The following is a 288,358-nucleotide window of genomic DNA, read 5'->3' on the forward strand; positions in this document are numbered from 1 at the left end:
GGACTGTGGATAGCACCAGTTGCAGACAGGACTGTGGATAGCACAAGTACCAATACTGTGGATAGCACAAGTAGCAATACTGTGGATAGCACCAGTAGCGGTACTGTGGATAGCACAAGTAGCAGGACTGTGGATAGCACCAATAGCATGACTGTGGATAGCACCAGTAGCGGTGCAGGACTGTGGATAGCACTAGTAGCAGTACTGTGGATAGCACTAGTAGCAGTACTGTGGATAGCACCAGTAGCAGGACTGTGGATAGCACCAGTAGCAGGACTGTGGATAGCACTAGTAGCAGTACTGTGGATAGCATCAGTAGCAGGACTGTGGATAGCACCAGTTGCAGACAGGACTGTGGATAGCACAAGTAGCAATACTGTGGATAGCACCAGTAGCGGTGCAGGACTGTGAATAGCACTAGTAGCAGTACTGTGGATAGCATCAGTAGCAGGACTGTGGATAGCACCAGTTGCAGGACTGTAGATAGCACTAGTAGCAGTACTGTGGATAGCATCAGTAGCAGGACGTGCTTCTACACCTGCATTGCTTGCTGTTTGGGGTTTTAGGCTGGGTTTCTGTACAGCACTTTGCGATATCAGCTGATGTACGAAGGGCTATATAAATACATTTGATTTGATTTGACTGTGGATAGCACCAGTAGCAGGACTGTGGATAGCACCAGTAGCGGTACTGTGGATAGCACAAGTAGCAGGACTGTGGATAGCACTAGTAGCAGGACTGTGGATAGCACCAGTAGCGGTGCAGGACTGTGGATAGCACCAGTAGCGGTGCATGACTATGGATAGCACCAGTTGCAGACAGGACTGTGGATAGCACAAGTAGCAATACTGTGGATAGCACCAGTAGCGATGCAGGACTGTGGATAGCACCAGTAGCAGTACTGTGGATAGCATCAGTAGCAGGACTGTGGATAGCACCAGTAGCAGGACTGTGGATAGCACCAGTAGCAGGACTGTGGATAGCACCAGTAGCAGGACTGTGGATAGCACCAGTAGCAGGACTGTGGATAGCACCAGTAGCAGGACTGTGGATAGCACCAGAAGCGGTACTGTGGATAGCACCAGTAGCAGGACTGTGGATAGCATCAGTAGCAGGACTGTGGATAGCACCAGTAGCAGGACTGTGGATAGCACTAGTAGCAGGACTGTGGATAGCATCAGTAGCAGGACTGTGGATAGCACCAGTAGCAGGACTGTGGATAGCACCAGTAGCGGTACTGTGGAAAGCACAAGTAGCAGGACGGTGGATAGCACCAGTAGCGGTGCAGGACTGCGCATAGCACCAGTAGCAGGACTGTAGATAGAACTAGTAGCAGTACTGTGGATAGCATCAGTAGCAGGACTGTGGATAGCACCAGTTGCAGACAGGACTGTGGATAGCACAAGTAGCAATACTGTGGATAGCACCAGTAGCGGTGCAGGACTGTGGATAGCACTAGTAGCAGTACTGTGGATAGCATCAGTAGCAGGACTGTGGATAGCACCAGTAGCAGGACTGTAGATAGCACTAGTAGCAGTACTGTGGATAGCATCAGTAGCAGGACTGTGGATAGCACCAGTAGCAGGACTGTGGATAGCACCAGTAGCAGGACTGTAGATAGCACCAGTAGCAGGACTGTAGATAGCACTAGTAGCAGTACTGTGGATAGCATCAGTAGCAGGACTGTGGATAGCACCAGTAGCAGGACTGTGGATAGCACCAGTAGCAGGACTGTGGATAGCACCAGTAGCAGGACTGTGGATAGCACCAGAAGCGGTACTGTGGATAGCACCAGAAGCGGTACTGTGGATAGCACCAGTAGCAGGACTGTGGATAGCATCAGTAGCAGGACTGTGGATAGCACCAGTAGCAGGACTGTGGATAGCACTAGTAGCAGGACTGTGGATAGCATCAGTAGCAGGACTGTGGATAGCACCAGTAGCAGGACTGTGGATAGCACCAGTAGCGGTACTGTGGAAAGCACAAGTAGCAGGACTGTGGATAGCACCAGTAGCGGTGCAGGACTGCGCATAGCACCAGTAGCAGGACTGTAGATAGAACTAGTAGCAGTACTGTGGATAGCATCAGTAGCAGGACTGTGGATAGCACCAGTAGCAGGACTGTGGATAGCATCAGTAGCAGGACTGTGGATAGCACCAGTAGCAGGACTGTGGATAGCACTAGTAGCAGGACTGTGGATAGCATCAGTAGCAGGACTGTGGATAGCACCAGTAGCAGGACTGTGGATAGCACCAGTAGCGGTACTGTGGAAAGCACAAGTAGCAGGACTGTGGATAGCACCAGTAGCGGTGCAGGACTGCGCATAGCACCAGTAGCAGGACTGTAGATAGAACTAGTAGCAGTACTGTGGATAGCATCAGTAGCAGGACTGTGGATAGCACCAGTAGCAGGACTGTGGATAGCACCAGTAGCGGTGCAGGACTGCGGATAGCACCAGTAGCAGGACTGTGGATAGCACCAGTAGCAGGACTGTGGATAGCACCAGTAGTAGGACTGTGGATAGCACCAGTAGCGGTGCAGGACTGTGGATAGCACTAGTAGCAGTACTGTGGATAGCATTAGTAGCAGGACTGTGGATAGCACCAGTAGCAGGACTGTAGATAGCAGTACTGTGGATAGCATCAGTAGCAGGACTGTGGATAGCACCAGTAGCAGGACTGTGGATAGCACCAGTAGCAGGACTGTGGATAGCACCAGTAGCGGTGCAGGACTGCGGATAGCACCAGTAGCAGGACTGTGGATAGCACCAGTAGCAGGACTGTGGATAGCACCAGTAGTAGGACTGTGGATAGCACCAGTAGCGGTGCAGGACTGTGGATAGCACTAGTAGCAGTACTGTGGATAGCATCAGTAGCAGGACTGTGAATAGCACTAGTAGCAGTACTGTGGATAGCATCAGTAGCAGGACTGTGGATAGCACCAGTTGCAGACAGGACTGTGGATAGCACAAGTAGCAATACTGTGGATAGCACCAGTAGCGGTGCAGGACTGTGGATAGCACTAGTAGCAGTACTGTGGATAGCATCAGTAGCAGGACTGTGGATAGCACCAGTAGCAGGACTGTAGATAGCACTAGTAGCAGTACTGTGGATAGCACCAGTAGCAGGACTGTGGATAGCACCAGTAGCAGGACTGTAGATAGCACTAGTAGCAGTACTGTGGATAGCATCAGTAGCAGGACTGTGGATAGCACCAGTAGCAGGACTGTGGATAGCACCAGTAGCAGGACTGTGGATAGCACCAGTAGCAGGACTGTGGATAGCACCAGTAGCAGGACTGTGGATAGCACCAGAAGCGGTACTGTGGATAGCACCAGTAGCAGGACTGTGGATAGCACCAGTAGCGGTGCAGGACTGTGGATAGCACCAGTAGCGGTGCATGACTATGGATAGCACCAGTTGCAGACAGGACTGTGGATAGCACAAGTAGCAATACTGTGGATAGCACCAGTAGCGGTGCAGGACTGTGGATAGCACTAGTAGCAGTACTGTGGATAGCATCAGTAGCAGGACTGTGGATAGCACCAGTAGCAGGACTGTGGATAGCACTAGTAGCAGTACTGTGGATAGCATCAGTAGCAGGACTGTGGATAGCACCAGTAGCAGGACTGTGGATAGCACCAGTAGCGGTACTGTGGATAACACAAGTAGCAGGACTGTGGATAGCACCAGTAGCAGGACTGTGGATAGCACCAGTAGCAGGCAGGACTGTGGATAGCACCAGTAGCAGGCAGGACTGTGGATAGCACCAGTAGCTGGACTGAGGATAGCACCAGTAGCAGGACTGAGGATAGCACCAGTAGCAGGCAGTACTGTGGATAGCACCAGTAGCGGTGCAGGACTGTGGATAGCACCAGTAGCAGGCAGGACTGTGGATAGCACAAGTAGCAGGCAGGACTGTGGATAGCACCAGTAGCAGGCAGGACTGTGGATAGCACCAGTGGCAGGCAGGACTGTGGATAGCACCAGTAGCTGGACTGAGGATAGCACCAGTAGCAGGACTGAGGATAGCACCAGTAGCAGGCAGACTGTGGATAGCACCAGTAGCGGTGCAGGACTGTGGATAGCACCAGTAGCAGGCAGGACTGTGGATAGCACCAGTAGCAGGCAGGACTGTGGATAGCACCAGTAGCAGGCAGGACTGTGGATAGCACCAGTAGCTGGACTGAGGATAGCACCAGTAGCAGTACTGAGGATAGCACCAGTAGCAGTACTGAGGATAGCACCAGTAGCAGTACTGTGGATAGCAGCATTAGCGTTGCAGGACTGTGGATAGCACCAGTAGCTGGACTGTGGATAGCACCAGTAGTAGGACTGTGGATAGCACCAGTAGCGGTGCAGGACTGCGGATAGCACCAGTAGCAGGACTGTGATAGCACCAGTAGCAGGACTGTGGATAGCACCAGTAGCGGTGCAGGACTGCGGATAGCACCAGTAGCAGGACTGTGATAGCACCAGTAGCAGGACTGTGGATAGCACCAGTAGCAGGACTGTGGATATTACCAGTAGCGGTGCAAGACTGTGGATAGCACCAGTAGCAGGCAGGACTGTGGATAGCACCAGTAGCAGGCAGGACTGTGGATAGCACTAGTAGCAGTGTAGGACTGTTGATTGCACCAGTTGCAGTGTGGGACTGTTGATAGCACCAGTAGCAGTGTAGGACTGTTGATAGCACCAGTAGCAGGAAGGACTGTGGATAGCACCAGTTGCAGACAGGACTGTGGATAGCACAAGTAGCAATACTGTGGATAGCACCAGTAGCGGTGCAGGACTGTGGATAGCACTAGTAGCAGTACTGTGGATAGCATCAGTAGCAGGACTGTGGATAGCACCAGTAGCAGGACTGTGGATAGCACCAGTAGCAATACTGTGGATAGCACCAGTAGCGGTACTGTGGATAGCACAAGTAGCAGGACTGTGGATAGCACCAGTAGCATGACTGTGGATAGCACCAGTAGCAGGACTGTGGGTAGCACCAGTAGCGGTGCAGGACTGTGGATAGCACCAGTAGCGGTGCATGACTATGGATAGCACCAGTTGCAGACAGGACTGTGGATAGCACCAGTAGCGTGCATGACTATGGATAGCACCAGTTGCAGACAGGACTGTGGATAGCACAAGTAGCAGTACTGTGGATAGCACCAGAAGCGGTGCAGGACTGTGGATAGCACTAGTAGCAGTACTGTGGATAGCACCAGTAGCAGGCAGGACTGTGGATTGCACCAGTAGCAGGCAGGACTGTGGATAGCACCAGTAGCAGGACTGAGGATAGCACCAGTAGCTGGACTGAGGATAGCACCAGTAGCAGGATTGAGGATAGCACCAGTAGCAGGCAGGACTGTGGATAGCACCAGTAGCGGGTGCAGGACTGTGGATAGCACCAGTAGCAGGCAGGACTGTGGATAGCACCAGTAGCAGGCAGGACTGTGGATAGCAGGCAGGACTGTGGATAGCACCAGTAGCAGGCAGGACTGTGGATAGCACCAGTAGCAGGCAGGACTGTGGATAGCACCAGTAGCTGGACTGAGGATAGCACCAGTAGCAGGACTGAGGATAGCACCAGTAGCAGTACTGTGGATAGCAGCATTAGCGGTGCAGGACTGTGGATAGGACCAGTAGCGGTGCATGACTATGGATAGCGGTACTGTGGGTGGCACAAGTAGCAGGACTGTGGATAGCACCAGTAGCTGGACTGAGGATAGCACCAGTAGGAGGACTGCGGATAGCACTAGTAGCTGGACTGAGGATAGCACCAGTAGCGGTGCAGGACTGTGGATAGCACCAGTAGCGGTGCAGGACTGTGGATAGCACCAGTAGCAGGCAGGACTGTGGATAGCACCAGTAGCAGGACTGAGGATAGCACCAGTAGCTGGACTGAGGATAGCACCAGTAGCAGGATTGAGGATAGCACCAGTAGCAGGCAGGACTGTGGATAGCACCAGTAGCGGTGCAGGACTGTGGATAGCACCAGTAGCAGGCAGGACTGTGGATAGCACCAGTAGCAGGCAGGACTGTGGATAGCACCAGTAGCAGGCAGGACTGTGGATAGCACCAGTAGCTGGACTGAGGATAGCACCAGTAGCAGTACTGAGGATAGCACCAGTAGCAGTACTGTGGATATCAGCATTAGCGGTGCAGGACTGTGGATAGCACCAGTAGCTGGACTGTGGATAGCACCAGTAGTAGGACTGTGGATAGCACCAGTAGCGGTGCAGGACTGCGGATAGCACCAGTAGCAGGACTGCGATAGAACCAGTAGCAGGACTGTGGATAGCACCAGTAGCAGGACTGTGGATATTACCAGTAGCAGTGTAGGACTGTCGATAGCACCAGTAGCAGGACTGTGGATAGCACCAGTAGTAGGACTGTGGATAGCACCAGTAGCGGTGCAAGACTGTGGATAGCACCAGTAGCAGGCAGGACTGTGGATAGCACCAGTAGCAGGCAGGACTGTGGATAGCACTAGTAGCAGTGTAGGACTGTTGATTGCACCAGTAGCAGTGTAGGACTGTTGATAGCACCAGTAGCAGTGTAGGACTGTTGATAGCACCAGTAGCAGGAAGGACTGTGGATAGCACCAGTTGCAGACAGGACTGTGGATAGCACAAGTAGCAATACTGTGGATAGCACCATTAGCGGTGCAGGACTGTGGATAGCACTAGTAGCAGTACTGTGGATAGCATCAGTAGCAGGACTGTGGATAGCACCAGTAGCAGGACTGTGGATAGCACCAGTAGCAGGACTGTGGATAGCACCAGTAGCAATACTGTGGATAGCACCAGTAGCAGTACTGTGGAAAGCACCAGTAGCAGGACTGTGGATAGCACCAGTAGCAGGACTGTGGATAGCAACAGTAGCAGGACTGTGGATAGCACCAGTAGCGGTGCAGGACTGTGGATAGCAACAGTAGCGGTGCATGACTATGGATAGCACCAGTTGCAGACAGGACTGTGGATAGCACAAGTAGCAATACTGTGGATAGCACCAGTAGCGGTGCAGGACTGTGGATAGCACTAGTAGCAGTACTGTGGATAGCATCAGTAGCAGGACTGTGGATAGCACCAGTAGCAGGACTGTGGATAGCACCAGTAGCAGGACTGTGGATAGCACCAGTAGCAGTACTGTGGATAGCACCAGTAGCAGTACTGTGGATAGCACCAGTAGCAGGACTGTGGATAGCACCAGTAGCAGGACTGTGGATAGCAACAGTAGCAGGACTGTGGATAGCACCAGTAGCGGTGCAGGACTGTGGATAGCAACAGTAGCGGTGCATGACTATGGATAGCACCAGTTGCAGACAGGACTGTGGATAGCACAAGTAGCAGTACTGTGGATAGCACCAGTAGCGGTGCAGGACTTTGGATAGCACTAGTAGCAGTACTGTGGATAGCACCAGTAGCAGGCAGGACTGTGGATAGCACAAGTAGCAGTACTGTGGATAGCACCAGAAGCGGTGCAGGACTGTGGATAGCACTAGTAGCAGTACTGTGGATTGCACCAGTAGCAGGCAGGACTGTGGATGGCACCAGTAGCAGGCAGGACTGTGGATAGCACCAGTAGCTGGACTGAGGATAGCACCAGTAGCAGGACTGCGGATAGCACCAGTAGCGGTGTAGGACTGCAGATAGCACCAGTAGCGGTGCAGGACTGAGGATAGCACCAGTAGCGGTGCAGGACTGTGGATAGCACCAGTAGCAGGCAGGACTGTGGATAGCACCAGTAGCAGGACTGAGGATAGCACCAGTAGCAGGACTGAGGATAGCACCAGTAGCAAGACTGAGGATAGCACCAGTAGCAGGCAGGACTGTGGATAGCACCAGTAGCGGTGCAGGACTGTGGATAGCACCAGTAGCAGGCAGGACTGTGGATAGCACCAGTAGCAGGCAGGACTGTGGATAGCACCAGTAGCAGGACTGAGGATAGCACCAGTAGCAGGACTGAGGATAGCACCAGTAGCAGGACTGAGGATAGCACCAGTAGCAGGACTGCGGATAGCACCAGTAGCGGTGTAGGACTGCAGATAGCACCAGTAGCGGTGCAGGACTGTGGATAGCACCAGTAGCAGGCAGGACTGTGGATAGCACCAGTAGCAGGACTGAGGATAGCACCAGTAGCAGTACTGAGGATAGCACCAGTAGCAGGACTGCGGATAGCACCAGTAGCAGGCAGGACTGTGGATAGCACCAGTAGCAGGCAGGACTGTGGATAGCACCAGTAGCGGTGCAGGACTGTGGATAGCACCAGTAGCAGGCAGGACTGTGGATAGCACCAGTAGCAGGCAGGACTGTGGATAGCACCAGTAGCAGGCAGGACTGTGGATAGCACCAGTAGCAGGCAGGACTGTGGATAGCACCAGTAGCAGGCAGGACTGTGGATAGCACCAGTAGCAGGCAGGACTGTGGATAGCACCAGTAGCAGGCAGGACTGTGGATAGCACCAGTAGCAGGCAGGACTGTGGATAGCACCAGTAGCAGGACTGTGGATAGCACCAGTAGCAGGACTGTAGATTGCACCAGTTGCAGTACTGTAGATTGCACCAGTAGCAGGACTGTGGATAGCACCAGTAGCAGGACTGCGGATAGCACCAGTTGCAGTACTGTAGATTGCACCAGTAGCAGGACTGTGGATAGCACCAGTAGCAGGACTGTGGATAGCACCAGTAGCAGGCAGGACTGTGGATTGAACCAGTTGCAGTACTGTAGATTGCACCAGTAGCAGGCAGGACTGAGGATAGCACCAGTAGCAGGACTGTGGATAGCACCAGTAGCGGTGCAGGACTGTGGATAGCACTAGTAGCAGTACTGTGGATAGCACCAGTAGCGGTGCAGGACTGTGGATAGCACTAGTAGCAGTACTGTGGATAGCACCAGTAGCAGGCAGGACTGTGGATAGCACCAGTAGCAGGCAGGACTGTGGATAGCACCAGTAGCAGGCAGGACTGTGGATAGCACCAGTAGCGGTACTGTGGATAGCACAAGTAGCAGGACTGTGGATAGCACCAGTAGCGGTGCAGGACTGAGGATAGCACCAGTAGCGGGCAGGACTGTGGATAGCACCAGTAGCAGGCAGGACTGTGGATAGCACCAGTAGCAGGACTGTGGATAGCACCAGTAGCAGGACTGTGGATAGCACCAGTAGCGGTTCAGGACTGTGGATAGCACCAGTAGCGTGCATGACTATGGATAGCACCAGTTGCAGACAGGACTGTGGATAGCACAAGTAGCAGTACTGTGAATAGCACTAGTAGCAGTACTGTGGATAGCACCAGTAGCAGGCAGGACTGTGGATAGCACCAGTAGCAGGCAGGACTGTGGATAGCACCAGTAGCTGGACTGAGGATAGCACCAGTAGCAGGACTGCGGATAGCACCAGTAGCGGTGTAGGACTGCAGATAGCACCAGTAGCGGTGCAGGACTGTGGAGAGCACCAGTAGCGGTGCAGGACTGTGGATAGCACCAGTAGCGGTGCAGGACTGTGGATAGCACCAGTAGCAGTGCAGGACTGTGGATAGCACCAGTAGCGGTGCAGGACTGTGGAAAGCACCAGTAGCAGGCAGGACTGTGGATAGCACCAGTAGCAGGCAGGACTGTGGATAGCACCAGTAGCAGGCAGGACTGTGGATAGCACCAGTAGCAGGACTGTGGATAGCACCAGTAGCAGGACTGAGGATAGCACCAGTAGCAGGACTGAGGATAGCACCAGTAGCAGGCAGGACTGTGGATAGCACCAGTAGCAGGCAGGACTGTGGATAGCACCAGTAGCTGGACTGAGGATAGCACCAGTAGCAGGAATGAGGATAGCACCAGTAGCAGTACTAAGGATAGCACAAGTAGCAGGACTGCGGATAGCACCAGTAGCGGTGTAGGACTGCAGATAGCACCAGTAGCGGTGCAGGACTGAGGATAGCACCAGTAGCGGTGCAGGACTGTGGATAGCACCAGTAGCTGGCAGGACTGTGGATAGCACCAGTAGCAGGCAGGACTGTGGATAGCACCAGTAGCAGGCAGGACTGTGGATAGCACCAGTAGCAGGCAGGACTGTGGATAGCACCAGTAGCAGGCAGGACTGTGGATAGCACCAGTAGCAGGACTGAGGATAGCACCAGTAGCAGTATTGTGGATAGCAGCAGTAGCGGTGCAGGACTGTGGATAGCACCAGTAGCGATGCAGGACTGTGGATAGCACCAGTAGCAGGACTGTGGATAGCACCAGTAGCAGGACTGTGGATAGCACCAATAGCAGGACTGTAGATTGCACCAGTTGCAGTACTGTAGATTGCACCAGTTGCAGTACTGTAGATTGCACCAGTAGCAGGAAATGTGGAGAGCACCAGTAGCAGGACTGTGGATAGCACCAGTTGCACTACTGTAGATTGCACCAGTAGCAGGACTGTGGATAGCACCAGTAGCAGGACTGTGGATAGCACCAGTAGCAGGACTGTGGATAGCACCAATAGCAGGACTGTAGATTGCACCAGTTGCAGTACTGTAGATTGCACCAGTAGCAGGAAATGTGGAGAGCACCAGTAGCAGGACTGTGGATAGCACCAGTTGCAGTACTGTAGATTGCACCAGTAGCAGGACTGTGGATAGCACCAGTAGCAGGACTGTGGATTGCACCAGTTGCAGTACTGTATATTGCACCAGTAGCAGGACTGTGGATAGCACCAGTAGCAGGGCTGTGGATAGCACCAGTAGCGGTGCAGGACTGTGGATAGCACCAGTAGCGGTGCAGGACTGCGGATAGCACCAGTAGCAGGACTGTGGATTGCACCAGTAGCGGTGCAGGACTGTGGATAGCACCAGTAGCGGTGCAGGACTGCGGATAGCACCAGTAGCAGGACTGTGGATAGCACCAGTAGCAGGACTGTGGATAGCACCAGTAGCGGTGTAGGACTGTGGATAGCACCAGTAGCAGGACTGTGGATAGCACCAATAGTAGGACTGTGGATAGCACCAGTAGCGGTGCAGGACTGTGGATAGCACCAGTAGCAGTTAGGACTGTGGATAGCACCAGTAGCAGGACTGCGGATAGCACCAGTATCAGTGCAGGACTGTGGATAGCACCAGTAGCAGTACTGTGGATAGCACCAGTAGCGGTGCAGGACTGTGGATAGCTCTAGTAGCAGTACTGTGGATAGCACCAGTAGCAGGCAGGACTGTGGATAGCACCAGTAGCTGGACAGTGGATAGCACCAGTAGCGGTGCAGGACTGTGGATAGCACTAGTAGCAGTACTGTGGATAGCACCAGTAGCAGGCAGGACTGTGGATAGCACCAGTAGCTGGACTGAGGATAGCAATAGTAGCAGGACTGTGGATAGCACCAGTAGCGGTGCAGGACTGTGGATAGCACCAGTAGCGGTGCAGGACTGCGATAGCACCAGTAGCAGGACTGCGGATAGCACCAGTAGCAGGACTGTGGATAGCACCAGTAGCAGGACTGTGGATAGCACCAGTGGCGGTGTAGGACTGTGGATAGCACCAGTAGCGGTGTAGGACTGTGGATAGCACCAGTAGCAGGACTGTGGATAGCACCAGTAGCAGGCAGGACTGTGGATAGCACTAGTAGCAGTGTAGGACAGTTGATTGCACCAGTAGCTTTGTAGGACTGTTGATAGCACCATTAGCAGGCAGGACTGTGGATAGCACAAGTAGCAGGACTGTGGATAGCACCAGTAGCAGGACTGTGGATAGCACCAGTAGCAGTACTATGGATAGCACAAGTAGCAGGACTGTGGATAGCACCAGTAGCAGGACTGTGGATAGCACCAGTAGCGGTGCAGGACTGTGGATAGCACCAGTAGCGGTGCATGACTATGGATAGCACCAGTTGCAGACAGGACTGTGGATAGCACCAGTAGCGGTGCAGGACTGTGGATAGCACTAGTAGCAGTACTGTGGATAGCACCAGTAGCAGGCAGGACTGTGGATAGCACCAGTAGCAGGCAGGACTGTGGATAGCACCAGTAGCAGGCAGGACTGTGGATAGCACCAGTAGCAGGCAGGACTGTGGATAGCACCAGTAGCTGGACTGAGGATAGCACCAGTAGCAGGACTGTGGATAGCACCAGTAGCAGGCAGGACTGTGGATAGCACTAGTAGCAGTACTGTGGATAGCACCAGTAGCAGGCAGGACTGTGGATAGCACCAGTAGCAGGCAGGACTCTGGATAGCACCAGTAGCTGGACTGAGGATAGCACCAGTAGCAGGACTGAGGATAGCACCAGTAGCGGTGCAGGACTGTGGATAGCACCAGTAGCAGGCAGGACTGTGGATAGCACCAGTAGCAGGCAGGACTGTGGACAGCACCAGTAGCAGGCAGGACTGTGGATAGCACCAGTAGCTGGACTGAGGATAGCACCAGTAGCAGGACTGAGGATAGCACCAGTAGCAGTACTGAGGATAGCACCAGTAGCAGTACTGAGGATAGCACCAGTAGCAGTACTGTGGATAGCAGCAGTAGCGGTGCAGGACTGTGGGTAGCACCAGTAGCGGTTCAGGACTGTGGATAGCAACAGTAGCGGTGCAGGACTGTGGATAGCACCAGTAGCAGGACTGTAGATTGCACCAGTAGCAGGACTGTGGATAGCACCAGTTGCAGTACTGTAGATTGCACCAGTAGCAGGACTGTGGATAGCACCAGTCGCAGGACTGTGGATTGCACCAGTAGCAGGACTGTGGAATGCACCAGTTGCAGTACTGTAGATTGCACCAGTAGCAGGCAGGACTGTGGATAGCACCAGTAGCAGGACTGTGGATAGCACCAGTTGCAGTACTGTAGATTGCACCAGTAGCAGGACTGTGGATAGCACCAGTCGCAGGACTGTGGATTGCACCAGTAGCGGTGCAGGACTGTTGATGGCACCAGTAGCGGAGCAGGACTGTGGATAGCACCAGTAGCGTTGCAGGACTGTGGAAAGCATCCATAGCAGGACTGTGGATAGCATCCGTAGCAGGACTGTGGAAAGCATCCGTAGCAGGACTGTGGATAGCATCAGTAGCAGGCAGGACTGTGGATAGCACCATTAGCAGGCAGGACTGTGGACAGCACCAGTAGCAGGCAGGACTGTGGATAGCACCAGTAGCTGGACTGAGGATAGCACCAGTAGCAGGCAGGACTGTGGATAGCACCAGTAGCGGTGCAGGACTGTGGATAGCACCAGTAGCAGGCAGGACTATGGATAGCACCAGTAGCAGGCAGGACTGTGGACAGCACCAGTAGCAGGCAGGACTGTGGACAGCACCAGTAGCTGGACTGAGGATAGCACCAGTAGCAGGACTGAGGATAGCACCAGTAGCAGTACTGAGGATAGCACCATTAGCAGTACTGAGGATAGCACCAGTAGCAGTACTGTGGATAGCAGCAGTAGCGGTGCAGGACTGTGGATAGCACCAGATAGCGGTGCAGGACTGTGGATAGCACCAGTAGCAGGACTGTAGATTGCACCAGTAGCAGGACTGTGGATAGCACCAGTTGCAGTACTGTAGATTGCACCAGTAGCAGGACTGTGGATAGCACCAGTCGCAGGACTGTGGATTTCACCAGTAGCAGGACTGTGGAATGCACCAGTTGCAGTACTGTAGATTGCACCAGTAGCAGGCAGGACTGTGGATAGCACCAGTAGCAGGACTGTGGATAGCACCAGTTGCAGTACTGTAGATTGCACCAGTAGCAGGAATATGGATAGCACCAGTCGCAGGACTGTGGATAGCACCAGTAGCGGTCCCGGACTGTTGATGGCACCAGTAGCGGTGCAGGACTGTGGATAGCACCAGTAGCGTTGCAGGACTGTGGATAGCATCAGTAGCAGGACTGTGGATAGCAACAGTAGCAGGACTGTGGATAGCACCAGTAGCGGTGCAGGACTGCGGATAGCACCAGTAGCGGTGCAGGACTGTGGAAAGCATCCGTAGCAGGACTATGGATAGCATCAGTAGCAGGACTGTGGATAGCATCAGTAGCAGGACTGTGGATAGCACCAGTAGCAGGACTGTGGATAGCACCAGTAGCAGGACTGTGGATAGCACCAGTAGCAGGACTGGGATTGCACCAGTAGCAGGACTGTGGATAGCACCAGTAGCAGGACTGTGGATTGCACCGGTTGCAGTACTGTAGATTTCACCAGTAGCAGGACTGTGGATAGCACCAGTAGCGGTGCAGGACTGTTGATGGCACCAGTAGCGGTGCAGGACTGTGGATAGCACCAGTAGCGTTGCAGGACTGTGGAAAGCATCCATAGCAGGACTGTGGATAGCACCAGTAGCAGGACTGTGGATAGCACCAGTAGCAGGACTGTGGATTGCACCGGTTGCAGTACTGTAGATTTCACCAGTAGCAGGACTGTGGATAGCACCAGTAGCGGTGCAGGACTGTGGATAGCACCAGTAGCGGTGCAGGACTGTGGATAGCACCAGTAGCGGTGCAGGACTGTGGATAGCACCAGTAGCGGTGCAGGACTGTGGATAGCACCAGTAGCAGGACTGTGATTGCACCAGTAGCAGGACTGTGGATAGCACCAGTAGCAGGACTGTGGATTGCACCGGTTGCAGTACTGTAGATTTCACCAGTATCAGGACTGTGGATAGCACCAGTAGCAGGACTGTGGATAGCACCAGTAGCAGGACTGTGGATAGCACCAGTAGCAGGACTGTGGATAGCACCAGTAGCAGGACTGTGGATAGCACCAGTAGCGGTGCTGGACTGCGGATAGCACCAGTAGCGGTGCAGGACTGCGGATAGCACCAGTAGCGGTGCTGGACTGCGGATAGCACCAGTAGCGGTGCAGGACTGCGGATAGCACCAGTAGCGGTGCAGGACTGCGGATAGCACCAGTAGCGGTGCAGGACTGTGGAAAGCATCCGTAGCAGGACTGTGGATAGCATCAGTAGCAGGACTGTGGATTGCACCAGTAGCAGGACTGTGGATAGCACCAGTAGCAGGACTGTGGATTGCACCAGTAGCAGGACTGTGGATAGCACCAGTAGCGGTGTAGGACTGTGGATAGCACCAGTTGCAGTACTGTAGATTGCACCAGTAGCAGGACTGTGGATAGCACCAGTAGCAGGACTGTGGATAGCACCAGTAGCAGGACTGTGGATAGCACCAGTAGCGGTGCAGGACTGTGGATAGTAGCGGTGCAGGACTGTGGATAGCACCAGTAGCAGGCAGGACTGTGGATAGCACCAGTAGCAGGCAGGACTGTGGATAGCACCAGTAGCGGTGCAGGACTGTGGATAGCACCAGTAGCGGTGCAGGACTGTGGATAGCACCAGTAGCAGGACTGTGGATAGCACCAGTAGCAGGACTGTGGATAGCACCAGTAGCAGGACTGTGGATAGCACCAGTAGCAGGACTGTGGATAGCACCAGTAGCGGTGCAGGACTGTGGATAGCACCAGTAGCGGTGCAGGACTGTGGATAGCACCAGTAGCGGTGCAGGACTGAGGATAGCACCAGTAGCGGTGCAGGACTGTGGATAGCATCAGTAGCAGGACTGTGGATCGCACCAGTGCAGGACTGAGGATAGCACCAGTAGCAGGACTGTGGATAGCACCAGTAGCAGGACTGTGGATAGCACCAGTAGCAGGACTGAGGATAGCATCAGTAGCAGGACTGTGGATAGCATCAGTAGCAGGACTGTGGATCGCACCAGTGCAGGACTGAGGATTGCACCAGTAGCGGTGCAGGACTGAGGATTGCACCAGTAGCGGTGCAGGACTGTGGATAACACCAGTAGCAGGTATTTTCACCAAACCTTGACGCCTTCCACCACGGGGTGAGGACAGCCCCTCCGCTGATAGCCGCTCTGAGACATAAATAAATTTGCGGTTCACTAGAATCAAGGGATTCCGTAGGACGTGTGGCTGCCCGGAAAACAAACCCTCAATCTTCTTTTAAGAACCCCCCCTAGAACAGACCATAGACACAACAGCATCATTCGAAAGTGAGTCCAGATCAACCCCGTATACTGCAACTCAGACTCCGCCGAAGTACAGGCACCCAGAAGAGGAAAGACAAATTCAGTCCCACAAAGCCTTCTAAGGAAGCCTACACGCTCCTCCGGAGAGAGAGAGAGCTTGTTGGCATCTGGCACGAGACATTTTGCCCTCCAAAATAGTTATTTTTAAAGAAATGTGTGAATTGTTCTGTTCAGCTGGAGGTGAAGAACATTCCTCTGGTTTTTCACCTGTGGAGGCAAATCAAATGTTATTTGTCACATACACATGGTTAGCAGATGTTAATGCGAGGGTAGCGAAATGCTACACTCGCAGGGCTTCTGGCAGGGTAGCCTAGTGGTTAGAGCATTGGACTAGCAACCGAAAGGTTGCAAGTTCAAATCCCCAAGCTGACAAGGTACAAAATCTGTCGTTCTGCCCCTGAACAGGCAGTTAACCCACTGTTCCTAGGCTGTCATTGAAAATAAGAATTTGTTCTTAACTGACTTGCCTGGTTAAATAAAGGTAAAAAAAAAATTGGCCTTGTCAGGCGTGATTCTAATGTTCTTCACCTGTGGAAGGCGAGGCATGGTGTTCATTCACCTTGTCAGGTGTGATTCTAATGTTTTTCAGTAGAAGGACGTGTGCAAACTCCCCATAGCTGTGTTGTACCAAGTTGACCGACTGAAAAGGAACCAGCAAACACATACAGGGACTTCTGCAGTAGACATGCCACTGACAAGAACTTAACATGTCCTGCACTTAAGCCAAAACATTTGGGTGAGTTTTTTTCTCCTCGCCTAAGTAGCCTCGTTTCATTGCCCAAAATAAAATTAACCATCTAGTGTTCAGCGAAATAACAACACAATGTCAAATACAGGTTGCCTAGTCAAATAATTAACATCCAATCACATTAACCGTTACTCTCTCGTGGGAATTCCACTAACGGTCCGTATGTAGCCAAACGGAGCTGCTGCTCATGTTGGCATCTGTACTGATGGTGCAAAAGCCATGACAGGGAGACATAGTGGAGTGGTAACGCAGCAGTTTCTCCCGATGCCACTTGGGTACACTGCAGCATCCACCGAGAGACTCTTGCTGCCAAGGGAATGCCTGACAGCTTGAAAGACATTTTGGACACTACAGTGAAAATGGTTAACTTTGTTAAAGGAAGACCCCTGAACTCTCGTGTATTTTCTGCACTATGCAATGATATGGGCAGCGACCATGTAACGCTTTTACAACATACAGACTATATTCAATGTGCGAGATACAATTGAGGCTATGATTAAGAAGTTGGTGCTCTTCTATTTCCATTATGGTATGATTTTCTTCTGTGCAAATGAACTGAAACTTACGGAAAATGTCAAATGTGATTTAGCGAAGCACCTGAGTGAGTTGGGTGCACAGTTACGCAGGTAGAGTACATCCCTAAAATGGAAGACACAAACTGGATTCGTTATCCCTTTCATGCCCTGCCTCCAGTCCACTTACCGATATCTGAACAAGAGAGCCTCATCGAAATTGCAACAAGCGGTTCTATGAAAACAGAATTTCATCAGAAGCCACTTCCAGATTTTTGGATTGGGCTGCACGCAGAGTATCCTGCCTTGGCAAATCGCGCTGTTAAGACTCTGATGCCCTTTGCAACCACGTACCTATGTGAGGGTGGATTCTCAGCCCTCACTAGCATGAAATAAATACAGGCACTAAATACAGGCACAGACTGTGTGGAAAATAATGTGTGGAAAATAATTTAAGACTGAGACTCTCTCCAATACAACTCAACATTGCAGAGTTATGCGCATCCTTTCAAGCACACCCTTCTCATTAACTTGTGGTGAGTTAGTTATTCACAATTTTTGTGAACAAATAAGGTTTTATTTGTAAGTTAGTTAAATAAAGAGCAAAATTATTGATTATTATTATATGATTATTTGTGCCCTGGTCCTATAAGAGCTCTTTGTCACTTCCCACGAGCCGGGTTGTGACAAAAACTCTCACTCATTCTTATGTTTAATAAATGTATAGTCTAGTGTGTGTGTGGCAGGCTTACAATGATGGCAAAAAACAACATTTGAGAGTGCGCTGACCCTGGTGCTAGAGGGGGTACAGCTGGAGGTTGAATGTTTGAAGGGGTACAGCTGGAGGTTGAATGTTTGAAGGGGTACAGCTGGAGGTTGAATGTTTGAAGGGGTCGGGACTAAAACAAGTTTGGGAACCACTGATCTAGATGATGTGTTTTTATTGCTTTCTTATTTTTAGTGTGGAGTCAATAAAAAATTTGTATCTAAAAATATCATGTTTTGTTTATTTCTGTCCTGCATACTTCCCTCTACAGGAGGGTTTGATACTGGAAGTCCTGCCACTCTTTTAGATGCTAGTTCATAAATGACTGCTCCCACACAGTTACATTACATTAATTATATTGAATCACTGTAATATCAAGTCCAGTCACCACACTAGTACATTGATGTAGCCTATGAAACGGCCAACCGTTAAAATATGAGGTTATTAAAACTTGTTAGGGATAGGGGGCAGCATTTCCACTTTTGGATAAATAGCGTGCACAATTTCAACTTCATGCTACTCATGCCAGGAATATATTATATGCATATGATTAGTAGGTGTGGATAGAAAACACTCTGAAGTTTCTAAAACTGGTTCAATCATGTCTGTGACTATAACAGAACTTATGTAGCAGGAAAAACTGTTCAGAATTCTTTTTTTTTCTCTGACCGTTCCCTCAGATGTCTTTGCCAGGGGAAATTTGATAGCGACCATTTTACAGTTCCTACGACTTCCACAGGAAGTCACCAGTCTTTGGAATTGGGTTGAAGTTAATCATTGGTGCAACGAAGAAGAGGCACATCCTGGAACAACGTTACACTGTTGATAGTTACGCAAGAGGGAAAATGGTGCATGGACGGAATTAATCGAAAAAAAGGACCAATTGTGATGTTTATGGGACATATTGGAGTGCAAACAAGTCAAAGGTAATGCATGATTCATATTTTATTTCAGCGTTTTGTGTAGCGCCTGCTACGCTAGTTCTTTTGTTTACAACTGGTTCAGGTGGGTGCATGCTATCAGATAATAGCTTCTCATGCTTTCGCCGAAAATGTGTGCATGTGTGATTTAATTAAAGTTTGAGTTTTAACGCGTTTTATTTGAATTTGGCGCTCTGCATTTCCCGAGGCTATTGGCCACTTGGGACGCTAGCGTCTCACTATCCCCAAGAGGTTAATTAAAAAAGGCATTAAGATGCCCAAAATAGTCAACTATATTCCACAAATGATACAAAACAAGGTCAAGGAGCGTAATGTAAGAAATAGTGTGTTCATAAGGCTCTCTTCAATCCATTTCAATGAAGTCACTAACAGGGATTTGTTCAAAACATTTGAGAGAAATAAGCATTTTGTTCATATGGCACATTGCTGTGATTTTCTTTCAGCTCATGGAACATTGGATCAACACTTTACATGTTGCGTTTATATTTTTTGTTCAGTACAGTTTTTAGGCCAAACTGTTCTGGAGCTACATACTTTTTTTCATGAGAAGACTGATTTTCAGGATGTCTCATGGTCTGACAAACCGCTCTGGCTGTGTCACTTTTCACCGCAGATGGGCTGTCTCATGGTCTGACAAACCGCTCTGGCTGTGTCACTTTTCACCGCAGATGGGCTGTCTCATGGTCTGACAAACCGCTCTGGCTGTGTCACCTTTCACCGCAGATGGGCTGTCTCATGGTCTGACAAACCGCTCTGGCTGTGTCACCTTTCACCGCGGATGGGCTGTCTCATGGTCTGACAAACCGCTCTGGCTGTGTCACCTTTCACCGCGGATGGGCTGTCTCATGGTCTGGCAAACCGCTCTGGCTGTGTCACCTTTCACCGCAGATGGGCTGTCTCATGGTCTGGCAAACCGCTCTGGCTGTTTCACCTTTCACCGCAGATGGGCTGTCTCATGGTCTGACAAACCGCTCTGGCTGTGTCACCTTTCACCGCGGATGGGCTGTCTCATGGTCTGGCAAACCGCTCTGGCTGTTTCACCTTTCACCGCGGATGGGCTGTCTCATGGTCTGACAAACCGCTCTGGCTGTGTCACCTTTCACCGCGGATGGGCTGTCTCATGGTCTGGCAAACCGCTCTGGCTGTGTCACCTTTCACCGCAGATGGGCTGTCTCATGGTCTGGCAAACCGCTCTGGCTGTTTCACCTTTCACCGCAGATGGGCTGTCTCATGGTTTGACAAACCGCTCTGGCTGTGTCACCTTTCACCGCAGATGGGCTGTCTCATGGTCTGACAAACCGCTCTGGCTGTGTCACCTTTCACCGCAGATGGGCTGTCTCATGGTCTGGCAAACCGCTCTGGCTGTGTCACCTTTCACCGCAGATGGGCTGTCTCATGGTCTGGCAAACCGCTCTGGCTGTGTCACCTTTCACCGCAGATGGGCTGTCTCATGGTCTGACAAACCGCTCTGGCTGTGTCACCTTTCACCACAGATGGGCTGTCTCATGGTCTGACAAACCGCTCTGGCTGTGTCACCTTTCACCGCAGATGGGCTGTCTCATGGTCTGGCAAACCGCTCTGGCTGTGTCACCTTTCACCGCAGATGGGCTGTCTCATGGTCTGGCAAACCGCTCTGGCTGTGTCACCTTTCACCGCAGATGGGCTATCTCATGGTCTGGCAAACCGCTCTGTCTGTGTCACCTTTCACCGCAGATGGGGCAGTGCGACTTCGGGCGGATGCGGTGCAGCCCAGGTATAAAAAAAACACCTCTAGCTTAAACTGACGTATTTGGGAGTTTTTTATTATGTTACTTACATTGATGCACGGGTGTAGATGTTCTTTTTTGTGAGAGAAAGCTAAAAAAGGTGTAGATTTAAAGCTGGACTCCTGAAGCATCTGACTGGACGGCGTCAATGACCTGGAAGGGTACATCCGTTTCTGTGAGGATCTCGTTATTCCCAAAAAGAAAGTCAACATCGTCCCCAGTAATATAGTGTGGGTAACTCGGGTATTAGAAGAGCTCCTCAACCAGAGAAAAGGCATGTTTAAATCAGGTGGCAGTAAAGAGGAAAGACACATATTCAGAGGCATGTCATAAGCAAAATGAAGTAGTGCAAGGCAGCATACAAAGACAGAAAACCTTTTCAAGGACAAAGACAGTAGGAAAGCCTGGCAAGGACTTCAAACCAGAGTCCATCGAAAATTACCTTGCAGGTTTGACGTGTGATTTTACATCGCAGCAGAAACTGGCCTTAGACAGCTGTTGATATACAGATCTCTGTGAATGACGTCAAGCAATACTTTCAACGTGTCAACCCAGGAAAACCATCTGGTCCAGATGGCGTCAGCAGCAAGGCACTTCATGCTCAGACCAGCATTACCGTTCCAGAAGCTGTTCCAGCGGTCAATGAACACTGGGATAATTACAAACTTATGTTAGAAGTCACTGATTGTCCCAATACCTAAAAACAACAGGCCGAAAGAAAAGGACAATTTACGTCCTGTAGCTCCGACATCTGTACCTATGAAATGTTTTGAAAAAATGATTTCAATAACAAATTCTCTCTAAATTCTCATCCCAATTAGAGTCAAACCAATTGGCATACCGTGCCTCCAGAGGTGTTGATGAGTTACTGGTCATGCTGAACAATATCTACCAACATTTAGAAAAGGCAAATAGCCTCGTGAAAATTGTATTCATTGACTTCAGGAGTGAGTTTAAAACCATCCAACCCCACCTACTTGTGGATAAGCTTGTGAATTTGGGTGTGAACTCTCAACTGAGCAAGTGGATAAATTGTTTCCTTGTGAACAGTACTCAACAAGTGAATTCTAACTCTGCATCTAGAACGGTGAATACGGGAGCCCCTCAAGGTTGCGTACTTTCACAGACACTGTACACAAACGATTGTAAAGCCTCTAACTCAGAAGCTCCCACCAATTATTCTCTTTGGATTGGTCTCAATCTTATTTGAATACTTCAAATCAAATCAAATTTTATTTGTCACATACACATGGTTAGCAGATGTTAATGAGAGTGTAGCGAAATGCTTGTGGGGTGCTGACATCACCCACCTGTATTCAATGGAGAGTGAGATGTTATGCTAGCCTCATGATATGCATAGCCAGTCTTGAATATCAACAGGGACAACTCCGATAAAGTTGTGAGTCTGGTGTGGGCTTACCTTGGCGTGATGTTTTGATAACAGTGTAATTCTCTCTCGGACAATATGAGTTTTGTCAATATATTCGCCTCAATTTACTCTAAAACAATTGAAATGTTAACTAGCAACAGAGAAGACCTCAGCAAGACTACAAATTCCTGCAGGGAGGTGCTGCACATCATCTCTAGCTGACAGTCAGCTACCGTTCACCAGCGCAATCAGAGAGATGTGCCCAATCCATGATGAATCCATGTGCTGTATTGAAATGAATTGACTAAATTGTTGAACTTCTTCCATCCCCTTTCTCTCTCTTAGCTAGCCACTGACTACACTTTAGCTTGCTAGTTAGGAGAGGAAAATATATTTTTGTATGACTTCGTCTGGATATGTTTGTACAGTATGTCGACTTGTGTCTATTTCATACCTTATGACATTTTTCAAGGATGAGCATAAGAGCATTAAAAGGGGAGAAGACCACCAGAAGTCTGGCCATGTGGAGAAGACCACCAGAAGTCTGGCCATGTGGAGAAGACCACCAGAAGTCTGGCCATGTGGAGAAGTGAGCTATAGTGAGGGGCAATCGAGCGGGTTTGGTCTGTGCCAACATGAGGGATAACTTTTATCCTGTGTCGGTGAGCGTAGCTGTTAAGTTAAGTTTGAGCATCTCAGCAATACCATGTGTTCATTTCAGCTGTCAACATTCTACAAGGAAAGAGTCACTTAATCAATGATATAATGATGAACCAGATTACCCCAGATACCAGACTTAGATGACTGATAACTCAGTTCTAGATTGTTGTCATTAATGAGAATGAATCTAAAAGTCTATTGACGTTTAGACATCCAGTCTGTATTGTAGTTTCATGAGCAGAGACAAATCTTCAAAAGCATAGTGTTTATTTATTCAGAGTGGTACATTAATTCATACAGTGAATTTATAGGATTAAGTGATACACTTTTAATTGATAAAATTACAAGTTATGGAAAAGTTGCACTTGTCCTGATGTGAAAATGTGCTTAAAGATTCTACAGCTGGGTTCCCGAGTGGCGCAGTGGTCTAAGGCACTGAATCTCAGAGGCGTCACTACAGACCCTGGTTTGATTCCAGGATGTATCCTAACCGGCCGTGATTGGGAGTCCCATAGGGCAGCTCACAATTGGCCCAGCGTCGTCCGGGTTAGGGTTTGACTGGGGTAGGCCGTCATCCTCCTTCCTGTTGGCAGGTCTCTATAGGTGACCACTTCCTGTTGGCAGGGGATTCTGTCTACCACATGTGAATGCCTCCATGGTGCACATTAGCAGTGCCATGTAGCCTATTTTGGTGGTTCATAATATCCAACATATGGATGTGGAATGTGGAGGAAGCCAGCCGTGCCCAACCAGGTGCAGTCAGTGGAGGACCTGTACCTGGCGAAGACTACAAGCCTCTGTCCTGAGATCCCACAGAGGAGGATCTCAGAGGGTAAGGAACTGTCTCTGGGGAAGGTTCAGTGGATTAGCATGTCTTTTTTTAATTTGACCTTTATTTAACTAGGCAAGTCAGTTAAGAACAAATTATTATTTTCAATGACAGCTTAGGAACAGTGGGTTAACTGCCAAGTTCAGGGGCAGAACGACAGATTTTACCTTGTCAGCTCGGGGATTCGATCTTGTAACCTTTCGGTTACTAGTCCAACGCTCTAACTACTAGGCTACCTGCCACCCCGTCTCCTTGAACCTGAGTCAGAAAATCCCCTACCCTCCCAGTCATCCCTGTCTGTACCGGGCATTGTTAAAAAACAAGGGCACCTGGGGCATGCAGGAGTCAGGGCTTTGAGTCTGGGATCCTGGGTGCCTCACCGGATGGTCTGGGGGAGGTCAAGTGTCCCTATGGTGCAACAGACCTTACCGTTGAAGAGGCAGTGAAGTCGAAGGATTTCTATATCAAGGAGCGAGGGTCTTACCGCCTCCATAAAGACCATCCTTACTGGTACCAGGTCCAAGGTCAGTTCCACATCACTGGAAGGGACACCTGTTTCTTCGTTGTGTGGACCACCAAAGCCTCCGTCACCTTCCAGCGTGACGACCTCTGACAGACTCATATTGCTCCTCCTGTCAGTACCTGTTTTCAGAGAAGCCAATAGTCCAAAAATATTCCACATAGTTCATACACAAACACTAGGCTCCCAGAACATGTTACATTACATACAAATGTTGCTCAAAGCAGCCAACTAAAGTAATGTAGTTCATTTTATCATGGGCACAGTGGGAATTTATATCTGTGATGTTCAAATTATTTCTTACCCCGTGTCTTACTTGTTGAAGGCCCAAGTCATCCCTGTCTGTATTTGGCCTTGTTGACAAAACAAGTGAACAATGAATAAAGATCATACGCAAACAATAGGCTATACTATACTGAGCAAAAATATAAACGCAACATGTAAAGTGTTGGTCCCATGTTTCATGAGCTGAAATAAAAGATCCCAGAAATGTTCCATAGGCACAAAAAGCTTATTTCTCACAAATCTGTTTACATCCCTGTTAGTGAGCATTTCTCCTTCGCCAAGATAATCCATCCACCTGACAGGTGTGGCATATCAAGAAGCTGATTAAACAGCATGATCATTACACAGGTGCACCTTGTGCTGGGGACAATAAAAGGCCACTCTAAAATGTGGTTGTCACACAACACAATGCCACAGATGCTGACTGCAGGAATGTTGCCGGAGTATTGAATGTTAATTTCTCTACCTTAAGCCACCTCCAACATCGTTTTAGTGAATTTGGCAGTACGTCCAACAGGCCTCACAAATGCAGACCACGTGCAACCACACCAGCCCAGGACCTCAACATCCGGCTTCTTCACCTGCGGGATCGTCTGAGACCAGTTACCCAGACAAGCTGATGAAACTGTGGGTTTGCACAACCAAATAATTTTTACATTGTGTGTGACCAGCGGTTTGCTGATGTCAACACTGTGAACAGAGTGCCCCCATGGTGGTGGTGGGGTAATGGTATGGGCAGGCATAAGCTACGGACACCGAACACAATTGCATTTTATCGATGGAAATTTGAAAACATAGAGATACTGTGATGAGATCCTGAGGCCCATTGTCGTGCCATTGATCCACAGCCATCACCTCATGTTTCAGCATGATAATGCACAGCTCCATGTTGCAAGGATCTGTACACAATTCCAAGAAGCTGAAAATGTCCCAGCTCTTCCATGGCCTGCATACTCACCAGACATGTCACCCATTGAGCATTTTTTGGGATGCTCTGGGTCTGTGTACAACAGCGTTCCCACCAATATCCAGAAACCTCGCACCACTGTTGAAGAGGAGTGGGACAACATTCCACAGGCCACAATCAAAAGCCTGATCAACTCTATGTGAAGGAGATGTGTTACGCTGCATGAGGAAAGTGGTCACTCCAGATACTGACTGGTTTTCTGATCCACCCCCTACCTCTGAAAATATATGTGACCAACAGATGCAGATCTGTATTCCCAGTCATGTGAAAGTCATAGATTAGGGCCTAATTAATTAATTTCAATTGACTGATTTCGTAACTCAGTAAAATCGTGGAAATTGTTGCGTGTTCAATCACAAAGGCTGGTCTGAGTACATCTCCTCACAGTTTCATTCAGTAGCACAACTCGCATTGCATTTTATCATGGGCACAGTGGGAATTTCTATCTGTGATGTTTAAATGAGGTCTTACCCCCAGTGAGGACATCGCTTCCAGCAGATCTCCTTGCAGGGGGATGATCACTGCTGCTTCTCGTGAATGTAACTCAATGTAACGTAACACAAAGGTACAGACACGTGCATATTGTTGTAATGGTGGTATTGGATCTGTAGTGGTGTAATAATATACAGTATGATGTACTGTTTCATATGTAATGTAAGTGCTTTAATATGTTTGGACCCCAGGAAGAGTAGCTGCTGCCTTGGCATCCTAATAAATACATCATGCCTAAAACATGGGGGGAAACTGGACATCTATAAATTCAATGTTTTACACTATTGTATTTCATGAGTTACTGACCTGTCCATCCACAGGGTCTTTATGCGCTCGGATCCCACTGGCACAGGATGTCCATCCACAGGGTCTTTATGCGCTCGGATCCCACTGGCACAGGATGTCCATCCACAGGGTCTTTATGCGCTCGGATCCCACTGGCACAGGATGTCCATCCACAGGGTCTTTATGCGCTCGGATCCCACTGGCACAGGATGTCCATCCACAGGGTCTTTATGCGCTCGGATCCCACTGGCACAGGATGTCCATCCACAGGGTCTTTATGCGCTCGGATCCCACTGGCACAGGATGTTCATGCACAGGATGTCCATGCACATGATCCCACTGGCACAGGATGTCCATGCACAGGATCCCACTGACACAGGATGTCCATGCACAGGATGTCCTGAGGGGTTCATTCCTGTTGGACTGGAAAACAGACACATTTGGTCAGCGGTAAGTATTTTTCAATGCCGTATCAACATCATTATCAGGACAGAAAACACATTGTTTATCAAAACACAAACCCACCTTGGACTATGTTACAAGTGGTCCCTCAACACTCAATTTCCCATACCTCATTGTCTGTTCTTGTTTCCCAATCAACAGTCTCCCTCTTCTGTCACGGGGGATTAGTCTGGATCCCTCTCTTCTGTCACGGTGGATGAGTCTGGATTCTCCTCTTCTGTCACGGTGGATGAGTCTGGATCCTCCTCTTCTGTCACGGGGGATTAGTCTGGATCCCACTCTTCTGTCACGGTGGATGAGTCAGTATTCTCCTCTTCTTTCATGGGGGATGAGTCTGGATCCTCCTCTTCTGTCACGGTGGATTAGTCTGGATCCTCCTCTTCTGTCACGAGGGATGAGTCAGTATTCTCCTCTTCTTTCATGGGGGATGAGTCTGGATCCTTTTCTGTCACGGGGGATGAGTCTGGATCCTCCTCTTCTGTCATGGTGGAGGAGTCTGGATCCTCTTCTGTCACGGTGGATGAGTCTGGATCCTCCTCTTCTGTCACAGTGGATGAGTCTGGATCCTCCTCTTCTGTCACGGTGGATGAGTCTGGATCCTCTTCTGTCACGGTGGATGAGTCTGGATCCTCCTCTTCTGTCACAGTGGAGGAGTCTGGATCCTCTTCTGTCACGGTGGATGAGTCTGGATCCTCCTCTTCTGTCACAGTGGATGAGTCTGGATCCTCCTCTTCTGTCACGGTGGATGAGTCTGGATCCTCCTCTTCTGTCACGGTGGATGAGTCTGGATCCTCTTCTGTCACGGTGGATGAGTCTGGATCCTCCTCTTCTGTCACAGTGGAGGAGTCTGGATCCTCTTCTGTCACGGTGGATGAGTCTGGATCCTCTTCTGTCACGGTGGATGAGTCTGGATCCTCCTCTTCTGTCACAGTGGAGGAGTCTGGATCCTCTTCTGTCACGGTGGATGAGCTACCCTTTCTGGTAAATACAGGACCATTTCTCTTTTCCACCGGAAAATAGCAGCTGCAGACCCGAGTGTTGTCACTGGGTTTCCGGTCCATCTGAAAGACTGTTTTTTAAAAACTTTTACTAGCTAGCTGATTACTAAAACATAACCCACAGACTTGACTATAGACCAAAGTCCAGGCTATGTTACCGTTACTATCTGTACATCTAAAATCCTATTATGTGGATGAGACATTTCTGCTGGAATGGAGGAATTATCTGGAATGCTTAACTAGATCAGAACAGTCTAGGACAGGGATCATCCATTAGATCAGGCCAGTCTAGGACAGGGAACATCCATTAGATCAGGACAGTCTAGGACAGGGATCATCCATTAGATCAGGACAGGGATCAACTAGGTGAACAGGACAGTCTAGGACAGGGATCATCAACTAGATGATCAGGGCAGTCTAGGACAGGGATAATCAACTAGATGATCAGGACAGTCTAGGACAGGGATCATCAACTAGATTCAGGCCTCCCGAGTGGCGCAGTGGTCTAAGGCACTGACTGCATCGCAGTTGCTAGCCGTGCCACTAGAGATCCTGAATCGAGTCCAGGCTCTGTCGCAGCTGGCCGCTCCTGTGAGACCCATGGGGCAGCGCACAATTGGCCCAGCGTCATCCGGGTTAGAGGAGGGTTTGGCCGGCAGGGATGTCCTTGTCCCATCGCGCCCTAGCGGTCACCAGGTGTCCCATCGCGCCCTGACACGGTCACCAGGTGTACAGTGTTTCCTCTGACATATTGGTGTGGCTGGTTTCCGGGTTAAGCAGCATTGTGTCAAGGGTACTATTTGTCTGAAAAGGTGAAGTATTGCGATAAGCTATACGACTGTACTTCTGATTTTAATTCTCAAGAGGAAAATTAAATGATCTAGTTATCTAGTTAACGTAAGCTAATGTAGCCAACTAAGGTGCCTAACTTGCTAGCACACCAGGCAATATTTAGCTGGCTATATCTCTGCCCTTGTGGGCTAACATTAGCTAGCATGTCATCATTTTAAACACTATGACTTCACCACAATAGCTTGTTAGCAGCTAGCAAACAGGGTTTACCTCATCACACAGCTCCAGTGACGCCTCTCGCTTACAGACGACGTCGGAAAACTATTAAATGCATGTGTGCTTATCGGAGTAGTGGATACAATCCGGTACATAGCACAGAAACATCCTTGCTTCTGATCAACAGAGAGAGCTAAGGTTGACGTTAGCTACAAAGGCCAGGGTCATTCAAAAAATTATAGTAATTAAAAAATGCTAAGGTAACTAATTCATTATATAAATTATTTACACAACAAAGTAAAAAGTCTATAATATCTACTCGCTAGGTTACTTGCTACTTGACAATGAGCGTTTGCATGGAGAAAGGTTTCCCCGGCCTTGAGTGATTACATCACAGCTTGCGACAGGATGTGTGGTTCTATATGATGGCCACATAAGAGGCTAATTAGCATTTCATTTTTGGGGGGTAATTACAGGTGGATATATTGATAAAAGTGACCTTGTCCGAGAGAGATTTGCGCGGTTACCAAAACGTCAAGCCACGGTAAGCCTTCACAAAACTCAGCCTTTATATGAAGTAGTACTAAAATCCCCTACGGAAAAATGAATGGTGGAAAAACGATTGGAACCATTTCCGGGTTTTACCGCTTGGTTTTATGGGTATTATAACTCATACTGTGGTACTCAATTGCCCCACGTACAAAAACAGAATAACTAATGATATGCTTAACATGGCCAGATTTTGGGCGGAGTAAACCCTCTCACTTCTCCCTCTCTGTATGTCATAAACCAGCACTGCAGAGTTCTCCCTGTCCTCTGCCGTGCCTTGATTGTATTACTGTTGATGATATCTGGAAATGTGCATGTACACTCTGGCCCATCTACTGTTGCTAGCCCCAAATCTGAGATCTGCTTCACTGATTTCTGCACTCGTAAAAGCCTGGTTTTCTGCACGTTAACATTAGAAGATTATTACCTAAAATGGATCAATTTAAAGTGTGGGTTCACAGCTTCAATCCAGATGTGTTGGTCATTACTGAGACGTGGTTAATTAAGGAAGAGTGTTTTGAATACTGATGTTAACCTTTCTGTTTAAAACCTTTTTCGGCAAGACAGATCTTCCAAAGGTGGAGGAGTGGCAATCCTTACCAAGGATCACCTTCAGTGCTCGGTTGTCCCAACTGAGTCTGTCCCCAAACAATTTGATTTGCTGGTTTTAATCATTAAACTTTCAAATGTTTTGTTGACTGTTGCTGGGTGCTATCGTCCTCCATCAGCACCGGCCTGTACCCTACCTGCCCTAACCTCTCGCCTGGCCCCTTACACTAAACTGGGACATGCTTAAACTTCTTAGGGCTAGGCTCCTTTCTAAAAATGTTCCCCTAAATGACCCAAATCTAACTGCCTGTAGCAAGGATATTTCCTTGGTACCATTTGAAAGGAAACACTTTGAAGTTTGTAGAAATGTGAATTGAATGTAGGAGAATATAACACAATAGATCTGGTAGAAGAAAATACAAAGAAAAAAACCATCCGGTCTTTTTCTACCACCATCTTTGAAATGCAAGAGAACAGTCGTTGTTCTGGCCATCACTCTGGTTGTAATTATGATAGTGTCCACAAGATGGCAGCGGTGTATGTGCAAAGTTTCAGATGGATAACTTGAAAAGTGAGTGAAAAAGTCCCCAGGTAGATTTGGGCAAATCATGAAGGAGACATTCATATTCCATTTTCCTGCAAGAATATCACCAAATCTGTATACTTGGACTTTGATTTAGCTTTCAAGTATTAGTAGCCATATTATAAGTTCAATATTTGCAAAACAACCAGTTTTCATATCTTCATAAAACTCCAAAATGAAAAGGCATGCTGTTAGAAGGTTAGAAGCTACATTTTTACAAAATATACATTGTTTCCGGATACTCCTGTAAAACCCAGCTCATTGGCTATCTGGCTAGCTTTGTTTACCTTTGGTGCTTATTTGACAAAGATGGCCATCACTTGAATGACTGTCATCGGCGTGCCATGCGTCGCTCTCTGACCAAATATGGTGTCCTATTGGATATACTACACCCCTAATGAAAGCTTTCTTAGTGTCCAACAAGCTTTCTCTACCCTTAACCTTGTTCTGAACACCTCCAAAACAAAGGACATGTGGTTTAGTAGGAAGAATGCCCCTCTCCCCACAGATGTGATTACTACCTCTGAGGGTTTAGAACTTGAGGTAGTCACCGAATGAATACAAGTACTTGGGAGTACGGCTAGATGGTACACTGTCCTTCTCTCAGCACATATCAAAGCTGCAGGCTAAAGTTCACTCGACTTGGTTTCCTCTATCGTAATCGCTCCTCTTTCACCCCAGCTGCCAAACTAACCCTGATTCAGATGACCATCCTACCCATGCTAGATTACGGGGACATAATTTGTAGATTGGCAGGTAAGGGTGCTTTCGAGCGGCTAGATGTTCTTTACCATTCGGACATCAGATTTGCCACCAATGCTCCTTATAGGACACATCACTGCACTCTATACTCCTCTGTAAACTGATCATCTCTGTATACCCGTCGCAAGACCCACTGGTTGATACTTATTTATAAAACCCTTTTAGGCCCCACTCCCCTACACTTGCATTATCTGCTAACCATGTGTATGTAAAATTTGATATCTCCTGCAGCCCTCATTCTTCACATACAACACCAGTTCTGCCAGTCACATTCTGTTAAAGGTCCCCAAAGCAAACACATCCCTGGGTTGCTCCTCTTTTCAGTTCGCTGCAACTAGCGACTGGAACGAGCTGCAACAAACACTCAAACCGGACAGTTTTCCCTCCATCTTTTCATTCATGGACACTCTTACTAACAGTTGTGGCTGCTTTGTGTGATGTATTGCTGTCTCTACCTTCTTGATCTTTGCGCTGTTGTCTGTGCCCAATAATGTTTATACCATGTTTTTGTGTTGCTATCTTAGGTCTCTTTATGTAGTGATGTGTGTTTTGTCCTATATTTAATTTTATTATTTTTTAACCAGGCCCCCCGTTCCTGCAGGAGACATTTTAGTAGGCCGTCATTGTAAATAAGAAGTTGTTCTTAACTGACTTGCCTGGTTAAATAAAAAAAATGCATTGTTGTCTATGGGATATACACCCAGTTAATCTGTATACAGAATTACTCTCCACAACAGCACCATAGTAGCTCATTTTGACTCATTTCAATTTATTCAGCAGTAATTTCCATGGAAACCATATATCCAGTTTCACTTGTTTACAGATGATGTCATGTAAATAGAATGTTCTTTATCAAGGGTTAGAAAACAAGAACATGTCCTGGAGAAGAAGGGGATTGACAGAGAGCTTAGTCAGGAGTGATGTCATGAATAAAGCCTCTCCTACTCTGTAAATGAAGATTCCACCAATCCTACAGCATTATAGAAGGTACCAATAGATCAGCTCCACACCTGGAGATAAGCAGCATGGCCGGTTGGCGATCTTCCCCTCTGAAGACTTAATATAGGTGAGTGAACTCTGGCCAATCAATCAATGAACAAACTACAAGGGAGAACATACAACCAGCAGAACTGTCAATGTGTTCACAACACATGGTTCTTCAGAGGAGCTAGGGTGGTCTGCAGTGGGCATGTGAGTGAGTCTAGGGGGCATTCTACATCTTACTTTGGCTTTTAAACACAATCTCCAATACTCTTTGTACACACACACAGGGGCGGGTCTGTAACAGTTCCCTTTATAAACATGAGTGACATTATGGCTTCTGGTCTAAACTGTAACTACGTGGTCGCAATAAATAAAGAGAGAGAGATGGGGAGGGGTGTTATACTCTGGGAGGGGAGTGAGTCCTGCCTCACCCCTTTAAGGGGGAGTGTCCTTGTGGTGGGCCAGCTAATCACAGAAGCATGATGAAAAGGTTTCCACCAATCAGATCAGCTTGCCGACGGCTGCAGCCAACCACAGCATGGCCTGGTGAGAGAGTTGTCCAATCAGAGCAGCATGGTGACAGGCTTCTCCAGGAACTTCCTGAACTCTGCGAGCCACTGAGCTCCGATCGCTCCGTCCACCACGCGATGGTCACAACTCAACGTCACCGACATCATGCTGGCCACATCAAACCTACACACCCGACAGAGCACAGTATGATCACCATTAGTTTTAAAAGCCCTGTCCGTAACCCATCAATATCATGATGACGTCACATTATGAAATCACATTAAATCATGTCAATGACGTCACCATCGCTTCAACCTGTCAATCTAACCAGGTGCACTGCATGAGGACTGGCCAACCCTCATAGCCTGGTTCCTCTCTAGGTTTCTTCCTAGGTTCTGGCCTTTCTAGTTTTTCCTAGCCACCGTGCTTCTACACCTGCATTGCTTGCTGTTTGGGGTTTTAGGCTGGGTTTCTGTACAGCACTTTGTGATATCAGCTGATGTACGAAGGGCTATATAAATACATTTGATTTGATCTCTGGTGGTGCTGAAAATATCCACTCGTTAGTTTGAGAGCCCTTATATTTACCATTGTAGTATGATAGTAGTGTAGTCTAGCATAGTAAAGTACAGTGCTGTGAAAAACTATTTGCCCATTTGTGATTTCTTATTTTTTGCACATTTGTCACACTTAAAATGTTTCAGATCAAACAATTTGTAATATTGCACAAAGATTACTTGGGTTAACACAAAACGCAGTTAAGTGATCATTTTATTTTTAGGGAAAAAAAGCTATCCGAACCTTCATGGCCCTATGTAACAAAGTAATTGCCCCCCCTTGTTAAATCATGTTGGTTAAGGGCTTAAGTATTTCACTGTAAAGTCTACACCTGTTGTATTAGGCGCATGTGACAAATACAATTTAATTAGATTTTTGATTTGATCTCAAGGATGATCAATGGAAACAGGATGCTCCTGAGCTCAATTTAGAGTCTCATAGCAAAGGGTCTGAATACTTATGTAAATAAGGTATTTCTGTATAATTTTAATATATTTGTAAAAAAAAATAAAAACTTTTCGCTTTGTCATTATGGGGTATTGTGATGTCGGCTGGCGGGTGGGTGTTAAGTGCAGTTTGGCGGGTCATGTTTCGGAAGACGCAATAATCAATTAACCTTTTAAAATGATAAACTTGGGGTATTGTGTGTATTCTAAAATGGATTAGTATTTATTTAAACTAAGGTTGTAACTTAACAAAATGTGGAAGAAGTCAAGGGGTCTGAATACTTTCCGAATGCACTGTATATGTAGAGGTAGTATAGTGTCGATGGAGTAGGCCTGGGGTTGTACTATAGTCTAGTATAGTGTTGTTATAGTAGTAGTATTGTATAGTGGTAGTGTAGTTACCCTTTCTCATTGTCAGCGGGCAGCAGTCTCTTCTCTGAGCCCCCTACTGCCAGTATACAGGCCTGGGCAGGGTTAATGATGGCTGAGAAGTTCTTGACGCCAAACATTCCCAGGTTAGAGATGGTAAACGTGCCTCCCTGAAACACACAGTTTTTGAGGATTGAGCTCCTGGAACCTGTGGGACCAACTAATGATGTGTGAGTGTATCAGATGTGTTTAACACATTTGTTTCTGTATGTATGTATGTATGTATGTATGTATGTATGTATGTATGTATGTATGTATGATATATATATAGATATATATATATATATATATATATTTTGTTTGTGTGTATAATCTGTAGTTACCTGGAACTCATGCGGCTGTAGTTTCCCGTCGCGGGCCTTGGCAGCCAGGGCTGAGACATCAGAGCTGATAGCAGCCAGTCCCTTGGTGTGGGCGTTGAACACGATGGGCGTTATCAGACCGTTGGGTGTACTCACCGCCACACTCACATCCACCACATGGTTCCTACACACACACACAGGTAAAACCTGACCTATTGAAAAATATGTGTTTTTGCATGGTGTCAGTGTGTGTACTCACTGTCGGATAACAGAATCGAGCCATGAGGAGTTGGCTTCAGGGACCTTAAGGCAGGCTAGAGCACTGGCTTTAATGATGAAGTCATTCACACTCAGCTTGATGTTCTGGGCCTTTACCTCCTAGGAGGAAGGGCAGGAGAGAGGGGGTGAGAGAGAGGCCAAAAGAGAGAGAGCGAGAGGGGGGAGAGGTTACAGACAGACAAGACTCACAGAGAGACAGCCAGAGAGACAGACTCACAGAGAGACAGCCAGAGAGACAGACTCACAGAGAGACAGCCAGCCAGACGACAGACAGAGAGACAGCCAGCCAGACGACAGACAGAGAGACCGCCAGCCAGACAACAGACAGAGAGACCGCCAGCCAGACGACAGACAGCTAGCCAGACGACAGACAGCCAGCCAGACGACAGACAGCCAGCCAGCCAGCCAGCCAGCCAGACGACAGACAGACAGACTCACAGTGTTGAGCTCCATGCGTAGTTCCAGGACTTGGTCCATGTTGACGTCAACAGACAGGTAGTAGTGGGGAATGGTCTGTTTAGACTGCATCAACCTCTGGGCTATCACCTAGGTAACAACAATATCACCTGACATTAAAGTCACATGCCACACCCCGTCCACCTCCAGTCAGATATAACGCTGACTAATACATATTTATACCATGACATCATTGAATACTTGTTTCTGATTGCTTGAAGGGCATTCTAGAGCGTGCATTATTTCCCTACAACACACAGTATATCAGCACGGTATAATTCAATGGCTGTAGTTCATTCTTACATGTTCTATGTCTGAGCTGCTTTTGAAAGCTAGTCGAATTGAAAACATTATTGGCATTGTTAAATTTCATTTTCATAATGGCAAGCTAGGAATGATGGTTTGGTTAGATAAACTAGCGAGTCTGTTTGGTTACAACGGCTCCTACTGTAGCTATCTATCCAACTTGAACCCATTTCTAGCGGATGTTGAACCCATTTCTAGCGGATGTTGAACCCATTTCTAGCGGATGTTGAACCCATTTCTAGCGGATGTTAAACCCATTTCTAGCGGATGTTAAACCCATTTCTAGTGGATGTTAAACCCATTTCTAGTGGATGTTAAACCCATTTCTAGTGGTAAATGAACCCATTTCTAGTGGATGTTAAACCCATTTCTAGTGGTAAATGAACCCATTTCTAGTGGATGTTAAACCCATTTCTAGTGGCAAATGAACCCATTTCTAGTGGATGTTAAACCCATTTCTAGTGGTAAATGAACTCATTTCTAGTGGTAAATGAACCCATTTCTAGTGGTAAATGTGTGAAATTATAACCATGGTATAAAAGGGATAACCAACTCGGGGCTCTATGCGTTCTCTGGAAAATAATGCCACTCCATGAAAGGTTAGTTCCTCCGCTAGTGCGTTGTGGAACACACCTTCCACGCCGTTGATTCACACACTCACCCAAAATGTGGATCAATAAACAGCCCAGCGAACATATTAAATGGTGAAATATGAAAACAGTCAATCTTTTTTCATTGATTTCAATAACATATTGTTTGTATTTTCAATAAATGTATGTTTAAGTAACTTACATTTTATATTTAAAAAACATGGTATGATCGTGTGACCTTGATGCCTCCAGCTTAACAATGCTCAGCCAAAATATATTGTGATGAACTAAACAGAGGACTTTTATTTGTATGCTTTTAGCATGATTTGGACCTGTTAATGCCGCTAACAGGTGCCAATTTCACGGATCCCTCCTTGGCTTGCTAGCTCAGCTCACCCGTCGGATGTTGCTGATGGGGATGTCGGTGAAGGTGCCTGTTGACACGGCAACGGCTGGGGAGGGAGTAGAGGCAGGGCTAGGAGCAGCTGACACTGGAGCCTACACAAACACACAGAAACAACCACAAAATGACATCCCATTTTGAGTGAACATCGCATCAGATCTGTGTCTACAGACCATTAATCAATGAAAGTCTCATAACCCAATACTAAGCATTGGTCATAACCCAATACTAAGCATTGGAAAAAACCAATACTAAGCATTGGAAAAAAAAAAACCAATACTAAGCATTGGGGAAAAAAAAACCAATACTAAGCATTGGGGAAAAAAAAACCAATACTAAGCATTGGTCATAACCCAATACTAAGCATTGGTCATAACCCAATACTAAGCATTGGTCATAACCCAATACTAAGCATTGGTCATAACCCAATACTAAGCATTGGTCATAACCCAATACTAAGCATTGGTCATAACCCAATACTAAGCATTGGTCATAACCCAATACTAAGCATTGGTCATAACCCAATACTAAGCATTGGTCATAACCCAATACTAAGCATTGGTCATAACCCAATACTAAGCATTGGTCATAACCCAATACTAAGCATTGGTCATAACCCAATACTAAGCATTGGGAAAAAAAACAATACTAAGCATTGGGAAAAAAAACAATACTAAGCATTGGGAAAAAAAACAATACTAAGCATTGGGAAAAAAAACAATACTAAGCATTGGAGAAAAAAAAACAATACTAAGCATTGGGAAAAAAAACAATACTAAGCATTGGAAAAAAAACAATACTAAGCATTGGAAAAAAAAAACAATACTAAGCATTGGGAAAAAAAACAATACTAAGCATTGGAAAAAAAAAACAATACTAAGCATTGGGAAAAAAACCAATACTAAGCATTGGAAAAAAACCAATACTAAGCAAAGCATTGGTAATAAGAATCCGACGGCGAGTGGATAACCCTACCATCATTCCTATTAACCAACGTGCAATCACTGTAGAATAAAAAAGATGAGCTCCGATCCAGACGATCCTTTTTATTTCACCTTTATTTAACCAGGTAGGCCAGATCACCTTAGTTTAACCAGGTAGGCCAGATCACCTTAGTTTAACCAGGTAGGCCAGATCACCTTAGTTTAACCAGGTAGGCCAGATCACCTTAGTTTAACCAGGTAGGCCAGATCACCTTAGTTTAACCAGGTAGGCCAGATCACCTTAGTTTAACCAGGTAGGCCAGATCACCTTAGTTTAACCAGGTAGGCCAGATCACCTTAGTTTAACCAGGTAGGCCAGATCACCTTAGTTTAACCAGGTAGGCCAGATCACCTTAGTTTAACCAGGTAGGCCAGATCACCTTAGTTTAACCAGGTAGGCCAGATCACCTTAGTTTAACCAGGTAGGCCAGATCACCTTAGTTTAACCAGGTAGGCCAGATCACCTTAGTTTAACCAGGTAGGCCAGATCACCTTAGTTTAACCAGGTAGGCCAGATCACCTTAGTTTAACCAGGTAGGCCAGATCACCTTAGTTTAACCAGGTAGGCCAGATCACCTTAGTTTAACCAGGTAGGCCAGATCACCTTAGTTTAACCAGGTAGGCCAGATCACCTTAGTTTAACCAGGTAGGCCAGATCACCTTAGTTTAACCAGGTAGGCCAGATCACCTTAGTTTAACCAGGTAGGCCAGATCACCTTAGTTTAACCAGGTAGGCCAGATCACCTTAGTTTAACCAGGTAGGCCAGATCACCTTAGTTTAACCAGGTAGGCCAGATCACCTTAGTTTAACCAGGTAGGCCAGATCACCTTAGTTTAACCAGGTAGGCCAGATCACCTTAGTTTAACCAGGTAGGCCAGATCACCTTAGTTTAACCAGGTAGGCCAGATCACCTTAGTTTAACCAGGTAGGCCAGATCACCTTAGTTTAACCAGGTAGGCCAGATCACCTTAGTTTAACCAGGTAGGCCAGATCACCTTAGTTTAACCAGGTAGGCCAGATCACCTTAGTTTAACCAGGTAGGCCAGATCACCTTAGTTTAACCAGGTAGGCCAGATCACCTTAGTTTAACCAGGTAGGCCAGATCACCTTAGTTTAACCAGGTAGGCCAGATCACCTTAGTTTAACCAGGTAGGCCAGATCACCTTAGTTTAACCAGGTAGGCCAGATCACCTTAGTTTAACCAGGTAGGCCAGATCACCTTAGTTTAACCAGGTAGGCCAGATCACCTTAGTTTAACCAGGTAGGCCAGATCACCTTAGTTTAACCAGGTAGGCCATATCACCTTAGTTTAACCAGGTAGGCCAGATCACCTTAGTTTAACCAGGTAGGCCAGATCACCTTAGTTTAACCAGGTAGGCCAGATCACCTTAGTTTAACCAGGTAGGCCAGATCACCTTAGTTTAACCTTGTAGGCCAGTTGAGAACAAGTTCTCATATTCAACTGTGACCTGGCCAAGATAAAGCAAAGCAGTGGGACAAAAACAACAGAGATACACATGGAATAAACAAACATACAGTCAATAACACAATAGAAAAAATCTGTATACAGTGTGTGCAAATGAAGTAAGGAGGTATGGCAATAAATAGGCCAACAATTTAGCAACTTACACTGGAGTGACATGTGCAGGTGAGGATGTGCAAGTAGAAATACTGGTGTGCAAAATGGGACATTAAAAACGTTGTTTCACCGAAACGTGGCTAAATGACGACATGGATAACATACAGCTGGCAGGGTTTTAACTTCATTGGCAAGATAGAACAGCTGCCTCCGGTAAGACAAGGGGTGGTTTGTGTCGATTTGACAACAGTTGGTGCACGAAATCTAATATTATTGAAGTCTCAAGGTTTTGCTCGCCTGAGGTAGAGTATCTCATGATAAGCTTTAGACCAGACTATTTACCAAGATTGTTTTAATCTATATTATTCGTAGCCATCTATTTACCACCACAGACCGATGCTGGCCTAAAACCGCACTCAACCAACTCTATAAAGGCCATAAGCAAATAAGAAAATGCTCACCCAGAAGTGGCGTTCCTAGTGGCCGGGAACTTTAATCCGTTACCAGCATGTTACATATGCAACAAGAGGAGAAAAAACAACAACCTTAACTCCTCACACAGAGACACGTACAAAGCTCTCCCTCGCCCTCCAAATCTGACCATACTTCGATCCTCCTGATTCCTGCTTACAACAAGCAAAAACTAAAGCAAGAAGTACCAGTGACTCATTCAATACGGAAGTGGTCAGATGACGCAGATACTATGCTTCAGGACTGCTTTGCTAGCACAGACTGGAATATGTTCTGGGATTCTTCCGATGGCATTGAGGAGTACACCACATCAGTCACTGGCTTCATCCACACTGAGCTAAAGGGTAGAGCTGCCGATTTCAAGGAGCGCGACTCTAAGCCAGAAGCTTATAAGAAATCCCGCTACGCCCTCAGACGAACCATCAAACAGCCAAAGCTTCAATACAGGACTAAGATCGAATCCTACTACAGCGGCTCCGACGCTCGTCGGATTTGGGAGAGCTTGCAAACCATTATGGACTACAAAAGGGAAGCACAGTCGTGAGCTGCCCAGTGACACGAGCCTACTGGACAAGCTAAATAACTTCTGTGCGCGTTTCGAGGAAAGCAGCACTGAAGCTTGCATGAGAGCACCAGCTGTTCCGGACAACTGTGTGATCACGCTCTCCATAGCCGATGTGAGTAAGACCTTTAAAGAGGTCAACATTCACAAGGCTGTAGGGCCAGATGGATTACAAGGACGTGTACTCCGAGCATGCGCTGACCAACTGGCAAGTGTCTTCACAGACATTTTCAACTGGTCCCTGACAGTCTGGAATACCAACATGTTTCAAGCAGACCACCATAGTCCCTGTGCCCAAGAACACCAAGGTAACCTGCCTAAATGACTACAGACCCGTAGCACTCACGTCTGAGGTCATGAAGTGCTTTGAAAGGCTGGTCATGGCTCACATCAACACCATTATCTCAGAAACCTAGACCCACTCCAATTCGCATACCGCCCCAACAGATCCACAGATGATGCAATCTCTATTCCACTCCACACTGCCCTTTCCCACCTGGTCAAAAGGAACACCTATGTGAGAATGCTATTCATTGACTACAGCTCAGCGTTCATATCATAGTGCCCTCAAAGCTCATCAATAAGTTAAGGACCCTGGGACGAAACATCTCCCTCTGCAACTGGATCCTAGACTTCCTGACGGGCCACCCCCAGCACGACTCCAACACAGTCACTACGTTTGCCGACGACACAACAGTGGAAGGCCTGATCACCGACAACGATGAGACAGCCTATAGGGAGGAGGTCAGAGACCTTGTCGTGTGGTGCCAAGACAACAACCTCTCCATCAACGTGATCAAGACAAAGGACATGATTGTGGACTACAGGAAAAGGAGGACAGAGCACGCCCCCATTCTCATCGACAGGGCTGTTGTGGAGCAGGTTGAGTTCCTTGGTGTCCACATCACCAACAAACTAACATGGTCCAAGCACACCAAGACAGTCGTGAAGAGGGCATGACAATGCCTACTCTGTACTGGTAACCCCCTGTATATAGCCTCGTTACTGACATTTTATTGTTGCTATTTAATTATTTGTTATTTAAATGTTCTCTTTTTTTCCCTTAACTGCATTATTGGTTAGGGGCTCGTAAGTAAGCGTTTCACTGTAAGGTCTACTACACCTGTTGTATTCAGCGCATGTGACTAAAACAATTTCATTTGATTCAATACTAAGCTAAGTATTGGTAATACTCAATACTAAGCATTAATCATCATCAATACTAAGCATTAATAATAATAATCATCAATACTAAGCATTAAAACCCATCTAGGAAAAAAACAGTAAAGTGTATGTGGTGACTTACAGCAGGGACAGCCTTGGGAGGGACAAAGGTCTCAATGTCTTTCCTGGTGACTCTACCATCAGGACCAGAGCCTGAAAAACAAACACACACACAGACAAGCGTCAGAGAGAAGGTGTGTGTGTGTGTGTGCTCTCACCGCTGTGTAAACTCACCGCTGACCTGGGCCAGGTCAATGCCCTTCTCAGCAGCGAGCGTTTTGGCGAGCGGGCTGACGAAAACACGCCCTTTCCTGGGGGTTGCTGGGGCAACGGGGGCTGGGCTAGGGAGGGGCGCTGCATGAGTTGGGGCTGCAACCTAGCACACACACAATGTTGTTGTATCTATGAGTTGACTTACAGGTATTCTCCAGTCTGTCAGATAACCATCTAGAAAATGTCTAATTAGCTAGCAAGTTATAATACAAGATCTCTAACAATGCTAGCTAACAAGTTATAGTACAAGCCATCAGAATGTTGTGTGTGTTACCGGGGCGGGGGGTGGGGTGGAGACATCAGCCCCTGCTGTCTCTACGTAGTCACTGAAGGCAGCGATGTCACTCTCCTTCTCCACGATGATGCAGAGAGGAGCGCCCAGAGGAACGTCACGCGTTCCCTCAGACACCATGATCTTCGCCAGGTAACCCTCCTCCTGCACCTCAAACCCTGTACACACACACGACTAACATCAATGTGTACAGTGTGGCAGTGCTGCGTGGGTCAGCTGTTTTGCTTATCCACACCTGCCCGTAATAGCTAATAACCCATCGACAACCGCCTGACTCTGTGATAGTGACAATCAAACCATTTCCAATGTTTTGGTAGGCTAGGCTATTACTTTGTCAACTTGTTTATAATTAGATACATGCAGCTTCTCGGTCATTACTGCCCTACAAGAATAAATAAATCCTTGTACACCAATGTCATAAAATCGATGATTGCTTCAATGTAGTTGACATCTAGTTGACATAAAGTTCTCATCTCTGCTTAGGGACCAGAGAGAAAATGCATGAACAAAAAAACAGAACATTTCCAAATGAAATCAGTTTGACATGTTTCTAGAAATTAAAAGCTGTTAAAATTAGAAAACGACATGTTTCTTTTTAAAATGTAAAATGTTATTTAACTAGGCAAGTCAGTTAAGAACAAACTCTATATTTTCAATGACGGCCTAGGAACAGTGGGTTAACTGCCTGTTCAGGGGCAGAATGACAGATTTGTACCTTGTCAGCTCGGGGATTCGATCTTGCAACCTTTCAGTTACTAGTTCAACGCTCTAACCACTAGGCTACGCTGCCGCCCCAATTACAGTAGCCTACAGTTCACTTCACGTGCCATTTTGAATTCCCTGTCTTGTGACTGTGGAAGTTGTATACTTCACCTAATCTTCCCAAACAGACTGCGGTTCTGGCAGTTTTTATGTGGTGTGTATACCCCGTGGGTGGTGTGTATACCCAGTGGGTGTGTGTGGTGTGTATACCCCGTGGGTGGTGTGTATACCCCGTGGGTGGTGTGTATACCCTGTGGGTGTGTGTGGTGTGTATACCCCGTCGGTGTGTGTACTGACCGATGGTAGCCTTGTGTGACTATGGTGTGGTGTGTATACCCTGTGTGTGTGTGTGTGGTGTGTATACCCCGTGGGTGTGTGTACTGACCGATGGTAGCCTTGTGTGTCTATGGTGTGGTGTGTATACCCCATGGGTGGTGTGTGTGGTGTGTATACCCCCTGGGTGGTGTGTATACCCCATGGGTGTGTGTACTGACCGATGGTAGCCTTGTGTGTCTATGGTGTGGTGTATACCCCGTGGGTGTGTGTACTGACCGATGGTAGCCTTGTCGGTCTCTATCTCCGCCAGTAGATCTCCTTCACTGAGTTTCTCTCCAACCTTCTTCTCCCAGCGCTGCACTGTCCCCATGGTCATAGTAGGAGACAGGGCTGGCAGACACACCTAACACAGATGAGTAGACAGACAGGCAGACAGACAGGTTGGGAGGGTTTCTGGTTCTGAAAATATAATGCATCTTCACAGAGAATCTCCAGTGAAAGTGTTTAATCCAGCAACATGTATGGTGTGTGTGTCCTACCTTCATGTGAGTGGGTAGGGAGCTTCCGGGGGAGGGAGCAGGGGGCGGGGCTGCTACAGGGGGAGGGACAGCTGCAGAAGAGGCGGAGCTAGCAGCAAGCTTCTCCAATGTCAGGTCCTTAAAGGCCGGGATCAGATCAGCACTGATGACACACGCACAGGTCAGAAGACACACGCACAGGTCAGAAGACACACGCACAGGTCAGAAGACACACGCACAGGTCAGAAGACACACGCACAGGTCAGAAGACACACGCACAGGTCAGAAGACACACGCACAGGTCAGAAGACACACGCACAGGTCAGAAGACACACGCACAGGTCAGAAGACACACGCACAGGTCAGAAGACACACGCACAGGTCAGAAGACACACACAGAGGGCCTCCCTCTGCAGCAGCGGTCTTTTTCACTGCATCGCAGTGCTTCAGGAGTCACTACAGACCCGGGTTCGATTCCAGCCGGCAGTGACCGGGAGACCCATGAAGCGACGCACAATTGGGGAGGGGGGGGGGTTTGGCCGGCCGGGATTTTCTTGTCCCATCGCGCTCTAGCGTCTCCTTATCGCAGTCTGGGCGCCTGCAAGCTGACTTTGATCGCCAGCTGGACAGTGTTTCCTACGACAGATTGGTGCAGCTAGCTTCCGGGTTAAGCGAGCAGTGTGATAAGAAGCTGTGCTGCTTGGCAGGGTTGTGTTTCTGAGGACGCATGGCTCCCGACCTCCGCCTCTCCCGAGTCCGTACGGGAGTTGCAGCGATGGGACAAGACTAACTACCAATTCAATATCACAAAATTAGGGAGAAAAAGGGGTAAAAGTACAAGTCAAACAAGCACAGACGTACCTGTCGACGGTGATGCAGATGACTGCTCCCACGGTAACGTCTCTAGTTCCTTCAGGTACCAGGATCTTGGCCAGGTAACAGTCTTCCAACAGCTCAAACCCCACCGTGGCCTTGTCAGTCTCCACCTAACACACACACACAGTTAGCCAGGTCTGTGTTCATCACGTATGAAACTGAGGAACACAAGTTAAAAACATCAGAGTTCAAAGAAGGGAAGAGAGAGACGTGGAAGAAAGAGAGAAGATGAAGAGAGGAGAAGAACGAAGAGGAAGAGAGAAAATATAAAACATTGAAATATAAAGCATGAATAAAGTAACATTGCAATTTATTTAACATTATTATGATTGTGACATTCAAACCTCTCAGAGAAATTCCCAAAATTATTTAAAAGTCTCAAACCAGGTTTGATGTTTATCTTTTCACAAGGCCACTCCCGCAATAACCGGCAGCCAAGGCCACTCCCGCAATAACCGGCAGCCAAGGCCACTCCCGCAATAACCGGCAGCCAAGGCCACTCCCGCAATAACCGGCAGCCAAGGCCACTCCCGCAATAACCGGCAGCCAAGGCCACTCCCGCAATAACCGGCAGCCAAGGCCACTCCCGCAATAACCGGCAGCCAAGGCCACTCCCGCAATAACCGGCAGCCAAGGCCACTCCCGCAATAACCGGCAGCCAAGGCCACTCCCGCAATAACCGGCAGCCAAGGCCACTCCTGTGCATCTTTTGAAGGAGGGGGTAGATAAGGATTGACACAGCGTCCTTCCTCCATTCATTCGACAAATTCAAACAATCTTTTTCTTGCTTTAAGTCAAAAACTTCCAGGTCACCAAGTGAATAAGGAACTTTCTTCTGATTCAATCAGCTATTATAAAGCAGCCTTAGTATCTAAACAGGAAATGGAAGGGTTAGGTAGTTAGAAGTGTTTAAACACCTTTATTTTAGCGGGAAAATGCATTGAAAGTATAGTGTGAGTAACTTTAATAACTGGAACGGTAATCAGCGTTTACCCACTTATTTTGTTGCCACTACATCGCTGATTCTCACCTCAGTAATTAGGTCAGGGTTAGTATCTGAACTGATCAGGTCTCTCTGTGTGTGTGTGTACTAGTCACCTCTGCTATCAGGTCTCCCTCGTTGATCTTGTCTCCCTCCTTTTTCTCCCAGCGAGCGATGGTTCCAGTCTGCATGGTGGGGGACAGAGCAGGAAGCTCCACCTGCCACACACACACACACACACACGATCAATGTGTGCAAAGCTATCAAAGGCAAAGGGTGGCTACTACATGACTCCATCCATATGTGTTATGTAATTAGTATTATTTTTTATTTTAGGGGTAGATCAGCTTTAAAATTGCAGATAGATTGTAGCTTCCATCAACGTAATTGTCTACATCACTTATTTATACACATATATACACAGTTGAAGTCGGAAGTTTACATACACCTTAGCCAAATACATTTAAGCTCAGTTTTTCACAATTCCCTAACATTTAATCCTAGTAAAAGTCCTCCTGACAGAGCTGGTGTATGCCTCCTTGCTCGCACATGTTTTTTCACTTCTGCTCTATAGGGTTGAGGTCAGGGCTTTGTGATGGCCACTCCAATTCCTTCACTTTGTTGTACTTAAGCCATTTTGCCACAACTTTGGGAGTATGCTGCTTGGGGTCATTCAATGGTTCCACATAATTTTCCTCCCTCATGATGTCATCTATTTTGTGAAGTGCACCAGTCCATCCTGCAGCAAAGTACCCCTACAACATGATGCTGCCACCCCCGTGCTTCACAGTTGGGATGGTGTTCTTCGGCTTGCAAGCCTCCCCCTTTGTTCCTCCAAACATAACAATGGTCATTATGGCCAAACAGTTCTATTTTTGTTTCATCAGACCAGAGGACATTTCTCCAAAAAAGTACAATCTTTGTCTTTATGTGCAGTTGCAAACCGTAGTCTGGCTTTTTTATAGCGGTTTTGGAGCAGTGGCTTCTTCCTTGCTGGGCGGCCTTTCAGGTTGTCGATATAGGACTCATTTTACTGTGGACATAGATACATTGTACCTGTTTCCTCCAGCATCTTCACAAGGTTCTTTGCTGTTGTTCTTGGGTTGATTTGCACTTTTCGCAAGTACGTTAATCTCTAGGAGACAGAATGAGTCTCCTTCCTGAGCGATATGACGGCTGCGTGGTCCCATGGTGTTTATACTTCCATACTATTGTTTGTACAGATGAATGTGGTACCTTTAGGCGTTTGGAAATTGCTCCCAAGGATGAACCAGACTTGGGGAGGTCTACAATTCTCATTCTGAGGTCTTGGCTGATTTCTTTTGATTTTCCTATGATGTCAAGCAAAGAGGCACTGAGTTTGAAGGTAGGCCTTGAAATACATCCACAGTTACACCTCCAATTGACTCAAATGATGCCAATTAGCCTATCAGAAGCTTCAAAAGCTGTTTAAAGGCACAGTCAACTTAGGGTGCATGTAATCTTCCGACCAACGAGAATTGTGATACAGTGAATAAGTGAAATAATCTTTCTAAACAATTGTTGGAAAAATTACTTGTGTCATGCACAAAGTAGATGTCCTAACCGACTTGCCAAAACTATAGTTTATTAACAGGACATTTGTGGAGGGGTTAAAAAAAAAAAGTTTGAATGACTCCAACCTAAGTGTATGTAAAACTTCCAACTTCAACTGTACACACACGTTGAAACGTTTTGGGTCACTTAAAAATGTCCATGTTTTTTAAAGAAAAGCACATTTTTTGTCCATTATTATAACATAACATTTATCAGAAATACAGTGTAGACATCGTTAACCTTTTGCGTGTAGGGGGCAGTATTTTCATTTTTGGCTAAAAAAACGTACCCATTTGAAACTGCCTATTTCTAAGCCCCAGAAACTAGAATATGCATATAATTGTCAGATTAGGATAGAAAACACTATAAAGTTTCCAAAACTGTAAAAATATTGTCTGTGAGTATAATAGAACTGAAATTGCAGGTGAAAGCCTGAGAAAAATCCAATCAGGAAGTGCCTCTTATTTTGAAACCTCTGTTCCTATGCAAGCCTATCCTCCATTTAAAGGGATATCAACCAGATTCCTTTTTCTATGGCTTCCCTAAGGTGTCAACAGTCTTTAGACATAGTTTCAGGCTTTTATTTTGAAAAATGAGCGTGAAGGATCACATTGCGTAAGTGGATAGGTTGGGGCTCTGAGTGAGTTTTTGCGCAACTGAGTAAAGCCGCCATTGTTCCTCCTGCTGTTATTGAAAAACCTACACACTCGGTTGATATATTATCGAATATATATTTTAAAAACAACATGAGGATTGATTATAAAAAACGTTTGACATGTTTCTGTGGACATTATGGATATTATTTGGAATATACGTCTGCGTTGTCAAAGGTAAACGATTAATTTGATTGCTTTTCTGATTTGTGACCAAGCTTCCTGATGCTAAGTGTACATAATGCTATGCTAGGCTATCGATAAACTTACAAACGCTTGGATTGCTTTCGCTGTAAAGCATCATTTCAAAATCTGAGACGACAGGTAGATTAACAAAAGGCTAAACTGTGTTTTGCAATATTGCACTTGTGATTTCATGAATATTAATATTTTTTAGTAATATTATTTGACTGTTGCGCTATGCTATTCAGCGGTTGCTGAAAATGATCCCGCAACCGGATGGATAGCGCCAAGAAGTTAATGTTGTAAATAACTATTGTAGCTGGAAACATCATATTTTTTATGCAATATCTACATAGACGTACAGGGGCACATTATCAGCAACCATCACTCCTGTGTTCCAATGAGACGTTGTGTTAGCTAATCTGTAAATAGCCCACCCAACTACCTCATGCTCATATTGTTATTTATTTATTTGCTCCTTTGCACCCCAGTATCTCTACTTGCACATTTCAAGTGTTTAAAATTGTAATTATTATTATTATTATTATTATTATTATTATTATTATTATTATTATTATTATTATTTCGCCACTATGGCCTATTTATTGCCTTACCTCCATTATCTTACTACATTTGCACACACTGTATATAGATTTCTTTTATTGTGTTATTGACTGTACGTTTGTTTATCCCATGTGTAACTCTGTTGTTTGTGTCACACTGCTTTGCTTTATCTTGGCCAGGTCGCAGCTGTAAATGACAACTTGTTCTCATTTGGCCTACGTGGTTAAATAAAGGTGAAATAAGAAAATAAAAAAAGGCTAATTGATCCTTAGAAAACCCTTTTGCAATTATGTAAGCACAGCTGAAAACTGTCGTCCTGATTAAAGAAGCAATAAAAAAAACTGGCCTTCTTTAGACTAGTTGAGTATCTGGAGCATCAGCATTTGTGGGTTCGATTACAGGTTCAAAATGGCCAGAAGCAAAGACCTTTCTTCTGAAACTTGTCAGTCTATGCTTGTTCTGAGAAATGATGGCTATTCCATCCGTGAAATTGCCAAGAAACTAAAGATCTCGTACACCACTGTGTACTACTCCCTTCACAGAACAGCGCAAACTGGCCCTAACCAAAATACAAAGAGGAGTGGGAGGCCCGGTGCACAACTGAGCAAGAGGACAAGTACATTAGTGTGTCTAGTTTGAGAAACAAACGCATCACAAGTCTTCAACTGGCAGCTTCATTAAATAATACCCACAAAACACCCGTCTCAATGTCAACAGTGAAGAGGCGACTCCGGGATGCTGGCCTTCTAAATCTTCTCAAGGACATCATGGCACTGAAAACAATGGATACAGTCTACAAGAGAGCCAAGGAAATGGTTAGGTATGTGAAGGGTCATCAAGTTTTTGCAGCAATCTACATCACCAAGCAAAATGAGAAGAATAAGAGCATCACATTGAAGCTGCCCAAAAACACCTGTAGGGGTGGTGTTGTCATCATGTTTGACATGGAATCTTGGAGTATCTCCAAGAAAGGGCCATAACACAGTCTGCCGATATGGACAGCCCCATCAAGAGGATCCTTCTGGATGATGTATTTTGGGAGAGAGTGGTAAGCAGCCTGAAACCAATAGCACAAGCCATTGCACGGATTGAGGGAGACAATGCCATCCTGTCTGATGTTCAGACCCTGCTTGCAGATGTAAGAGAACAAATCCGTACTGCCCTGCCCACTTCACTGTTGCTCCAAGTAGAGGAAAATGCAGTTCTGAAATACATCAAAAAGCATGAAGACTTCTGCATGAAGCACATACATGTTGGAACCCGAGTATGCTGGCAAGAGCATCCTGTCTGGTGCAGAGATCAACAAGGCCTATGGTGTCATCACTACAGTGTCTCGCCACCTTGGCCTGGATGAGGACACGGTTCTTGGCAGTCTGGCAAAGTACACTTCCAAGCAAGGGCTTTGGGATGGAGATGCAATATGGCACTCGTGCCAACATGTCTCATCAGCCACCTGGTGGAAGGGACTTTGTGGATCTGAGGCTCATTCCCATCGCCTCCATCACCCTTCTAATCCCACCAACATCAGCCAACTCCGAGCACAACTGGTCCTTGTTTGGGAACACACACCCCAAAGCAAGCAACAGGCTGAACAGGCTGACAAGGGTTGAAAAATTGGTGGCCATCCGGGCAAATTAGGCTTTTTGAGCCTGACAACAAACCATCCTCAACAAGGTTGGAAAGTGACAGTGAAGATGAGGCCTCAGAGTCTGATGTTGAGGTGGACATTTGAGGAGGTCCAGGAAGACGATTAGCTCCTTTATCTTAAATCACACTGAGGGAGAGGTTATTGTCCTGGCACCACACTGCCAGGTCTCAGCCTATAGGGAGGAGGTCAGTCTCATCGTTGTCGGTGATCAGGCCTACCACTGTTGTAGTGTTGGAGTCGTGCTTGGCCACGCAGTCGTGGGTGAACAGGGAGTATAGGAGGGGATTGAGCACACACCCCTGGGGAGCCCCAGTGTTGAGGATCAGCGTGGCAGTTGTGTTGATGACTACCCTTATCACCTGCGGGAGGCACGTGAGGAAGTCCAGGATCCAGTTGCAGAGGGAGGTGTTTAGTCCCAGGGTCCTTAGCTTAGTGATGAGCTTTGAGGGCACTATGGTGTTGAACACTGAGCTGTCGTCAATGAACAGCATTCTCACATAGGTGTTCCTTTAGTACAGGTGGTAAACGGCAGTGTGGAGTGCGATTGAGACTGCGTCATCTTTGGATCTGTTGGGGCGGTATTAGAACTAGAATGGATCTAGGGTTTACGGCATTATGGTGTTGATGTGAGCCATGACCAGCCTTTCAAAGCACTTCATGGCTACCGACGTGAGTGCTACGGGTCTGTCATGGAGCGCATGTCCATGACTTGTAGACAATGACACTGAAACAAATGATTGGCTGAAGAAAGACTATTGTATCTCTTCAAGGTAAAGTCAAGAATCCTGAAATCAAAAATAATGTTGGATTGAGTAGCGCATTCCATTTGCCAACAATACTTTGACATACGGCACCAAAGCCGAGTGTTTGTTGCGCACGCCAGTTACTAAAACAATGTAACTTGATAAATGTTCCTACCCTGTACAAAGCTGCCCATTTAAATGTACATGCTCTAGCAATGTGAAATATATTATTATAATAACAATCAAACTGGAAGACAGCAGAACGGGCAAGTAACAGGTTGACTACAGTAGAGTTATACCTGGAGGAGAGCAGTCTGGGCAGGTAACAGGTTGACTACAGTAGAGTTATACCTGGAGGAGAGCAGTCTGGGTAGGTAACAGGTTGACTGGAGGAGAGTTATACCTGGAGGAGAGCAGTCTGGGTAGGTAACAGGTTGACTACAGTAGAGTTATACCTGGAGGAGAGCAGTCTGGGTAGGTAACAGGTTGGTTACAGTAGAGTTATACCTGGAAGAGAGCAGTCTGGGTAGGTAACAGGTTGACTACAGTAGAGTTATACCTGGAGGAGAGCAGTCTGGGTAGGTAACAGGTTGGTTACAGTAGAGCTATACCTGGAGGAGAGCAGTCTGGGTAGGTAACAGGTTGACTACAGTAGAGTTATACCTGGAGGAGAGCAGTCTGGGTAGGTAACAGGTTGACTACAGTAGAGTTATACCTGGAGGAGAGCAGTCTGGGTAGGTAACAGGTTGGTTACAGTAGAGTTATACCTGGAGGAGAGCAGTCTGGGTAGGTAACAGGTTGGTTACAGTAGAGTTATACCTGGAGGAGAGCAGTCTGGGTAGCTAACATGTTGGTTACAGTAGAGTTATACCTGGAGGAGAGCAGTCTGTGTAGGTAACAGGTTGACTACAGTAGAGTTATACCTGGAGGAGAGCAGTCTGGGTAGGTAACAGGTTGGTTACAGTAGAGTTATACCTGGAGGAGAGCAGTCTGGGTAGGTAACATGTTGGTTACAGTAGAGTTATACCTGGAGGAGAGCAGTCTGGGTAGGTAACAGGTTGACTACAGTAGAGTTATACCTGGAGGACAGCAGTCTGGGTAGGTAACAGGTTGACTACAGTAGAGTGATACCTGGGTTTTGTCATAGGCAAAGAGTTGTTGCAGGAATAGTTTATACTGAGAATATGTTGTTTGGGGCCGTAATCATTTAGGCAGGTTACATTCGCTTTATTGGGCACAGGGACTATGGTGGTCTGTTTGAAAGATGTAGGTTTTACAGACTTTCAGGGAGAGGTTGAAAATGTCAATAAACACACTTGCCAGTTGGTCCGTGCATGTTTTGAGTACATGTCCTGGTAATCTGTCTGGCCCCGCAGATTTGTGAATGTTGATCTGTTGAAAAAGGTCTTCACGCTCACCGTAGCCGATGTGAGCGTGAACACAAGGTAATCCGGAACAGCTGGTGCTCTCATACATGCTTCATGCTTGCCTCGAAGCGAGCATAAAAAGGCATTTAGCTCCTCTGGTATGCTCGCATTACTGGGCAGCTCACGTCTGGGTTTCCCTTTGTAGTCCGTAACAGTCGTTAGAAATGGCAAGAAAAATTGGCATTCCACATGTGAAATGTTGCCGACTACTCGTGTAGCCTATTACTGGCAACTTCAGGAGAGGAATGGCAGAAACTGCGAATCCCAGCAGGAGTGGGAGCATTTTTCTTATTATATCAAACCTTAATTAAAACAGACAAGCTCACTGCATATAGTTGATTTGATTAAAACACATAGGGTGTGTCCATATGGAAAAATACCAATCGATTGGTTGAAAGAACAGATGACTTGCAGTCGACTAAGATGCATTTATTTTTTTCAGGGCCCTACTCTAATTTATGGTTGACCAAGATGTTTCATTTATTTTATTTTTAATTTGGGCACAGCCTTAATCTAATCATCGTGTTAAGAACAGTAGCATATCTTACATAAGTCTGCAAACGTAATGAATAATGGAAAGCTTTATTATAAAGGTGCATTTTTATGGTGAAAATGTTCTTCCCCAACTTGAAACTGATGAACCGCAGATGCATAGTGATTTTGTGGTTCATTACCGTTCTTGTTGGCTGAGGGAAAGTAAATGTGGACAATTATTCTAACATCTTCAAAGTGTGTGGTAAGAACACACATCATTAAATACCATAATCTAAACATGATTTCTGTCATTCTCAGCCCTGTGGGTGGACACCCTAATCAGGTACATTTCAATGTCTGGTAAATTAAAATGCTGCTGGTCAAATGGTGCCATATTTTCGTAACGGAAATCCTAACACACACACACACACATCAGTAGATAAGAGTCCAAAATTATGATTTTCTTCTCTCCCAGTTAAAAGGGGTGAGTGCCATCCATCCCTCTCACAGCAACATCCTGCCCAGTGTGGGCGGTTTTGTTTGAGGTGGGAACTAGGTACAGCATGAGATGCAGCTGCACATCTACACAAATATTTTGTTGTTGTGGGAGGTGCAGGGCTGTTGGTTGGGGTAGCCAGGTGGAAAGCATGACCAGCCATAGAAAAATGCTTATTGAAATTCTCAATTATCATGGATTTATCAGTGGTGACAGTGTTTTCTAGCCTCAGTGCAGTGGGCAGATGGGAGGTGCTCTTATTCTCCATTGACTTTACAGTGGCCCAGAAATTTTGGGAGTTTGTGCTACAGGATGTAACTTTGTTTGAAAAAGCTAGCCTTTGCTTTCCTGACTGACTGTGTATATCGGTTCCTAACCTCCCTGAAAAGTTGCATATCGTGGGGGCTGTTCGATGCTAATGCAGTACACCAAAGGATGTTTTTGTGCTGGTCAAGGCAGTCAGGTCTGGAGTGAACCAAGGGCTATATATGTTCTTAGCTCTACATTTTTTGAATGGGGCATGCTTATTTAAGATGGTGAGGAAAGCACTTTTAAAGAGCAACCAGGCATCTTCTACTGACGGAATGAGGTCAATATCCTTCCAGGATACCTGGGCCAGGTTGATTAGAAAGGCCTGCTCGCAGAAGTGTTTTAGGGAGCGTTTAACAGTGATGAGGGGTGGTCGTTTGACCGCAGACCCATTACGGACGCAGGCAATGAGGCATTGGTCGCTGAGATCCTGGTTGAAGACAGCAGAGGTGTATTTGGAGGGCAAGTTGGTCAGGATAATATGTCCTGATATACACAGGAATGCTGCTTGACCTTAGTGCAGCTGTAAGCAAGCAGGTCGGATATGCTGGCTACTACTGTTGCTACTATGGACACCGCTAGTTAGTATGTTGGTTAGTTCCCGCAAGGGACTGGTTAGCTGCCGCTATTACCTAGGACACCGCTAGTTGGTTAGTTCCTGCTACTACCACGGACACAGCTAGCTAGTTGGTTAGTTTACGACTCTGGGTGGCTAACTGATTAAGATGGTCCCGTGTCACTGTCAATGGCTGCTACTCCCCTGATATCTGTTGGCTAAAATAAAGAAAATACCATTAACTAGTTAGCTAGCAAAGCTAAGGATACTGTCTGAAACGGACGTCTTAAGAGCCCACACAAGTACAGCAGTTAGCTAGCTAAGTCAACATACCTTCTGGTGCGGTGGTAGGCTGTAGAAGCGCTGTGTCTGGGCGGGCTGTAGCAGGGCTCTACTGGCGAAGACCACCATGTTGAAACGACCTCCACTGCAAACAGCCCTGGACCGGACAGAGCCGTGGTAGCGCCTCAGATGACAGGGTCCCCGAACGGGACGAGAGCTCAGGGCAAGCTCAGGTTGGGCACCGCAGGACCGAGGCAACCCTGCAGACGGCCTCAGCCGCAGGACCAGACGGAGCATTTCGCCTTTATAAGTTTAGTCGCTGAAACAGCTTTTAGATTCAGTTTGAGCTACTCAGGTAACAGAATGTCTGATACCAATGGTAGCAATAAAGTGTCTTTCTGTCCCCCCGAACCTGCCCAGGTAGCTAGCAAACAGCTCACTTTCCAATGACCTCCTTAACCACAACGCTTTACGGCTGTCCTTCCGGGCATGTTACAGTGGCATTGGGCAGAAGATTCTAAAAAGAAAACCGTAATTGAGCTGGCAACGTTGAGGACTCCACTGTCGTAAAATAAAGTCGCAACACAGCTCTTCTGCTGCTATGGTACATTGGTGATCACACAACTTCATGCTCAGTCTGCCACCTACTGTGCGGGATGAAAACAGGATTCCTAAATATGGAATAAAATACCAAAACCACTACCAAACTACCAAAAGATAAATAAACTAAATCAGACAACTTTAGTAAAAAAAAGAAAAAGATCTGATCCCAACAAAGGCTCAAGGGAAACCTGGGAGGGTGGGTCTTTCGGCGCCAGTACCGCTTGCAGGTCTTTAGATGTAAAATCATTAAGTCCCAAAAACGTTTCTGCCGCAGCCACAATAATGTCCAGTTTCTTAGATTTCTTTGAGACTTGTGCCGTAAAGTTTATAACTGGGTGCAGCTGAACACAGTCTGCTGGAAACACTCGGTTTGTTGTTTTTGATAAAAAAATTGAAAAAACAACCCATCGTTAGTGATGAATACTGAACTTGTTTTTGCATGGATTTCACGACACGGTTAGCTTTTAACAGCTAGGACCACTATTTATTGTTTCCGCTTAACATATTGCCCGCTGGGAACCAGACAACTTCTCCTGGCCCAAACTAAGAGCTAAGGGACCCTTTTTCTAAATCCCTTTCAGAGATGTCTGTGTCTAGTGGGTGGTGGGGGTTTCCCCTGTCGTAAGAGATCTACAAATTGAAGGTAAATTGGCTTTCCCTTCTCAAAATACCGGGCAGTATGAGTTAAGAATAATGATACTATAACCGGTTACTGGAATAGACCCAATCTGGATTTTGGTTTGAATATGAATGAACGTTGACGAACGTGAATGGATTTATTTTGGTTTATTGTGGTCTAGGGGTATTTTCACAGTTGGACCGGTTCCCTTTTTAGGGCAATGTGAACACACACCCTTGGCTGTACAATTTTCAATTACTCCATTATTTAATCTGTAGTTATTATTCTGTTAATAATAATATTTACATGTTATTAGTATCTTCTGATAACAATCATGTCTCATCTTAAAACAAAATGCAATCTATTAGCTTTCACAATGTAAGTAGGTATAACTAGCTGTCCGATAACACATTCTGATGGAATGGCTTGCCCTGCACTTTGGAAAAACCCAGAGTTAATTGAGTGAATGTTTGAAAAAGATCTTGATTCCTTTCTAAACATAGCAATGTGAATGCAAAAAGAGGACTCGGACCACAAAATAGGTGAAGTGAACTGGCAAAAGAGTTAAGTCCTCATTCAAAGGCAAGGGCACTTTAAAGAGGACCGAGATCGGTTCTTAATATGTGAAAAACACCCTAAGGCAACTTTTGTCTCTGGTTATTGAGCTCCAAGACAGCATTGATTGTCTTTGGTTATTGTGGTCCACTTAATTACACAACTGATAATATATTTATAAGTATATAGAGATATATATCTGTGGAGAATGTTAGAACAATGTCTTATGACCGATATACATTCTGTCATTATTGTAAGCAAAGGGGACACTGGGAAACAAGTGCCTTAATAAAGCAGGGATCCAGAGGGAGTTAAACAAGCAATTGAGTTCAGCGCCTGCATTGGGGTAGAATTACCCTTTAAAATGTTTATGCATGAACAGGAATGGCACTGTAGTTACACAGAACCATGGAGGAAAAGACAAGACAAGTCAGGCACTGGAGGAAATCGACTTTTGGCAAGAGAAATGCCACCATGCCTATTAGTACAAGCAACTGAAATGGTTCTGCATAACATCCCCTCCATTACTATGGGTCAAAAAGTAGATTTGTATGTTCCATATGCAGTAGCGACTATAGTTAATAGTACAAAACATTACCAACGACTGCTGAGAGACAAGGCAAGAAGGGCCTTCTATGCCATCAAAAGAAACAAAATACTTGAATCAGTTTTTGCCCTTCATGGTTGTGAGGTCTGGGTTCCATTCACCAATCAAGATTTCACAAAATGGGACAAACACCAAATTTAGACTGCATGCAGAATTCTGCAAAAATATTCTGTGTCCAACGTAAAACACCAAATAATGCAGAGCAGAATTAGGCCGATACCCAGTCATGATCAAAAAGAGCTGTTCAAGTCTACAACCACCTAAAAGGAAGAGATTCCCAAACCTTCCATAACAAAGCCATCCCCTACAGAGAGATGAACCTGGAGAAGAGTCTCCTAAGCAAGCTGGTCCGGTCGCTCTGTTCACAAACAGACCCTACAGAGCCCCAACACAGCAACATAATTAGACCCAACCCAATCACGAGGAAAACAAAGAGATTTACTTGACACTTTGAAAGATTTTACAAAAAAAAAAGAAAACTACAATGCTATTTGAGGGGAGAGGTGGAGAGAGAGAGAGAGACAGGGGAGGTGGAGAGAGAGACGGAGGGAGGGAGAGTGTGTGTGGGGTGGGGGGGGGGGGGTAGAGTGGGAGTGAGTGAGGGGACGAGGGGTAAGAGACGGAACAGGGGGAGTTGATCCAAAAGAATGTTTGGCTCCAAAGGCTGCAAATACAGTAAGGGTTAGGGTAACCCTAACCCACACACTGTAGTCCACATTCACTGATGCACTACTAAAAGTGAACCACTCTTATCAGTATTTATTGAGGGGTCAGAAGGATGCTGCTCTGCTTGCTGTGTTCTCCTGCTGTCCCCTGGCATCCTGCAGCGTCACAGTCCCAGACGGGGTGGGGTGTGGTGTGTGTGTGACTGGTGTTGGTGTAGTCCCTCTTGGGGGAGGTCTAACTCCAGCTGCTGGCCCGGGAAACTCTTGGACTCCTTCCTCACTGGAACACACACATAAATCAGTAATATCATGACAAAATACTATTAGCATCAACAATATTCAGTGATACTCAGTAGTATTCAGTAAAATTCTGTAATACTCAGTAATATGCAGTAGTATTATTCACAGCTGTAGATGGGTCTCTTCTCTTCACGGTTAAAGGAGGAGGAGTAGGTGGAGTCAAAGTAGTGAGAGAACTGTGAAAGAGAGGAATGGACAGATATCAGGGAGGTGGAAGAAATAAACACTATGGCCAAAAGTATGTGGACAACCCTTCAGTGAACGCCTGCAGGGAGAATCTTTGTAGCGGGGCAGGGGGAAAAAGAGGGAGGAGCTTCGGCCTAGTCACATTAGAATGGGTGGGAGATGAGGAAATGTTGGACAGGCAAGGAGCCATGACTGAGTCAAATAGGAATCCTGACTTAATGAAGTGGTGATTAAAGAGCTCAGCCATGTGCTTCTTGTCAGTAACAACATTAAAGGACATGGGCAGCTGTGAGGAGGGTTTATTCTCCAGGTCTTTAACGGTTTCAGAACTTCTTGGGGTTAGACCCACAGAGAGAGAACTGCTCCTTAAAGTAACTACCTTTGACCTTCCGGATAGCCTGAGTGCACTTATTTCTAATTTGCCTGAACGAGAGCCAGTCAGCCTGGGGCTGAACCTGTTTTTAATTCTCATTTTCTTCATGGGGGCGTTTGTTAACAATACCACTGAAAATTTCAAAAAAGAAGGTCCAGGCATCTTCGACAGAGGGGATCAAGCTGATTCTATACCAATTTACAGAGGCCAGTTCATGAAGGAAGGACGTTTTTTACCAAGCGTCTATGACAAATCAGGACAGGTTGTTTCACTGATCCTCCATCACGAACACAGGCTGTAAAACAGTGATCACTAAAGTCATTACAGAAAACCACCACACTGATACCTATCAGGAATATTTGTGAGGATAACATCGTGGAGAGTAGCCTTTTCTGGGTGAGAGCTTAGGGCAGGTAGGGTACAGGCTGGGGCTGATGGAGGACGATAACACCCAGCAACAGTCAACAAATAACTATTTGAAAGTTTAATGCTTAAAACCAGAAAATCAAATTGTTTGGGGACAGACTTGGAGACAACCGAGCACTGAAGGTGATCCTTGGTAAGGATTGCCACTCCTCCACCTTTGGAAGATCCGTCTTGCCGAAAAAGGTTAACATCAGTATTCAATACATGCTTCCTTAACCAAGTCTCAGTAATGACCAACACATCTGGCTAGGAGCTGTGAACCCACACTTTAAATTGATCCATTTTAGGTAATAAGCTTCTAATCTTAATAATGTGCAGAAAACCCAGACTTTTACGAGAGCAGAAATCAGTGAAGCAGATAGAGCACAAGTCATAATTGGGGCTAGCAACAGATGGGCCAGGGTGTACATACACATTTCCAGATATCATCAGCAGTAAAACAGTCAAAGCACGGCAGAGGACAGGGAGAGCTCTGTAGTGTTGATTTATGATATCTGAATGTGCATGAGAAGGCAACAAGATCATATTGTACAGCAATTTCATCAGGTAACATGAATACGAGAGATGGTTAGAATAGGATGGAGGCCAAACAGTCTGTGGGAACAGTGTGGGAACAAACAGTCTGTCCCATGGTTAGGTAAACAAGAATGTTCATAGTCAACAAAGCATTCAGGAGCCCTGAGGCAAATGGTATAAAGCACAAGATAAAAAATAACAACTTGGGGCTAGCCATTGTAAGTTCAGAGTCACTCGCCCCAACAGTGTATGTGTGCTGGAGGCGAGCGAAAGCGGAGTGTGGTGGGGGTACCTGTACCAGACAGGGGGAGACAGGCCAGGGAGAGAGGAGTGAGTGTGGTGGGGGTACCTGTACCAGACAGGGGGAGACAGGCCAGGGAGAGAGGAGTGAGTGTGGTGGGGGTACTTGTACCAGACAGGGGGAGACAGACCAGGGAGAGAGGGGGGAGTGTGGTGGAGGTACCTGTACCAGACAGGGGGAGACAGACCAGGGAGAGAGGGGGGAGTGTGGTGGAGGTACCTGTACCAGACAGGGGGAGACAGACCAGGGAGAGAGGGGGGAGTGTGGTGGAGGTACCTGTACCAGACAGGGGGAGACAGACCAGGGAGAGAGGGGGGAAGTGTGGTGGGGGTACCTGTACCAGACAGGGGGAGACAGGCCAGGGAGAGAGGGGTGAGTTTGAGGTACCTGTACCAGACAGGGGGAGACAGGGGTGAGTGTGTGGGGGTATCTGTACCAGACAGGGGGAGACAGACCAGGGAGAGAGGGGTGAGTGTGTTGGAGGTACCTGTACCAGACTGTGGGAGACAGGCCAGGGAGAGAGGGGGGAGTGTGGTGGAGGTACCTGTACGAGACAGGGGGAGACAGACCAGGGAGAGGGGGGAGTGTGGTGGAGGTACCTGTACCAGACAGGGGGAGACAGACCAGGGAGAGGGGGGAGTGTGGTGGAGGTACCTGTACCAGACAGGGGGAGACAGACCAGGGAGAGGGGGGAGTGTGGTGGAGGTACCTGTACCAGAAAGGGGGAGACAGGCCAGGGAGAGAGGGGTGAGTGTGTGGGGGTATCTGTACCAGACAGGGGGAGACAGACCAGGGAGAGAGGTGAGTGTGGTGGAGGTATCTGTACCAGACAGGGGGAGACAGGCCAGGGAGAGAGGGGTGAGTGTGGTGGAGGTAGCTGTACCAGACAGGGGGAGACAGGCCAGGGAGAGAGGGGTGAGTGTGGTGGAGGTAGCTGTACCAGACAGGGGGAGACAGGCCAGGGAGAGGGGTGAGTGTGGTGGAGGTACCTGTACCAGACAGGGGGAGACAGGAGAGTGTAGTAGGCAACAGGAGTAGGCGTCACACCCACTTTGGAGAATTACTTCTGGAGGCAGATTTCTTGTAGAAAATGCCAGTGGACGGTCTCTGAACAGTGGGAGAGGGCTTCAAGGCCTCTGGATTTGGGTGGGGTAGCCTGTGAGACTCCTGACATTTGTTGGGCTCAAAGGCTTCGACACCTCTCACTTCACACCTCAGTACTAATTGAAGTTGTATCTGTTCTGTCTCAGTTCCATGTTGGATGGTGTCCTCAGGTCTCTGCTGTTTACAGGCCACAGCACCCTCTGTACAAACAAAAGGAATCCCTAGTAGTAGTAATCCTTCCATGCTTGTAGGTTTGGAGTTTTGATCTGGAGTGAAGGTTATGCTGTATATGTCCCTGCCAAAAAATCCAAGTTTATCTAACTCCAAATCTATCCTTTCGTAAAAAACATGCAGCTGTGTCTCTCTCTCCCTTCCTCTGTCTGTAGTGAAAATACATTTCACAAATAAACTTTTAACAAGGCACACCTGTTAATTCAAATGCATTCCAGGTGACTACCTCATGAAGATGGTTCAGAGAATTCCAAGAGTGTGCAAAGCTGTCATCAAGGCAAAGGGTGGCTACTTTGAAGAATCTCAAACATAAAATACATTTTGATTTGTTTTTGGTCACTACATGATTCCATACGTGTTATTTCATAGGTGGAGGTCTTCAGTATTATTCGACAATGTAGAAAATAGTAGAAATAAATAAAAACCCTTGAATGAGTATGTGTTTCCAAACTTTTGACTGGTACTGTGTAAAATCGAGCACACAGACATGCAATCTCCATAGACAAACATTCCCCCCACATTCTGACATTGCATTTTTGTCCCCCCGTTTTAACATTGCAATGTGATACAAAAAAGGATCTGCTTTCGGACCATGCGGACACCTCCGAGTGGTCGGGTGGGCTGTTTGGAGAAGTCCGTTGACTGGATTTAGAACCAAGGACACCACAGAGCAGGCTGACAGGCTGTGTGAAGGCAAAGCTTCTGGAAGGCTGGCTGGACCAGCACGGGAGAGTTGAGCATAGTTCAGTTAGTATGTGTTGCACTCTTTCACCGAGTTGTAAAAGCAAGCAAAGCAGAAACTGGCTACTCTTTAGTTGACTGATGTAGCTGGCAAGGTAACTGCTGTTTAACATAAAAAAAACAAGTGTTTTTTATTCACAGTGCTGAGCTAGTATTGTAACTGTCATGTAACGTTAGCTAATGTTTCATACCCTCTCAAATGAGGTGAATGAATAAGCTACGCTAGCTAGTAGCTACCACAGCCAGGTCAGCTCTAGCCTCTAGATATCTGTCAGATAGTGATATGACGTGGCTATTAATGCTAACAGCTGTTGTTTGTATGGAGATTTTTTGTAGCCTTTGTTTTGACCCGTTTCAAAATATGTAATTGAACTTGGCTAGCTTTCACCAGTTGATGTACCATTGGAGAGAGAGTGAGCTGGCCAAAAGTTTGTTAACGTTAGCTATTCTTTTTTTTTGCCTCAATCACACTAGACCTGAATTAAATGTTGAAAACATCAACCAAAAGATTGAAGATTGATATTCTGACATTTCTTCAGTGCAATGAGAGTTTTATTAGTCAGTATGGCAATGTAACATTATTGATCTGTCAGTTTCCCTAGCTAGTTCCCTACTTTTCACACTGACAGTAATAAACAGCTGACATAGCAGGCCGATTTCTTCATCCCGTCCACATTTGCAGCTTTTCATACTGCACTCCTCCTTTCTGTCCGACTCCCATCCGCTACCGGTCCCAAACCCGACCGCAGTCCCGCATTGTTATTGTAGGCTATGTGACGCAGCTCACCTGCCAGCCATGGTCCCAGCAATTTTATCCCTTATTGTCAATATCAAATGTGCAAAAATAACTTCAGAAATAGTTTCTCACATGGTCCTTACATTGTAATAGAGGTGTCAGGTAGCCTAGTGGTTAGAGTGTTGGGTCAGTAACCAGCAGGTAGCCTAGTGGTTAGAGCATTGGACCAGTAACCAGCAGGTAGTCTAGTGGTTAGAGCATTGGGCCAGTAACCAGCAGGTAGACTAGTGGTTAGAGCATTGGACCAGTAACCAGCAGGTAGGCTAGTGGTTAGAGCATTGGACCAGTAACCAGCAGGTAGACTAGTGGTTAGAGCGCTGAGCCAGTAATCAGCAGGCAGCCTAGTGGTTAGAGCGTTGGGCAAGTAGAGCGTTGGGCAAGTAACTGAAAGGTTGCTGGATCAAATCCCTGAGCTGACAAGGTAAAACTCTGTTCCATTAATAATAATTGTATTACAGGGCTATATCAGACAATATATTAGATGTAGTTTGAAGAGAGCAGAGTTGGAGAGACTTTCTCTTCAGCTTTTTTTTTTTTTATAGCCTACCTTTTGGGAATGGAAGATTTCAGACAGAAATATGGGTGATAAATATTTAGGCCTATTTCTGGGCAATGTAGGAAACTATAGCCTAATCATAGTCCTATTTAGGAAGTCCATTTCCTTGGAAAGTTAACTGCCCAGTGCTTCTCCGCCCATGCATAGGCTATAACCTCCTCTAATTGAAAACACCTGATCTCGCAGGTATGGCTACTGAACTGGAAGCAGCAACAATGATGACATTTGATTTTTAGATTTGTTTTCAAACCTTTTCCCCTGGTAATTAAAAAAATGAAAGGTGTGAAATGGGAAGGAAAATGTGATGGGAGAAAATTTAGTTATTGACTGGACAGGTGGGGGTTGCGCGTGCAGGCGGCTCGGGCTGAATTGTCGGTCTGGCTGAAATTTGATATAAAGGATGTCTTAGTAAAGACAATCAAAATACTTTATTTTTTAAAGAGTTGATTACTTTTTGTTCTAAATCGAGACGGTATAATGTATTGTGTAAAAATGCGGGAAATTAGCTTTAGACGCCCAAAATAATTTCTCCCCCAGACCCTCGCCAGGTTAAGTTCCCCCCACTAACCTGATTAGTCTAACTTGTAAAGGTAGGAAGGAGTCTGATGTGAAAGTAGGGGCCTAATCTGTAAGAGTAGGGGTCTGACCTGTGAAATGGTCTAACCCGTGAAGGTGGGGGTCTAACCCGTGAAGGAGGGGGTCTAACCCGTGAAGGAGGGGGTCTAACCCGTGAAGGAGGGGGTCTAACCCGTGAAGGAGGGGGTCTAACCCGTGAAGGAGGGGGTCTAACCCGTGAAGGAGGGGGTCTAACCTGTGAAGGAGGGGGTCTAACCTGTGAAGGTAGGGGTCTGACCTGTGAAGGTAGGGGTCTGACCTGTGAAGGTAGGGATCTGACCTGTGAAGGTAGGGATCTGGCTTTCCGGTATTGAGTGATGTCTTTTTGTTTTTCGACCCAGTTACCGATCAGAGTCCTGGTACCATATCCGTCCTCGCTGGTTCCGCAGCGCCAGCCATACTGATGGAACTTGTCCTCCGGCCGTGCGTCGCTCCATACCTCACTCTGCCCAGACGCACGCAGCATGTAGTGGAACGGAGGAGAGGAGAAAGTCCATGGGAACGACATCCTGCTGCGAGGGAGACAAGGGTAGTAAATGAGTGAGTGAATACAATATTTTTTTGCCTAAAAATACGGAAAATAGTTATAACATATTGCCCATTATGGTTGTGAGGTCTGGTTGTGAGGTTCACTCACCAACCAAGAATTCACAAAATGGGACAAATACCAAATTGAGACTGCATGCAGAATTCTGCAAAACCTTCCTCCGTTTACAACGTAAAACACCAAATATTGCATGCAGAGCAGAATTCCCACTAATAATAAAAATCCAGAACAGAGACATAAATAGTTGCATTCATGAGTTATTGACAAATATCAATATATACAGTGGAGCAAAAAAAGTATTTAGTTAGCCACCAATTGTGCAAGTTCTCCCACTTAAAAAGGATGAGGCCTGTAATTTTCATTATAGGTACACTTCAACTATGACAGACAAACTGAGAAAAAAAATCCAGAAAATCACATTGTAGGATTTTTAATGAATTTATTTGCAAATTATGGTGGAAAATAAGTATTTGGTCACCTACAAACAAGCAAGATTTCTGGCTCTCACAGACCTGTAACTTCTTCTTTAAGAGGCTCCCCTGTCCTCCACTCGTTACCTGTATTAATGGCACCTGTTTGAACTTGTTATCAGTATAAAAGACACCTGTCCACAACCTTTTTTTTTAGGTCTCTGTTCAGTGAGTTCTTATTGGCAAACGATATTTCTTAGGAACTTGTTTTCAGTTCCTACCACTTCATGTCACCAGTCTTTGGAATTTGGTTGAGGTTATTAATTTGTGCAATGGAGAAGTAGGGCCAACTAGGAACTGCATAACACTGTTGAGTTGCGCAAGACTTGAAAAGTAGCTTGCTTTGTTGTCTTCCTGTATTGAACACAGACCCGTCTTCAATTTGATTGATTATTAACGTTTAAAAATACCTAAAGTTCTATTACAAAAGTAGTTTGAAATATTTTGGCAAAGTTTATAGGCAACTTTTGAAATATTTTGTAGTGACATTGCGCATTTTGGAAACCATTTTTTTTCTGGATCAAACGCGCTTTATAAAGGGACATTTTGGATATATATTGTAACGCTTTTGACTTGAGGTTATTATTCATAGGGGTGCCTGGTAGGTTGTGCCTACCAGAGAAAACATTGGTTTCTCCTTTTGGTTTGGGAGGGAATGAGTCCCATCTGGTCCGTCAAGTCTACACCAATACAGAGTAAAAGTCAGGATGGAAATAAACTTTTCATAAACCCTTAAAACATTGGAAAGAACTTCAAAAACAACTATTCTTTTGCGTGAGTTGTATTACCAACAAATGATTACACACACACATAATAAAACACAATGAGTTCTGGTTCCTCCAGTAATGTCCTGTACCTCAGGCCTAAGAGTCCAGCCCGGTAAAGAAGTTCAGGGAACTCAAGTGACTTTTGTCACGCAATGTTTGTCCGTTCATTCCGTGTAGCGTAAACCCAGTATTAATCATACAATCAATATAACAATTATTTTACCACAGAACTTTAAAGCGTATCAACTCTTACTAAGTCCTCAACTACAACTAACTACATAAAATCACATCAAAACAAATGAAATACCGTATACAAAAATGTTGAAGTCGGTCAGTCAGACAATCCAATCCGCCACTAGATCGCCAGCGGAGAAAGGCCACGAAGAACGGAGAGGTGTAGTCCACGGACGCAAAGAGTGGATCCGATCCTGGGTAAACTCTATTAGGCTACAAAACAAACGGAATAGAGACGCTTCGGAACTGAGGGTTGAACACATCCTCATTCACGTCTCCATCACAACCCCACTTTTCCGCAGCTGATGCTGGCTATTTAATTGGGAATTAAAGGGAAAGCGCCCTATTGGAAGGAGAGGCACTATTTAATTGGGAATTAAAGGGAAAGCGCCCTATTGGAAGGAGAGGCACTATTTAATTGGGAATTAAAGGGAAAGCGCCCTATTGGAAAGAGAAGCACTATTTAATTGGGAATTAAAGGGAAAGCACCCGATTGGAAGGAGAAGCACTATTTAATTGGGAATTAAAGGGAAAGCGCCCTGTTGGAAGGAGAAGCACTATTTAATTGGGAATTAAAGGGAAAGCGCCCTATTGGAAGGAGAGGCACTATTTAATTGGGAATTAAAGGGAAAGCGCCCTATTGGAAGGAGAAGAACAGACGGTTCAGAAAAATTCAGGGCCGTCACAATATGGACGGAATTAATCGAACAAAAGGACCAATTGTGATGTTTATGGGATATATTGGAGTGCCAACAAGAGAAGCTCGTCAAAAGATAAGGTATGTTTTATATTTTATTTCTGCGTTTTGTGTAGCGACTGCAGGGTTGAAATATGCTAACCCCTTTGTTTACTGTTGTGCGATCATCAGATAATAGCTTCTTATTCTTTCGCCGAAAAGCCTTTTTAAAATCTGACATGTTGGCTGGATTCACAAAGAGTGTAGCTTTAATTTAGTATCTTACATGTGTGATTTAAGGAAAGTTTGATTTTTATATCAATTTATTTGAATTTGCCGCGCTGCATTTTCCCTGGTTTTTGGCCAAGTGGGACACAAGCGTCCCCTATATCATAAGAAGTTAAAGCTTGGTCGCAAATGGGTCTTCTAAATGGACAATGACCCCAAGCATACTTCTAAATTTGTGGCCAAATGGCTTAAGGACAACAAAGTCAAGGTATTGGAGTGGCCATCACAAAGCCCTGACATCAATCCTATAGAACATTTTTGGGCAGAACTGAAAAAGCGTGTGCGAGCAAGGAGGCCTACAAACCCGATTCAGTTACACCAGCTCTGTCAGGAGGAATGGGCTAACATTTACCCATTTTTTTGTGGGAAGCTTGTGGAAGGCTACCAAAAATGTTTGACCCAAGTTAAACAATTTAAAGGCAATGCTACCAAATTCAAAGTTATTTATTTACATAAAGACATTGGTGAGGCAGCTGAGAAATAGTGTATTTTTCCTGCAATTCCTTAGATCAGTCTCAAACCTGCCCCACCTATCCCATGCTTATTGCGGTTACTAGGTCACCCAGTTCAAACCACAATTGAAAAATAAAACAAATGTGGCTTGTTAGTCAAGTGTTCTGCCTTACAATAATAAATATAATAACTAATAAAATGCTATTTAGTACTACAATGGTATTAGCTAACATTATATTATTACTAAAATAGTTTCTAATAGTGTTCTAGTCCACCCTACCCTAGAATTAGGGTTAGGGCTAAAATAGGTTATACGTAGGGTTAGAGTTTCTGTATAGCCCTCTGTGACATCTGCTGATGTAAAAAGGGGCTTTATAAATACATTTGATTATTAGGTTTAGGGTTTTTTAGGCCTTCTCTGGTTACTTCATACCTCATTCGCGACTAGGCTCATAATCTGAAGTAGAAACTGCGTCAGATCTACAAATCAATGAGCTAGACCTATCCATATTGCTTACAACGCAGTGAACCTGCACAGTATTCGCTCAATTCGACGCCTACCAACAACGATTTCGACGCATATCAAATTATCCATCAGCCATTTAGAAACAACAAATCATCAGTGTATTTCTTAATAAAAAAATGTCATCTGGCTGTTTAAATCGGCCACATCTTGAAAAATAGGACAGGGACATGCGTTTTGTTTAGGTTTAGACAGTTTTCTGAAATAAAATATGGTTAACTATGACCAAAAAATGTTTACCGTTTTAACACTTTGCGCCAGCCATCGATAGATATGTTGGTCAACACAACGTGTACCCAGGTGAACAATGAGTTTGCACATCAAGTAGCTGTGACCTTGTTAATGATACGTTAGATGAAGTAATCCTACGAGTTTAACGTGTCCGGCTACAGCGAAGCAGGCATTGTGACGCAGAACAATGACCTGGGAAAAGAGCGTTCTGAAGGCAGTTGGTTCCACGGAGTTCAATACAACTAATAGGGAGCTGGCAGTTTGAATAATGCATAAAACAAGTCGTTTTTCCGCAGTTACTTCAAAACTACACCAAGCAGCTGGGACATATTGCAATTTTATGAAACTGGGCTCCACGGCAGATGCAATGAACTAGTTATCAGAAAAAAGCGTTGTTGTAAAGTGTCCAGCCTAATCATATCTAAATATCCTACTATCAAATAGCCTTTCTGTAATTCACATCTCAATGGCAAGGAGAACAAGAGTGCACGACCACACACACACATGGCGCAGGCCCTGGTAGAAACTGGACCATATTTTCCAAACAGTAAACCTAATTTCCACCCAGGAATGTGTAAATGTCCCTTTTGACCGGGATAAACGGTACAACGTGAGGTATTTAGTTGGTAATGGCCTGAAGTAAATATCTAAATTTCTACTTGCATACTTCTTACCTGCTGACAGCGTGAACTGGACTTGGGGACAGAACTCCTGCACGCTCCTCTATTGTCAAGCGTTTCCTTGGCGATGTGACACAACCAGCAGCTCTGCGCAAACAGCGGATCCGTCCACATAAGCCGTGCCTTCGTAAATGTACAGTTTTTTAAAACGTATTTTATTTTTTATACAGTTGAAAAAAAATATTTTATATAAAAAAAAACGGTATATATATCTATATAGAGATGTGTGAATGTATATATATATGTATATATAGATGTGTGAATGTATATATATATATATATATATATATATATATATATATATATATATATATATACACACACACACACACACACACATCTATATACACATATACACACATTCCTAAGACCTTTCTCACTTGGAAAACAGTATTAATAATAAGTATTATAACGAGCCTGGGTTTATAGGCGCGGATATCGACTCCGCCGCTTGAGCATGCTTTTGGGGCACATTCGATAGCGCGCTGGACATCGGTCTACCTGCTCCCTGCCTGTTTCATTACATTGGTCTCAGAAGTGATCGGACCTTGCATCCACGAACATGTCCTCTGCCGGTGAGCGCGTTCCTATAAGACGTTGAGTCACAAACTAGCGCAAGGACGCCCTCTGAAAGGAGAGAGTTGTGTACCGATCCTGGGTTTAAAAGCGCATATATCGTCGACTCTGCCGCTTAAACACGCTTTATATCCTTGTCGCAGTCGATAACGCGCTGAACTTCGGAATAGAAGGTTGAGGGTTCGAGATCTGCTCCCTGCCTGTTTCATTACAGTAATAATAATAAATATTAATACACGAATAGAAAAATAAGAGTTAATTCACTCTGGCTATCAACTCCGATTTCAGAGCACTCTCGACTGAGTGTGCCAGAGACAGAATAACTGAGAAATTTAAGAACACTCAACACATGTTGAATATGATGGTGTCAGTAAATGATGGCAAAAAAACGTAATTAAATTGTTGACAGCAGCACAGTTAGTCACCAACGCTATAGATAACATGAAAACATCCTAACCAGCTCTGGTAGGCCAGTAAAATGTTCAGAGTGAGATGCTCTTTCATTTGTGTCTGGAAGTAGCTAGCAAGCCAGCCAACTTTAGCCCTTTTAATTTTTTACAAATCAACAACAAATCAATACAAAAAGTACATGGGGAACACAAGTGTATATACAGTTGAAGTCAGAAGTTTAGATACACCTTAGCCAAATACATTTAAACTCAGTTTTTCACAATTTCAGTTTTTTAATCCCAGTAAAAAAATCCCTGTTTTAGGTCAGTTAGGATCACCACTTTATTTTAAGAAATGTGAAATGTCAGAATAATAGTAGAGAGAATGATTTATTTCAGCTTTTATTTCTTTCATCAAATTCTCAGTGGGTCAGAAGTTTACATACACTCATTTAGTATTTGGTAGTGCGCCTTAAAATTGTTTAACTTCAGTCAAACGTTTCAGGTTGCCTTTCACAAGCTTCCCACAATAAATTAGGTGAATTATTGCCCATTCCTTCTGACAGAGCTAGTGTAACTGAGTCAGGTTTATAGGCCTTCTTGCTCGCACACGCTTTGTGATGGCCACTCCAATACCTTGACTTTGTTGTCCTTATGCCATTTTGACAGAATTTTGGAAGTATGCTTGGGGTCATTTTATTTATTTATTTTACCTTTATTTAACCAGGTAGGCTCGTTAAGAACAAGTTCTAATTTGCAACTGCCAAGATAAAGCATAGCAATTCGACACATACAACAACACAGAGTTACACATGGAATTGTCACTTCCTGGCCATAGAGAGGCTTCTTATTCTCTATTTTGGTTAGGCCAGGGTGTGACTAGGGTGGGCTTTCTGTGTTCTTTTTTCTATGTTTTTGTATTTCTTAGTTTTTGGCCGGGTATCAATCAGGGACAGCTGTCTATCGTTGTCTCTAATTGAGAACCATACTTAGGTAGCTCTTGCCCACATGGGATTTGTGGGTAGTTATTTTCTGTTGAGTGTGGTTTGCACTTGACAAAGCTGTTTCGGTTGTGCCTTTTGTTACTTTGTATTTAGTGTCACGAACCGGCTCAAAGCCCGTAACAAAGGGAGACAACGTGGAGATAAGGCGTAACAAAATATATATTTATTTAACTAAAGCAACTAAGGAAAATATACAATGATGTGTGTAATCAGTAATCAGTAGTGTAAGTGAGTTTTGCGTGCATGAATGTGATAATGCAGGGTGTTGAATGGTGCCAAAGCAAACAAACAAAAGGCCACCAAGAACCACAACACAATCTACAAAGGAGTCTGCATGGAGAGAGTCTCCTCCATGAATGTGGAAGAGGTCTATTTATCCTGGGAGACACCTGGCCCAGGTGTTTCCCATGAAGCTGACGACCCTCCCAACTCCGCCCACCGGCATCCTAATAAGGAAACAAGAACAAAGACAGAATACAGCAGACAGAGTGGGAGGGTCGTCACATTAGTGTTCAGTTATATTTAATAAAATGCTGAACACGTACCACGCTGCGTTTTGGTCTGATCCTTCCTATTCCTCATCCGAGGAGGACGATCGTTACAAAACTACCCATCACCAAAGGACCAAGCAGCGTGGTAAGGAGGAGCAGCGCTATAAGGAGGAATGGACATGGGAGGACATTCTGGACGGCAAGGGATCCTACACATGGGAGGAGATCCTGGCTGGAAGGGATCGCCTCCCATGGCACCAGGTGGAGGCAGCCAGGAGAGTGGAGGCAGCAGGAAAAGGTAGCCAGCGATTTGAGGGAACACGGCTGGCAAGGAAGCCTGAGAGGAAGCCCCAAAAATGTATTGGGGAGGGGCACACGGGGAGTGTGGCGGAGTCAGTTTGGAGACCTGAGCCCGCTCCCAGTGCTTACCGGGGCGAGCAGGTGACAGGTCAGGCCCGGTGCTATGGGGTGATGCGCACTGTGTCTCGGGTCGAGAATTCACAGGCCGGTGTGCACCGTGCCAGCGTCCCGCATTTGCCGGGTGGAAGCTGGCATCCAGCCAGAACGGGGGAGCCAGCTATGCGGTTGAGATCGCCAGTGCGCCTCCACGGCCCTGTGTATCCAGTGCCTCGGCCAAGGAAGAGGCCGCCTGTATGTCTCCCCAGCCTGGTGAGTCCTGTGCCTGCTCCCAGAACCAAGTCTCCCTCCTGTCCCTCCTAGTGTTCCTCCTGCGTTATGGTCCTCACCTTCCTTCACCAACGGCCGTTAATGGAATAAACAAAACATACAGTAGAAAAAAAGAAAAACAAAAAGTATTTCCAGTGAGTGCAAATGAGGTAAGATTAGGGAGGTAAGGCAATAAATAGACTATGGTGGTGAAGTAATTACAATATAGCGATTAAAGACGGGAGTGATTTCTGTGCAGAAGATGAATGTGCAAGTAGAGATACTGGGGTGCAAAGGAGCAAAATAAATAAATAAATAAATACAGTATGGGGATGTTGGTAGTTGGATGGGCTATTTACAGATGGGCTATGTACAGGTGCAGTGATCTGTGAGCTGCTCTGACAGCTGGTGCTTAAAGTTAGTGAGGGAGATATGGGTCTCCAACTTCAGTGATTTTTGCAGTTCGTTCCAGTCATTGGCAGCAGAGAACTGGAAGGAAAGGCGGCCAAAGGAGCAATTGGCTTTGGGGGTGACCAGTGAGATATACCTGCTGGAGCGCGTGCTACGGGTGGGTGCTGCTATGGTGACCAGTGAGCTGAGATAAGGCGGGGTTTTACCTAGCATGGACTTGTAGATGACCTGGAGCCAGTGGGTTTGGCGACGAGTATGAAGCGAGGGCCAGCCAATGAGAGAGTACAGGTCGCAGTGGTAAGTAGTATATGGGGATTTAGTGACAAAATGGATGGCACTGTGATAGACTGAATCCAATTTGTTGAGTAGAGTGTTGGAGGCTATTTTGTAAATTACATTGCCAAAGTCGAGGATCGGTAGGATAGTCAGTTTTACGAGAGTATGTTTGGCAGCATGAGTGAAGGAGGCTTTGTTGCGAAATTGGAAGCCGATTCTAGATTGAATTTTGGATTGGCGATTCTTAATGTGAGTCTGGAATGAGAGTTTACAGTCTAACCAGACACCTAGGTATTTGTAGATGTCCACATATTCTAAGTCAGAACCGTCCAGAGTAGTGATGCTGGACCGGCGAGTAGGTGCGGGCAGTAATCGGTTGAAGAGCATGCATTTAGTTTTACTTGCATTTAAGAGCAGTTGGAGGCCACGGAAGGAGAGTTGTATGGCATTGAAGCTCGTCTGGAGGTTAGTTAACACAGTGTCAAAAGAAGGGCCAGAAGTATACAGAATGGTGTCATCTGTGTAGAGGTGGATCAGAGAATCACCAGCAGCAAGAGCGACATCATTGATGTATACAGAGAAGAGAGTCGGCCCGAGAATTGAACCCTGTGGCACCCCCATAGAGACTGCAAGAGGTCCGGACAACAGGACCTCCAATTTGACACACTGAACTCTGTCTGAGAAGGAGTTGGTGAAACAGACGAGGCAGTTGTTTGAGAAACCAAGGCTGTTGAGTCTGCCAATGAGAATGTGGTGATTGACAGCGTCAAAAGCCTTGGCCAGGTCGATGAATACGGCTGCACAGCATCGTCTCTTATCGATGGCAGTTATGATATTGTTTAGGACCTTGAGCGTGGCTGAGGTGCACCCATGACCAGCTCGGAAACCAGATTGCATAGTGGAGAAAGTCTGTGATCTGTTTGTTAACTTGGCTTTCAAAGATTTTAGAAAGGCAGGGCAGGATGGACAGTTTGGGTCTAGAGTGCCTCCTCCATTGAAGAGGGGGATTACCGCAGCAGCTTTCCAATCTTTGGGGATCTCAGACGATACAAAAGAGAGGTTGAATAGGCTAGTAATAGGGGTTGCAACAATTTCGGAGGATTGTTGCAGGGGGTGCTGAGATGTTGGCCTGTGTGGGGGTAGCCAGCCAGCCGTAGAAAAATGCTTATTGAAATGATCAGTTATTGTAGATTTAACGGTGGTGACAGTGTTTCCTAACCTCAGTGCAGTGGGCAGCTGGGACGAGGTGCTCTTATTCTCCATGGACTTTACAGTGTCCCAGAACATTTTGGAGATTGTGCTACAGGATGCAAATTTCTGTTTGAAAAAGCTAGCCTTATCTTTCCTAACTGACTGTGTATATTGGTTCCTGGCTTCCCTGAAAAGTTGCATATCGCGGGGTCTATTTGATAATACAGAACGCCACAGGATGTTTTTGTGCTGGTCAAGGGCAGTCAAGTCTGGGGTAAACCAAGGGCAAAATCTGTTCTTAGTTCTACATTTTTTTGGAATGGGGCATACTTATTTAAGATGGTGAGGAAAGCACTTTTGAAGAACAACCAGGCATCCTCTACTGACGGGATGAGGTCAATATCCTTCCAGAATACCCGGGCCAGGTTTATTAAAAAGGCCTACTCGCAGAAGTGTTTTAGACAGTGATGAGGGGTGGTCATTTGACCGCGGACCCATTACGCACCCATTATGCACACAGGCAATGAGGCATTGATCGCTGAGATCCTGGTTGAAGTCAGCAGAGGTGTATTTAGAGGGCAAGTTGGTCAGGATGATATCTAAGAGGGTCCCCATGGTTACGGATGTAGGGTTGTACCTTGTACAGTGCCTTGCGAAAGTATTCGGCCCCCTTGAACTTTGCGACCTTTTGCCACATTTCAGGCTTCAAACATAAAGATATAAAACTGTATTTTTTTGTGAAGAATCAACAACAAGTGGGACACAATCATGAAGAGGAACGACATTTATTGGATATTTCAAACTTTTTTAACAAATCAAAAACTGAAAAATTGGGCGTGCAAAATTATTCAGCCCCCTTAAGTTAATACTTTGTAGCGCCACCTTTTGCTGCGATTACAGCTGTAAGTCGCTTGGGGTATGTCTCTATCAGTTTTGCACATCGAGAGACTGACATTTTTTCCCATTCCTCCTTGCAAAACAGCTCGAGTAAAAGGAGCAGGTTTCTGGGAGCTGAAGAATAGATTCAAGGCATAATGTACAGACAAGGGTATGGTAGAATGTGAGTACAGTGGAGGTAAACCTAGGCATTGAGTGACGATGAGAGAGGTTTTGTCTTTAGAGGCACCATTTAAGCCAGGTGAGGTCACCGCATGTGTGGGGGGTGGAACAAAAGGGCTAGCTAAGGCATATTGAAAGGGCTGGAGGCTCGACAATGAAATGAGGTAAGACAATAATCACTATCCAAAACAGCAATAGGCATATTGACATTAGGGAGAGGCATGTGTAGCCGAGTGATCATAGGGTCCAGTGAGTAGCTAGTCGAGCTGGAGACGTGGCGATTCAGACAGCCAGCAGGCCGGGGCTAGCAGCAGGCTAGCAGATGGGCCTCAGGGGGACGTCGCAACAGAAGAGCCTATTGAAACCCCCTCGGACGGGTTACGTCGGCAGACCAGTCGTGATGGATCGACGGGGCTCCGTATCGGCCGTAAAGGGTCCAAGCCTATTGGCAAAATAGGCATTGTAGCCCAGGAATTGGCTGATGGATCTCTTCATGCTAGCCGGGAGATGGGCCTAGCTCGAGGCTCGCTCCAGGCTAACTGGTGCTGGCTTCGGGACAGAGACGTTTGCCAGGAGTAGCCACTCAGATTTTATTTTTTTATTTTTTTATTTCACCTTTATTTAATCAGGTAGGCTAGTTGAGAACAAGTTCTCATTTACAACTGCGACCTGGCCAAGATAAAGCGTAGCAATTCAACACAAACAACAACACAGAGTTACACATGGAATAAACAAAACATACAGTCAATACAGTAAAAAAGAAAACAAAAAGTCTATATACAGTGAGTGCAAATGAGGTAAAATAAGGGAGTTAAGGCAATAAAAAGGCCATGGTGGCGAAGTAATTACAATATAGCAATTAAACACTGGAATGGTAGATGTGCAGAAGATGAATGTGCAAGTAGAGATACTGTGGTGCAAAGGAGCAAAATAAATAAATACAGTATGGGGATGAGGTAGGTAGATGGGCTATGTACAGGTGCAGTGATCTGTGAGCTAGCTAGCTGCGATGATCCTGTGTTAAGGTTCAGAGCTTGCGGTAGGAATCCAGAGAGAAAAAGATATGCTTTGTTGATATATAATTAAACAAATCAAATCTAATTTTATTTGTCACATACACATGGTTAGCAGATGTTAATGCAAGTGTAGCGAAATGCTTGTGCTTATAATTCCGACCATGCAGTTATATCTAACCTAACAATTTCACAACAACTACCTTACAAGTGTAAAGGAATGAATAAGAATATGTCCATAAAGATATATGGATAAGCGATGGCCGAACAGCATAGGCAGGATGCAGTAGATGGTATAGAGTACAGTATATACATATGAGATGAGTAATGTAGGGTATGTAAACATTTATATTAAGTGGCATTGTTTAAAGTGACTTGTGATACATTTATTACAAACATTTTTCCATTATTAAAGAGGCTAGAGTTGAGTCAGCATGTTGGCAGCAGCCACTCAATGTTAGTGTTGGCTGTTTAACAGTCTGGTGGTCTTGAGATAGAAGCTGTTTTTCAGTCTCTCTGTCCCAGCTTTGATGCACCTGTACTGACCTCGCCTTCTGGATGATAGCGGGGTGAACAGGCAGTGGCTCGGGTGGTTGTTGTCCTTGATGATCTTTTTGGCCTGATCTACATGATCAGTCTCTGTGTGTAAAATAAAAAGTGGTTCATGTGAACCTAACTCACATCTAAGTCTTGAGTAAAAACAATACGCTAATATTGCAGTTAGCCATGACAGCCTTTATAGAACGCTTGTGACCACACACATCTAAATATTGCACTTGGGAAAAAAACATCTTAAAGTAGAAATAGAATGAAACAAACAGGCATTCTATTTTTGCTCTATTATAGTGGCCACTATAGTAGACATCGATCAAGTACACAAGGCTACATGTGCAAAAAATAACTAATAATCCCCCCTCACTCACACAAGTGTTACTGTCAAGTTCAACACAACAAAATCAATATCTTTGGGCTACACTGAACATTAATACATTGTACACTTTCTGCCTGTGGACATCTGTTCTACAATGTGCCAGCAGAGCATGAGACCCTTTGTTGGCATAATGGATCTCTTTCAGGCAGAGAGTAACACCGGGCATACCCCTTTTTATTCACAGTATTGAAGAAGTGAGAAAGAGGGTAAGTGTGTGGTGTTCCTTTTACCTCTATAGCGGCATCCAGCTTTAGCCAGGCCCAGCTCCAGCAACGCCTCATTTTCACCTAATTCTCTCATTCTGAAAATTAACCACATACTTGTTACTGTAATTTAGTTATTCCAATATGTTTTCATTAATTGAATTCCCTTAATCTATTTTATGAGAATTTGTAAGATTCTTGTTTGCATAAAATAAATGGAGACCAGTCTTATCAATAATAGATAATAGTATTTATACTCGGAGCGCGCTGCCACGTTACCACGAGCAACAGTTTATATACAATAACATGAAGTCATTTCATTGCTTCTAGAATGAATCCCCTCCTCCCGACCTAGAATTAAGTGAGTTTAAAAGTTCATTCCAACTCACTAACACACTCACAGGTCACACAACATAACTTAATTAACTCTTGATCCCTCACCATTATCGATTACCACTTAGCTGACAGTTCTAATTAACAGAGAACCTAGGAATGCACTCACTGCCTTATCTAAAACAACCCAGGGCTCAGTTTCGTCGGTTCAACCATAGGTTAACGACCCTATCTGCTTACTTAACCCACTCCTCTCCAGACTAGTTTGGAATGGTGTTCGTTATATTTAATTACTCCTTGTCCGTGTCACACAATCCCTTCTTATGAACTCATATTTTTTTATTTTTCTACTGTGCTATTGACTTGTTAATTGTTTACTCCATGTGTAACTCTGTGTTGTCTGTTCACACTGCTATGCTTTATCTTGGCCAGGTCGCAGTTGTAAATGAGAACTTGTTCTCAACTAGCCTACCTGGTTAAATAAAGGTGAAAAAAAATAATATATATATATATATTGTTAATCAGATATAATAAAACAGAGGATAAGTTTACTTAGTTACAGTTCCATTTAAAATTAGAATATTGTTTAGTCATTTATTCATTATATTCTTAACAATACTGTAGAGGGAAAACATTACTGTTAGTAGTTCAGGTCATTAGCTGGTTAACTAGTTAACATTTCACATATATTGCCAGGCTCCAGTAAGCAACTAACGCATTATAACTTGAGGAATGGCAACGTTATCAGTTTATACTATAGCGAATTGGTTAGGTTACTAACATTAGCTAGCTACTGATCAGATGAGCTAAGGTTAGCGGTCTGACTTTATTAACCAGGTAATCTTCACACCATAAACTTAATTATTTGATCAGTTAAGTTGGTTAATGTTGCTCAACATTTCTCTGGCTAGCTAAGGGAGAATTTGATCCAGCTAGCAAGATACTTAACAATGCTAACAATACTTGTTCCACCACACTTTCTCCCTCACCTCAAACCATAAGCAAACAACAAAATACTTAATCAGAGGCGGCTCTCCTAATGGCCTGTTATTTAAATGTATGAAAACCGAAATTCGTCTTACCTAATTTCTACCAGCATGTCTCGTGTGCAACAAGAGGCGAAAAAACTCTAGACCACCTTTACTCCACACACAGAGACGCATACAAAACTCTCACGTCCTCCATTTGGCAAATCTGACCATAACTCTATCCTCCTGATTCCTGCGTACAACCAAAAATTCAAACAGGAAGTACCAGTGACACGCTCAATACGGAAGCGGATGGTAAGCTACAGGGATGTTTTGCCAGCACAGACCGGAATATGTTCTGGGATTCATCCAATGGTATGAGGAGTTTACGACATCAGTCACCAGCTTCATTAATACGTGCATCGACGAAGTCACCCACAGTGACGGTACGTACATAAGCCAGAAGGCGAGGTCAGTACAGGTGCATCAAAGCTGGGACCGAGAGACTGAAAAACAGCTTCTATCTCAAGGCCATCAGACTGTTAAACAGCCACCACTAACATTGAGTGGCTGCTGCCAACACACTGACTCAACTCCAGCCACTTTTGGCCAGGTCGCAATTGTAAATGAGAACTTGTTCTCAACTTGCCTACCTGGTTAAATAAAGGTAAAATAAATAAAAAATAAATAAAAACTTTAATAATGGGAATTGATGGGAAATGATGGGAAATATCACTAGCCACTTTAAACAATGCTACCTAATATAATGTTTACATACCCTACATTATTCATCTCATATGTATATGTATATACTGTACTCTATATCATCTACTGCATCTTTATGTAATACATGTATCACTAGCCACTAACTATGCCACTTTGTTTACATACTCATCTCATATGTATATACTGCACTCAATACCATCTACTGTATCTTGCCTATGCCGCTCTGTACCATCACTCATTCATATATTTTATGTACATATTCTTTATCCCCTTACACTTGTGTCTATAAGGTAGTAGTTTTGGAATTGTTAGCTAGATTACTTGTTGGTTATTACTGCATTGTCGGAACTAGAAGCACAAGCATTTCGCTACACTCGCATTAACATCTGCTAACCATGTGTATGTGACAAATAAAATTTGATTTGATTACAGGCAACATCCGTCCTGAGATAAATGCTAGAGTTGCTGCGTTCAAGGAGAGGAACACGAACCATTTCATAAGAAATCCCGCTATGCCCTAAAACGAACATTCAAACAGGCAAAGCATCAATACAAGACTGAGATTGAATCGTACTACACTGGCTCTGAATCTGGTCGGATGTGTCAGGGCTTGCAAACTGTCACGGATTACATAGGGAAACCCAGCCGTGAGCTGCCCAGTGACACGACCAGACAAATCAGAGAACTGGTGGTGTGGTGCCAGCACAACCACCTCTCCTTCAACGTCAGCAAGACAAAGGAGCTGATTGTGGACTACAGGAAACGGAGGACCGAGCACGCCCCCATTCACATGTTATATAGCTGGGTCTGATGTTATATATGATATATAGCTGGGTCTGATATTATATATGAAATATAGCTGGGTCTGATGTTATATATGATATATAGCTGGGTCTGATATTATATATGATATATAGCTGGGTCTGATATTATATATGATATATAGCTGGGTCTGATATTATAAATTATATATAGCTGGGTCTGATATGATATCTTCTCCCTCATCCCCCCATCCTCCACCTTTCTCCCCCTCTCCTCTTCCCATCCTCCACCTTTCTCCCTCATCTCTTCCCATCCCCCACCCTCCACCCCTCCCCCGTTCTCCCACTCCTCCTCCCCATCCCTCACCTTTCGTCCCTCCCCCCCCCCCCCCCCCATCTTCCACCTGTCTCCCCCATCCTCCACCTTTCTCTCTCCACTCCTCCACATTTCTCCCACATTCCACCTGTCCCCCCTCTTCTCTTCCCATCCTCCACCCCCCCCCCCTCCCCTCTACTTGTCCTGTTCCCATCATCCAACTTTCTCCCCCAGTCCCCCCCTTCTCCTCTCCTTGCTGTTGTTACTGTTCAGGATACTGTATATCTTCTGTTCACTTTTTTTTTCTTTTTTCTTTATAGTACTACTGTTATTCAATTTTACTTTATAGTTTAATGATTGTACTACTGTAATTAATTACTGCATTGTTGGGGAAGAGCTTGCAAGAAAGGCATTTCATTGTCCTTGTACACGGGACAATAACATTTGAATAGATAACAAGGAAATGAGAACTATGGTTGCCACTGATTAAAGTGTGTGTACTCCCTAAATAAAGGTACTCTGAACTCAGTCTGTTTTTACTTAGAGGTTTTTATTCTCCAATTAAAGTCTCGTACACTCGCTCTCTGACACACACACACACACACCTTAATTACACGTCAACATCACTTTCAAACATTTGATGGTCAGGACATGTCTCTTTCACACTGACATGACTTATGTTCTTAAAGGGTCAGAAATGTTTTAAAACACCCATCCCATCCAGAGGAATGAGTGGAGATGTGTGGGGTAGAGGGGGAACAGGGCAGACTTCAGAGCTGAGGGTCAGGGATCAGAGGTCAGGCGTGGCTGCGTTTGCGAGGCTGCTTTGGTCGTCGTGGTTTCAGGATGACGTATCGTGTGTATGTGGTGTGATGCTCAGAGAGGAAGGGAATGAAGAACGCTCTGAACAGAGGAGAAGACCTGAGAGAAAGGGAGAGGACAGAGGAGGAGAGAGAGGACAGAGGAGGAGAGAGAGGACAGAGGAGGAGGGAGAGGACAGAGGAGGGAGAGGACAGAGGAGAGAGGACAGAGGAGAGAGGACAGAGGACAGAGGAGGAGAGAGAGGACAGAGGAGGAGGGAGAGGACAGAGGGAGAGAGGACAGAGAGGAGAGAGAGGAGGGAGGAGAGAGGACAGAGGAGGAGGGAGAGAGGAGACAGAGAGGAGAGAGGACAGAGGAGGACAGAGGAGAGAGAGGAGGGAGGAGAGAGGACAGAGGAGGACAGAGGAGAGAGAGGCGAGAGGAAGTAAATATCACATTACCATTATATTTACTGCTGTCACACATAACCTCTCATTGTATGTGTCTAAATTAAAGAACAAACCAGTAAAAAGTTGACACCTACTCATTCAAGGGTATTTCTTTATTTTCACTATATTCTACATTGTAAAATAATAGTGTAGACATCAAAACTATGAAATAACACATTTCAAATATCATGTAGTAACCAAAAAAGTGTAAAAAATATATATTTAAAATTTGAGATTCTCCAAAGTAGCCTCTCTCAACCAGTTTCATGAAGTAGTCACCTGGAATGCATTTCAATTTACAGGTGTGCCTTGTTAAAAGTTAATTTGTGGAATTATTTCCTTCTTCATGCATTTGAGCCAATCAGTTGTGATGTGACAAGGAAGCGGTGGTATACAGAAGATAGCCCTATTTGGTAAAAGACCAAGTCCATATTATGGCAAGAACAGCTCAAATAAGCAAAGAGAAAAGGAGTTGATCGTGGACTACAGGAAAAGGTGGGCCGAACAGGCCCCCATTAACATCAACAGGGCTGTACTGGAGCAGGTTCAAAGTTCCTTGGTGTCCACATCACCAACGAACTATCATGGTCCAAACACACCAAGACAGATGTGAAGTGGGCACAACACCACCTTTTCCCCTTTAGGAGACTGAAAACACTTGGCATGGGTCCCCAGATCCTCAAAGTTCTTCAGCTGCACCAGAGAGCATCACTGCCTGGTATAGCAACTGCTCGGCATCTGACCGTAAGGCGCTACAGAGGGTAGTGTGTACGGCCCAGTTGATGGCAGGGGCCAAGCTTCCTGCCATCCATACTAGGTGGTGTCAGAGGAAAGCCCATAAAATTGTCAAAGACTCCAGTCACCCAAGTCAAATTGTTTTCTCGGTACCGGCGCGCCAAGTCTTGGACCAAAAGGCTCCTTAACAGCGTCTAACCCCAAGCCATAAGACTGCTGAACAATGAATGAAATTGCCACCTGGACAATTTACATTGACACCCCCTCCATTTGTTTTGTACACTGCTGATACTTGCTGTTTATTACCTATGCATAGTCACTTCACCCCCACCTACATGTACAAATGACCTCTATCCTGTACCACCGCACATTGACTCGGTACCGGTACCCCCTGTACATAGTCTCCACATTGACTCTGTACCGTAATACCCTGTATATAGCCTCCACATTGACTCTGTACCGGTACCCCCTGTATATAGCCTCCACATTGACTCTGTACCGGTACCCCCTGTATATAGCCTCCACATTGACTCGGTACTGGTACCCCCTGTATATAGTCTCCACACTGACTCTGTACTGGTACCCCCTGTATATAGTCTCCACACTGACTCTGTACTGGTACCCCCTGTATATAGTCTCCACACTGACTCTGTACCGGTACCCCCTGTACATAGCCTCCACATTGACTCTGTACCGGTACCCCCTGTATATAGCCTCCACATTGACTCGGTACCGGTACCCCCTGTACATAGTCTCCACATTGACTCTGTACCGTAATACCCTGTATATAGCCTCCACATTGACTCTGTACCGGTACCCCCTGTATATAGCCTCCACATTGACTCGGTACCGGTACCCCCTGAATATAGCCTCCACATTGACTCTGTACCAGTACCCCCTGTATATAGTCTCCACATTGACTCTGTACTGGTACCCCCTGTATATAGCCTCCACATTAACTCTGTACCGGTACCCCCTGTATATAGTCTCCATATTGACTCTGTACCGGTACCCCCTGTACATAGCCTCCACATTGACTCTGTACCGGTACCCCCTGTATACAGCCTCCACATTGACTCTGTACCGGTACCCCCTGTACATAGCCTCCACATTGACTCTGTACCGGTACCCCCTGTACATAGCCTCCACATTGACTCTGTACCGGTACACCCTGTATACAGCCTCCACATTGACTCTGTACCGGTACCCCCTGTACATAGCCTCCACATTGACTCTGTACCGGTACCCCCTGTACATAGCCTCCACATTGACTCTGTACCGGTACCCCCTGTATATAGCCTCCACATTGACTCGGTACCGGTATCCCCTGTATATAGCCTCCACATTGACTCGGTACCGGTATCCCCTGTATATAGCCTCCACATTGACTCTGTACCGGTACCCCCTGTATATAGCCTCCACATTGACTCTGTACCGGTACCCCCTGTATATAGCCTCCACATTGACTCTGTACTGGTACCCCCTGTATATAGCCTCCACATTGACTCTGTACCGGTACCCCCTGTATATAGCCTCCACATTGACTCGGTACCGTAATACCCTGTATATAGCCTCCACATTGACTCTGTACCGGTACCCCCTGTATATAGTCTCCACATTGACTCTGTACCGTAATACCCTGTATATAGCCTCCACATTGACTCTGTACCGGTACCCCCTGTATATAGTCTCCACATTGACTCTGTACCGTAATACCCTGTATATAGCCTCCACATTGACTCTGTACTGGTACCCCCTGTATATAGCCTCCACATTGACTCTGTACCGGTGCCCCCTGTATATAGCCTCCACATTGACTCTGTACCGGTACCCCCTGTATATAGCCTCCACATTGACTCTGTACCGTAATACCCTGTATATAGCCTCCACATTGACTCTGTACCGGTACCCCCTGTATATAGTCTCCACATTGACTCTGTACCGTAATACCCTGTATATAGCCTCCACATTGACTCTGTACCGGTACCCCCTGTATATAGTCTCCACATTGACTCTGTACCGTAATACCCTGTATATAGCCTCCACATTGACTCTGTACTGGTACCCCCTGTATATAGCCTCCACATTGACTCTGTACCGGTGCCCCCTGTATATAGCCTCCACATTGACTCTGTACCGGTACCCCCTGTATATAGCCTCCACATTGACTCTGTACTGGTACCCCCTGTATATAGCCTCCACATTGACTCTGTACCGGTACCCCCTGTATATAGCCTCCACATTGACTCTGTACCGGTACCCCCTGTATATAGCCTCCACATTGACTCTGTACCGGTACCCCCTGTATATAGCCTCCACATTGACTCTGTACCGGTACCCCCTGTATATAGCCTCCACATTGACTCTGTACCGGTACCCCCTGTATATAGCCTCCACATTGACTCTGTACCGTAATACCCTGTATATAGCCTCCACATTGACTCTGTACCGTAATACCCTGTATATAGTCTCCACATTGACTCTGTACCGTAATACCCTGTATATAGCCTCCACATTGACTCTGTACCGGTACCCCCTGTATATAGTCTCCACATTGACTCTGTACCGTAATACCCTGTATATAGTCTCCACATTGACTCTGTACCGGTACCCCCTGTATATAGCCTCCACATTGACTCTGTACCGGTACCCCCTGTATATAGCCTCCACATTGACTCTGTACCGGTACCCCCTGTATATAGCCTCCACATTGACTCTGTACCGGTACACCCTGTATATAGCCTCCATATTGACTCTGTACCGTAATACCCTGTATATAGCCTCCACATTGACTCTGTACCGGTACCCCCTGTATATAGTCTCCACATTGACTCTGTACCGTAATACCCTGTATATAGTCTCCACATTGACTCTGTACCGTAATACCCTGTATATAGTCTCCACATTGACTCGGTACCGTAATACCCTGTATATAGCCTCCACATTGACTCTGTACCGGTACCCCCTGTATATAGCCTCCACATTGACTCTGTACCGGTACCCCCTGTATATAGCCTCCACACTGACTCTGTACTGGTACCCCCTGTATATAGCCTCCACATTGACTCTGTACCGTAACACCCTGTATATAGCCTCCACATTGACTCTGTACCGGTACCCCCTGTATATAGCCTCCACATTGACTCTGTACCGGTACACCCTGTATATAGCCTCTACATTGACTCTGTACTGGTACCCCCTGTATATAGCCTCCACATTGACTCTGTACCGTAACACCCTGTATATAGCCTCCACATTGACTCTGTACCGGTACCCCCTGTATATAGCCTCCACATTGACTCTGTACCGGTACCCCCTGTATATAGTCTCCACATTGACTCGGTACCGGTACACCCTGTATATAGCCTCCACATTGACTCTGTACCGGTACCCCCTGTGTATAGCCTCCACATTGACTCTGTACCGTAATACCCTGTATATAGCCTCCACATTGACTCGGTACCGGTACCCCCTGTACATAGCCTCCACATTGACTCTGTACCGGTACCCCCTGTATATAGCCTCCACATTGACTCTGTACCGGTACCCCCTGTATATAGCCTCCACATTGACTCGGTACCGGTACACCCTGTATATAGCCTCCACATTGACTCTGTACCGGTACCCCCTGTGTATAGCCTCCACATTGACTCTGTACCGTAATACCCTGTATATAGCCTCCACATTGACTCTGTACCGGTACCCCCTGTATATAGCCTCCACATTGACTCGGTACCGGTACACCCTGTATATAGCCTCCACATTGACTCTGTACCGGTAGCCCCTGTATATAGCCTCCACATTGACTCGGTACCGGTACCCCCTGTACATAGCCTTGTTATTGTATTATTTTTTACTTTCGTTTATTTGGTAAATATTTTCTTAACTCTTTCTTGAACTGCACTGTTGGTTAAGGGTTTGTAAGTAAGCATTTCACAGTAAAGTCTACACTTGTTATATTTGGCGCACGTGACAAATAAAGTTTGATTTGATAAAGGTCAATCTGGCAATCCGGAAAATTTTAAGAACTTTGAAAGTTCCTTCAAGTGCAGTCGCAAATACCATGAAGCACTATGATGAAATTGGCTCTCATAAGGACCGCCACAGGAAAGGAAGAACCAGAGTTACCTCTGCTGCAGAGGATAAGTTCATTAGAGTTACCAGCATCAGAAATTGACACTGTCTGTGATTTATTTAGAATTCAAGCACACTTAACCAGCATGGCTACCACAGAATTCTGCAGTGATACGCCAATCACCTGACCTCAACCCAATTGAGATGGTTTGGGATGAGTTGGAACGCAGAGTGAAGGAAAAGCAGCCAACAAGTGCTCAGCATATGTGGGAAATCCTTCAACTGTTGGAAAAGCATTCCAGGTGAGGCTGGTTGAGAGAATACCAAGAGTTTGCAAAGCTGTCATCAAGGAAAAAGGGTCACGACTTTTAATAAAATCAAATATAAAATATATTTAGATCTGTTTAACACTTTTTTGGTTATTCCATAAGTGTTATTTCATAGTTTGATGTCTTCACTATTATTCTACAACATTGTTACATTACAGCCTAGTCATTTTAATAATGTTTACATACTGCTTTACTCATCTCATATGTATATACTGTATTCTATTCTACTGTTTACTAACTAGTCACTTTAATAATGTTTACATACTGTGTTACTCATCTCATGTGTATATACTGTATTCTATTCTACTGTATTTACTAACTAGTCACTTTAATAATGTTTAAATACTGTGTTACTCATCTCATGTGTATATACTGTATTCTATTCTACTGTGTTTACTAACTAGTCACTTTAATAATGTTTACTTACTGTGTTACTCATCTCATATGTATATACTGTATTCTATTCTACTGTTTACTAACTAGTCACTTTAATAATGTTTACATACTGTGTTACTCATCTCATGTGTATATACTGTATTCTATTCTACTGTATTTACTAACTAGTCACTTTAATAATGTTTAAATACTGTGTTACTCATCTCATGTGTATATACTGTATTCTATTCTACTGTGTTTACTAACTAGTCACTTTAATAATGTTTACTTACTGTGTTACTCATCTCATATGTATATACTGTATTCTATTCTACTGTATTTTAGTCTATGACGCTCTGACATTGCTCATCAAAATATTTATATTAATTGCATTCCTTTACTTTAGATATGTACTGTTGCGATATTTTTGGATGTTACTGTACTGTTGGAGCTAGAAACATTTTGCTACCCCTGCAATAACATCTGCTAAGTGACCAATACATTTTGATTTTATTATTCTAAAAAGGATTAGATCGTTTTTTCCCTCATCAATCTACACACAATACCCCACAAGGACAAATATATATTTTTTTTACATATTTTTGCAAATGTATTACAAATAAAAACTGAAATATTACATTTACATAAGTATTCAGACCCTTTACTCAGTACTTTGTTGAAGCACCTTTGGAAGCATTACGACCAAGTCTTTTGGGGTTTGACGCTACAAGCTTTGCACTCTTGTATTTGTGGAGTTTCTCCCATTCTTCTCTGCAGATCCTCTCAAGCTCTGCCAGGCTGGAAGGGGAACTTCGATGCACAGCTATTTTTAGATCTCTCTAGAGATGTTCGATTGGGTTCAAGTCCGGGCTCTGGCTGGGCCACTCAAGGACATTCAGAGACTTGTCACGAAGCCACTCCTGCGTTGTCTTGGCTGTGTGCTTAGGGTCGTTGTCCTGTTGGAAGGTGAACCTTCGCCCCAGTCTGAGGTCGCGGTCTGGAGCAGGTTTTCATCAAGGATCTCTCTGTACATTGCTCCGTTCATCTTTCCCTTGATCCTGACTAGTCTCCCAGATCCTGCCGCTGAAAAACATCCCCACAGCATGATGCTGCTACCACCATGCTTCACCTTAGGGTTGGTGCCAGGTTTCCTCCAGACGCTTGGCATTCAGGCCAATGAGTTCAATCTTGGTTTCATCAGACCAGAGCATCTGGTTTCTCTTGGTCTGAGAGTATTTTTGGTGCCTTTTGGAAAACTCCAAGCTGTCATTTGCCTTTTTACTGAGCAGTGACTTCCATCTAGCCAGTCTACCATAAAGGCCTGATTGGTGGATTCTGCAGAGATGGTTGTCCTTCTGGAATGTTTTTACATCTCCACAGAGGAACTCACCTCCCTGACCAAGGCCCTTCTCCCCAGATTGCTCAGTTTGGCCGGGCGACCAGCTCTAGGAAGAGTCTTGGTGGTTCCAAACATCTTCCAAATAAGAATGATGGAGGCCACTGTGTTTTTGGGGACCTTCAATGCTGCTGAAATGTTTTGGTACACTTCCCCACAGAAAGACCCAGCCACGTTTCATCTTCAATGCCCTTGCTGATGGAAGGAGGTTTTCACTCAAAATCTCACGATACATGGCCCCATTCATTCTTTCCTTTACGCGGATCAGTCGTCGTGGTCCCTTTGCAGAAAAACAGCCCCAAAGCATGATGTTTCCACCCCCATGCTTCCCAGTAGGTATGGTGTTCTTTGGATGCAACTCATCATTCTTTGTCCTCCAAACACGACGAGTTGAGTTTTTACCAAAAATTTATATTTTGGTTTAATCTGACCATATGACATTCTCCCAATCTTCTTCTGGATCATCCAAAAGTTATCTAGCTAACTTCAGACGTGCCTGGACATGTACTGGCTTAAGCAGGGGGACACGTCTGGCACTGCAGGATTTGAGTCCTGGCGGCGTAGTGTGTTACTGATGGTAGGCTTTGTTACTTTGGTCCCAGCTCTCTGCAGGTCATTCACTAGGTCCCCCCGTGTGGTTCTATGATTTTTGCTCACCGTTCTTGTGATCATTTTGACCCCACGGGATGAGCCCCAGATCGAGGGAGATTATCAGTGGTCTTGTGTGTCTTCCATTTCCTAATAATTGCCCCCACAGTTGATTTCTTCAAACCAAGCTGCTTACCTATTGCAGATTCAGTCTTCCCAGCCTGGTGCAGGTCTACAATTTTGTTTCTGGTGTCCTTGACAGCTCTTTGGTGTTGGCCATAGTGGAGTTTGGAGTGTGACTGTTTGAGGTTGTGGACAGGTGTCTTTTATACTGATAACAAGTTCAAACAGGTGCCATTAATACAGGTAACGAGTAGAGGACAGAGGAGCCTCTTAAAGAAGAAGTTACAGGTCTGTGAGAGCCAGAAATCTTGCTTGTTTTTAGGTGACCAAATACTTATTTTCCACCATAATTTGCAAATAAATTCATTAAAAATCATTCAATGTGATTTTCTGGATTTTTTTCTCAGTTTGTCTGTCATAGTTGAAGTGTACCAATGATGAAAATTACAGGCCTCTCTCATCTTTTTAAGTAGGAGAACCTGCACAATTGGTGGCTGACTAAATACCTTACTTACATACAGTGGGGCAAAAAAGTTTTTATTTTGAGAACATTTGCAAAAACCTGTTTTCGCTTTGTCATTATGGGGTATATTGTGTAGATTGATAAGGGGAAAAAAATATTTTCCTAATTTTAGAATAAGGTTGTAACATAAAATGTGGAAAAGGGAAGGGTTCTGAATACTTTCCAAATGCACTGTGTGTATAAATATATATATATCATCTATATATCTAATGTCTGTTTGTACCTGGCAGCGTTTAGGAAGGGTTTCGATGCGATGACGCTCCAGTCTGTGTTGTCAGCGTAGCGCGGCTCTCTGGGTGCTGAGGTCTCTAGGTCCAGATCCACAAGGTAATGGCACTGACGCACGTCCACCTGAAACAACAACAACACAACCAGAAGCTCTGTTGGAATCACTTTTACAGATAACTTTGACACATTCTGGAAACTGCTTTACAGGAATGATGGAGTCCATCCAAATCATTTTGGCTACTGGACTCTGTCCACGCTTTTCAAGGCTGTGTTGAGAGATTGATTTATCAATGATTCAAGCCCAGCTTAGATAATCCCTACCATTGTGTCACTGAGTTGTCATAATGCTTCATTAAATGTACATTATACCAGGGGTGTTGGCAGACACAATGTAAGTAACCTAATGTGTGCCCCTCTTAACTGCCCTGAATGCCTCTACTGATCCCACAGCTGTTGTATGCAGTAATCATGTGCCTATGAACCAGAGTTATACTGTTAGCAATGAGGTTGTGTGTCCTAGTAGGAAGACCACTGTGTGCAGCTCCCCCAGCACTATCAGCTCAAACATAAATAACATTGTCATACCTACTTCTGACAAGCCTCCAAGTAAAGCAGTGAAAACAATAAAGCAACCCAGAAGTGCTAAAAATAGCCCATATTAACATATGTAGCCTAAGATACAAGGGTCATGAAGTCAATAACTTGCTAGTAACAAATGACACTCATATTCTGTCATTTGCATCTTTCTTTTGGTGTTTTTCAGTCAGTAGAAAGGCCTTTTAGTGTCCTAAGTTTTCATGTCTGTAAGCTGTTAGTGTCTTAACGATCGTTCCACAGGTGCATGTTCATAAAAAAATGTTGGTTCATTGAACAAGGGAAACCGTGTTTAAACACTTTACAATGAAGATCTGTGAAGTGATTTGGATTTTTATGAATTATCTTTGAAAGACAGGGTCCTGAAAAAGAGACGTTTCTTTTTTTTGCTGAGTTTATATGGAAAAGAAGAAACTGCACTGGGCCGGCAGTGGAAGTTTCCGGGAGAGAGATGGACTTTGGATTATTAATGGGACAAGGACGTGAGGCTGAAAGCTGGAGATATACATCTTACAAACTAGGCGTGCATGTGGACTTCCATCTACAATTACAAGATGACAGACTGAGAATTGGATTGATTAAGTGAAATTTAGGAAACGCAAAAAGCGTGTGGGTGCTGTGACCATTCTTCCCCAAGTTCCTGACTGAGATAAATGGCAAAGGTATGTAGAAAATTAGCATTAACCATCGGTGTAGTAATGACTGCGATGGGGAAATTATTTATGGGTTAAATTAGTGGGTTATAGTTGTTTTAGGTTGCTTTTTGTGATTTATTTTGATGATTGTTTTGTAATGGAGATGTACTGCTTAAAGCATTTCCTGCTGTTTTATTTAACATTGATGGAAAGTTATTATTATTATTAAATTGTCTTGATATAAGTTTGAAGACATTTAGAAAATTAGCCTTGAGGTATATGACATTTGTTTAAGGGGAATTCATTTGGTATTGGAATGAATAAGAGTACTGTTGTAACTCAGTGGACTCCTTTAGACCTTCCTAAATGTTTTAAAATCTACAAGACTGTAGACTGTAGTTTTACAAACGTATAACTAAGCTACTGACTGAAGGAGTTATGACTGATTTCCAACAATACCATTTTCTGTCCGCCTGCTTGTGAAGTGGTAGCAGTATTGTACCCGCTAACCTTTGCTTCACAGCACTACCGGTAAAGATTTTACAATTCTATGTTTTAAAAGTTAATGATTTGAGCCTTGTGTACAAAATGTGAAAAGGCGTTGTTGATGTAACTGATTCCTGGTTTTCAAGTGAGTTAACAAAGATAGGCTAATTGAGAACAAGTAATAATTTACAACTGTAACCTGGTCAAGATAAAGCAAAGCAGTGTGACACAAACAACACAGAGTTACACATGGGACAAACGTACAGTCAATAACAGAAACATCTATATACAGTGTGTGCAAATGTAGTAAGAGTAGGGAGGTAGGCAATAAATAGGCTGTAGAGGCAAAATAATTACAATTTAGCAATTAAACACTGGAGTGATAGATGTGCAGAAGATTAATGTGTAAGTAGAGATACTGGGGTGCAAAGGAGCAAAGAAAACAAAACAATATGGGGATGAGGTAGTTGGATGGGCTATATACAGATGGGCTATATACAGATGGGCTGTATACAGATGGGCTATATACAGATGGGCTATATACAGATGGGCTATTTACAGATGGGCTATATACAGATGGGCTATATACAGATGGGCTATATACAGATGGGCTATATACAGATGGGCTATATACAGATGGGCTGTATACAGATGGGCTATATACAGATGGGCTATATACAGATGGGCTATATACAGATGGGCTATATACAGATGATATTGTTTAGGACCTTGAGCGTGATTGAGGTGCACCCATGACCAGCTCGGAAACCAGATTGTTTATCGGAGAAGATACGGTGGGATTCAAAATGGTCGGTGATCTGTTTGTTGACTTGGCTTTCGAATACTTTAGAAAGGAAGGGTAGGATGGATATAGGTCTGTAACAGTTTGGGTTTAGAGGCAGGGCAGGGTAGATATAGGTCTGTAACAGTTTGGGTCTAGAGGCAGGGCAGGGTAGGGTAGGATAGATATAGGTCTGTAACAGTTTGGGTTTAGAGGCAGGGTAGGGTAGGATAGATATAGGTCTGTAACAGTTTGGGTCTAGAGGCAGGGCAGGGCAGGATAGATATAAGTCTGTAACAGTTTGGGTTTAGAGGCAGGGCAGGGTAGGATAGATATAGGTCTGTAACAGTTTGGGTCTAGAGGCAGGGCAGGGCAGGGTAGGATAGATATAGGTCTGTAACAGTTTGGGTTTAGAGGCAGGGCAGGGTAGGATGGATATAGGTCTGTAACAGTTTGGGTTTAGAGGCAGGGCAGGGTAGGATAGATATAGGTCTGTAACAGTTTGGGTCTAGAGGCAGGGCAGGGTAGGATGGATATAGGTCTGTAACAGTTTGGGTTTAGAGGCAGGGCAGGGTAGGATAGATATAGGTCTGTAACAGTTTGGGTTTAGAGGCAGGGCAGGATAGATATAGGTCTGTAACAGTTTGGGTTTAGAGGCAGGGCAGGGTAGGATAGATATAGGTCTGTAACAGTTTGGGTTTAGAGTGTCTACCGCTTTGAAGAGGGGGATGACCGCGGCAGCTTTCCAATATTTAGGGATCTCAGACGATAAGAAAGAGTGGTTGAACAGGCTAGTAATAGGGGTTGCAACAACTGCGGCAGATAATTTGAGAGGGTCCTGATTGTCTAGCCCAGCTGATTTGTAGGGGTCCAGATTTTGCAGCTCTTTCAGAACATCAGCTATCTGGATTTGGCTGAAGGAGAAATATGGGAGGCTTGGGCAACTTGCTGTGGGGGGTGCAGAGGTGTTGACTGGGGTAGGGGAAGCCAAGTGGAAAGCATGGCCACCCGTAGAAAAATGCTTATTGAAATGATCGATTATCGTAGATTTACTTTTTGGAGTTCGTATTACAGGATGAATATTTCTGTTTGAAAAAGCTAGCCTTTATTTTCCTAACTGCCTGTGTATATTAGTTCCTAACGACCCTAAAAAGTTGCATATCTCGGGGGCTATTCGATGCTAATGCAGTACACAGCAGTATGCATTTGTTCTGGTCAAGGGCAGTCAGGTCTGGAATGAACCAAGGGCTATATCTGTTCTTAGTTCTACATTTTTTGAATGGGGCATGCTTATTATTTCTTACGGATTAGTGGGACGCTAGCGCTCCGGTGAAATTGCAGAGCGCCAAATTAAAATTAAAATTACTATAAATATTAAACTTTTATGAAATCACAAGTGTAATAAATCAAAATAAAGCCTAACTTGTTGTTAATCCAGCCGCCATGTCAGATTTCAAAAAGGCTTTACGGCGAAAGCAAACCATGCAATTATCTGAGGACAGCGCCCAGCCCACAAAGCATAACAAATAATTTTCAACCAGGGAGTTGCGACATGAAAGTCAGAAGTAGAACAGAAATTGAAGCATTAGAGATGTCAGGCTGATGTTAGGCGATTAGACCTGGCTCGCAGTCGGCATTCCAATTCATCCCAAAGGTGTTCGATGGGGTTGAGGTCAGGGCTCTGTGCAGGCCAGTCAAGTCCTTCAACACCGATCATTTCTGTATGGACCTTGCTTAGTACATGGGGGCATTGTCATGCTGAAACAGGAAAGAGCCTTTCCCTAAACTGTTGCCACAATGTTGGAAGCACAGAATTGTCTCTCATGCCATTGTATGCAGTAGCATTAAGATTTCCCTTCACTGAAACCAACGGGCCCGAACCATGAAAAACAGCACCAGACCATTATTCCTCCTCCACCATACTTTAAAGCTGGCACTTTGCATTGGGGCAGGTAGCGTTTCCCTGGCATCCGCCAAACCCAAATTCGTCCGTCGGACTGCCAGATGAAGCGTGATTCACTGTTCTGATGCGGCTATGGAACCCTGACATGTTCACTGGACGTGCTACCTGTCCCAGACCTGCTGTTTTCAACTCTCTAGAGACAGCAGAAGCGGTAGAGATATTCTCAATGATCGGCTATGAAAAGCCAACTGACATTTACCCCTGAGGTGCTGACCTGTTGCACCCTCGACAACTACTGTGATTATTATTATTTGACCATGCTGGTAATTTATGAACATTTGAACATCTTGGCCATGTTCTGTTATATTGGCCGTGTTCTGTTATAATCTCCACCCGACACAGCCAGAAGAGGACTGGCCACCCCTCATATCCTGGTTCCTCTCTAGTTTTTTTCCTAGGTTTTGGCCTTTCTAGGGAGTTTTTCCTAGCCATGTGCTTCTACACCTGCATTGCTTGCTGTTTGGAGTTTTAGGCTGGGTTTCTGTCCAGCACTGAGATATCAGCTGATGTAAGAAGGGCTATATAAATGATTTTGATTTGATCACTCCAGAGAACGCGTTTCCACTGCATCAGAGTCCAATGTCGGCGAGATTTACACCACTCCAACCAATGCTTGGCATTGCCCACGATCGTAGGCTTGTGAGCGGCTGCTCGGCAATAGAAACCCATTTCATGAAGCTCCCAATGAACAGTTCTTGTGCTGACGTTGGTTTGCAAAACCACTCGAGGTGAAAGCGAGGCAAATCAAGTTCTGAAGACGGTACTTTGCTTCTGTCCAGCCCATGATTTATAACCTAACTCATGACACACAACCTAGGCTACAACGGTTAGACAGCCCATTCCTCATCATGTGTTGACCACACAGACACACCTGTTCCATGCTGAAGCTCCACCACAAAGGAATACTGGAAAAGATTTGCCTCTACTTCAGTTTAGCCACTTTGCCTCTGCCCAGGCTTTCAACAACATTTTTTTTTATACCATCGTATATCCCGATGTTTTATTGAGTACATAACCACGATATTACAAAGGTTGACATCTCCCAACCATACTTTGTACGTGACAAATAAAAGTTGATTTGATTTAAGTACATTTAAAACTCGATGGCTTTATTCAATACAAGTAGTATTTTACTGAGTCATTTTCTATTAAGGTATCTTACCTCTTAAGTATGACAATTGGGTACTTTTTACACCTCTGCCAACACAGCCGCCACACAACACAGCCGCCACACAACACAGCCGCCACACAACACAGCCGCCACACAACACAGCCGCCACACAACAGAGGTCAGAGACTCACGTATCTTGTTGGCTCCTCCAGGTTCTGGTCGTTCATGTGGGCGGGGATAGTTTGAGTAGCCAATGGGCCGTCAGCGTACGGCTGGGGCAGCTGCCCTCTGAACTCTGATTGGATGAACTGCAGCTGCCAGCTGAAGAGAGGGCGGAGTCACACACTGGCATTCTAACACAATGCAATCAAGAACACTCAGAAACCTAAAGCCTTGTGGGAAGCTGCTATAGACCACACAGAGACACTCAAACCTAAAGCCTTGTGTGAAGCTGCTATAGACCACACAGAGACACTCAGAAACCTAAAGCCTTGTGGGAAGCTGCTATAGACCACACAGAGACACTCAGAAACCTAAAGCCTTGTGGAAAGCTGCTATAGACCACACAGAGACACTCAGAAATCTAAAGCCTTGTGGGATGCTGCTACAGACCACACAGAGACACTCAGAAACCTAAAGCCTTGTGGGAAGCTGCTACAGACCACACAGAAACCTAAAGCCTTGTAGGATGCTGCTATAGACCACACAGAGACACTCAGAAACCTAAAGCCTTGTGGGAAGCTGCTACAGACCACACAGAAACCTAAAGCCTTGTGGGATGCTGCTATAGACCACACAGAGAAACTCAGAAACCTAAAGCCCATTATTGTGGGAAGCTGCTATAGACCACAGAGACACTCAGAAACCTAAAGCCCATTATTGTGGGAAGCTGCTATAGACCACACAGAGACACTCAGAAACCTAAAGCCCATTATTGTGGGAAGCTGCTATAGACCACACAGAGACACTCAGAAACCTAAAGCCCATTATTGTGGGAAGCTGCTATAGACCACACAGAGACACTCAGAAACCTAAAGCCCATTATTGTGGGAAGCTGCTATAGACCACACAGAGACACTCAGAAACCTAACGCCTTATGGGAAGCTGCCATAGTGCTAACAGTCAGTATCTAGATAATATGTGTGAAATGCTTGACAATGTATGTGGTATCAACAAAAGAGGTATACAAAGAGACACTCTGAGAGAGCGAGAAAGACTGACTTGTTGGGCAGCAGAAAGCTGGAGGGGAACCGGTACCACTCTTTCCCAACACAGACACTGACGGGCCGGCCCTTTGGGACCGTGTGGAGAGACGGGTCCCGGGAGATACGGTGGAACTCTGGGTACAGATCCAGTGGCGCGTGGTAGCCTGGAAGGATAAACACACACATATTCAAGGGTTTTTCATTTATTTTTACTATTTTCTACATTGTAGAATAATAGTGAAGACATAAACTTTGAAATAACACATATGGAATCATGTAGTAACCAAAAAAGTGACAAACAAATCAAAATATACTTTATATTTGAGATTCTTCAAATAGCCACCCTTGATGACAGCTTTGCAGTTTGGCCAGCTCTAGGAAGAGTCTTGGTGGTCCCTAACTTCCATTTTAAGAATGATCGAAGACACTTTGTTCTTGGGGAACTTCACTGCTGCAGAAATGTTTTGGTACCCTTCCCCAGATCTGTGTGTCGTCACAATCCTCTCGGAGCTCTAGGAACAATGCCTTCAACTCATGGCTTTATTTTTGCTGACATGCACTGTCAACTGTGGGACCTTATATAGACAGATGTGAGCCTTTCCAAATCATGTCCAATCTATGAAATTTACCACAGGTGGACTAAAATCAAGTTTATTTAACCAGGTAGGTTGACTGAGAACACATTCTCATTTACAGCAACGACCTGGGGAATAGTTACAGGGGATGAATGAGTCAATTGGAAGCTGGGGATGACTAGGTGGCCATGATGGTATGAAGTCCAGATTGGGAATTTAGCCAGAACAGTGGAGTTAACAACCATACTCTTATGATAAGTGCCATGGGATCTTTAGTGACCACAGAGAGTCAGGACACCCATTTAACGTCCCATCCGAAAGACGGCACCCTACATAGGGCAATGTCCCCAATCACTGCCCTGGGGCATAGGGATATTTTTTTAGACCAGAGGAAAAGGTGCCTCCTACTGGCCCTCCCAAATTGTAGAAACATTTCAAGGATGATCAATGGAAACAGGATGCACCTGAGCTGAATTTCGAGTCTCATAGCAAAGGGTCTGAATACTTACGTAAATAAGGATTTTATTATTTTTTATAAATTTGAAAGAAAAAAAAATAATATTTTTTTACTTTGTCTTCATGGGGAATTTTGTGTAGATTAATGACAAAAAAACTAACAATTTAATCAATTTTAGAATAAGGCTGTAAAGTAACAACATTTGGAAAAAGGGAAGGGGTCTGAAGACTTTCCGAATTCACTGTTCATAGTTTTCTCCCAGGCAATTAAAAAACATTCAGATGTGTTTTATGCATTGACAAGGACTCCAACATCCAGTTTCGTTGTTTATGTAGTTTAAGTATTCAGAGTAAAAAAAACAGATCAAAAACCAAGAAAATAAAACTGAGAAAACAGAATTTGGCAAAAAGTATTAACATAATTTAGTGTATCCAATTGGCAATTACAGTCTTGCCCTATCGCTGCAACTCCTCTACGGACTCGGGAGAGCCATGCGTCCTCTGAAACACGACCCTGCTCGCCCATCGCTGCAATGCTTCTTGATACACTGCTCGCTTAACCCTTGTGGCCAGCCGGACCATTGTGTCGGAGGAAATACCGTCCAACTGGCGACCGGAGTCAGCTTGCAGGCACCCGGCCCGCCACAAGGAGTCGCTAGAGCGAGATGGAACAAGGAAATCCCTCCCCTAACCCGGGACAAGACAGGGCCAATTGTGCGCCGCCTCATGGGTCTCTCGGTCACGGCCGGTTGTGACACAGCCTGGGATCAAATCAGGGGCTGTAGTGACGCCTCAAGCACTGCGATGCAGTGAAGAAAAAATGAAGACCCCTGCCCTAGTCACTGTGTGGAGACCCCTGACCCCTGCCCTAGTCACTGTGTGGAGACTCCCGCCCTAGGCACTGTGTGGAGACCCCCGCCCTAGGCACTGTGTGGAGACACCCGCCCTAGGCACTGTGTGGAGACACACGCCCTAGGCACTGTGTGGAGACCCCCGCCCTAGGCACTGTGTGGAGACCCCCGCCCTAGGCACTGTGTGGAGACCCCCGCCCTAGGCACTGAGACCCCTGACCCCTGCCCTAGTCACTGTGTGGATACTCCTGCCGTAGTCACTGTGTGGAGACCCCTGCCCCCTGCCCTAGGCACTGTGTGGAGACCCCTGCCCTAGGCACTGTGTGGAGACCCCTGACCTAGTCACTATGTGGAGACCCCTGCCCCCTGCCCTAGTCACTGTGTGGAGACCCCTGCCCTAGTCACTGTGTGGAGACCACTGCCCTAGTCACTGTGTGGAGACCACTGCCCTAGTCACTGTGTGGAGACCACTGCCCTAGTCACTGTGTGGAGACCACCGCCCTAGTCACTGTGTGGAGACCACTGCCCTAGTCACTGTGTGGAGACCCCTGCCCTAGTCACTGTGTGGAGACCCCTGCCCTAGTCACTGTGTGGAGAACCCTGCCCTAGTCACTGTGTGGAGAACCCTGCCCTAGTCACTGTGTGGAGACCTCTGCCCTAGGCACTGTGTGGAGACCCCTGCCCTAGGCACTGTGGAGACCCCTGACGCCTGCCCTAGTCACTGTGTGGAGAACCCTGCCCTAGTCACTGTGGAGACCCCTGACCCCTGCCCTAGTCACTGTGTGGAGACCCCTGCCCCCTGCCCTAGTCACTGTGTGGAGAACCCTGACCCTAGTCACTGTGTGGAGACCCCTGCCCTAGGCACTGTGTGGAGACTCCTGACCCCTGCCCTAGGCACTGTGTGGAGACCCCTGACCCCTGCACTAGTCACTGTGTGGAGACCCCTGACCCCTGCACTAGTCACTGTGTGGAGACCCCTGACCCCTGCCCTAGGCACTGTGTGGAGACCCCTGCCCTAGTCAATGTGTTGTCCACTGTGTCACAGTTGGCGTTTCTAGGCTAAGATTCCATCACAACCTCATACTTTAATTTTCAAAACATTATTTTGTGTGCGCATGCGTGTATGTCTGTGGTGTGTGTATGTATGTATGCCTGCATGTATGTCTATGCATGTATGTCTATGTATGTACAGTGCCTTGCGAAAGTATTCGGCCCCCTTGAACTTTGCAACCTTTTGCCACATTTCAGGCTTCAAACATAAAGATATAAAACTGTATTTTTTTGTGAAGAATCAACAACAAGTGGGACACAATCATGAAGTGGAACGACATTTATTAGATATTTCAAACTTTTTTAACAAATCAAAAACTGAAAAATTGGGCGTGCAAAATTATTCAGCCCCCTTAAGTTAATACTTTGTAGCGCCACCTTTTGCTGCGATTACAGCTGTAAGTCGCTTGGGGTATGTCTCTATCAGTTTTGCACATCGAGAGACTGACATTTTTTCCCATTCCTCCTTGCAAAACAGCTCGAGCTCAGTGAGGTTGGATGGAGAGCATTTGTGAACAGTTCTTTCCACAGATTCTCGATTGGATTCAGGTCTGGACTTTGACTTGGCCATTCAAACACCTGGATATGTTTATTTTTGAACCATTCCATTGTAGATTTTGCTTTATGTTTTGGATGATTGTCTTGTTGGAAGACAAATCTCCGTTCCAGTCTCAGGTCTTTTGCAGACTCCATCAGGTTTTCTTCCAGAATGGTCCTTTATTTGGCTCCATCCATCTTCCCATCAATTTTAACCATCTTCCCTGTCCCTGCTGAAGAAAAGCAGGCCCAAACCATGATGCTGCCACCACCATGTTTGACAGTGGGGATGGTGTGTTCAGCTGTGTTGCTTTTACGCCAAACATAACGTTTTGCATTGTTGCCAAAAAGTTCAATTTTGGTTTCATCTGACCAGAGCACCTTCTTCCACATGTTTGGTGTGTCTCCCAGGTGGCTTGTGGCAAACTTTAAACGACACTTTTTATGGATATCTTTAAGAAATGGCTTTCTTCTTGCCACTCTTCCATAAAGGCCAGATTTGTGCAATATACGACTGATTGTTGTCCTATGGACAGAGTCTCCCACCTCAGCTGTAGATCTCTGCAGTTCATCCAGAGTGATCATGGGCCTCTTGGCTGCATCTCTGATCAGTCTTCTCCTTGTATGAGCTGAAAGTTTAGAGGGACGGCCAGGTCTTGGTAGATTTGGAGTGGTCTGATACTCCTTCCATTTCAATATTATCGCTTGCACAGTGCTCCTTGGGATGTTTAAAGCTTGGGAAATCTTTTTGTATCCAAATCCGGCTTTAAACTTCTTCACAACAGTATTTCGGACCTGCCTGGTGTGTTCCTTGTTCTTCATGATGCTCTCTGCGCTTTTAACAGACCTCTGAGACTATCACAGTGCAGGTGCATTTATACGGAGACTTGATTACACACAGGTGGATTGTATTTATCATCATTAGTCATTTAGGTCAACATTGGATCATTCAGAGATCCTCACTGAACTTCTGGAGAGAGTTTGCTGCACTGAAAGTAAAGGGGCTGAATAATTTTGCACGTCCAATTTTTCAGTTTTTGATTTGTTAAAAAAGTTTGAAATATCCAATAAATGTCGTTCCACTTCATGATTGTGTCCCACTTGTTGTTGATTCTTCACAAAAAAATACAGTTTTATATCTTTATGTTTGAAGCCTGAAATGTGGCAAAAGGTCGCAAAGTTCAAGGGGGCCGAATACTTTCGCAAGGCACTGTATGTCTATGTACAGTTAAAGTCAGCAGTTTACATAAACTCGTTTTAATGACTTCAACCTACGTGTTTCAACCACTCCACAAATTTCTTGTTAACAAACTATAGTTTTGGCGAGTCAGTTACTGTAGGACATCTACTTTGTGCATGACAAGTACTTTTTCCAACAATTGTTTAGACAGATTATTTCACTTATAATTCACTGTATCACAATTCCAGTGGGTCAGAAGTTCACATACACTAAGTTGACTGTGCCTTTAAACAGAAAATGATGTCATGGCTTTAGAAGCTTCTAATAGGCTAATTGACATCATTTGAGTCAATTGGAGGTGTACCTGTGGATGTATTTCAAGGCCTACCTTCAAACACAGTGCCTCTTTGCATGACATCATGGGAAAATCAAAAGAAATCAGCCAAGACCTCAGATTCTTTTTTTTGTAGACCTCCACAAGTCTGGTTCATCCTTGGGAGCAATTTCCAAATGCCTAAAGGTACCACATTCATCTGTACAAACAATAGTATGGAAGTATAAACACCATGGGACCACGCAGCCGTCATACCGGCTTGGGGCGGCGGCAGGGTAGCCTAGTGGTTAGAGCGTTGGACTAGTAACCCGAAAGGTTGCAAGTTCAAATCCCAGAGCTGACAAGGTACAAATCTGTCATTCTGCACCTGAACAGGCAGTCAACCCACTGTTCCTAGGCCGTCATTGGAATTAAGAACTTGTTCTTAACTGACTTGCCTAGTTAAATAAAGGTAAAATAAAATAAATACCACTCATGAAGGAGACGCATTCGGTGTCCTAGAGATGAACGTACTTTGGTGCGAAAAGTGCAAATCAATACCAGAACAACAGCAAAGGACCTTGTGAAGAAGCTGGAGGAAACAGGTACAAAAGTATCTATATCCACAGTAAAATATCCACAGTAAAACGAGTCCTATATTGACATAACCTGAAAGGCTGCTCCAAAACCGCCATAAAAAATCCAGACTACGGTTTGCAAATGCACATGGGAACCAAGATCGTACTTTTTGGAGAAATGTCCTCTGGTCTGATGAAACAAAAATTGAACTGTTTGGCCATAATGACCATCGACCATTTCCAAGCTGTTTAAAGGCACAGTCAACTTAGTGTATGTAAACTTCTTACCCACTGGAATTGTGATACAGTGAATTATAAGTGAAATAATCTGTTTGTAAATAATTGTTGGAAAAATTACTTGTCATGCACAAAGTTGATGTCCAAAACAACATGCCAAAATTATAGTTTGTTAACAAGACATTTGTGGAGTGGTTGAAAAACTAGTTTTAATGACTCCAACCTAAGTGTATGTAAACTTCCGACTTCTACTGTATGTATGTATGTATGTATGTGTGTATGTATGTGTGTATGTGTGTGTGTGTGTGTGTGTCGGTGGTGCGTGTCTGGACCTCTGAACAGGGCTACTGATCTGGACAGAGACAGCAGAGTGAAGAGGATCAGTGTTCCCACAGCCAGCCAGTTAGACGACACTGTGTAGTGTTCTAGACGATACCGCTGGAACAGGAAGTGGTAACACTTCTACAAAACACAACACAGAAAACACTTGATCAATACACAGGAAACGTATGTCTGACTTCAGATAGAGCGACGGCCGTCTGCATTGATTGGTCTGTTAACTCGCAAACACTCATGGGAATAGATGAAAAGTAGTTAGGCTTCAATACAATGTCACAACATTACCAAGGTGACATCGTCTAATGAACCACCTTTTATCCTCAAAAGAGTAGCTGTTCGGCCATGAATAGTGCACCGAGTTCTGCAGCACAGCTGACAGCTTTCTGCTGTGTTATCGAGTTGGCCAAATGCTCCAAAGTAACGAGGCACAGTGCCAGCTGTCAGAGTCAGATACATGCTGATTTCTGAGAACAGCCCCACAACTTTGGTGCCGTACAACTTCATCAACAAGCTGGCAACCTAGTTAACGCAATGGCCATTCAAACAAGCTAGCAGTAACCTTCTAACTGGAACAAGTTTGCTCTGCTGATCAAGCACGGTTGATTGAGCTAGTTTGCCTGATGAATTTGTACTGCACCAAAGTAATAGGACTGTTCTCAGAAATCAGTTGGTTTGCGTAGTTGTCTGCCGGTGTCCCATAGCTACAGTAGTCATTGGAGACATCAGTGATTTTCAGAAGGTAAGAACTAGTGTTAGGCTGATGCACAAAAATCGATTTTTATAGATGAGCTCCACGATTTGCCAGACAGGATCCTGGCGCTACTTGTTGGAAGACAATGGTCTTTAACAGCAAACTATGTGTCTGTCTGTGTGTGTGTGTGTACCTGTAGTGAAGACAGTGCTACGGCCCCTGCCAGACAGATGAGGGGGTAGATGGGGAACAGGAAACGTTCCTCTTTATGAGGTCTGGTGAAGAAAACCAGCATCCACAGGTACATAGGAGACAGAGTCAACCAATATGGCTTTCCCAGGTTCTGCACTGTAAAACACACACACACAATGTTAGAGTAAAGACAAATTTATTGGAAATGTTAAGAATTTGTATTTATTATTGAATATACAGTACCAAAAGTTTGGACACACCTACTCATTCAAGGGTTTTTCTTTATTTTTTACTATTTTCTACATTGTAGAATAATAGTGAAGACATCAGAACTATGAAATAACACATGGAATCATGTAGTAACCAAAAATGTAAAAGTGTTAAACAAATACAAATAGATTTGATATTTTATTCTTCAAAGTAGCCACCCTTTGCCTTAATGACAGCTTTGCACACTCTTGGCATTCTCGCAACCAGCTTCACCTGGAATGCTTTCAAACAGTGTTGAAGGAGTTCCCACATATGCTGAGCACTTGTTGGCTGCTTTTCCTTCACTCTGTGGTCCAACTCAATTGGGTTGAGGTCTGGTGATTGTGGAGGCCAGGTCATCTGATGCAGCACTCCATGGCTCTCCCTCTTGGTCAAATAGCCCTTACACAGCCTGGAAGTGTGTTTTGGGTCATTGTTCTGTTGAAAACCAAATGATAGTCCCACTAAGCTCAAACCAGGATGCTGTGTTAGCCATGCTGTTTAAGTGATAGCTTTCCAAGATGGTGTAGCAGTCGGACGTCTGTTTTGTCATGTCCCGTCCCGTGTATATATTGTTTTCTTCAGATATATTTTTAAAATCAATTTCCATCTACAGACTGAACATACTCTCCTCCAACCCGCCTCACCCAATGTGGTACGGGGGTTTCAGCAGGTTCTTCTGTTGCGACGTCCCCCCGTGGCCCATCTGCTAGCCCCGGCCTGCTAGCTGTCTGAATCGCCATGTCGCTAGCTCGCCTAGCTACTCACTGGACCCTATGATAACTCGGCTACACATGCCTCTCCCTAATGTCAATATGTCTATTGTTGTTTTGGTGACTGATTATTGTCTTATTTCACTGCAGAGCCTTCAGCCCTGCCCAACCCCCCACACATGCAGTGACCTCACCTGGCTTAACTCAATGCCTAGGTTTACCTCCACTGTACTCACATCCTACCATACCCTTGTCTGTACATTATGCCTTGAATCTATTCTTCCGCGCCCAGATATCTGCTCCATTTACACTCTGTTCCTAACGCACTAGACAACCAGTTCTTATAGCCTTTAGCTGTACCCTTATCCTACTCTTCCTCTGGTGACGTAGAAGTCAATTAAAATGTGAAATAAATAAAATAAAAAGTGTTCCATGAATTCTAAATAAATCACGGAGAGTGTCACCAGCAAAGCACCCCAACACCGTCACACCTCCTCCTCCATGCTTCAAGGTGGGAAACACACACGCGGTTATCATCCATTCACCTACTCTTGTGTCTCACAAAGACACGGCAGTTGGAACCAAAAGTCTTGAATTTGGACTCCACCCGTCTAATGTCCATTGCCCAAGCAAGTCTCTTCTTCTTATTGGTGTCCTTTAGTAGTGGTTCCTTTGCAGGAATTCAACCATGAAGGCCTAATTCACACAGTCTCCTCTGAACAGTTAATGATGAGATGTGTCTGTTACCTGAACTACGTGAAGCATTTATTTGGGCTGCAATTTCTGAGATGCAGTTAACTCTAATGAACTTATCCTCTGCAGCAGAGGTAACTCTGGATCTTCCTTTCCTGTGGTGGTCCTCATGAGAGCATCATAGCGCTTGGTTTTTGCTACTGTACTTGAAGAAACGTGAAAAAGAAATGAAAGAAATGATGGACTGTTGTTTCTCTTTGCTTATTTGAGCTGTTCTTGCGATAATAGGGGGTTATCTTCTGTATACCCCACTACCTTGTCACAACACAACTGATTGGCTCAAACTCATTAAGAAGGAAATCATTTCCACAAATTAACTTTTAACAAGGCACACCTGTTAATTGAAATGCATTCCAGGTGACTAACTCATGAACCTGGTTGAGAGACTGCAAAGCTGTCATCAAGGCAAAGGGAGGCTACTTTGAAGAATCTCAAATATATTTTCATTTGTTTAACAGTTTTTTGTTTACTACATGATTCCATGTGTTATTTCATAGCTTTAATGTCTTCACTACTATTCTAAAATGTAGACAATAGTAAAAAATTAAAGAAAAAAATGCCACAAGAGGTCTCTTCACAGTACCCAAGTCCAGAACAGACTATGGAAGGCGCACAGTACTATATAGAGCCATGACTACATGGAACTCAATTCCACATCAAGTAACTAATGCAGCAGTAAAATTAGATTTAACAAACAGATTAAAAAAAACACCTTATGGAACAGCGGGGACTGTGAAGCAACACAAACATTGGCACAGACACATGCATACACACACACACATGGATTTAGTCATATAGATATGTGGTAGTGGTGGAGTAGGGGCCTGAGGGCACACAGTGTGTTGTGAAATTGATGAATGAATTATAATGTTTTTAAAATTGTAGAAACTGCCCTAATTTTGCTGGACCCCAGGAAAATTCCTTGGCAGCAGCTAATGGGGATCCATAATAAATACAAATACAAAAAAAACCTGCAATGAGTAGGTGTCCAAACTTCTGACTGGTTCTGTAAATGTTTGGAAATTATACTGTTGTATATAGAAATGCTTATTGAAGACATCATGTAGAGCAGTTTACTGTTTTAAACAGTATCTGTTTATACTTCTCCATGTTTCAAGTCACTTCACTGTAGTTAAATGCGGTGATTCGTGCTTTCAGTTATGTGCGAATGCTGCTATCTTTACACGGTTTTTGGTTTGGGTATGTTCAACATCCTCTATGCACTTCCTGAAGAACCGAGAGACAGAGTCAGTATATTCGTCAATGTTATTCCCAGAAACTGCACGGAACATATCCCAGTCCGCATGATCAAAACAGTTGTATAGCATGGATTCCGAATGGTCAGACCAGCATTGGACAGACCTAAACACGGGTGCTTCCCGTTTTAAGTTCTGCCTATAGGCGGGGAGGAGCAGAATGGAGACATGGTCTGATTTGCCAAAGGAGGGCTTAAATCCATCTCAGAATGGTGAATAACAATGATCCAATGTATTATTCACGCGAGTGAGGCAAGAGATGTGTTGGTGGAAATTCTGTAGCATTTTCCTTAACAGTCCGTTGTTAAAGTCCCCGGCTATGATGAATGAATGCGGCCTCTGGATATTTTGTTTCCAATTTCTTCAAAGTCCCATGTAATTCCTTCAGTGCCAGCGCGGTATCGGCTTGTGCGTGTGTGTGCGTGTGTGTGAGGGATCATAAAACATACTCCTCCGCCTTTGCTTTTCCCACAAAACTAATTTACCATGTCCACGCAATGTACCAAGAACCCCGTAAACTGCATAGCTTGATCAAGCATCTCCCCCGATAACCAAGTCTCTGTGAGGCAGATTACGTTACAGTCTCTCTTATCTCTCCGAGCTCACAAAGTTTATTGTCGAGAGACTGTACATTAGCAAGTAATATACTAGGAAGCGGATAGTGGTTTTTCCTTTTCCTTAAATCAGACTAGAACTCCAGCTCGCCTTCCCCTCCTCCAGCAGTGTTTTTTCGTGATGAATGGAACTACTGCAGTCTAGACCGAGGATCCCGCTCTGGAAAGTCATCTCAGATTTGATGTCCAGAGGTGCTTGTCGGTCATAGTAAATAATACTAGTACATTTGTGACCAGATCATTATTTACAAAAATAAACAAAAGACTGCAAAGTCAGCTGGGAGCGAGCGACAGGGCGACCATCGTCAGCGCCATCTTGTTGCAAATTCAGGGCCTTGGGGCTGAAGTCCTCCCTGTGCAATTGGATCCTAGATTTCCTGACAGGACAACACCAGGTAGTGAGGGTAGGCAACAACACTTTCGCCACGTTGATCCTCAACACAGGGACCCCCAGGGGTGTGTGCGCAGACTGCATAGCAACGCACGACACCAACTCAATCAAGAAGTTTGCTGACAACACGACAGTGGTAGGCCTGATTACCAACAACGACAAGACAGCCTACAGGGAGGAGGTTATAGCTCTGGCGGATATGGTGCCAGTAAAATAACTGCTCACTCAACGTCGACCAAATGAAGGAGCTTATCGTGAACTACAGGAAACTAAAGAGGGAGAGAGCCCCCATCCTCATCCTAGATAGGGTCAAAAGCTTCAAGTTCCTCAGCGTGCACATGACTGAGGACCTGAAATGGTCTCGACACAAACATTTTGGTGAAGAAAGCGCAATAGCACTCTACAACCTCAGGCGAGTGAAGAAATTTAGCAAGGCAACCAAGAACCTCACAAACTTCTACAGATGCCCCATTGAGAGCATTCTATCAGGCTGCATCACCGCCTGGTACGGCAACTGATCCGCCCTCAACCACATGGCTCTCCAGAAGGTGGTGCGGACCGCTAAACGCATCACCAGAGCCACGCTGCCTGCCCTCCAGGACATCTACAGCACCTGGTGTCAAAGGAAGGCCAAGAAGAAGATCATCAAGGACCTCAGCCACCCGAGTCACGGACTGTTCACTGGGCAGACGGCGACAGTACAGGTGCATCAGAGCCGGGACCAAGAGACCAAAAAACAGCTTCTATTACCAGGCCAGACTTTTGAACAGCCATCACTAGCGTCTACCAGGTGATGCACACTCACTCACACAAAAGCTAATCACACAAACCTCATACTCACCAACACCTTTGTTGCTTTTATGAATTTTGTCTTGCTGCTTTTTGTTCTATGTTGCTATGTCTGTATGCTACGTCTTGCTTGTCCTATTTTGCTCTGTCTGTATGCTATGTCTTGCTTGTAATTGTTTTTAATAACCTGCCCAGGGACTGCGGTTGAAAATTAGCCGGCTGGCTAAAACCGGCACTTTCACTGAAACGTTGATTAATGTGCACTGTCCCTGTAAAAATAAAATAAACTCAAACTCAAACACACTTATAACCAAAGCTGCTGTCCCATGTTGTAGAGACATTGAACCACTTGTCACTTCCTGTTCCAATTTAAATACCGTATCACCGACATTGCTTATTATAATATTTCTACTACTGCACATTGTATGTTAGTGCCGCTGTTTATACACACCAAATATTTCTTTATAAAGTAGATGGTGGGTGTGTGGCTGGGTGGGTGGGTGCGTGTTACCATTGAAGCGCTGTAGTAGCGCCTCCATCAGAGCAGTGAGAGGTAGAGACAGCAGCGCCAGGACAAACACCACATTGAAGTTCAGGAAACCATTTATAAAGTAGAACGGCCACGGCTCTGTACCTAAACACATAATGCACAACGCAAGCACGCCACACAGTGTTAGATCAATGTTATGATACAAAACACAGTATAAGTCAATCATAAACAGTAAACATGCAGTCATGTTTCATGCAAAAAATTTTAAATAGCCTTGCACAAGTCTTGGCTTGACCCAGAAAGGCTCATATGAGCAGGAGCCCATCTCCTGTTTCTGTAGCGTGAGGCAGCTTGATGTACAAGTATAGCCCCTGAACAGGACGCTAGTATATGATAGACTGGGGGTAAGGCTCTAACTCCTCAAAGGGATTCTTTGGGATTTTGGCAATGAGGCCCTTTATCAACTTCCCCAGAATCAGATGAACTAATAGATACCATTTGTACTCTAGCCTATCTGACTCGAGGGAAGTTGATAAAGGGCCTCATTGTTAATTATGATCCAGAAGTATCCCTTTATTCCTGAGGGCCAGACGCATTGGGTCTCATTTTTACCTTCTTTGGAATGGCTCGGCCCGGGATCGTACTCCCGACATTCCAATCCCAGGGCGGACACTAACCACAAGGCCACTGAGTTGGTAACACTGTCCTTTCAATCCCAAGGCGGACACTAACCACAGGGCCACTGAGTTGGTAACATTGTCCTTTCAATCCCAAGGCGGACACTAACCACAAGGCCACTGAGTTGGTAACATTGTGAAACTTCTAAAGCCACCAGACCTCACATGACATTAGAACATAGAACAACAGATCAATGCAGCTGATTCTGACTCAACTCTTTAATAAATACCACCTGACTTGACTGCTTCAGAAGAGGACCTATCAAGCTAGCTAACTGAATCAGAAGAGAACCTATCAAGCTAGCTAACTGAATCAGAAGAGGACCTATCTAGCTAGCTAACTGAATCAGAAGAGGACCTATCTAGCTAGCTAACTGAATCGGAAGAGGACCTATCTAGCTAGCTAACTGAATCGGAAGAGGACCTATCTAGCTAGCTAACTGAATCGAAAGAGGACCTATCTAGCTAGCTAACTGAATCAGAAGAGGACCTATCTAGCTAGCTAACTGAATCAGAAGAGGACCTATCAAGCTAGCTAACTGAATCAGAAGAGGACCTACACTACCGTTCAAAAGTTTGGGGCAACTTCAAAATGTCCTTGTTTTTGAAAGAAAAGCACATATTTTCTCCATTAAAATATCAAATTGATCAGAAATAGTGTAGATTTAGTTAATGTTGTAAATGACTATTATAGCTGGAAACAGCAGATTTTTTCATGCAATATCTACAGTGCCTTGCGAAAGTATTCGGCCCCCTTGAACTTTGTGACCTTTTGCCACATTTCAGGCTTCAAACATAAAGATATAAAACTGTATTTTTTTGTGAAGAATCAACAACAAGTCGCAAAGTTCAAGGGGGCCGAATACTTTCGCAAGGCACTGTACATAGGCCCATTATCAGCAACCATCACTCCTGTGTTCCAATGGCACGTTGTGTTAGCTAATCCAAGTTAATCATTTAAAAAAAGGCTAATTGATCATTAGAAAACCCTTTTGCAATTATGTTAGCACACCTGAAAACTGTTGTTCTGACTAAAGAAGCAATAAAACTGTCCTTCTTTGGACTAGTTGAGTACCTGGAGCATCAGCATTTGTGGGTTCAATTACAGGCTCAAAATGGCCAGAAACAAATGATTTTTTTTCTGAAACTCACCAGTCTATTCTTGTTCTGAGAAATCAAGGCTATTCCATGGGAGAAATTACCAAGAAACTGAGGATCTCGTACAACGCGGTGTACTACTACTCCCTTCACAGAAGAGCGCAAACTGTCTCTAACCAGAATAGAAAGAGGAGTGGGAGGCCCCGGTGCACAACTGAGCAAGAGGACAAGTACATTAGAGTGTCTAGTTTGAGAAACAGACGCCGCACAAGTCCTCAACTGGCAGCTTCATTAAATAGTACCCGCAAAACACCAGTCTCAATGTCAACAGTGAAGAGGCGACTCCAGGATGCTGGCCTTCTAAGCAGAGTTCCTTTGTCCAGTGTCTGTGTTCTTTTGCCCATCTTAAACTTCTATTTGTATTGACCAGTCTCAGATAAGGCTTTTTCTATTCTGGTTTCCAGCTACAATAGTCATTTACAACATTAACAAAATCTACACTGTATTTCTGATCAATTTGATGTTATTTTAATGGCAATTTTTTTTTGCTTTTATTTGAAAAATAAGGATATTTCTAAGTGACACCCAAACTTTGGAATGGTAGTGTACCTAGCTATCTAACTGCTTCAGAAGAGGACCTACCTAGCTAACTATATCAGAAGAGGACCTAGCTAGCTGCTTCAGAAGAGGACCTACCTAGCTAGCTAACTGCTTCAGAAGAGGACGTACCTAGCTAGCTAATTCCTTCAGAAGAGGACCTAGCTAGCTAGCTAGCTAACTGCATCAGAAGAGGACCTAGCTAGCTAGCTAACTACTTCAGAAGAGGACCTAGCTAGCTAGCTAACTACTTCAGAAGAGGACCTAGCTAGCTAGCTAACTGCTTCAGAAGAGGACCTAGCTAGCTAGCTGCTTCAGAAGAGGACCTAGCTAGCTAGCTGCTTCAGAAGAGGACCTAGCTAGCTAGCTAACAGCATCATAAGAGGACCTAGCTAGCTAGCTAACAGCATCATAAGAGGACCTAGCTAGCTAGCTAACAGCATCAGAAGAGGACCTAGCTAGCTAGCTAGCTAGCTAACTAGCTAGCTAACTAGCTAGCTAACTAGCTAACTGATTCAGAAGAGGACCTACCTAGCTAGCTAACTCCTTCAGATGAGGACCTTGCTAGCTAGTGTGTGTGTGTGTTTACCATAGAGATCTGGGCCATGGGGGGTGAAGACATTATAGAGTAGAATATTGAGGGGAGCAATGACCAGTTTCCCATAGCAACAAGAATCCACCACCATCAGAGGCACCTGGAAAACACACACACCACACACACACACACACACACACACACTTAGTTCTGAGTGCTTCTTCTCCTTACACAGCGATCAACTAAAGATAATGACAAAGTTCTTAACAAACATTCATAACTCAGTGGGTAGTGTGTGTGTGTGTGTGTCACCAGGAACAGCAGCAGAGAGACGGTTGCCCAGGTGATGAAACTATTCCACTTCCTCTTCAGCACAAGCAGGTCGAAGGCAATCGGTAGCCTAGTAACCACATCAACCAATCAGAGGCAGCATGACTATTTTTATTTTATCTTTATTTAACTAGGCAAGTCAGTTAATAACAAATTCTTATTTAGAATGACGGCATACCCTGGTCAAACCCTAACCCTGCCTTAGACCACTGCAACAATCAGTAGACCATACTTAGAACCCCTGACCTCGAACCCAGTCGTATTCAAACTTTTTCAGCAGGGACTCAAATTTCTTCAGAAACATCTGTAAATTTCTAGATCAACAACTAACCTTCAATTTAATACAATTTAATGGCTCCCTCTTAGTTATTTTGCTCCCTAAAACAAAACATAGCCCTGCCCTGGTAGTAAATTATTCTCCACTTGCTGCCAGCTGAAACTTACTATACAGTAGATGTTTTTATATCATACTTCTTTACAATTAACTCTGCACAAGGAACAGCTCTTACCCAAGCAGAGCGGAGAATGGCCAGCCAATGATAGCCCCAGCTGCCACGCCCATCACAGCCAGGAAGGGCGTGTCTTGGAACCATCCAGTCATGGCAACCAGAGTAGAATACATACAGAAGGAAGAAGGCAGGAATGCTGGAGAGAGAGCGAGAGGGACGCAGAGAGAGAGCGAGAGGGACGCAGAGAGAGAGCGCGAGGGATGCAGAGAGAGAGCGCGAGGGACGCAGAGAGAAAGCGAGAGGGACGCAGAGAGAGAGAGCGCGAGGGACGCAGAGAGAGAGAGCGCGAGGGACGCAGAGAAAGAGAGCGCGAGGGACGCAGAGAAAGAGAGCGCGAGGGACGCAGAGAGAGAGAGAGCGAGGGACGCAGAGAGAGAGCGCGAGGGACGCAGAGAGAGAGCGCGAGGGACGCAGAGAGAGAGCGCGAGGGACGCAGAGAGAGAGCGCGAGGGACACAGAGAGAGAGCGCGAGGGCGCGAGGGACGCAGAGTGAGAGCGCGAGGGACGCAGAGAGAGAGCGCGAGGGACGCAGAGAGAGAGCGCGAGGGACGCAGAGAGAGAGCGCGAGGGACGCAGAGAGAGAGCGCGAGGGCGCGAGGGACGCAGAGAGAGAGCGCGAGGGACGCAGAGAGAGAGCGCGAGGGACGCAGAGAGAGAGCGCGAGGGACGCAGAGAGAGAGCGCGAGGGACGCAGAGAGAGAGCGCGAGGGACGCAGAGAGAGAGCGCGAGGGACGCAGAGAGAGAGAGCGCGAGGGACGCAGAGAGAGAGAGCGCGAGGGACGCAGAGAGAGAGCGCGAGGGACGCAGAGAGAGAGAGCGCGAGGGACGCAGAGAGAGAGAGCGCGAGGGACGCAGAGAGAGAGCGCGAGGGACGCAGAGAGAGAGCGCGAGGGACGCAGAGAGAGAGCGCGAGGGACGCAGAGAGAGAGAGCGCGAGGGACGCAGAGAGAGAGCGCGAGGGACGCAGAGAGAGAGCGCGAGGGACGCAGAGAGAGAGCGCGAGGGACGCAGAGAGAGGGACGCAGAGAGAGAGAGAGGGACGCAGAGAGAGAGAGAGGGATGCAGAGAGAGAGAGAGGGATGCAGAGAGAGAGAGAGAGAGACACAGAGAGAGAGGGAGACAGAAAGAGAGGGACACAGAGAGAGAGGGAAACAGAGAGAAACAGAGAGGAGAGAGAGAGAGCAAGAGAAGTGTGAGAGGTCATGAGCAGATGAGCTCTTACATTTTTCAACATGTTTTTACAAAAAGATAGATTTAGAATAAGATAAACTTGGATTTTCTCACAAGGACATATAACCTTCACTCTAAACCAAAACTCCAAACCTTCAACCTGTTTTTGGACAAAATGACATGGAAGGACTATAGTGAATAATCTGTCAAACCATGGCCAGCAAAATAAGCAAAAAATAAACCTGAGAATAGCATCCAACCTGGAACTGAGTGAGTAATATTTAGTATGAAGCTATTTTTAAAGGCAAGAAGAAAAATAAATTACAATTATCTATTTTACTTTACAAGGACTGAGTTAAGTTTAGGCTACAAAGCTTGCTAAAACAGAACAGATGTCTCCAACTTCAATTACACTGATGTGTGAAGTGAGAGGTGCCAAAGCTCCCATCACAGAGTACTACTCTCATTGACATGAATGATAAATTCACCCAGCTGGAGGTAAGGCAGGTGGAGCTGGAACAGCAGATGAACACACTCCAGTCAACACAAAAAAATAGTTCAGCTCAACAACACCCCCTCAACCAGACCCAGAGAGCTGCAGGTGAAGATATCTGCTCTCTGGAATGTGGTGAGACAACATCAACAGAAAAAAGAGCAGGAGAACAAACAACTAGAGAAGGAGGTGAAAACGATGACGTGTGACAGAGAACAACCCATTGGAGAGGTGGCCACCCCCGCAGAGAAGCCAGCAGAACAGCCCATTGGAGAGGTGGCCCCCCCGCAGAGAAGCCAGCAGAACAGCCCATTGGAGAGGTGGCCACCCCCGCAGAGAAGCCAGCAGAACAGCCCACCTCAGACCCTGACCATAGCCTCGACACCACAGCAGAACAGTCCACCCCAGACCCTGACCATAGCCTCGACACCACAGCAGAACAGTCCACCCCAGACCCTGACCATAGCCTCGACACCACAGCAGAACAGTCCACCCCAGACCCTGACTATAGCCTCGACACCACAGCAGAACAGTCCACCCCAGACCCTGACCATAGCCTCGACACCACAGCAGAACAGTCCACCCCAGACCCTGACCATAGCCTCGACACCACAGCAGAACAGTCCACCCCAGACCCTGACCATAGCCTCGACACCACAGCAGAACAGCCCACCCCAGACCCTGACCATAGCCTCGACACCACAGCAGAACAGCCCACCCCAGATCCTGACCATAGCCTCGACACCACAGCAGAACAGTCCACCCCAGACCCTGACCATAGCCTCGACACCACAGCAGAACAGTCCACCCCAGACCCTGACCATAGCCTCGACACCACAGCAGAACAGTCCACCCCAGACCCTGACCATAGCCTCGACACCACAGCAGAACAGTCCACCCCAGACCCTGACTATAGCCTCGACACCACAGCAGAACAGTCCACCCCAGACCCTGACCATAGCCTCGACACCACAGCAGAACAGTCCACCCCAGACCCTGACCATAGCCTCGACACCACAGCAGAACAGTCCACCCCAGACCCTGACCATAGCCTCGACACCACAGCAGAACAGCCCACCCCAGACCCTGACCATAGCCTCGACACCACAGCAGAACAGCCCACCCCAGATCCTGACCATAGCCTCGACACCACAGCAGAACAGTCCACCCCAGACCCTGACCATAGCCTCGACACCACAGCAGAACAGTCCACCCCAGACCCTGACCATAGCCTCGACACCACAGCAGAACAGTCCACCCCAGACCCTGACCATAGCCTCGACACCATAGCAGAACAGCCCACCCCAGACCCTGACCATAGCCTCGACACCACAGCAGAACAGTCCACCCAGACCCTGACCATAGCCTCGACACCACAGCAGAACAGTCCACCCCAGACCCTGACCATAGCCTCGACACCACAGCAGAACAGTCCACCCCAGATCCTGACCATAACCTCGACACCACAGGGGCCCAGGGGGTCCCAACCCCCTCTGAGAACCCCCCCCCCAACACACACACACCCACCCACCCACTGAGGACACACACAAGCCACAGATTGTACTCCTTATGGACTCAAACGGGAAATATATACAAGAAAATAAACTTTTCCCCACACACACTCTGGTGTCCAAACACCCATCACCTAGCCACATAACAATACACATAGGCACAAGGGAGTGATTGAAAAGTGATGGAAAAAGCTGCTTATATTTTCCCCAACGCACAAGTGGTGATCTCTCCACCCTGCTAGAGGTGAAAGAAACACACACCTATTTAGGTGAGGTGCTGGCTAGTGGAGTAGAACACTTGAACAATAAAGGAGAGCCACACACTCTGGGATGCAAAAATATTTATGTCCAACGTTTCAACAGACAAGCTGTCTTCATCTCCACCCTGCTACCATACAGCGGGTAAATGCACGTATTTTCCTGTGACGGTGCCTCAAAACCAAATGTCTACCTGGCCCACCACCCACCGTGGACTAGACGACCAGGTCCACCTATACAAGGCAGCAGTGCCCACCACCCACCCTGGACTTGACGACCAGGTCCACCTATACAAGGCAGCAGTGCCCACCACCCACCCTGGACTTGACGACCAGGTCCACCTATACAAGGCAGCAGTGCCCACCACCCACCCTGGACTAGAAGACCAGGTCCACCTATACAAGGCAGCAGTGCCCACCACCCACCCTGGACTAGACGACCAGGTCCACCTATACAAGGCAGCAGTGCCCACCACCCACCCTGGACTAGACGACCAGGTCCACCTATACAAGGCAGCAGTGCCCACCACCCACCCTGGACTAGACGACCAGGTCCACCTATACAAGGCAGCAGTGCCCACCACCCACCCTGGACTAGACGACCAGGTCCACCTATATAAGGCAGCAGTGCCCACCACCCACCCTGGACTAGACGACCAGGTCCACCTATACAAGGCAGCAGTGCCCACCACCCACCCTGGACTTGACGACCAGGTCCACCTATACAAGGCAGCAGTGCCCACCACCCACCCTGGACTTGACGACCAGGTCCACCTATACAAGGCAGCAGTGCCCACCACCCACCCTGGACTAGACGACCAGGTCCACCTATACAAGGCAGCAGTGCCCACCACCCACCCTGGACTAGACGACCAGGTCCACCTATACAAGGCAGCAGTGCCCACCACCCACCCTGGACTAGACGACCAGGTCCACCTATACAAGGCAGCAGTGCCCACCACCCACCCTGGACTAGACAACCAGGCCCACCTATACAAGGCAGCAGTGCCCACCACCCACCCTGGACTTGACGACCAGGTCCACCTATACAAGGCAGCAGTGCCCACCACCCACCCTGGACTTGACGACCAGGTCCACCTATACAAGGCAGCAGTGCCCACCACCCACCCTGGACTAGACGACCAGGTCCACCTATACAAGGCAGCAGTGCCCACCACCCACCCTGGACTAGACGACCAGGTCCACCTATACAAGGCAGCAGTGCCCACCACCCACCCTGGACTAGACGACCAGGTCCACCTATACAAGGCAGCAGTGCCCACCACCCACCCTGGACTAGACGACCAGGTCCACCTATACAAGGCAGCAGTGCCCACCACCCACCCTGGACTAGACGACCAGGTCCACCTATACAAGGCAGCAGTGCCCACCACCCACCCTGGACTAGACGACCAGGTCCACCTATACAAGGCAGCAGTGCCCACCACCCACCCTGGACTAGACAACCAGGCCCACCTATACAAGGCAGCAGTGCCCACCACCCACCCTGGACTTGACGACCAGGTCCACCTATACAAGGCAGCAGTGCCCACCACCCACCCTGGACTTGACGACCAGGTCCACCTATACAAGGCAGCAGTGCCCACCACCCACCCTGGACTAGACGACCAGGTCCACCTATACAAGGCAGCAGTGCCCACCACCCACCCTGGACTAGACGACCAGGTCCACCTATACAAGGCAGCAGTGCCCACCACCCACCCTGGACTAGACGACCAGGTCCACCTATACAAGGCAGCAGTGCCCACCACCCACCCTGGACTAGACGACCAGGTCCACCTATACAAGGCAGCAGTGCCCACCACCCACCCTGGACTAGACGACCAGGTCCACCTATACAAGGCAGCAGTGCCCACCACCCACCCTGGACTAGACGACCAGGTCCACCTATATAAGGCAGCAGTGCCCACCACCCACCCTGGACTAGACGACCAGGTCCACCTATACAAGGCAGCAGTGCCCACCACCCACCCTGGACTTGACGACCAGGTCCACCTATACAAGGCAGCAGTGCCCACCAACGCCCGGACCCTGAAGGATATCGCCCTCAACCACAGCCCCGTCACCTCACACAGGAGCAACAGATCAATAGACACCCCGCCCAGACCAGCGAGACACTCTCCCAGACCTGCGGGACCCCCCCGGACCCACGCCGAGAGGAACTACATTCCGACCACAGCACCAGCCACATCCACATCCCCCCCCAAGTCGACCATGCCCACACCCCATTTAGGCCCCCTCAGATCAGACCTATGCCCCTCCTGCCCACCCCATGCCCCCCACTCTCACAAAGAGGGCCTCAACATGAAAGTCACACATACACCCAGGCCGTGAGCAGGCAAACAGGCCTTTCCCCCACTCTTACACTAGCCCAAGCCAATCAAATCAAATAAAATTGTATTTGTCACAGACAGAGATACAGGCAGAGAGGGAGAGACAGAGGAGAGGGAGAGAGATGGTGGGAAGATGAGTGAGAGATGGAGAAAGGGAAGGAGGGAGGAAGAGAGATGAAGGGAAGGAGGGAGGAAGAGAGATGGAGGGGAGGGAGGGAGATAGGAGTAGCACCCACCTGCTGAGGAGCAGAACATTCCAGAGCTCAGGAGGAGGAAGGCCAGCATCAGACGGCCCACATGCAGCCCAAACTTCTTACACACCGCCCTGCAACACACACACACCTACCTTACACTAAAGATAAAGATAAAATAAGAGACTGACAGACACACGAGGAGGGACAGATACTGACTTGTAGAAGTAGAGTTCACAGATGCAGCAGGAGAAGGCCAGGACACAGCGCACAAAGTAGAACACCAGCACCTAAAACGAAACATCACAACCTCACAACCACATAAACATCTCAACCTCACAACCACATAAACATCACAACATCACAACATCACAACCTCAACCTCACAGCCACATAAACATCACAACCTCAACTTCACAGCCACATAAACATCACAGCCACATAAATATCACAACCACATAAACATCACAACATCACAACCTCAACCTCACAGCCACATAAACATCACAACCTCAACCTCACAGCCACATGAACATCACAGCCACATAAACATCACAACCACATAAACATCACAACATCACAACCTCAACCTCAACGCCACATAAACATCACACAACCACAACTGTGAGTGTGTGTGTTGCTACCTTGTTGGTCTGTAGGACGTGTGTGTGTGTGTGTGTGTGTGTGTGTGTGTGTGTGTGTGTTTAACTATACTTGAAAACCGGAAGTCCCCACAAGAATAGTAAACAAACAAACAAACATTTGTCTAACTGGGGACATTTTGTCAGTCCCTACGAGATCAAATGCTATATGTAGAGGGCTTAGGGTTAAAGGTTAGAATTAGGTACAGGGTTAGGAGCTAGTTTTAGGAACTAAAGTTTAGGAGCTAGGAGCCTAGGGTTAGGAGCTAGGGTTACTTTTAGGAGCTAGGGTTAGGTATAGGGTTAGCTTTAGGAGCTAGGGTTAGGGGCTAGGATTAGTTTTAGGAGCTAGGGTTAAGGTCAGAATTAAGTATAGATTATAGATTAGTTTTAGGAACTAGGGTTAGGGGCTAGGATTAGGTATAGGGTTAGCTTTAGGAGCTAGGGTTAGGGGCTAGGATTAGTTTTAGGAGCTAGGGTTAGTTTTAGGAGCTAGGGTTAGGTATAGGGTTAGGATCTAGGGTTAGGTATTGGGTTAGTTTTAGGAGCTAAGGTTAGGTATAGGGTTAGCTTTATGAGCTAGGGTTAGGGGCTAGGATTAGTTTTAGAAGCTAGGGTTCATTTTAGAAGCTAGGGTTCATTTTAGAAGCTAGGGTTCATTTTAGAAGCTAGGGTTCGTTTTAGAAGCTATAGTTAGGTATAGGGTTAGGAGCTAGGGTTAGGTTTTCGGTCAGGGTTAAGGGAATGCAAATGAATTGTGTTCCCCACACAAGGTTAGTTATACAATACTGTGTGTGTGTCTGTGTTACCTTGTTGGTCTGTAGGATGTGAGAGTGTAGTGAGGCGGGGAGGGCGTGCAGCCACAGGTAACCGTAGGAACGGATGGCGTTAAGCGGGGAATACTCCCACGTCTGCATCCCATAGCCATACAACAAGAAGTGCATCTAAAGGACAGGAAATTACATTATCAAATTAGTGAGGGAGAGAGAACAAGGTTTTCTACAGGACAAATGTAGGTGGTTCCCTCTACGTTTGATTCCTTGTGTTAGATCACAGTCTCTGAAATGCCTGTAGTGGCACAGTCTTCTAAAAAGATGCAACCACAGTAGTCTATGTAAAAAGCAGAGAACTAAAACAATATAATTCAAAAGCTTCTCAGTTTATCAAAAAAATAAACACGTGAAGAGAAATAGTCACATCTACAGGTTGGGTCCAATTCTGCAAGATGGAATACTGAGAGTAGGTGGACGGCTGAATAAATCTGCTACGACAGAGGAGGCTAAGCACACAGCTATTATGTCTAAGGACCTTTGAGTTGCCAGTATTATTCTTCAGCACATCCACAGAGAAGTTGGAACCTGGGGACGGAACCCCATGCTTGTGAAGCTACTGCATAGGTTTGGGATTCCACAAGCGAACTGCAGTAAGACAAATCCTCTCAGAATGTACTGTATGCAGAAGACTTTATGCTAAAGCTGCAGAGCAGAAAATAGCAGACAATCCTTCACGAACGTCGGAATGGATGACTTCGGACCCTTCGAGGTCAAGAGAGAACGTAGTCTGGTGAAAAGATACGGTGTGGTCTTTACATGCCTGACAATCAGAGCAGTTCCCAATGAAGTTGCTCACTCTCTAGACACTGATTCTTGTATCAATCCTCTGCGTTGCTTCATCTGCAGAAGAGGTTAGGTGAGCATCATGCGATCTGACAATAGGACAAATTTTGTCAGAGCAGAGAGATCGCTGCGTGAGGCCATTGAAGAGGACTGGCCACAGCTCATAGCCTGGTTCCTCTCTAGGTTACTTCCTAGGTTCTGGCCTTTCTAGGGAGTTTTTCCTAGCCACCGTGATTCTACACCTGCATTGCTTGCTGTTTGGGGTTTTAGGCTGGGTTTCTGTACAGCACTTTGAGATATCAGCTGATATCAGTATTATAAATACATTTGATTATTTGATTTGAAGATCTGAACCAGACAAAGATATCATGGGGGAAAGTGATCTGTTTCAGCGTTGCTCCTGGATTTTCCCCAGCAGGAAGGAACTGTTTCTTGCCTTATTCTTTCGTCAGCTGTGCAGGAGCATCCTCACTGGCATCGGAAAAGTGGTGTCGCTGTGCTGTCTTCATAGGTCAGAAACTTGCAGGCTTGATACTAGAGGTCGACCGATTATGATTTTTCAACGCCGATACCGATTATTGGAGGACCAAAAAAAGCCGATACCGATTAAATCAGGCGATAAAAAATAAATAATAATGACAATAAACAATAATACTGAATTAACACTTATTTTAACTTAATATAAAACATCAATAAAATCAATAAAATCAATTTAACCTCAAATAAATAATGAATAATGAAACATGTTCAATTTGGTTTAAATAATGCAAAAACAAAGTGTTGGAGAAGAAAGTAAAAGTGCAATATGTGCCATGTAAGAAAGCTAACGTTTGAGTTCCTTGCTCAGAACATGAGAACATATGAAAGTTGGTGGTTCCTTTTAACATGAGACTTCAATATTCCAGGGTAAGAGGTTTTAGGTTGTAGTTAATGTAGTATTTATAGGACTATTTCTCTCTATACAATTTGTATTTCATATACCTTTGACTATTGGATGTTCTTATAGGCACTTTAGTATTGCCAGTGTAACAGCATAGCTTCCGTCCCCCTCCTCGCTCCTCCCTAGGTTCGAACCAGCAATACAACAGCCACACTCGAAGCATCGTTACCCAACGCTCCACAAAAGCCGCGGCCCTTGCAGCGCAAGGGGAATAACTACTCCAAATCTAAAAGCGAGTGACGTTTGAAACAGTATTAGCGCACACCCAGCTAACTAGCTAGCCATTTCACATTGGTTACACCAGCCATTAGGCTGATAGGCTTGAAGTCATGAACAGCACTGTGCTTGCGAAGAGCTGCTGGCAAAACGCACGAAAATGCTGTTTGAATGAATGATTACGGGCCTGCTGCTGCTCAGTCAGACTGCTCTATCAAATCAGACTTAATTACAACATAATAACACACAGAAATACGAGCCTTTGGTCATTAATATGATCGAATCCGGAAACTATCATTTTGAAAACAAAACGTTTATTATTTCAGTGAAATACGGAACCGTTCGGTATTTTATCTAACGGGTGGCATCCCTAAGTCTAAATATTCTTGTGACATTGCACAACCTTCAATGTATGTCATAATTACGTAAAATTCTGTCAAATTAGTTCACAATGAGCCAGGCAGCCCAAACTGTTGCATATACCCTGACTCTGCGTGCAATGAACGCAAGAGAAATGACAATTTCACCTGGTTAATATTGCCTGCTAAACTGGATTAGTAGTTATAACTAGGGATTATGATTGATTGTTTTTTTTTATAAGATAAGTTTAATGCTATCTAGCAATTTACCTTGGCTTCTACTGCATTCGCGTAACAGGCAGGCTACTCGTGGAGTGCAATGGTTAGAGCGTTGGACTAGTTAACTGTGCGGTGTGCAAGATTGGAACCCTTGAGCTGACAAGGTAAAAATCTGTCGTTCTGCCCCTGAACAAGGCAGTTAACCCACAGTTCCTAGGCCGTCATTGAAAATAAGAATGTGTTCTTAACTGACTTGCCTAGTTAAATAAAGGTATAAAACAATTATTGAAAATAAAAAATAATTAATCGGAAATCGGCGCCCAAAAAATACGATTGTTATGAAAACTTGAAATCGGCCCTAATTAAATCGGCCATTACGATTCCGCTTACATGAATTGTTAGATATTACTGCACTGTTGGAGCTAGAAACACAAGCATTTCCCTTTTCCCGCAATAACATCTGCATGTGATAAATACAAGTTTATTTGATTAATGCTGGAAATCTGCTACAGGTCTGTCAATCATTTCCGCCACTTTTGAGCCTTCCCATCTACGATTTCTTCATCCCGGCCCGCGCTTCTCTCTACATAGGTCTCTGTGTCAGCTTCACTGGTAGAATGAACAGTGCCAGCCAAGACGGTCATAGACAATGTTCCCTCTAAGCTCCCTTGGACTTTTGCATTGAACAAACATGAGCCGGTGCAGTGACGCTGAACTTTCTAGAGTTTTCCCCTCTAGTTATCACTATCAACGTTTCGCTCTATTGTGGGAATTGTGATCGAATCAACGCCATATTAGCCACTTTCAATGTAATATACCGAAACACAATGAACTAGGTAAGATTTAGTATGCAAAACTAAACTGTTCAAGGATTCTATTGCATTGAAAAGCACGAGACAAACCCATACTCTACACAGACCAAATAAGACCTGCAGTAGGTCAATATGCAAATAGCCATTGCCATACATACACTAAGTTGACTGTGCCTTTAAACAGCTTGGAAAACTCCAGAAAATTATGTCATGGATTTAGAAGCTTCTGATAGGCTAATTCTTTGAGTCAATTGGAGGTGTACCTGTGGATGTATTTCAAGGCCTACCTTCAAACACAGTGCCTCTTTGCATGACATCATGGGAAAATCAAAAGAAATCAGCCAAGACCTCAGATTCTTTTTTTTGTAGACCTCCACAAGTCTGGTTCATCCTTGGGAGCAATTTCCAAATGCCTGAAGGTACCACATTCATCTGTACAAACAATAGTACGCAAGTATAAACACCATGGGACCACGCAGCCGTCATACCGCTCTGTCTCCTAGAGATAAACGTACTTTGGTGCGAAAAATGCAAATCAATCCCAGAACAACAGCAAAGGACCTTGCGAAAATGCTGGAGGAAACAGGTACAAAAGTATCTATCCACAGTAAAACGAGTCCTATAGCGACATTACCTGAAAGTCCGCTCAGCAAGGAAGAAGCCACTGCTCCATAACCGCCATAGAAAAGCCAGACTACGGTTTGCAACTGCACATGGGGACAAAGATCGTACTTTTGTCCTCATGTGCAAAAATGTCCTCTGGTCTGATGAAACAAAAATAGAACTGTTTGGCCATAATGACCATCGTTATGTTTGGAGGAACAAAGGGGAGTTTTGCAAGCCGAAGAACACCATCCCAACCATGAAGCACGGGGGTGGCAGCATCATGTTGTGGGGGTGCTTTGCTGGAGGAGGGAAATCAACTCAAGACATCAGTCAGAAAGTTAAAGCTTGGTCGCAAATGGGTCTTCCAAATGGACAATGACCCCAAATGTGTGGCAAAATGACTTAAGGACAACAAAGTCAAGGTATTGGAGTGTCCATCACAAAGCCCTGACCTCAATCCTGTAGAAAATGTGTGGGTAGAACTGAAAAAGTGTGTGCGAGCAAGGAGGCCTACAATCCTGACTCAGTTAGACCAGCTCTGTCAGGAGGAATGGGCTAAAATTCACCCAACTTCTTCTGGGAAGCTTGCGGAAGGCTACCCAAAATGTTTGACCCAAGTTAAACAATTTAAAGGCAATGCTTCCAAATACTAATTGAGTGTATGTAAACTTCTGACCCACTGGGAATGTGATGAAAGAAATAAAAGCTGAAATAAATTATTCTCTACTATTATTATTCTGACATTTCACGTTCTTAAAATAAAGTGGTGATCCTAACTGAGATAAGACAGGGAATTTTTATTAGATCATCTGTTCACCTACTCTGCATCTCACAAAGGCAGTTCGAACCAAAAATCTCAAATTTGGACTCATTAGACCAAAATGACAGATTTCCACCTGATTCACACAGTCTCCTCTGAACAGTTGATGTGGAGATGTGTCTGTTACTTGAACTCTGTGAAGCATTTATTTGGGCTGCAATTTCTGAGGCTGGTAACTCTATTGAACTTATCCTATGCAGCAGAGGTAACTCTGGGTCTTCCTTTCCTGTGGAGGTCCTCATGAGAGCCAGTTAGCGCTTGATGTTTTTTGGAAGAAACTATAAAATTTCAAGAACTTTTCCGTATTGACTGACCTTCATGTCTTAAAGTAATGATGGACTGTCATTTCTCTTTGCTTATTTCAGCTGTTCGTGCCATGAAATGGACTTGGTCTTTTACCAAATAAGGCTATCTTCTGTTTACCAACCTTGTCACAGCACAACTGATTGGCTCAAACGCATTAAGGAAAGAAATTCCACAAATTCACTTAACAAGGTTCACCTGTTAATTGAAATTAATTCCAGGTGAAGCTAGTAGAGAGAGTGCCAACCCAAGGCAAATGGTGGCTAATTTGAAGAATATAAAATCTATATATATTGGTTACTACATGATTCCATATGTGTTATTTCATAGTTTCTTTTCGCTATTATTCTACAATGTAAAAACTAGTAAAAATATAGAAAAACCCTGGAATGAGTAGGTGTGTCCAAACTTACTGTATTCCTTTCCTTATATTAAGCACATTCCTTCGCTTTACAACAGTAAAGTATAGCCTACCTGGCTGACTTGAAAATGAACCACAGGAAAAGTGTCCTCCATTCGCTATTCAAGTGCATACAGATGACATGCATTTCTTTCCCTTGCCCCAACAGGTGAATTATAATGGCCCTTTCTAAATCAGAACTAGTTTCACACATATATTATTTCGGTATATGTACAGACAAGATTAAATTGAGAATAGTCTGATGGGTGACAACATTATGACCTGTGAATGATGTATTATCACTTGTGAATGATACCCAGTCTCAGGCAAGAAACAGCACGCCTTTTTTTTGTGCAAACTTTTAAAATCATAAATCTCACACGTGGCCTAGCCCATCGGCCTAACTGTTTTCATAAGGTTTATATCACAACTAAAGGGGCTAAATACAGTGTATGTTACCCCTTGGCAGCGTTTTTTCTTGCCACCAGAGTATTTTAGCTCCACGGATAAATTATTAGACTGTATGGGTGATTTTAAATACTTGGATGGCTCAAAACTTCCTCCAGCTAAATCAAGACAAGACCGAGGTACTTATTGTTGGAGTCAAAGCACAGAGAGAATCTAACACATTATAATTCATGGGAAATAAAGATAAGAGGTGTTATTTTAGATTCTGAACACAGTTTAGAATCACACATCAGGAATGTGACCACAACAGCTTTTCACTATCTGAGGAACATTGCCAAGGTGAGGCTGTTTCTCTCTCAGACTGATCCATGCTTTTATTACAAGCAGGCTTGACTACTATAATGCTCTTCTCTCTGGTCTACCCAAGAAAACCATTGGTTAAATGCAAAACATGCAGCACAGGTACTGACCAAGACCAGACAGAGAACACATTACACCGGTTTTAAGGTCTCTGCACTGAATGTCTGTGGGTTTAAAAATACATTTTAAGATACTTCTATTGGTTTTTAAGTCAATACACGATTGTGCACCCCAATACATGTCACACATGCTTTTAAGTTACAGTGCATTCGGGAAGCATTCAGACCCCTTGACTTTTATTACGTTACAGCCTTATTCTAAAATTGAATAAATATTTTTTTTCCCCTCAACAATCCACGCACAATACCCCATAATAACAAAGCAAAAACAGGTTGAGAAATTTCAGCAAATGTATTAAAAATAAAAAACAGAAATACTTTATTTACATAAGTATTCAGACCGTATGCAATGAGACTCGAAATTCAGCTCAGGTACATCCAGTTTCCATTGAACATCCTTGAGATGTTTCTACAACTTGATTGGAGTCCACCTGTGGTCAATTCAATTGATTGGACATGATTTGGAAAAGCACACACCTGTCTATATAAGCGGAAGAAGTTTAGAACCACAAAGGCTCTTCCTTGAGCTGGCCGCCCGACCAAACTGAGCAATCGGTCCTTGGTCAGGGAGGTGACCAAGAACCCAATGGTCACTCTGACATCTCCAGTGTTCCTCTGTGGAGATGGGAGAACCTTCCAGAAGGACAACCATCTCTGCAGAACTCCACCAATCAGGTCTTTATGGTAGAGTGGCCAGAAGGAAGCCACTCCTCAGTAAAAGGCACAACAGCCTGCTTGGAGTTTGCCAAGATTGCCAAGATTCTCTGGTCTAATGAAACCAAGATTGAACTTTTTGACCTGAATGCCAAGCATCATGTCTGGAGGAAACCTGGCACCATCCTTATGGTGAAGCATGGTGGTGCCACCATTATGCTGTTTTTCAGCGGCAGTGACTGGGAGACTAGTCAGGATCGAGGGAACGATGAACGGAACATAGTGCAGAGATGCTTGATGAAAACCTGCTCCGGTGCACTCAGAACCTCAGACTGGGGCGAAGGTTTCTATTTGTATTCATATTTATTATGGATCCCCATTAGTTCCTGCCAAAGACTAGCTACAAGAATGCACTGCATTACTTAATTTAGTAGCTAGTGAGATATATGGCTAAGTGGTAAGCTTCTTCCAAAAATCAAGCATTCACTTAGTAATAGCAGAGAATTCCCTCCAGGATCAAGAGCCATGATGTCTAATATTGTTTTTTTGCATGCAGCAAACTGTGTAGCATTTTTGAATTACTTATTTATACTATATATTTGTATAGTTTAGGTCAAAGACCGTATAAAATGTTTGCAATGTGATTGTTAGCATTAAGTTAGCATTCTCTATGGGATTGTACATGTACTTGTTAGCATGGCTAATCTTTGGACTACAGAGAAAGGTTTGAAAGCAGCGCCCCTTGTGTTCAGTGCCGGTTTTCCAAAATATCCCAGTACGGCACAAATTTGGTATGAAGAAGGTATGACAATCTAGATACCGCCGAAGCCTACTTAAAACATGCGTTGGTCGCACACTGATGTCAGCGACATCACGTAGCTTTGAGGTTAGAGGGTTGGGCCAGTAACCGAAAGGTTGCTGGTTCGAATACCGGAACCAACAAGATGAAATAAATAAATATATCTGCCACTGTACCCTTGAGCAAGGCACTTAATCCTAATTGCTCCAAGGGTGGCCGTGACCCCAATCCTTGCGGGTGACTTTAAAAATATATAAATATTTAACCTTTAACTAGGAAAGTGAGTTAAGAACAAATTCTTATTTACAATGACAGCCTACAATGTCTCATGTGGAGTTGGGCAAGAATACACATTTCCATTATACATGTGAGTAACAGGACAAATAAACACCACCCAAATAATTATTATTGTATTATTATTACTCACCGGCTCCCAGTAGTTGTAGGTCTCGTCACAGTCGGAGATGTTGCTAAGCAACGCTGCACAGAACCGGGCTGACAGGAGACATTTAAATGCCGTGGAACCTTCAGGAGCCCACACCTGGCCTCCTCTACTGACACACCTACACACACGCACAGACAGAGAGAGAGAGAGAGAGAAAGAGAGAGAGAGTGTGAGTCCTACTACCCTCCACCAGACCCAAAGAGCAGCGACTTAGCAAAGGTATCGACACACAGACAGACAGACGTGCCGTACCGGGAGAAGATGGAGCCGGAGAAGAAGGCAGACGTTTTAGGTGCCCACGGCCAAATGTGTCTTTTTGTTTGCGTTGTTTGTAACTTATTTCTGTATGTAATGTTGCCGCTACCGTCTCCTATGACCGAAACGAACTTCCAGACATCAAGACTGCGATTACTCACCACGGACTAGCAGAATCCTTTTTTCCTTTCACGACTCTGACGAGCCCGGCGCGAAGGATATCCTGCTTCCTCGGGAACAGGCCCCGATCCCTGTGATCTGCGTGAAGTCTGCGTGAAGAGGAGGCGGAGAAAGAGGTGCCGAAGGGAGGGCTGCCTTCTGAGAATTCGTAGGCGATCGAATAAACCCCCAGTTCCCTCCATTCTGCTAGCAAACGTGCAATCTTTGGAAAATAAAATTGACGCGTTAAGCAGAAGATTAAACTACCAATGGGACATTAAAAAAACGAACATCTTATGCTTCACGGAGTCGTGGCTGAACGACGACAATATCAACATACAGCTGGCCGGTTAAACGATGTACCGGCAGGATAGAACAGCGGCGTCTGGTAAGATAAGAGGCGGCGGTCTCTGTATTTTTGTGAATAACAACTGGTGCACGATATCTAAAGAAGTCTCAAGCGATTGCTCGCCAGAGGTAGAGTGTCTCATGATAAGCTGTAGACCACACTGTAGACCGAGAGAGTTTTCATCTGTATACCCGTAGCTGTTTATATACCACCACAGTTAGAGGCTGGCACTAAGACAGCATTGAATGAGTTGTATTCTGCCATAAGCAAACAAGACAACCCTCACCCAGAGGTGGCACTCCTAGTAGCCAGGGTCTTTAATGCAGGGGAATGTGCAACCAGAGGGAAAATAACTCTGGACCACCTTTACTCCACACACAGAGACGCATACAAAGCTCTCCCTCGCCCTAAATTAGGCAAATCTTACCATTATTCTATCTTCCTGATTCCGGCTTACAAGCTAAAATTAAAGCACCAGTGACTAAAAGCAGATGCTAAGCTACAGGACTGTTTTGCTAGCACAGACTGCAACATGTTCCGGGATTCCTCCGATGGCATTGAGGAGTCCACCACATCAGTCATTGGCTTCATCAATAAGTGCATCGATGACGTTGTCCCCACAGTGACTGTGCGTACATACTACAGGTCGACCAATTAATCGGAATGGCTGATTAATTAGGGCCGATTTAAAGTTATAACAATTGGTAATCACCATTTTTGGATACCGATCATGGCCGATTACATTGCACTCCACGAGGAGACTGCGTGGCAGGCTGACTACCTGTTATGCGAGTGCATCAAGGGGCCAAGGTAAGGTGCTTGCTAGCTAGCGTTAAACGTATCTTATAAAAAACAATCAATCTTAACATAATCACTAGTTAACTACACATGGTTGATGATATTACTAGATTATCTAGCTTGTCCTGCGTTGCATTTAATCGATGTGGTGCCTGTTAATTTATCATTGAATCATAGCCTACTTCGCCAAACGGGTGATTTAACAAGCGCATTCGCGAAAAAAGCAGTCGTTGCACCAATGTGTACCTAACTATAAACATCAATGCCTTTCTTAAAATCAATACACAAGTATATATTTTTTAAACCTGCATATTTATTTAATATTGCCTGCTAACATGAATTTCTACATGGTGTCCCAGATGTGCTCAATTGGATTCATGTCTGGGGAACGGGCGGGCCAGTCCATAGCATCAATGCCTTCCTCTTACAGGAACTGCTGACACACTCCAGCCACATGAGGTCTAGCATTGTCTTGCATTAGGAGGAACCCAGGGCCAACCGCACCAGCATATGGTCTCACAAGGGGTCTGAGGATCTCATCTCGGTACCTAATGGCAGTCAGGCTACCTCTGGCGAGCTCATGGAGGGCTGTGCGGCCCCCCCAAAAAATGCCACCCCACACCATGACTGACCCACCGCCAAACCGGTCATGCTGGAGGATGTTGCAGGCAGCAGAACGTTCTCCACGGCGTCTCCAGACTGTCACATGTGCTCAGTGTGAACCTGCTTTCATCTGTGAAGAGCACAGGGCGCCAGTGGCGAATTTGCCAATATTGGTGTTCTCTGGCAAATGAAAAACGTCCTGCACGGTGTTGGGCTGTAAGCACAACCCCCACCTGTGGACGTCGGGCCCTCATACCACCCTCATGGAGTCTGTTTCTCACCGTTTGAGCAGACACATGCACATTTGTGGCCTGCTGGATGTCATTTTGCAGGGCTCTGGCAGTGCTCCTCCTGCTCCTCCTTGCACAAAGGCGGAGGTAGCGGTCCTGTTGCTGGGTTGTTGCCCTCCTACGGCCTCCTCCACGTCTCCTGATGTACTGGCCTGTCTCCTGGTAGAACCTCCATGCTCTGGACACTACGCTGACAGACACAGCAAACCTTCTTGCCACAGCTCGCATTGATGTGCCATCCTGGATGAGCTGCACTACCTGAGCCACTTGTGTGGGTTGTAGACTCCGTCTCATGCTACCACTAGAGTGAAAGCACCGCCAGCATTCAAAAGTGACCAAAACATCAGCCAGGAAGCATAGGAACTGAGAAGTGGTCTGTGGTTATCACCTGCAGAACCACTCCTTTATTGGGGGTGTCTTGCTAATTGCCTATAATTTACACCTGTTGTCTATTCCATTTGCACAACAGCATGTGAAATGTATTGTCAATCAGTGTTGCTTGCTAAGTGGACAGTTTGATTTCACAGAAGTGTGATTGACTTGGAGTTACATTGTGTTGTTTAAGTGTTCCTTTTATTTTTTTGAGCAGTGTATATCACTACTCTGGACGGTTCTGATTAGAATATGTGGACAACTAATCAAATCAAATTTTATTTGTCACATACACATGGTTAGCAGATGTTAATGCGAGTGTAGCGAAATGCTTGTGCTTCTAGTTCCGACAATGCAGTAATAACAAGTAATCTAACTAACAATTCCAAAACTACTGTCTTGTACACAGTGTAAGGGGATAAAGAATATGTACATAAGGATATATGAATGAGTGATGGTACAGAGCAGCATAGGCAAGATACAGTAGATGGTATCGAGTACAGTATATACATATGAGATGAGTATGTAAACAAAGTGGCATAGTTAAAGTGGCTAGTGATACATGTATTACATAAGGATACAGTCGATGATATAGAGTACAGTATATACGTATGCATATGAGATGAATAATGTAGGGTAAGTAACATTATATAAGGTAGCATTGTTTAAAGTGGCTAGTGATATATTTACATCATTTCCCATCAATTCCCATTATTAAAGTGGCTGGAGTTGAGTCAGTGTCAGTGTGTTGGCAGCAGCCACTCAATGTTAGTGGTGGCTGTTTAACAGTCTGATGGCCTTGAGATAGAAGCTGTTTTTCAGTCTCTCGGTCCCAGCTTTGATGCACCTGTACTGACCTCGCCTTCTGGATGATAGCGGGGTGAACAGGCAGTGGCTCGGGTGGTTGATGTCCTTGATGATCTTTATGGCCTTCCTGTGACATCGGGTGGTGTAGGTGTCCTGGAGGGCAGGTAGTTTGCCCTCGGTGATGCGTTGTGCAGACCTCACTACCCTCTGGAGAGCCTTACGGTTGAGGGCGGAGCAGTTGCCGTACCAGGCGGTGATACAGCCCGCCAGGATGCTCTCGATTGTGCATCTGTAGAAGTTTGTGAGTGCTTTTGGTGACAAGCCGAATTTCTTCAGCCTCCTGAGGTTGAAGAGGCGTTGCTGCGCCTTCTTCACAATGCTGTCTGTGTGAGTGGACCAATTCAGTTTGTCTGTGATGTGTATGCCGAGGAACTTAAAACTTGCTACCCTCTCCACTACTGTTCCATCGATGTGGATAGGGGGGTGTTCCCTCTGCTGTTTCCTGAAGTCCACAATCATCTCCTTAGTTTTGTTGACGTTGAGTGTGAGGTTATTTTCCTGAAACCACACTCCGAGGGCCCTCACCTCCTCCCTGTAGGCCGTCTCGTCGTGGTTGGTAATCAAGCCTACCACTGTTGTGTCGTCCGCAAACTTGATGATTGAGTTGGAGGCGTGCGTGGCCACGCAGTCGTGGGTGAACAGGGAGTACAGGAGAGGGCTCAGAACGCACCCTTGTGGGGCCCCAGTGTTGAGGATCAGCGGGGAGGAGTTGTTGTTGCCTACCCTCACCACCTGGGGGCGGCCCGTCAGGAAGTCGCACAGGGCGGGGTCGAGACCCAGGGTCTCGAGCTTGATGACGAGCTTGGAGGGTACTATGGTGTTGAATGCCGAGCTGTAGTCAATGAACAGCATTCTCACATAGGTATTCCTCTTGTCCAGATGGGTTAGGGCAGTGTGCAGTGTGGTTGAGATTGCATCGTCTGTGGACCTATTTGGGCAGTAAGCAAATTGGAGTGGGTCTAGGGTGTCAGGTAGGGTGGAGGTGATATGGTCCTTGACTAGTCTCTCAAAGCACTTCATGATGACGGAAGTGAGTGCTACGGGGCGGTAGTCGTTTAGCTCAGTTACCTTAGCTTTCTTGGGAACAGGAACAATGGTGGCCCTCTTGAAGCATGTGGGAACAGCAGACTGGTATAGGGATTGATTGAATATGTCCGTAAACACACCGGCCAGCTGGTCTGCGCATGCTCTGAGGGCGTGGCTGGGGATGCCGTCTGGGCCTGCAGCCTTGCGAGGGTTAACACGTTTAAATGTCTTACTCACCTCGGCTGCAGTGAAGGAGAGACCGCATGTTTTCGTTGCAGGCCGTGTCAGTGGCACTGTATTGTCCTCAAAGCGGGCAAAAAAGTTATTTAGTCTGCCTGGGAGCAGGACATCCTGGTCCGTGACTGGGCTGGATTTCTTCCTGTAGTCCGTGATTGACTGTAGACCATGCCACATGCCTCTTGTGTCTGAGCCGTTGAATTGAGATTCTACTTTGTCTCTGTACTGACGCTTAGCTTGTTTGATAGCCTTGCGGAGGGAATAGCTGCACTGTTTGTATTCGGTCATGTTACCAGACACCTTGCCCTGATTAAAAGCAGTGGTTTGCGCTTTCAGTTTCACGCGAATGCTGCCATCAATCCACGGTTTCTGGTTAGGGAATGTTTTAATCGTTGCTATGGGAACGACATCTTCAACGCACGTTCTAATGAACTCGCACACCGAATCAGCGTATTCGTCAATGTTGTTGTCTGACGCAATACGAAACATGTCCCAGTCCACGTGATGGAAGCAGTCTTGGAGTGTGGAGTCAGCTTGGTCGGACCAGCGTTGGACAGACCTCGTGGGAGCCTCTTGTTTTAGTTTCTGTCTGTAGGCAGGGATCAACAAAATGGAGTCGTGGTCAGCTTTTCCGAAAGGGGGGCGGGGCAGGGCCTTATATGCGTCGCGGAAGTTAGAGTAACAATGATCCAAGGTCTTTCCACCCCTGGTTGCGCAATCGATATGCTGATAAAATTTAGGGAGTCTTGTTTTCAGATTAGCCTTGTTAAAATCCCCAGCTACAATGAATGCAGCCTCCGGATAAATGGTTTCCAGTTTGCAAAGAGTCAAATAAAGTTCATTCAGAGCCATCGATGTGTCTGCTTGGGGGGGGATATATACGGCTGTGATTATAATCGAAGAGAATTCTCTTGGTAGATAATGCGGTCTACATTTGATTGTGAGGAATTCTAAATCAGGTGAACAGAAGGATTTGAGTTCCTGTATGTTTCTTTCATCACACCATGTCACGTTAGCCATAAGGCATACGCCCCCGCCCCTCTTCTTACCAGAAAGATGTTTGTTTCTGTCTGCGCGATGCGTGGAGAAACCTGTTGGCTGCACCGCTTCGGATAGCGTCTCTCCAGTAAGCCACGTTTCCGTGAAGCAAAGAACGTTACAGTCTCTGATGTCCCTCTGGAATGCTACCCTTGCTCGGATTTCATCAACCTTGTTGTCAAGAGACTGGACATTGGCAAGAAGAATGCTAGGGAGTGGTGCACGGTGTGCCCGTCTTCGGAGTCTGACCAGAAGACCGCCTCCTTTCCCTCTTTTTCGGAGTCGTTTTTTTGGGTCGCTGCATGGGATCCGCTCCGTTGTCCTGTTTGTAAGGCAGAACACAGGATCCGCGTCGCGAAAAACATATTCTTGGTCGTACTGATGGTGAGTTGACGCTGATCTTATATTCAGTAGTTCTTCTCGACTGTATGTAATGAAACCTAAGATGACCTGGGGTACTAATGTAAGAAATAACACGTAAAAAAACAAAAAACTGCATAGTTTCCTAGGAACGCGAAGCGAGGCGGCCATCTCTGTCGGCGCCGGAAGTAGACTACAAATACCTAGGTGTCTGTTTAGACTGTAAACTCTCCTTCCAGACTCACATTAAACATCTGCAATCCAAAATTAAATCTAGAATCGGCTTCCTATTTCGCAACAAAGCATCCTTCACTCATGCTGCCAAACATACCCTCGTAAAACTGACTATCCTACCGATCCTTGACTATGGCGATGTAATTTACAAAATAGCCTCCAACACTCTACTCAGCACATTGGATGTAGTCTATCACAGTGCCATCTGTTTTGTCACCAAAGCCCAATATACTACCCACCACTGCGACCAGTATGCTCTCGTTGGCTGGCCCTCACTTCATACTCGTCGCCAAACCCACTGGCTCCAGGTCATGTATAAGTTCATGCTTGGTAAAGCCCTGCCTTATCTCAGCTCACTGGTCACCATAGCAGCACCCACCCGTAGCACGCGCTCCAGCAGGTATATGTCACTGGTCACCCCCAAAGACAATTCCCCCTTTGGCCGCCTTTCCTTCCAGTTCTCTGCTGCCAATGACTGGAACGAATTGCAAAAATCACTGAAGCTGGAGACTCATATCTCCCTCACTAACTTTAAGCAAAAAAAACTGTTTGCATGTTCTTCACAAAGAGGGCAACAGATGCTACTGAGCCAGATGTCTGTGTGTCAGGGGAGAAGCTCCAGGTGGTATCCGATTTTAAGTACCTTGGCATCATACTTGATTCCAACCTCTCTTTTAAAAAGCATGTGGAAAAAGGTAATTCAAATAACGAAATTCAACCTAGCTAATTTCCGATTTATACGAAATTGTTTGACTACAGAGGTAGCAAAACTGTACTTCAAATCAATGATACTCCCCCACTTAACATACTGCTTGACTAGTTGGGCCCAAGCTTGCTGTACAACATTAAAACCTATTCAGTCTGTCTACAAACAGGCTCTCAAAGTGCTTGATAGGAAGCCCAATAGCCATCATCATTGTCACATTCTTAGAAAGCATGAGCTCTTGAGTTGGGAAAATCTTGTGCAATACACCGACGCATGTCTTGTATTCAAGATCCTTAATGGCCTGGCTCCCCCTCCACTCAATATTTTTGTTAAACAGAAAACCCAGACATATGGCAGCAGATCCACAAGGTCTGTCATGAGAGGTGACTGTATAGTTCCCCTAAGGAAAAGCACCTTTAGTAAATCTGCATTCTCTGTGAGAGCTTCCCATGTCTGGAATACACTGCCATCAGACACACATAACTGCACCACATATCACACTTTCACAAAATGCTTGAAGACATGGCTAAAGGTCAATCAGATTTGTGAACATGGTCCCTAGCTGTGTGTTGCTGCTTTCCATGTTGTCTGTTGTCTGTAGCTTGTGAGGTGTGGAAACACTTTGTTGCTTTTATGAATTTTGTCTTGCTGCTTTTTGTTTTATGTTGCTCTGTCTGTATGCTACGTCTTGCTTGTCCTATGTTGCTCTGTCTGTATGCTATGTCTTGCTTGTCCTATGTTGCTATGTCTTGCTTGTTCTATGCTGCTATTGTCTATATTGTAATTGTTTTTAATAACCTGCCCAGGGACTGCGGTTGAAAATTAGCCGGCTGGCTAAAACCGGCACTTTTACTGAAACGTTGATTAATGTGCACTGTCCCTGTAAAAATAAAAATAAACATCAACATCAGCTATATGAGCAGCTTCCAGATTACTGCACCTGTACATAGCGCATCTGTAAATAGCCCACCCAACTACCTCATGCCCATATTGTCATTCATTTTATTTACATTTTTTAGCTTCTTTGCACCCCAGTATCTCTACTTTCACATTCATCTTCTGCACATCTATCACTCCAGTGTTTACTTGCTAAATTGTAATTACTTCGCCACTACGGCCTATTTATTGCCTTACCTCCCTAATCTTATTTCATTTGCACACACTGTATATAGACTTTTCTATTGTGTTATTGACTGTACGTTTGTTTGTCCCATGTGTAACTCTGTGTTGTTGTTTGTGTCACACTGCTTTGCTTTATCTTGGCCAGGACGCAGTTGTAAATGAGAACTTGTTCTCAACTGGCCTACCTGGTTAAATAAAGGTGTTCTCAACTGGCCTACCTGGTTAAATAAAGGTGTTCTCAACTGGCCTACCTGGTTAAATAAAGGTGTTCTCAACTGGCCTACCTGGTTAAATAAAGGTGTTCTCAACTGGCCTACCTGGTTAAATAAAGGTGTTCTCAACTGGCCTACCTGGTTAAATAAAGGTGTTCTCAACTGGCCTACCTGGTTAAATAAAGGTGTTCTCAACTGGCCTACCTGGTTAAATAAAGGTGTTCTCAACTAGCCTACCTGGTTAAATAAAGGTGTTCTCAACTGGCCTACCTGGTTAAATAAAGGTGAAAAAAAATACAAATATGCATGGGTGTGTATGTATATATATATATATTTACCAAAAAAAAGATATGGGGGATTGGAAACGATGCAGACAATTACAATGATCCACCCCTAAAAAAATACAAATAACATGGTCCAAGCACACCAAGACAGTCGTGAAGAGGGCACGACAAAACCTATTCCCTCTCAGCAGACTGAAAAGATTTGGCATGGGTCCTCAGATCCTCAACAGTTTCTACAGATGCACCATTGAAAGCATTCTGACTGGTTGCATCACTGCCTGGTATGGCAACTGCTCGGCCTCTGACCGCAAGGGCACTACAGAGGAAAGTGCGAATGGCCCAGTACATCACTGGGGCTAAGCTTCCTGCCATCCAGGAGGTGTCAGAGGAAGGCCCTAAAAATGGTCAAATACTCCAGCCACCCTAGTCATAGACTGTTCTCTCTGCTACCGCTATCTATGCATAGTCACTGTAATAACTATACCTACATGTACATACTACCTCAACTAACCGGTGCCCCCGCACATTGACGCTATTGTCATTTTACTGCTGCTCTTTAATTACTTGTTACTTTTCTCTCTTATTCGTAGCCATATATATATATTTTTAAACTGCATTGTTGGTTAGGGGCTCGTATGTTGTATTCGGTGCATGTGACTAATACAATTTAATTTGATTTTAAGATCATCTCTGTGGGCTCCAGCTAATATGGAGGGGCTCATAACACGGAGCATGCGCAGTGTGGAGCGTCACTTGGAAAACGTCATCCTTAATGCGCTCTACGAGTCTCAGACTGGACTAGCTGAAAAACTCCAGGTACAAATAAATACACACTGACCTCTGAGTTACAAGACCAACTGTAGAAGCTGTGTCTGTCAGAGAAGAAGAAAAAAGTGTATTTGTCAGAATGGTCGGCTGGCTACAGCTAAATTCAGTGTTGATGGAAGCAGCGGCAGACGGAATAAATAAACTGAAGAAGAGTGACAGAGATGAAGATAGCTAACTACAGACTGTGGCTAATTAGCTTCGATACTGGCTGATACAACTAACTTAAACACGTCCTGTAACGCAGTGTTTCACAAGCAATACCCACGTTTAGCAACATATGGGTTGTTTGTCACTGACAGTGCAGTGAGCCAACATTAGCTAGCTAAGATAGCATTGACCCAATAGCATCCCCTGGAACTGTAGCTAGCTATCACTACCGGCAAAATGTACTGTACTCACTCAGTCCGTGTGTCGGAGGTTTTGGTCTCCTCTCCGGCCTTCTCCTCTCTCTGCACCCGGGTTTCGCTCAGTAGATTCCCGCTGTTATTAGCATCTTGTCTACTGACTCGTCGCGTTTTTTGCTTACCCCCCTTAGCCGCCATGTCTACTACTGGCGCTCCCGTGCCTCGCCTTGTCCTCAATATGGTGTTTTGTGGCAAAAGGCACCGCCATGTTTAGTGATGGCAAGTTAACTAGTGTAGACTGCGTGCTGTTCTGGACATACCTGAAAGCTACAATTAAGCAAGAAGCCACGAGGAGGTGTGTATATTATAGTGTCCTTTCCGTCTCATAATTCAACAAAAAGTAGGGAGGAATGTTGAGCGAACGTGGAGAGAGTTGATAAGTCATAAAACATGGCCAGGAAGCAGATTATAATGTTGAGGAGCTGAGAGACAGTTTTTTTTTTTTTATTTTTTTTATTTTACCTTTATTTAACCAGGCAAGTCAGTTAAGAACAAATTCTTATTTTCAATGACGGCCTGGGAACAGTGGGTTAACTGCCTGTTCAGGGGCAGAACGACAGATTTGTACCTTGTCAGCTCGGGGGTTTGAACTCGCAACCTTCCGGTTACTAGTCTAACGCTCTAACCACTAGGCTACCCTGCCGCCCCAGTTGATGACATATTCTTATCCATTCCTTTACACTTGTGTGTATAAGGTAGTTGTTGTGAAATTGTTAGATTACTTGTTAGATATTACTGCATGGTCGGAAATAGAAGCACAAGCATTTCGTTACACTCGCAATAACATCTGCTAACCATGTGTATGTGACCAAATACATTTGATTTGATTTGGAAATACTTTACACTTTTTATCAAATAATTTATTTACAGTACTCGTCAAAAGTTTGGACAAAGTTGGACTTGTTGCAGAATTATTGTCATGTTGCTGAGTTGGACTTGTTGCAGAGTTACTGTCATGTTGCTGAGTTGGACTTGTTGCAGAGTTATTGTCATGTTGCAGTGTCACTGTCATGTTGCTGAGATGGACTTGTTGCAGAGTTACTGTCATGTCGCAGAGTTCTGTCCCTATTCTCCTCTTATCCCAAAGTGTGTCTCTGTGTGTGTCTCTGTGTGGGTCTCTGTGTGTGTTTCTGTGTGTGTCTCTGTGTGTGTGTCCTGTCCTCTTTCTAGACAGTGGGCAGAGTGTGCTACTCTGGGACTGGGGGGTGATGAGAGGTGTGTCTTATGTGGGCCTGAACAGAGATATCTTGTCCTCTTTCTAGACAGTGGGCGGAGTGTGCTACTCTGGGACTGGAGGGGGGGGCTTCTGTGGGCCTGAACAGAGTTGTGTGTGTTTTCCTCTCCTTCTTAGCCTCTATTCAGACAGCAGAGCAGCAGAGAGAGAGAAGCAGAGTAAAGGGAGAGAAAGATGTCCGCTCGAAGAGTGTGTTTGTGGGGTGTTGTGTTTTTGTGTGTTGTGTCTGTCTGTCAGGCCGGAAGACAGATGCCCAAACTCTCCAACAAGAAACTGTGTGCCGACGCTGAGTGTAGCCGTGAGTACAGATATAAATACAGCTACAGTACTACTAAAACTATACTGTTACTATACTACAGTACTACTAAAACTATACTGTCACTATACTACAGTACTAGTAAAACTATACTGTTACTATACTACAGTACTAGTAAAACTATACTGTTACCATACTACAGTACTACTAAAACTATACTGTTACTATACTACAGTACTACTAAAACTATACTGTTACTATACTACAATACTACTAAAACTATGTTACTATACTACAGTACTACTAAAACTATACTGTTACTTTACTACATCACAACTAAAACTATACTGTTACTATACTACAGTACTACTAAAACTATACTGTTACGAAACTAAATCTACAGTACTACTAAAACTATACTGTTACTATACTCAGTACTACTAAAACTTTACTGCTACGAAACTAAATCTACAGTACCACTAACACTATACTGTTACTATACTACAGTACTACTAAAACTATACTGTTAAAATGTAACAAATATTTTGTGAGTAGCCGTAAGTAAAGATACAGCTACTATACTTCTACTACTACTATACTAATACTACCATCACTACCACTACTACTAATGCTACTACTACTATTAATACTATACTGCTATAATGTTACTGTAGTCCGTATGCCAAGTGTCACATGGCTTGACGCTGGAGAGACGAAGCAGGTACGGGGAGTCAAACATTTAATATAGAACGGACATGGAACGAGACAGGAACAGCGTCAGCAAACAGACAACACAGACAAACAAACAATTCATGCAGCAGCGGGGATCAGAGCAGGGGAACTGACACATATAGGGGAGGTAATAAACAGGTGATGAGTGAGTCCAGGTGATCAGAGCAGGGTACTGACACATATAGGGGAGGTAATAAACAGATGATGAGTGAGTCCAGGTGATCAGAGCAGGGAACTGACGCATATAGGGGAAGTAATAAACAGGTGATGAGTGAGTCCAGGTGATCAGAGCAGGGAACTGACACATATAGGGGAGGTAATAAACAGGTGATGAGTGAGTCCAGGTGATCAGAGCAGGGAACTGACACATATAGGGGAGGTAATAAACAGGTGATGAGTGAGTCCAGGTGATCAGAGCAGGGTACTGACACATATAGGGGAGGTAATAAACATATGATGAGTGAGTCCAGGTGATCAGAGCAGGGAACTGACGCATATAGGGGAAGTAATAAACAGGTGATGAGTGAGTCCAGGTGATCAGAGCAGGGAACTGACACATATAGGGGAGGAAATAAACAGATGATGTGTGAGTCCAATATCGCTGATGCGCGTGACGAGGGTAGGCAGGTGTGCGTAATGGATGGCAGGAGTGAGTGATGCAGGGCAGCCTGGCGTCCTCAAGCGCCAGAGGGGGGAAGAGCGGGAGCAGACATGACACCAAGTGTAGCCATGAGTGCAGGTATAACTGCAACTACTATACTACTACTAAACTACGATAACTACGACTACTCCTACTACTCCTACTAATCTACTACTACTATAATACTATGACTATTACAATATTACTACTATATTCTTGACTGTAATTCCTCTACTCCTACTGTTACTACTATACTACTGTTACTACTACTATGCAACTACTACTGGCGGTTTTGGAGCAGTGGCTGCTTCCTTGCTGAGCAGCCTTTCAGGTTATGTCGATATTACACTTTTTTACCTGTTTCCTCCAGCATCTTCACAAGGTCCTTTGCTGTTGTTCTGGGATTGATTTGCACTTTTATCACCAAAATACGTTCATCTCTAGGAGACAGAACGCGTCTTCTTCCTGAGCGGTATGACGGCTGCGTGGTCCCATGGTGTTTATACTTGCGTACTATTGTTTGTACAGATGAACGTGGTACCTTCAGGCGTTTGGAAATTGCTTAAAGGATGAATCAGACTTGTCGAGGTCTAAAACATTTTTCCTGAGGTCTTGGCTGATTTCTTTCGATTTTCTGTACTTGGTAGTATTTAATAGCTGGTCCTAAGATTTGTAATTTCAAATGTTTATGTTTTTGCTGTTTGTTCTTTGTTATAGAGCCAAAAACATTGTAGAAGGGGTTTATCTATACATCTCCGTTTTGGATAGACGGCTCTTCTTGTTGTTGTTTGTTGTTTAAATGTTCCAATTTTCCCAGAAGTGGTTCTATTCTATGGATTCTCAATTCCATTGAGCTGATTTCTCTCATGCTGTTCCTTCTTTTTTTCCGAGGTATATTTCTGTATTTTGTTTGGATAGGTTTCTCAATTTCTTTCTTAGATTTTTGCATTCTTCATCAAGCCATTTGTCATTGTTTTTAATTTTCTTAGGCTGTTGTCACGCCCTGACCTTAGAGAGCCGTTTTATTTCTCTATTTGGTTAGATCAGGGTGTGATGTGGGGTGGGCATTCTATGTTTTGTTTTCTATGTTCCTTTATTTCTATTTTTCGGCCGGGTGTGGTTCTCAATCAGGGACAGCTGTCTATCGTTGTCTATGATTGGGAATCATACTTAGGTAGCCCTTTTTCCCTCCTTTCAGTGTGGGTAGTTATCTTTGTTAGTGGCACTTAGCCCTGTTAAGCTTCACGGTTGTTTGTTTGTTTGTTTCTTTGTTTGTTGGTGACATTTCTATAAATAAAAGAAAATGTACGCTGACCACGCTGCACCTTGGTCCTCTTCCTTCGCCAGCCGTGACAGTTGTCTGCTGAAAGGTCAAATATACTGTTTAGAATTTCTACATCTAAGTTTACACCTTCACTATTACAGTGAAATGCTTTGTCCAGGCAGTTGTCTAAAAGGGATTGAAATTGTTGTTGCCTAATTGTTTTTAGTCGGTTTCTACACTACTTTCCTTCCATCTATAGCATTTCTTAATGTTATGCAGTTCCTTTGGCTTTGATGAGTGATGATTGAGTATTGTTCTGTTCATGAAGACTGATTTAGCTGTGATCTGACTATGTTAAGACCCAGTGTGTGACAGAGCTGCAGGAGTTGTGTCCTGTTTTTGTTGGTTGTTTTGTCATAGTTCTGTCTTGGGAGGGAATACTGTCACCTCCAGGTAGATGTTTGTCCCCCTGTGTGCTGAGGGTGTCCGGTTCTGGCATTTAGGTCGCCACAGACTAGAACATTTCCCTGGGCCTGGAGATGATTGATCTCCCCCTCTGGGATGGAGAAGCGGCATATACTTTATTTAGCACACAGGAGGACATTTTTCTCTGAGATCATTTCCTTATTCATTTCGAGCCAGATGTAAAATGTTCCTGTGAAGGAGAGTGAGAGAGTAGGTGAGAGAGAGAAAAAAGAAGGGGGAGAGAGTGATAGCATACTTCAATTCCCACAGGACACCGGATAAGACAGGAGAAATACTCCGACGATACCCCCGGACGGGGCCAAAAAGCAGTAAAACCTTGAAATCAGCCCTATCCTTAACAGGAAGCCAGTGTAGAGAGGCTAGCACTGGAGTAATATGATAAACATGTTTGGTTCTAGTCAGGATTCTAGCAGCTGTGTTTAGCACTAACTGAAGTTTATTTAGTGCTTTATCCGGGTAACCGGAAAGTAGAGCATTGCAGTAGTCTAACCTAGAAGTGACAAAAGCATGGATACATTTTTCTGCATCATTTTTGGGCAGAAGATTTCTGATTTTGCTATTTTACGTAGATGGAAAAAAGCTGTCCTTGAAACAGTCTTGATATGTTCTGCTTCTGTTCAGCCACGAGCATTATTGAGGTATTAGTGAGGTTGGGCAATTGGGCATGGCTCGCAGTCGGCGTTCCAATTCATCCCAAAGGTGTTCGATGGGATTGAGGTCAGGACTTTTGACAGGTTTGACAGAAATTTTACATGTTGGAAAGGTGGCTTCCTATGACGTTGTTGAAAGTCACTGAGCTCTTCAGTAAGGCCATTCTACTGCCAGTGTTTGTCGTTGGAGATTGTATGGCTTTTTGCTCGATTTTATTCACCTGTCAGCATCGGGTGTGGCTGAAATAGCCGAATCCACTCATTTGAAGGGGTGTCCACATGGTTTTGTATATACAGTGTATTTACCATGTAAGTCCATAAGGAGTACAATCAGTGGTTTGTGTGTGTCCTCAGTGGGAGGAGGGCTATCAGGGGGGCTTACGGAGGTGCTAGGAGGGGGTCCCCTGGGCTTGGGGTTCTTAATTTATCTGTCCTGTGATGTCGAGGCCATGGTAAGGGTCTGGGGTAGACTGTTCTACTGTGGTGTAGATGGCAAGGGGCTGAAGCTCTTTGGCCAGAACTCGAATTGATAGGGAGCTGGCCCATGTGGGGAAAATGGCACCGCACAGTTTCCAGAAAACAGTCACTTTCAGACTTGTCGATTTATGTTTCATTGAGGTAAGACAGTAATTCTGCTAATAGATTATGCATGTATGAACTACACATTGACATATCCTGCCCAAGAGGGAGGTTTAAAAAATTATGGCTAGTTTCCAAAGTTCCAGTTCAAAGTCTTTAAGAATGTCAAGTTTGTGGTAATGATATGCCAGAGATCTGTCATTCATTCATCTCCCGAAGACTTCCCTTTCTTTCTGTGCCCCCAAATGAATATACTGGTCAAGTTACCAGGTTGTTAGCTAGCTAGCCATTCAGGTAACATGACTGAACATAGTGTAGTCCCGCGAGTTGGTTAAGAATGCAAAATGCAGTCCCGGCGATCAGCTATAGGAATAAAATAACATTGCGGAGGTAATATCTGTTTTTTCTGTAGTAATGCTGCAGCCATGATGCTAAGAAGTATGTGCTTGTTTCCTTCTCTGGGGAATCGGAACATTTGTGACACCTTGATTCGGTCTTATGTAGCAAAATTTGAAAATGGGGATTCAATCCAGCAACCTTTCGGTTACTGGCCCAAAACTCTAACCACTAGGCTACCTGCCGCCACGATGGACGATGGGAAAGTAATTCTGCTTTGAAAGTTGCTAAACTTGTAACCTCACTTTTGAGGTTCAAAATTAATATTTTGGTACCTACTGGAGAGCGCTTCATTGTCTACACCCATGCAGCATTGTTCACACCCTCTTAAGCTTTAGCCATCTCTCGAAGGTTTGATCCGAGCGTTCGTCCTAACAACAACGGTCAAACACCCAAGGTAACGGTGGCTAGCTTGCTAGTTACTCCCAGACACAAATTACAGAACAGCTCACGGACCATTTTACTCACCCTAGCAGAGCTGGTTAGGCTGTTATGTTATAAAGAGCGTTGGTGACTTCAACTGTGCTGCTGGCAACAATTTTTGCTTTTTTGCCAACGTTTACTGACACAGCAATAGTCAACGTGTGTTGAGCGTTCGTAAATTCATCAGTTATTCTGCATAGAGGGCCGATTTCAAGTTTTCATAAGAATCGGAAATCTGTATTTTTGGGCGCCGATATGCCAATTTTTTTTTTTTTTTTTTTACTAGGCAAGTCAGTTAACCTGTTATGGCTGCAATCCCCCTATCGGGATAAGTGTCATCAACAACCGCTGAATGGCATAGCGCTACATACAATAAATATTACTATAAATATTTATATTCATGAAATCACAAGTGCAATATAGGAAAACACAGTTTAGCCTTTGATTAATCCACCTGTCATGTCAGATTTTGAAATTATGCTTTACAGCGAAAGCAATCCAAGCGTTTGTGTAAGTTTATCGATCGCACTATAAAACATTAAGTACACTTAGCATCAGGTAGCTCGGTCACGAAAATCAGAAAAGCAATCAAATGAATCATTTACCTTTGATCTTCGGATGTTTTCACTCACGAGACTCCCAGTTACACAACAAATGTTCTGTTTATTCCATAAAGCTGATTTTTATATCCAAACGCGACAAACAAATGGAGGCATTTATGTTCAGAAATCCACAGGAAAGAGCGGTCACGACAACGCAGACGAAAATTCCAAATGTCCACAGAAACATGTCAAAGTTTTTTATAATCAATCCTCAGGTTGTTTTTAAAATATACAATCGATAATATATCAACCGCAAATGTCTTTCACAGTAGGAGAAGGGAAAACTGTCCAAATTCTGTTGCACAAGCAAAACTCATGTAACCACTTGACGCGATGTTATCGTTCTGGCTCATTTTTCAAAATAAAAGCCTGAATCTATGTCTGAACACTGTTGACACCTTGAGGAAGCAATAGGAAAAGGAATCTGGTTAATATCCCTTTAAACCCAGCAAAGGGAGGCTATGGAACATGGAATTTTCAAAATAGAAGCCACTTCCTGTTTTGATTTTCCTCAGGGTTTCGCCTGCAATATCAGTTCTGTTATACTCACAGACAATATTTTGACAGTTTTGGAAACTTTAGTGTTTTCTATCCAATACTACTAATAATATGCATATATTAGCAACCGAGACTGAGGAGCTGGCCGTTTACAATGGGCACGTTTTCATCCAAGCTATCCAACCATATGAAGTTACGAACACATTCTTATTTTCAATGACGGCCTAGAAACGGTGGGTTAACTGCCACGTTCAGGGGCAGAATGACAGATTTTCACCTTGTCAGCTCGGGGGATCCAATCTTGCAACCTCACAGTTAACGCAATAACGACCTGCCTCTCTCTCGTTGCACTCCACAAGCAGACTGTCTGTTACGCAAATGCAGTAAGCCAAGGTAAGTTGCTAGCTAGCATTAAACTTATCTTATAAAAACAATCAATCATAATCACTAGTTAACTACACATGGTTGATGATATTACTAGATATTATCTAGCGTGTCCTGCTTTGCATATAATCTGACTAAGCATACAAGCATCTGACTGAGCGGTGGTAGGCAGAAGCAGGCGCATAAACATTCATTCAAACAGCACTTTTGTGCGTTTTGCCAGCAGCTCTTCGTTGTGCGTTAAGCATTGCGCTGTTTATGACTTCAAGCCTATCAACTCCCGAGATGAGGCTGGTGTAACCGATGTGAAATGGCTAGCTAGTTAGCGCGCGCTAACTAGAGGGACGGAAGCAAAACTGTTCCCTGGCAATACTAAAATGCCTATAAGAACATCCAATAATCAAAGGTTAATGAAATACAAATGGTATAGAGGGAAATAGTCCTATAATAACTACAACCTAAAACTTCATACCTGGGAATATTGAAGACTCATGTTAAAAGGAACCACCAGCTTTCATATGTTCTCATGTTCTGAGCAAGGAACTGAAACGTTAGCTTTCTTACATAGCACATATTGCACTTCTCCAACACTTTGTTTTTGCATTATTTAAACCAAATTGAAAATGTTTCATTATTTACTTGAGGCTAAATTTATTTTATTTGATGTATTATATTAAGTTAAAATAAGTGTTCATTCAGTATTGTTGTAATTGTCATTATTACAACAACAACAACAACAACAAAAAATTGTCCGATTAATCGGTATCGGCTTTTTTGGTCCTCCAATAATCGGTACCGGCGTTGAAAAATCATAATCGGTCTACCTCTAATTCTGCACTCAGACGAGAGTGCTCTGAAATTGGAGTAGATGGCCAGAGCGAACTTACCAGCAACGTCTATCAGCAGTTGTCGCAGTGACATTCTATTGAAATGGTTACTTGCAGAGTGGAGTCTTTTACTAAGACGTGTAGCTAGCTAGCTAGCTAGTTAAACAATGAACCATAATCCCAACTCATGACGTTACTACCCTGCATGAATCTGCATGGAGCTAAGCAAATGGCTCTGAGATACGAATAATACACGTAACGTTAGCTAGAGTGCCAGCCAGTTAATGTTAGCTAGCTAGTTAACAGTACACATTAACTTGAAATGAAAATGACTTTCTTTCAAAATTAGAAATGTGTAATATTTGAAAATGTAGCAAGCTAGACTATCTTACCTGTACACATCATGGATGGACGCCTCTCCCTGTCACGGATGCCATGGTTGCCCTTAGTTTGAAGATGTAATCGGGATACAGGGGTTTTCTCCATCTCCTTAGCTTTCATACTCGAATTCCACTGATTTCAAAACTCTGTCCTCCAGAAAGTGGAGAGCAACACTTATGCAGTTCTACTACGTGATACTTAAAAAACAAAAAGCCACGTTACACAGGACCAGCTCAAATAGACAGAAGCGTGCTATATAGCAGACCAATTCCGAACTCATCTCTCGGCATGTCCAGCCCACTCATTATCTCAGCCAATTTATTTATTTGAATTTTATTTAACCTTTATTTATTTAACTAGGCATGTCAATTAAGAACAAATTCTTAATTTGCAACACATGACAACAAGGCATGGTAGCAACACAACACGAAGCGGCACAGCATGGTAGCAGCACAAAACATGGTACAAAACATTATTGGCACAGACAACAGCACAAAGCGCAAGAAGGAAGAGACAACAATACATCACGCAAAGCATCCTCAACTGTCAGTAGCACGGAAGCCAAACCGGCTGTGCGCATGCGCCATCGTGCATACATTTATTTTGTCCCCTACACCAAACGCAATCACGACACGCGGGTTAAAATATCAAAACAAACTCGGAACCAATTACATTAATTTGGGGACAGGTCAAGAAGCATTAAACATTTATTTAGTTTTTTGGGATATAAACATTAGGTTGTTATTTTACCTGAAATGCACAAGGTCCTCTACTCCGACAATTAATCCACACATAAAACGGTCAACCGAATCGTTTCTTGTCATCTCTCCTCCTTCCAGGCTTTTTCATCTTTGAACTTATATGGTGATTGGCATCTAAACATTCATAGTATTACCACGACGACCGGCAGTTCGTCATTCAATCACCCATGTGGGTATAACCAATGAGGAGATCACACTTGGGTACCTGCTTCTATAAACCAATGAGGAAATGGGAGAGGCAGGACTTGCAGCGCAATCTGCGTCAGAAATAGGAAGGACTTCTATTTTAGCCCTTGGCAACGCAGACGCTCGTTGACGCGTTGAAACGCTCGCGGACGCGACGCAAGTGGTGTGGTCAGCCTGTAAGAGTGTCCATGATGGAGTCTTTGAATGAAGAGATGGAGGTAAAACTGTCCAGTTTGAGTGTTTGTTGCAGCTTGTTCCAGTCGCTAGCTGCAGTGAATTGAAAAGACAGGGAAACCAGGGATGTGTGTGCTTTGGGGACCTTTAACAGAATGTGACTGGCAGAACGGGTGTTGTATGTGGAGGATGAGGGCTGCAGTAGATATTTCAGATAGGGGGGAGTGAGGCCTAAAAGTGTTTTAAAAATAAGCATCAACCAGTGGGTCTTGCGACGGGTATACAGAGATGACCAGTTTACAGAGGAGTATAAATTGCAGTGATGTGGCCCTATGAGGAGCATTGGTGGCAAATCTGATGGCTGAATGGTAAAGAACATCTAGCCAATCATGGCTAGCGGGATGGTTGCTCCCATTTTCTGTGACTAAACCAACTAGGCTCGTAATTAAACAATTGTATTTGTATGTACAGATGGCATGCAAGTCTATTATTAAGGGACATTTACGTTTTCATTTTCCAGAAAACACATTTTAATAAAAAAAAAATAAAAAAAGTACTTTCAAATGGTTCTCCTGTGAAGTAGTGACACCTAGTTTCCTGAAAAGAGTCCCCCCCCCCAAAAAATATGGGCGCACTGGTTCTCACAAATTAAAATGCCAGGTCTCACAGCAAAATATTTAAGCATATGTTCACCCTGTATATCCCTGACTGGCTATACAATATATCCTTTACTACAGCTAATATTACTAATATTATAATTATAAGTAATAATTTATTAATAATATTATATTACTAATATCTAAATCCACGTGAAATTACAACCTTAGCTAGATGAGTTATGAAATGAGTAAATGAAAATAGTTTGCTAACTAACTAGCTTTCTGTCTTTGGATTGCTTGAAAGTTGTCACATTCAAAAAGCTCAGCGGCTTGATAACTTACTTGACCGTGCAGTCCGTTCCGACTATAAAACCCATGTTTAGGTTATTCAACCTGATCTGTCTTTGACGACAACTAGTTAGATCAGGTCTTTGAATTAACAATGGTGAAGTCGTTTTCTCATCAATATTTTGGATTAGTGCTGATGAATGGTGGCACTGCTTCTGCCTTGTCTCAGCTAGCTAGATGGTAGCCTGTACATGACATGGTGACACTGCTTCTGCCTTGTCTCAGATAGCTAGATGGTAGCCTGTACATGACATGGTGACACTGCTTCTGCCTTGTTTTAAGCTAGCTCGGTGGTTGCCCATACATCACATTATGAAAGTTCCACTTTTTATTTTAGCTAGCTAAAGTACCTCAAATAAATTACAGAGATGCAAATCATTTTTGTCTCTTCGATATTAGCTGCTATTAGTATTACTTAGCAGCCAATGTCATGCCTTTTTTCGCGCCTTTTTACACGAGACACCTGCATGCATGCACTTGTTGTAGCCAGTTGAAATTGACATTTCACCAACTTTTTAATTTAATTTTTAATTTCATCTTTATTTAACCAGGTAAGCTAGTTGAGAACAAGTTCTCATTTACAACTATGACCTGGCCAAGAAAAAGCAAAGCAGTTCGACACATACAACAACACAGAGTTACACATGAAATAAACAAACATGCAGTAGAAAAAGTCTATATACAGTGAGTGCAAATGAAGTAAGATAAGGGAGGTAAGGCAATAAATAGGCAAGTAGAGATGTGCAAGTAGAGCTACTGGGGTGCAAAAGAGCAAGATAAAATATAAATATAGTACGGGGATGAGGTAGTTGGATGGGCTATTTACAGATGGACTATGTACAGGTGCAGTGATCTGTGAGCTGCTCTGACAGCTGGTGAAGGAGATATGAGTCTCCAGCTTCAGTGATTTTTGCAGTTCGTTCCAGTCATTGGCAGCAGAGAACTGGAATGAAAGGCGGCCAAAGTAGTAATTGGCTTGGGGGTGACCAGTGAGATATACCTGCTGGAGTGCGTGCTACGGGTGGGTGCTGCTATGGTGACCAGTGAGTTGAGATCAGGTGGGGCTTGCCCTAGCAAAGACTTGTCGATGACCTGGAGCCAGTGGGTTTGGCGACGAGTATGAAGCGAGGGCCAACCAACGAGAGCATACAGGTCGCAGTGGTGGGTAGTATATGGTGCTTTGGTGACGAAACGGATGGCACTGTGATAGACTGCATTCAATTTGTTGAGTAGAGTGTTGGAGGCTATTTTGTAAATTACATCGCCCAAGTCGAGGATCGGTAGGATAGTCAGTTTTACGAGGGTATGTTTGGCAGCATGAGTGAAGGAAGCTTTGTTGCGAAATAGGAAGCCAATTCTATATTTAATTTTGGATTTGAGATGCTTCATGTGAGTCTGGAAGGAGAGTTTAGTCTAGCCAGACACCTAGGTATTTGTAGTTGTCCACATATTCTAAGTCAGAACCGTCCAGAGTAGTGATGCTGGATGTGCGGGCAGGTGCGGGCAGCGATCAGTTGAAGAGCATGCATTTAGTTTTCCTTGTATTTAAGAGCAGTTGGGGGCCACGGAAGGAAAGTTGTATGGCATTGAAGCTCGTAAGGAGTTTAGTTAACACAGTGTCCAAAGAAGGGCCAGAAGTATACAGAATGGTGTTGTCTGCGTAGTGGTGGATCAGAGAATCACGACAGAGGAAGTCTGTTATAGCCTCCTCGTGCGGTTACATCGAATTGACCAGTCGTGATGGATTAGTAGTTCCGTGTTGCAAAGGGGTCCTGCCCAATTGGCAAAATAGGTATATTGGCCCAAGAAATTGACCGATGGACCTATTCAGCTAACAGTCCGATATGCTCTAGACAGCTAGCAGATGGGCATTCCGGGGATGCCGCGACGTAGGATCTTGGCTTGGTATCTTGAAATAAGTGGTAAAAGTGATTTATTTGTTAAATATTCAACTTCATGGCTCACACAACAGAAGTCAGGGATCAACTTGATTATAGATAGAATACATGATTATATGAAAATATTATATTTTAAACCATTTAAAGCAGTACTAAAATCTATGAATTTCAATGAGAGATTCCCTTTTCTGAACCCTTTGTGTGCGGGACCGAAGCTGTTGCCGGGGATGCAAGGCCTGAGCACGTTGGAAAGTTACAACCTGTGTTCCTCCATACTGTTACTATAGTAAATGAATATAATACCACCATAACTGTGCTTCTTCAACAACTACAATCATTTACTGATCGTACTACCTGTGTGTGTGTTAGACCCCATCCTGATAGCGCGTGCCTTAGAGGACTACTACCCTGGAGACTGCCGCTTCATCTCTCTGCGTCAGGGTCAGGTGGTCTATGTCTACGCCTTGCTGAAGGACAGAGGAAACATGTTCTGGGCTGGCAGCGTAAGGATCTGTGTGTGTGTGTGTGGGGGGGGGGGGAGCATGTGTGTGTGGTGTGCAAGTGTTGGTGCTTCTTACACATCTGGGAGAATTGTCATCAACTGACACTAAGTAGCATAACGCAACAGACAAAACATCTTACTAGAAAATATTCATATTCATGAAATCACAAGTGAAATATATTCAAACACAGCTTAGCCTTTTGTTAATCATCCTGTCATCTCAGATTTTGAAATTATGCTTTACAGCCAAAGCAAGACAAGCATTTGTGTAAGTTTATCGATAGCCTAGCATAGCATTATGCCTAGCTAGCAGCAGGCAATCTGGTCACGAAAATCAGAAACGCAATCAAATTAAATTGTTTACCTTTGATGAGCTTCGGATGTTTTCACTCACGAGACTCCCAGTTAGATAACAAATGTTCCTTTTTTCCAGAAAGATTATTTTTGTAGCCAAAAATAGCTCCGTTAGTTCTTCACAAATTAGCTCCATAATATCGACAGAAACATGTCAAACGTTGTTTATAATCAATCCTCAAGGTGTTTTTCAAATATCTATTCGATAATACACTGCTCAAAAAAATAAAGGGAACACTAAAATAACACATCCTAGATCTGAATGAATGAAATATTCTTATTAAATACTTTTTCCTTTACATAGTTGAATGTGCTGACAACAAAATCACACACAAATTATCAATGGAAATCAAATTTATCAACCCATGGAGGTCTGGATTTGAGGTCACACTCAAAATTAAAGTGGAAAACCACAAAACAGGCTCATCCAACTTTGATGTAATGTCCTTAAAACAAGTCAAAATTAGGCTCAGTAGTGTGTGTGGCCTCCACGTGCCTGTATGACCTCCCTACAACGCCTGGGCATGCTCCTGATGAGGTGGCGGATGGTCTCCCGAGGGATCTCCTCCCAGACCTGGACAAAAGCATCCGCCAACTCCTGGACAGTCTGTGGCGTTGGTGGATGGAGCGAGACATGATTTCCCAGATGTGCTCAATTGGTTTCAGGTCTGGGGAACGGGCGGGCCAGTCCATAGCATCAATGCCTTCCTCTTGCAGGAACTGCTGACACACTCCAGCCACATGAGGTCTAGCATTGTCTTGCATTAGGAGGAACCCAGGGCCAACCGCTCCAGCCTATGGTGTCACAAGGGGTCTGAGGATCTCATCTCAGTACCTAATGGCAGTCAGGCTACCTCTGGCGAGCACATGGTGGCCCCCAAAAGAAATGCCACCCCACACCATGACTGACCCACCGCTAAAACTGGTCATGCTGCAGGATGTTGCAGGCAGCAGAACGTTCTCCACGGCGTCTCCAGACTCTGTCACATGTGCTCAGTGCCAACCTGCTTTCATCTGTGAAGAGCACAGGGCGCCAGTGGCGAATTTGCCAATCTTGGTGTTCTCTGGCAAATGCCAAACGTCCTGCACGGTGTTGGGCTGTAAGCACAACCCCCACCTGTGGACGTCGGGCCCTCATACCACCCTCATGGAGTCTGTTTCTCACCGTTTGAGCAGACACATGCACATTTGTGGCCTGCTGGAGGTCATTTTGCAGGGCTCTGGCAGTGCTCCTCCTGCTCCTCCTTGCACAAAGGCGGAGGTAGCGGTCCTGCTGCTGGGTTGTTGCCCTCCTACGGCCTCCTCCACGTCTACTGATGTACTGACCTGTCTGTCTCCTGGTAGCGCCTCCATGCTCTGGACACTACGCTGACAGACACAGCAAACCTTCTTGCCACAGCTCGCATTGATGTGACATCCTGGATGAGCTGCACTACCTGAGCCACTTGTGTGGGTTGTAGACTCTGTCTCATGCTACCACTAGAGTGAAAGCACCGCCAGCATTCAAAAGTGACCAAAACATCAGCCAGGAAGCATAGGAACTGAGAAGTGGTCTGTGGTCACCACCTGCAGAACGACTCCCTTATTGGGGGTGTCTTGCTAATTGCCTATAATTTACACCTGTTGTCTATTCCATTTGCACAACAGCATGTGACATTTATTGTCAATCAGCGTTGCTTCCTAGGTGGACAGTTTGATTTCACAGAAGTGTGATTGATTTGGAGTTACTTTGTGTTGTTTAAGTGTTCCCTTTATTTTTTTGAGCAGTGTAGTAGTATTTATATAAAGTAGTATTCATATAAAGTAGTATTTATTTATTGTAGTATTTATATATAGCAGTATTTATACATAGTAATATTTATTTTGTTTGTATGGTCTTCTATCTGTGTGTGCGTGCACGTGTGTGTTTACCAGGTCCAGGGGTCATACTACGGGGAACAGGAGGCAAGACTGGGACATTTTCCCAGCAGCGTCGTTGAGGAGACACACGCTCTCATGCCAGCTACCAACGAGGTCATGACTGATGTAGGTGGACACACGAACACTCACACAAACAAATACACAAACACGCACGCACACACGCACATAATGAATAATTTTTCCGCAAAATCAATTGATATAGAATATTAGGCATCTCTCCTCCCTCTCTTCTCCCCTCTGCTCCTCTCCTCCTCTTCTCCTCCTCTCTTCTTCTCTCCTCCTCCTCTCCACTCCTCTCCTCCTTCTCCTCCTCTCTTCTTCTCTCCTCCTCCTCTCTGGTCCTCTCCTCCTCTTCTCCTCCTCTCTTCTTCTCTCCTCCTCCTCTCCACTCCTCTCCTCCTCTTCTCTCCCTTTCTTTTCCTCTTATCCAGAATTGGGACTTTTACTGTAACTGAAGACTGTAGTGTCCTGATTCTTTGTCTCCCGGCTGGCGCACTGCAACATGAGGACAGCCCTGACAGCATCAAACCAGTATCTCTATAATCTACAAGCTATGATGAAAACACGTTATAGTTTAATAATTTGTCTTTATTACAACCATGCATATACAGTATATTCTTTAGAATAAACCTTCCTCTCAGCTGTTTAATGTTATCTCTGTGGCTTTAATCTGAAAGAATAAAGATACTATTCTGCTCTGATCACTGCTGTCTCTTCTGGTGTCTGGCCTTCATTATCACTGCTGTCTCTTCTGGTGTCTGGCCTTCATTATCACTGCTGTCTCTTCTGGTGTCTGGCCTTCATTATTACTGCTGTCTCTTCTGGTGTCTGGCCTTCATTATCACTGCTGTCTCTTCTGGTGTCTGGCCTTCATTATCACTGCTGTCTCTTCTGGTGTCTGGCCTTCATTTTCACTGCTGTCTCTTCTGGTGTCTAGTCTTCATTATCACTACTGTCTCTTCTTTGTGTCTGGCCTTCATTATCACTGCTGTCTCTTCTTTGTGTCTGGCCTTCATTATCACTGCTGTCTCTTCTGGTGTCTGGCCTTCATTATCACTGCTGTCTCATCTGATTGCCGGGTCTTCATTATCACTGCTGTCTCTTCTGGTGTCTAGCCTTCATTATCACTGCTGTCTCTTCTGGTGTCTGGCCTTCATTATCACTGCTGTCTCTTCTGGTGTCTGGCCTTCATTATCACTGCTGCAGCCGACGTGAGTAAAACATTTAAACGTGTTAACCCTCGAAAGGCTACAGGCCCAGATGGCATCACCAGCTGCGCCCTCAGAGCATGCGCAGACCAGCTGGCTGGTGTGTTTACGGACATATTCAATCAATCCTTATCCCAGTCTGCTGTTCCCACATGCTTCAAGAGGGCCACCATTGTTCCTGTTCCCAAGAAAGCTAAGGTAACTGAGCTAAACGACTACCGCCCCCCCGTAGCACTCACTTCCAGTCATCATGAAGTACTTTGAGAGACTAGTCAAGGACCATATCACCTCCACCCTACTTGACACCCTAGACCCTCTCCAATTTGCTTGCCGCCCCAATAGGTCCACAGACAACGCAATCGCAACCACACTGCACACTGCCCTAACCCATCTGGACAAGAGGAATAGCTATGTGAGAATGCTGTTCATCGACTACAGCTCAGCATTTAACACCATAGTACCCTCAAAACTCGTCATCAAGCTCAAGGATAGGGGGGTGCTCCCCCTGCTGTTTCCTGAAGTTCACGATCATCTCCTTTAGTTTAGTTGTTTAGTTGACGTTGAGTGATTATTATTTTCCTGGCATCACACTCCCAGAGCCCTCAACTCCTCCCTGTAGGCTATCTAATCAAGCCTACTACTGTTGTGTCATCTGCAAACTTGATGATTGAGTTGGATGCATGCTTGGCCATGCAGTCATGGGTGAACAGGGACTACAGGAAGAGGCTGGGCACTCACCCTTATGGAGCCCGTGTTGAGGATCAGCGAAGTGGAGGTGTTGTTTCCTACCTTCACCACCTGGGGGCGGCCCAGGTCTTTGAACTTAGTGATGAGCTTGGAGGGTACTATGGTGTTGAATGCTGAGCTATAGTCAAAGAACAACATTCTTACATAAGTATTCCTCTTTTCCAGATGCGTTAGGGCAGTGTACAGTGTGCTGGCGATTGCGGATCTATTGGGGCGGTATGCAAATTTAAGTGGGTCTAGGTTATAGAGGGTCTAGAGGTGATATGATCCTTGACTAGTCTCTCAAAGCATTTCATGATGACAGAAGTGAGTGCTATATGGCGATAGTCATTTAGTTAAGTTACCTTTTCCTTTCTTGGCTACAGGAACAATGGTAGCCATCTTGAAGCATGTGGGGACTGCAGACTGGGATAGTGAGAGATTGAATATATCCGTAAACACATCAGCCAGCTGGTCTGCGCATGCTCTGAGGACATGACTTGGGATGCCGTCTGGGACGGCAACCTTGCGAGGTTTAACGCTTAGGTGTCTTAAGAACGTCAGCCACAGAGAAGGAGAGCCCACAGTCCTTGGTAGCGGGCCGTGTATATACTGTAGAACTTTTGGGGGTTCCATACATGAAACAAGCAATATAATCCTTTTTGTTTCTATAAGGAACCTTTTTTTCTAAGAGTGTCGTGTTGTTGTGGTGATATGCTGCCACCTATTGGCTGAGCTGAAACTGCAGTTTAGAATCAAAGGTGGCTTCTGAGTCAAAAACATAATAATTCCTGTCAGAGACGATAGAGGAAGTGAGGCATCCCACTCCCTCATTTTTTCTGGTAGGGGCGGGGCCGCTCTAGCCTGCTTATCACCTGCTTATCAACCCCGCCCCGTGGAGAGGGTTCCCCAAAGACGGTAGAGAAAGGAGACATCTCAATGGCAATTTTTTTCCAGTCTGGGCTAGTGGGGAGGGACTAGGGGACAATCTCAATAGCATACTCCTTGCGTCCTCACTCCTCCCACCTCAAGGAGATTGGGATGAAGAGAGGATAGGAGAAGAAGGGAGAGGAGACGATAATGTTGTGATCCTCCTGTACTGGCTGGTGTCCTTGGCTGAGTCACTGCAGAGGAGAGAGACGAATCAGCGCTCTCCCTCCCTCTCTTCTCTCATGAGCAGTCTGCAGTGCTCCAGCCCAGACTGCAGCTATAAAAAAATAAGCATATAACGTCACCACCACTACTATCACAGCTCTACCACTGAGATTCACAATCAGTTCTACACCACAGAACACAGAACACAGAACACAGAGACGAGAAAAACAGGAAGCCTGTCGAGCACGGGGCGGGATGTTTGGGTTCCAGAGGACACAGTTCAGGTATGTTCCTTGCCTCTCCTGTCTTAGACCAGGGTTTCCCAAACTCTGTCCTGTGAAACCCTGTTTTGGACAGTGCAGAACTGGTGTAGAGTATGGAATGTGCTAAAAGGAACTAGAGAGGACAGGCATGATGCTAGATGGACATGCTAGAGAGAACAAATACTTTATGCTAGTAGGAAATGCTAAATCAGGAGAGAGATACAGGCTAGTTTAACTAAACCAGTTAAATGCTGAATCAGGAGAGAGATACAGGCTAGTTGAACTAAACCAGTTAAATGCTAAATCAGGAGAGAGATACAGGCTAGTTGAACTAAATCAGTTAAATGCTGAATCAGGAGAGAGATACAGGCTAGTTTAACTAAACCAGTTAAATGCTGAATCAGGAGAGAGATACAGGCTAGTTTAACTAAACCAGTTAAATGCTGAATCAGGAGAGAGATACAGGCTAGTTGAACTAAACCAGTTAAATGCTGAATCAGGAGAGAGACAGGCTAGTTGAACTAAACCAGTTAAATGCTGAATCAGGAGAGAGATACAGGCTAGTTGAACTAAACCAGTTAAATGCTGAATCAGGAGAGAGATACAGGCTAGTTGAACTAAACCAGTTAAATGCTGAATCAGGAGAGAGACAGGCTAGTTAAAGCAGTTAAATGCTAAATCAGAAGAGATTCAGTTTAATTAAAGCAGTTAAAGGCTAAATCTCGAGAAAAGGGACACAGAGGGGGTGTGAGAGAGGAGGAGGGAGTGAGAGAGAGGGGGAGGGAGACAGGGTGTGTGCTGTACAATATTCTAGTATTGTATCAATAATGTATTGCTGACGGGAGGCCTGCTGTTTCACGCTGGTAGGGTGTGTGTGTGGCATATGGGGACAGGGCTCTAAATTGCAACCATTTTGGTTGCACATGCTTCTAAATATTTTGCTGTGCAACCTGGAAGTTTCATTTGGGAGCACAAGTGTGCTTAGATAAAAACAGAGTAATTGTTTTAATGATTATGCTTTGCTGTATCTCTGCCTCCGTGTGCCATCGACAGAAAAAGCGTTGCAGATTTGTGACTGCCATGGTTTCACCATTACTACAGAGAAAACTGATTGTTTCTATCAAAAACCATTCAAAACATATAATGCTATGTTTTTATCTTCCTATCGCGCATTGGCGGGCCACATGTTTGTCTTCATAAATCATGTCGCGGGCTGTTCTAAAACTAATCGTGGGCCGCCAACCATTTGTTTGCACTTTGTTCAGTTAGCTAGCAAGACTTTACCAGTGTATCCAAACATTTGGCGGCTCAGAAAGAATGTTAAAGGGATATCTTGTTCAGGAGATCAATGATCTTAGCAATGAATGAATGACTGATCTCTTGCATGTTGTGACTCACAAATTATTTTATAATTTCAATGACCGGTATTTGTATCAGTCTTTCTATAAACTAGGGTACCAGTGAGGATTTCCTACACTGTTGATAATTATCTGCCCATTTTTTTCATGTCCTTACCTTTAAGATATAAAGAGGATCATAGCTATATTCAATCAAATTCAAGTGTATTTAAAACCTAGGTTTAACCCTTTATCATGGTTGCTGTCTTGACAGATTTGTTGAAAATCATGTGACATAAAACATGACTTTTCTGTCTTTGCATTTATGGCAGTGGCAGTGTATGTTAAGCATTAATCAGTTACATTATACATTGAACTTGAACCTGTATGAATCCTGGATCTAACTGTCAGACAGCATTTTGTATAAAGATCTCAGAAATGCAGTATAACTACGTAACATTTCATGTCTCCTTATGTTATGGGCTGACTGTTTGACCTATTGCTATCCCCACCCCATGCAAAACATCTACCATAGTCCCCTATCCCCAAAAATCCCCCCTGACTGAGTTCAACCATTACCAACATGTTGCTCTCATGTCCCTGATCATGAAATACTTGGAAAGACTGCTTCTTAACATCCTACTTCCCACCGTCCTCCCTTGATTCCTAACAGTTTGCTTACAAAGCAGGGAGAGGAATGGATGATTTTGTGGTCTGCATGCTGCAAAGGCTCCTGGAACACTGGGAATGAGAAATGATGCGCGCATCCTGTTTGTGGATTTCACCTCTGCCTTCAACACCCTCCAACAGCACACTACGACCCAGAAGCTCATTAACCTGGACGTATCTCCCACCATCATCCGCTGGATCCACAACTTGTTAAATGGCAGACCTCAGGCCGTGAGGATATAAAACACCCTTCTGTGCGCATCACCAACATTGTCGTGCCAAAGGGTTGCATTCTTAGTCTTTTGCTCTACACCCTGTATACCAATGACTGCAAATCATGATCCACAATACACTCCTTTTCAAGTACTCTAATGACGCAGCCATCCTGTCCCTAGCTAGCTAACAGTACACAAAATTAGAAAACGTGTAATGTACCTTCCAGCAATATCAATAATCCATCATGAAAACATCTACAGTCCTATTGATCTGATTGGTTACTGATCTGATTGGTTAATAATAATATATATTTTAAAATCCCTCATTGTGTCCCAAATGTGTTTAGACACGGTGACCATTTACGGTGACGATGTTGCAATAACTACCTGGATCTCAAAGCCTCAAAAACAAAAGAAATAACAAACAACTTCCGGGAATAAAATATAAACTGTGACTAGCCCTATAATCATCAATGGAAAGGCCAACGAAATGGTTCCTTCATTCAAGTATCTCGGAATAAAAATGGAAATCACAGCAACGTCTGTCTGTCATCAGACAAATCCTGTCCGTCAAACCTCCTTCTACTACAGTACCAGAGCATCAAACTCCAACTCCTGCTACTACTGTACCAGAGCATCAAACCCCAACTCCTTCTACTACAGTACCAGAGCATCAAACCCCAACTCCTTCTACTACTACTACTGTGCCAGAGCATCAAACCCCAACTCCCTCTACTACTGTACCAGAGCATCAAACCTCAACTCCTTCTACTACAGTACCAGAGCATCAAACCCCAACTCCTTCTACTACTGTACCAGAGCATCAAACCCCAACTCCTTCTACTACTGTACCAGAGCATCAAACCCCAACTCCTTCTACTACTACTGTACCAGAGCATCAAACCCCAACTCCTTCTACTACTGTACCAGAGCATCAAACCCCAACTCCTTCTACTACTACTACTGTACCAGAGCATCAAGCCCCAGCTCCTTCTACTATTACTACTGTACCAGAGCATCAAACCCCAACTCCTTCTACTACTACTACTGTACCAGAGCATCAATCCCCAACTCCTTCTACTACTACTACTACTGTACCAGAGCATCAAACCCCAACTCCTTCTGCTACTGTACCAGAGCATCAAACCCCAACTCCTTCTACTACTGTACCAGAGCATCTAACCCCAACTCCTTCTACTACTACTACTGTACCAGAGCGTCCAACCCCAACTCCTTCTACTACTACTACTGTACCAGAGCGCCCAACCCCAACTCCTTCTACTACTGTACCAGAGCGCCCAACCCCAACTCCTTCTACTACTGTACCAGAGCGCCCAACCCCAACTCCTTCTGCTACTGTACCAGAGCATCAAACCCCAACTCCTCTGCACTATTTATGTCTGCCTGTTGTTTGTTTGTTCTGTGTTTTATGTATTCATTTTTTTAACTAGGCAAGTCAGTTAAGAACAAATTCTTATTTACAATGACGGCGTACACGGCCAAACCCTAGCCTGGACGACACTGGGCCAATTGTGCGCCGCACTATGGGACTCCCAATCACGTCCAGTTGTGATACAGCCTGGAATCGAACCAGGCTCTGTAGTGACGCATCTAGCACTGAGATGCAGTGCCTTAGACCGCTGTGCCACTCAGGAACCCTGAAACTGTGCCATGATTTTACTCCTGAAGGACAATAGCGTGATTCTGATATATACATAGCAAATTGATGTTGATCATATGTTGTCTGCTTGGCGTGACCGTTTTCCTGCGCCGGAATAAAAAACAATTGTCCTTTACCCTCTGTTCCCTGCGCCTGACTCCATACCCAATACTCATAGAAGTGCGTTACACATAAGTAATTCATCATTAACGTTTGCTTCATTCATGTGACTCACCATTACTGGGTCATGAATGTGACAGACCAATACCTCATGAGGCTTCTTCTCCCTAATCTGAGACCTTGAAACTGAGATATCTTTAATTCTCAAAACAAGGGTCTGGGCGTACTGCCAAATTGCAGATACTGCTAGTGAGGATTCGTTTAGTCAGTCACTTGCATGAACACACATATTGGTTAATAGAAAAACATCAAATGTTCCATTACAAGGTTTACTTTGAAATTCAGACATTCCCTCAGTTTGGTGATTGAAAAGTGATTGTAATTATTGTAGCCAATTTATACATTTTCCTGCTCCCTTACAATTATCGGGGTGGCAGGTAGCCTAGTGGTTAGAGTGTTGGACTAGTAACCGCAAGGTTGCAAAATCAAAACCCTAGCTGACAAGGTACAAATCTGTCGTTCTGCCCCTGAACAAGGCAGTTAACCCACTGTTCCTAGGCCGTAATTGAAAATAAGAATTTGTTCTTAACTGACTTGCCTAGTAAAATAAAAAATTTAGATTTTTTTGTGAGCGATGTGGCCACTTTCATTTGCTTCCCACTGCTTCAATTGAAGGGTGTTGTGTTACTCTGTTGTGGTAAATTATGAACATGACAACATCTAATGTTGGCTTCAACTTGGCATACATACAAATCCTTACATTACAAAAGGAACCTGTTTTTGGTCACTTTCTCATGATAAAAATTGTTATGGTACTATTCAAATGCTGAGATTAATGATACCGCTATTCATGGCTTAATTATGTGGGCCTGCATTGGCCACATACATACAGTAAGCTACAGAAAACTCGCCACGCATGCATCCAACCTATTTAGTCAGGCAATGTCCACCTTATTTTCACATATGTGACCCGATTCAGGAAACTAGGCTAATGACGCAAGTCACGACTTCACAGGAGAGCCATTTGAAGGTAACATTGTTTTTAATCAAAATCTGTAGTTTTTTTTGCCAGAAATGGCTTCGCGAACATGTGAAGTTTCATGTGCCTTAATAACAAACTTGTATGTGATCTGTAAATATGATTACAGTTGTTAAATTACAAACCTTATTGGTTAAGCCAAAGAAAAAGCTGTCAACCTTCCCACTAGCCATTGATTGGCAGAGATAATGAGTGATTGGCAGAGCCATTGATTGGCAGATATAATGAGTGGGCTTGATATGCCGAGAGAGTTCGGATTGGTCTGCCATAGAAGGCTTCTGTCTATTTGAGCTCGTCAGTATGTGTTGGCAATCCTGTCGAACTGAGCTTTTTAAAAAATATATTGTGTAGTGGAGCTGCATAAGTGTTGCTCTCCACTTTCTGGAGGAGGATCAATTTTTTGTAATCAGTGGAATTAGAGTATGATAGCTAAAGAGATGGAGAAAACACCTGTCTCCAGATTACGTCTTCAAACTAAGGGAAACCATGGCATGACTTTCCTGACAGGGAGACGCGTCCATCATGCATTATAGTGTATTTTCAGATATTACACGTTTTCTAATTTTGACAGTGGTTTCATTTTAAAAAATAATTACATTTTCAAGCTAAAGTGTACTGTTAGCTAGCTAACATTAGCTGGCTGACTCCCAAGCTGACGTTATTATTCGTATCCCAGAGCCGTGTGCTGTTCTAGTTAGAGCCTAATGTTAGATAGCTTACATTGAACATGGTTGGTTAGCTCCCAGCACTGTGGCATTGTTGGCACTGCTCATTGTTGTTTAACTAGCTAACGTTAGCTGGCTGGATCATTAGCTAATGTTATGTGATGTGTATACCACACCCGTTGAATATGGCCAGTGCCAGTAAACCTCTGCAAAAAAAAGCATAATGAAATTGTTGCCAGCAGAGCTGGTTAGGCTGTTTTTATGTTATCCAGAGGTAAAAAAATAATTGGCCAGAATGTCAAGAGTGAGCTCCGTGAGCAAAATGAGATGGGTGGGGCTAAAGCTTAAGTGTGTGAATGATGCTGAATGAGTGTGGTTTAAGAAGAGCTCTTCACTAGACAGCAAAGCATTCAAAGGTTATTTTCTCAAAAGTGAGTTTAAAAGTCGATCTACTTTCAAAGCAGAATTACTTTCCCATTGTTCCTCAAATGCAGTGTATGATATCCAATTTTATACCTCTACTTTTTTTAGTCTCTACTTTTATCCAATGTAAAAAACACAATTTCAAATTTTGCCACATAAGACCGAATCCAGGTGGGGAGTCACATATTTAAGAATGTAATAATAATTTGAATATCAATGTATTGGCAAGGCCTAAAAAAATATATACAGTACCAGTCAAAAGTTTGGTCACACCTACTCATTCCAGGGTCTTTCTTTATTTTTACTATTTTCTAAATTGTAAAATAATAGTGAAGACATCAAACCTATGAAATAACACATCCGGAATCATGTAGTAACCAAAAAGTGTTAAACAAATCAAAATATATTTGATATTCTTCAAAGTAGCCACCCTATGCCTTGATGACAGTTTAGCACCCTCATGGCAGTCTCTCAACCAGCTTCACCTGGAGTTATTTTCCAACAGTCTTGAAGGAGTTCCGACAGCCGGGAAGAACTAGTGGGTATCAGAGCGGCAGTCACTCACCAGCACTACCAGTATTACGACCAGGAATACGACTTTCCCGAAACGGATCCTTTGTTACCCCAGGGCAATTGAACTGGTTCCAGTGGCCGAACCAAAACAACGCTGGCGGAGGAGAGCTAGTGGTCTTCTATTCTGACTTAGGAAGTGTGCACAACACCCACCGCTTCCGAGTATATTACTTGCTAAAGTTCAGTCTCTGGATAGTAATAACGACGAGCTCAGGGCAAGGTTTCTTTCCAGAGAGACATCAGGGATTGTAACATACTCTGTTTCACGGAAACATGGCTCTCTCAGGATGTACTGTCTGAGTCCGTCCAGCCAGTTGGGTTCTCAGTTCATCGCACAGACAGGAATAAATACCTCTCCCGGAAGGAGGATGTATGTTTTATGTTTAATGACTCATGGTGTGATTGTGATAACATACAGGAACTCAAGTCCTTTTTTTCACCCTAACTAGAATACCTCACAATGAAATGCCAACCGTATCACCTCCCAAGATAATTATCTTTGGTTATATTCACAGCCGTGTATATCCCCCCTCAAGCCGATACCATGGCGGCCCTCAAAGAACTTCACTGGACTTTATGCAAACTGGAAACCACATATCCTGAGGCAGTATTTATTGTAGCTGGGATTTTATCAAGGAGAATTTGAGGAAAATAATGCAGAAATTCTATCAACACATTGACTGTAGTACTCGCGCTGCTAAAACACTTGACCAGTGCTACTCCAGCTTCCGGGATGCCTTCAAGGCCCTCCCCGCCCTCCTTTCGGCAAATCTGATTGCAACTCCATTTTGCTCCTCCCTTCCTATAGGTAGTTACTCAAACAGGAAGTACCAGTGCTAAGGATTATTCAACGCTGGTTTGACCAATTGGATTCCACACTTCAAGATTGTTTTGATCTCGCGGACTGGGATATGTTCCGGGTGTTCTCAGAGAATAATATTTACATATATGCTGATTCGGTGACTGAGTTTATCAGGAAGTGTATAAGAGATGTTGTACCCACTGTGACTATTAAAACTTACCCTAACTAGAAACAGTGGATAGATAGCAGCTGTCGGGACGTGACTTAACATAAATCTGATGACTGTTATGTATCGAATCAACTAACTAGGTTTAATTGTTACTCGATAAAATTAATCATGTAACAATTAACTCATTAGGATTTGGGGCACCACGGAAGAAGTTGTTTAATGAGTTACCATCTCCCGAATTAAACTCTCGACGATATATACGTTTTATATATTGATAATTCAGTTATTAATCAATCCCTCATATCAGTCTCATAATTAATTTATGAATCATTTCCTCATATCAGTCTCATCATTCATGTATTAATCATTACCTCATATCAGTCTCATAATTCTGAATGTCACATACTCCTTGCATCTACACAAACCCCAGCTTTTCTTATCATTCCATATAACAGATGTAATTGTTTATTTACTAACTAAATGATAACACAGGATACACACACGCGGTATAGGTTATTGATTAGAAACTTAATGCGATGGAAACAGGTCCCTAGAGGAGTAAGGACAACATGCCTGCTTGTTCATCAAAAGAGAGATGAGTAGAGAGGGGAAAAGGGAGAAAGAAAAAGGGAGAAAGAAAGAGACTAGAGAGACTTATATACTTGGAGCTATGCTCACAGTAATCATAATACTTTGCCCCGAACCGCCGCACATTTGGGGTAAAAAAATAATGAATCTATTTACGTGTTTGGATGTCTTCCTTCGTCATTTATCTCTGTTGGACCCAGGCCTTCGTGGAAATGGTTCCGTTGGCCTTCTCCTGAGCTCTTAAGTGTAAGGCTCTGATTGTCCACAAGAGGTCACAATGTCCTCCTTCTTAGTTGTCGGTGGCTTCAAAACCTTGTTCTGTAGTTTGAAGCAGACTAACAGGGTGGTGTTTACTGATCAATGATCCTCAGTGGGCTGATAAGAGCAGTGTAGTTGACGATGATTTGAAGAGGATAACCAGATGGTCCTACTTAAATTCACTTTCTTAGATACAGTACTTAGAACAGCTACTCAGCCATAGCATTGATTGTTAGAGAGGCTAATTTGTCGTCTTCACCTTGTGTTAATTTTCAGGGTCGTAACCAATGGAGACCTAAGCTGCAGCTTGGGTCCTTCTGGTCTGGTATTTTAATTCTCAACTCATCCTTTATACACCCTGGTAAAAAGGGGGCATTCCATCTTGCTGACACGCTCTCTGAGCTCCCTCGGGAGTGGCTACTTAATAGTGCAAAGTATCATCAAATCTATGGTCTCATTAGAAAACTAAAATCACATTCCTATCTTAACAAGAACATTATCATTATCTGTGATATTTCCTACACAACTTAAAGGATGAAAACCTTACATTCAGCAATACTAAAGCTAAACAGGTTCCCCTGCAGCATATAATTTACGATCGGGTTTACGACCCCCATTTCCATCCCTCCTCCCTTCTGCAGGTGAGAGGAATCTGGTTGAAGTTCAGGCTCCCGAGTGGCGCAGCGGTCTAAGGCACCGCATCTCAGTGCTAGAGGCATCACTACAGACCCTGATTCGATTCCAGTCTGTATCACAACAGGCTGTGATTATGAGTCCCATAGGGTTGCGCACAACTTGCCTAGCTAAATAAATTTTAAATAAATTCAAAAAAAGAAGTTGATCCATTGTAAACGGGTCTCTGGATCCTCACAGGAGCGTCATGACACAGCATTCGCGCAAAACAAAGGAGTTAATTGTGGACTTAAGAAAACAGCAGAGGGAGCACCCTCCTATCCACATCGACGGGACTTCAGTGGAGAAGGTGGAAAGCTTCCAAGTTCCTCGGCGTACATATCACTCACAGACTGAAATGGTCCACCCACACTGACAGTGTGCTGAGGAAGGCACAACGGAGCCTCTTCAACCTCAGGAGGCTGAAGAAATTTGGCTTGTCACCTAAAACCCTCACAAACTTTTACAGATACAAAATTGAGAGCATCCTGTCGGGCTGTATCACCAACTGGTACAGCAACTACACCGCCCACAATCAGCCCTGCTGTGGTGCTGTCTGCCCAACGCATCACCGGGGGAACCTACAGCACTCGACACCTACAGGACACCTACAGCACTCGATGTCACAGGACGGTCATCAAGGACAACAACTACCCGAGCCACTGCCTGTTCATCCCGCTATCATCCAGAAGGCAAGGTCAGTACAGGTGCATCAAAGCTGGGACCAAGAGACTGAAAAACTGCTTCTATCTCAAGGCCATCAGACTTTTAAATTCTGTTAAATAGACATCACTAGCACATTAGAGGCTGCTGCCCTATGGCATGACTCTCTCTTTTGGGTTAGGATCATAGGCGCCAGATCAGCTCTGCACAGGGCTGACAGATAGCCAGACCCCCCTCTCCCACCAGAGTTGTATGACAACAACCTGATTGGGAAATGGTTGGTGGGGATCCAAACAATAATCATGTCATGTCATTTGTTGTTTTGTGATGTCATTAAGGATGGTATAACAAGACAACTGTAATTCTGCAAGTGTACATGTCCTAGTTATTGGATTTACAACTTAAATTATTAAATAAGAAACTATTTGTGAAAAGATAGCAATGTGATTTTAGCCTTCTAAATGAGAAATTGTATTTCATATAAAGTTTTATCCAGTCAGTAACAACTGTATATGAAAGTCTAGAACTTTGACCAAAGACACAAGAAAGATCTCATCAAACAACCATTGGTACATCTGATCTATCCATTCTAACAACCACAACAACCCAATAAGCACTACCAAAGACATTGTGACCTCCGGTGGACAAACCATAGTCTTACAACCCCGACGATCAAGGACAGCTATGTGTAAATATGTATTGCATTCCTTTTCTGAATAAGTGGTTATTAAGGTGCTAAGTATTTGTATTTCCGTGAGTGTAGCTTACAAATGTCCCGACAGTTGAATTATTTTGTCTCTCCCTTTCCCTCTCTTTCAGGAATTCTCCATTTTGTTATAACCAAACTGCCATGCTTTGTTAGTCCACTTGGGACCGTTTTAGTGCATTATGTTAATAATCAATATAACCTAATGTTATGTTTTTCTGTGTGATTATGTAGTTAGTTAGTAAATAAATAATTCATAATTTAGGTTAGGGTTCGTGCAGAATTACGAGGTCAAAGACATTCAGAATGAGACTGATATGAGGAAATGATTAATGGATGACTGGTATGATAATTATATATTTTGATATAGTCTTGAGTTAATTCGGGAAACGGTAACTCGTTAAACAGACTTTTTCCGCGGTGCCCCAAGTTACTAATGAGTTCATTGTTAAATAATTAATTTAATCACATAATAATTAAACATAGTTACTTTTATAAAATAACAGTCATCACATTAATGGTAGTCACGTCACATCACCTACATACATAGATGTGGAATTACTGGCCATTTTATTCATGTAACACTAGTCACTTTAATAATGTTGACATATTTTGCATTACTCATCTCATATGTATATACTGTATTCTATCCTATTCTAAATCTATGCCGCTCTGACATTGCTCGCCCAATATTTATATATTCTTAATAGGCGTCCCGCTAGCGGAACAACTTCGGGTGACACTGGAGTGCGAGCAATTCAAATAAATAATCATAAATATTATGGATATTAAACATTTAGGAACATACAAGTGTCTTATATCGGTTAAAAGCTTAAATTCTTGTTAATCTAACTGCACTGTCCGATTTACAATAGGCTTTACAGCGAAAGCATGCAATGCAATTGTTTGAGGACAGTGCCCCATATCAAAATATTTTTCCAGCAGCACAGGTTTCATAAATTCACAAATAAGGATTAAATATTCACTTACTTTTTGAAAATCTTCCTCTAATTTGTCATCCAAAGGGTCCCAGCTACAACATGTAGTGTCATTTTGTTAGATAAAATCCTTATTTATATCCCATAAAGTCAGTTTAGTTCGTGCCATCGATTTGAGTAATCCACTTGTTCAACATGCAGAGAAAATAATCCAAAAAGCTACCGCTAAACTTTGTTAAAACAAGTCAATGTAATCCTCAGGTACCCAAAAATATTTAATACGTAAAGAAGTATGTTCAATAGAAGGAAAACGATATTAGCAGGTGCGAGTACTCTTCGTCGCGCTCGCAGAGACTGATTTCCAACTCTGAGTCCCAGTACTGATACTCATAATTCTTCCTCGTTTGGGAAGAAACAAGCCTGAAACCTTGAAACCTTGTACAAAGACTACTGACATCCAGTGGAAGCCATAGGAATTGCATACTGGGAGCTAGATTCAATGTTTTCCCTATACGTTCTAATGGAAGAGCATGTCCTCTCAAACTGTGGATTTTCTCCTACCATATCTATTGTGTTATAGTCTCCTACATTATTTTAGCATTTCTACAAACTTCAGAGTGTTTTCTTTCCAATGGTACCAATTATATGCATATCTTTGATTCAGGGCCTGAGCAATACGCAGTTTACTGTTAGGTATTTGTTACGGATATAGGTATCCTGTGTGTATTTGTTTTCTCGCCCTAGTCACAGGTGGCAGTCATCAGTCGCCAATCTGAAGATACACCAGCTCCTTACCCAATCACATCCCTTCCCTTGGTTTAAAACAAACCCAATCAGTTGTCTCTGGAGCTATCGCTCTTTTGTTTTTGCTCCTACATGTCACATTTGTCCGTTATTATGTGAGTATGTATTGTTGTGGTGTATGACTGTTTGTTTGTTGGTGTGCCAAGTCGCCCATGGGCATACATTACCTGTAGGAAAAACTTTGTCTAAGTACCCTAGTTAGAACTGGGCGGACCACCCTCTGATTTTATTGGTTAGTTAGCTAGCTGTTCATGAAGCAGGCTAGACTAGCTTAGGGTTTTTGGGGGAAATGAATTATTTCCTACCCCACCATTACCGTGTGTTTTAACAATAAACCTTAAGTGTTAGACGGTAGATTTAGGTTGTCTGTTGTTTTTAGTTCTCACTCTTCCTTTTCGCTGTTATGATTTGCATGAGATATGTTACGGGTCTCGTTTCCATCCCCCCTAGACTGCAGGGCCAAAGGTGTTCGTAACAGTATTACTGCACTCTTAGAGCTAGAAACACAAGAATTTCGCTACACCCGTAATAATATTTGCTAAACACGTGTATGTGACAAATAGAATTTGATTTGACATATGCTTAGCACTTGTTGGCTGCTTTTCCTTGACCCAGTGGTCGAACTCATCCCAAACTATCTCAATTGGGTTGAGGTCAGGTGAGGCCAGGTCATCTGATGCAGCATTCCATCACTCTCCATCTTGGTCAAATAGCCCTTACACAGTCTGGAGGTGTGTTGGGTCATTGTCCGGTTGAAAAACAAATGATGACGCAAATAAATCACTGACAGTGTTTACAGCAAAGCACCCACTCTGCATCTCAAAGCACCCACACACCATCACACCTCCTCCATGCTTCACGATGGGAACCACACATGGGGAGATCATCAATTTACCTACTCTGCGTCTCACAAAGCACCCACACACCATCACACCTCCTCCATGCTTCACGGTGGGAACCTCACATGGGGAGATCATCCATTTACCTACTCTGCGTCTCACAAAGCACCCACACACCATCACACCTCCTCCATGCTTCACGGTGGGAACCTCACATGGGGAGATCATCCATTTACCTACTCTGCGTCTCACAAAGACACGGCGGTTGCAACCAAAAGTCTCACATTTGTACTCATCACGCCAGAGGACAGATTTCCACCGGTGTCATGTTCATTGCTTGTGTTTCTTGGCCCAAGCAAGTCTCTTCTTCTTATTGGTGTCCTTTAGTAGTGTTTATTTTGCAGCAAATCGACCATCAAGGCCTGATACATGCATTCTCCTCTGAACAGTTGATGATGAGATGTGTCGGTTACTTGAACTCTGTGAAGAATTTATTTGAGCTGCAATTTCTGGTAACTCTAATGCTGGTAACTCTAATGAACTTATCCTCTGCAGTAGAGGTAACTCTGGATCGTCCTTTCCTGTGGTGTTCCTCATCAGAGCCAGTTTCATCATAGCGCTTGATGGTTTTTGCAACTACACTTGAAGAAACTATTGACATTTTCCGGATTGACTGACCTTCATGTCTTGAAGTAATGATGGACTGTCGTTCCTCTTTGCTTATTTGAGCAGTTCTTGCCATAATATGGACTATAGGGCTAACTTCTGTTTACCACCCCTACCTTGACATAACACAACTGATTGACTCAAACACATTAAAAAGTAAAGAAATTCCACAAATGATCTTTTAACAAGGCACACCTATTAATTTAAATGCATTCCAGGTGACTACCTCATGAAGCTGGTTGAGAGGGTGGCAAATTTGAAGAATCTGAGATATATATATTTTGATTTGTTTAACATGTTTTTGTTTACTACATGATTCCATATGTGTTATTTCATAGTTGTGATGTCTTCACTATATTCTACAATGTAGAAAATAGTAAAAATAAAGAAAAACCCTTGAATAAGTAGGTGTTCAAACTTTTAACTGATGGTCACTAAACTTTTCAGTCAAGATCACTTTCGCAGTCAATGAGCAAGTTGAGATTTGTTGACAAAAATGTAAGCCTATTCAACATTAATAAATACAGTTCATTAGGATTGAAGTTTGTGCAGTAGGCCTAATACACTGAACAAAATTATAAACAACAATTTCAGGGATTTTACTGAGTTACATTTCATATAAGGAAATCATTCAATTGAAATTAATTAATTAGGCCCTGATCTATGGATTTCACATGACTGGGACAACATATATGCATCTGTTGGTCACAGATACCTTAAAAAATGTTAGGGGGTGGATCAGAAAACCAGTCAGTATCTGGTGTGACCACGATTTGCCTCAAGCAACATGACACATCTCCTTCGCATAGAGTTGATCAGGGTGTTGATTGTGACCTGTGGAATATTGTCATTGACTCATCTTCAATGGCTGTGCGAAGATGCTGGTTATTGGTGGGAACTGGAACACACTGTTGTACACGTCGATCCAGAGCATCCCAAACATGCTCAATGGGTGACATGTCTGGTGAGTATGCAGGCCATGGAAGAACTGGGACATTTTCAGCTTCTAGGAATTGTGTACAGATCATTGTTACATGGGGACGTGCATTATCATACAGAAACATGAGGTGATGCGGTGAATGAATGGCATGACAATGGGACAAAGTGTCACGCTATCTCTGTGCATACCATTGATAAAATACAATTGTGTTTGTTGTCAATAGCTTATGCCTGGTCATACCATAAGCTCACCACCACCATGGGGTTACATTTGGTCTGTGGTTGTGAAGCCGGTTGGACGTACAACCAAATTCTCTAAAATAATGTTGGCGGCGGTTTATGGTAGAGAAGTAAAGATTACATTCTCTGGAAACAGCTCTAGTGGGCATTCCTGCAGTCAGCATGCCAAAAGCACGCTCCCATAAAACTTGAGACATCTGTGGCATTGTGTTGTTTGACAAAACTGCACATTTAAGAATGGCCTTTTATTGTCCCCATCACAAGTTGCACCTGTGCAATGATCATACTGTTTAATCAGCTTCTTGATATGCCACACCTGTCAGGTGGATGGATTATCTTGGCAAGCAGAAATGCCCACTATTTGTAAACAAATTTGTGCACAACATTTTAGAGAAATAAGCTTTTTGTGAGTGTGGAACATTTCTGAGGTCTTTTATTTCAGCTCATGAAACCTTGGACCAACACATGTTGTGTTTATATTTTTATTCCGCATATTAGCTATATGCTTGGCCTGCCAATATTGTTCTTCTCAGACTACATTATATTTCATATCAAAATAGATCAGATGTTGTATCACTTGCGAGGCACAGCTGAGCATAAATTGAAATAATTTGTTTTATTTTACGGGACTGATGGTACCTTTTATCTGATGGTCAGTCTCAGTAGAGGGAGGGAGAGAGCAGCACACAGCCCCTGCTTTCTCCTTTCCTCCGGTGAGACTGACCAGAGAGAGGTAACACCTTCTTCCACCTGATGGCGAAACTCGAGTCGCACTGCATTATTTCTGTCTCATGCACAAATTCATGTGGTTCCTATGACCAGAGAAAGATTAATTTCATTAAATTTTTTATTTAACCTTTTTTTTTATCCCGGCAAGTCATTTAAGAACAAATTCTTATTTACAATGACGGCCTACACCGGCCAAACCCAGACGACACAGCCTTAGATATTAAAATATGCATGACAAACTGCTAATAATAAAAATGCAGGTGGATCGAGACACTTGGCTACTAATCCCTTGCAGCAGCGTGAAAGGGAAGTAAGGATAATCACTTTATGTTTTATAGAAGTGTTGAATAAAAACACTGTTGAAAGTGTTGAATAAAAACTTAAACATGAATGCATAAAAACAACAGCTCTTTGCTATATTTGTTGACAGTAAAACAGTATTTGTATTTATTATGGATCCCCATAGTAATGAAAAATGACAAGGCGGAGATGCATCCTACAAGTGCGAACACCGTCCAGCCACTGGTGTAGAAAAGGTAAACATTCTACTCTGCGTTCTCCGCAGATTCTTACGTAGGCTGGCGACCGACTTGATCAAGAAAGCCATCTCAAGCCTATAATCCTCGGCAAGCAAACTATCGCCACATTGGAACTCTGAGTAATCCAGTTTGTCCTGAAACAAAGCGTAGTAGATACAGCTCCTGCCACATTGGAACTCTGAGTGATCAGTTTGTCCTGAAACAAAGCGTAGTAGATACACCTCCTACAGCGCTGGAACCGATCATTTACCTCTCCAGACAAAGAGGGCTCCATTGGAAAACTCATCTGGGACTAACTTTGTTAGCTTGAAAGTGCCGAATAAAAACTTAAATCAAATAAAATGTATTCATATAGCCCTTCGTACATCAGCTGATATCTCAAAGTGCTGTACAGAAACCCAGCCTAAAACCCAAAACAGCAAGCAATGCAGGTGTAGAAGCACGGTGGCTAGGAAAAACTCCCTAGAAAGGCCAAAACCTAGGAAGAAACCTAGAGAGGAACCAGGCTATGTGGGGTGGCCAGTCCTCTTCTGGCTGTGCTGGGTGGAGATTTTAACAGAACATGGCCAAGATGTTCAAATGTTCATAAATGACCAGCATGGTCCAATAATAATAAGGCAGAACAGTTGAAACTGGAGCAGCAGCACGGCCAGGTGGACTGGGGACAGCAAGGAGTCATCATGTCAGGTAGTCCTGAGGCATGGTCCTAGGGCTCAGGTCCTCCGAGAGAGAGAAAGAAGAGAGAATTAGAGAGAGCACACTTAAATTCACACAGGACACCGAATAGGACAGGAGAAGTACTCCAGATATAACAAACTGACCCTAGCCCCCCGACACATAAACTACTGCAGCATAAATATTGGAGGCTGAGACAGGAGGGGTCAGGAGACACTGTGGCCCCATCCGAGGACACCCCCGGACAGGGCCAAACAGGAAGGATATAACCCCACCCACTTTGCCAAAGCACAGCCCCCCCGCCCCCCCCCCACACACACACACACACACACACACACACACACACACACACACACACACACAGCAAGGATGGAGTGACACAGTGCGGAGCTTAAAGACACATAGACCTTGGAATGGCATTACCATAATCTCTAAGCTGTGCCGAGTTCAATGAGATGCCTCGCTTGACCGTAGCTCGCTCAGTCTGAGCGCAGTGACCGTGAAAAAAAGTAGGCCCAAAATGAAGCCTGACCCTAAATTTCAGGTGCTTTGGGTGACAATGGGAGAACCGTTAGGGTTAGAAGCACAATTCAACCCCAGGAACGTTCCTGAGGTCCTCCCGATCTGTGCAAGCCTAACCTTGACTGTGTGGCATTTACATGTGTACCAGACTGGTGACAACCTTTACCATGTGTACCAGACTGGTGACAACCTTTACCATGTGTACCAGACTGGTGACAACCTTTACCATGTGTACCAGACTGGTGACAACCTTTACCATGTGTACCAGACTGGTGACAACCTTTACCATGTGTACCAGACTGGTGACAACCTTTACCATGTGTACCAGACTGGTGACAACCTTTACCATGTGTACCAGACTGGCTGAATCAAATCAAATTGTATGTGTCACATGCTCTGGTACCACTTGCTGTGCGGTAGCAGAGAGTACAGTCTATGATTAGGGTGGCTGGAGTCTTTGATAGTTTTTAGGGCCTTCCTCTGACACCGCCTGGCATAGAGATCCTGGATTGCAGGAAGCTTGGCCCAGGTGAAGTACTGGGCTGTATGCACTACTCGCTTGCCATACCAGGCAGTGATGGTGCAGCTGTATAACCTTTTGAGGGTCTGAGGACCCATGCCAAATCTTTTCAGTTTCCTGAGGGGCAATAGGTTTTGTCGTGCTCTTTTCATGACTGTCTTGGTGACTTTGGACCATGATCATTTGTTGGGGATGCGGACACCAAGGCACTTGAAGTTCTCAACCTGCTCTACTACAGCCCCGTCGATGAGAATGCGGGCGTGCTCGGTCCTCCTTTTCCTGTAGTCCACAATCATCTCCTTTGTCTTGATCACGTTGAGGGAGAGGTTGTTGTCCTAGCACCACACGGCAAGTTCTCTGACCTCCTCCCTACAGGCTGTCTCCTCGTTGGCGGTGATGAGGCACAGTGGTGTCATCGGCAAACTTGATGGTGCTGGAGTCGTGCCTGGCCGTGCGGCCATGAGTGAACAGGGAGTACAGGAGGGGCCTGAGCACGCACCCCTAAGGGGCCACCGTGTTGAGGATCAGCGTGGCAGATGCTTTGTTACCTACGCATACCACTTTAGGAAGGTTCGTCAGGAATTCCAGGATCCTGTTGCAGATGGAGGTGTTTAGTCCCAGGGTCCTTAGCTTAGTGATGAGCTTTGAGGGCACTATGGTGTTAAACGCTGAGCTGTAGTCAATGAATAGCATTCTCACATAGGTGTTCCTTTTGTCCAGGTGGGAAAGGGCAGTGTGGAGTGCGATAGAGATTGCATCATCTGTGGATCTGTTGGGGTGGTATGCAAATTGGAGTGGGTCTAGGGTACCTGGGAGGATGCTGTTGATGTGAGCCATGACCAGCCTTTCAAAGCACTTTATGGCTACAAATGTGAGTGCCACAGGTCGGTGGTCATTTAGGCACGTTACCTTGGTGTTCTTGGCCACTGGGGCTGTAGTTGTCTGCTTGAAACATGTTGGGATTACAGACTTAGTCAGGCACAAGTTGAAAATGTCAGTGAAGACACAGTTTATGCTCGGAGTGTACGTCCTGGTAATCCATCTAGCCCTGCGGCCTTGTGGATGTTGATCTTTTTAAAAGTCATACTCACATCGGCTACGGAGAGCGTGATCACACAGTCGTCCGGAACAGCTGATACTCTCCTGCATGTTTCAGTGTTACTTGCCTTGAAGCAAGCATGGAAGTAATTTGCTCAACTGGTAGGCTCGTGTCACTTGGTAGCTCGCGGCTGTGCTTCCCTTTGTAGTCTGTAACAGTTAGCACGCCCTTCCACATCCGACGAGCACCAGAGCCGGTGTAGTACGATTCAATCTTAGTCCTGTATTAATGCTTTACTTGCTTGATGATTCGTCGGAGGGCATAGAGGGATTTCTTATAAGCTTCCGGCTTAGAGTCCCGCTCCCTGAAAGCGGCAGCTCTAGCCTTTAGCTCAGTGTGGATATTACCTGTAATCCATGGCCTCGGGTTGGGGTATGTAAGTACGGTCACCGTGGGGATGACATCATCGATGCACTTACTGATGAAACCAGTGTCTGATCTGGTGTACTCCTCAATGCCATCGGAGGAATCCTGTAACATATTCCAGTCTGTGCTATTGAAACAGTCCTGTAGCTTAACATCTGCTTCATCTGACCACTTTCTTATTGAGTCTCTGGTGCTTCCTGCTTTAGTCTTTGCTTGAAATCAGGAATCGGGAGGATAGAATTATGGTCAGATTTGCCAAATGGAAGGCGAGGGTGAGCTCTGTATGCGTCTCTTGTGTGGAGTAAAGGTGGTCTACAGATTTTTTTCCCTCTGGTTGCACATGATGAGCATTTTCTTGTTCATCATGGATGAGCATTTTCTTGTTTGCTTATGGCCGTATACAGCTCATTGAGTTCGGTCTTAGTGCCAACATCGGATTGTGGTGGTTAATAGACAGCTATGAAGAAATATAGATGAAAATTATCTTGGTAAATAGTGTGGCCAACAGCTTATCATGAGATACTCTACCTCAGGTGAGAAAACCCCGAGATTACCTTAGATTTCGTGCACCAGCTGTTGTTTACAAATAAACACCCCTTGTCTTACCAGAGGGCGCTGTTCTAAAAACACTCCTTGTCTTACCAGAGGGCGCTGTTCTAAAAACACTCCTTGTCTTACCAGAGGGCGCTGTTCTAAAAACACTCCTTGTCTTACCAGAGGGCGCTGTTCTAAAAACACTCCTTGTCTTACCAGAGGGCGCTGTTCTAAAAACACTCCTTGTCTTACCAGAGGGCGCTGTTCTAAAAACACTCCTTATCTTACCAGAGGGCGCTGTTCTAAAAAGCGTAAAAACCCGCCAGCTGTATGTTATTCATGTCGCCGTTCAGTCACGACTCAGTGAAACATAAGATATTACCGTTTTTAATGTCTCATTGGTAGAATATAGGTGATCGTAGTTTGTTTATTTTATTTTCCATTGATTGTACGTTGGCTAATAGGACCGATGGTAAAGGGAGATTACCCGCTCGGCGTTGGAGCCTTACAAGGCACCTCGATCTTCATCACTTTCTCTTACGAATGACAGGGATGAGGGCCTTGTCGGGGGCCTGAAGTAAATCCTTCCCATCCGACTCATTGAAGAAAAGTATTCCCCCAGTACGGGGTGAGTAATCGTTGTCCTGATATCCAGAAGTTATTTTCGGTAAAAAATGTACACACAATAGCACAATTGGTTCGTAAAACGGCAGCCATCTCCTCCGGCGCCATTATCTTCATGATGTCCTTTACATTTGTACCAGACTGGTGAGTGTAGTTCATTTTCAAAGTGACCCTGTAGCTATTACTATAGCAACACCAGAGGGAATGACCCTGATGGGCAAAGAAGAAATAACATCCTTCTCTGTGTCTCTGTCTCTCTCTCTCTCTGTGTCTCTGTCTCTCTAGGTGTACCAGTTCCATCATGAGGTCTCTGTTGGTCTGTGGAGTAGTTCTAGGAGGTGAGACATGTGCATCCTCATTTGAATCTCCTGATATTATAACGGGTATCAGTGTAGGCGTGCTTCGTAAATTATTACTATATAAATACCTGCTCTGATGATGAGGTAACATTATAAACACTACAATATACAGTGGGGATAACAAGTATTTAACACACTGCCGGTTTTGCAGGTTTTCCTACTTACAAAGCATGTAGAGGTCTGTAAATTTTATCATATGTACACTTCAACTGTGAGAGACGGAATCTAAAACAAAAATCAAGAGAATCACATTGTATGATTTTAAAGTAATTAATTAGCATTTTATTGCATGACATAAGTATTTGATCACCTACCAACCAGTAAGAATTCCGGCTCTCACAGACCTGTTAGTTTTTCTAGAAGCCCTCCTGTTCTCCACTCTACCTGTATTAACTGCACCTGTTTGAACTTGTTATCTGTATAAAAGACACCTGTCCACACACTCAATGAAACAGACGGCAACCTCTCCACAATGGCCAAGACCAGAAAACTGTGTAAGGACATCAGGGATAAAATTGTAGACCTGCACAAGGCTGGGATGGGCTACAGGAAAATAGGCAAGCAGATTGGTGAGAAGGCAACAACTGTTGGCGCAATTATAAAAAAAATGGAAGAAGTTCAAGATGACGGTCAGTCACCCTCAGTCTGGGGCTCCATGCAAGATCTCACCTCGTGGGGTATCAATGATCATGAGGAAGGTGAGGGATCAGCCCAGAACTACACTGCAGGACCTAGACAATGTAGAGAGCTGGGACCACAGGCTCAAAGAAAACCATTAGTAACACACTACGCCGTCATGGATTAAAATCCTGCAGCGCACGCAAGGTGCTCAAGCCAGCGCATGTCCAGGCCCGTCTGAAGTTTGCCATGACCATCTGGATGATCCAGAGGAGGAATGGGAGAAGGTCATGTGGTCTGAAGAGACAAAAATAGAGCTTTTTGGTCTAAACTCCACTCGCCGTGTTTGGAGGAAGAAGAAGGATGAGTACAACCCCAAGAACACCATCCCAACAAAAGATTGTGGTCACTTAGAAATGTCCTTGTTTTTGAAAGAAAAGCAATATTTTTGTGCATTAAAACAACAACAACATTGTTAATGTTGTAAATGACTATTATAGCTGGAAACGGCAGATTTTTTTATGGAATATCTACATAGACGTACAGAGGCCCATTATCAGCAACAATCACTCCTGTGTTCCAATGGCACGTTGTGTTAGCTAATCCAAGTTTATCATTTTAAAAGGCTAATTGATCATTAGAGAACCCTTTTGCAATTATGTTAGCACAGCTGAAAACCTGATTAAAGAAGCAATAAAACTGGCCTTCCTTAGACTAGTTGAGTATTTGGATTATCAACATTTGTGGGTTTTATTCCTGTACAGCACTTTGAGATATCAGCTGATGTACGAAGGGCTATATAAATACATTTGATTTGATTTTGATTATAGGCTCAATGACCAGCAGCATACCACCCTGCATACCACTGCTGGCTTGCTTCTGAAGCTAAGCAGGGTTGGTCCTGGTCAGTTCCTGGATGGGAGACCAGATGCTGCTGGAAGTGGTGTTGGAGGGCCAGTAAGAGGCACTCTTTCCTCTGGTCTAAAACAATATCCCAATACCCCAGGGCAGTGATTGGGAACACTGCCCTGTGTTGGGTGCCGTCTTTTGGATGGGACGTTAAACGGGTGTCCTGACTCTCTGAGGTCATTATCTTAAGAGTAGTTTAGTCAGTTTACAATTGTGAATGTGTTCTCAGTCAACCTACCTGGTAAAATAACAGATAAATACAAAAATAAAGGACTTTCTTCTGAAACTCGTCAGTCTATTCTTGTTCTGTGAAATGAAGGCTATTCCATGCAAGAAATTGCCAAGAAACTGAAGATCTCGAACAACTCTGTGTACCACTCCCTTCACAGAACAGCGCAAACTGGCCCTAACTAGAAAACAAAGAGGAGTGGGAGGCCCCGGTGCACAACTGAGCAAGAGGACAAGTACATTGTGTCTAGAAACTAGTGTCTAGTGTCACAAACTAGTGTCTAGTTTGAGAAACAGACGCCTCACAAGTTCTCCACTGGCAGCTTGTATCCGCAAAACACCAGTCTCAGTTTTCAGCTGTGTTAACATAATTGCAAAAGGTTTTCTATTGATCAATTAGCCTTTTAAAATGATAAACTTGGATTAGCTAACACAATGTGCCATTGGAACACAGGAGTGATAATGATAGTGCTGATAATGGGCCTCTAAAAGCCTATGTAGATTTTCCATAAAAAATCTGCCGTTTCCAGCTACAATAGCAATTTACAACATTAACAATCTCTACACTCTATTTCTGATACATTTTATGTTATTTTAGTGGACAAAAAATGTGCCTTTCTTTCAAAAACAAGGACATTTCTAAGTGACCCCAAACGTTTGAATAATAGTGCAAATTGGCTTAAATCTATGGCAAGACTTGAAAAAAGCTGTCTAGCAATGATCAACAGCCATCTTGACAGTTTGAATATTTTTTTTATAATAATATGCTAATATTTTGCAATCCAGGTGTGCAAAGCTCTTAGAGACTTACCCAGAAAGACTCTAATTTCTGCCAAAGGTGATCCTAACACGTTTTGAATCAGGGTTGTGAATACTTATGTAAATTAGATATTTCTGTATTTGATTTTCAATACATTTGCAAAAATGTCAAAAAACATATTTTCACTTTGTCATTATTGGGTATTGTGTGTGGTTGGGTGGGAACAACATCTATGGAATCCATTCCAAATTCAGGCTGTAACACAACAAAATGTGGAATAAGTCAAGGGGTAGGAGTACTTTCTGGCACTATATGTAAATATGTATATTTAATCTATAATTGTCTCTCTGTCTCTCACACACAGTGCTGTGGAATGTGGTCCATTGTGAGCTGGTCTCGGTGTGTGAGGAAGAGGATGGAGATCTGAGAGTAGACTGTCATGTGGAACCCAGGTATCTATCTATCTATCTATCTATCTATCTATCTATCTATCTATCTATCTATCTATCTATCTATCTATCAAATCTTGTACAGTGGCTTGCGAAAGTATCCACCCCCCTTGGCATTTTTCCTATTTTGTTACTCTTACAACCTGAAATTAAAATAGATTTTTGGGGTGTTGTATCATTTGATTTACACAACATGCCTACCACTTTGAAGATACAAAATATGTATTATTGTGAAACAAACAAGAAATAAGACAAAAAAAATGGAAACCCCCCCCCAAAAGTCAATGCATTGTAAATCCACCTTTTGCAGAAATTACAGCTGCAAGTCTCTTGGGGTATGTCTTTATAAGCTTGGCACATCTAGCCACTGGAATTTTTGCCCATTCTTCAAGGCAAAACTGCTCCAGCTCCTTCAAGTTGGAAGGGTTCCGCTGGTGTACAGCAATCTTTAAGTCATACCACAGATTCTCAATTGGATTGAGGTCTGGGCTTTGACTAGGCCATTCCAAGACAATTAAATGTTTCCCCTTAAACCACTCGAGTTATTGCTTTAGCAGTATGCTCAGGGTCATTGTCCAGCTGGAACCTCCGTCCTAGTCTCAAATCTCTGGAAGACTTAAACAGGTTTCCCTCAAGAATTTCCCTGTATTTAGCGCCATCCATCATTCCTTAAATTCTGACCAGTTTCCCAGTCCCTGCGATGAAAAACATCCCCACAGCATTATGCTGCCACAACCATGCTTCACAGTGGGTATGATGTCCTCGGGGTGATGAGAGGTGTTGGGTATGCGCCAGACATAGTGTTTTCCTTGATGGCCAAAAATATACATTTTAATTTAATCTGACCAGAGTACCTTCTTCCATATGTTTGGGGAGTCTCCCACATGCCTTTTGGTGAACACCAAACATGTTTGCTTATTTTTTTCTTGACACTCTTCCGTAAACCCCAGCTCTGTGGAGTGTACGGCTTAAAGTGGTCCTATGGATAGATACTCCAATCTCTGCTGTGGAGCTTTGCAGCTCCTTCAGGGTTATCTTTTGTCTCTTTGTTGCCTCTCTGATTAATGCCCTCCTTGCCTGGTCTGTGAGTTTTGGTGGCCGGCCATCTCTTGACAGGTTTGTTGTGGTGCCATAATATATATATATATTTTTTAATGGATTTAATGGTGCGCTGTGGGATGCGCAACGTTTCTGATATTTTTTATAAGCCAACCCTGACCTGTACTTCTCCACAACTTTGTTCCTGACCTGTTTGGAGAGCTCCTTGGTCTTCATGGTGCCGCTTGCTTGGTGGTGCCCCTTGCTAAGTGGTGTTGCAGACTCTGGGGCCTTTCAGGTGTATAAATACTAAGACCATGTGACAGATCATGTTACAATTAGATTGCACACAGGTGAACTTTTCTAACTAATTATGTGACTTCTGAAAGTAATTGGTTGCACCAGATCTTATTTAGGGGCTTCATAGCAAAGTGAATACATATGCACGCACCATTTGTCCATTTTATTTTTTATTTATTTTTTGAAACAAGTTCATGTTTTCATTTCCCTTCACCAATTTGGACTATTTTGTGTATGTCAATTGCATGAAATAAAAATTTAATCCACTTAAATTACATGTTGTAATGTAACAAAATAGGAAACATGGCAAGGGGGATGAATACTTTTGCAAGTCACTGTAAATGTATCTATATATCTATCTATAGTATCTATCTAAAGTATCTACAGTAGTATATGTCTATCTTTCTACATAAATTATTTTGTTTATATTATTCTGTCTGCCAGAGCCAATCAGATCAACAGTTATGAGTTCTCCGTGTCAACGGGAACCGTGGAGACTGTCGTCAACACCAACGTGTCTGGCTCCTCCCCTGATGTGCGTTACCGTGACCATAGCTACGTGGAACAACTGGAGCCCTACGGATACCGGCTGACGCTGAATGCAGACACCCATACACACACACTCACCAACACACACACACACACAACCTTCATTTGCAAGATTTCCAAGAACATCGCCTCCGTCATCATAGAAAAAAGTGAGGCTGAGAGAGAGAGAGAGAGAGAAAGAGAGAGAGAGAGTGTGTGTGTGTGTGAGAGAGAGACAGTGAATTGATCTCACATTAATGAAAAGCTTGTGATATATAGAGGGTGTAGCAAGTGTGTGTGTGTCTAACCCTGCTGCTGTTGTTGTTATGTGTCTCCAGATGACTTGTTGCCGTGTTCAGCTGACAGGGTGCTGGTCCAGAGTTGTTGCTGGCTGCTGGGTGTACTGCTGTCTCTCTGGGGCCTGCCCCCCCAATGACAGACATACATACAAACACACTTCTCACAAAAACATCTGTAGAGTCCGAACGAATTTGACCCATCTATGAAAAGCTGAGACTCCAACGAACATGCACATTTAACCTGTTTTACTCACAAGAAGCACAAGAGTCGTTAGAAGGTAAAGGGGTTCTTCTAGAGACAAGGTCACAGGAAATCCCGGAACATAGTGTCTATAATACTGTAATAAGCTCACATATTTGCTGTCACAAACTACAAACTCCACACAGTTGTCACCGACTAGATGGATATTCGTTTCCCACTGAGCATTCTGTGCTTACATAATTCTTATAAATTCATTGTTGTGAGGTTTTGCTTGGAGGACCCTGTTGTCTTGATTGGCATTTGAGATTAACATAAAACTCATGAATTGCAACTGTTTCTGTCAAATGCTTTGTGCTCTGTCTGTAACACTGTTGTCCTGAAAAGAACATGGTAAAACACCTCAGTGTGAGGCTAAATATGACGGCTGGAGATAAATGAAAGTACATTTTTGCTGGGGTCCATGGGCTTCATGATAACTTGTATTTATTCTGTAGGCCTGTTCATCTTCGTAACTGAACCTAGAACTGGAAAGTTAACCAATTGATAGTTTAATTAACTGAACAATACTTGTCTGAAGGTAACCCGGAACCAGAATAAAATATAAATGGAAGTATATAAGTACTTTAGTCTCAACAACTAAAAAATGGTTAACTATGGGTAAAAAATATATATAATAATTTCCTGAGTTTTCTTCCAGTATATCTCTGATGTCGGACAGATACTTCAAAACCGTATTAGTTTTGATACATTGTTTCATTATCTGTTTGCCATGGATGAATATGTTGTTCTATGTGTTTCTATGGTCTAATAGCAGTAAGGCCAAATTCAATGTTTCATAAAAATATATAAATAATACAGGGGTCCTAAAATTCAGAATCAAATACTAAATGGTCCTTGGTATGGATTCTTAAAACATTGAATATGTTAGATCTAGGGAATCTGGTTTAACTACTGACTCAACTATATATTAATATGGTGTAACTACTGACGCAACTATCTATTATTATAATAGTGTAACTACTGACTCAACGATATATTAATATTAATATGGTGTAACTAATATTAATCTGGTTTAACTACTGACTCAACTATATATTATTATAATGTAACTACTGACTCAACTATATATTATTATAGTGTAACTACTGACTCAACTATCTATTATTATAATAGTGTAACTACTGACTCAACTATATATTATTATAGTGTAACTACTGACTCAACGATATATTATTATAATAGTGTAACTACTGACTCAACTATCTATTATTGTAATGTAACTACTGACTCAACTATATATTATTATAATAGTGTAAATACTGACTCAACTATATATTATTATAATAGTGTAACTACTGACTCAACTATCTATTATTATAATAGTGTAACTACTGACTCAACTATATATTATTATAATAGTGTAACTACTGACTCAACGATATATTAATATTAATATGGTGTAACTAATATTAATCTGGTTTAACTACTGACTCAACTATATATTATTATAATGTAACTACTGACTCAACTATATATTATTATAATGTAACTACTGACTCAACTATATATTATTATAGTGTAACTACTGACTCAACTATATATTATTATAATAGTGTAACTACTGACTCAACTATATATTATTATAGTGTAACTACTGACTCAACTATATATTATAATAGTGTAACTACTGACTCAACTATATATTATTATAGTGTAACTACTGACTCAACTATATATTATTATGGTGTAACTACTGACTCAACTATCTATTTAATAAAAATATTATAATTGTAACTACTGACTCAATCTATTATTATGGTGTTTACTATTGACTCAACTGTATTTTATTATGGTGTTACTATTGACTCAGCAATCTATTTATATGGTGTAACTACTGACTCAACTATCTATTATAATGAAACTACTGACTCAACTATCTGTATTATGGTGTAATTGCTGACTCAACTATATATTATTATAATAGTGTAACTACTGACTCAACCATCTATTACTATAGTGTACCTGCTGACTAAAGTATCTATTATTATAATGACACTATTGACTCAACCATCTATTATTATAATGACACTACAGACTCAACCATCTATTATTATGGTGTAACTACTGAATCAACTATATATTATTATAATAGTGTAACTACTGACTCAACTATATATTATTATAGTGTAACTGACTCAACTATATATTATTATAATAGTGTAACTACTGACTCAACTATCCATTATAATGAAACTACTGACTCAACTATCTGTATTATGGTGTAATTGATGACTCAACTATCTATTTTTATAGTGTACCTGCTGACTAAAGTATATATTATTATAATGAAACTACTGACTCAACCATATATTATTATAGTGACACTACTGACTCAACCATCTATTATTATAAAGACACTACTGACTCAACCATCTATTATTGTAATGACATTACTGACTCAACCATCTATTATTATAATGACACTACTGACTCAACCATCTATTATTATAGTGACATTACTGACTCAACCATCTATTATTATAGTGACATTACTGACTCAACCATCTATTATTATAGTGACATTACTGACTCAACCATCTATTATTATAGTGACATTACTGACTCAACCATATATTATTATAGTGACATTACTGACTCAACCATCTATTATTATAAAGACACTACTGACTCAACCATCTATTATTGTAATGACATTACTGACTCAACCATCTATTATTATAATGACACTACTGACTCAACCATCTATTATTATAATGACACTACTGACTCAACCATCTATTATTATAGTGTAACTGCTTACACCATAACAATAGATGGTTGAGTCAGTAGTTACACTATAATAATAGATAGTTGAGTAACTGCAGAGCATCTTTACCTGCCGATCTATAAATTACACATCAGTAATCTAGCATGGGTAGGATGGCTATCCGAATCAGGGTTAGTTTGGCAGCTGGGGTAAATAGGAGTGATTATGATAGAGGAAACCAAGTCTAGAGTGAACTTTAGCCTGCAGCTTTGATATGTGCTGAGAGATGGACAGTGTATCATCTAGCCATACTCCCAAGCGCTAAACCCTCAGAGGTAGTAATCACACCTGTGGGGAGAGAGGCATTCTTCTTACCAAACCACATTACCTTTGTTTTGCAGGTGTTTTGAACAAGGTTAAGGGTAGAGAAAAATTGTTGGACCCAAAGAAAGCTTTGTTATAGAGTGTTTAACACAAAATCCGGGGAGGGGCCAGCTGAGTATAAAACTATTATCGGCATATAAATGGATGAGAGAGCTTCCTACCACCTGAGATATGTTGCTTATGTAAATTGAAAATAGAGTGGGGCCTAGGATTGAGCCTTGGGGTACTTCATTGGTGAAAAGCAGTGGCTGGGACAGCAGATATTCTGACTTTATACACTGCACTATCTGAGAGGGGTAGTTAGCAAACCAGACCAAAGACCCCTCAGAGACACCAATACTCATAATCTGAGAAAGATTTAGGGAGTCCCATTGCTTTAGGACTTGGTCAGGTGGTTGAAGCTGGTCAGGTGGTTGAAGCATGTCCCAGTTTAGGTTACCTAGCAGGACACATTCAGACAGCAAATCAAATTGATTGGGGACAGACTTGGTGGAGACAACTGAGCACTGAAGGTGTTCCTTGGTAAATAATGCTTATTTATTTTAATTCCTTTAAATGTAAGGGTTAGATCAGCTTAAATATTGCAGATAGATTGTAGCTTCCATCAATGTAATTCTCTGCATCACTTCCAAATAATTCACTAAACCTTAAACCTCAACTAAATCTTGTATTAACCTCTTGAAGCTAGGGGGCACTATTTTTATGTTTGGAATAATAACGTTCCCAAAGTAAACGGCCTATTTCTCAGGTCCAGATGCTAGAATATGCATATAATTGACAGATTAGGATAGAAAACACTCTAAAGTTTCCAAAACTGTCAAAATATTGGACTCTGACTGGTCGTAGAACACTCCTGTAAAGCCCCACACCTTCCTGGGGAACATATCATCAGCTAGAGTGTCACGTTCTGACCATCGTTCGTGTGTGTTTTCCTTGTTTTAGTGTTGGTCAGGACGTGAACTGGGTGGGCATTCTATGTTGGATGTCTTGTTTGTCTATTTATATGTCTGGCCTGATATGGTTCTCAATCAGAGGCAGGTGTTAGTCATTGTCTCTGATTGGGAACCATATTTAGGTAGCCTGGGTTTCACTGTGTGTTTGTGGGTGATTGTCCTTAGTGTTAGTTTGCACCAGTTTAGGCTGTTTCGGTTTTCATTACGTTTATTATTTTGCACTGTTTGTATTTAGATTCGTGTTGCTATAGTCACAATAAACATGGATCGCAATCTACACGCCGCATTTTGGTCCGACTCTCCTTCTCATCAAGAATACCGTTACAGAATCACCCACCACAAAAGGACCAAGCAGCGTGTCAACAGGCAGGAGCAGCGCGAGGAGACGCGCAATAAGGATTTCTGGACATGGGAGGAAATCCTCGACGGGAGAGGACCCTGGGCTAAACCAGGGGAGTGTAGCCGCCCAAAGGTGCAGCAGGAGAAGAGGCAACAGGAGCAGCCCAAAGAGGAGGTATGGACATGGGAGGACGAATTAGAAGGAAGAGGACCCTGGGCTCAGCCAGGAGAATATCGCCGCCCCAAAGAAGAACTGGAGGCGGCGAAAGCTGAGAGGCGCAGATATGAGGAGGCAGCACGACGTAGCGGATGGAAGCCTGAGAGGCAGCCCCAAGAATTTCTTGGGATGGGGCTAACAGGGAGTATGGCTACGTCAGGTAGGAGACCTGGGCAGACTCCCTGTGCTTACCGGGGGGCTAGAGAGACCGGACAGGCACCGTGTCATGCAGTGGTGCGCACTGTGTCTCCAGTGCGGGTGCATAGCCCGGTGCGGTATATTCCAGCTCCGCGTGTCGGCCGGGCTAGATTGAGCGTCGAGCCTAATGCCATGAAGCCGGCTCTACGCAGCTGGTCCCCAGTGCGTCTCCTTGGGCCGGCTTACATGGCACCAGCCTTGCGCTCGGTGTCTCCGGTTCGCCTGCATAGCCCAGTGCGGGCTATTCCACCTCGCTGCACTGGCAGGGCGACCGTGAGCATTCAACCAGGTAAGGTTGGGCAGGCTCGGTGCTCAAGAGCTCCAGTGCGCCTGCACGGTCCGGTTTTTCCAGTACCACCTCCACACCCCAGCCCTCCGGTAGCAGCTCCCCGCACCAGGCTTCCTGTGCGTGTCCTCGGCCCAGTACCACCAGTGCCAGCACCACGCATCAGGCCTACAGTGCGCCTCGCCTGTCCAGCGCTGCCAGAGCCTTCCTCCTCTCCAGCGCTGTCGGAGTTTCCCGCCTGTTTAGCGCTGTTAGAGCCTTCCTTCTCTACAGCGCTGCCGGAGTCTCCCGCCTGTTCAGAACTGCCAGTCTGCATAGAGCTGCCAGTCTGCATGGAGCTGCCAGTCTGCAAGGAGCTGCCAGTCTGCAAGGAGCTGCCAGTCTGCATAGAGCTGCCAGTCTGCAAGGAGCTGCCAGTCTGCAAGGAGCCGCCAGAGCTGCCTTTCTGCAGGATGCCGCCAAAGCTGCCAGTCTGCAAGGAGCCGCCAGAGCTGCCAGTCTGCAAGGAGCCGCCAGAGCTGCCAGTTAGCATGGAGCAGCCAGGGCCGCCAGTCAGTATGGAGCAGCCAGGGCCGCCAGTCAGCATGGAGCAGCCAGGGCCGCCAGTCAGCATGGAGCAGCCAGGGCCGCCAGTCAGCATGGAGCAGCCAGTCAGCATGGAGCAGCCAGAGCAGCCAGTCAGCATGGAGCAGCCAGAGCTGCCAGTCAGCATGGAGCAGCCAGTCAGCATGGAGCAGCCAGAGCTGCCAGTCATCATGGAGCAGCCAGTCAGCATGGAGCAGCCAGATCTGCCAGTCGACCAGACTCTTCCAGATCTGCCAGTCGACCAGACTCTTCCAGATCTGCCAGTCGACCAGACTCTTCCAGATCTGCCAGTCGACCAGACTCTTCCAGATCTGCCAGTCGACCAGACTCTTCCAGATCTGCCAGTCGACCAGACTCTTCCAGATCTGCCAGTCGACCAGACTCTTCCAGATCTGCCAGTCGACCAGAATCTTCCAGATCTGCCAGTCGACCAGAATCTTCCAGATCTGCCAGTCGACCAGACTCTTCCAGATCTGCCAGTCGACCAGACTCTTCCAGATCTGCCAGTCGACCAGACTCTTCCAGATCTGCCAGTCGACCAGACTCTTCCAGATCTGCCAGTCGACCAGACTCTTCCAGATCTGCCAGTCGACCAGAATCTTCCAGATCTGCCAGTCGACCAGACTCTTCCAGATCTGCCAGTCGACCAGACTCTTCCAGATCTGCCAGTCGACCAGACTCTTCCAGATCCGCCAGTCGACCAGACTCTTCCAGATCCGCCAGTCGACCAGACTCTTCCAGATCCGCCAGTCGACCAGACTCTTCCAGATCCGCCAGTCGACCAGACTCTTCCGGATCCGCCAGTCAGCCAGGATCTTCCAGAACCGCCAGCCAGCCAGGATCTGCCGGATCCAACCACCTGCCTGAGCTTCCTCTCAGTGCTGAGCTTCCTCTCAGTGCTGAGCTACCCATCAGTCCCGAGCTACCTCTGTCCCGAGCTGCCCCTCTGTCCCGAGCGGTCTTTAAGGAGGGTAACCTATCTAGGGACGCTAAGGAGGTGGACTAAAACTGTTATGGAGTGGGGTCCACGTCCAGCGCCTGAGCCGCCACCGCGGACAGATGCCCACCCACACCCTCCCCCATAGGTTTAAGTTGTGCGTCCGGAGTCCGCACCTTGGAGGGGGGGTACTGTCACGTTCTGACCATCGTTCGTGTGTGTTTTCCTTGTTTTAGTGTTGGTCAGGACGTGAACTGGGTGGGCATTCTATGTTGGATGTCTTGTTTGTCTATTTCTATGTCTGGCCTGATATGGTTCTCAATCAGAGGCAGGTGTTAGTCATTGTCTCTGATTGGGAACCATATTTAGGTAGCCTGGGTTTCACTGTGTGTTTGTGGGTGATTGTCCTTAGTGTTAGTTTGCACCAGTTTAGGCTGTTTCGGTTTTCATTACGTTTATTATTTTGCACTGTTTGTATTTAGATTCGTGTTGCTATAGTCACAATAAACATGGATCGCAATCTACACGCCGCATTTTGGTCCGACTCTCCTTCTCATCAAGAATACCGTTACATAGAGGCCAACCCATACTTTCACTTCTATGAACGCACACAGGGAGGATAGGGCGGGCTAGGGAATCTTTGTTCGAGAGTTAAGGCAATAACTAACAGTATTCCACCCTGTCACTGGATAATGTAGTGAGATGTATTTGAATCATAAGACTAGAATTGTGCATAGAAAATTGATAAATAGCGTGCCCAATTTCAACTTCCTGCTACTCATGCCAATAATATAAGATATGCATATTATTAGTAGATTTGGATAGAAAACACTCTGAAGTTTCTAAAACTGTTTGAATCATGTCTGTGAGTATAACAGAACTTATGTAGCAGGCAAAACTCAAAACTTGTTTTTTGAGGTCTCTGTCTGTTCAGTGAGTTCTCGTTGGCAAATTATATTTCTTAGGAATTTATTGTCAGTTCCTACCGCTTCCACTGGTTTTCACCAGTCTTTGGAATTTGGTTGAGGTTATTCATTTGTGCAATGAAGAAGTAGGGCCAACTAAGAACTGCGTAACACTGTTGAGAGTTGTGCAAGACTTGAAAAGTAGCTTGCTTTGTTGTCTTCCTGTATTGAACAAAGACAGACCTGTCTTCAATTTGATCGATTATTAACGTTTAAAAATACTTAAAGTTGTATTACAAAAGTAGTTTGAAATATTTTGGCAAAGTTTATAGGCAACTTTTGAAACATTTTGTAGTGACGTTGCGCATTTTGGAAGCTGTTTTTTTCTGGATCAAACGCGCCAAATAAATTGACATTTTGGATTTATATGGACGGAATTAATCGAGCAAAAGGACCAATTGTGATGTTTATGGGACATATTGGAGTGCCAACAAAAGAAGCTCGTCAAAGGTAAGGCATGTTTTATATCTTATTTCTATGTTTTGTGTAGCGCCTGCAGGGTTGAAATATGCTACCCTCTTTGTTTACTGTTGTGCTATCATCAGATAATAGCTTCGTATGCTTTCGCCGAAAAGCCTATTTAAAATCTGACTGGATTCACAACGAGTGTAGCTTTAATTGAGCATCTTACATGTGTGATTTAATGAAAGTTTGATTTTTATATCAATTTATTTGAATTTGCCGTGCTGCATTTCCCTGGTTTTTGCCAAGTGGGACGCAAGCGTCCCCTATATCATAAGAAATTAACAGACACGGAACTGTGACAGACAACTTGTGACCACTGTGAAACTAATAACAGGGAAGGAGGTCTCCCCACTCAGGGAGGGGAAAAACCGATTGTGTAACATGTTGCAGGATATGATAAGCAATGTATGTGTTGGAGAAAAGTTTTAAACAGCACTGACAGTGTTAGAGAGTAGGAGGGGCATCAACCCCATAGAAAATCTTTGGAGGGAGTTGAAAGTCTGTGTTGCCCAGCAACAGCCCCAAAACATCACTGCTCTAGAGGAGATCTGCAGGGAGGAATGGGCCAAAATACCAGCAACAGTGTGTGAAAACCTTGTGAAGACTTACAGAAAACATTTGACCTCTGTCATTGCCAACAAAGGGTATATAACAAAGTTTTGAGAAAAACTTTTGTTATTGACCAAATACTTATTTTCCACCATAATTTGCAAATAAATTCATTACAAATCCTACAATGTGATTTTCTGGATTTTTTTTCTAATTTTGTCTGTCATAGTTGAAGTGTACCTATGATGAAAATTACAGGCCTCTCTCATCTTTTTAAGTGGGAGAACTTGCACAATTGGTGGCTAACTAAATACTTTTTTGCCCCACTGTATATGACCACATGTGAGGTATAAAAGGCTATGTGCATTGTATGATTTTTAGCACTCTCGCGAATAAACTTCTTGATTATTGTAGGCTGGGACTCTGTCTGTTTCATTCAACCAGAATCTTACAAACTCTGGGTTGCCGACTGAGTAGTTTAATTGAAGTTCGGTTAATGAACATTGATAACATTCTTTCTCTTGACAATTAATGACATAGGAAACACTGTTAATGTAACATTCATCTCTATGCAGATGACACAGTTTTGTATTCCTGTGCCACCTCAGTGCAGCACCCATTCTTGAACTTCAGCATGACTTTTATTCAATTCAGAAATCACTTACAGATCTTAAATTAGTGTTAAATACAAGTAAAACCAAGCTCATGCTGTTCTCTAGGTCACGAAATGTTGACTCTGAGGGACCTTTATGTTCGCGCTATAAATGGAGCCCAAATTGAGCCCAAATTGAGCTTGTTTCTCAGTATAAGTCCCTGGGAGTCTGGATTGAAGTTATCCTTCATAACGCACATAAAAAAATCTGACTAAAAAGCTAAGATTGTTTTTTATATCTAAATAAATCATGCCTTCGTATTAAAAATATTGGATTTTGGTGATATTGTTTACATGCATGCGGCAACCTGTTTTTAAACCCTTCTACGCAGTCTACCATTCAGCAATACGTTTTATCACAGGGGACAATTTTAGGACTCATCATTGTAGTCTTTTCATGGACCTCTCTGTCTGTAAGAAGAAAGCTGCATTCTCTTATTTATTTATTGACAAATAAATCTTACAGAAACTCCCTCTATATGTAACATAATTAATTAAGATAAAAATCATAAATTACCAAACCCGTTCATAGGAATGGATAACACTAGAGATACCTCCAGTCTCCACCGATTTGGGAAAATCTGTGTTTTGTTTTTATGCCCCTAATTTATGGAACATTCTGTAGAGTTCACTGCAGCTAGATGTGATGGTGCCACTCAGGCAGTTTCAATTATTGATTGAGGACCTCTTTGTTGTTGAATGTGATTGCTTTTATTAAATGTTTATTTTTTTATTGTGCTGAATTTGATTGTTCTATACACATGTATGTTGTTCTAATATTCTGTTTTTATTGTAATGTAATAATAATAATAATAACAGGGCTCTCTTGATAAAGAGATTTTAATCTCAATGCGACTCCATGTTTAAATAAAGGTAAAATAAAAAATAAAAGCTGCGACAGCTGCTGTTTACTTCTGAAGATAACTTTAGGTCCGCCCTAAAAACCTGATTCAAATTCAACACAAACCTTCAAATAGTAAGGGAATACCCCCCTGAAATGGACAAAAATGAATGGCAAAACATTGGCATTGGACAAACCATCTACACAATGTCCAATACCACCCAATGTGGCGTTGATTCGTCCAAAGTTGATTGCAAATGCCATATGGCAAGTGTCAGTTGTAACACTTCAAAAATCCAACAGGTGGCGAATGCGCTCCACCGGGGTTTTTCATATTGGAAATGCAACCCAAGTCAACATCCAAAAGCAAAATTTTAAAACAATTATTTTTTTGTCAAAAACTTATCACCCATTAAAAAAGAGCTTTCTGGACCGTTTTTCGAAATTCTTTCGATTTTTTTTTGTCAATTACACATGTGTAACCACTGTATGAATATACTTTTGTCCAATTTTATTATCATATATATATTTTTTTAATTACATGCGCATAAGGCATATGTTTGTCCATTTGCAATATGATTTCATAGGAAGTCAAAAGTCAAAAATGTCAAAATTTTGTAAAAAACTTCACACACCCTTAAAAAAGTGCTTTCTGGACCGTTTTTCGAAATTCTTTCGATTTTTGTGTCAATTACACATGTATAAGAACTGTATCAACATACTTTAGTCATATTTTATTATCATCATAATTTTTTATTTTTTTTACTTGTGCATAATGCATATGTTTTGTCCATTTGCAATATGATTTAATAGGAAGTCAAAAGTCGAAAATGTGAACTTAAAAAAAACAAACATCACCCTCGTAAAAAAGTGCTTTCTGGACCATTTTTCGAAATTGTTTCGATTTTAAGTCAATTAGTCATGTGTAAGAACTGTATGAATATACTTTTGTAAAATGTTAATATCATAATTTTTTTTATTTTTTACTTGTGCACAAGGCATATGTTTTGTCCATTTGCAATATGATTTCATAGGAAGTCAAAAGTCAAAGTCAAATGTCACTTTTTCTTTGGCCAAATGCCAAAAGAAATTTGACATGCTCAAAAATACTGCAGAATTGCAAAATTGACTGACCTGATGAACACAGGATGGCCGGGCAGTGATAGTTGTTCCTTTCCATCACTCGTTGTGTTGATTTCATCATGTCTATTTGGTGATGTTTTTTCACTATAGAATCATATTGCAAGTGCACATGAATTTGCAATATGTTTAAATGGCCATGTACCATCACGAATTTGGCATGGTCAAAAATCCTGCAGAAATGCAAAATTGACTGGCCTGATGAACACAGGATGGCCGGGCAGTGATAGTTGTTCCTTTCCATCACTCGTTGTGTTGATTTCATCATGTCCATTTGGTGATGTTTTTTTCACTATTGAATCATATTGCAAATGTACGTGCATTGTTGTTATTGTTGTGCAACTGGTAACAAAAAATTAAAATATGGTTGTAAATGCATTTACCGGGACTCCTATTGTCCATGCCCGCTATGGGAGTACCCTACTACGGCCCTCTATCAGTGGGGGCCGTCCTGAGTGCTTTATGGACTGTTTAAAATATTCTGATGGATACGCATTGTTTTCATGATTTCATTATGTCCATTAGTTTATGTTTTCTCACTTTTGCAAAGTCACTGTGCATTTGCAATATGGTTCAATGGGCAGGTACCATCACGAATTTGTCATGCTATAAAAATCCTGCAGGAATTTGAAATTGACTGGCCCGATGAACTCGGGATGGCTGGGCAGTGATTCTGGTTAATCTCAATCGCTCGTTAGGGTTGATTTCAGAATGTCACTTTGGTGATGGTACCTCACTGTTTAAACATATTGCAAATGGACAAGAGTCAAGTGGACAAGAGTCCATCAGTCAATTAGATATCATTCTGACACGAAACTGATACAAACTGACACCAAACCCCCTTTTTCCAACTCATTTAGTAGCCAACTATTACATACTTCAGAGCTGGCCCAAAATTCACAACGCCTTCGGTTCAAACCATAAAAAAAACATAAAACACGTAGTTAAGTTCTAGCTGCGGGTCCATTTCTTATGTTATGTGTAGGCCTAGCTGAGGCGACCCCGAATCCCAAGTTTCGACTCGATAGGTCATTTGGTGTCCGAGCAAAACCCTAATTGGTGCTGAAAATCCACTTTTTCCATGACTTGCTACGGGGTCCTTGAATGAGCAATCGGACAGAAACATTGGGGTCTGTCTCTATGGGTGTCACGTTTCTTCAAAATCGAACCCAGAAGCAGACCAGGACAAGGAGAGTAGGAAGAAGGTGAGTATTTATTTACAATAAGTGAATGTGAATGGGTAGATATATCCAGGTGGCGTAGCGGGCAGCAGTGGTGAGTTGATGGGAGTAAATAGGTGGATCCAATGGGGAAGCGGAATCCTCCGACGACCAGGCGGGAATGGGGTAAATGATCCGGGTGAGTAATGTTCATGGCTAACGATCCGGCAGGGAATGGATGTCAGGTCCGGGCTTATAAAGAGGAGAGATGATGATCAGGACCAGGTGTGCAGATAGCTGATGGGATACAGGTGCGGGTAATCAGAACTCCCAACTGGCTACATTGCCCAGCAACCAGACAGGGTGCGTTCCAGGACGCCGGAAAAAACACTACAGGACAGAACACAGGCAAAAAACAGACTCAGGAAACGGGATTCGTGACAATGGGCCGAGCCGGTTTCAATGCACTTAGTCTTGCGTCTCTGAGACTTTTCTAAATGTCATCATTTTTGTAATGGTCAAAATGAATTGAAGTCATTGCAAATGTACGAGGCTGTTTCTCGGTCCGAGAACCTTCTAGAGCCACGTAACTCATCACGCACTATCGAACTGAGGTCTAGAACAGGTTTCTAAAGTTTCAGAACTCTAGGTCTGACGGTTCTTTTTTAGCTCGAACAAAGCTAACTATTGCAGCCACTGCCTGTCTCTACGCACCCCAATACGTCCCTCCTTCCAAGTTGTGTATCTGTGTGATTTAGTTTTCATTTGAAATTTTATGGGAAAAAATGACTGATTTACAGTTCATGGGGGTTGCCTAATCACATATATGAAGTTTTGGACAGATCTGACTGTTTTAACCCTTCGAAACAGCCCCTGAGACACCAATTATGGCACTTCCGGTTGGCACAGGAAGCTATAAGTCAACACATATCCTCATTGGGGTATGCCTTTACATAATCCTGAGTTTTAAGTCTTTACGTTAAGAACTGAGTTATTTACGGAGGGTTTAGTATGTGTGTGTTATTTCAGAAAATCATAGAAAATCACAGAAATCTCGCAGAGCTCCGCAGCACACTTTAAAAAGATTCGTATGAACACCCTGCAACTGGATCTGTAACTGTTGAAAAAAAAAACACCTATCTTTGAACATCCCCAATTTGTCATTGTACGATTTCTCTTAAATGACGATAGATAAATGGCTGGTTCTTTTTTTATTGACATCGGAGGCTCCTTGACTTTGACGTGAAGTGGAAAAATAATTTCTCTATTTCCATTTTGGACCTTTAATCCCAGAGAAATGGCCATAACTCAAAAACCGTTGAGGCCTAGACGCCATCTTGTTCGGGGCCAACTGCCCATTATGCCAAACCTACGCTCACCAAGTTCCGGCTTCGAAATATTTTCAGTTTTCGAGATAAGGCCCCGTCGTGATTCGTGATGTTTTGTACAATTGCAATATGATTCCTTATGCCCTCTTGTGGGAATTTCCGGGACAGCGGAAAAATGACTAAAATTCGAATATTTTATAAAACGGAAACCGAATGTCCGACAAAGTTCATTTGATGACTTCCCGGTAGGTCCGGCCCTACCGTACGGCCCGACGCCGACCGCGAATTTTAGAAACGTTTTCGGATGTCTAGTAAGGGACCGTACATTTGCAATATGGACTTTCTCACTAACTATACACGAAATGTCAAAATGTTCCCTTATGTATGGTATGTAATGACACATTATATAACTCTTTATAGTGTTTTATTTACATTTTATAGGTTGGACAGATCAGGTGAAAAAAATATTTTCCCCACACGGCTCCCCCTTTCACTATTACGCAGTAGGTTTCACTTCCCCATCCACCATTTTTAAAAAGACCCGACGGAGCTCATTGTCTTCTTCAATCATGCAGAGACGGGCAGCATGAAGGTCTTGTCATTGATTTTGCTGGAAAGGGGAGAAATTGTGCTTTACAATGGTATAAATATTACAGTTGACCTGGAAGTATTACATTTTTTGGTTGCTAAAATAAGGTAAATTGTACTTTACAGATCGATGTACAAAAGTGCGTTAGTTACCGTTACCCTTCATGAATCTGAAGGTAGCTAACCAACCAGGTTCAATGTTAGCTAGCTAACATTAGGTCATATCTAGCCAAGCAAATGGCTCTTTCGTTCAAAATTAGAAACGTGTAATATCAGAAAATGTAGCAAGCTAGACTATCTTACCCATATACATCATTCATGGATGGACTCGTCTCCTATCGGATGCCATGGTTCCTCTTAGGTTAAAGATGCAATCCAGAGACAGGTGTTTTATCCACCTCCTTAGCTATCATACTCTAATTCCACTGTTTTCAAAACTCGGTCCTTCAGAAAGTGGAGAGCAACAATTACGCAGTTTTAATACACAATATACATTTTAAAAATCTGCGTTAGACAGGATTACCTAGACATACTGACCAGGTCAAATAGATAGAAGCGTGCTATATATCAGACCAATCCAAACTCATCTCTCGGCATGTCCAGGCCACTCATTATCTCAGCCAATCATGGCTAGCCTGTCTAGGAAAGGCATTCCGCTAGCGGAACCCCACAACAACATTTCTCTGAAAAGGCAGCGCGCAAAATTCAAAAATATTTTTTAGAAATATGTAACTTTCACACATTAACAGTCCAATACAGCAAATGAAAGATAAACATCTTGTTAATCTACCCACGGTGTCCGATTTCAAATCAAATCAAATCAGATTTATTTATATATCCCTTCGTACATCAGCTGATATCTCAAAGTGCTGTACAGAAACCCAACCTAAAACCCAAAACAGCAAGCAATGCAGGTGTAGAAGCACGGTGGCTAGGAAAAACTCCCTAGAAAGGCCAAAACCTAGGAAGAAACCTAGAGAGGAACCAGGCTATGTGGGGTGGCCAGTCCTCTTCTGGCTGTGCCGGGTGGAGATTATAACATAACATGGCCAAGATGTTCAAATGTTCATAAATGACCAGCATGGTCGAATAATAATAAGGCAGAACAGTTGAAACTGGAGCAGCAGCACGGCCAGGTGGACTGGGGACAGCAAGGAGTCATCATGTCAGGTAGTCCTGGGGCATGGTCCTAGGGCTCAGGTCCTCCGAGAGAGAGAAAGAAAGAGAGAAAGAGAGAATTAGAGAGAGCACACTTAAATTCACACAGGACACCGAATAGGACAGGAAAAGTACTCCAGATATAACAAACTGACCCTAGCCCCCCGACACATAAACTACTGCAGCATAAATACTGGAGGCCGAGACAGGAGGGGTCAGGAGACACTATGGCCCCATCAGAGGACACCCCCGGACAGGGCCAAACAGGAAGGATATAACCCCACCCACTTTGCCAAAGCACAGCCCCCACACCACTAGAGGGATATCTTCAACCACCAACTTACCATCCAGAGACAAGGCTGAGTATAGCCCACAAAGATCTCCGCCACGGCACAACCCAAGGGGGGGCGCCAACCCAGACAGGATGACCACATCTGTGAATCAACCCACTCACCCCTTCCAGGGACGGTATGAGAGAGCCCCAGTAAGCCAGTGACTCAGCCCCTGTAATAGGGTTAGAGGCAGATTTAAAACATGCTTTACAGCGAAAGCACAACATATGATTATGTTAGCTCATAGATCTTTGATGATATTCATCAGATGACACTCATAGGACATCATGTTACACAATACATGTATGTTTTGTTCGATAATGTGCATATTTATATCCAAAAATCTCAGTTTACATTGGCGCGTTACGTGCAGAAATGTTTTGATTCCAAATCATCCGGTGATTTTGCAGAAATACTCATAATAAACATTGATTATTCACAGAATTAAAGATAGACTTATCCTCTATGCAACCGCTGTGTCAGATTTCAAAAAAACTTTACGGAAAAAGTGTAATCTGAGAACGGCGCTCAGTACCCAATTCAGCCAAAGAAAACTCTGCCATTTTGGAGTCAACATTAGTTAGAAAAAACACTATAAATATTAATCTTCAGAAGGCACTCCCAGGAATCCCAGTTCGACAATAAATGACTGATTTGTTCCATAAAGCCCATCATTTAGGCAGTTGTTGTTAGCGTGTTCAGCCCAGTAGTCCATCTTCATGAGGCGCGATCACTTTCTCCAGACAAAAACTCAAAAAGTTCCGTTACAGGTCGTAGAAACAAGTCAAATGATGTATTCAATCAATCTTTAGGATGTTTTTAACTTAAATCATCAATAAGGTTCCAACTGGAGAATTTCATTGTCTGAAGAAAAGCATTGGAACGAGAGCATACTCTGTCGGGAGCACCCTTCATGAGACCGAGGCTCTCTGCCAGAACACTCACTAAAAGAGTTCTTATGAGCCCCTCCTTTATAGTAGAATGCTAAAACCAGTATCTAAAGACGGTGATATCTAGTGGAAGCCCTAGGAAGTGCAAGCACATCCATATCTAACAGGGATTTCAATAAGCATTGTTTTGAAAATCGATTTCTCACTTCCTGTTTGGATTTCTTCTCAGGTTTTTGTCTGCCATATGAGTTCTGTTATACTCACAGACGACATTAAAACAGTTTTAGAAACTTCAAAGTGTTTTCTATCCAATACTAATAATAATTTGCATATGTTGGCATCTGGGACAGAGTATGAGGCAGTTCAGTTTGAGCACGCTATTCATCAAAAAGTGAAAATGCTGTCCCCTATCCCAAAAAAGCTAGCAGGAAGGTTGCCTCCCTTTTTCTGTGGCTAAACCTACTAGGTTCGTAATTCAACAATTTTATTTGTATTTACAGATGGCATACAAGTTTGTTATTAAGGCACATGAAAGTTCACATGTCCGAGAAGGCATTTCTGCCAAAAATCGCATTTTGTTAAAAAAAGTTTATGTTCAAACGGTCCTTCTGTGAAGTAGTGATCAGCGACATACGCCTACAGTAGTTTCCAGAAACGGGTCACATACAGTGGGGAGAACAAGTATTTGATACACTGCCGATTTTGCAGGTTTTCCTACTTATAAAGCATGTAGATGTCTGTATTTTTTTTTATCATAGGTACACTTCAACTGTGAGAGACGGAATCTAAAACAAAAATCCAGGAAATCACATTGTATGATTTTTAAGTAATTAATTTTATTGCATGACATAAGTATTTGATCACCTACCAACCAGTAAGAATTCCGGCTGTCACAGACCTGTTAGATTTTCTTTAAGAAGCCCTCCTGTTCTCCACTCTACCTGTATTAACTGCACCTGTTTGAACTCGTTACCCGTATAAAAGACACCTGTCCACACACTCAATCAAACAGACTCCAACCTCTCCACAATGGCCAAGACCAGAGAGCTGTGTAAGGACATCAGGGATAAAATCGGAGACCTGCACAAGGCTGGGATGGGCTACAGGACAATAGGCAAGCAGCTTGGTGAGAAGGCAACAACTGTTGGCGCAATTATTAGAAAATGGAAGAAGTTCAAGATGAAGGTCAATCACACTTTGTCTGGGGCTCCATGCAAGATCTCACCTCGTGGGGCATCAATGATCATGGTGATCAAATACTTATGTCATGCAATAAAATGTAAATTAATACTGAAGTTGCCAGATAGATACACACACAACTTTTGTATTTCAATAACAAACTAAACACAGACACACACAATGTTTTAATAACACAATTAAAACAAACATCATGATGTTAGTGCAAATTAACCACACAACTACGAAGTCAACTGTCCATCTAATGCTAATAGTGCTGCATGAGCTGACATGTCTGACCAATGATAATAACTACATGGTCTGTTTATGTTTGTGTGTGTGTGTCGGGGAGGTTGTGTGTGAGTGTAACTCAGTAATCTGTCCACCACTAAGCTGCTTTAGTCCCGTCTGCCTGGCCGCTTCGCTGCAGGGAGTTCATTTCACTACCAACTAACGCTACACAGCAAACTGAAACTATTGACTAACGCTACACAGCAAGCTGCAACTATTATCTAACGCTACACAGCAAGCTGAAACAATTATCCAACACTACACAACAAGCTGTAACTATTATCTAACGCTACACAGCAAGCTGAAACTCTGAAGACATTTAGTGGCAACTAACAACTGACAACAAGCTGCGACAGGAGTTAATTTCACTACCGACTACCAGCTAAGAACATAACAACCAGTCACTAGCTGAAACTACAGTGTGACAGCTGTTAGAACTATTCTGTTGGAACAATTCTGTTGGAACTATTCTATCAGAACTATTCTATTAGAACTATTCTGTTGGAACTATTCTGTTGGAACCATTCTATTAGAACTATTCTGTTAGAACCATTCTATCGGAACTATTCTATCGGAACTATTCCGTTGGAACTATTCCGTTGGAACTATTCCGTTGGAACTATTCCGTCGGAACTATTCTGTTGGAACTATTCTGTTGGAACTATTCTGTTGGAACCATTCTATTAGAACTATTCTGTTGGAACTATTCTGTTGGAACCATTCTATTAGAACTATTCTGTTAGAACCATTCTATTGGAACTATTCTATCAGAACTATTCCGTTGGAATTATTCCGTCGGAACTATTCTGTTGGAACTATTCTGTTGGACCTACAAGGAAGGTGGCGCCAGTGGAGTTGTCATGGAGAATTCTGTGTTGTGGATATTCCTGACAGCAACATGTGTTATTAAAGGTGAGATAACCTCTAGTCTACCCTCTAACCATAACCCTACCATCAGAGAGTTGGTTCATCCTACAGCATACATCTTCAATCTGTAAATTAAGATCACACCTTATCCTCTGGTGTTCCACCGGGTTTAACTCTGAGAACAGCTGCCACACCACATTAACACTTCTATACATAAACAATATATTACACACACACACAGACAGACAGACAGACACATGCACACTAACACACACACACACGTAGGTCTGTATTCTGTCTGTTTGCTTGCCTGCCTGTCTGTTGATATCGCTCTGGTTCCAGAACACAGATGAAACATGTAATCCCTGAGCTCCTCTTGAACGCTCTCCAACACACACTACTCATGCTGGCAGTGCCAGAGATCACACACACACTACATATCCAAATAGTCCAACAGATTACAATCAATTTGGCAGAGTAGAAGTGGAAGCAGACTGTATCTGGGCCAAACACACACACACACACACACACAAACATTACTTTGAAAAATCAACATTTCAGCCTAAAGTAATTTTTCTGCCTTTGTCAGAATTAAGAAATGTTGGGTATATGTTGCTACTCTGCTGCTGTGTTAGCAAGCTGGAAGCTATCTGTTGGTTAACTGTTAGAGAGCTTTTACTCAGCTGTTAACGAGATGGTAGTTAGCTGTTGGCTAGCTGTTAGTTAGCTGTTAGCTGTTAGTTAGCTGGTAGCTAGGTGGTAGCTGTTAGTTAGCTGTTACATAACTGTAACAGCTGTTATTTTGCTGTTAGTTAGCTGTCTGTTAGCTGGTAACTAACTATTAGTTAGCGTTTAGTTAGGTGTTAGTTAGCATTTAGTTAGCTGTTAGTTAGCTCTTATCTTGCTGTTGGTTAGCTGGTAGCTAACTGTTAACTATCTGTTAGCTCGCTGGAAGTTGGATCATAAAGGAAAGTATAGGCACAGAGAATATTTTTTTTACATTTTGAAGTAACAGCAGAGTTATCAATATCTAGTAGTTATTCATCAAAGTGCTACCGTTAGTACCTCTTAGTTCATTTCCAGTGTATTTTTTAAAGTGTGTGTCTGCGTGCGTGTGTGTAGTAGGTCACATGGTCAGTAAGACAAACAGCCTCTCATTCCAGGTCAATCACAGACTAGAGATTAAACAGTTAATCCCTCTCTATTGCTCTCCCCTTCTATCTCTCTCTCCCCTTCTCTCTCTCTCTCTCTCTCTCTCTCTCTCTCTCTCTCTCTCCCCTTCTCTCTCTATCTCTCTCTCTGACTCTATCTTCTTTCTCTCTTTCCTTCCCTACATGCTATATTTTCCCAATGAGTGTGAGTGTGTGTGTGTGTGTGTGTGTGTGTGTGTCAGACAGGTAGGCTGTGCTCCTCTCTGTTCCTCACCTAAAGCTTAGGTCTAACCCTAACCCTAATGAGCTCAGCTACAGAGCTGGCCTGATCCCACTGGGTGACGGCGTATGTATACCTAACCATAACCCCATTTAACTGAGCAGCAGTGTATCTAACTTCTGTGTGTATTGTGTGTCCTAGGTGTGTGTAGTCAGTCAGTCCAGATGGAAGCTGGACAGTCAGGGTTCGTGGGCTCTAAGGTGGATCTACCATGTATTTTTATTAACAGCATCCCACCTGTCAAGATCTCACAGGTAAACATCACACACACACACATGCAATCAATACAACATCTGCAAGAACTTTGCCTTGAATTCTTCCCTCCCTCCAGGTGACATGGCAGAAGGTGATCAATGGAAAGAAACAGAACGTGGCGATAGCTAACCCGTCTCTAGGCGTGTCTGTGGCTCCGCCCTTCAAAGACAGAGTCAGCTTCAAAAACCCTGTGGTGAGGATGATGTGGAGTTGCAGTTGTGTTGTGGTTGTGGTTGTGTTGCAGTTGTGTTGTGGTTGTGTTGTGGTTGTGCTTGTGTTGCGGTTGTGTTCTAACCTTGCCATGCAGTCTTGTGGTTGTCATTATGGTTGTGTTGAGGTTGTTTTGTGGTTGTTGTGCTTGCGGTTGTGTTGTGGTTGTGTGGTGGTTGGGTTGTGGTTGTGTTGTGTTGTGGTTGTAGTTGGTCTCTAAATATATGGCTCTGATGTTAAGGTGCGGAGGAGAACTCCGTCCCTGGAGGACACCACTCTGACCTTCTCGTCTCTGCGACTGTCTGACGAGGCCAGATACATCTGTGAATACACTACCTTCCCTGCTGGCAACCGCGAAAACACGGTCAACCTCACAGTCTACGGTAAGACCACAACACAGCCACTATGCGGATGTCGGCCAACACGGGTTAACTCTCAATCTGATTGAATATAGGCCAATGTTTCTGCGTTCACAGAGATTGCATTCATGGGTCAGTGCTGCTTTCAGTATGTCGGCTCAATGGTGAATGCGCATAAAGATGGCAGAATTCAGATAAGACGTCCTTGTTTTAGCACTATCCAATGAGTCTTGAAGATGAAATTGGGATCATATATACTGTGCTAATGAACATACATTAAAAAAAGAGTAATGGAGAGCAATGTACAATATGGTGAATTTACCAAAATGAGAAATTTGTGTTAAGTGCATGGGGATCATCATCTTTATGCACCTCCGCTATTAAAAATTGACTTTAAACGCCACATTGTCTACAACCAACGATGGGATTGAATCCTGGCCTGAGGATTGTATAATGATTGAATCCTGGCCTGAGGATTGTATAATGATTGAATCCTGGCCTGAGGATTGTATAATGATTGAATCCTGGCCTGAGGATTGTATAATGATTGAATCCTGGCCTGAGGATTGTATAATGATTGAATCCTGGCCTGAGGATTGTATAATGATTGAATCCTGGCCTGAGGATTGTAAAATGATTGAATCCTGGCCTGAGGATTGTATAATGATTGAATCCTGGCCTGAGGATTGTATAATGATTGAATCCTGGCCTGAGGATTGTATAATGATTGAATCCTGGCCTGAGGATTGTATAATGATTGAATCCCGGCCTGTGTAATATGTCATGTGATATCCTTGGGGCCTTGTACACCACATTTCCTGTAACTCAAATTATGTCTAGCAGCTATGTTGCTGTGCTGTGATTTGACCAACTGTTGCTGTGCTGTGTTTGGCCAAGTTGTGATTTTGTTGTTGGTCCAGCCCGACCTTTGACCCAGATGAGTTTGTCGACACCCACACTGGTAGCTCGGTCATCCAATCTGAAGACGCCGGTCGCCACCTGCCTCTCAGCCAATGGGAAGCCTCCAGGAACCATCAGGTGGGACACCACCGTGTGTGTTTGTTTGTGTGTAAACAGCTCTCACGTAGTAATATTTCAAATAGATGGAAAAATCTGTGGAATAAGTAAGGATGGGTTAGGGTTAGCGATTTAATCACTCTAAGGTAGTGTCGCTAGGTGTACTCCTTACACCGATACCCAGTACCCAGAGGTACTCCGATGTTATGATTGTAAAACCGTGTAGTGTTCAGGAGGCCTAAGACAGGAGATGTGATTGACCTGCACACTTTGACACTAAAGCTTCATGAAACAGTTTGAAAATAAAGCGTTATGAAACAACTTGAAACTACAAATCGTTATGAAAAGTTAACACTACAAAGCTTTATGAAACAGACACTCTAAAGCTTCATGAAATAGTTTAAAGTCCATAGCTTTATGAAACAGTTTAAAGTCCATAGCTTTATGAAACAGTTTAAAGTCCATAGCTTTATGAAACAGTTTGACACTCAAGCCTCATCTGATGTATGAAACAGTTTGACACTCCCACTGCACCAACTACCCTAGTTTCACAGTACTAATTATCCTAACACCTCTGGAAGATTAACCACTTCCATGCCAGTCAGAAGAATTTAAGGGCTCTATTAAAAACAGATTTTCTGAAGTGTTCTTCAGCTTACAAGCCTCCCCCTTTTTCCTCTAAACATAAGGATGGTGATTATGGCCAAAAAGTTATATTTTTGTTTCATCAGACCAGAGGACATTTCTCCAAAAAGTATGATCTTTGTCCCCATGTGCAGTTGCAAACCGTAGTCTGGCTTTTCTATGGCGGTTTTGGAGCAGTGACTTCTTCCCTGCTGTTGAATTTATTATGGATAAATGAATAAACAATATCCCCATTTTAAATAGAATTGTATCTAGGTAAACTTATACTCTGTATGTTTAATAGACAATATGAGTTCATAAGAAGAAATTGTGTGACAGGAGAAAGGAGTAATAAAATGTTAAAGAACACCATTCCAACTGGGCAGGAACAAATGGGTTGTGGACTGTGTAAACACATAAGGTCGTTAGCCTATGGTTGACCCAACCTGAAACTTAGCTCTGGGGTTCTTAGATTAGGCAGTGAGTGCATTCCTAGGGTTTCTGTTAATTACAACTGTCAGTTCAGTGGTGATCGATAATGTTGAGGGGTCAAAAGTTATCTGGGAGTGTGTTAGTAAGTTAGAATGAACTTTTCACCTTACTTTGTCCTGTCGAGAGGAGGGGGTTCGGTTAAGGCAGTGAAATGACGTCATGATCTGTATTTAAACTGATGCATGTGTTTGAGTGGTAGAGCGCTCCGAGAATAAATTCTATTACCTATTATTTAAAGACTGGTCTGCGTCTATTTTATGCAAACAAGAAATCTTACAAATTCTCATAAAATAGATGAAGGGCTTTCAATTGATGAAAGCACATTGGCTTAATTAAATTATATTAACACTTGCTGAGCGGCCTTTCAGGTTATATCGATTTAGGACTCGTTTTACTGTGGATATAGATAATTTTGTACCTGTTTCCTTCAGCATTTGTTGCTGTTGTTACTGTTGTTCTGGGATTGATTCGCACTTTTCACACCAAAGTACGTTCATCTCTAGGAGACAGTATGCGTCTCCTTCCTGAGCAGTATGATGGCTGCATGGTCCCATGGTGTTTATACTTACGTACTATTGTTTGTACAGATGAACGTGGTACCTTCAGGCATTTGGAAATTGCTCCCAAGGATGAACCAGACTTGTGGAGGTCCATCATTATTTTTCTGAGATCTTGGCTGATTTCTTTTAATTTTCCCATGATGTCAAGGAAAGAGGCACTGAGTTTGAAGGTAGGCCTTGAAATACATCCACAGGTACACCTCCAATTGACTCAAATGATGTCAATTAGCCTATCAGAAGCTTCAAAAGCCATGACAACATTTTCTGGAATTTTCCTAGATGTTTAAAGGCACAGTCAACTTAGTGTATGTAAACTTCTGACCCACTGGAATTGTGATGCAGTGCATTATAAGTGAAATAATCTGTCTGTAAGCAATTGTTTGAAAAATTGCTTGTGTCATGCACAAAGTAGATGTCCTATCCAATTGGCAAGACTATAGTTTGTTAACAAGAAATTTGTGGAGTGGTTGAAAACTGAGTTTTAGTGACTCCAACCTAAGTGTATGTAAACTTGGATACAACATCTGGATGCCAGGAAGCTTGGTCACAGTGATGTACTGGGCCCTACGAACTACCCTCTGTAGCACCTTACGGTCAGATGCCGAGCAGTTGCCATATCAGGCGTTGAAGTAACCGGTCAGGATGCTTTCAATGGTGCAGCTGTTTATACCGTTTGAGGATCTGAGGACCCATGCCAAATCTTTTTAGTTTCCTGAGGGGGAATAGGCGTTGTCTTGCCCTCTTCACGACTGTCTTGGTGTGTTTAACACATGATAGTTTGTTGGTGATGTGGACATCAAGGAACTTGAAGCTCTCAACCTGCTCCACTACAGCCCCATTGATGAGAATTGGGGCGTGCTCGGTCCCCCTTTTTTTATAGTCCACAACCATTACCTTTGCCTTGATCATGTTAATGGAGAGGTTGTTATCCTGGCACCACAATGCCAGGTCTCTGACCTCGTCCCTATAGGCTGTCTCATCATTGTCGGTGGTCAGGCCTACAACTGTTGTGTCGTCTGCAAATTTAATGATGGTGTTGGAGTTGTGCTTGGCCATGCAGTCATGGGTGAACAGGGAGTACAGTAGGGGACTGAGCACGCACCCCTGAGGTGCCCCTGTGTTGAGGATCAGCGGGGCAGATGTGTTGTTACCTACTCTTACCACCTGGGAGCGGCCCATCAGGAAGTCCATGATCACAGTTTCAGAGGGAGGTTTTTCGTCCCAGGGTCCTTAGCTTATTGATGAGCTTTGAGGGCACTATGGTTTTGGACGCTGAGCTGTAGTCAATGAATAGCATTCTCACATAGGTGTTCCTTTTGTCCAGGTGGGAAAGGGTAGTGTGAAGTGCAATAGAGATCGCATCATCTGTGGATCTGTTGGGGCGGTATGCAAATTGGAGTGGGTCTAGTGGTTCTGGGATAATGGTTTTGATGTGAGCCATGAACAGCCTTTCAAAGCACTTCATGTCTACAGACTTGAGTACTACTGGTCAGTAGTCATTTAGGCATTTTACCTTGGTGTTCTTGGGCACAGGGACTATGGTGGTCTGCTTGAAACATGTTGGTATTACAGACTCTGTCAGGGACAGATTGAAAATGTCACTTGCCAGTTGGTCAGCTTATGCTCGGAGTACACGTCCTGGTAATTCGTCTGACCACGCGGCCTTTTGAATGTTGACATGTATAATAGTTAGAGTCCTGCTCCTTGAAAGCGGCAGCTCTAACCTTTAGTTCGTGGGGTTTATACACACATCTAAAATAATGTATCAGCCTACATAGAGGGGTTTATACACACATCTAAAATAATGTATCAGCCTACATAGAGGGGTTTATACACACATCTAAAATAATGTATTAGCTGACATAAAGGGCTTTTTACACACATCTAATAGCCCAACCTGCACATACTGAAACTAATACTTTGGCGCACGTTTTTAAGGACACCTCAGATATTGCCACCCCTCCCACCTCAGCAGCAGATAAGACAGATAAGACAGATAAAACATCAATCCCGGCATCAATCCCGGCACTAGGGTTTGGAAATATAAGAGACCCGGTGTTGACAATGCCTTAGACAATTGCTCTGGCATAAGGCCAGTCAAAAATAGAGCTCTAAAGGCTTCATGAAACAGTTTGACACTCTAAAGCTCTATGACACAGTTTGTAACAACAAGGCTTCATGAAACAGTTTGACACTAAAGCTCTACGACACAGTTTGTAACTACAAGGCTTCATGAAACAGTTTGACACTAAAGCTCTACGACACAGTTTGTAACTACAAGGCTTCATGAAACAGTTTGACACTCTAAAGCTCTACGACACAGTTTGTAACTACAAGGCTTCATGAAACAGTTTGACACTCTAAAGCTCTATGCAACATAATCTCTCCAAAGTAAGAATTCAGACATTAATGATTCTCGAAGGTTTGATCTCAAACAGTGAACATATCAGTAACTGTTGCTAGCTTCAAATGTTATATGGAAGTTGATTTCCTGACTGCTTTGTGTGTGTGTTTGTTTTTCTCTGTGTGTCTGTGTGTGTTTCTCTCTGTGTGTCTGTGTGTTCATGCGTGTGTGTGTGTGAGCAGGTGGGACACGCGTGTGCGTGGTGAGGCGACCACCCAGGAGATCCGTAACTCTGATGGGACGATCACGGTGCGAAGCGACTTCATCCTGGTACCCAGCAAGAATACACACCTGGAGAAACTCACCTGTATCACCTCCTATAACCAGGAGACATACACCGACTCTGTCACGCTGGACATACAGTGTAGGTCACACACACACATACAACATACTCACACACACACACACACACCAGGGTTGGGGTCAATTCCAATTGAATTTGAAATTCTAATTAAATTCTTGAATTCACTCATGAAATGGAGAATATATGTTGAATTCAGTTCGAATTCCAACAATAATTAAGTTAAGAAAAAAATGTAATCTTTGAAAATGAATTGATTTGGAATTCAGTATTTTTACATTTCCCAGTTCATGGAGTTAATGCACATACGACATACTCACTCACACACACACACACACACACACATGCACATAGTTAATGCACATAGTTAATGCACATAGTTAATGCACATAGTTAATGCACATAGTTAATGCACATAGTTAATGCACATAGTTAATGCACATAGTTAATGCACATAGTTAATGCACATAGTTAATGCACATAGTTAATGCACATAGTTAATGCACATAGTTAATGCACATAGTTAATGCACATAGTTAATGCACATAGTTAATGCACATAGTTAATGCACATAGTTAATGCACATAGTATCAAACATTGACTGCAGGATTCATTTTAAATAATTGAAACCTAATTTCAACTCTTTCTACATGTCCAGTATAGGCTTTCTGAACAGTGATTGAAACCTAATTTCAACTCTTTCTACATGTCCAGTATAGGCTTTCTGAACAGTGATTGAAACCTAATTTCATCTCTTTCTACATGTCCAGTATAGGCTTTCTGAACAGTGATTGAAACCTAATTTCATCTCTTTCTACATGTCCAGTATAGGCTTTCTGAACAGTGATTGAAACCTAATTTCATCTCTTTCTACATGTCCAGTATAGGCTTTCTGAACAGTGATTGAAACCTAATTTCATCTCTTTCTACATGTCCAGTATAGGCTTTCTGAACAGTGATTGAAACCTAATTTCATCTCTTTCTACATGTCCAGTATAGGCTTTCTGAACAGTGATTGAAACCTAATTTCAACTCTTTCTACATGTCCAGGCTTTCTGAACAGTGATTGAAACCTAATTTCAACTCTTTCTACATGTCCAGTATAGGCTTTCTGAACAGTGATTGAAACCTAATTTCAACTCTTTCTACATGTCCAGTATAGGCTTTCTGAACAGTGACATGATCGGCCTGAAAGGTCTGTGTACTTTTTAACATTTCCTATTAGATGACAAGATAAAAATGCGGAAAGGGTCGTTCTTCGTTTATTTGATTTGAATCTGAAATCAAACACATAAACGGTTTTGTTTTTTGTTTTTATTGTCTAAAGGAAATATTAAATGAAAAACTGAACAATGATTTGATTATTCAAATGTTGTGTTTTTAATTATCGGTTCTGGTTCGACCCGTGCACTGTACGTTTTTGCCAATTAATATCAATGGCTTCTTGACAACACAGAAAATGATAAATGGGTCATTCATCATGTTTTTGATCTGATATGATTATTTATTTAAAAAAATGTTTCTCATTCCAATGATTTGATGATTGACAGTCACTGCAGTTGGTCATGTGACAGGTCCTGAGTCCAAATTGATCTAGGTCGGTGAGACAGTCACTTCCACAACATTTACAACCTTAACGCCTAACCTATTACCTACATAATTGTTGATAGGCTCTATAATATGCCACCAATCTCTTCAGTGCCAACAAGCTTAGACAACATAGGCAAACAGCCACGGTCTGGTGAAATTCACGCGTCAGAACAGTTTTTAATTTTGCCTATGTCAGGATCTGTCCATTTGTGATGAGCCTATAAGCTACATCAATAATAAGGTATAATAAGGTATGATAGAATACCTCTGTCCACGGACCTAAAGCATATGACCTGCCCTTTTAAACTCTGATGCACAACTGTGCGTTAAAGGATCCTGGAGGGCAGGTAATTTGTCCCAGGTGATGCGTTGGGCAGACCGCACCACTTTCTGGAGAACCCTACGGTTGTGGGCGGTGCAGTTACCGTACCAGACGGTGATACAGCCAGACAGAATGCTCTCAATTGTGCATCTGTAAATGTTTGTGAGGGTTTTAGGTGGCAAGCCAAATTTCTTCAGCCTCCTGAGGTTAACCTCTAGCGACGAGCAATCCCGTATCCGGGAGCGTAATCATAGCCTCAAGCGCATTACCATAACGCAACGTTTCCTATTCATGAAAATCGTAAATGAAATAAATATATTCAAACACAAGCTTAGCCTTTTGTTAACAACACTGTCATCTCAGATTTTCAAAATATGCTTTTCAACCAAAGCTACACAAGCATTTGTGTAAGAGTATTGATAGCCTAGCATAGCATTAAGCCTAGCATTCAGCAGGCAACATTTTCACAAAAACAAGAAAAGCATTCAAATAAAATCATTTACCTTTGAAGAACTTCGGATGATTTCAATGACGAGACTCTCAGTTAGATAGCAAATGTTCATTTTTTCCAAAAATATTATTTGTGTTGGCGAAATAGCTCCGTTTTGTTCATCACGTTTGGCTAAGAAAAAGACCGGAAAATGCAGTCACTACAACGCCAAACTTTTTTCCAAATTAGCTCCATAATATCGACAGAAACATGGCAAACGTTGTTTAGAATCAATCCTCAAGGTGTTTTTCACATATCTATTCGATAATATATCAGTCCTGACAGTTGGTTTCTCATCAGAAGCGAATGGAAAAATACTGCAGCTGGAGATTACCCAATAATTGCAACGGAGGACACCAAGCGACCACCTGGTAGATGTAGTCTCTTATGGTCAATCTTCCAATGATATGCCTACAAATACGTCACAATGCTGTCGATACCTTGGGGAAGCGACAGAAAGCCTAAGCTCATTCGTGGCCCATTCACAGCCATATAAGGAGTCATTGGCATGAGGCGTTTTCAAAAAATGCGGCACTTCCTGATTGGATTTTTATCTGGGTTTCGCCTGTAACATCAGTTCTGTGGCACTCACAGACAATATCTTTGCAGTTTTGGAAACGTCAGAGTGTTTTCTTTCCAAATCTGTCAATTATATGCATAGTCGAGCATCTTTCGTGACAAAATATCTTGTTTAAAACGGGAACGTTTTTCATCCAAAAATTAAAATAGCGCCCCCTATATCCAAGAAGTTAAAGAGGCACTGTTGTGCCTTCTTCACCACACTGCCTGTGTGGGTGTACCATTTCAGTTTGTCAGTGATGTGTACGCCGAGAAACTTTAATCTTTCCACCTTCTCCACTGCGGTCCCATCAATGTGGATAGGGGGGTGCTCCCTCTGCTCTTTCCTGAAGTCCACGATCATCTCCTTTGTTTTGTTGACGTTGAGTGAGAAGTTATTTTCCTGACACCACACTCCCAGAGCCCTCACCTCCTCCCTGTAAGTTGTCTCGTCATTGTTGGTAATCAAACCTACTACTGTCGTCTGCAAACTTGATCATTGAGTTGGAGGCATGCATGGACATGCAGTCATGGGTGAACAGGGAGTACAGGAAGGGGCTGAGGACGCACCCTTGTGGGGCCCCAGTGTTGAGCATCAGCAAAGCGGAGGTGTTGTTTCCTACCTTCACCACCTGGGGACGGCCCGTCTGGAAGTCCATGACCCAGTTATACTGGGTGGGGTTCAGACCCAGGGCCTCGAGCTTAATGATGAGCTTAATGATGAGCTTGGAGGGTACTCTGGTGTTGAATGCTGAGCTATAGTCAATGAACAGCATTCTTACATTGGTCTACAACTGGTTCCATGACCATCCCAGGTTTACAATTTTCTTTCTCCCACCATATTCCCAATTTTTCAACCCAATTGAGAAATTTCAGCATGGTGGTGGAAGATGTATGATGTCAAACCCCATGAACGTATGGCCCTTCTCCAGGCAATGGAGGAGGCATGTGGTGACATTCCAGCAGAGTCCTGTCAGGGGTGGATGCCTCATGCCAAGGAGAATATCGCCTGTGATGTTTATGAAAATCTGTGGCCGGACCAGAACAGCAGACATGACTGATTTTGTTTTCACAATGGATTATTTGTTTCTGATTTCATTGTATTTTCACAGTTTCTTTATATATTTAATGCAATTGATCTAACATACAGTACAGTGGTACCAATAGGCCTATTTGTCTTCCTTTCCAAATGCAAAATATATTTACTTTGTTGGCATTTTTACTGTATGTGTGCATACAGTATGCTGTTTGACATGTATTGAGTCATGTTGAAATATCATTTTTGCATTTGTGTTCCTTTCTTGTTTGAGTACACACAAACAATATGCAGTATAATAACAACATCTTAGTCTTTACACTGAAATAGGTTCTGATAGTCGTGTTTTGAATAGGTCACATTAGTGCGATCTCAGTTGTCACTAAGTTAGATTAATTTGATGTGTGTGTGTGTGTCATTTGTATACAGAATTTCATTTTGATTGCTGTGTTTCATTTTGCAAGATGTCTGTGGGGTTTGGGGAAATTGGTTAACTGTTTTGTCTTTAGAGGTTTGAGTATCTGAGATTTAGTTTCAGCAAAGGTGTGCTAACAATTGGGAAAAACTGTAAGAAGTCATTGAAAATAAATGCCCTTTTTTCAATGATTGAATTGTAATTGTACTTTACTTCCTTCAATTAGAATTGAGCCCAACCCTGATACACACATTCACACACACTCCAGCGCACATACACACACGCCAGTGCACATGCACACCCACTTTCACCGTCCCACTGACTTACTCACTTGTGCAAATTATTGTAAGTGGCTCTGGATAAAAGTGTCTTCTAAATGGCATATATGAAAGTATTCTATATTATTATTTTACATCAGATGAACCAGAGGTGTCAGTGGAGGGGTTCGATGGGAACTGGTACCTGGACCGTCAGAACGTTGAGCTCACATGTCTGACCGATGCCAACCCACCTGTCTCTCTGTTCCAGTGGAGAATGTGAGTAACTGCTGACCTCTAACCCCTAACCTCTAACCCTATGCGTAATTGTGAGTATACCAGTGGCATAGCGATATAAAGAGGGCGCTAGATGGATGTAGCTTGTTTTAGCATGGACAGCACCATTGAGGAATGTTTTAACCTCTACTGACTCCCCATCCCGCATGCGGGAGAGTAATCATCGCCTGACACTAATTAGCATAACGCAACGGACATAAATATCCCTAGAAAATATTCCTATTCATGAAAATCACAAATGAAATATATTGAGACACAGCTTAGCCTTTTGTTAATCACCCTGTCATCTCAGATTTTCAAAATATGCTTTACAGCCAAAGCTAGTCAAGCATTTGTGTAAGTTTATCGATAGCCTAGCATAGCATTTTGTCCAGCTAGCAGCAGGTAACTTGGTCACGGAAATCAGAAAAGCAATCAAATTAAATCGTTTACCTTTGATGAGCTTCGGATGTTTTCACTCACGAGACTCCTAGTTAGATAGCAAATGTTCCTTTTTTCCAAAAATATAATTTTTGTAGGCGAAATAGCTCTGTTTGTTCTTCACGTTTGGCTGAGAAATCGCCCGGAAATTGCAGTCACGAAAACGACAAAAAATATTCCAAATTAGCTCCATAATATCGACAGAAACATGGCAAACGTTGTTTATAATCAACCTCAAGGTGTTTTTCAAATATCTATTCGATAATATATCCATTGGGAAAATTAGTTTTTCAGTAGGACCGATTGGAGTAATGGCTACCTCTGTATTTTACGCGAGAATCTCTCTGGGGGCATCAGGCGACCACTTGTGCAATGTAGCCGCCTACGGCTATTCTTCAACATAAATGCGTAAAACTACGTCACAATGATGTAGACACCTTGGGGAATACGTAGAAATCGTAAGCTGGTTGAAAGCACATTCACAGCTCAATAGGGACTCATTGGAACGCAGCGCTTTCAAAATATGGGGCTCTTCCGGATTGGATTTTTCTCAGGCTTTCGCCTGCAACATCAGTTCTGTTATACTCACAGACAATATCTTTACAGTTTTGGAAACGTTAGAGTGTTTTCTATCCTAAGCTGTCAATTATATGCATATTCTAGCATCTTGTCCTGACAATATATCCCGTTTAAAACGGGAATGTTTTTTTTCCAAAAATGCAACAGGTTTTAATAGTCAAAAGATGGGGCTTCCTATAGGTTAAGGAAGGATCACTTAATTCCATCCAGGTAATCAGGAGTGATCAGTCAATGAATTATAGTGCTGAGAAAACATTCCATAACTGCAGCTGGAAGTAAATCACTAACCTTGTCTTTATACCTGTTCAGACAACACCCTCCAGGGGGCAGCAGTAAATCACCAACCTTGTCTTTATACCTGTTCAGACAACATCCTCCAGGGGGCAGCAGTAAATCACTAACCTTGTCTTTATACCTGTTCAGACAACACCCTCCAGGGGGCAGTAAATCACCAACCTTGTCTTTATACCTGTTCAGACAACATCCTCCAGGGGGCAGCAGTAAATCACTAACCTTGTCTTTATACCTGTTCAGACAACACCCTCCAGGGGGCAGCAGTAAATCACTAACCTTGTCTTTATACCTGTTCAGACAACACCCTCCAGGGGGCAGCAGTAAATCACTAACCTTGTCTTTATACCTGTTCAGACAACATCCTCCAGGGGGCAGCAGTAAATCACTAACCTTGTCTTTATACCTGTTCAGACAACACCCTCCAGGGGGCAGCAGTAAATCACTAACCTTGTCTTTATACCTGTTCAGACAACACCCTCCAGGGGGCAGCAGTAAATCACTAACCTTGTCTTTATACCTGTTCAGACAACACCCTCCAGGGGGCAGCAGTAAATGACTAACCTTGTCTTTATACCTGTTCAGACAACATCCTCCAGGGGGCAGCAGTAAATCACTAACCTTGTCTTTATACCTGTTCAGACAACACCCTCCAGGGGGCAGTAATCACCAACCTTGTCTTTATACCTGTTCAGACAACACCCTCCAGGGGGCAGCAGTAAATCACTAACCTTGACTTTATACCTGTTCAGACAACACCCTCCAGGGGGCAGTAAATCAACAACCTTGTCTTTATACCTGTTCAGACAACATCCTCCAGGGGGCAGCAGTAAATCACTAACCTTGTCTTTATACCTGTTCAGACAACACCCTCCAGGGGGCAGCAGTAAATCACTAACCTTGTCTTTATACCTGTTCAGACAACACCCTCCAGGGGGCAGCAGTAAATCACTAACCTTGTCTTTATACCTGTTCAGACAACATCCTCCAGGGGGCAGCAGTAAATCACTAACCTTGTCTTTATACCTGTTCAGACAACACCCTCCAGGGGGCAGTAAATCACTAACCTTGTCTTTATACCTGTTCAGACAACACCCTCCAGGGGGCAGTAAATCACCAACCTTGTCTTTATACCTGTTCAGACAACATCCTCCAGGGGGCAGCAGTAAATCACTAACCTTGTCTTTATACCTGTTCAGACAACACCCTCCAGGGGGCAGTAAATCACCAACCTTGTCTTTATACCTGTTCAGACAACACCCTCCAGGGGGCAGTAATCACCAACCTTGTCTTTATACCTGTTCAGACAACACCCTCCAGGGGGCAGCAGTAAATGACTAACCTTGTCTTTATACCTGTTCAGACAACATCCTCCAGGGGGCAGCAGTAAATCACTAACCTTGTCTTTATACCTGTTCAGACAACACCCTCCAGGGGGCAGCAGTAAATCACTAACCTTGTCTTTATACCTGTTCAGACAACACCCTCCAGGGGGCAGCAGTAAATCACTAACCTTGTCTTTATACCTGTTCAGACAACACCCTCCAGGGGGCAGTAAATCACTAACCTTGTCTTTATACCTTTCAGACAACATCCTCCAGGGGGCAGCAGTAAATCACTAACCTTGTCTTTATACCTGTTCAAACAACACCCTCCAGGGGGCAGTAAAACACCACCCTTGTCTTTATACATGTTCAGACAACACCCTCCAGGGGGAAGTACATTTTATTTATTTAACCTTTATTTCACTAGGCAAGTCAGTTAAGAACAAATTATTATGTACAATGATGGCCTAGGAACAGTGGGTTAACTGCCTTCTTCAGGGGCAGAATGACTGATTTTTACCTTGTCAGCTCGGAGATTCGATCTAGCAATTTTTTGGTTACTGGCCCAAATCACCAACCTTGGCATATACCTGATCAGACCACACCCTCCAGGGGCAGTAAATCATCAACCTTGTCTTTAAACCTGTTCAGAAAACACCCTCCAGGGGGCAGTAAATCATCAACCTTGGCTTCATACCAGTTTACACAACACTCTCCAGGGGGCCATAAATCACCAACCTTGTCGTTATACCTGTTCAAACATCACCCTCTAGGTGACAGTATGCACCTTTTCAGTTTGTTTACTCCTTTAAAATGGAGAACGCCCTCAATGGTGTCACAGAAGCCATTATGTGATTAAATAAAAAGATGAGTCCTGTTTATAATTCTATGGTCTGTTTGATGTTTATGAAGCTATTCATGTTATGTCATACTTGGAATAATGGCATTCATGTGTGTTTGTGTATGGGTGTGTGTGTGTGTGTGTGTGTACCTGCAGGTTGAATGGTTCCATACCGAACAGCGTAGAGATCCGTGACAATGTCCTGTTATTTAAAGGACCAATCAGATACGAGGTAGGAGGGACTTACGTCTGCGATGCAACCAATAGCATCGGGACAAGCTCCGCCTTCATGGAGATCAGCATCACAGGTAAGGTCATTTGGTTACAATGGTTACCTGGAGTGTGTGTTTGTGTGTGCGTCTGTGTGTGTGTGTGTGTAACTGTGTTTTTTCTCTCTGTGTAGAAGAGCCACTGCCCCAGGTGGGAACGGGTGATGTCTTCAGTGTTCTGGGCATGCTATTGGCTGTGGGGCTGATTCTGGGCGTGGCGATCACTGTGCTGCTTCTTAACAGGAGAAAACAGAGGGAAGAGATGGATGCTGACTCGTATGTATATCTTTAGTTATCAAACCTATTGTTATTTTCTGAATTCTTCTTGACATGGTCAGATAACTCAAGCTGAGAGAGGGTCACATTTTTTCTAATTTGACACACAGAAACTAGAAGCAATGAGTCATTTCGTCAAAAATAATGGCCTGTAGGTGGTACTGTTATAAGCAGTCTCACATAGACCGTCATATCCGCCACCCAGTTTGACTTAGAGACTTGAAACTCCTCATGCTGAACAAATTTGCCTCACTCACTAATAAGGTCCATTGAGATCGATTTTCCTCCATCTTGGAAATTTTGGAAAACATTTTAAAAAACTTCTTATGAACCATTGGTCAAAATTTGGCTGAGTTATTGAAACGTCTCAGGGCTTCCCAAGTGGTGCAGTGGTCTAAGGCACTGCATCACAGTTGCTTGCTGTGCCACTAGAGATCCTGGTTCAAGTCCAGGCTCTATCGCAGCTGGCTACGACCGAGAGACCCACACTTGGCCAGGTGTCATTCGGGTTAGGGGAGGGTTTGGCCGGCAGGGATGTCCTTGTCCCATCAAGGTCTAATGACTCTTGCAGCTGGCCGGGTGCATGCATGCTGACACAGTCGCCAGGTGTACAGTGTTTCCTCCAACACATTGGTGCGGCTGGCTTCTGGGTTAAATGGGCATTGTGTCAAGAAGCAGTGTGGCTTGGTTGGGTTGTGTTTCGGAGGACGCATGGCTCTCAACCTTTGTCTCTCCCGAGTCCATTGCAGCAATGAGACAACTACCAATTGGATACAATGAAAAAGGGGTAAAAAGTAAACAAAATTTTTTTTTAAAATACGTGTCACTGTATTTATATTTATTAATTGCCAAGGAACCAGCTACTCTTCTTGGAGTGCAGCAAAAATATGACAGCTATACCATTTTTTTTAGACATTACAACACATTCACAACAGATTTCACAATTAATTGTGTACCCTCAGGCCCCTACTCTACTACCACATATCTACAACACAAAATCCATGTGTACATGTGTTTATAGTCCAAGTCTCTGGTGGTATGTCTCTATAAGCTTGGCACATCTAGCAACTGGGATTTTTTAAAATTCTTCAAGGCAAAACTGCTCCAGCCATTTCAAGTAGGATGGGTTCCGCTGGTGTACAGCAATCTTTAAGTCATACCACTGATTCTCAATTGGATTGAGGTCTGGGCTTTGACTAGGCTATTCCAAGACATTTAAATGTTTCCCATTAAACCACTCAAGTGTTGCTTTAGCAGTACGCTTAGGGTCATCCCAGTCCCTTCAATGAAAAACATCCCCACAGCATGATGCTGCCACAACCATGCTTCACAGTGGGGATGGTGCTCTCGGGGTAATGCGAGGTGTTTGGGTTTGCACCAGAGATAGTGTTTTCCTTGATGGCCAAAAAGCTCAATTTTAGTCTCATCTGAACAGAGAGCCTTCTTCCATATGTTTGGGGAGTCTCCAACATGCCTTTTGGCGAACACCAAACATGTTTGCTTATTTTTTTTTTTAAGCAATGGCTCTTTTCTGGCCACTTCCGTAAAGCCCAGCTCTGTGGAGTGTACGGCTTAAAGTGGTCCTATGGACATGTACCCCTATCTTTGTTGTGGAGCTTTGCATTTCCTTCAGGGTTATCTTTGGTCTCTTTGTTGCCTCTCTGATTAATGCCCTCTATGCCTGGTCTGTGAGTTTTGGTGGGCAGCCCTCTCTTGGCAGGTTTTTTTGTGGTGCCATATTCTTTACATTTTGTGTAATGGATTTAATGGTGCTCCTTGGGATGCTCAAAGTCTCTGATATTTTTTTATAAATCAACCCTGATCTGTACTTCTCCACAACTTTGTCCCTGACCTGTTTGGAGAGCTCCTTGGTCTTCATGGTGTCGCTTGCTTTGTGGTGCCCCTTGCTTAGTGGTGTTGCAGACTCTGGGGCCTTTCAGAACAGGTGTATATATTCTGAGATCATGTGACAGATCATGTGACACTTAGATTATACACAAGTGTACTTTATTTAACTAATTATGTGACTTCTGAAGGTAATTGGTTGCACCAGATCTTATTTAGGGGGCTTCATACCAAAGGGGGTGAATACATATGCACGCACCACTTTTCCATTTGTTATTTTGGGGAATTTTTTCGGTTATTTTTTTAATTTCACTTCACCAATTTGGACTATTTTCTGTATGTCCATTACATGAAATCCAAATGAAAATCAATTTAAATTACACATTTTAATTAAACAAAATAGGAAAAATGCCAAGGGGGATGAATACTTTTGCAAGGCATTGTATGTGTATGCATTTGTCTGTGCCAATGTCTGTGTTGCTTCACAGTCCCCACTGTTCTATAAGGTATTTTTTAAATCTGATTGTACTGCTTGTATGAGTTACTAGATCGAGTAACCTGGATTATGCTCTGTTAGACAGTTAACTCTTCATCCACAATATAACAGGGGGTGTGATTCCACTCCGCAGAGGACTACCAACTTGAAACTCGTAATCGCTTTCATGGACATCCATAAGATCCACACTGAATTTGTGGTTGTACCTAAAATATAAATGCAGCATGAAACAATTTCAAAGATTTGACTGAGTTACAGTTCATATAAGGAAATCAGTCTATTGAAATAAATTCATTAGGCCCTAATCAGTTTCACATGCTTGGGACAACAGATATGCATCTGTTGGTCTCAGATACCTTAAATAAAAATAAGGTAATGGATCAGAAAACCAGTTAGTGTCTGGTGTTCACACCATTTGTCCTTTGCATAGAGTTGATCCGGCTGTTGATTGTTGCTGGATATTGGCGGGAACTGGAACACGCTGTCGTACACGTTGATCCAGAGCATCCCAAACATGCTCAATGGCTAACATGTCTGGTGATTATGCAGGCCATGGAAAAACTGGGATATTTTCAGCTTTCTGGAATTGTTTACAGATTCTTGTGACATTGGGCCGTGCATCATCATGCTGAAACATGAGGTGATGGCGGTGGATGAATGGCAAGACAATGGGCCTCAGGATCTCGTCACGGTATCCCTGTGCATTCAAATTCTCAGTGATAAAATGCAAATGTGTTTGTTGTCAGTAGCTTATGCTTGCCCATATCATAACCACATCTCCTCCATGGGGCACTCTGTTCCCAATGTTGACATCTTTAAACGGCTTGCACACATGACGCATGTTGTCTGCCATCTGTCCGGTACAGTTGAAACCGGGATTCATCCGGTTTCAAATCAGACCACACTTCTCCAGCATGCCAGTGGCCATTGAAGGTGAGCATTTGCCCACTGAAGTCGGTTACGACGCTGAACTGCAGTCAGGTCAAGACCCTGATGAGTACGACTAACCCAATTGAGATGGTTTGGGTGAGATGAGTTGGACTGTGGAGTGAAGGAAAAGCAGCCAACAAGTGCTCAGCATATGTGGGAACTCCTTCAAGGCTGTTGAAAAAGCATTCCAGGTGACTACCTCATGAAGCTGGTTGAGAGAATGCCAGAGTGTGCAAAGCTGTCATCAAGGCAAAGGGTGGCTACTTTGAAGAATCTAAAATATAACATATATTTGGATGTGTTTATTAACACTTTTTTGGTTACTACATGATTTTATCAGACCAGTGTCAGGCCTGAATTCGCCATGCCCGAAGATTATTCCCAAGATGATTGGCTAATGAAAACATCCATTGTGATGTGAATGAGAACCTGTGGCCAAATCCACAAGACAGAGTTGATGGAAATATATAGAAGTACAGTAATCAATCTTTTGTTTTGCTTTTTACAGTCAGGTGAGGAACACTGCAGTTGACCGTTAACTGTTTTTTCTTTTTTGTAGCTAATTATTTTTGCTTTGGTTCTCGAGTGGCGCAGTAGTCTAAGGCACTGCAGCTCAGTGTAAGACGCATCACTACAGGCCCTGGTTCAAAGCCAGGCTGTATCACAACCAGCTGTGATTGGGCACCCCGTAGGACGGCGTGCAATTGGTCCAGCGTCGTCTGGGTTTGGCCGGTGTAGGCTGTCATTGCAAATAAGAATTTTTCTTAACTGACTTAGTTAAATAAAATTATCTGATGGTCTATGCATGTTTATAGTTTAAATCATTTATTTTTATTTCACTGCTTTACTCTCTCTGTCTCTCTCTCCATTTCCCTCCCTCCCTCTCTCTCTCTTCCTCTTTCTCACTCTCGCTCTTTCTCTGCCCATCTCTCAGGACAGACTCTGCTCCTTCTCTTAAACTGGCTCCTCCTCCTGCCAGGAGAAAACCTGGTGATGAGTTCCAGGTAGAGGAGTGTGTGTATGTGTCTGTGTGTCTTTGTGCGTGTGTCTATGTGTGTCTGTGTGTTTTTGTGTGTTATTGTGGTGTGTGTATTTGTGTGTGCTCCCCAACACAGCAGACTATCTACCCGTCTGTCTGTCTTCTCTTCACTGCGGACTAACTACCTGTTTGTCTTCTCTTCACAGCGGTCAGGGAGGGTGTATGAGGACCTTCCCAACACAGCGGACTATGTCAGCTACCGACTGGCCTGCAACAAGGATGACTACCCAGAACCCTACTCTCCCCCCATCAACCCTCCCCTCTCCCTCCCCGACTCTCCACCTATCAACCCTCCCCTCTCCTTCCTCTCCCAGCACGCCTACACCCACTCCAACAATACCTTCTCCCCCGCCTCCCATCCCTCCTCTGTCTTCAGATATCCTTCCCTCCCCTCCCTATCCCCCCCTCCCGGCCTTGCACCCTACACCTTCCCTAAAGAACAGTATGTCTGACCTGTATCCACTGACCTGTAACACCTCTCTAGAGACCATGGACCAACAGCTTTTCTCTGTCTTCTGTTCTCCTGTCCTTCATCTTCTGTTCATCCACTGACCTCAGAATGTTTTCCAATCCTAGATATGAGTGTGTGTGTGTGTGTTTAAAGTGTGTTTTGTGCAAGGGGGCATTGTCATGCTGAAACAGGAAAGGGCCTTCCCCAAACTGTTACCACAAAGTTGGAAGCACAGAATTCAATGTTATTGAATTATTTCCCTTCACTGGAACTAAGATGCCTAGCCCGAACCATGAAAAACTGCCCCAGACCATTATTCCTCCTTCGCCAAACTTTGCAGTTGGCACTATGCATACAAGCAGGAAGCGTTCTCCTGGCATCCACCAAACCCAGATTCCTCGGACTGCCATATAATGAAGAGTGATTCATAACTCCATAGAACGTGTTTCCACTGCGCCAAAGTCCAATGGCGGCGAGATTTATACCACTCCAACCGACGCTTGGCATTGCGCATGGTGATCTTAGGCTTGTGTGCGGCTGCTCTGCCATTTAATGAACCTCCCGACGAACAGTTCTTGTGCTGATGTTGCTTCCAGAAGCAGTTTGGAACTCAGTAGTGAGTGTTGCAACCGAGGACAGGTGATTTTTACGGTGATATGCGCTTCAGCATTCCGCAGTCCTGTTTTGTGAGCTTATGTGGCCTACCATTTCACAGCTGAGCCGCTGCTGCTCCTAGACATTTCCACTTCACAATAACAGCACTTACAGTAGACGGGCAGCTCTAGCAGGCCAGAAATTTGATTAACTGACTTGTTGGAAAGGTGGCATCCTTTGACGGTGCCACGTTGAAAGTCACTAAGGTCTTCAGTAAGGCCATTCTACTGCGAATGTTTGGTGTCAGCATCAGCTGAAATAGCCCAATCCACTAAGTTGAAGTGGTGTAGCAGCAGCGTATATGATGATTGTATGTGAGTGGGTGTGTCAGTATACTATATGTATATGTACATATTATGTGTGTGTATGCAGATGATGGAGCGAGTGTTTTGTATGTGTGTTGGAGTATCAGTGTATAGGGCCCTGTGAGTGTGCATAGAGACTGTGCAAAAATAAAAATACAATACAAAGGTCATCTCCGATAGTCCGTGTAGCCATTTTGTTAGCTATTTAGTTAGCTATTTAGCAGTCTTATGGCATGGGGTTAGAAGCCTTTCAGGAGCCTGTTGATGTCAGACTTAATGCACCGGTACAGCGCGGAAGCAGAGTGAACAGTATATGGCTTGGGTGGTTGCAGTCTTTAATGATTTGCCAGGCCTTCCTTTCACACCACCTGATATAGAGGTCCTGGATGGTATGGAGCTCGGCCCCAGTGATGTACTGGTCTGTCCTCACCACCCTCTATAGCACCATGTGATCAAGGGCGGTGCTATTGCCATACCAAGCAGTAATGCAGCCAGTCAATAGGAGCCCAGGAGGTGATTAAGCACGCACCCCTGAGGGGCCCCAGTGTTGAGGATCAGCGTTGCAAAAGTGATGTTAACTACCCTCACGACCTGGGATCGGCCCGTCAGGAAGTCCAGGATCCAGTTGCAGAGGGAGGTATTCAGTCCCAGGGTCCTAAGGTTGGTGAGGAGTGTGCATTGGACAATGGTGTTGAACTTGTGTTTGTGTCTCTGTAAGTAAACAACGTCTAGCAGGTTGAAAAGCAATTGACATGCTTTAAATCCCAGGTCACAGTAACATAAACCTTCAGATGCACAACTAACCCTAACCTTAACCCAAACCCAGACCTCAAGTAGGGTATTGTCCCAAACCCAGACCTCTAGTAGGACATTACCCCAAACCCAGAACTCTAGTAGGACATTACCCCAAACCTAGACCTCTAGTAGGACATTACTCCAAACCCAGACCTATAGTAGGGCATTACCCCAAACCCAGAACTCTAGTAGGACATTAACTCAAACCCAGACCTCTAGTAGGACATTATCCCAAACCTCTAGTAGGATATTACCCCAAACCCAAACCTCAAGTAGGACATTACCCCAAACCCAAACCTCTAATAGGACATCACCCAAAACCTCTAGTAGGACATTAACTCAAATCCTGATCTCAAGTAGAACATTATCTCAAACCCAGACCTCTATTAGAACATTACCCCAAACCCAAAGCTCTAGTAGGACGTTACCCCAAACCCAGACCTCTAGTAGGACATTACCGCAAACCTCTAGTTGGACATTACCCCAAACCCAGACCTCTAGTTGGACATTACCCCAAACCTCTAGTAGGACATTACCCCAAACCTCTAGTAGGACATTACCCCAACCCAGACCTCTAGTAGGACATTACCCCAATCCGAAAGCTCTAGTAGGACATTTCCCCAAATCCAGACCTCTAGCAGAAAATTAACTTCTTACGATTTGACAGTGAAAGTGCAGGGCGGCAAATTCAAACAACAGAATCTCATAATTACAATTCCTCAAACATACAAGTATTATACACCATTTTAAAGATAAACTTGTTGTTAATCCTACCACAGTGTCCGATTTCAAAAAGGCTTTACGACGAAAGCATACCATGGTCAGCGCCAAGTCACAGAAAAACACAGCCATTTTTCCAGCCAAAGAGAGGAGTCACAAAAAACAGAAATATAGTTACAATTAATCACTAACCTTTGATGATCTTCATCAGGTGAGACTCATAGGACTTCATGTTACACAATACATGTATGTTTTGTTCGATAAAGTAATGTAGGACATTACCCCAAACCCAACCCTCTAGCAGGACATTACCCCAACCCAGACCTCTAGTAGGACATTACCCCAAACCTCTATTAGGACATTACCCCAAACCCAGACCTTATAGTAGGACATTACCCCAAACCTCTAGTAGGACATTACTCCAAACCCAGATATCTAGCAGGACATTAACTCAAACCCAGACCTCTAGTAGGACAATACCCTAAACCCAGACCTCTAGTAGGACATTACTATCTGTATTATTGGAAGGGTCTTTTTATCTGTGATATTGGATTGTTTATGGTTGGGAGGGTCTTATTATCTATGATATTGGGAGGGTCTTGTTAGATTGGGAGTGTCTTATTATCTGTGATATTGGGATGTTTACAGTTGGGAGGGTCTTATTATCTGTGATATTGGCATGTTTACGGTTGGGAGGGTCTTATTAGCTGTGATATTGGGATGTTTACGGTCGGTAGGGTCTTATTATCTGTGATATTGGGATGTTTACGGTTGGGGGGGTCTTATTACATGTACTATTGGGAGGGTCTTATTATATGTTATATTGAGAGGGTCTTATTATCTGTGATATTGGGAGTGTCGTATTATCTGTGATATTGAGAGGATGTTATTATCTATGATATTGGGAGGGTCTTATTATCTGTGATATTGGGAGGGTCTTATTATCTGTGATATTGGGATGTTTACGGTTGGGAGGGTCTTATTATATGTACTATTGGGAGGGTCTTATTATATGTGATATTGGAAGTGTCGTATTATCTGTGATATTGAGAGGATGTTATTATCTATGATATTGGGAGGGTCTTATTATCTGTGATATTGGGAGGGTCTTATTATCTGTGATATTGGGATGGTTACGGTTGGGAGGGTGTTATCTGTTCTATTGGGAGGGTCTTATTATCTATGATATTGGGAGGGTATTATTGTCTATGATATTGGGATGTTTATGCTTGGGAGGGTCTTATTATATGTGATATTGGGAGGGTCTTATTATATGTTATATTGATGGGGTCTTATTATCTGTGATGTTGGGAGGGTCTTATTAAATATGATATTGGGAGGATCTTATTATCTGTGATGTTGGGAGGTCTTATTGTCTATGATATTGGGATGTTTACGGTTGGAAGGGTCTTATTATCTGTGATGTTGGGAGGTCTTATTGTCTATGATATTGGGATGTTTACGGTTGGGAGGGTCTTATTATATGTAATATTGGGAGAGTCTTATTATTTGTTATATTGAGAGGGTCTTATTATCTGTGATGTTGGGAGGGTCTTATTATTTGTGATATTGGGAGGGTCTTATTATCTGTGATATTGTAATGGTTACGGTTGGGAGGGGTAACCCTAACTAATCTTAATCCATTTGTCTGTTGGATGTCAGGATGGGTTAGTGTTCATGCAGTTAGTTCTGTTACCGGAAACTACGCTACTATACTATTTCCTGTGCTTTCATATTATCATTTTTTATAAATATATATTTTTAAAATATTCAGCTAGTGTTCTCGTTATTATAATATCTAGCTTGTCCTCTGTCCTCTGTAGTTGATTGACTGTCTGCAGACATTAGGGTTTGGTTGGGGTTGGTTATGACAATCTCTCTGTCTGTGTGTGTGTGTGTGTGGGGGGGGGGGGGGGGGGGGTGATATGGTGACAAAATGTAAACGAATGTAGCTACTGATACCTCTCACCAAGTCAAAGGACTGTCAATAGAGATACCTTTTTTACTCACTTGATCACACGTTTACACATGAGTTGACATATTCACACGCCTTGTTGAATGAGTGTATGTAATTTAAAATGAACGTCTTTCTACTGTATTGTCATTAAGGTATAAAATCACCTTTGTCACATTATGTTATTGTCATTATATTCTAGGTATAAAATCACCTTTGTTACATTGTTCACACATAAGTTCATAACTTCATTCCTCTCCTCTCACCAGTTCATTGTTCATTCATGCCTCTTCTCTCCCTAGTTTATTGTTCATTCCTTTCCTCTCCTCTCCTCTCCTCTCCTCTCCTCTCCTCTCCTCTCCTCTCCTCTCCTCTCCTCTCCTCTCCTCTCCTCTCCTCTCCTCTCCTCAGTTCATTGTTCATTCATTACTCTTCTCTCCCCAGTTCATTGTTCATTCATTACTCTTCTCTCCCCAGTTCATTGTTCATTCATTCCTCTCCTCTCCTCAGTTTATTGTTCATTCATTACTCTCCACTCCCCAGTTCATTCTTCGTTTATTCCTCTCCTCTCCCCAGGTCATTGTTCATTCTCTCCTCTCCTCTCCTCTCCTCTCCTCTCCTCTCCTCTCCTCAGTTCATTGTTCATTCATTACTCTCCTCTCCCCAGTTCATTGTTCATTCATTACTCTCTTCTCCTCATTTTATTGTTCTTTCATTACTCTCCACTCCCCAGTTCATTCTTCGTTTATTCCTCTCCTCTCCTCTCCTCTCCTCTCCTCTCCTCTCCTCTCCTCTCCTCTCCTCTCCTCTCCTCTCCTCTCCTCTCCTCTCCTCTCCTCCCCTCTCCTCTCCTCAGTTCATTGTTCATTCCTCTCCTCTCCTCAGTTCATTGTTCATTCCTCTCATCTCCCCAGTTCATTGTTCATTCAGTCCTCTCCTCTCCCCAGTTCATTCATTACTCTCATCAGTTCATAGTTCATTCATTCCTCTCCTCTCCCCAGTTCATTGTTCATTCATTCCTCTCTTCTCCCCAGTTCATTGTTCATTCATTCCTCTCCTCTCCCCAGTTCATTGTTCATTCATTCCTCTCCTCTCCCCAGTTCATTGTTCATTCAGTCCTCTCCTCTCCCCAGTTCATTCATTACTCTCATCAGTTCATTGTTCATTCATTCCTCTCCTCTCCCCAGTTCATTGTTCATTCATTCCTCTCTTCTCCCCAGTTCATTGTTCATTCATTCCTCTCTTCTCCCCAGTTCATTGTTCATTCATTCCTCTCCTCTCCCCAGTTCATTGTTCATTCATTCCTCTCCTCTCCCCAGTTCATTGTTCATTCATTCCTCTCCTCTTCTCAGTTCATTGTTCATTCATTCCTCTCTTCTCCCCAGTTCATTGTTCATTCATTCCTCTCCTCTCCCCAGTTCATTGTTCATTCCTCTCTTCTCCCCAGTTCATTGTTCATTCATTCCTCTCCTCTCCCCAGTTCATTGTTCATTCATTCCTCTCCCCAGTTCATTGTTCATTCATTCCTCTCATCTCCTCTCACCGGTTCATTGTTCATTCCTCTGTAATTTAACCAGGTATTTCACCTTTATTCAACCAGATTGATCTAATTGAGATGAAGAATGAATAATAACTTATTCAATGTTTTCTTCTCATTTTAAATATTTAATTTTATCCAACCAACCTTAGCCTACAGAAATTAAAGCAAAGTTTTGGACCCCCAAGTTGGGTCTGCTGAAGATGCTGGAGGAAACTACACGTGAGAACATTATGCAGGTAACCAAAGAGCTCATTATGATTTTGGGCCTTTTAGAGTGGAGCCGGAGTCGTAGGTCCCCCCAATAAGAAAGAGCCAGGACCCTCACAGCCAAAGAGACCAATAGCCACATATTGAGTTCTCAGACTGGGATGATGAAGGAGATATCATTACTCCTGAGTCAAACCCACTGGCAAATTACATTTAAGATTATGGTGCAGTCAAACTCGACCCAATTCTAAGAAGCAGACCCGGCGTGTTCTGTTGTGGTGGCAGGCACAACAATGTAAGTTCCCTGTGCGCATGAACCTTACCTGCCACGTCCTCAGCATTCTAGCATCCAGTGCTCCCTTCGAGCAGGCATTCGATGGGTGTGGATTCATTTTGGAGGAGAGATGGTCCAATACAAATACACGCTGAAGTCCTCCTCTGTGAACAACATCCTCTTTCTCCACCGGTGATGGATAAAAGGCTATAGGCAATGCACTGTGTTAGGTTCATTAAACAGTACTTTTGTCATTAGCTCTGAAACAAGAGCTGTTGTGTTTTTAGCCTGTCGTGTCATTTATTTGAAATGAACTGTTTTATCGAGAGAGAAAAAAAGTTATTGAATGTTTTTATACAATTTCTCATTTCAATGACACCAACATGTAAAAGGTAAAATAAAAGTTGAAATACCTGTTTAAATAAAAGTAATTCGTTTCGAGTTGTAGTTTGTCACATGCACAGTTACAGTAAAATTCATTTTTTCAAGCTCTAACCCCAAACAAAGCAGTAATCAATAACCATCAATCAATCAAATTTATTCATAAAGACTTACATCAGCTTATGTCACAGAGTGCTGTACAGAAACCCAGCCTAAAACCCCAAACAGCAAGCAATGCAGGTGTAGAAGCACGGTGGCTAGGAAAAACTCCCTAGAAAGTCCAGAACCTAGGAAGAACCTAGAGAGGAACCAGGCTATGAGGGGTGGCCAGTCCTCTTCTGGCTGTGCCGGGTGGAGATTATAACAGAACATGGCCAAGATGTTCAATTGTTCATAGATGACTAGCAGGGTCAAAAAATAATAAAATCACAGTGGTTGTCGAGGGTGCAACAGGTCAGCACCTCAGGAGTAAATGTCAGTTGGCTTTTCATAGCCAATTATACAGAGTATCTCTACCGCTCCTGCTGTCTCTAGAGAGTTGAAAACAGCAGGTGTTGGGGAATAATCAGAATTGGTTGGTAACATAGGTAAGATGTTTTATATTCATGATATGCTTATGAGTTATTTCTCATAAGAATGTATTTTGTTGTACTATAGTGGTGGCCATTGGCAGTTATCTGTTCTATGTCAAGACTAAGTTGCATGGGCCGCAGAGAGGGGAGAGGTCAAGGTGTCATCATGTGTAAACATATCTTTTGCTCCACTGTGTCTGTGTGCCAGTCACTCCCTACTTTTCCCATCGGAGAGAGGAGGATGGCAGTGTCTGGAATCATTCTATGTTCCCCGTGAGCTTGTCCAGGATTGGTTGTATTTAGAATTGGTTGTATCTAAATGACAATTTGATATATGCCTGTTGATATGGAGGATTGGTTTATGGTTCTGGGTTTGAGTAAGGAGACAAAGCTGAACGATTTATTATGTCTATGCTGTCTGACTATGTGTGTTCTTGGCTATTAAAGGATCTCAGTTGCAATGTAGAGGGGGCTCTCAGAGAATTCATTGATAGACACTGAATTGATCTGAGAGTCACAGGGTTGTGATAGAGCTCATATAATTAAAGATGGACTTTGATAACTAACTCTGACTTGTGTTGTGGTTTGCGCTCATGATTTGGTAAATAGAGGAAATTTCCACGACACAGGTCTGGGACAAGTAGCACGTCCGGTGAACACGTCAGGGTTCATTAGCCGCAGGCAGAACAGTTGAAACTGGAGCAGCAGCACGGCCAGGTTGACTGGGGACAGCAAGGAGTCATCATGCCAGGTAGTCCTGAGGCATGGTCCAGGGCTCAGGTCCTCCTCCGAGAGAGAAAGACAGAGATAATTAGAGAGAGAATACTTAAATTCACACAGGACACCGGATAAGACAGGAGAAGTACTCCAGATATAACAAAATGACCCTAGACATCTACAGTCTCTTTTTTTATGTAATGACAGACCTTATACATCTACAGAATCGAATATATTATGACATACCAGCTACATCTACTGTCTTTATTATATTACGACAGACCAGGCTAGATCTACTTTCTCTATTATCCTATGACTAACCAGCTAGATCTACTGTCTCAATTATATTATTGGTGACCAGCTAGATTTAATGTCTCTACTACATTATGACACAACAGCAACATCTACTGAACATATTATATTATGACAGAGCAGCTAGATCTATGGTCTCTATTATATTATGACACACCAGCTAGATAGACTGTCTCTATTATCCTAAGAAAGACCAGATAGATCTACTGTTTCTATTATATTACCACAGACCAGCTAGATCTACTGTCTCTATTATATTATGTCAGACCAGCTAGATCTACTGTCTCTATTATATTATGACAGACCAGCTACATCTACTGTCTCTATTGTATTATGACAGACCAGCTAGATCTACAGTCTCTATTATATTATGACAGACCAGCTAGATCTACTGTCTCAATTTTACTAAGACAGACCAGCTAGATCTACTGTCACTGTGTCTCTATTATATTATGACAGACAAGCTAGATCTACTGTCTCTATTATATTATGACAGACCAGCCAGATCTACTGTCTCTATTATATGATCACAGACCAGCTAGATCTACTGTCTCTATTGTATTATGACAGACCAGCTAGATCTACAGTCTCTTTGTATTATGACAGACCAGCTAGATCTACTGTCTCAATTATATTAAGACAGACCAGCTAGATCTACTGTATCTGTGTCTCTGTTATATTATGACAGACCAGCTAGATCTACTGTCTCTATTGTATTATGACAGACCAGCTAGATCTACTGTCTCTGTTATATTTTGACAGACCAGCTAGATCTACTGTCTCTATTATATTTTGACAGACCAGCTAGATCTACTGTCTCTATTATATTATGACAGACCAGCTAGATCTACTGTCTCCATTATAATATGACAGACCAGCTACATCTACAGTCTCTATAGTATTATGACCGACCAGCTAGATCTACAGCCTCTATTATATTATGACAGACCAGCAAATCTACTGTCTAAATTATATTAAGACAGACCAGCTAGATCTACTGTCTCTATTATATTATGACAGACCAGGTAGATCTACTGTCTCTATTATATTATGACAGACCAGCTAGATTTACTGTCTCAATTATATTATGAAAGACCAGCTAGATCTACTGTCTCTATTGTATTTTGACAGACCAGCTAGATCTACTGTCTCTGTTATATTTTGACAGACCAGCTAGATCTACTGTCTCTATTATATTTTGACAGACCAGCTAGATCTACTCTCTCTATTATATTATGACAGACCAGCTAGATCTACTGTCTCAATTATATTAAGACAGACCAGCTAGATCTACTGTCTCTGTGTCTCTATTATATTATGACAGACCAGCTAGATCTACTGTCTCTATTATATTATGACAGACCAGCTAGATCTACTGTCTCTATTATATTATGACAGACCAGCTAGATCTACTGCCTCTGTTATATTATGACAGACCAGCTAGCTCTACTGTCTCTATTACAGTATGACAGACCAGCTAGATCTACTGTCCCTATTATAGTATTACAGACCTGCTAGATCTACTCTCTCTATTATATTATGTCAGACCAGCTAGATCTAATGTCTCTATTGTATAATGACAGACCAGCTACATCTACAGTCTCTATTGTATTATGACAGACCAGCTAGATCTACTGTCTCCATTATAATATGACAGACCAGCTAGATCTACTGTCTCTATTATATTATGACAGACAAGCTAGATCTACTGTCTCTATTATATTTTGACAGACCAGCTAGATCTACTCTCTCTATTATATTATGACAGACCAGCTAGATCTACTGTCTCAATTATATTAAGACAGACCAGCTAGATCTACTGTCTCTGTGTCTCTATTATATTATGACAGACCAGCTAGATCTACTGTCTCTATTATATTATGACAGACCAGCTAGATCTACTGTCTCTATTATATTATGACAGACCAGCTAGATCTACTGCCTCTGTTATATTATGACAGACCAGCTAGCTCTACTGTCTCTATTACAGTATGACAGACCAGCTAGATCTACTGTCCCTATTATAGTATTACAGACCTGCTAGATCTACTCTCTCTATTATATTATGTCAGACCAGCTAGATCTAATGTCCCTATTGTATAATGACAGACCAGCTAGATCTACTGTCTCTATTATATTATGACAGACCAGCTAGATCTACAGTCTCTATTATATTATGACAGACCAGATAGATCTACTGTCTCTATTATATTATGACAGACCAGCTACATCTACGGTCTCTATTGTATTAGGACAGACCAGCTAGATCTACTGTCTCTGTGTCTCTATTATATTATGACAGACCAGCTATATCTACTGTCTCTATTATATTATGACAGACCAGCTAGATCTACTGTCTCTATTGTATTATGACTGACCAGCTAGATCTACTGTCTCTAATATATTATGACAGACCAGCTAGATCTACTGTCTCTATTGTATTATGACAGACCAGCAAGATCTACTGCCTCTATTGTATTATGACAGACCAGCTAGATCTACAGTCTTTATTGTATTATGATAGACCAGCTAGATCTACAGTCTCTATTATATTAAGACAGACCAGATAGCTAGATCTACTGTCTCAATTATATTAAGATAGACCAGCTAGATATACTGTCTCTGTGTCTCTATTATATTATGACAGACCAGCTAGATCTACTGTCTCTATTATATTATGACAGACCAGCTAGATCTACTGTCTCTGTTATATTTTGACAGACCAGCTAGATCTACTGTCTCTATTATATTTTGACAGACCAACTCGATCTACTGTCTCTATTGTATTATGACAGACCAGCTAGATCTACTGTCTCTATTTTATTATGACAGACCAGCTAGATCTTCTGTCTCTATTATATTATGACAGACCAGCTAAATCTACTGTCTCTTTTATATTATGACAGACCAGTTAGATCTACTGTCTTTATTATAATATGACAGACCAGCTAGATCTACTGTGTCTATTACAGTATGACAGACCAGCTAGATCTACTGTCCCTATTATAGTATTACAGACCAGCTAGATCTACTGTCTCTATTATATTATGACAGGGAAGCTAGATCAACTGTCTCTATTATATTATGACAGACCAGCTAGATCTACTGTCTCTATTATATTAGGACAGGCCAGCTAGATCTACTGTCTCCATTATATTATGACAGACCAGCTACATCTACAGTCTCTATTGTGTTATGACAGACCAGCAAATCTACTGTCTCAATTATATTAAGACAGACCAGCTAGATCTACTGTCTCCATTATATTATGACAGACCAGCTACATCTACAGTCTCTATTGTGTTATGACAGACCAGCAAATCTACTGTCTCTATTGTATTATGACAGACCAGCTAGATCTACTGTCTCTATTTTATTATGACAGACCAGCTAGATCTACTGTCTCTATTATATTATGACAGACCAGCTAAATCTACTGTCTCTTTTATATTATGACAGACCAGTTAGATCTACTGTCTTTATTATAATATGACAGACCAGCTAGATCTACTGTCTCTATTATATTATGACAGACCAGCTAGATCTACTGTCTCTATTTTATTATGACAGACCAGCTAGATCTACTGTGTCTATTACAGTATGACAGACCAGCTAGATCTACTGTCCCTATTATAGTATTACAGACCAGCTAGATCTACTGTCTCTATTATATTATGACAGGGAAGCTAGATCAACTGTCTCTATTATATTATGACAGACCAGCTAGATCTACTGTCTCTATTATATTAGGACAGGCCAGCTAGATCTACTGTCTCCATTATATTATGACAGACCAGCTACATCTACAGTCTCTATTGTGTTATGACAGACCAGCAAATCTACTGTCTCAATTATATTAAGACAGACCAGCTAGATCTACTGTCTCCATTATATTATGACAGACCAGCTACATCTACAGTCTCTATTGTGTTATGACAGACCAGCAAATCTACTGTCTCTATTGCATTATGACAGACCAGCTAGATCTACTGTCTCTATTTTATTATGACAGACCAGCTAGATCTACTGTCTCTATTATATTATGACAGACCAGCTAAATCTACTGTCTCTTTTATATTATGACAGACCAGTTAGATCTACTGTCTTTATTATAATATGACAGACCAGCTAGATCTACTGTCTCTATTATATTATGACAGACCAGCTAGATCTACTGTCTCTATTTTATTATGACAGACCAGCTAGATCTACTGTCTCTATTATATTATGTCAGACCAGCTAGATCTACTGTCTCTATTATATTATGACAGACCAGCTAAATCTACTGTCTCTATTGTATTATGACAGACCAGCAAATCTACTGTCTCAATTATATTAAGACAGACCAGCTAGATCTACTGTCTCTGTGTCTCTATTGTATTATGACAGACCAGCTAGATCTACTGTCTCTGTTATATTTTGACAGACCAGCTAGATCTACTGTCTCTATTATATTTTTGACAGACCAACTACATCTACAGTCTCTATTGTATTATGACAGACCAGCTTGATCTACTGTCTCTATTGTATAATGACAGACCAGCTACATCTACTGTCTCTATTGTATTATGACAGACCAGCTAGATCTACTGTCTCTATTATATTATGTCAGACCAGCTAGATCTACTGTCTCTATTGTATAATGACAGACCAGCCTCATCTACAGTCTCTATTGTATTAAGACAGACCAGCTAGATCTACTGTCTGTGTGTCTCTATTATATTATGTCAGACCAGCTAGATCTACTGTCTCTATTGTATAATGACAGACCAGCCTCATCTACATTCTCTATTGTATTAAGACAGACCAGCTAGATCTACTGTCTCTGTGTCTCTATTATATTATGACAGACCAGCTAGATCTACTGTCTCTATTCTATTATGACAGACCAGCTAGATCTACTGTCTCTATTGTATTATGTCAGACCAGCTAGATCTACTGTCTCTGTTACAGTATGACAGACCAGCTAGATCTTCTGTTCCTCTTATAGTATTACAGACAGCCTAGATCTACTGTCTCTGTGCCTCTATTATCTTATGACACACCAGCTAGATCTACTGTCTCTATTATAATATGACAGACCAGCTAGATCTACTGTCTCAATTATATTATGAGAGACCAGCTAGATCTACTGTCTCCATTATATTACGACAGGGAAGCTAGATCTACTGTCTCTATTATATTATGACAGACCAGCTAGATCTACTGTCTCTATTATATTAGGACAGCCCAGCTAGATCTACTGTCTCCATTATAATACGACAGACCAGCAAATCTACTGTCTCAATTATATTAAGACAGACGAGCTAGATCTACTGTCTCTGTGTCTCTATTGTATTATGACAGACCAGCTAGATCTACTGTCTCTGTTATATTTTGACAGACCAGCTAGATATACTGTCTCTATTATATTTTGACAGATCAGCTAGATCTACTGTCTCTATTATATTATGACAGACCAGATAGATTTAATGTCCTCATTATAATATGACAGACCAGCTAGATCTACTGTCTCTGTTATATTATGACAGACCAGCTAGATCTACTGTCTCTATTGTATAATGACAGACCAACTACATCTACAGTCTCTATTGTATTATGACAGACCAGCTAGATCTACTGTCTCTATTGTATAATGACAGACGAGCTACATCTACTGCCTCTATTGTATTATGACAGACCACCTAGATCTACTGTCTCTATTGTATTATGACAGACCAGCAAATCTACTGTCTCAATTATATTAAGACAGACCAGCTAGATCTACTGTCTCTGTGTCTCTATTGTATTATGACAGACCAGCTAGATCTACTGTCTCTGTTATATTTTGACAGACCAGCTAGATCTACTGTCTCTATTATATTTTGACAGACCAACTACATCTACAGTCTCTATTGTATTATGACAGACCAGCTAGATCTACTGTCTCTATTGTATAATGACAGACCAGCTACATCTACTGTCTCTATTGTATTATGACAGACCAGCTAGATCTACTGTCTCTATTATATTCTGTCAGACCAGCTAGATCTACTGTCTCTATTGTATAATGACAGACCAGCCTCATCTACAGTCTCTATTGTATTAAGACAGACCAGCTAGATCTACTGTCTCTGTGTCTCTATTATATTATGACAGACCAGCTAGATCTACTGTCTCTTTTCTATTATGACAGACCAGATAGATCTACTGTCTCTATTGTATTATGACAGACCAGCTAGATCTACTGTCTCTATTGTATTATGACAGACCAGCTAGATCTACTGTCTATATTATAGTATGACAGGGAAGCTAGATCTACTGTCTCTATTATATTATGACAGACCAACTAGATCTAATGTCTCTATTATATTAGGACAGCCCAGCTAGATCTACTGTCTCCATTATAATATGACAGACCAGCTACATCTACAGTCTCTATTGTATTATGACAGACCAGCTAGATCTTCAGACTCTATTATATTATGACAGACCAGCAAATCTACTGTCTCAATTATATTATGACAGACCAGATAGATCTAATGTCCTCATTATAATATGACAGACCAGCTAAATCTACTGCCTCTATTATATTATGACAGACCAGCTAGATCTACTGTCTCTATTGTATAATGACAGACCAGCTACATCTACTGTCTCTATTGTATTATGACAGACCAGCTAGATCTACTGTCTCTATTATATTATGTCAGACCAGCTAGATCTACTGTCTCTATTGTATAATGACAGACCAGCCCCATCTACAGTCTCTATTGTATTAAGACAGACCAGCCAGATCTACTGTCTCTGTGTCTCTATTATATTATGTCAGACCAGCTAGATCTACTGTCTCTATTGTATAATGACAGACCAGCCTCATCTACAGTCTCTATTGTATTAAGACAGACCAGCTAGATCTACTGTCTCTGTGTCTCTATTATATTATAACAGACCAGCTAGATCTACTGTCTCTATTCTATTATGACAGACCAGCTAGATCTACTGTCTCTATTGTATTATGTCAGACCAGCTAGATCTACTGTCTCTGTTACAGTATGACAGACCAGCTAGATCTTCTGTTCCTCTTATAGTATTACAGACAGCCTAGATCTACTGTCTCTGTGCCTCTATTATCTTATGACACACCAGCTAGATCTACTGTCTCTATTATAATATGACAGACCAGCTAGATCTACTGTCTCAATTATATTATGAGAGACCAGCTAGATCTACTGTCTCTATTATATTACGACAGGGAAGCTAGATCTACTGTCTCTATTATATTATGACAGACCAGCTAGATCTACTGTCTCTATTATATTAGGACAGCCCAGCTAGATCTACTGTCTCCATTATAATACGACAGACCAGCAAATCTACTGTCTCAATTATATTAAGACAGACGAGCTAGATCTACTGTCTCTGTGTCTCTATTGTATTATGACAGACCAGCTAGATCTACTGTCTCTGTTATATTTTGACAGACCAGCTAGATCTACTGTCTCTATTATATTTTGACAGATCAGCTAGATCTACTGTCTCTATTATATTATGACAGACCAGATAGATCTACTGTCTCTATTATATTAGGACAGCCCAGCTAGATCTACTGTCTCCATTATAAGACGACAGACAAGCAAATCTACTGTCTCAATTATATTAAGACAGACAAGCTAGATCTACTGTCTCTGTGTCTCTATTGTATTATGACAGACCAGCTAGATCTACTGTCTCTGTTATATTTTGACAGACCAGCTAGATCTACTGTCTCTATTATATTTTGACAGATAAGCTAGATCTACTGTCTCTATTATATTATGACAGACCAGATAGATCTAATGTCCTCATTATAATATGACAGACCAGCTAGATCTACTGTCTCTGTTATATTATGACAGACCAGCTAGATCTACTGTCTCTATTGTATAATGACAGACCAACTACATCTACAGTCTCGATTGTAATATGACAGACCAGCTAGATCTACTGTCTCTATTGTATAATGACAGACGAGCTACATCTACTGTCTCTATTGTATTATGACAGACCAGCTAGAACTACTGTCTCTATTATATTATGTCAGACCAGCTAGATCTACTGTCTCTATTGTATAATGACAGACCAGCCTCATCTACAGTCTCTATTGTATTAAGACAGACCAGCTAGATCTACTGTCTCTGTGTCTCTATTATATTATGACAGACCAGCTAGATCTACTGTCTCTATTCTATTAAGACAGACCAGCTAGATCTACTGTCTCTAATGTATTATGACAGAAAAGCTTGATCTACTGTCTCTGTTACAGTATGACAGACAAGCTAGATCTTCTGTCAATATTATAGTATTACAGACCAGCTAGATCTACTGTCTCTGTGCCTCTATTATATTATGACACACCAGCTAGATCTACTGTCTCTATTATAATATGACAGACCAGCTAGATCTACTGTCTCAATTATATTATGAGAGACCAGCTAGATCTACTGTCTCTATTATATTATGACAGGGAAGCTAGATCTACTGTCTCTATTATATTATGACAGACCAGCTAGATCTACTGTCTCTATTATATTAGGACAGCCCAGCTAGATCTACTGTCTCCATTATAATATGACAGACCAGCTACATCTACAGTCTCTATTGTATTATGACAGACCAGCTAGATCTACAGACTCTATTATTTTATGACAGACCAGCAAATCTACTGTCTCAATTATATTAAGAGAGACCAGCTAGATCTACTGTCTCTGTGTCTCTATTGTATTATGACAGACCAGCTAGATCTACTGTCTCTGTTATATTTTGACAGACCAGCTAGATCTACAGTCTCTATTATATTTTGACAGATCAGCTAGATCTACTGTCTCTATTATATTATGACAGACCAGCTAGATCTACTGTCTCTATTGTATAATGACAGACCAACTACATCTACAGACTCTATTGTTTTATGACAGACCAGCTAGATCTACTGTCTCTATTGTATAATGACAGACAAGCTACATCAACTGTCTCTATTGTATTATGACAGACCAGCTAGATCTACTGTCTCTATTATATTATGTCAGACCAGCTAGATCTACTGTCTCTATTGTATAATGACAGACCAGCCTCATCTACAGTCTCTATTGTATTAAGACAGACCAGCTAGATCTACTGTCTCTGTGTCTCTATTACATTATGACAGACCAGCTAGATCTACTGTCTCTATTATAACATGACAGACCAGCTAGATCTACTGTCTCTATTATATTATGTCAGACCAGCTAAATCTACTTTCTCTATTATATTATGTCAGACCAGCTAAATCTACAGTCTCTATTATATTATTACAGACCAGCTAAATCTACAGTCTCTATTATATTATTACAGACCAGCTAGATCTACAGTCTCTATTATATTATGACAGACCAGCTAGCTAGATCTAATGTCTCAATTATATTAAGACAGACCAGCTAGATCTACTGTCTCTGTGTCTCTATTATATTATGACAGACCAGCTAGATCTACTGTCTCTATTGTATTATGATAGACCAGCTAGATCTACTGTCTCTATTATATTATGACAGACCAGCTAGATCTACTGTCTCTATTATATTATGACAGACCAGCTAGATCTACTGTCTCTATTATATTATGACAGACCAGCTTGATCTACTTTCTCTAATATATTATGACAGACCAGCTAGATCTACTGTCTCTATTAAAACATGAGAGACCAGCTAGATCTACTGTCTCTATTATATTATGTCAGACCAGCTAGATCTACTGTCTCTATTATATTATGACAGACCAGCTAGATCTACTGTCTCTATTATATTATGACAGACCAGCTTGATCTACTGTCTCTATTATATTATGACAGACCAGCTAGATCTACTGTCTCTATTATAACATGACAGACCAGCTAGATCTACTGTCTCTATTATATTATGTCAGACCAGCTAAATCTACTGTCTCTATTATATTATGTCAGACCAGCTAAATCTACTGTCTCTATTATATTATGACAGACCAGCTAGATCTACTGTCTCTATTGTATTATGACAGACCAGCAAGATCTACTGTCTCTTATGTATTATGACAGACCAGCTAGATCTACAGTCTCTATTGCATTATGACAGACCAGCTAGATCTACAGTCTCTATTATATTATGACAGACCAGCTAGCTAGATCTAATGTCTCAATTATATTAAGACAGAACCGGCTAGATCTACTGTCTCTGTGTCTCTATTATATTATGACAGACCAGCTAGATCTACTGTCTCTATTATATTATGACAGACCAGCTAGATCTACTGTCTCTATTATATTATGACAGACCAGCTTGATCTACTTTCTCTAATATATTATGACAGACCAGCTAGATCTACTGTCTCTATTATAACATGAGAGACCAGCTAGATCTACTGTCTCTATTATATTATGTCAGACCAGCTAGATCTACTGTCTCTATTATATTATGACAGACCAGCTAGATCTACTGTCTCTATTATATTATGACAGACCAGCTTGATCTACTGTCTCTATTATATTATGACAGACCAGCTAGATCTACTGTCTCTATTATAACATGACAGACCAGCTAGATCTACTGTCTCTATTATATTATGTCAGACCAGCTAAATCTACTGTCTCTATTATATTATGTCAGACCAGGTAGATCTACTGTCTCTATTATATTATGACAGACCAGCTAGATCTACTGTCTCTATTGTATTATGACAGACCAGCAAGATCTACTGTCTCTTATGTATTATGACAGACCAGCTAGATCTACAGTCTCTATTGCATTATGACAGACCAGCTAGCTAGATCTAATGTCTCAATTATATTAAGACAGAACCGGCTAGATCTACTGTCTCTGTGTCTCTATTATATTATGACAGACCAGCTAGATCTACTTTCTCTATTATATTATGACAGACCAGCTAGATCTACTGTCTCTATTATATTATGACAGACCAGCTAGATCTACTGTCTCTATTATAACATGACACTCCAGCTAGATCTACTGTCTCTATTATAATATGACAGACCAGCTAGATCTACTGTCTCTTTTGTATTATGACAGACCAGCTAGATCTACTGTCTCTATTATAACATGACAGACCAGTTAGATCTACTGTCTCTATTATATTATGTCAGACCAGCTAAATCTACTGTCTCTATTATAACATGACAGACCAGTTAGATCTACTGTCTCTATTATATTATGACAGACCAGCTAGATCTACTGTCTCTATTATAACATGACAGACCAGCTAGATCTACTGTCTCTATTATATTATGACAGACCAGCTTGATCTACTTTCTCTAATATATTATGACAGACCAGCTAGATCTACTGTCTCTATTAAAACATGAGAGACCAGCTAGATCTACTGTCTCTATTATATTATGTCAGACCAGCTAGATCTACTGTCTCTATTATATTATGACAGACCAGCTAGATCTACTGTCTCTATTATATTATGACAGACCAGCTTGATCTACTGTCTCTATTATATTATGACAGACCAGCTAGATCTACTGTCTCTATTATAACATGACAGACCAGCTAGATCTACTGTCTCTATTATATTATGTCAGACCAGCTAAATCTACTGTCTCTATTATATTATGTCAGACCAGCTAAATCTACTGTCTCTATTATATTATGACAGACCAGCTAGATCTACTGTCTCTATTGTATTATGACAGACCAGCAAGATCTACTGTCTCTTATGTATTATGACAGACCAGCTAGATCTACAGTCTCTATTGCATTATGACAGACCAGCTAGATCTACTGTCTCTTTTGTATTATGACAGACCAGCTAGATCTACTGTCTCTATTATAACATGACAGACCAGTTAGATCTACTGTCTCTATTATATTATGTCAGACCAGCTAAATCTACTGTCTCTATTATAACATGACAGACCAGTTAGATCTACTGTCTCTATTATATTATGACAGACCAGCTAGATCTACTGTCTCTATTATAACATGACAGACCAGCTAGATCTACTGTCTCTATTATATTATGACAGACCAGCTTGATCTACTTTCTCTAATATATTATGACAGACCAGCTAGATCTACTGTCTCTATTAAAACATGAGAGACCAGCTAGATCTACTGTCTCTATTATATTATGTCAGACCAGCTAGATCTACTGTCTCTATTATATTATGACAGACCAGCTAGATCTACTGTCTCTATTATATTATGACAGACCAGCTTGATCTACTGTCTCTATTATATTATGACAGACCAGCTAGATCTACTGTCTCTATTATAACATGACAGACCAGCTAGATCTACTGTCTCTATTATATTATGTCAGACCAGCTAAATCTACTGTCTCTATTATATTATGTCAGACCAGCTAAATCTACTGTCTCTATTATATTATGACAGACCAGCTAGATCTACTGTCTCTATTGTATTATGACAGACCAGCAAGATCTACTGTCTCTTATGTATTATGACAGACCAGCTAGATCTACAGTCTCTATTGCATTATGACAGACCAGCTAGATCTACAGTCTCTATTATATTATGACAGACCAGCTAGCTAGATCTAATGTCTCAATTATATTAAGACAGAACCGGCTAGATCTACTGTCTCTGTGTCTCTATTATATTATGACAGACCAGCTAGATCTACTGTCTCTATTATATTATGACAGACCAGCTAGATCTACTGTCTCTATTATATTATGTCAGACCAGCTAAATCTACTGTCTCTATTATATTATGTCAGACCAGGTAGATCTACTGTCTCTATTATATTATGACAGACCAGCTAGATCTACTGTCTCTATTGTATTATGACAGACCAGCAAGATCTACTGTCTCTTATGTATTATGACAGACCAGCTAGATCTACAGTCTCTATTGCATTATGACAGACCAGCTAGCTAGATCTAATGTCTCAATTATATTAAGACAGAACCGGCTAGATCTACTGTCTCTGTGTCTCTATTATATTATGACAGACCAGCTAGATCTACTTTCTCTATTATATTATGACAGACCAGCTAGATCTACTGTCTCTATTATATTATGACAGACCAGCTAGATCTACTGTCTCTATTATAACATGACACTCCAGCTAGATCTACTGTCTCTATTATAATATGACAGACCAGCTAGATCTACTGTCTCTTTTGTATTATGACAGACCAGCTAGATCTACTGTCTCTATTATAACATGACAGACCAGTTAGATCTACTGTCTCTATTATATTATGTCAGACCAGCTAAATCTACTGTCTCTATTATAACATGACAGACCAGTTAGATCTACTGTCTCTATTATATTATGACAGACCAGCTAGATCTACTGTCTCTATTATAACATGACAGACCAGCTAGATCTACTGTCTCTATTATATTATGACAGACCAGCTTGATCTACTTTCTCTAATATATTATGACAGACCAGCTAGATCTACTGTCTCTATTAAAACATGAGAGACCAGCTAGATCTACTGTCTCTATTATATTATGTCAGACCAGCTAGATCTACTGTCTCTATTATATTATGACAGACCAGCTAGATCTACTGTCTCTATTATATTATGACAGACCAGCTTGATCTACTGTCTCTATTATATTATGACAGACCAGCTAGATCTACTGTCTCTATTATAACATGACAGACCAGCTAGATCTACTGTCTCTATTATATTATGTCAGACCAGCTAAATCTACTGTCTCTATTATATTATGTCAGACCAGCTAAATCTACTGTCTCTATTATATTATGACAGACCAGCTAGATCTACTGTCTCTATTGTATTATGACAGACCAGCAAGATCTACTGTCTCTTATGTATTATGACAGACCAGCTAGATCTACAGTCTCTATTGCATTATGACAGACCAGCTAGATCTACAGTCTCTATTATATTATGACAGACCAGCTAGCTAGATCTAATGTCTCAATTATATTAAGACAGAACCGGCTAGATCTACTGTCTCTGTGTCTCTATTATATTATGACAGACCAGCTAGATCTACTGTCTCTATTATATTATGACAGACCAGCTAGATCTACTGTCTCTATTATATTATGACAGACCAGCTTGATCTACTTTCTCTAATATATTATGACAGACCAGCTAGATCTACTGTCTCTATTATAACATGAGAGACCAGCTAGATCTACTGTCTCTATTATATTATGTCAGACCAGCTAGATCTACTGTCTCTATTATATTATGACAGACCAGCTAGATCTACTGTCTCTATTATATTATGACAGACCAGATTGATCTACTGTCTCTATTATATTATGACAGACCAGCTAGATCTACTGTCTCTATTATAACATGACAGACCAGCTAGATCTACTGTCTCTATTATATTATGTCAGACCAGCTAAATCTACTGTCTCTATTATATTATGTCAGACCAGCTAAATCTACTGTCTCTATTATATTATGACAGACCAGCTAGATCTACTGTCTCTATTGTATTATGACAGACCAGCAAGATCTACTGTCTCTTATGTATTATGACAGACCAGCTAGATCTACAGTCTCTATTGCATTATGACAGACCAGCTAGCTAGATCTAATGTCTCAATTATATTAAGACAGAACCGGCTAGATCTACTGTCTCTGTGTCTCTATTATATTATGACAGACCAGCTAGATCTACTTTCTCTATTATATTATGACAGACCAGCTAGATCTACTGTCTCTATTATATTATGACAGACCAGCTAGATCTACTGTCTCTATTATAACATGACACTCCAGCTAGATCTACTGTCTCTATTATAATATGACAGACCAGCTAGATCTACTGTCTCTTTTGTATTATGACAGACCAGCTAGATCTACTGTCTCTATTATAACATGACAGACCAGTTAGATCTACTGTCTCTATTATATTATGACAGACCAGCTAGATCTACTGTCTCTATTATAACATGACACTCCAGCTAGATCTACTGTCTCTATTATAATATGACAGACCAGCTAGATCTACTGTCTCTTTTGTATTATGACAGACCAGCTAGATCTACTGTCTCTATTATATTATGACAGACCAGCTAGATCTACTGTCTCTGTTACATTTTGACAGACCAGCTAGATATACTGTCTCTATTATATTTTGACAGACCAGCTAGATCTACTGTCTCAATTATATTATGACAGACCAGCTAGATCTACTGTCTCTATTATATTATGACAGACCAGTTAGATCTACTGTCTTTATTATAATATGACAGACCAGGTAGATCTAATGTCTCTATTACAGTATGACAGACCAGCTAGATCTACTGTCTCTTTTGTATTATGACAGACCAGCTAGATCTACTGTCTCTATTATATTATGACAGACCAGCTAGATCTACTGTCTCTATTCTATTATGACAGACCAGCTAGATCTACTGTCTCTATTGTATTATGACAGACCAGCTAGATCTACTGTCTCTATTTTATTATGACAGACCAGCTAGATCTACTGTCTCTATTATATTATTTCAGACCAGCTAAATCTACTGTCTCTATTATATTATGACAGACCAGCTAGATCTTCTGTTCCTCTTATAGTATTACAGACAGCCTAGATCTACTGTCTCTGTGCCTCTATTATCTTATGACACACCAGCTAGATCTACTGTCTCTATTATAATATGACAGACCAGCTAGATCTACTGTCTCAATTATATTATGAGAGACCAGCTAGATCTACTGTCTCTATTATATTACGACGGGGAAGCTAGATCTACTGTCTCTATTATATTATGACAGACCAGCTAGATCTACTGTCTCTATTATAACATGACACTCCAGCTAGATCTACTGTCTCTATTATAATATGACAGACCAGCTAGATCTACTGTCTCTTTTGTATTATGACAGACCAGCTAGATCTACTGTCTCTATTATAACATGACAGACCAGTTAGATCTACTGTCTCTATTATATTATGTCAGACCAGCTAAATCTACTGTCTCTATTATAACATGACAGACCAGTTAGATCTACTGTCTCTATTATATTATGACAGACCAGCTAGATCTACTGTCTCTATTATAACATGACACTCCAGCTAGATCTACTGTCTCTATTATAATATGACAGACCAGCTAGATCTACTGTCTCTTTTGTATTATGACAGACCAGCTAGATCTACTGTCTCTATTATATTATGACAGACCAGCTAGATCTACTGTCTCTGTTACATTTTGACAGACCAGCTAGATATACTGTCTCTATTATATTTTGACAGACCAGCTAGATCTACTGTCTCAATTATATTATGACAGACCAGCTAGATCTACTGTCTCTATTATATTATGACAGACCAGTTAGATCTACTGTCTTTATTATAATATGACAGACCAGGTAGATCTAATGTCTCTATTACAGTATGACAGACCAGCTAGATCTACTGTCTCTTTTGTATTATGACAGACCAGCTAGATCTACTGTCTCTATTATATTATGACAGACCAGCTAGATCTACTGTCTCTATTCTATTATGACAGACCAGCTAGATCTACTGTCTCTATTGTATTATGACAGACCAGCTAGATCTACTGTCTCTATTTTATTATGACAGACCAGCTAGATCTACTGTCTCTATTATATTATTTCAGACCAGCTAAATCTACTGTCTCTATTATATTATGACAGACCAGCTAGATCTTCTGTTCCTCTTATAGTATTACAGACAGCCTAGATCTACTGTCTCTGTGCCTCTATTATCTTATGACACACCAGCTAGATCTACTGTCTCTATTATAATATGACAGACCAGCTAGATCTACTGTCTCAATTATATTATGAGAGACCAGCTAGATCTACTGTCTCTATTATATTACGACGGGGAAGCTAGATCTACTGTCTCTATTATATTATGACAGACCAGCAAATCTACTGTCTCAATTATATTAAGACAGACGAGCTAGATCACATATGTCAGAGTCAAGGCCCGCGGGCCACATCCGGCCCGCAAGAAGGTTTTTTACGGCCCCTGGGATGATCTTGATTTATTATTAGAACCGGCCCGCAGCAAGCCTGCAGCCCGCAGATCTTTTACACGCACCAATACTACATTTCCCACAATGCAAAGGTGACGCACCGAGCAGTAGGCTGCTTCATTTCAATATTTATTGGCACAGCAGTCGTCAGCATCACAGTAAAATTAACTTTCAGATACCCATCAAAAATGGCAAAACGGAAGGTGGATACTGAGAACCGGGGGTTTCAAACAAGGTGGGAGTCGGAGTATATGTTCACGAAGGTAGCTGGAAAACCTGTGTGTCTTCTGTGTGGAGAAAGTGTGGCGGTACTGAAAGAGTATAATCTGAGACGACATTATGAAACGAAACACGTGGACAAAAACAAGAATATGGACATGGAACAAAGGCTACAAAAGGCAGAGGAATTAAAACGAGGCCTCAAATCTCGACAGGCTCTGTTCAAAAAAGCCAAATCACAAGGCCAGGCTGCTGTCAAGGCCAGTTTTATTTTGGCAGAAGAGATCGCTAAATCAGCCCGGCCATTTACGGAGGGGGATTTCATCAAAAACTGCATGATTAAAGTTTGTGACGAAGTTTGCCCAGAAAAAAGGCAACTCTTTTTAAATGTGAGTCTGAGCAGAAACACCATTGCCGAGAGAGTAGACCAGTTGTCCATCAATCTAAAAGAGCAGCTTGTGAAAAAGGGAAAAGATTTTATTGCATATTCCTTGGCTGTGGATGAGAGCACCGACATTTCTGACATTGCCCAGTTGTCAATTTTCATCCGCGGAGTGGACTCCAACCTAAGCGTGACAGAGGAGTTTTTGGCTTTACGTCCTATGCATGGCACAACTACGGGGCATGATTTGTATGAAGAGGTGTCAAGATGTGTAAATGAGATGGAGCTGCCTTGGGAAAAACTCGTGGGTTTGACAACCGACGGAGCACCTGCGATGTGTGGACACAGGAGCGGACTGGTGGCGAAGATACGGGAAAAGATGCAAGAGGAAAACGCGACAGGTGAGCTGACAGCTTATCATTGTATCATACACCAGGAAGCGTTGTGCGGTAAAGCCTTGAAAATGGAGCATGTAATGAGCATCATCACGCGCACAGTTAACTTTATCAGAGCCAAAGGTTTGAATCACCGCCAGTTCAAGGCATTTCTGACGGAGTTAGAAACGGAGCATGGTGATTTGCCTTATCACACAGAGGTGCGATGGCTAAGCCAGGGAAAGGTGCTTCAAAGATGTTTCGAGCTTCGTGAGGAGATTTGTCTGTTCTTGGACAGCAAAGGGAAAGACACAACACAACTCCGAGACGAAATGTTTCTGTGTGAAATGGCTTTTCTGTGTGACATTACGAGTCATCTGAATGCAATAAACTTGCAGCTGCAGGGTCGGGATCGTGTCATCTCTGATATGTACAGTACAGTGAAGGCATTTAAAACCAAACTGACTCTGTGGGAGACGCAGATGCGGAAAGAAAATTTGAGCCACTTTCCCAGCTGCCAGACCATGAAAGAGAAGCTCTCTACCAGTGCGTTCCCGAGCACACAGTTGGCTGATAAAATAGGTATGCTTGCCGCTGACTTTCGACGCCGATTTGCTGACTTTGAAGCACAAAAAAGCAGGTTGGAACTGCTCGGTAACCCATTTGCTGTTGACGTGGAAAGCTCACCACCAAACCTCCAAATGGAGTTGATTGACCTCCAATGCAATGATGCACTGAGGGCAAAATATGCGGCAGTGGGTGCTGCGGAGTTCGCCCGTTTCCTCCCCGGCACAATGCCCCAGCTGCGCATCCAGGCTGCTCAAACGTTGTCTATGTTTGGCAGCACATACCTGTGTGAACAACTGTTTTCTTTGATGAACCTGAACAAAACATCACACAGAAGTCGACTTACTGCTGAACACCTCCACTCAATTCTGAGGATTTCTTCAGCTCAGAGCCTTACCCCGAACATTGATGAACTTGTGGAAAAGATGGGACACCACCAAGTATCACCCTCAACCTCAAACAAGTGAACATTACTGTGCAATCACATATTTAGAGTTTTTACTCAGTTCAAGTTTAAAAGTTAAAATTTAATATTTGTTTTCACTGCATGTTACTTCTCCTTAAACAAAGTGTTGTTTTTGATTAATAGATTTTTGCACTTTATTTTTTTGTATTTCAATCCAATTATATTTTAAAAATATTTCAGTTGAGTGGATGATAGAAAATTGCTATTATTGTTTTTTCTTTGAAGTAAATTTAGCCCACTTTTGCTAAAATAGAAAATATAGTCTACTGATGGTGCCTTGAATACCGGTTTCTTTCATTTAATGTTCATGTTATGGGGATATTTATATAAAGGAAATTTGTCTTTTGTGTCTGTTGAAAATTAAAGATTACTGACAGAGCCATAAGAAAATATTGCTTTATTTATCTGATCATATTGTAATATATTTGTTAGGTTTTCAGTAGGTTCAATTAGGTTCACTAGACTATATGCGTCATTTAAAAAATTTTCAATGAACATTCGAACAGTCCGGCCCTCGTCTTGTAGCTGATTTTTTTATTTGGCCCTCCGTCCATTTGACTTTGACACCCCTGAGCTAGATCTACTGTCTCTGTGTCTCTATTGTATTATGACAGACCAGCTAGATCTACTGTCTCTGTTATATTTTGACAGACCAGCTAGATCTACTGTCTCTATTATATTTTGACAGATCAGCTAGATCTACTGTCTCTATTATATTATGACAGACCAGATAGATCTAATGTCCTCATTATAATATGACAGACCAGCTAGATCTACTGTCTCTGTTATATTATGACAGACCAGCTAGATCTACTGTCTCTATTGTATAATGACAGACCAACTACATCTACAGTCTCTATTGTATTATGACAGACCAGCTAGATCTACTGTCTCTATTGTATAATGACAGACGAGCTACATCTACTGTCTCTATTGTATTATGACAGACCACCTAGATCTACTGTCTCTATTATATTATGTCAGACCAGCTAGATCTACTGTCTCTATTGTATAATGACAGACCAGCCTCATCTACAGTCTCTATTGTATTAAGACAGACCAGCTAGATCTACTGTCTCTGTGTCTCTATTGTATTATGACAGACCAGCTAGATCTACTGTCTCTATTATATTATGTCAGACCAGCTAGATCTACTGTCTCTATTGTATAATGACAGACCAGCCTCATCTACAGTCTCTATTGTATTAAGACAGACCAGCTAGATCTACTGTCTGTGTGTCTCTATTGTATTATGTCAGACCAGCTAGATCTACTGTCTCTGTTACAGTATGACAGACCAGCTAGATCTTCTGTTCCTCTTATAGTATTACAGACAGCCTAGATCTACTGTCTCTGTGCCTCTATTATCTTATGACACACCAGCTAGATCTACTGTCTCTATTATAATATGACAGACCAGCTAGATCTACTGTCTCAATTATATTATGAGAGACCATCTAGATCTACTGTCTCTATTATATTACGACAGGGAAGCTAGATCTACTTTCTCTATTATATTATGACAGACCAGCTAGATCTACTGTCTCTATTATATTAGGACAGCCCAGCTAGATCTACTGTCTCCATTATAATACGACAGACCAGCAAATCTACTGTCTCAATTATATTAAGACAGACGAGCTAGATCTACTGTCTCTGTGTCGCTATTGTATTATGACAGACCAGCTAGATCTACTGTCTCTGTTATATTTTGACAGACCAGCTAGATATACTGTCTCTATTATATTTTGACAGTTCAGCTAGATCTACTGTCTCTATTATATTATGACAGACCAGATAGATCTAATGTCCTCATTATAATATGACAGACCAGCTAGATCTACTGTCTCTGTTATATTATGACAGACCAGCTAGATCTACTGTCTCTATTGTATAATGACAGACCAACTACATCTACAGTCTATATTGTATTATGACAGACCAGCTAGATCTACTGTCTCTATTGTATAATGACAGACGAGCTACATCTACTGCCTCTATTGTATTATGACAGACCACCTAGATCTACTGTCTCTATTATATTATGTCAGACCAGCTAGATCTACTGTCTCTATTGTATAATGACAGACCAGCCTCATCTACAGTCTCTATTGTATTAAGACAGACCAGCTAGATCTACTGTCTCTGTGTCTCTATTATATTATGACAGACCAGCTAGATCTACTGTCTCTATTATATTATGACAGACCAGCTAGCTCTACTGTCTCTATTGTATTATGACAGACCAGCTAGATCTACTGTCTCTATTTTATTATGACAGACCAGCTAGATCTACTGTCTCTATTATATTATGACAGACCAGCTAAATCTACTGTCTATTTTATATTATGACAGACCAGTTAGATCTACTGTCTTTATTATAATATGAAAGACCAGCTAGATCTACTGTCTCTATTGTATTATGACAGACCAGCTAGATCTACTGTCTCTATTGTATTATGTCAGACCAGCTAGATCTACTGTCTCTGTTACAGTATGACAGACCAGCTAGATCTTTTGTTCCTCTTATAGTATTACAGACAGCCTAGATCTACTGTCTCTGTGCCTCTATTATCTTATGACACACCAGCTAGATCTACTGTCTCTATTATAATATGACAGACCAGCTAGATCTACTGTCTCAATTATATTATGAGAGACCAGCTAGATCTACTGTCTCTATTATATTTTGACAGATCAGCTAGATCTACTGTCTCTATTATATTATGACAGACCAGATAGATCTAATGTCCTCATTATAATATGACAGACCAGCTAGATCTACTGTCTCTGTTATATTATGACAGACCAGCTAGATCTACTGTCTCTATTGTATAATGACAGACCAACTACATCTACAGTCTCTATTGTATTATGACAGACCAGCTAGATCTACTGTCTCTATTGTATAATGACAGACGAGCTACATCTACTGTCTCTATTGTATTATGACAGATCACCCAGATCTACTGTCTCTATTATATTATGTCAGACCAGCTAGATCTACTGTCTCTATTGTATAATGACAGACCAGCCTCATCTACAGTCTCTATTGTATTAAGACAGACCAGCTAGATCTACTGTCTCTGTGTCTCTATTATATTATGACAGACCAGCTAGATCTACTGTCTCTATTATATTATGACAGACCAGCTAGATCTACTGTCTCTATTGTATTATGACAGACCAGCTAGATCTACTGTCTCTATTTTATTATGACAGACCAGCTAGATCTACTGTCTGTATTATATTATGACAGACCATCTAAATCTACTGTCTCTTTTATATTATGACAGACCAGTTAGATCTACTGTCTTTATTATAATATGAGACCAGCTAGATCTACTGTCTCTATTGTATTATGACAGACCAGCTAGATCTACTGTCTCTATTTTATTATGACAGACCAGCTAGATCTACTGTCTCTATTATATTATGTCAGACCAGCTAGATCTACTGTCTCTATTATATTATGACAGACCAGCTAGATCTACTGTCTCTATTGTGTTATGACAGACCAGCAAATCTACTGTCTCAATTCTATTAAGACAGACCAGCTAGATCTACTGTCTCAGTGTCTCTATTGTATTATGACAGACCAGCTAGATCTACTGTCTCTGTTATATTTTGACAGACCAGCTAGATCTACTGTCTCTATTATATTTTGACAGACCAACTACATCTACAGTCTCTATTGTATTATGACAGACCAGCTAGATCTACTGTCTCTATTGTATAATGACAGACCAGCTACATCTACTGTCTCTATTGTATTATGACAGACCAGCTAGATCTACTGTCTCTATTATATTATGTCAGACCAGCTAGATCTACTGTCTCTATTGTATAATGACAGACCAGCCTCATCTACAGTCTCTATTGTATTAAGACAGACCAGCTAGATCTACTGTCTCTGTGTCTCTATTATATTATGACAGACCAGCTAGATCTACTGTCTCTTTTCTATTATGACAGACCAGCTAGATCTACTGTCTCTATTGTATTATGACAGACCAGCTAGATCTACTCTCTCTATTGTATTATGACAGACCAGCTAGATCTAATATCTCTATTATAGTATGACAGGGAAGCTAGATCTACTGTCTCTATTATATTATGACAGACCAACTAGATCTAATGTCTCTATTATATTAGGACAGCCCAGCTAGATCTACTGTCTCCATTATAATATGACAGACCAGCTACATCTACAGTCTCTATTGTATTATGACAGACCAGCTAGATCTTCAGACTCTATTACATTATGACAGACCAGCAAATCTACTGTCTCAATTATATTATGACAGACCAGATAGATCTAATGTCCTCATTATAATATGACAGACCAGCTAAATCTACTGTCTCTATTATATTATGACAGACCAGCTAGATCTACTGTCTCTATTGTATAATGACAGACCAGCTACATCTACTGTCTCTATTGTATTATGACAGACCAGCTAGATCTACTGTCTCTATTATATTATGTCAGACCAGCTAGATCTACTGTCTCTATTGTATAATGACAGACGAGCCTCATCTACAGTCTCTATTCTATTAAGACAGACCAGCTAGATCTACTGTCTCTGTGTCTCTATTATATTATGTCAGACCAGCTAGATCTACTGTCTCTATTGTATAATGACAGACCAGCCTCATCTACAGTCTCTACTGTATTAAGACAGACCAGCTAGATCTACTGTCTCTGTGTCTCTATTATATTATAACAGACCAGCTAGATCTACTGTCTCTATTCTATTATGACAGACCAGCTAGATCTACTGTCTCTATTGTATTATGTCAGACCAGCTAGATCTACTGTCTCTGTTACAGTATGACAGACCAGCTAGATCTTCTGTTCCTCTTATAGTATTACAGACAGCCTAGATCTACTGTCTCTGTGCCTCTATTATCTTATGACACACCAGCTAGATCTACTGTCTCTATTATAATATGACAGACCAGCTAGATCTACTGTCTCAATTATATTAAGACAGACGAGCTAGATCTACTGTCTCTGTGTCTCTATTGTATTATGACAGACCAGCTAGATCTACTGTCTCTGTTATATTTTGACAGACCAGCTAGATCTACTGTCTCTATTATATTTTGACAGATCAGCTAGATCTACTGTCTCTATTATATTATGACAGACCAGATAGATCTAATGTCCTCATTATAATATGACAGACCAGCTAGATCTACTGTCTCTGTTATATTATGACAGACCAGCTAGATCTACTGTCTCTATTGTATAATGACAGACCAACTACATCTACAGTCTCTATTGTATTATGACAGACCAGCTAGATCTACTGTCTCTATTGTATAATGACAGACCAGCTACATCTACTGTCTCTATTGTATTATGACAGACCAGCTAGAACTACTGTCTCTATTATATTATGTCAGACCAGCTAGATCTACTGTCTCTATTGTATAATGACAGACCAGCCTCATCTACAGTCTCTATTGTATTAAGACAGACCAGCTAGATCTACTGTCTCTGTGTCTCTATTATATTATGACAGACCAGCTAGATCTACTGTCTCTATTCTATTATGACAGACCAGCTAGATCTACTGTCTCTAATGTATTATGACAGACCAGCTTGATCTACTGTCTCTGTTACAGTATGACAGACCAGCTAGATCTTCTGTCAATATTATAGTATTACAGACCAGCTAGATCTACTGTCTCTGTGCCTCTATTATATTATGACACACCAGCTAGATCTACTGTCTCTATTATAATATGACAGACCAGCTAGATCTACTGTCTCAATTATATTATGAGAGACCAGCTAGATCTACTGTCTCTATTATATTATGACAGGGAAGCTAGATCTACTGTCTCTATTATATTATGACAGACCAGCTAGATCTACTGTCTCTATTATATTAGGACAGCCCAGCTAGATCTACTGTCTCCATTATAATATGACAGACCAGCTACATCTACAGTCTCTATTGTATTATGACAGACCAGCTAGATCTACAGACTCTATTATTTTATGACAGACCAGCAAATCTACTGTCTCAATTATATTAAGACAGACCAGCTAGATCTACTGTCTCTGTGTCTCTATTGTATTATGACAGACCAGCTAGATCTACTGTCTCTGTTATATTTTGACAGACCAGCTAGATCTACAGTCTCTATTATATTTTGACAGATCAGCTAGATCTACTGTCTCTATTATATTATGACAGACCAGCTAGATCTACTGTCTCTATTGTATAATGACAGACCAACTACATCTACAGACTCTATTGTTTTATGACAGACCAGCTAGATCTACTGTCTCTATTGTATAATGACAGACAAGCTACATCTACTGTCTCTATTGTATTATGACAGACCAGCTAGATCTACTGCCTCTATTATATTATGTCAGACCAGCTAGATCTACTGTCTCTATTGTATAATGACAGACCAGCCTCATCTACAGTGTCTATTGTATTAAGACAGACCAGCTAGATCTACTGTCTCTGTGTCTCTATTACATTATGACAGACCAGCTAGATCTACTGTCTCTATTATAACATGACAGACCAGCTAGATCTACTGTCTCTATTATATTATGTCAGACCAGCTAAATCTACTTTCTCTATTATATTATGTCAGACCAGCTAAATCTACAGTCTCTATTATATTATGACAGACCAGCTAGATCTACAGTCTCTATTGTATTATGACAGGCCAGCTAGATCTACAGTCTCTATTATATTATGACAGACCAGCTAGCTAGATCTAATGTCTCAATTATATTAAGACAGACCAGCTAGATCTACTGTCTCTGTGTCTCTATTATATTATGACAGACCAGCTAGATCTACTGTCTCTATTGTATTATGACAGACCAGCTAGATCTACTGTCTCTATTATATTATGACAGACCAGCTAGATCTACTGTCTCTATTATATTATGACAGACCAGCTAGATCTACTGTCTCTATTATATTATGACAGACCAGCTTGATCTACTTTCTCTAATATATTATGACAGACCAGCTAGATCTACTGTCTCTATTATAACATGAGAGACCAGCTAGATCTACTGTCTCTATTATATTATGTCAGACCAGGTAGATCTACTGTCTCTATTATATTATGTCAGACCAGCTAGATCTACTGTCTCTATTGTATAATGACAGACGAGCCTCATCTACAGTCTCTATTGTATTAAGACAGACCAGCTAGATCTACTGTCTCTGTGTCTCTATTATATTATGTCAGACCAGCTAGATCTACTGTCTCTATTGTATAATGACAGACCCGCCTCATCTACAGTCTCTATTGTATTAAGACAGACCAGCTAGATATACTGTCTCTGTGTCTCTATTATATTATAACAGACCAGCTAGATCTACTGTCTCTATTCTATTATGACAGACCAGCTAGATCTACTGTCTCTATTGTATTATGTCAGACCAGCTAGATCTACTGTCTCTGTTACAGTATGACAGACCAGCTAGATATTCTGTTCCTCTTATAGTATTACAGACAGCCTAGATCTACTGTCTCTGTGCCTCTATTATCTTATGACACACCAGCTAGATCTACTGTCTCTATTATAATATGACAGACCAGCTAGATCTACTGTCTCAATTATATTAAGACAGACGAGCTAGATCTACTGTCTCTGTGTCTCTATTGTATTATGACAGACCAGCTAGATCTACTGTCTCTGTTATATTTTGACAGACCAGCTAGATCTACTGTCTCTATTATATTTTGACAGATCAGCTAGATCTACTGTCTCTATTATATTATGACAGACCAGATAGATCTACTGTCTCTATTATATTAGGACAGCCCAGCTAGATCTACTGTCTCCATTATAATACGACAGACCAGCAAATCTACTGTCTCAATTATATTAAGACAGACGAGCTAGATCTACTGTCTCTGTGTCTCTATTGTATTATGACAGACCAGCTAGATCTACTGTCTCTGTTATATTTTGACAGAACAGCTAGATCTACTGTCTCTATTATATTTTGACAGATCAGCTAGATCTACTGTCTCTATTATATTATGACAGACCAGATAGATCTAATGTCCTCATTATAATATGACAGACCAGCTAGATCTACTGTCTCTGTTATATTATGACAGACCAGCTAGATCTACTGTCTCTATTGTATAATGACAGACCAACTACATCTACAGTCTCTAGTGTATTATGACAGACCAGCTAGATCTACTGTCTCTATTGTATAATGACAGACGAGCTACATCTACTGTCTCTATTGTATTATGACAGACCAGCTAGATCTACTGTCTCTATTATAGTATGTCAGACCAGCTATATCTACTGTCTCTATTGTATAATGACAGACCAGCCTCATCTACAGTCTCTATTGTATTAAGACAGACCAGCTAGATCTACTGTCTGTGTGTCTCTATTATATTATGTCAGACCAGCTAGATCTACTGTCTCAATTATATTATGACAGACCAGATAGATCTAATGTCCTCATTATAATATGTCAGTCCAGCTAGATCTACTGTCTCAATTATATTATGACAGACCAGATAGATCTACTGTCTCCATTATAATATGACAGACCAGCTACATCTACAGTCTCTATTGTATTATGACAGACCAGCTAGATCTACAGACTCTATTATTTTATGACAGACCAGCAAATCTACTGTCTCAATTATATTAAGACAGACCAGCTAGATCTACTGTCTCTGTGTCTCTATTGTATTATGACAGACCAGCTAGATCTACTGTCTCTGTTATATTTTGACAGACCAGCTAGATCTACAGTCTCTATTATATTTTGACAGATCAGCTAGATCTACTGTCTCTATTATATTATGACAGACCAGCTAGATCTACTGTCTCTATTGTATAATGACAGACCAACTACATCTACAGACTCTATTGTTTTATGACAGACCAGCTAGATCTACTGTCTCTATTGTATAATGACAGACAAGCTACATCTACTGTCTCTATTGTATTATGACAGACCAGCTAGATCTACTGCCTCTATTATATTATGTCAGACCAGCTAGATCTACTGTCTCTATTGTATAATGACAGACCAGCCTCATCTACAGTGTCTATTGTATTAAGACAGACCAGCTAGATCTACTGTCTCTGTGTCTCTATTACATTATGACAGACCAGCTAGATCTACTGTCTCTATTATAACATGACAGACCAGCTAGATCTACTGTCTCTATTATATTATGTCAGACCAGCTAAATCTACTTTCTCTATTATATTATGTCAGACCAGCTAAATCTACAGTCTCTATTATATTATGACAGACCAGCTAGATCTACAGTCTCTATTGTATTATGACAGGCCAGCTAGATCTACAGTCTCTATTATATTATGACAGACCAGCTAGCTAGATCTAATGTCTCAATTATATTAAGACAGACCAGCTAGATCTACTGTCTCTGTGTCTCTATTATATTATGACAGACCAGCTAGATCTACTGTCTCTATTGTATTATGACAGACCAGCTAGATCTACTGTCTCTATTATATTATGACAGACCAGCTAGATCTACTGTCTCTATTATATTATGACAGACCAGCTAGATCTACTGTCTCTATTATATTATGACAGACCAGCTTGATCTACTTTCTCTAATATATTATGACAGACCAGCTAGATCTACTGTCTCTATTATAACATGAGAGACCAGCTAGATCTACTGTCTCTATTATATTATGTCAGACCAGGTAGATCTACTGTCTCTATTATATTATGTCAGACCAGCTAGATCTACTGTCTCTATTGTATAATGACAGACGAGCCTCATCTACAGTCTCTATTGTATTAAGACAGACCAGCTAGATCTACTGTCTCTGTGTCTCTATTATATTATGTCAGACCAGCTAGATCTACTGTCTCTATTGTATAATGACAGACCCGCCTCATCTACAGTCTCTATTGTATTAAGACAGACCAGCTAGATCTACTGTCTCTGTGTCTCTATTATATTATAACAGACCAGCTAGATCTACTGTCTCTATTCTATTATGACAGACCAGCTAGATCTACTGTCTCTATTGTATTATGTCAGACCAGCTAGATCTACTGTCTCTGTTACAGTATGACAGACCAGCTAGATATTCTGTTCCTCTTATAGTATTACAGACAGCCTAGATCTACTGTCTCTGTGCCTCTATTATCTTATGACACACCAGCTAGATCTACTGTCTCTATTATAATATGACAGACCAGCTAGATCTACTGTCTCAATTATATTAAGACAGACGAGCTAGATCTACTGTCTCTGTGTCTCTATTGTATTATGACAGACCAGCTAGATCTACTGTCTCTGTTATATTTTGACAGACCAGCTAGATCTACTGTCTCTATTATATTTTGACAGATCAGCTAGATCTACTGTCTCTATTATATTATGACAGACCAGATAGATCTACTGTCTCTATTATATTAGGACAGCCCAGCTAGATCTACTGTCTCCATTATAATACGACAGACCAGCAAATCTACTGTCTCAATTATATTAAGACAGACGAGCTAGATCTACTGTCTCTGTGTCTCTATTGTATTATGACAGACCAGCTAGATCTACTGTCTCTGTTATATTTTGACAGAACAGCTAGATCTACTGTCTCTATTATATTTTGACAGATCAGCTAGATCTACTGTCTCTATTATATTATGACAGACCAGATAGATCTAATGTCCTCATTATAATATGACAGACCAGCTAGATCTACTGTCTCTGTTATATTATGACAGACCAGCTAGATCTACTGTCTCTATTGTATAATGACAGACCAACTACATCTACAGTCTCTAGTGTATTATGACAGACCAGCTAGATCTACTGTCTCTATTGTATAATGACAGACGAGCTACATCTACTGTCTCTATTGTATTATGACAGACCAGCTAGAACTACTGTCTCTATTATATTATGTCAGACCAGCTAGATCTACTGTCTCTATTGTATAATGACAGACCAGCCTCATCTACAGTCTCTATTGTATTAAGACAGACCAGCTAGATCTACTGTCTCTGTGTCTCTATTATATTATGACAAACCAGCTAGATCTACTGTCTCTATTCTATTATGACAGACCAGCTAGACCTACTGTCTCTAATGTATTATGACAGACCAGCTTGATCTACTGTCTCTGTTACAGTATGACAGACCAGCTAGATCTTCTGTCAATATTATAGTATTACAGACCAGCTAGATCTACTGTCTCTGTGCCTCTATTATATTATGACACACCAGCTAGATCTACTGTCTCAATTATATTATGAGAGACCAGCTAGATCTACTGTCTCTATTATATTATGACAGGGAAGCTAGATCTACTGTCTCTATTATATTATGACAGACCAGCTAGATCTACTGTCTCTATTATATTAGGACAGCCCAGCTAGATCTACTGTCTCCATTATATTAAGACAGACCAGCTAGATCTACTGTCTCTGTGTCTCTATTGTATTATGACAGACCAGCTAGATCTACTGTCTCTGTTATATTTTGACAGACCAGCTAGATCTACAGTCTCTATTATATTTTGACAGATCAGCTAGATCTACTGTCTCTATTATATTATGACAGACCAGCTAGATCTACTGTCTCTATTGTATAATGACAGACCAACTACATCTACAGACTCTATTGTTTTATGACAGACCAGCTAGATCTACTGTCTCTATTGTATAATGACAGACAAGCTACATCTACTGTCTCTATTGTATTATGACAGACCAGCTAGATCTACTGCCTCTATTATATTATGTCAGACCAGCTAGATCTACTGTCTCTATTGTATAATGACAGACCAGCCTCATCTACAGTCTCTATTGTATTAAGACAGACCAGCTAGATCTACTGTCTCTGTGTCTCTATTACATTATGACAGACCAGCTAGATCTACTGTCTCTATTATAACATGACAGACCAGCTAGATCTACTGTCTCTATTATATTATGTCAGACCAGCTAAATCTACTTTCTCTATTATATTATGTCAGACCAGCTAAATCTACAGTCTCTATTATATTATGACAGACCAGCTAGATCTACAGTCTCTATTGTATTATGACAGACCAGCTAGATCTACAGTCTATATTATATTATGACAGACCAGCTAGCTAGATCTAATGTCTCAATTATATTAAGACAGACCAGCTAGATCTACTGTCTCTGTGTCTCTATTATATTATGACAGACCAGCTAGATCTACTGTCTCTATTGTATTATGAAAGACCAGCTAGATCTACTGTCTCTATTATATTATGACAGACCAGCTAGATCTACTGTCTCTATTATATTATGAAAGACCAGCTAGATCTACTGTCTCTATTATATTATGACAGACCAGCTTGATCTACTTTCTCTAATATATTATGACAGACCAGCTAGATCTACTGTCTCTATTATAACATGAGAGACCAGCTAGATCTACTGTCTCTATTATATTATGTCAGACCAGCTAGAGCTACTGTCTCTATTATATTATGACAGACCAGATAGATCTACTGTCTCTATTATATTATGACAGACCAGCTTGATCTACTGTCTCTATTATATTGTGACAGACCAGCTAGATCTACTGTCTCTATTATAACATGACAGACCAGCTAGATCTACTGTATCTATTATATTATGTCAGACCAGCTAAATCTACTGTCTCTATTATATTATGTCAGACCCGCTAAATCTACTGTCTCTATTATATTATGACAGACCAGCTAGATCTACTGTCTCTATTGTATTATGACAGACCAGCAAGATCTACTGTCTCTTATGTATTATGACAGACCAGCTAGATCTACAGTCTCTATTGCATTATGACAGACCAGCTAGATCTACAGTCTCTATTATATTATGACAGACCAGCTAGCTAGATCTAATGTCTCAATTATATTAAGACAGAACCGGCTAGATCTACTGTCTCTGTGTCTCTATTATATTATGACAGACCAGCTAGATCTACTGTCTCTATTATATTATGACAGACCAGCTATATCTACTGTCTCTATTATAACATGACACTCCAGCTAGATCTACTGTCTCTATTATAATATGACAGACCAGGTAGATCTACTGTCTCTTTTGTATTATGACAGACCAGCTAGATCTACTGTCTCTATTATAACATGACAGACCAGTTAGCTCTACTGTCTCTATTATATTATGTCAGACCAGCTAAATCTACTGTCTCTATTATATTATGACAGACCAGCTAGATCTACTGTCTCTGTTACATTTTGACAGACCAGCTAGATATACTGTCTCTATTATATTTTGACAGACCAGCTAGATCTACTGTCTCAATTATATTATGACAGACCAGCTAGATCTACTGTCTCTATTATATTATGACAGACCAGTTAGATCTACTGTCTTTATTATAATATGACAGACCAGCTAGATCTAATGTCTCAATTACAGTATGACAGACCAGCTAGATCTACTGTCTCTTTTGTATTATGACAGACCAGCTAGATCTACTGTCTCTATTATATTATGACAGACCAGCTAGATCTACTGTCTCTATGCTATTATGACAGACCAGCTAGATCTACTGTCTCTATTGTATTATGACAGACCAGCTAGATCTACTGTCTCTATTTTATTATGACAGACCAGCTAGATCTACTGTCTCTATTATATTATTTCAGACCAGCTAAATCTACTGTCTCTTTTATATTATGACAGACCAGTTAGATCTACTGTCTTTATTATAATATGACAGACCAGCTAGATCTACTGTCTCTATTGTATTATGACAGACCAGCTAGATCTACTGTCTCTATTTTATTATGACAGACCATCTAGATCTACTGTCTCTATTATATTATGTCAGACCAGCTAGATCTACTGTCTCTATTATATTATGACAGACCAGCTAGATCTACTGTCTCTATTGTATTATGACAGACCAGCAAATCTACTGTCTCAATTATATTAAGACAGACCAGCTAGATCTACTGTCTCTGTGTCTCTATTGTATTATGACAGACCAGCTAGATCTACTGTCTCTGTTATATTTTGACAGACCAGCTTGATCTACTGTCTCTATTGTATAATGACAGACCAGCTACATCTACTGTCTCTATTGTATTATGACAGACCAGCTAGATCTACTGTCTCTATTATATTATGTCAGACCAGCTAGATCTACTGTCTCTATTGTATAATGACAGACCAGCCTCATCTACAGTCTCTATTGTATTAAGACAGACCAGCTAGATCTACTGTCTCTGTGTCTCTATTATATTATGACAGACCAGCTAGATCTACTGTCTCTATTCTATTATGACAGACCAGCTAGATCTACTGTCTCTATTGTATTATGACAGACCAGCTAGATCTACTGTCTCTATTGCATTATGACAGACCAGCTAGATCTACTGTCTCTATTATAGTATGACAGGGAAGCTAGATCTACTGTCTCTATTATATTATGACAGACCAACTAGATCTAATGTCTCTATTATATTAGGACAGCCCAGCTATATCTACTGTCTCCATTATAATATGACAGACCAGCTACATCTACAGTCTCTATTGTATTATGACAGACCAGCTAGATCTACAGACTCTATTATATTATGACAGACCAGCAAATCTACTGTCTCAATTATATTATGACAGACCAGATAGATCTAATGTCCTCATTATAATATGACAGACCAGCTAAATCTACTGTTTCTATTATATTATGACAGACCAGCTAGATCTACTGTCTCTATTGTATAATGACAGACCAGCTACATCTACTGTCTCTATTGTATTATGACAGACCAGCTAGATCTACTGTCTCTATTATAGTATGTCAGACCAGCTATATCTACTGTCTCTATTGTATAATGACAGACCAGCCTCATCTACAGTCTCTATTGTATTAAGACAGACCAGCTAGATCTACTGTCTGTGTGTCTCTATTATATTATGTCAGACCAGCTAGATCTACTGTCTCAATTATATTATGACAGACCAGATAGATCTAATGTCCTCATTATAATATGTCAGACCAGCTAGATCTACTGTCTCAATTATATTATGACAGACCAGATAGATCTAATGTCCTCATTATAATATGACAGACCAGCTAAATCTACTGTCTCTTTTGTATTATGACAGACCAGCTAGATCTACTGTCTCTATTATATTATGACAGACCAGCTAGATCTACTGTCTCTATGCTATTATGACAGACCAGCTAGATCTACTGTCTCTATTGTATTATGACAGACCAGCTAGATCTACTGTCTCTATTTTATTATGACAGACCAGCTAGATCTACTGTCTCTATTATATTATTTCAGACCAGCTAAATCTACTGTCTCTTTTATATTATGACAGACCAGTTAGATCTACTGTCTTTATTATAATATGACAGACCAGCTAGATCTACTGTCTCTATTGTATTATGACAGACCAGCTAGATCTACTGTCTCTATTTTATTACGACAGACCATCTAGATCTACTGTCTCTATTATATTATGTCAGACCAGCTAGATCTACTGTCTCTATTATATTATGACAGACCAGCTAGATCTACTGTCTCTATTGTATTATGACAGACCAGCAAATCTACTTTCTCAATTATATTAAGACAGACCAGCTAGATCTACTGTCTCTGTGTCTCTATTGTATTATGACAGACCAGCTAGATCTACTGTCTCTGTTATATTTTGACAGACCAGCTTGATCTACTGTCTCTATTGTATAATGACAGACCAGCTACATCTACTGTCTCTATTGTATTATGACAGACCAGCTAGATCTACTGTCTCTATTGTATAATGACAGACCAGCCTCATCTACAGTCTCTATTGTATTAAGACAGACCAGCTAGATCTACTGTCTCTGTGTCTCTATTATATTATGACAGACCAGCTAGATCTACTGTCTCTATTATATTATGACAGACCAGCTAGATCTACTGTCTCTATTGTATTATGTCAGACCAGCTAGATCTACTGTCTCTATTACAGTATGACAGACCAGCTAGATCTTCTGTTCCTCTTATAGTATTACAGACAGCCTAGATCTACTGTCTCTGTGCCTCTATTATCTTATGACACACCAGCTAGATCTACTGTCTCTATTATAATAGGACAGACCAGCTAGATCTACTGTCTCTATTGTATTATGACAGACCAGCTAGATCTACTGTCTCTGTTATGTTTTGACAGACCAGCTAGATCTACTGTCTCTATTATATTTTGACAGATAAGCTAGATCTACTGTCTCTATTATATTATGACAGACCAGATAGATCTAATGTCCTCATTATAATATGACAGACCAGCTAGATCTACTGTCTCTGTTATATTATGACAGACCAGCTAGATCTACTGTCTCTATTGTATAATGACAGACCAACTACATCTACAGTCTCTATTGTATTATGACAGACCAGCTAGATCTACTGTCTCTATTGTATAATGACAGACGAGCTACATCTACTGTCTCTATTGTATTATGACAGACCAGCTAGAACTACTGTCTCTATTATATTATGTCAGACCAGCTAGATCTACTGTCTCTATTGTATAATGACAGACCAGCCTCTTCTACAGTCTCTATTGTATTAAGACAGACCAGCTAGATCTACTGTCTCTGTGTCTCTATTATATTATGACAGACCAGCTAGATCTACTGTCTCTATTCTATTATGACAGACCAGCTAGATCTACTGTCTCTAATGTATTATGACAGACCAGCTTGATCTACTGTCTCTGTTACAGTATGACAGACCAGCTAGATCTTCTGTCAATATTATAGTATTACAGACCAGCTAGATCTACTGTCTCTGTGCCTCTATTATATTATGACACACCAGCTAGATCTACTGTCTCTATTATAATATGACAGACCAGCTAGATCTACTGTCTCAATTATATTATGAGAGACCAGCTAGATCTACTGTCTCTATTATATTATGACAGGGAAGCTAGATCTACTGTCTCTATTATATAATGACAGACCAGCTAGATCTACTGTCTCTATTATATTAGGACATCCCAGCTAGATCTACTGTCTCCATTATAATATGACAGACCAGCTACATCTACAGTCTCTATTGTATTATGACAGACCAGCTAGATCTACAGACTCTATTATATTATGACAGACCAGCAAATCTACTGTCTCAATTATATTAAGACAGACCAGCTAGATCTACTGTCTCTGTGTCTCTATTGTATTATGACAGACCAGCTAGATCTACTGTCTCTGTTATATTTTGACAGACCAGCTAGATCTACAGTCTCTATTATATTTTGACAGATCAGCTAGATCTACTGTCTCTATTATATTATGACAGACCAGCTAGATCTACAGTCTCTATTGTATAATGACAGACAAGCTACATCTACTGTCTCTATTGTATTATGACAGACCAGCTAGATCTACTGTCTCTATTATATTATGTCAGACCAGCTAGATCTACTGTCTCTATTGTATAATGACAGACCAGCCTCATCTACAGTCTCTATTGTATTAAGACAGACCAGCTAGATCTACTGTCTCTGTGTCTCTATTGCATTATGACAGACCAGCTAGATCTACTGTCTCTATTATAACATGACAGACCAGCTAGATCTACTGTCTCTATTATATATGTCAGACCAGCTAAATCTACTTTCTCTATTATATTATGTCAGACCAGCTAAATCTACAGTCTCTATTATATTATGACAGACCAGCTAGATCTACAGTCTCTATTGTATTATGACAGACCAGCTAGATCTACTGTCTCTATTGTATTATGACAGACCAGCTAGATCTACTGTCTCTATTATATTATGTCAGACCAGCTATATCTACTGTCTCTATTGTATAATGACAGACCAGCCTCATCTACAGTCTCTATTGTATTAAGACAGACCAGCTAGATCTACTGTCTGTGTGTCTCTATTATATTATGTCAGACCAGCTAGATCTACTGTCTCTATTGTTTAATGAGAGACCAGCCTCATCTACAGTCTCTATTGTATTAAGACAGACCAGCTAGATCTACTGTCTCTGTGTCTCTATTATATTATAACAGACCAGCTAGATCTACTGTCTCTATTCTATTATGACAGACCAGCTAGATCTACTGTCTCTATTGTATTATGTCAGACCAGCTAGATATACTGTCTCTGTTACAGTATGACAGACCAGCTAGATCTTCTGTTCCTCTTATAGTATTACAGACAGCCTAGATCTACTGTCTCTGTGCCTCTATTATCTTATGACACACCAGCTAGATCTACTGTCTCTATTATAATATGACAGACCAGCTAGATCTACTGTCTCAATTATATTAAGACAGACGAGCTAGATCTACTGTCTCTGTGTCTCTATTGTATTATGACAGACCAGCTAGATCTACTGTCTCTGTTATATTTTGACAGACCAGCTAGATCTACTGTCTCTATTATATTTTGACAGATCAGCTAGATCTACTGTCTCTATTATATTATGACAGACCAGATAGATCTACTGTCTCTATTATATTAGGACAGCCCAGCTAGATCTACTGTCTCCATTATAATACGACAGACCAGCAAATCTACTGTCTCAATTATATTAAGACAGACGAGCTAGATCTACTGTCTCTGTGTCTCTATTGTATTATGACAGACCAGCTAGATCTACTGTCTCTGTTATATTTTGACAGAACAGCTAGATCTACTGTCTCTGTTATATTTTGACAGAACAGCTAGATCTACTGTCTCTATTATATTATGACAGACCAGCTAGATCTACTGTCTCTATTCTATTATGACAGACCAGCTAGATCTACTGTCTCTAATGTATTATGACAGACCAGCTTGATCTACTGTCTCTGTTACAGTATGACAGACCAGCTAGATCTTCTGTCAATATTATAGTATTACAGACCAGCTAGATCTACTGTCTCTGTTATATTTTGACAGAACAGCTAGATCTACTGTCTCTATTATATTTTGACAGATCAGCTAGATCTACTGTCTCTATTATATTATGACAGACCAGATAGATCTAATGTCCTCATTATAATATGACAGACCAGCTAGATCTACTGTCTCTGTTATATTATGACAGACCAGCTAGATCTACTGTCTCTATTGTATAATGACAGACCAACTACATCTACAGTCTCTATTGTATTATGACAGACCAGCTAGATCTACTGTCTCTATTGTATAATGACAGACGAGCTTCATCTACTGTCTCTATTGTATTATGACAGACCAGCTAGAACTACTGTCTCTATTATATTATGTCAGACCAGCTAGATCTACTGTCTCTCTTGTATAATGACAGACCAGCCTCATCTACAGTCTCTATTGTATTAAGACAGACCAGCTAGATCTACTGTCTCTGTGTCTCTATTATATTATGACAAACCAGCTAGATCTACTGTCTCTATTCTATTATGACAGACCAGCTAGATCTACTGTCTCTAATGTATTATGACAGACCAGCTTGATCTACTGTCTCTGTTACAGTATGACAGACCAGCTAGATCTTCTGTCAATATTATAGTATTACAGACCAGCTAGATCTACTGTCTCTGTGCCTCTATTATATTATGACACACCAGCTAGATCTACTGTCTCTATTATAATATGACAGACCAGCTAGATCTACTGTCTCAATTATATTATGAGAGACCAGCTAGATCTACTGTCTCTATTATATTATGACAGGGAAGCTAGATCTACTGTCTCTATTATATTATGACAGACCAGCTAGATCTACTGTCTCCATTATAATATGACAGACCAGCTACATCTACAGTCTCTATTGTATTATGACAGACCAGCTAGATCTACCGACTCTATTATTTTATGACAGACCAGCAAATCTACTGTCTCAATTATATTAAGACAGACCAGCTAGATCTACTGTCTCTGTGTCTCTATTATATTATGACAGACCAGCTAGATCTACTTTCTCTATTATATTATGACAGACCAGCTAGATCTACTGTCTCTATTATATTATGACAGACCAGCTAGATCTACTGTCTCTATTATAACATGACACTCCAGCTAGATCTACTGTCTCTATTATAATATGACAGACCAGCTAGATCTACTGTCTCTTTTGTATTATGACAGACCAGCTAGATCTACTGTCTCTATTATAACATGACAGACCAGTTAGATCTACTGTCTCTATTATATTATGTCAGACCAGCTAAATCTACTGTCTCTATTATATTATGTCAGACCAGCTAGATCTACTGTCTCTATTATAATATGACAGACCAGCTAGATCTACTGTCTCTTTTGTATTATGACAGACCAGCTAGATCTACTGTCTCTATTATATTATGACAGACCAGTTAAATCTACTGTCTTTATTATAATATGACAGACCAGCTAGATCTAATGTCTCTATTACAGTATGACAGACCAGCTAGATCTACTGTCCCTATTATATTATGACAGAGAAGCTAGATCTAATGTCTCTATTGTATTATGACAGACCAGCTAGATCTATTGTCTCTATTATATGATCACAGACCAGCTAGATCTACTGTCTCTATTAAATTATGACAGACCAGCTAGATCTACTGTCTCTATTATATTATGTCAGACCAGCTAGATCTACTGTCTCTATTAAATTATGACAGACCAGCTAGATCTACTTTCTCTGTGTCTCTATTATATTATGACAGACCAGCTAGATCTACTGTCTCTATTATATTATGACAGACCAGCTTGATCTACTGTCTCTATTATATTATGACAGAACAGCTAGATCTACTGTCTCTATTATAACATGAGAGACCAGCTAGATCTACTGTCTCTATTATATTATGTCAGACCAGCTAGATCTACTGTCTCTATTATATTATGACAGACCAGCTAGATCTACTGTCTATTATATTATGACAGACCAGCTAGATCTACTGTCTCTATTATATTATGACAGACCAGCTTGATCTACTTTCTCTAATATATTATGACAGACCAGCTAGATCTATTGTCTCTATTATAACATGAGAGACCAGCTAGATCTACTGTCTCTATTATATTATGTCAGACCAGCTAGATCTACTGTCTCTATTATATTATTACAGACCAGCTAGATCTACTGTCTCTATTATATTATGACAGACCAGCTTGATCTACTGTCTCTATTATATTATGACAGACCAGCTAGATCTACTGTCTCTATTATGACATGACAGACCAGCTAGATCTACTGTCTCTATTATATTATGTCAGACCAGCTAAATCGACTGTCTCTATTATATTATGTCAGACCAGCTAAATCTACTGTCTCTATTATATTATGACAGACCAGCTAGATCTACTGTCTCTATTGTATTATGACAGACCAGCAAGATCTACTGTCTCTTATGTATTATGACAGAGCAGCTAGATCTACAGTCTCTATTGCATTATGACAGACCAGCTAGATCTACAGTCTCTATTATATTATGACAGACCAGCTAGCTAGATCTAATGTCTCAATTATATTACGACAGACCAGCTAGATCTACTGTCTCTGTGTCTCTATTATATTATGACAGACCAGCTAGATCTACTTTCTCTATTATATTATGACAGACCAGCTAGATCTACTGTCTCTATTATATTATGACAGACCAGCTAGATCTACTGTCTCTATTATAACATGACACTCCAGCTAGATCTACTGTCTCTATTATATTATGTCAGACCAGCTAGATCTACTGTCTCTATTATATTATGACAGACCAGCTAGATCTACTGTCTCTATTATATTATGACAGACCAGCTAGATCTACTGTCTCTATTATATTATGACAGACCAGCTTGATCTACTTTCTCTAATATATTATGACAGACCAGCTAGATCTACTGTCTCTATTATAACATGAGAGACCAGCTAGATCTACTGTCTCTATTATATTATGTCAGACCAGCTAGATCTACTGTCTCTATTATATTATGACAGACCAGCTAGATCTACTGTCTCTATTATATTATGACAGACCAGCTTGATCTACTGTCTCTATTATATTATGACAGACCAGCTAGATCTACTGTCTCTATTATGACATGACAGACCAGCTAGATCTACTGTCTCTATTATATTATGTCAGACCAGCTAAATCGACTGTCTCTATTATATTATGTCAGACCAGCTAAATCTACTGTCTCTATTATATTATGACAGACCAGCAAGATCTACTGTCTCTTATGTATTATGACAGACCAGCTAGATCTACTGTCTCTATTATATTATGACAGACCAGCTTGATCTACTTTCTCTAATATATTATGACAGACCAGCTAGATCTACTGTCTCTATTATAACATGAGAGACCAGCTAGATCTACTGTCTCTATTATATTATGTCAGACCAGCTAGATCTACTGTCTCTATTATATTATGACAGACCAGCTAGATCTACTGTCTCTATTATATTATGACAGACCAGCTTGATCTACTGTCTCTATTATATTATGACAGACCAGCTAGATCTACTGTCTCTATTATGACATGACAGACCAGCTAGATCTACTGTCTCTATTATATTATGTCAGACCAGCTAAATCGACTGTCTCTATTATATTATGTCAGACCAGCTAAATCTACTGTCTCTATTATATTATGACAGACCAGCAAGATCTACTGTCTCTTATGTATTATGACAGAGCAGCTAGATCTACAGTCTCTATTATATTATGACAGACCAGCTAGCTAGATCTAATGTCTCAATTATATTAAGACAGACCAGCTAGATCTACTGTCTCTGTGTCTCTATTATATTATGACAGACCAGCTAGATCTACTTTCTCTATTATATTATGACAGACCAGCTAGATCTACTGTCTCTATTATATTATGACAGACCAGCTAGATCTACTGTCTCTATTATAACATGACACTCCAGCTAGATCTACTGTCTCTATTATAACATGACAGACCAGTTAGATCTACTGTCTCTATTATATTATGTCAGACCAGCTAAATCTACTGTCTCTATTATATTATGTCAGACCAGCTAGATCTACTGTCTCTATTATAATATGACAGACCAGCTAGATCTACTGTCTCTTTTGTATTATGACAGACCAGCTAGATCTACTGTCTCTATTATATTATGACAGACCAGCTAGATCTACTGTCTCTGTTACATTTTGACAGACCAGCTAGATATACTGTCTCTATTATATTTTGACAGACCAGCTAGATCTACTGTCTCAATTATATTATGACAGACCAGCTAGATCTACTGTCTCTATTATATTATGACAGACCAGTTAGATCTACTGTCTTTATTATAATATGACAGACCAGCTAGATCTAATGTCTCTATTACAGTATGACAGACCAGCTAGATCTACTGTCCCTATTATATTATGACAGAGAAGCTAGATCTAATGTCTCTATTGTATTATGAAAAACCAGCTAGATCTATTGTCTCTATTATATGATCACAGACCAGCTAGATCTACTGTCTCTATTAAATTATGACAGACCAGCTAGATCTACTGTCTCTATTAAATTATGACAGACCAGCTAGATCTACTGTCTCTGTGTCTCTATTATATTATGACAGACCAGCAAGATCTACTGTCTCTTATGTATTATGACAGAGCAGCTAGATCTACAGTCTCTATTGCATTATGACAGACCAGCTAGATCTACAGTCTCTATTATATTATGACAGACCAGCTAGCTAGATCTAATGTCTCAATTATATTACGACAGACCAGCTAGATCTACTGTCTCTGTGTCTCTATTATATTATGACAGACCAGCTAGATCTACTTTCTCTATTATATTATGACAGACCAGCTAGATCTACTGTCTCTATTATATTATGACAGACCAGCTAGATCTACTGTCTCTATTATAACATGACACTCCAGCTAGATCTACTGTCTCTATTATATTATGTCAGACCAGCTAGATCTACTGTCTCTATTATATTATGACAGACCAGCTAGATCTACTGTCTCTATTATATTATGACAGACCAGCTAGATCTACTGTCTCTATTATATTATGACAGACCAGCTTGATCTACTTTCTCTAATATATTATGACAGACCAGCTAGATCTACTGTCTCTATTATAACATGAGAGACCAGCTAGATCTACTGTCTCTATTATATTATGTCAGACCAGCTAGATCTACTGTCTCTATTATATTATGACAGACCAGCTAGATCTACTGTCTCTATTATATTATGACAGACCAGCTTGATCTACTGTCTCTATTATATTATGACAGACCAGCTAGATCTACTGTCTTTATTATGACATGACAGACCAGCTAGATCTACTGTCTCTATTATATTATGTCAGACCAGCTAAATCGACTGTCTCTATTATATTATGTCAGACCAGCTAAATCTACTGTCTCTATTATATTATGACAGACCAGCTAGATCTACTGTCTCTATTGTATTATGACAGACCAGCAAGATCTACTGTCTCTTATGTATTATGACAGAGCAGCTAGATCTACAGTCTCTATTGCATTATGACAGACCAGCTAGATCTACAGTCTCTATTATATTATGACAGACCAGCTAGCTAGATCTAATGTCTCAATTATATTAAGACAGACCAGCTAGATCTACTGTCTCTGTGTCTCTATTATATTATGACAGACCAGCTAGATCTACTTTCTCTATTATATTATGACAGACCAGCTAGATCTACTGTCTCTATTATATTATGACAGACCAGCTAGATCTACTGTCTCTATTATAACATGACACTCCAGCTAGATCTACTGTCTCTATTATAACATGACAGACCAGTTAGATCTACTGTCTCTATTATATTATGTCAGACCAGCTAAATCTACTGTCTCTATTATATTATGTCAGACCAGCTAGATCTACTGTCTCTATTATAATATGACAGACCAGCTAGATCTACTGTCTCTTTTGTATTATGACAGACCAGCTAGATCTACTGTCTCTATTATATTATGACAGACCAGCTAGATCTACTGTCTCTGTTACATTTTGACAGACCAGCTAGATATACAGTCTCTATTATATTTTGACAGACCAGCTAGATCTACTGTCTCAATTATATTATGACAGACCAGCTAGATCTACTGTCTCTATTATATTATGACAGACCAGTTAGATCTACTGTCTTTATTATAATATGACAGACCAGCTAGATCTAATGTCTCTATTACAGTATGACAGACCAGCTAGATCTACTGTCCCTATTATATTATGACAGAGAAGCTAGATCTAATGTCTCTATTGTATTATGAAAAACCAGCTAGATCTATTGTCTCTATTATATGATCACAGACCAGCTAGATCTACTGTCTCTATTAAATTATGACAGACCAGCTAGATCTACTGTCTCTATTAAATTATGACAGACCAGCTAGATCTACTGTCTCTGTGTCTCTATTATATTATGACAGACCAGCTAGATCTACTGTCTCTATTATATTATGACAGACCAGCTTGATCTTCTGTCTCTATTATATTATGACAGACCAGCTAGATCTACTGTCTCTATTATAACATGAGAGACCAGCTAGATCTACTGTCTCTATTATATTATGTCAGACCAGCTAGATCTACTGTCTCTATTATATTATGACAGACCAGCTTGATCTACTGTCTCTATTATATTATGACAGACCAGCTAGATCTACTGTCTCTATTATAACATGACAGACCAGCTAGATCTACTGTCTCTATTATATTATGTCAGACCAGCTAAATCTACTGTCTCTATTATATTATGTCAGACCAGCTAAATCTACTGTCTCTATTATATTATGACAGACCAGCTAGATCTACTGTCTCTATTGTATTATGACAGACCAGCAAGATCTACTGTCTCTTATGTATTATGACAGACGAGCTAGATCTACAGTCTCTATTGTATTATGAAAGACCAGCTAGATCTACAGTCTCTAATATATTATGACAGACCAGCTAGCTAGATCTAATGTCTCAATTATATTAAGACAGACCAGCTAGATCTACTGTCTCTGTGTCTCTATTATATTATGACAGACCAGCTAGATCTACTGTCTCTGTTACATTTTGACAGACCAGGTAGATATACTGTCTCTATTACATTTTGAGAGACCAGCTGGATCTACTATCTCTATTATATTATGACAGACCAGCTAGATCTACTGTCTCTATTATATTAAGACAGACCAGCTAGATCTACTGTCTCTGTGTCTCTATTATATTATGACAGACCAGCTAGATCTACTGTCTCTATTATATTATGACAGACCAGCTAGATCTACTGTCTCTATTATATTATGACAGACCAGCTAGATCTACTGTCTCAATTATATTAAGACAGACCAGCTAGATCTACTGTCTCTGTTATATTTTGACAGACCAGCTAGATCTACAGTCTCTATTATATTTTGACAGATCAGCTAGATCTACTGTCTCTATTATATTATGACAGACCAGCTAGATCTACTGTCTCTATTGTATTATGACAGACCAACTACATCTACAGACTCTATTGTTTTAGGACAGACCAGCTAGATCTACTGTCTCTATTGTATAATGACAGACCAGCTACATCTACTGTCTCTATTGTATTATGACAGACCAGCTAGATCTACGGTCTCTATTATATTATGTCAGACCAGCTAGATCTACTGTCTCTATTGTATAATGACAGACCAGCCTCATCTACAGTCTCTATTGTATTAAGACAGACCAGCTAGATCTACTGTCTCTGTGTCTCTATTACATTATGCCAGACCAGCTAGATCTACTGTCTCTATTATAACATGACAGACCAGCTAGATCTACTGTCTCTATTATATTATGTCAGACCAGCTAAATCTACTTTCTCTATTATATTATGTCAGACCAGCTAAATCTGCAGTCTCTATTATATTATGACAGACCAGCTAGATCTACAGTCTCTATTGTATTATGACAGACCATCTAGATCTACAGTCTCTATTATAGTATGATAGACCAGCTAGCTAGATCTAATGTCTCAATTATATTAAGACAGACCAGCTAGATCTACTGTCTCTGTGTCTCTATTATATTATGACAGACCAGCTAGATCTACTGTCTCTATTGTATTATGACAGACCAGCTATATCTACTGTCTCTATTATATTATGACAGACCAGCTAGATCTACTGTCTCTATTATATTATGACAGACCAGCTAGATCTACTGTCTCTATTATATTATGACAGACCAGCTTGATCTACTGTCTCTATTATATTATGACAGACCAGCTAGATCTACTGTCTCTATTATAACATGAGAGACCAGCTAGATCTACTGTCTCTATTATATTATGTCAGACCAGCTAGATCTACTGTCTCTATTATATTATGACAGACCAGCTAGATCTACTGTCTCTATTATATTATGACAGACCAGCTTGATCTACTGTCTCTATTATATTATGACAGACCAGCTAGATCTACTGTCTCTATTATACCATGACAGACCAGCTAGATCTACTGTCTCTTATGTATTATGACAGACCAGCTAGATCTACAGTCTCTATTGCATTATGACAGACCAGCTAGATCTACAGTCTCTATTATATTATGACAGACCAGCTAGCTAGATCTAATGTCTCAATTATATTAAGACAGACCAGCTAGATCTAATGTCTCTGTGTCTCTATTATATTATGACAGACCAGCTAGATCTACTTTCTCTATTATATTATGACAGACCAGCTAGATCTACTGTCTCTATTATATTATGACAGACCAGCTAGATCTACTGTCTCTATTACATTATGACAGACCAGCTTGATCTACTGTCTCTATTATATTATGACAGACCAGCTAGATCTACTGTCTCTATTATAACATGACAGACCAGCTAGATCTACTGTCTCTATTATATTATGTCAGACCAGCTAAATCTACTGTCTCTATTATATTATGTCAGACCAGCTAAATCTACTGTCTCTATTATATTATGACAGACCAGCTAGATCTACTGTCTCTATTGTATTATGACAGACCAGCAAGATCTACTGTCTCTTATGTATTATGACAGACGAGCTAGATCTACAGTCTCTATTGTATTATGAAAGACCAGCTAGATCTACAGTCTCTAATATATTATGACAGACCAGCTAGCTAGATCTAATGTCTCAATTATATTAAGACAGACCAGCTAGATCTACTGTCTCTGTGTCTCTATTATATTATGACAGACCAGCTAGATCTACTTTCTCTATTATATTATGACAGACCAGCTAGATCTACTGTCTCTATTATATTATGACAGACCAGCTAGATCTACTGTCTCTATTATAACATGACACTCCAGCTAGATCTACTGTCTCTATTATAATATGACAGACCAGCTAGATCTACTGTCTCTTTTGTATTATGACAGACCAGCTAGATCTACTGTCTCTATTATAACATGACAGACCAGCTAGATCTACTGTCTCAATTATATTATGTCAGACCAGCTAAATCTACTGTCTCTATTATATTATGTCAGACCAGCTAGATCTACTGTCTCTATTATAATATGACAGACCAGCTAGATCTACTGTCTCTTTTGTATTATGACAGACCAGCTAGATCTACTGTCTCTATTATATTATGACAGACCAGCTAAATCTACTGTCTCTGTTACATTTTGACAGACCAGGTAGATATACTGTCTCTATTACATTTTGAGAGACCAGCTGGATCTACTATCTCTATTAAATTATGACAGACCAGCTAGATCTACTGTCTCTATTGTATTATGACAGACCAGCTAGATCTCTGTCTCTATTATATTAAGACAGACCAGCTAGATCTACTGTCTCTGTGTCTCTATTATATTATGACAGACCAGCTAGATCTACTGTCTCTATTATATTATGACAGACCAGCTAGATCTACTGTCTCTATTATATTATGACAGACCAGCTAGATCTACTGTCTCAATTATATTAAGACAGACCAGCTAGATCTACTGTCTCTGTTATATTTTGACAGACCAGCTAGATCTACAGTCTCTATTATATTTTGACAGATCAGCTAGATCTACTGTCTCTATTATAATATGACAGACCAGCTAGATCTACTGTCTCTATTGTATTATGACAGACCAACTACATCTACAGACTCTATTGTTTTATGACAGACCAGCTAGATCTACTGTCTCTATTGTATAATGACAGACCAGCTACATCTACTGTCTCTATTGTATTATGACAGACCAGCTAGATCTACGGTCTCTATTATATTATGTCAGACCAGCTAGATCTACTGTCTCTATTGTATAATGACAGACCAGCCTCATCTACAGTCTCTATTTTATTAAGACAGACCAGCTAGATCTACTGTCTCTGTGTCTCTATTACATTATGACAGACCAGCTAGATCTACTGTCTCTATTATAACATGACAGACCAGCTAGATCTACTGTCTCTATTATATTATGTCAGACCAGCTAAATCTACTTTCTCTATTATATTATGTCAGACCAGCTAAATCTGCAGTCTCTATTATATTATGACAGACCAGCTAGATCTACAGTCTCTATTGTATTATGACAGACCATCTAGATCTACAGTCTCTATTATAGTATGATAGACCATCTAGATCTACAGTCTCTATTATAGTATGATAGACCAGCTAGCTAGATCTAATGTCTCAATTATATTAAGACAGACCAGCTAGATCTACTGTCTCTGTGTCTCTATTATATTATGACAGACCAGCTAGATCTACTGTCTCTATTGTATTATGACAGACCAGCTATATCTACTGTCTCTATTATATTATGACAGACCAGCTAGATCTACTGTCTCTATTATATTATGACAGACCAGCTAGATCTACTGTCTCTATTATATTATGACAGACCAGCTTGATCTACTGTCTCTATTATATTATGACAGACCAGCTAGATCTACTGTCTCTATTATAACATGAGAGACCAGCTAGATCTACTGTCTCTATTATATTATGTCAGACCAGCTAGATCTACTGTCTCTATTATATTATGACAGACCAGCTAGATCTACTGTCTCTATTATATTATGACAGACCAGCTTGATCTACTGTCTCTATTATATTATGACAGACCAGCTAGATCTACTGTCTCTATTATAACATGACAGACCAGCTAGATCTACTGTCTCTATTATATTATGTCAGACCAGCTAAATCTACTGTCTCTATTATATTATGTCAGACCAGCTAAATCTACTGTCTCTATTATATGATGACAGACCAGCTAGATCTACTGTCTCTATTGTATTATGACAGACCAGCAAGATCTACTGTCTCTTATGTATTATGACAGACGAGCTAGATCTACAGTCTCTATTGTATTATGAAAGACCAGCTAGATCTACAGTCTCTAATATATTATGACAGACCAGCTAGCTAGATCTAATGTCTCAATTATATTAAGACAGACCAGCTAGATCTACTGTCTCTGTGTCTCTATTATATTATGACAGACCAGCTAGATCTACTTTCTCTATTATATTATGACAGACCAGCTAGATCTACTGTCTCTATTATATTATGACAGACCAGCTAGATCTACTGTCTCTATTATAACATGACACTCCAGCTAGATCTACTGTCTCTATTATAATATGACAGACCAGCTAGATCTACTGTCTCTTTTGTATTATGACAGACCAGCTAGATCTACTGTCTCTATTATATTATGACAGACCAGCTAGATCTACTGTCTCTGTTACATTTTGACAGACCAGGTAGATATACTGTCTCTATTACATTTTGAGAGACCAGCTGGATCTACTATCTCTATTATATTATGTCAGACCAGCTAAATCTGCAGTCTCTATTATATTATGACAGACCAGCTAGATCTCTGTCTCTATTATATTAAGACAGACCAGCTAGATCTACTGTCTCTGTGTCTCTATTATATTATGACAGAGCAGCTAGATCTACTGTCTCTATTATATTATGACAGACCAGCTAGATCTACTGTCTCTATTATATTATGACAGACCAGCTAGATCTACTGTCTCAATTATATTAAGACAGACCAGCTAGATCTACTGTCTCTGTTATATTTTGACAGACCAGCTAGATCTACACTCTATTATATTTTGACAGATCAGCTAGATCTACTGTCTCTATTATATTATGACAGACCAGCTAGATCTACTGTCTCTATTGTATTATGACAGACCAACTACATCTACAGACTCTATTGTTTTAGGACAGACCAGCTAGATCTACTGTCTCTATTGTATAATGACAGACCAGCTACATCTACTGTCTCTATTGTATTATGACAGACCAGCTAGATCTACGGTCTCTATTATATTATGTCAGACCAGCTAGATCTACTGTCTCTATTGTATAATGACAGACCAGCCTCATCTACAGTCTCTATTGTATTAAGACAGACCAGCTAGATCTACTGTATCTGTGTCTCTATTACATTATGCCAGACCAGCTAGATCTACTGTCTCTATTATAACATGACAGACCAGCTAGATCTACTGTCTCTATTATATTATGTCAGACCAGCTAAATCTACTTTCTCTATTATATTATGTCAGACCAGCTAAATCTGCAGTCTCTATTATATTATGACAGACCAGCTAGATCTACAGTCTCTATTGTATTATGACAGACCATCTAGATCTACAGTCTCTATTATAGTATGATAGACCAGCTAGCTAGATCTAATGTCTCAATTATATTAAGACAGACCAGCTAGATCTACTGTCTCTGTGTCTCTATTATATTATGACAGACCAGCTAGATCTACTGTCTCTATTGTATTATGACAGACCAGCTATATCTACTGTCTCTATTATATTATGACAGACCAGCTAGATCTACTGTCTCTATTATATTATGTCAGACCAGCTAAATCTACTTTCTCTATTATATTATGTCAGACCAGCTAAATCTGCAGTCTCTATTATATTATGACAGACCAGCTAGATCTACAGTCTCTATTGTATTATGACAGACCATCTAGATCTACAGTCTCTATTATAGTATGATAGACCAGCTAGCTAGATCTAATGTCTCAATTATATTAAGACAGACCAGCTAGATCTACTGTCTCTGTGTCTCTATTATATTATGACAGACCAGCTAGATCTACTGTCTCTATTGTATTATGACAGACCAGCTATATCTACTGTCTCTATTATATTATGACAGACCAGCTAGATCTACTGTCTCTATTATATTATGACAGACCAGCTAGATCTACTGTCTCTATTATATTATGACAGACCAGCTTGATCTACTGTCTCTATTATATTATGACAGTCCAGCTAGATCTACTGTCTCTATTATAACATGAGAGACCAGCTAGATCTACTGTCTCTATTATATTATGTCAGACCAGCTAGATCTACTGTCTCTATTATATTATGACAGACCAGCTAGATCTACTGTCTCTATTATATTATGACAGACCAGCTTGATCTACTGTCTCTATTATATTATGACAGACCAGCTAGATCTACTGTCTCTATTATAACATGACAGACCAGCTAGATCTACTGTCTCTATTATATTATGTCAGACCAGCTAAATCTACTGTCTCTATTATATTATGTCAGACCAGCTAAATCTACTGTCTCTATTATATTATGACAGACCAGCTAGATCTACTGTCTCTATTGTATTATGACAGACCAGCAAGATCTACTGTCTCTTATGTATTATGACAGACGAGCTAGATCTACAGTCTCTATTGTATTATGAAAGACCAGCTAGATCTACAGTCTCTAATATATTATGACAGACCAGCTAGCTAGATCTAATGTCTCAATTATATTAAGACAGACCAGCTAGATCTACTGTCTCTGTGTCTCTATTATATTATGACAGACCAGCTAGATCTACTTTCTCTATTATATTATGACAGACCAGCTAGATCTACTGTCTCTATTATATTATGACAGACCAGCTAGATCTACTGTCTCTATTATAACATGACACTCCAGCTAGATCTACTGTCTCTATTATAATATGACAGACCAGCTAGATCTACTGTCTCTTTTGTATTATGACAGACCAGCTAGATCTACTGTCTCTATTATAACATGACAGACCAGCTAGATCTACTGTCTCAATTATATTATGTCAGACCAGCTAAATCTACTGTCTCTATTATATTATGTCAGACCAGCTAGATCTACTGTCTCTATTATAATATGACAGACCAGCTAGATCTACTGTCTCTTTTGTATTATGACAGACCAGCTAGATCTACTGTCTCTATTATATTATGACAGACCAGCTAAATCTACTGTCTCTGTTACATTTTGACAGACCAGGTAGATATACTGTCTCTATTACATTTTGAGAGACCAGCTGGATCTACTATCTCTATTAAATTATGACAGACCAGCTAGATCTACTGTCTCTATTGTATTATGACAGACCAGCTAGATCTCTGTCTCTATTATATTAAGACAGACCAGCTAGATCTACTGTCTCTGTGTCTCTATTATATAATGACAGACCAGCTAGATCTACTGTCTCTATTATATTATGACAGACCAGCTAGATCTACTGTCTCTATTATATTATGACAGACCAGCTAGATCTACTGTCTCAATTATATTAAGACAGACCAGCTAGATCTACTGTCTCTGTTATATTTTGACAGACCAGCTAGATCTACAGTCTCTATTATATTTTGACAGATCAGCTAGATCTACTGTCTCTATTATATTATGACAGACCAGCTAGATCTACTGTCTCTATTGTATTATGACAGACCAACTACATCTACAGACTCTATTGTTTTATGACAGACCAGCTAGATCTACTGTCTCTATTGTATAATGACAGACCAGCTACATCTACTGTCTCTATTGTATTATGACAGACCAGCTAGATCTACGGTCTCTGTGTCTCTATTACATTATGACAGACCAGCTAGATCTACTGTCTCTATTATAACATGACAGACCAGCTAGATCTACTGTCTCTATTATATTATGTCAGACCAGCTAAATCTACTTTCTCTATTATATTATGTCAGACCAGCTAAATCTGCAGTCTCTATTATATTATGACAGACCAGCTAGATCTACAGTCTCTATTGTATTATGACAGACCATCTAGATCTACAGTCTCTATTATAGTATGATAGACCAGCTAGCTAGATCTAATGTCTCAATTATATTAAGACAGACCAGCTAGATCTACTGTCTCTGTGTCTCTATTATATTATGACAGACCAGCTAGATCTACTGTCTCTATTGTATTATGACAGACCAGCTATATCTACTGTCTCTATTATATTATGACAGACCAGCTAGATCTACTGTCTCTATTATATTATGACAGACCAGCTAGATCTACTGTCTCTATTATATTATGACAGACCAGCTTGATCTACTGTCTCTATTATATTATGACAGACCAGCTAGATCTACTGTCTCTATTATAACATGAGAGACCAGCTAGATCTACTGTCTCTATTATATTATGTCAGACCAGCTAGATCTACTGTCTCTATTATATTATGACAGACCAGCTAGATCTACTGTCTCTATTATATTATGACAGACCAGCTTGATCTACTGTCTCTATTATATTATGACAGACCAGCTAGATCTACTGTCTCTATTATAACATGACAGACCAGCTAGATCTACTGTCTCTATTATATTATGTCAGACCAGCTAAATCTACTGTCTCTATTATATTATGTCAGACCAGCTAAATCTACTGTCTCTATTATATTATGACAGACCAGCTAGATCTACTGTCTCTATTGTATTATGACAGACCAGCAAGATCTACTGTCTCTTATGTATTATGACAGACGAGCTAGATCTACAGTCTCTATTGTATTATGAAAGACCAGCTAGATCTACAGTCTCTAATATATTATGACAGACCAGCTAGCTAGATCTAATGTCTCAATTATATTAAGACAGACCAGCTAGATCTACTGTCTCTGTGTCTCTATTATATTATGACAGACCAGCTAGATCTACTTTCTCTATTATATTATGACAGACCAGCTAGATCTACTGTCTCTATTATATTATGACAGACCAGCTAGATCTACTGTCTCTATTATAACATGACACTCCAGCTAGATCTACTGTCTCTTTTGTATTATGACAGACCAGCTAGATCTACTGTCTCTATTATATTATGACAGACCAGCTAGATCTACTGTCTCTGTTACATTTTGACAGACCAGGTAGATATACTGTCTCTATTACATTTTGAGAGACCAGCTGGATCTACTATCTCTATTATATTATGACAGACCAGCTAGATCTACTGTCTCTATTGTATTATGACAGACCAGCTAGATCTCTGTCTCTATTATATTAAGACAGACCAGCTAGATCTACTGTCTCTGTGTCTCTATTATATTATGACAGACCAGCTAGATCTACTGTCTCTATTATATTATGACAGACCAGCTAGATCTACTGTCGCTATTATATTATGACAGACCAGCTAGATCTACTGTCTCAATTATATTAAGACAGACCAGCTAGATCTACTGTCTCTGTTATATTTTGACAGACCAGCTAGATCTACAGTCTCTATTATATTTTGACAGATCAGCTAGATCTACTGTCTCTATTATATTATGACAGACCAGCTAGATCTACTGTCTCTATTGTATTATGACAGACCAACTACATCTACAGACTCTATTGTTTTAGGACAGACCAGCTAGATCTACTGTCTCTATTGTATAATGACAGACCAGCTACATCTACTGTCTCTATTGTATTATGACAGACCAGCTAGATCTACGGTCTCTATTATATTATGTCAGACCAGCTAGATCTACTGTCTCTATTGTATAATGACAGACCAGCCTCATCTACAGTCTCTATTGTATTAAGACAGACCAGCTAGATCTACTGTATCTGTGTCTCTATTACATTATGCCAGACCAGCTAGATCTACTGTCTCTATTATAACATGACAGACCAGCTAGATCTACTGTCTCTATTATATTATGTCAGACCAGCTAAATCTACTTTCTCTATTATATTATGTCAGACCAGCTAAATCTGCAGTCTCTATTATATTATGACAGACCAGCTAGATCTACAGTCTCTATTGTATTATGACAGACCATCTAGATCTACAGTCTCTATTATAGTATGATAGACCAGCTAGCTAGATCTAATGTCTCAATTATATTAAGACAGACCAGCTAGATCTACTGTCTCTGTGTCTCTATTATATTATGACAGACCAGCTAGATCTACTGTCTCTATTGTATTATGACAGACCAGCTATATCTACTGTCTCTATTATATTATGACAGACCAGCTAGATCTACTGTCTCTATTATATTATGTCAGACCAGCTAAATCTACTTTCTCTATTATATTATGTCAGACCAGCTAAATCTGCAGTCTCTATTATATTATGACAGACCAGCTAGATCTACAGTCTCTATTGTATTATGACAGACCATCTAGATCTACAGTCTCTATTATAGTATGATAGACCAGCTAGCTAGATCTAATGTCTCAATTATATTAAGACAGACCAGCTAGATCTACTGTCTCTGTGTCTCTATTATATTATGACAGACCAGCTAGATCTACTGTCTCTATTGTATTATGACAGACCAGCTATATCTACTGTCTCTATTATATTATGACAGACCAGCTAGATCTACTGTCTCTATTATATTATGACAGACCAGCTAGATCTACTGTCTCTATTATATTATGACAGACCAGCTTGATCTACTGTCTCTATTATATTATGACAGTCCAGCTAGATCTACTGTCTCTATTATAACATGAGAGACCAGCTAGATCTACTGTCTCTATTATATTATGTCAGACCAGCTAGATCTACTGTCTCTATTATATTATGAGAAACCAGCTAGATCTACTGTCTCTATTATATTATGACAGACCAGCTTGATCTACTGTCTCTATTATATTATGACAGACCAGCTAGATCTACTGTCTCTATTATAACATGACAGACCAGCTAGATCTACTGTCTCTATTATATTATGTCAGACCAGCTAAATCTACTGTCTCTATTATATTATGTCAGACCAGCTAAATCTACTGTCTCTATTATATTATGACAGACCAGCTAGATCTACTGTCTCTATTGTATTATGACAGACCAGCAAGATCTACTGTCTCTTATGTATTATGACAGACGAGCTAGATCTACAGTCTCTATTGTATTATGAAAGACCAGCTAGATCTACAGTCTCTAATATATTATGACAGACCAGCTAGCTAGATCTAATGTCTCAATTATATTAAGACAGACCAGCTAGATCT

General features: G+C 42.6%; 6 protein-coding genes across 7 annotated transcripts; 3 read left to right on the plus strand and 3 right to left on the minus strand.

The window, feature by feature from the left end:
* Window positions 1-31,798: 31,798 nt before the first annotated feature.
* LOC139417899 (dihydrolipoyllysine-residue acetyltransferase component of pyruvate dehydrogenase complex-like) lies at window positions 31,799-54,611 on the minus strand. The gene is made up of 14 exons (XM_071166883.1): window positions 54,073-54,611; window positions 45,228-45,329; window positions 44,115-44,239; window positions 43,275-43,416; window positions 43,012-43,138; window positions 41,680-41,855; window positions 41,367-41,508; window positions 41,215-41,285; window positions 36,306-36,407; window positions 34,996-35,103; window positions 34,538-34,656; window positions 34,300-34,462; window positions 33,950-34,086; window positions 31,799-32,726 (listed from the first exon to the last, which is right to left on the minus strand). The coding sequence occupies exons 1-14, from the start codon at window positions 54,316-54,318 to the stop codon at window positions 32,597-32,599; spliced, it is 1,890 nt and encodes a 629-aa protein (XP_071022984.1). The 5' UTR covers window positions 54,319-54,611; the 3' UTR covers window positions 31,799-32,596.
* A 2,399-nt stretch (window positions 54,612-57,010) lies between these two features.
* On the minus strand, window positions 57,011-68,137 carry LOC139419364 (cilia and flagella associated protein 68). Its single transcript, XM_071169305.1, is given in 5 exon segments — window positions 57,011-57,294; window positions 57,297-57,350; window positions 57,477-57,546; window positions 63,496-63,727; window positions 68,079-68,137. Coding segments are annotated over 4 exon segments (471 nt in total). The 5' UTR covers window positions 63,724-63,727; window positions 68,079-68,137; the 3' UTR covers window positions 57,011-57,175.
* Window positions 68,138-79,923: 11,786 nt separating this feature from the next.
* LOC139417900 (ALG9 alpha-1,2-mannosyltransferase) lies at window positions 79,924-137,874 on the minus strand. Its single transcript, XM_071166884.1, has 15 exons — window positions 137,628-137,874; window positions 127,471-127,606; window positions 119,222-119,356; window positions 117,991-118,061; window positions 117,817-117,905; window positions 111,795-111,930; window positions 111,268-111,355; window positions 111,010-111,115; window positions 108,070-108,192; window positions 102,795-102,949; window positions 101,904-102,033; window positions 95,811-95,958; window positions 94,781-94,910; window positions 89,015-89,142; window positions 79,924-80,319 (listed from the first exon to the last, which is right to left on the minus strand). The coding sequence occupies exons 1-15, from the start codon at window positions 137,768-137,770 to the stop codon at window positions 80,196-80,198; spliced, it is 1,842 nt and encodes a 613-aa protein (XP_071022985.1). The 5' UTR covers window positions 137,771-137,874; the 3' UTR covers window positions 79,924-80,195.
* A 1,048-nt stretch (window positions 137,875-138,922) lies between these two features.
* On the plus strand, window positions 138,923-154,427 carry LOC139417901 (MIA SH3 domain containing). Its single transcript, XM_071166885.1, has 4 exons — window positions 138,923-139,164; window positions 151,320-151,453; window positions 153,721-153,831; window positions 154,158-154,427. Exons 1-4 carry the CDS (start codon window positions 139,041-139,043, stop codon window positions 154,179-154,181), a joined length of 393 nt encoding a protein of 130 aa, XP_071022986.1. The 5' UTR covers window positions 138,923-139,040; the 3' UTR covers window positions 154,182-154,427.
* A 2,271-nt stretch (window positions 154,428-156,698) lies between these two features.
* Window positions 156,699-185,092, plus strand: LOC139419365 (uncharacterized). The gene is made up of 6 exons (XM_071169306.1): window positions 156,699-157,039; window positions 177,897-177,949; window positions 180,850-180,937; window positions 182,717-182,970; window positions 183,139-184,276; window positions 184,981-185,092. Exons 1-5 carry the CDS (start codon window positions 157,011-157,013, stop codon window positions 183,234-183,236), a joined length of 522 nt encoding a protein of 173 aa, XP_071025407.1. The 5' UTR covers window positions 156,699-157,010; the 3' UTR covers window positions 183,237-184,276; window positions 184,981-185,092.
* A 16,626-nt stretch (window positions 185,093-201,718) lies between these two features.
* On the plus strand, window positions 201,719-224,877 carry LOC139417903 (nectin cell adhesion molecule 1a). Of its 2 annotated transcripts, XM_071166887.1 has the most exons (11): window positions 202,277-202,414; window positions 203,942-204,054; window positions 204,132-204,248; window positions 204,507-204,648; window positions 205,545-205,662; window positions 209,904-210,085; window positions 214,852-214,969; window positions 218,600-218,751; window positions 218,847-218,988; window positions 223,194-223,263; window positions 223,445-223,832. In XM_071166887.1, exons 1-11 carry the CDS (start codon window positions 202,363-202,365, stop codon window positions 223,748-223,750), a joined length of 1,512 nt encoding a protein of 503 aa, XP_071022988.1. In that variant the 5' UTR covers window positions 202,277-202,362; the 3' UTR covers window positions 223,751-223,832. The 2 variants fall into 2 exon arrangements, with proteins under 2 accessions (XP_071022987.1, XP_071022988.1); XM_071166886.1 differs by lacking the exon at window positions 223,194-223,263 and having other exon boundaries at window positions 201,719-202,414; window positions 223,445-224,877.
* The last annotated feature ends 63,481 nt before the right edge of the window (window positions 224,878-288,358 follow it).

Source organism: Oncorhynchus clarkii, chromosome 10, assembly GCF_045791955.1.
Source record: "Oncorhynchus clarkii lewisi isolate Uvic-CL-2024 chromosome 10, UVic_Ocla_1.0, whole genome shotgun sequence".
NCBI lineage: Eukaryota > Metazoa > Chordata > Actinopteri > Salmoniformes > Salmonidae > Oncorhynchus > Oncorhynchus clarkii.

Bases quoted from the DNA above. Each gene is read 5' to 3' on its own strand.
- LOC139417900 (XM_071166884.1), bottom strand. From the start codon at position 137,770: ATGGCGGCTAAGGGGGGTAAGCAAAAAACGCGACGAGTCAGTAGACAA. The intron at 119,357-127,470 runs GTGAGTAATAAT...CCTGTCCTTTAG, and splicing joins CCTACAACTACTGGGAGCCG to ATGCACTTCTTGTTGTATGG. The intron at 89,143-94,780 runs GTGAGTCTCTGA...TTGTTGTTTCAG, and splicing joins TGGAGGAGCCAACAAGATAC to GTGGACGTGCGTCAGTGCCA.
- LOC139419365 (XM_071169306.1), top strand. From the start codon at position 157,011: ATGTTTGGGTTCCAGAGGACACAGTTCAG. The intron at 177,950-180,849 runs GTGAGACATGTG...TCTCACACACAG, and splicing joins CTGTGGAGTAGTTCTAGGAG to TGCTGTGGAATGTGGTCCAT. The intron at 180,938-182,716 runs GTATCTATCTAT...TCTGTCTGCCAG, and splicing joins GACTGTCATGTGGAACCCAG to AGCCAATCAGATCAACAGTT.
- LOC139417903 (XM_071166886.1), top strand. From the start codon at position 202,363: ATGGAGAATTCTGTGTTGTGGATATTCCTGACAGCAACATGTGTTATT. The intron at 204,649-205,544 runs GTAAGACCACAA...TTGTTGGTCCAG, and splicing joins GGTCAACCTCACAGTCTACG to CCCGACCTTTGACCCAGATG. The intron at 205,663-209,903 runs GTGGGACACCAC...GTGTGTGAGCAG, and splicing joins AAGCCTCCAGGAACCATCAG to GTGGGACACGCGTGTGCGTG.
- LOC139417901 (XM_071166885.1), top strand. From the start codon at position 139,041: ATGTCCGCTCGAAGAGTGTGTTTGTGGGGTGTTGTGTTTTTGTGTGTT. The intron at 139,165-151,319 runs GTGAGTACAGAT...TGTGTGTGTTAG, and splicing joins TGCCGACGCTGAGTGTAGCC to ACCCCATCCTGATAGCGCGT. The intron at 153,832-154,157 runs GTAGGTGGACAC...CCTCTTATCCAG, and splicing joins CCAACGAGGTCATGACTGAT to AATTGGGACTTTTACTGTAA.
- LOC139417899 (XM_071166883.1), bottom strand. From the start codon at position 54,318: ATGCTCCGTCTGGTCCTGCGGCTGAGGCCGTCTGCAGGGTTGCCTCGG. The intron at 41,509-41,679 runs GTAACACACACA...TGTGTGTGCTAG, and splicing joins CCACCCCACCCCCCGCCCCG to GTTGCAGCCCCAACTCATGC. The intron at 36,408-41,214 runs GTAAGTCACCAC...GTGTTTGTGTAG, and splicing joins CTCCCAAGGCTGTCCCTGCT to GCTCCAGTGTCAGCTGCTCC.